We start from the raw sequence: 288358 nt of genomic DNA, 5'->3' as shown, positions 1-288358 counted from the left end.
TTGCTCACTCAAAAGACAGCCAGTGAGTCGGGCGAGCTTAAGCTGTTGAGCACCGACTTGGTCTTTCCATCCCAAGCGACGATCCAGGGTAACCCCCAGGTACGTCGTGGTCTCAACTTGTTCCAGGTTGACTCCACTCATGCTTACAGTGCTTCGGACAGAATGGTTCCTGGTAAGGACCATAAACTTGGTTTTACCCACATTTACCTTAAGGTCATTGATGACACAGAACTACTCAAAGCGGTCCAACGCCCGCTGAAGACCGCTACGTGTTTTTGAGAGGAGTAGGGTGTCATCGGCAAAAATGAGCATTGGGAACCTTGTCCCTGCCAGCAAAGGGGCGTCGGTGGGAGTGTCTGTGAAGAATTTGACTACTTGATCGATGAATAATAGGAAGAGTGTTGGCGCTAGGACACACCCCTGACGGACACCTCGGGTCACGGGAAAGGGTTCCGTCACTTGTCCCTGGCCTCCCCACCTCACCCTTGCATAGTTGTCCTCATGCATTTTAACTATTAGGTCAAGTAGTTCCATTGGTAAACCTAAATCCCTCAAGACACACCACAGTTTGTCCCTCGGCACTAGATCGAAAGCGGACGTCAGATCGATAAACGCTGCAAAGATGGTACCACCGCCGAGCAGAACCACCTTCCAGTAGATCAGACAGAATCTGAACACCTGGTCGATGGTGCTCGTACCCGATCTGAAGCCCGCTTGCATGGGAGATAGTATGTCCTCTAGTTCGACCCAACCTTGGACCCTGCCCAGAACCATGCGTGCAACGATTTTTTGGAGGGAATCGATAAGGCTAATCGGGCAATTATTGCCCGGATTAGACCTATCGCCTTTTTTGTGGATTGGGAGTATCTCCGCCTCCTTCCACGACTTGGGGATTCTAGCTCCTTTGGCTATTGCGTTAGCGACCTTTGTTATATAGGGCACCCAAAGGGCGGGGTTAGCTTTGAACAGGTCAGCAGGGATAAAGTCCATCCCTGGTGCTTTCCCCCGCTGGGTTAAGCCGAGTGCTAGTTCTACCTCGGTTTGAGCGAAATTAAGTTTCTCCCCGCAGATGGGTAACAAGAACGCCTCACCCAGTATACATGGGGGATTGGTGTTCTCAACACTGAATTGTGCCGAATAGTGAGTCACCCAAGTTTCGGGAGGCACATGGTTTGTAAGAGTACGTGAGTCTGGGTCCTTCCCCCACTTTACTAGGTTCAAAATTTAGTCGGGTTATTCGATTTGGAGGCATCCAAAAGGTCGGACCAATACATATCCTCCCACTCCCGTTTGGCTCCCCACTGAATTTTCTTATATTGCATCCTAGCTGCCTTAACAGCGCACATGTTCCGGGATTTAAATGCTTTAATAATGTGGCTGTGGGCCTCCCTGCACTTTTTATTGTACCATTTCTGACGGGGGACATTTAATTTAGTAGTTCCCTTCGGACATGGAAGAGAAAGGAGGATCTTTAGTTGGTCAAAACAACGCTCATGAAGGTCAATAATACTGTTTGTATTTTCAGAGCTACCCCCCAGCAAATCATAAGGCAAAATTTCATTAAACATGTTAGAAACTACAGTCTCAACGTTCTCCTGTAGAGTCTCATCTCCCGCGAACCTGGACCATTTTAACCTTTTTCGGTTATTAGTCAAAAGCACAGCCCCTGTCCGGGAGATATCTGATTCCTTCAAACGCTTCATACCCGGTGGCCTTAATTTGAGTGTCAGGGGATTGTGATCGCTTTCTGGGCGGGGTACCACTTCCATGTCCACCAGCAGAGGCCAATATTCCAACTTTAACAAAAGATAGTCTATCCGACTTTTCCTTAGTCCATTGTCAAAGGTATAATTGGCACCTAGATCTGATCTTGTGCGACCATTAATGGCCCGTAGACCCCGGGTTAGACATAGGGCCATCCAGTTCACAGCTGCCTCAGTCGAATTAACAGAATTATTAATCATCAAATCAGGAATGTTCCAAGCTGCATCCTCTGCGGACCCCCAACTGTCCCCTGCATCATAAAGCGGCTCAAAAGTGCAATTTAAATCTCCTGCTAGGAGGATAACATTTTCACTGCCCAGACCAGCAAGGTAATGGTCCAATACATCCAGCATAGCGGGGCAGCGGCCGCCAGGTAATCCGCGTGCATATATATTAAAAACAACCAGGTCCCGATGGCCATCCTTACTCAATTTAATTGCCAGAAGGTCTGGGTTCTCTACAGGTATCTCGGTTGGGTGGTATCCCAGTGACTGCTTCACCCAGATCAACAGACCCCCTGAAGCTCGCCCTTTACCACCTCTAATAGCTGGTTTGAAAAAGTTTACATAACCTAACCTATAGATTGGATCTGGTGCCCAAGTTTCCTGTAGTAGGATAACATCAAATTTATCAACAAACTCCAACCAGTCTTCAGAGGAAATTCGACCCTTGGCCCCAGCAACATTCCAAGACACTATGTTAAGTATTTCAGAAGAGGAGGCTGCGGGGGGGATCCTTGATACTGACGCTACCGGAGTCGCCAGTTCACCCCCAATCCCCAGCCTTCTCTCTTTGCTGGCAAAGTTGTCCAAAGATTCCCCCACCAACATAACCTCTATTGGATCTTCAACAACCAATACAGCGTCTTCTTCGGTTACTAGTGCCCCCAGACCTGCCTCTGCATTATTTGCAAGAGATGGAACCTCCCGACTTGGGAACGCTGCTACATACCCACAATTCTTAACAGACTTGATCTTCCTAGTCGGTATATGATGTCAATCTATGGCCTCAAGATCGGAAAGGGGTCCAAAATGATTAAAAAGAAGTGGAAAATGCTGGGGGTGTGGTGTCATTACTGTAGGATGCCTCCTGACTGGCGGTCTCCTGTGAGTGGGGCCTAATGGAATAAAACTCTGTCTTTGGGGGTAGAAATACGCTAGCCCCAAGATTTGTACGTCCCCCTGTCTAGCAAACCTTGCTTCCCTTCGAATAGTATCCACCACCCAAGGGTCCTTAAACGATATTAATATACAGTCACCCTCCAAGTCTTTGGTGCCATATCCCACCCAATCAACTCTCCTTACAAAGAGTATTTCAGTGGGCGATGATGGTGGCAGGGGACGGTTTTTATTCAACCAAAAAATCACCTTATTGCGTAGATCCCCATTTGACTCCTTGCAACCAGCTTTTAATGGGGCAACACCTGTTAATACTATTGTGTATTGGGTTGCCTCCGGGGGTAGGTCTGCACGTGGGATAGTATACCTAATATGTTTCCCCCCAGTTGGGGTTTTGGTACTTCGGTGATTAGATATTTGCCCTGATGGTGGCTGTCGGGGGGTACTGGGGTTTTTAGTTTTGCCCGTTCAATCGACCGGGCTGCTTGGGATCTATCAGAGTTAGGTTTGTCAGCGGCCTTCTTCTTAGAGGCCTGTGACACAATGCCCACAGCTACCGTACTAAGAGTATTTCCAGACCCACCCCCCCTATCGATTTATTGTTAACTACCCCTGTTTGTACTGAATTAGTGGCTTTACTAGTGGGAACATTGTTAGTACATTTTGTCTTAATTGCTGGCTGTGTATGGACGCCTCCCAGTGGACTAGGAGTAGGTAACTTTTGTAGCAAGCCCAAATTTGTGCTCACTACTGACTCCAGGGCGTCTATTTTGGAGGTCATCAGCCTTGTACGCTCCAAAACAGGAAGTAGGAGGGTTTTAATCATAGCCTCCATTTTTACCAATAAGACTTCATCACTATTAAAGCACATTGGGCAGGGATTAGAGGATCCCAGGGGAATAAGGGAAGGGCAAAACCCGTTAGGGGGTACAAGAGGTATTTGAGAATCTGAGGGATGCTCGAGGACGGGAGCATCATTACCATTACTGGCCCAACACACGGCGGGAACGAATTAGCCAGATGAGAAGAGAAAGAGGATGCCCTTCAAGAACGCCCAATACGGTGTATGAGGACTAACAAAAATAAAAAAAGGACAAGCAAAGGATCCAGTCCAGATGGCCGTCCGAAAAGGAGACAGGGTGGAAACAAAAAAGCCTCAGTTTCAATCAGAGACCAGCGATTTACATAAATGATGACGCCAGCCAATGAAAATGAGGGGCAGGGCTTCAAGTCCCCTTCTGAAATCTCCTCTCACAATATGTCTCGCAGAGCGAGCAGCGCATGCGCGCTGCAACGCTAGGCAAAACCTAAACATGTCAGTGCAGGAAATATAGTTTGTCAGTAGAGAGGGCCCATCATTGCCCATACATCTATCTAAATATAGATAAGAACAAAGCAAATGAGAAACATTGTGTGAGACACAGCCCAATTAAGACCACCACATTATCAGATGTGCACTAACAAACAAATTTCAAACTAATTTCTAACAACAGAATACAGAATGGAGTGTCACGGAGTGCTTAACTCATGGCTGAGCAGCAACAAAAAAGGTTTTTACTTCCTTGTGCATGCTACACATAGACTTTGTTTACCACTAATTGCTGGGGTCCCTTCCCCATAACATGTAATTTGTAACCCAGGGTTTGCTGGGATTGGTAGTTTTTTGTGATTCATGGCAGATGTAATAAAAGTAGGAAGTTGAGAAAGCATAATATTCGCCTCCATGTCTTTAATGGGATCACAACTTTCCTTCACTATTCTAGCTAGGAAAATGTGCATCTAGGCATCAGCCCTCATTTTCTGGGGACAGTGACTGATTTTTCCTTAGACTTTACCAAGAGTGACAGGGAAAAAGGCAGAAAAGGGAGAGGAAAGTGCAATTTTTAAATCCGGATAGAGGGAAAAAGCACAAATATCTAAGAAAAAAAACATAGAAAGAAAAAAGCATTAGCAAAGTAAATTATGGTCTCACATCAAAAGAAAGTAGGGAGTCAGAAGCAAAATTAATGGTTTCGCTCGGCTTCCAATACTTAACAGCCATTATTGCTGGAGAGAGAACTCCTATGATTTAACACATCTGATCCCTCTTTTAAATCTAAATGGTCGGAGAGGATATCATATTGGTTTTTAAAAGAACCTTTACCCACAAGTGTGTGTTTCACCAATATTTGTGCGTTTTTTGAGGTTCATGCCTCAGCACTAAGGCAGTGTGTGCTTGCCCTTTACCCACCATATCTGGGATTTGAAAGACACAGACCTTGTACGGGGCCTGAGGAAGGCTCCAAAACTTTATTTTGCTGAAACCTTAGGCACAGTGGATTCCCCAGTCACTCTATGGGAAGCCTACAAAATCATCCTTAGAGACAAGGCACAAAAGCTGGTGGCCCAGTGTAAGAGGTGTAGTGCCCAGAAAGTGGAAGCCTTGGTTCAAGAGATTAAAGATAGAGAAGTCCTCTATTTAACCACTGGTAGATACCTGCGATGCTTAGACATGCAAAGGGAGGAGTAAACGAATTTTACCAGCCAGGCTGCCAAAAATCAGTACATCACACAACAACCAAGGCTGTATGAGATTGTGGACAAGCCTATTGGCCGGGCTGAGTAGGAGAGAGGTGGGAGAAATCCAGCAGGAGGGCGGCAAGGCGATCAGAACTGACTGTGGAATAGTGCAAAAATGTGCACGGTGTTACCAACCAATATATTGTTCATGGCAGACTACAACCTCGCTAGCAATGGCAGATTTCCTTGTGGAGATGCGCCTTTCAGTCCTAGCTAAAGAAGATAGGAGGGCCTTGGAAGAGAAGTTTTCCCTTATGGAGTTCTCTGAGGCCCTCACTGACATATCAAAAGGGAAAGCACCAGAGCCTAATGGTTTCCTACTTGATTTGTATAAGCGGCCATCCTAGATTATTGGTCCACATCTACTCAATATGCTCAAAGGGCACCACAGTGAAACGGCCCTTCCTGCAGACCTCTGCCATGCAACCATAGTGGTGTTCCTAAAACCAGGCGAGCCTAGGAACATCTGCAGCTCCTTTAGACCCATAAAACTCCTTAAAGTGGAGGCGAAGCTCTTAGCCAAAATGCTGGCTAATCGCTTTGTGTGGGTAATTGCTAAATTAGCATACACAGAACAACCTGGGTTTATTACTTGAAGAGCAACCCAACAGAATATGCGGGGATTGCATAACTGACTGGATTTGGTGAGCCACACACAGGAACCGTTGGCTATCCTGTCCCTAGATGTGGAGAAAGAATTCAATTAAATTGACTGGGCATACATCCCTTGAATGGTTCTTGCATTTGCGTTTGATCCCCAATTTTTCAGATCGGTGGCATTGCTTTACGAGGCACCAACTACAGAAGTTAAAGTTAATGAAGTGACATCCATTGTATTTCCCCTCGGATGTGGTACTAGGTGGGGGTACCTCCCATGACCCCTCCTTTTTGCCCTCTGCATAGAACCCCTAGCGTTTTGGGTGCGGATTAGGGTGGATATAACAGGACTTCCTGAGGTGATGGGACAATGGGAAAAAAATGTCACTCTATGCAGATGACATCCTCTTATACCTATCAGACCCAGAGATGGCCATTCCTGCAGCTCTGTCAGTGATCTGGGCCTTTGAGAAATGTTCAGAATATAAGACCTGGAGAAATAGACAAGATACACCATCGGTCCAGGGGGAAATTTAAGTGACTCCTCATGTGGTCTCCAGGTTGAAAGTGATGGATTTCGATAGTTAGGGATTGAAATAACTGTAGACAATGTGCAGTTCCTGGAAAGGAGTCTTGATACGCTCATATGAGAATATCAGGCCAACACACAAACATGGTACAAACAAAGAGCTGCCACAGTCCCTGATGGGGAGGGTGGCATTTTTTAAAATGATAACACTTCCCAAGCTGCTCTACGTTCTACAAAATCCCTCAGCCATACTTTGACAGAATAGATAGAATTACACACATTCTCCTATAGGACCGAGGTACACCCCAGACAGCTCTCCGGTCCTTACACTGATCAGTCTATAATAGTGGTTTCACGTTACTGGATACCAGGGCATACTGGTAGAAAGCAAAGATACAGTACATTAACGAATATACAGAACATTTACGAATGGGGATTCACCTCGAGACTTGATTCTGCTTCCAGACTAGAATGGGGGGTGCTGGAAGAGGATACTTGTATACCTTATAGTAAATAGAGCAGATGGCACGTGCTGTACCCTACCCAGGCAACACTAGATGTATGGAATGCGGCGGTCAGGCACCTGGGCTGGCAGGGTAAGGTAACCCAAAAACACAGCTGTGGAAAGGGCATTTGTGAACAGAGGTAGGGAAGCTAACCGGATTTTACAAATGGTATACAATAAGCATTTGCACAATAGGAGTAATTTTGGATACGGGTGGTCTTAAATTCTTCGAGACCCTGCAGCAAGAGAATGATTTTAATCCCATACAGAAATACTAGTTCCTCCAGTTATATTATGCTTTGTGAGCAAACAAATTAGACTGGAATCAGTTCCAGATTATAGCCTGATGGAGAATAGGATCCTTGGAGGAGAAATTACTATTCAGCTGGTCTCCCAAACATATCACACCATCATCAACAATGAGCCTGGCACGCTTAGGAAACTTAGGACGACCTAGGAGAGAGATGTAGACCTTATGAAAAATGTGGGCTGGGAGGCGGCTTTTATGCACCCTAAGGAAATAGCCATTGAGTCCAAAGTGAGTTTAAATCAGCTACAAATCCTACACAGTATCTACTATAATAGAAGTCGATTGTGCAAAGTGGGCAGGGCTCCTCGTCCACAATGCTTGTACTGTAGGGTGTTATTATCGAAGGGGTGACCCAATTGAAGTCAAAGGACCTGGGTATCAAGTGTTACAGACAAAAATGGTCCTGGACGTTGATTCAAAATATAGATCATTTGTTTGAAATGGAAAAAATCGATTATTTTTACTTTTATTCCTCATGCGATTGAATCCTGCAATGGAAAATTTTAATAATAGCAGAGAAAACAATAGCCCAAAAACATTTGTTGATCCAACAGACCACACATGAACCGAAGGGGTGTCTCAAAAAAGGAGAGAGACTCTGTTATTTAATAATCATTTAGAAAAGAAACATCATGGTACTTCAAAGTACAAATTATACTTCTGAGACAAGGGGTTACTATCAAGTAACGTGCAAAGGATAGAGTGAAAGTAAGTGCTGTTGTGAGGCGACCAGGACGGTCTGAGAAAGTGAATGTAGGAACACAGTAAGGTCTTTAGCTTTAGTAGAACTAAGGTCTGAAGAATCCTTAGCGAAAATAATGAGCCTGCCCTTAGTATACCATTCGCAAAAAATGTTATTCTTTCTTGCTATGCCACGGTGGAAGAGTCATCCGTGATCTCGTTTATGAGAATGGGAGAGTAGTCATACAGGGCGGCTGTCCCAAATCTGCCCCCACCACGGCTGCAGATAGACACAGGGCTGTCAAGAGGAGGTCTATGTGGGCGTATGTCTGGTGAGTTGCAGAATAAAAGGTATTTGCCTTATCCGTGGAATGCGTAATACACCACACATCCTCAAGCCCCAGATCCCCCACTGAATTCCCGCTTCAGTAAAGGCTCTTGTTTGACCAGTCCGTTGGGCCAATATATCCATGAGGGAATCTGGTCCTAAGTTAAAATCCCTGCCTATCAGGATGTCAGTATCAGGATATGTCAGTACTTGTCTCATAGCATCTAATACGAATCGCTCCTGGTGATCATTAGGATCAAATAGTGTGACTATCAAAATTGTGTATGTTTGTAGAGCAAGGAGGAGGGCAAGCATACAGACAGTGATCTCAGCATGTGTCTGTAGGACCCGGCGTGGGAAATGAGTGGCCAAGAAGACCACCACCCCAGCTCATTTCTGAGTTCCTGAAGAGAAGAACAGACGATCAAACCAGCGGGATCACAGGTGGTGCCGGTCGATCTAAAAGAGATAGATCTCCTGGAGGAGACATACATCAAATTTGGCTTCTTTAAACATGGGTAGAAGTGACAGCCTCTTCACCAAGGAATTAAGGCCTAGGAGATTAAGGCTAAGAATTTTTATCATGGTATGGGGTGATCCTGTCAGGATACATATACGCCTTGTGAGCCATTGTTTCAAAACGAACAGAGTACACTCTCGACTTGGCTTGATAGCCAGTCTTTTTATACCAACGGATGTGGCCTCACTGTTCAATCTTTCAGAAATTCATTTGTGGACAGTGAGTTTTTCCTAGACCAACGGATGTGGTCCCACCTTTTAATCTTTTAAGAATACATTTGTGGTTACCAGTGTGCCCCACGCCTTCCAATTTGGCAATCTGTCAGTTATACAAGGGAGTTCTTTTCAGCATTTGAATAAATATCGTCCTGATGATGGTCTTATTGACGACTGCAGCCAAGACCGAAATGTCGACACCTCATCATCTCCTTTAATGTTGTTTTTGACACCAACTTACAACCACTTTCTATTGATTAATTTGGGTTGTTTGCTTCATTCACGAGGAGTTGATGCTTTTAGTTATGAACTATAGAGAAAACATTGTCCATCTTTGTTCATGACTTTTTGCTTTAATTGATTTGTTTGTATCTATCTCCCCAAAACTTCTTTGTAGTAAAAACCTTGTTTGAAATATAATTCCTTTGCTCTGTTTTCCTTTACCCTTCCAGTTATTTATTTACAATTGTGCAATAAGATTGTTATCCTGTGGATAGTACTGAGTGTGTTACTCTGGTACAACTCACTAAGCAAACTAAAGAATTTTGAAATAAGTCCCTTGTAGCATCCTTTGACTTTAATAGCCTGTGATTACAGGCAGATCTCGAACAGCCGACATGGTAAGCTCCTTATGTTTATAGGAGTGAAGGCATGCAAGAATGTCTTGAGGTAGGCCTGGGGTCTTTGCCAGCCTTCCCGTCCAATGTGTGCGCTCCAGAAGAATGTCTTTGTCTCCCAGCTCTGGAGCTACTTGCTTGAAGAGCCGCGTCACATAATACTCTAGTTTCCAAGTCTGCTTGGAATGGTGCCCCCCTTATGGGGATACTGGAATGGCAGGACCTATTTTCAAGATCCCCAAGTTGGTAGCAGAGGTCTTCATTTCTGTCCTTCAATTCCCATTTGTGTTCTTGGAGTTCCTCATCCCGCTGATCACCAGACTGTTCCAAGGTGTCAACCCGTTGTCCCATCTCTCCCAAGTTCTCAGGGCCCGATGAGTTGCTCCAAGAATGTGCGGGTCACTGGTTCCTCAGGTGGTAGAGTATACGCGTTGGGGGCTATGTCCAGTGAGGAGGGAGCAGTGGTGTGACTGGACAATGGTCTATTTTCCTTGCAGGTGGTTTATTCAGAAGGTCTTTGATGGTGGAGTCTTTCTTCAAGCATTTGTTAGCGATCATGCAGGGCGGGGGCACACCACATAGGCCGTAAGTGAAGATGGGGTTTTGCCTAGGCCGTTAATGCCAGGAAACCCAGACGTGTGGTTAGAGCACTGAGTCCAAGGGGTCTACAGGGAGGGGTTTAAGTGCAATTGTGTGGGAGCTGTTCTGCACCAGCCACCGGTCTTGAAATACAATAATCAATCAATCAGGGATTTTGCTACTCACCCATGAAGGTCTCAAAGTGCCGATGCGGGGGTAGGGGGTAGGCGGTGCTACATAAGAGAATTCCCAGTATCTACTTCTCAGTGAACACCACAAGTCACACACTACAGATCATGAGCTCATTGCTGGTGGAGGAGTATTCATTGCCATGCAGGACACTAGCGTGGCAAAATATGCGCTGCAGCAGCAGGGCCTACAAGCTCAGTCCACTATGCCGGGGCCCAAGCAGCTCAGGAGCTTGATCGCAGTGTCTCTTACACCCCGCCACCCCCAATCTGGTCACCATTAGATGGGGGAAAAGCCTCCTGCTGCAGGTCTGCATTGCTTCAGCATTCGCACGGGGGGTGTTGCAGTCGGCAAGTCCAACTAAGTAAAGGCCATATCCCTGTGATGGGCAAACTGCAAATCGCTTATAACTGCGCTCACCTGGATGGAGTGAGCTTGCTCTCTCACCAGTCCCCCGATGTCGGTTCTGTATCGCACCAGCTGGCCTCTGCGGTGCTTCCTTGTGCAGGCGGGATCAACTGACTGCCGGGACCACTCTAGAGGTGTTCATGCCGTGGCCGCCATCTTACAGTTCCAACGAGCTGGTTCGCAGTTTTACCTCCTCCAGCCCTCCAAAGTTCTACTGCGATGTTGGTGCCAGATAACAGTGGTGTAAGTGCTCACCACTGCATCCGAGGCACATCCACTCCATTTCAGCTCCTGCATGTATTACTCTTTTAAGGCCACGTGCAGCGGAGCTCCACTGAAAAGCTGTCTCTGGGACACCTGTCCTACATCTCGGGATGCCACTAGTTCAAGTCTCTTGAAATACCCTTTGCGGACCCACGTAACTGGTCAGTGAAGTTTGAGCATGTTCCCATAGATCTCGCCATTGGCTGAGGGGTTTTTAATGTAGAGGACGCAGTATCGCTGGCCTTGCCTTGTCTTCTTCATTCCTTTACTATTTCAAGCAACTTATTTATGATTTTCGGATGTTTTCTCTATCTGCAAGTTTATTTATCCATGTATATGGTCATGTTAGAGATAATCGTTTGCATTTTCCTTGTTCTCCCGAAAGTTGAGGCCTTGACCCCATCGGCAGATACAAACGCTGATGCCACAATGAAGATTACCCATCTCGTTTCATGAAAGATTTCACTGGATATCTATCATAGAGGAAAGTTTATCCCCCAGCATCTCAACTTTAGCGTCAGTTAATAATATACAAGATAGGTATATCTTGTCCTACCGTTTACAGTTTTCCAATAGATTTTAATCAATATATGGTTGGTAATGCGCTAATTTAGCATTTTATTCTGTAGATTTTGTCCAATCGTTTGCCGTCATCTTCCATGATCATATATTTACAAACACAATATATTCTGGTTTCCCATCTTAGTGATGAGGTACAGTTCATTATTATCACTTTTTCTTCCCTCCCTTAAAGCCACATGTTACATTCTACCGTTGGCTAGGCTGACCAATTGTAGCCTCATACATCTTGTATTCTTTCAACATGTTGCTCTTCCTGGAATTTTCGGATGTTATCCAGTGAATTTCCTAGAAGCGCATTTACTTAGACCTAGTTGGTAAGGTCCAGGTGAGCAACCTAATTTCTGGTCCAATCTATTTCATATCCCTATTCCGATGTTACTCAGGGTTCAGTCTGGGGACTTTTTTGATCATTTTCTATTATTATTCATTTCTTTATATCTTTCTTTGGTCTTCTAACCTGAGCACTACTATTTACTTTTGGGCACACATTTGCATGCAAGACTTGCCTTCACTGTTGGTGTTAGAGGCACATTAGGTAAAAAACTGTGATTTGGAGATACTGTAGTCAACGTACCTCTTACTTATTAGGCATTCATTTTCAATGTGTTTTTCCTGATGGCGCCATGCTCCCCGAAACGTGTGTCGATAATTTGAAGAACCGACTTGCATCATTTTTATCAATTATTATTTTGTCCTTCTTTCTCATTAATTCTATTGTTACTTGTGATTTATCTGTAAATCTTTGGATGTTTCATAATTTTTTGTGGTTATTTAGATCCTTCAGTGTTAAATAATATCAAGGCACTTATTGCCGCACCAATTTTGTTGTATATTAATTTTCAAATATATTATTCTGTTATTGTTTTCCTATGTTCTGCCATTCCATGCATGTCTATTGTGTATTGATATTGTATCTCATGAATTTTTGTATTTCGTAGTCATTTTAACTAGAGTTTTGTACTAATGAAATTGACTGTTCATATATCAATAGTGATACATTGAGTATTAGGGTTATTAGTGTAGAATGATGGTCTTATATCTCTTATGACCAACTATTTGCCTAGGGATGCTTCATATGAGCTGTTATGCCGCAGCCATTTTGGCCACACCACTGGTCTGCCACTTTAGAGCAATTTCCTCTATGCCTTCATCAGAAAGCCTTGAAGTGAGGCTGAAATGGCTGATTGTGGCAAAAGTTACTGAAATATCTAATAGTGTGAATGTTGTCAAGAACTGACACTGTAACTAACTCAATGTGTCTCCCTGCCAAGTAACCAACTTAAAGGGAATATAAAATTCAAAACTTTTTTTCTAGTAGCCTTCTCTCCTAAGGCAGTAGTGAAATCAGATAGATGTATTAATTTCTGAGGGATTTCAGGAAGGTGTTTTCTAAAGAGGTTTTCCAATAGCATTGGTCCACAGTTTAGGAGAATCACTGCACAATGTGGTCTGTTACAGATAGAGACAAAACATAAGTTCATTTGATAGTAAGGGTTCCTGGGCATGAATCAAATTTCTGGACAGAGTGCCAGGACCCTAAAGGACGGCTTTTGAAAAATAGTTTCAAGAAGAAGTGAGGTAATTGGAATTTTTATGGTCAATTGTGTCCCCTAACGTAGACCCCAACGGCTCCATGTACACACTTCAAGCACATGTAATTTCCCTCCACAACCGAATTTGATGACGCAAATACATTTGCGTCCAACGTTAACATGTCCTCTATCAGATCCACCATGAATGGATCGATAATTCTGTTCCTAAGTATGCCGTGCCACCGTCTTTATATGGTGCACTTTTCACGTTTTCTCCTGGCTCTGCCGAGCTAGGCCCTGATTTCTGTCTTCAAGCCACTTCTGCCTCTGAAAGCTGCAGCATGGAGACGCATCCCTGACCTCTACCTTACTTCCTGCCACCCGAGCGGTGCCCGGCTCGGCCTGGTCTGTCTGCCAAAAAACAGTATTTTGCCTTCAAGTTATCAGTGTAGCCAGCTCAGCTCCTCGAAAACACATTCCTGTCTAGTGATTTAGGTAAACATATCCCCGGCTGCAGAGCAAAGAGCAAGTCTCCCTGTCTCCGTGCAAGTAATTTACAGTTCCCGTTACCATGGTATGCCCATGGCTCCCGCACGTAGACACACAGACACCTATGCACGCATTCAACATTCAGTATAGAGTAGCCTCTGCCCAAGAGACCTTTTCCTCTAGATTAAACATCCTCCAAATACTAGATATCAGATATGTTTAGGGACAGGTCGATCTGACATGCCAGACTACTGTCTCTTCTACTAGTGTTAAAAGTCAGACTTTTAGCTTCCTCCCGTTGCACGTCAATCACACGTCATATTAGCTGCGCGCGCATCCAGGCCATAGGTTTCAGCTGACTCTGCAAGAATTCTCCAAGCATCCACCCACTTATGACACTTTTCTGTGACGTTTCTAGTTCACGTCTCTGTGTACACCCATATTCACGCCTTTTTGCTACGCACATGTGTTCTTATCATATACATTTCACTTGTCACGCCTACTGTATTCAATACTATTGTGTCATTTTACTATATATGTCATGTACTGTGAATAAATCGTTGACATCTTTTCCTGCCATCATTGCATACCCGAACCCTTGTATTGATGGACAAGATCTCCATTGACTCGAGTCATTTAGTCATTCTTTATGATTAAAGCCCTTAAGACTCAGACACCCCGGACTCTGCCTCTCATTTTGATTGAGCTATTTTTCTGTAAATTATATGGCAAAAAGAGTATACGGTAAATTATTTACCACATAATTTGGCGCCCGAATAGAGACCCCTCCCCCACCCCACGCGCCGGCGATGCGTCGCAGGTTCTGCCCCCGACTACAGCCGTGACGGACCCCATGCGCATCTGCAGGATTTCCTGTATCTCCCTCAGGCCTACGGAGGTGACGGAGACTGCGGCCGACATCCAGACGAGGCGGTGAGGAGTGCGGAGGATCCCGACCAGAGCCCAGCCGAGAGAGCAGTGTCCGAGGTATCGAGAGGCCCACCAGTAGTGTCGAGGCGCATGCGTAGTGCGCAGCAACGGCAGTGACGTCATAGCGGTCCAGTCCAGTCGAGTTTCCGAGGCCTTCTGTTCTGTGCTTTCCGGTGAGTACCGTTGCTGGGGACGCATCAAGACGGGTGCATTAATTTGTGTCCGGTCAAGACGGGTTTGGGTACGCAGACCCGGTCTGCACTGTTTTAGCAGTGTATCTGTACTGTTTAGCAGTGCATCTAGTATCAAGATATCTAGTTATTTTATTCATTTAGTAGTGTTTCAATGTGTTTTGATGTCGTGGTATGAGTGATTGTTCGCATTTTTTCTTTATTGTGTTTATTGTGTATAGTGTCTAGATTGAGGTAGCGATGCCTTTATTCTCTAAACTGAGACAGATAGGAACTAGGAAAGGGATACTTGAGGAAGCTGTTCCCATCCCACCCAGGGACACTCCCGGATATTTTATGTACCACAAGCACGGCTTAGACGCCATATTATTTCTCGACTTGTGGGTGGAATACACTAAAGACTTAGCGGAGAATCAGAGATGGCCCGTTACAGGGACATGGGATGCCGAGTGCATCATGAGAGTAGAAGAAGCGTTGTGGAAAAAGAAAGCCAGACAGTCACAGAAAGATGCCATTGAATTATGGCGTAAAGAATCACATAGACGGACAGAGAAAGCACTCAGTAAGGCAGAGAAAAGTAGAGAGGATTCTGACAAAGCCAAAGAAAAAGAACTACTAGAAGAAGGAGAACGAGTTAGAATGGAACAACACGACAGACAGAGTAATGCTATTTTGACAGGACTGTATCCAGTCCTGGCCGAGGGCCTGCCCAAGGCGACCCCGGAAACACCGAAAAATCTGCCCCCTCCATTGGTTCCGACTAAATTACGTCACAAGACCGCAGCAGATATTTTTCTTTCATCCTATTTAGACGATGTAGCTCCTGCATATACTAATGTACCTGTCCATGTACCACCTATTGACAATAACCTACCCCATGATCATCTGCCCCCGGGTCCGCAACAGCAGACCCCTCCTGCACCACTTCCTGCACCCGTACCCGTTGTTCCCCCTGGTATTCAACAATTACATCCACATAATCCTTTTGGGACTGGCACGGTCCAGGTTCCAACTACGTTACAGCAGACACCGACCCTACCGCCAGGTTATGCCCAAGCCTCCGCCTCAGGAGGTGCTACAGGAGGTTATCGCACCCCGCCCCAGTTACATCGAGTGACATTGAGAGAATTCGCAATGTCGCGGACACCTAAAGGTGCCCCAGCCGAAAAGCTCAGAGAACAGCTTACAGATTGCAGATATGACACAGTGCCTGGTAAAGAAGGACCCATGTTGTTGGCATCCATACGTTTAAGATGTGTTACAGATTATTTGCAATTGCTACCAGAAATGCCAGGTCATCTAGACAATTTGTATCATTTTATTAGAACAGGAGAAAGACCAGAGTGTGTTGGTGAAGCCATGTCGCGTCAGAAAGTTGAGAACAAAGGTTTAATTATGCGATTTTTGGTTAATTGTTTGATAAGGGAACAAGATCAGATAGGCTTCCCGCAAGACGAGATGGCTAGATTGATCAGATGGAGCCAGCATATTTCGGAGGGTAAACATGATAGAGAGAACTGTGTACATGCTATGGTTAGAAAGATCCGTAAAGAAATAATAGCAATACATGCCCGTCTAGAATCTGAAAGACATTCTGGGTCAGAAGAAAAGGACTCCTCAGAGGAGAAAGAACCAGAGGATTCAGCAGAAACATCCCAACAGTCACATAGAGACATGGTGGCATATGTAGGTAGAGAGAAACTCCCTAGGTCGTATCCTCTTGATAGGCCCTTCGACAGACCCATTCGGTTAGAAAACAAGAAACGTTACCTTTGTCCGATACCAGAGCGATGTACCCTTGAACATGTATTCCAAATTACTGATAAAGTACTGACAGAAAGAGTAGGTTATCACGAACTTAATACTCTACGTGATCAGGAACTAGCCCGGTCCGCAGTACAGTGGGCCGGAGATGACAGTATATATAAAGACGATTCAGTAGTGCAAACATTTTTAAGTCTTACTCCAGAAGAACAGCGACTAGCTGGTATATACATGACCCAACACCTCATTATACAGTATGAAAATCAAGCATCTGATCCAGGTCCGTTATATAGTTTATTGCAGGACTTACTCCTGAGAAGATGGAGAGGTCTAGGTACCGATCTAATTGAAACGATTTTAGAACAACGTCACAAATATAGAACTTTCTTGACTCCACATCTTGTTTCCGTTCCACCCCCAGTTAGGCAACCATATCACTTTGACAAACAGAATCCTTTACGAGAAGTACATCCAGTCAGGAATGCTGATGATACCCTTACACGTGTGTATGTATACACGCCTATAACTAAAATGGAATTATTAGAAATGAAGAAAATAGTGCCTAGTCACGATAAAGACCCTGCAGGTTTCCACCGTGAAATAAAAGACATGTTACTAATGGGAGACTATACTTATCCTGACATTATGAAAATATTGAAAGTACTATTGCCTGCCGGCATTTACGAGAAACTTAAAGAAAAAGAATGGGAGGTGGGAGACAAAAAGATAGATTGGGCTGCATTAGAAGCTGAAGAAACGACTCGAACCCCAGGTGTAGGACTTGGGGATAAAACTAAAGCATTACCAGGATTGTTAGTACAGGTTTTGCCAAGATTGTTAGCAACTAAAACAAGCATTAGAAATGCAATAGGTCTCGCATTAGAAAAGTTGGAGCTATTGGTCTTGTAAATGACAAATATTTTATTTATTTGTTGGTTTTTAAAATAGCTAAATTGATAGCTTTGTCATTTACAACGCCAATAGTTATAACTTTCGCGAATGTGACACCTATAGCATTTGGAATGCAACATGTTTTGTATTTACGTGACATAGATGGCAGCTCTGGTCGTTAGGCCACATCTCTAGAGAGCAGGAGAGTGCAGCAGGGGAGAGAAGCACAGCAATGCAATAGGTTTCGCATTAGGAAAGTTTGAGCTATTGGTATTGTAAAGGACACATTTTTCATTTATGTGCTTGTTTTGAAAATTGCGAAATTAATAGCTTTGTTATTTACAATACCAATAGTTTTATCTTTCGCAAATGTGACACCTATTGCAACACAATATGTGTTGTAGCACTGAGTGGTGTGAGGGTGAGTGGGTGTGTGAGGGTGTGAGGGTGAGTGAGGGTGAGGGTGTGTGACGGTGAGGGTGAGTGAGGGTGTTTGAGGGTGTGTGAGGGTGAGTGAGGGTGTGTGAGGTGGTGAGGGTGAGTGTTAGGGGGTGTGAGGGTGAGGGTGAGAGGGTGACTGAGTGTGTGTGAGGGTGAGGGGATGAGGGTAAGGGTGTGTGAGGGAGAGGGGGTGATGGTGAGCGGTGCGAGGGTGAGGGTGGGTGAGGGTGGGTGAGGGGGTGTGAGGCTGAGTGAGGGTGAGAGGGTTGTGAGGGGGTGTGAGGGTGAGTGAGGGTGTGTGAGGATGAGGGGGTGAGGATGAGTGAGGGTGTGTGAGTGTGGGTGAGGGTGTGTGGGATTGAGGAGGTGTGAGGGTGAGGAGGTGTGAGGGTGATGGGGTGAGGGTGTGAGAGGGTGTGAGGGTGAGTGAGGGTGAGATGGTCTGAGGGTGAGACGGTGTGAGGGTGAGGGAGTGTGTGAGGGTGAGGGGCTGTAGAAGCAAACATGCAATAATCAACTATGGCTAGAAAGATATACATAAGTTGGTTTGACACAAGGTAACAAATTTGTTTAAATGTAGCTCATGTTCCATCTTCAGGAGGGTATACTGATGGGGATTTTCTCTCTCTCCCTTTTGGTAAACATATATAGTGCCCTCTAGCACTTTATGATACTAGAATATTGTGCCCCCTTTTTGACTTGCAACTGATTTTTATTTATATAGTGTGAGAGTACCTCTAAAAGTTAAGTCTCCTGTGATCATACCGTGGAATGGTCATTAGCATATTGTGTTTAGCTGTAAGAGGCAAGGGTTAGGTACAGACAAACACTCAGGATGGCTCCCCGAACCCATGGGTCCCTTACCTGCTCTGGACACGGCGCTTTGGGTGACTGCTCTGATCATCAATGGCAGTTGCTACAGATAACAGCTCCGTCCAAGCCTTCTGCTTCTGCTTTCGGGTGACTGCTGTGCCCTTTGATGGCGAGGGCAGAGGAGAGCAGCTCCGCCCGAGCCTCCCACTTCTATTGCTGCTTTCAGGTCCAAAGCATCTTCACCGAAAGGAGCCCATTAACAGCTTGCAGAAGCTATGGGCTATGCTGGGACCCTGATATATATCGCGCTGTAGCACCGGGCCTCGCACACTTCTAACCTAAAACAGCTGTACAATGAGAAGTGCATCTTAAACTTGAAGGCTATAATACAAGTGACAGCTGAGCCAGACAAGTGAACAAAGGCTAGTGTTACCAAAAATCTACTACAAATCCCAGCGTCCTCTGCTCTGCGGGTCAAGGTGTCTTCACCCAGAAGGCTCGCAGCCGAACCCACCCCTGCTAAGCAGTCATTGGTTGAAGCATACTGCATTCGCCGCTCATCTAGCCCGCGCGTCAATCAAATCAACTCGCTCCACCATCAATAAACAGCGGCCATTAGAGTTAGGTTGACATGGCAAAAAAAAAAGGGGGGATAGGGTGGTGGCTAACAGCCTGGCTGCGCAGTTTAAGCGGGCCAAGCTATAAGACGCTAGCACCAGCGATCTGTAGAGGACGGGACAAAAGTGAAATGTTAAACGCTCGAACATCTAGGTACAAATAGTACCCTAAGTCTCAGCGTAAAGCGTGCCATTAGACTTTTCACAATATGATCATGTACACTTAAAATCTAGAAGAAGATTCCTGCAGGACTAATCTCAGCAAAGAAAGAAAAATCGGAGGAACGGCTCCATCATAACAACATACGATAACACTTCCATGGAGATACCTTGCTGCCGCCCCGTTTACCCGCGTGACACGGGGTTCTCGCGAGGACGCCTGGTGTTTTTTTTTTTATTCCTACGTAATGTGCCGTGCTGCTTATGGCGGCGCTGGTGATAGTGCTGTAAGCTGTTGGGGTGAGTAAGACTCGTAATTACAGTTTTCGGGGTTCTTTTAATTTTAAAATCGTTGCGAAACGTCTCCGAAACTCACCTCAGGGAGATGGCGGGTTCAAAGGCTTGTAGTAGGAGGAATGTGAGTCTTTGTAAATAATTTAGGCACAGGAAGAGAGAGGGGTAGAACTATTGAGCAAAAGAACAAGACGGACGGAGGAGAGGGGAGGGGGGAGGAGTAATGCGACACGGCGGGAAGGGGAGGGGGCGGAGCGGGTACGGCGCTGGTGATAGTGCTGTAAGCTGTTGGGGTGAGTAAGACTCGTAATTACAGTTTTCGGGGTTCTTTTAATTTTAAAATCGTTGCGAAACGTCTCCGAAACTCACCTCAGGGAGATGGCGGGTTCAAAGGCTTGTAGTAGGAGGAATGTGAGTCTTTGTAAATAATTTAGGCACAGGAAGAGAGAGGGGTAGAACTATTGAGCAAAAGAACAAGACGGACGGAGGAGAGGGGAGGGGGGAGGAGTAATGCGACACGGCGGGAAGGGGAGGGGGCGGAGCGGGTACGGCGCTGGTGATAGTGCTGTAAGCTGTTGGGGTGAGTAAGACTCGTAATTACAGTTTTCGGGGTTCTTTTAATTTTAAAATCGTTGCGAAACATCTCCAAAACTCACCTCAGGGAGATGGCGGGTTCAAAGGCTTGTAGTAGGAGGAATGTGAGTCTTTGTAAATAATTTAGGCACAGGAAGAGAGAGGGGTAGAACTATTGAGCAAAAGAACAAGACGGACGGAGGGGGGAGGAGAAATGCGACACGGCGGGAAGGGGAGGGGGCGGAGCGGGTAAACAAAGACGGACGTGCACGCGCTTTTAAGCTCAATGCGCATGCGCATTGAGCTTAAAAGTCACGGGCACTGCAAGGAATCGCCACGATTCCTTGCAGTGTGGATAAAGAGTGGATAAGCCCCCATAGTCTCGCTTGCTCGATGCGCATGCGCATCGACAGGCGAGACCTAAGGAGGACTGGGATGCAATCTCAGCCTGCAAACAGAAACCCGATGAAGACACTAGTGATTTTTATTCCCGATTTGAGAAATGTTTTATTATTAACAGTGGCCTGAAAACAAGTAGCGAGTCATACCCACACCTTTTTGTATCCAAACTAGTCGAGAATTCACTGCCACAGGTTAAGAACTGTGTACTGAAAGTCGAAAGCACATGGCAAGCTAATACGTCTTCCCAAATGTTGCAAATGTTACAGTATCACCAGAACAGAATTAGAGAAGAACATGATCACGAACAGAGACGCATGAAAGACACGAAAATGAAAGTACTAGTTGCCCAGTCAGTTCCAGCCGACGGTCATAAAAGGGGTACGACACAATCCAATAATTCAAATTCAGCAGCTCCTGTTAAAGGGATATGCAACTATTGTAAACAGCCAGGTCACTATGTAAACGATTGTGCAGTTTTGAAACACAACATATCTACAGGTAAAACTAAAGAGAGACCACGTCCTCCTAGACAGGACCAGGTCCAACAACACGTTCCACAGAATGTCCAGCCTATGCAGGTTCCACAACAGAACGTAGCAGTACCGCAGCCACAGCCCATTGCCGCAACACAACATGTCACACAGCAGATGTGCCAGTATGCACAGTCTGACTACCCCGATTATCAGCAATACACATGAAACAGCCTAGAGAGGGAGGTTGGCTTGCCCCTTATCGAGGTTCCTGTAGACCAAGAAGGCCCTTATGTACACAGTCAGGTATTAGGGAAGGACAGAAAATTTTTAATTGACACAGGGGCAAGCAGAACAACAATCAGTCACGACGAGGTTCCAGGGGCACCCCTCTCAGGCTCACAGAATGTTTCCCTTGGATTTTCAGGAAAGCCTATAGTCAATGAAGTATCAAAACCTGTTCCCCTAGCAGTTGGTCCATTATCTCGCACTACGGATTTACTGCTCACGAAATCATGCCCAGAAAACTTGCTTGGTATAAAGACCCTGAAGGCTCTAGGAGCTGTAATTTGTTGTTCTCCGGAAGGAGTAAGGTTGTTCCTTCGTGATTTTAAAGGCCATTATGTATTGAGAGATTTTGACCCCAGGTTACAGAATGTTCCTGCACATTTATGGGCACAAGGCCCCACTGATGTAGGTTGTATGCACATTACTCCATATTGTGTCACACTCAAGCCAGGAGTAGTACTACCACGTATCCGACAATACAAGTTACCACCAGATGCTGTAGTGGCTTTACTGAAAATCATTGACGAGCTCATTGCACAAGGAGTGGTTGTAGAAACCGACTCCAATGTTTGTAATTCCCCTATCATTCCAATTCTTAAACGTACTGATCCAAATGCACCTCCAGTTTATCGATTAGTTATCGATTTACGAGAATTGAATAAATGCATTGTGCCACAGTATCCCGTGGTCCCAGACATTTCATCCCTATTGACAGCTATTGATTCCGAAGCGACGTTCTTTACTGTAATTGACCTCAAGAACGCCTTCTTTAGTGTTCCCATTGACCCGGAAAGCCAATATCTTTTCGGATTCTGTTTAAATGGCCGAAGCTTCAAATTTGCACGCGCACCTCAAGGATTCACAGAAAGCCCCAGCATCTACAGCCAAGCATTGAAAAGACAACTTGACAGTATTCATATGCCTGTTAACACTGCCCTACTCCAATACGTCGATGATCTATTGATCACCGCCCGTAGTGAGCCAGAATGTGAACAAGCATCACTGACAGTTTTACATTTCTTGGCGGACAAGGGACACAAGGTGTCTCCTTCGAAGCTACAATTCTGTGCTCAGCAAGTGGTGTACCTTGGGCACTTGCTGACCAAGTGGGGTAGGCAGCTGACACCTGAACGAATTCAGTTAATTGCACGTCTTCCGCAACCCAAGACACAGAAAGAAGTACGAGCCTTTATTGGACTCACTTCTTATTGTAGACAATGGATTCCACAATATGCATTTCTAGCTAAACCACTCATACAGTTGACAACACAGGAGGCAGCGTCTTCGACTGTCCTCCCTTGGACTCAGGAACATACACAAGCTTTTGACGAATTAAAGAAAGCCTTATGTCAAGCACCAGTTTTAGCAACACCTTGTTACACCAAACCTTTTACACTTTTTGTTACAGAACGCGATGGCACAGCGTTGTCGGTTCTCACTCAATTACAAGCAGACAAACACAGACCGTGTGCTTATTTTTCGAGCACATTGGATCCAGTAGCCCAGGCCTTGCCTGCGTGCTTAAAGTCAGTTGCAGCTACAGCTCTAGCAATCAGACAAAGCGACTCCATTGTATTAGGACATCAATTGACAGTACAAGTTCCACATTCTGTAGAGGTTCTTTTAAACAGAACACAGACTCAACACTTGACTATAGCACGACTGACAGGTTATGAATTGACGTTATTCCAGCCACACATAGAAATCAGACGTTGTAATACACTGAATCCTGCTACACTTTTACCATCAAGCACGACAGATCCTACTCCACATGACTGCGTAGAAGTAGTTGACACAGTTACGAAACCCAGACAAGACTTGACAGATGTCGCGTTACCAGATCCAGACCTGACACTTTATGTGGATGGTTCATGTTTAAGAACAAGTACAGGAGAGTTAGTGGCTGCGTATGCAGTGACCACTGAAACTGAAGTCATAGAAACACATCGCATTGACACCCTGTCGGCCCAAGCAGCAGAGCTTATCGCTCTGACCCAAGCCTGTATACGAGCAAAGAACCAAAAAGTAAATATATACACAGATTCACGTTATGCATTCGGAGTTGTTCACGACTTCGGTGTACTTTGGCAAGAAAGAGGTTTTTTGACCTCTCACGGAGCCAAGATTCAACATGGTCCCCTCATTCAAGCCCTATTAGAAGCAATACATCTTCCTACAGCTATAGCTATCATGAAGTGCTAGGCACATACAAAAGTCACAGACAAAATTTCTCAGGGCAACGATTTTGCAGATCGAATAGCGAAACATACAGCACTGACTCAAACTCAAACGACTGACATTACCAAGACAGACGTGACTTCACAGACACATTGTATGACAGTCAGGGACCCCACACAAGATGTCATCGACATACAGACACATGCCACTCCAGATGAAATAAAGAAATGGGCTGAACAAGGAGGGGTCCAGACAGACCAGGGATGGATGACGAGGGGAAAGACTACATGGTTCCTCCCCGACTCTATGGTTCAAGTTATCATTAACACAGCACATAGTCCAGCACATTTAGGAGAAAAAGCCATGTTAGACAGTGTACAGAATCTTTGGTTCAACAAGCATTTACGAGCAGCAGCGAAACAGAAAGTGCGTACCTGCATGATCTGTTGTCAGTTCAATCCAGGAAAAGGGATTCCCGTAGAGCAAGGTGGATTCCATCCTCCCGACTATCCTTTTGAAGTCCTCCAGATGGATTATATTCAGATGGACAGATGCCGAGGATTTAAGTATGTCCTCGTAGTTGTCTGTGCCCTATCCCGATGGACAGAAGCATATCCCGTCCCAGATTACACTGCCCCGACCACTGCCAAGCAGTTGGTTCGTGAATTTTTCCCTCGATACGGTTTGCCCCGTGTCGTGTATTCAGATAACGGTCAGCCATTCTCATCTGAACTTATGAAGCAGGTCTCTCTTCTATTGGGATACCAGTGGAAGTTTCACTGTGTCCGGCATCCTGAGGCAGCAGGTCTCGTGGAGCGGCACAATCAGACTCTGAAAACTCGCCTTGCAAAAGTGTGTAAAGAGAAGGGAGTAGATTGGATAGTAGCATTGCCAGTTGCACTCTTTTATATGAGAATGGTAGCTCACTCTAGGACAGGGCTATCTCCGTATGAGGTGGTCTTCGGTAGACCTCCTAATATGTGGGGGACGCCTCTGCCGCGAAAGATTACAGATGTTGACAGTACTATGCTGACAGATTACCTTGCTTCCTTGATGTCTGCACTACAATCATGTCGTTCACAGGTCGCGGCAGCCTTCCCGGACAACACCGAGGTGAAGCCACACAAGATCGTCCCTGGGGACCTCGTTTACATCCGCAACTTTGATCGGAAGAGTCCGTTGGAGCCCCGCTGGAAGGAGCCGAAACTTGTTCTGCTGACTACAAGGACTGCCGTTAAAGTGGAGGGCCGTAAGGGCTGGCTCCACTCAAGTCACGTGAAAAGACATTATGGACTTTCGCCAAACTCTGAATCCCAGGACTCCCACGTCCCAGTGACTGATACCAAACTTCCCTTTCGAGAGAGAACTCCCCAAGAGGAGTACAGGCTAAAGTTGAGGTCTAGTAAGTCAGACAGTTTAATTGTTTAAGTCCCCCCCTGGGTGAAGCGGTTAGGCAGTTCTGACAATGTACAAGTTAGACCCAAATAGAGAGAGAGATAGTCAGGAGACCAAGAAACGAAAATATTGTAAAAGTCTCCGGAGCAGATGCGTCTGCACATTACTAATTATGTTTTTTCTGAGTCTTACGATTATTGCTATAAGTTGGATGCTTTATATGTATTTTCCTCTTGCACATTTCTTTTCTAATAACACTGCAGAGCACATGTTTAGTGCTCTACCCCCACACGAATTGTCTTATAGACTTGCGCTGCGCAACAATACATTCATTCGTATGTTACACCATTCTCACCAGATCAACAATGCTACTAACTGTTGGATATGTGGCCGACTCCCTCCCTACCAGAACTACAAGGGAGCTCTGCCTCTCTTTCCTTACCCGTTTACACATAATGGTTCCTGTGGTGCCTGGTTTAGTTTAATATCTTCCGTAGACACTGACTCGAAGGTTTCCCAAGGCAATTGGATATGGGGAAATCTGAACACAGTCATGAACAAAGCATGTTTCCCGAACGAAGAAGGTTTTCCACAAATGACAGGGACAGATCTAGAAAACGAAGTATATGGATTAGGCAATTTTACACTTAACCTCATGATTCTAAATGTTCAGTCAGAAACCAGTCCAGACTTGCCATCCATATCAGTTTTACCAGCGAAAGGTGTATTATGTGTCAGAAAGAATGGTTCAGTACATCTAGGTCACAGTGACTGTACTACTGTGGTCGAATTCAGTGATCAAGGCAAGTCTACATTCAAAGCTTCCCGACATTCCTATTTCATTTGTGGTCAGACTGCTTATGTCCGTTTACCCCCAGACTGGGATGGTACCTGTTTCATTGCATACTTATTGCCACCTGTATTTCTAGCCCCATCTGACTATCACAGGAATTCCCGCCTTAATATCGTTAGACACAAAAGAGACCTCCCCATAGTTGATCAGACTGAAACTGCATGGGAACAATATACAGATTTTAATAAAGGATTCTTTCCCTATCTAGGTACTGTCTCTAATAGTAAACTGATACGCAAATTAACCAGAATATTAGAAGCAGTAGTGAATGAGACTACTTCAGCTTTGGGCAACTTAACAGAGGAGCAGTCTGCTATGAGACTTGTTGTTCTTCAGAACCGCCTTGTCCTTGACGTCATCCTGGCCGATAGGGGCGGGGCTTGTAGAGTCATCGGATCCAGTTGCTGCGTATTTATTCCAAATAATGCGCCATCAGTCTATAAAGCCATCACCCGACTTCATGAAATTGCCCATCTAATACACCAGAATCCAGGCTCCTGGACTTGGTCCGGTTGGCTCTGGAGTGTAGTAACAGCCTGGGGATGGAAGCTACTGTCATTCCTAGGAATCATATTGGCCATAGTATTCAGTTGTTGTCTATGTCTGCAATGTGGGCCAGCGATTTGCGGCTTGTGCGCCACAGCTTGTGTTCCCCCTTCAAGTGCACGTTCCCATTCCAGAAAAAAAGAAAGAAGAGCAAATGATGTTATACGAACAGATTGATGGTCTCATGAACATCGACATATCATGAAGGGTCCGTAGGGGACAAGGAGGGAATGAGGTAATTGGAATTTTTATGGTCAATTGTGTCCCCTAACGTAGACCCCAACGGCTCCATGTACACACTTCAAGCACATGTAATTTCCCTCCACAACCGAATTTGATGACGCAAATACATTTGCGTCCAACGTTAACATGTCCTCTATCAGATCCACCATGAATGGATCGATAATTCTGTTCCTAAGTATGCCGTGCCACCGTCTTTATATGGTGCACTTTTCACGTTTTCTCCTGGCTCTGCCGAGCTAGGCCCTGATTTCTGTCTTCAAGCCACTTCTGCCTCTGAAAGCTGCAGCATGGAGACGCATCCCTGACCTCTACCTTACTTCCTGCCACCCGAGCGGTGCCCGGCTCGGCCTGGTCTGTCTGCCAAAAAACAGTATTTTGCCTTCAAGTTATCAGCGTAGCCAGCTCAGCTCCTCGAAAACACATTCCTGACTAGTGATTTAGGTAAACATATCCCCGGCTGCAGAGCAAAGAGCAAGTCTCCCTGTCTCCGTGCAAGTAATTTACAGTTCCCGTTACCATGGTAGGCCCATGGCTCCCGCACGTAGACACACAGACACCTATGCACGCACTCAACATTCAGTATAGAGTAGCCTCTGCCCAAGAGACCTTTTCCTCTAGATTAAACATCCTCCAAATACTAGATATCAGATATGTTTAGGGACAGGTCGATCTGACATGCCAGACTACTGTCTCTTCTACTAGTGTTAAAAGTCAGACTTTTAGCTTCCTCCCGTTGCACGTCAATCACACGTCATATTAGCTGCGCGCGCATCCAGGCCATAGGTTTCAGCTGACTCTGCAAGAATTCTCCAAGCATCCACCCACTTATGACACTTTTCTGTGACGTTTCTAGTTCACGTCTCTGTGTACACCCATATTCACGCCTTTTTGCTACGCACATGTGTTCTTATCATATACATTTCACTTGTCACGCCTACTGTATTCAATACTATTGTGTCATTTTACTATATATGTCATGTACTGTGAATAAATCGTTGACATCTTTTCCTGCCATCATTGCATACCCAAACCCTTGTATTGATGGACAAGATCTCCATTGACTCGAGTCATTTAGTCATTCTTTATGATTAAAGCCCTTAAGACTCAGACACCCCGGACTCTGCCTCTCATTTTGATTGAGCTATTTTTCTGTAAATTATATGGCAAAAAGAGTATACGGTAAATTATTTACCACAGAAGGTCCTTAGAGATTGGAGACAACTGATGAAAAATGTCTATAGGAGTTACAGTAAAAATGTCAGTGTCAGAGAAAATGGGTCTCAGGATCATTTCCATTGGGAAGTCAGAACTTATTTTTTGAAGTTTCTATTTTAAGAAGTTTGATCAATCCTTTCTCGCTTATTTGATAGTTGGGATGATATATGTGGTTAGTGGCACCTAGGGTAAGCGCCAACTCTCTGAGCACTACCTCAGTGAAACAAACGTGTTTCTTTGTCAAATGCTTCAACTACGGCAATGCTGCTGACTTTTGTCTGACGTTATAAAGATCGTGGAGGATTCCCCTGATGAAGGACCATGTGTCCGAAATGCATTGGGATATGATGTCATAACGTATACACTGAATTGGATTTACATATGAAATGAAACTCCATGGATTTTGATGAGAGATTCATGTGAATAAAACATGAAGAAAATTATCACAATGCTGGTTTAACTTATTGCGACATTTGAAGCATTTGAAAAAGAAACACGTTTGTTTCACTGAGGTAGTGCTCAGAGAGTTGGCGCTTACCCTAGGTGCCACTAACCACATGTTTGATTTCCACACCTTTCTCGTCAGGGGGTGATATCTTTGAAGCACACCACAACCTACTCAACTTACTCACACAGAGGAGTGCGTGACCCACACCTGAACATAGTTGGGATGATGACAATCTGAATGACTAAAGGGGATATGAATGTAATCAAATATTCTGAACAGCTGGTTTACCAAATTGGGAGCTTTGACTATTCGACCAGCAAATACAATTTTTTTCAGTCCTTGTCAAATCCTTATAAAACTTGATACAAATTGATTTTCTAGGATGTTGAGAATAGCGTTTCCTTTCAAGCTACCATATCACAAGTTTGAGATTTGTCAGCTAGGGGAACATGCTTATTATGTTTACTTATTTCTTTTTTCCTTCTCTTCTGAAGAAGGATGTCTTGAACAAATACCATAAGTAGCAAGTCATTGAAGTTCTCTGGAAGACTATCAGTGTAAAGAGTTAGCTCTTATAGAGAATTAGAAACTAGCAAAGTCATGGATTTAGGCAGGCGCTGTTTGCAGCTTCTTGCATTAAAGTGACTTTGGGGCATTTGATTTAGTAACAGTAGGAAAAGATATAGAGAAAGAATTCACAAAGGTATCCACCCATACCTTCAGGATAGGTTTGTCAACCACAACCCTTTTGCAAAACAAAAAGATGAGGTCGAATAGATACCCGGCGATGTGAGTGTACTCAGAGGAGCCCCCTCGCTCTACTGTGAAAATGGACACAGACATTGTTGCAGGATCTGTAGATTAACAAATAACTGCTTTTCAAAATGATGTTGCCTTAATATCAGTTAATTGATCGTTATAAGCATGGCCTGACTGTCCGATTCATGAAGTTGTCAATTTTTCGCTCCCATTTTTACCTCCATGTTTATCTCACATCAATGGTTTTGTGGGTATATTTTCCCACAAACACGTTAAACCAAGGAAACCAATTTTATACTCAAAACAGATGTGCAAATGTTTCCCTGGCTACTGTACTTAGGGAATATGTTTTCAGCTGAAACCTGACGTGAATTAACATTTTCACATGCATTTACCATATCAACATTGATATTCGCAGCAATTGGATATGCAAATGTTTTACATTATGACTTTACTGAAACTGAATTGATTATTTATTTATTTATTTATTTATACCACTTCTAAAGCGCACTGTTACCGGGCGGTGTCCTGGTGCTGAAATAATATGATTTCTCCCATGAGATGGTCATTGATTTTAAAGGTCAAAAAGCCAAGTCTTAATGTTTTTCCTGAACGTCATCAGGTTAGTACTTTGTTTTAAGACCAGGGGCAATTTATTCCAGATGGAAGTGGCTCCGGATATAAAATTGCGTCCTCCCCATCGTGCTTTCCTGATCCGATGAGTCTTGACTAATACTTTGTTTGCTGATCTCAGCTGTCTACCTGGTGTATACAGTTGGAAATGTTGTTGCAGAAAGGATGGACCAATTCCATTCACTGCTTGGAACACCATACACAATGCTTTAAACATTATGCGTTTGCGTATCGGGAGCCAGTGCAATTTCCTCAATTCCTGTGAGACCGAGGCAAACTTAGGCAGGTCAGTGATTAGTCGAACAGCTGCATTTTGAAACATTTGCAGTTTGTTAAGAATCCCTTGCTGGGCTTGCAAAAAAAGACTGTTGCAGTAATCAAGGTGGGACAGCACAAGTGCTGTCACCACAGTTTTCCTGCTACCGTCTGATAAAAAAGGGACAATTTTCCTGATGGTTTTAATAATCCAATAGATGGAAGATGTTAAGGCATTGACTTGTGGCTTGAAGGATAGTTGACTGTCAATAAGAACACCTAAGTTCTTTACTTTCATTGCCGGAATGGGTGGGTCTCCCATGTCATGGGGCCACCATTTGGGGCTCCAGAAACTTACATCGGCGCCGAAAAGCAACACCTCAGTTTTTGAGGAATTCAGCTTAAGGCAATTGCCAGCCATCCATGAGCTCACTGGTGTCATACAGTCTTGAAACCTTGCCGCTATTCCTTCTTCTTTTCCCGGGAGCAGAGATACCACAATTTGTGTATCATGTGCGTAAGGTGTTAATTCGAAACCAAATGACCGAATCACCGGGGCAAGGGAGGAGACGTAAATATTGAATAATGTGGGGCTTAGGGAGGAGCCCTGAGGGACCCCCCTGGGAGTTTGAAAGGTCTAGATTCAAATTCTCCCAAGGCCACCACCTGTACCCTGTCAGCTAGGAAGGATTTCAGCATCCTCAAGGCTGTTCCTTGGATTCCGCAGCCTTCTAAACGGTCCACCAATATACTATGGTGGACCGTGTCGAGTACCAGAGCTGCACGTCCCCCTGCATCCATCACCCTCCTAATCTCTTCTGTAGACTTGATAAGGGCAGTCTCGGTGCTGTGGCCTTCCCTAAACCCATGTTGGGCTATGTCCAGGCATTGAGAGGACCTGAGAAAGTCACATAGCTGTGCATTCATGACTTTCTCAATGAGTTTGGCCGGTAGTGGTAGCCTGGCTATAGGCCGATAACTATTAGGGTCTGAGGTGTCGAGAGTTGGTTTTTTAAGCAGAGGAGCAATTGACACTCGTTTCCAGCATGTTGGGTATTCTCCGAGGTCAAACATCCCATTAAATAGCTCCGTCAGAACGCATGAAATGGGAGTGGCTACCAAATGTGCCACAGAGGCTGGGCAGGGATCTTGAGGCGAGCCTGATTTAGTTGCCAGAAGCAGCTTTTTTATCTCTTCCGTGTTCACCGGACAGAACTCAGAGAGTTTCGCCGCGTGTAGATTCATCAGAGTGGTCTTCTGAGTTCCTTCGAGGAGAGATGACTCCACTTGATGTTCTAACTCTGAGAAAATCAGTTCCACTTTATTTAAGAAGAATTTAGCGAGAGTCTCGCAAAGTTCAAAACTTGGGGGGATGATAACTGATTTAGGGGTAACCAGACTGGCAACTGTATCAAAGAGTTCTCTAGTTGAGTTTTTGGCTCCCTCGATGCGGGCAGCAAAGTACATACTTTTGGCCTTCTTAACCATGTCTTTATATACTTTTTGGCTGTCTTTAAGTGTGATTTTGTTTGCCTGTAGATAATCTGCACGCCATACGCGCTCAGGTTTTTTACATATCACCTTATAGTCTCGTAACTCCTGGGTATACCAAGGAGCAGATGGTACTGTGCGAGTAGGGTGACAAAGTTTGGGCTGCGCTAAAGTCGTACATGCTTTATCTATCCAGTCTGTGTACTTTTCGGCAGCTTCATTTACATCTGTCGGTAGTGTGAATATAGAAGATGTGAGCTGATCTTCCAGTGCCCTTCCATCCAGTTCCTTCCAGGGTCTATACAGCTTGGCTGGTTTCCTATCTTGTCTAAACCCAACCCGCTGGGGTATATGAATATCAAAAAGCACCACTGAATGATCTGACCAGACCATAGGTTCTACTTGGCTAAAGAGTAAATCTGGATTGTTTGTAAAAATACCATCAAGAGTGTGGCCCATTGTGTGTGTGGCTCCTCTAGTGACCTGAATCAGTCCAGCCGCCTGCATTACATAGACCAGAGCTATCGTGTCAGGGTCTGAATCAACTTCTAAATGGAAATTAAAATCGCCTAAAACGGTGAAGGACTTGGTACAGAGGGCTTCTTCCAAAAGAGTACCCACCGTGTCGAGGAAATGAGACCTAGATCCGGGTGGTCTATATATAAGGCAACCCTGAAAGGTGTGGTGATTTGATATGGTGAGCTTAAATCCCAATGCCTCATGGGTCAGTGAGGACGCCGCCTCCGATTAGAAGGGTTGTGAGGCATGGGCAAATTGGGCAATTGCCTGGGGACCCCACCTTCCAAGGGGCTCATGTGAAGGTTCAATCTCTTTCTATCATATCACTTTCTATTTCTATATCTCAAACTCTCTCCTTCTCTCTGACTACCTCTAGCTCTGACTTTGTTTTAATTAACAGAGTAATCTTACGATTATTGGGATTCCAGGATGCCATATTTAAACTGTACTTGTGTGACCCCTGTTATGAAAGTTTGTTTGGGATCATGGTGGCTTGAATTAGATCCAAACAGGGGGCCCTAAATCTGTCTTGGCCAGAGCTCCAAACATTCTTAATATGATACTGGAACTGATGCGTTGGAGCTTTTACTTGCATAATGAATGTTTTTTTGGAAGCATCATTTTGCGATTTGTTTTAAGAGCATATAATTTTCAAAAACCTGTACTTATGCGCGGTACCTGCCTCTTCTTTCTGCCTTGCCTAGTGCCTCTTGTCTGGTCCTTGTGGATTCACATCCTGATGCAAAACTCCCACGCTCTGCAGCTCCACCTGCACTTTATGCTTTTCACCTTCTCTGAGCCTCTGCCTTTTCTACATCCCAAAAAGACTTTAGGTTATGTTTTTTTCTTGGTGATGGAGGAGCGGGCTGCATGACAGGTGAAAAGTCACATTCTGATACTGTGGTGCTGAATAACAAGCTCCTTGAGTCGTCGGTACATCACTTTTTGTGATGCACCGAGGGCGTATTTAGCTGCCCCATATTTGTGTGGCTTTTCTTGTCCTTGTAAATACGGCCCCTTTTCATGCAGCACTTTGCATGAAAGGGGCGTGCCATGGGTGTTGCTGTGGGTGTTCCCATATAACACCCATTGCTTTTGTTGCATTCCCAGATTTACAACCTTTTGTAAACCCGGGAATGTGTCAGAATGCTACGCCTCCCCAGGGGAGGCACACGGAGGTGCAATGAGGAGAACTGTTTTGATTCTGCAGCACACAAAGAAAGAGAAAATCACCTCTTGTGATTGTTTTTGTGCAGGAAGATGTCCCTTCTGCACAAAAACAATCTCCCCTGAAATGCAGACACCCTTGCACCACGTGCAAGGGTGCTTGCATAAGCGCATGGCAGCCAATTGTGTGCCAGCGCAGGTGAGAGCGCAGGGATGCGACATATTATTGTAAATATGTTGCATCCCTGTGCTTTGAAAGTGACTCAGTGCAGTGCAGCCAAATGGCTGGCTGTGCCGCGCTGAGTCACGTTCTTGTGGATAAGGCCCTGTATTTTTCTGTCTACTTGGGACTCTGGGCTGCACTATTACCTTTCAGCAAAATATTAGAAGAAGCATGCAGGACATACTGCCCCCACTGCTTCCAAATTCTGGTACTGTAAGCTTGAGAATGGGGGGGTGTCTTAGGGTTGTCACAGAATTGTTCCTATTGCTTTTGTCCTCTCTGTTGTTGGTGCTATGAATTTAGAGGTAGGTGTTGCGGACAGCTGGGAACCTTAGGCTGGCCCCAAATATTCCTTCATATTTTTGCAATTTCTGGTGTAGGTTCTACAAGTCTAAGGCGAAGATGGAAGACTGGGGAAGGTAAGACTAGCCCCAGATTTGTTTGACAATTTGTTGTCTTGTTGCTTTTTGTCATGTGGAAGCAAACAAGGGACGGGCCCATGGGAAGGACCCAAGCTGCGGGCATGAAAAGCCCCAGGCATGTGTGTCTGCTTGGTCAGTCAGACTAACAATGCTATTCTATATGTTTGTACAGGTTGAGCTTTGCATCCATTTTGTCTACAATGCTAATATTCGTGTTTGTGCTGGGCCATACATCTTTTATGTCAGCAACAAAAGGGCAAACCCTGATTTAACATGTAACCCCTTTTCCCTGCCCACCCACGGGTGGTGATGTCTAATGACAGAGATTGGTGCCAACCTGCAAATGGGGGGAGACATATATTACCCAAATTCAGTAGTTGGATTATGCACGGGCAAAAGGAATTGTCCCTGGAAGGCCCCAAACTTTAAAGATTAACCACACACAGGACATTTTCTATTGCTTCCATCTGGAGTTTGTGCCACAGAAATCATTGTTATCAAGCCCAAGCATACTGTGTCATACTCACTAGTAGGTGAATTCATAGAAATACAAAAATACAAAAAGATAGAAAGCATATTGGAGGAAATAAAGTCATGGAAAACCATATTTAAGGAAAGTTATTTATAACTAAACATTGAAAATTAGTGGACACATTTTAATGGAAATGCATTCAATTCGAAAATGTAAAGATGCATTTAAATGAAAATACAGTTTAAACGAAACTACGGTGCAGTTAGTATTTAGTGTCATTAGAGTTTTATTGAATTTTAAAAAATGAGGCAACAGTTGTAAAAGGATGTATGACGTTACAACGCATGCTTTTACCACGCATGCCGTTACACCACAGTTTTTACAACGCATGCCATTACAACGCATAGCGCTTTGAGGTGCTGGATAGTGAATAGTTTAATTTACTATTCCAACTCCAGTCCCCGTGGACACTAGGGAAGGTGTTGGATAGTAAATTAAATCTATTCCCTATCCTAGAGCGCCCGCCAGCGCAATGCGTTTTAATGGTTTGCGTTGTAATGGTTGCGTCGTAATGGTAGTGCGTTGTAAAAGTTTCGTTGTAAAGGCTGTTTACCGTTGTAAAATGTTTACTTTTAAATAATGGCAGTAGAAATAGAGGTCCAGAACGATTTATTGTATAACCAGCACAAAGTGTAAAGTTCACATGCAGTGCCTGTAATTTTAGAAGACAGCGCAGGCACATCTGCAACAGTTTGCCTTTTGATATTGAGTACATTTCCAGAAAACTCTCTCTTTGTAACTTTTCTCCTCTGCTGCAGATGTACCCTCCTGTAGTTAACAAATGTCTATCACGCTGAGAGTTAGTATATATTACTTTTTTAACCTTATTTTCAGAGTTATTGGTACTGGAATAGAACACAAGATTTAGAGGATCTATTCCAGGGGTCTCCAGCCTTTTCTGTAATATGAGCTACTTATAATTAATGGAAATCTTCCCAAGGTACCAATATTAGTGATGTAATAGTGTCCACCCCATCCAAGATTATTAGCAGTGATCACATCAGTGCATGAGGCAGGGTTTCCAGCACTCATGTAAAACATTCTTTGACAATTTGAAATGACTGTACATGGGTAATAAACAAAGGCCTTATATGCAATCCCCTTGGCACTAAGGTAATAATATGAGTAATAAAACTCCCCAACTTAATAATAGCATTAAGAGCATGTGGAGAACGCAACTATTTTTCACCAAACATCAGCTTATGAGTTCTGAAAATAGACACATTTTCATCTTGAGTACACGCTTTTAAATTTTACTATAAATATATTAATTCAACCAAGCTACAGCTTCTATATTAGTAGGCTGGGCTGCACACAGGAGAGCTTCTCATAGGTAGCTCACGAGCTACTCGTTGGAGACACCTGGTCTATTCTGTTTAATGCAAGGAAAAGGAAAGCTACATTTAGAGCAGATTTGTGTCAGCAAATGGTTAACTTTACCTTTGGTGTGAATGAAGGAGCTAACAGAAGTCTTGTGGTGCTGCTCCATCTGCTGCTTTCCAGAAAGAATGACAGTAGCTCTGACTGAACAGCTGCTTCACTTGAACATTTAAAAAATAGTTAGGAATAGGCTAAAAATAGCCTTTTTCAAGAAAAAAAGACATTCCTCCAAAAAGTTCCTATAAAACAAACCAATGTTAAAACCATAAATAGATTTTAAAAAAGTTTATATTAAATTGTAATGATTGCAATGTAGTTTGAGGAAAACGTTTTCCATTATTTACATACAATGATTCATGCTCAGGTCTTCATTAGTGCAACTGTTCCTTGGTGCCGCGGGTCCCACAAGGGTCACCTTGCTGGCTACAGCAGAGGAAACTGGCCAAAATAAATGGCATAAACAACACTGCAACTGTCTAGAAGGGAGGCAACACAAACAGTCACTCTATGGTCACTCTATGGATTGCATTCTCTTTCTCACATACTTTTGTGGGGCCAGAAGACCTCCCTCATTCCTAATCTTAGGTACTGGATCACCAAGATGCAAATCAGTAACCAAGTTAGGGGGCCTCTTTTCACCTTATCTTAGAGGTTCAAGGACAGTAGACAGGGAAACATCTGCCAGCCAATGCGATGGAATAACCCTGTTATTTCATGTCTCGGCACACTGATTAGAAGTGCAAGCTCCAATTCCCTCATGCAATGACGTCTGTGCCTGGAAGCATGCTATGTGCGGAGGACAACCTTCCCGGCTAATGATTTGGAGTCCAAAACTGACCTTTTCATTCAAGGCTGGTAGCTCTAGTGGTGACCTGGTATTCGTCAATCACTCTATGGGGGCTCAGTTTTCTCCATCATACCACCTCTTCCAGTGACAGTCATCGGAGCAGGGAAAGATCGGAGACAAGGTATCGCTACAGAATTAGCCTTCCAGTAGTTGAGAACCAGCCTAATGCTGACCTACCAAGCCCCTGAGATCTAAACGTTCCTGTCTAATGTGTCTCATAATAGATTGTGCAAGGCTGGGTTCCTCATTCTGCACCGCTCCGTTCCCTTCCCCACACCCGGGGCAGCTTGGCCATCACTGCCCATAGCTGAGGAATATACATCCATCAACCCCCAAAGTACCTTTCTCGCGTGTAACCCTCTGGCTCCCCCAACTGACTCATTTCACTCAAAGATTCTCACCTGCTGCAAAGGCAGCTCACACAGGTGATGAGCAGCAGCGGCTCCCGCTAGGGTGACCAACTGGCATGCGTGCAAATTCAGGACAGTGAGTCTAAAAATTCAGGACAAAGGGTCAAAATTCACAACAAAAATTCAGGACAGAAGGTCAGAATTTAGGACAAAAATTTGGGACAAAATGTACATTTTACCGACACATCAGAGGAGGTCGCGCAATATTACATAAGTAAACAGACAACCAACACAAGTACATATCAAAATACGTTTATATTAGATTGAGAGAACCTTGCACTGCATCTGTTGTGTGCCGGAGTGAAACTTAAATACCTGCGTTTGCATATTGGATGCACCTGGGTAACATTAGCCAAAATGAAACCAACACCCTCCAGAGCTTGGCCCCAGGTGAGGTGACAGGAGCCCATAAACAAAAACAGTTTACCTTGCCCTGGGCTAACGTCATTAGGAGCGTGGTGGTGGTCCAGGGGGGGGGGGCCTTGGGGCAGGGGGGGGTTCTTACCTGAAAAAAGTTTGCAAAAAGAATGGGCAAATGGTGCCTTTCTAAGATTATTTGAGAAAGCAAGAAGGTTAATAAAGCAATTGTGAAAGTGTAGGTATTACACCAATAAGGAGATTTGACGTAGGGAACCGCTTATTTAGTATAACCACAAGGCCAGGTAACAACCTACTGTGACTGCTGAAATTCTAACAGTAGCTAGTATCCATAAGGAACCCCACGATACTCTAACGGTAGAGCAAGCAACTGCCTCAAAGTTTATGACAACTCAAACTGAGGTATCAACCAACCAAAAAGTGCTATCCACAACAGCCAGAGTCTTAAGGGATAGAAATAGTTTATGGGATGAGGTAAAAATCGGATATAACGTCTTTGCGCAGACTGAAAAATCATCAACTACAATACCGATTGTGGACCCAGTTTCGACATCTTCCATCAGCGTTCAACCCATTATATCAATCGGACACTCTACAAATGTTACAGTGCCTAGCTTGAGCCCATAAGGATACATTCCCAAGGAAGTAGACCACGTCAAAACAAGTTCCAGTTCCAGTTATACGAACACTACGGTGCCTAGCTTCATCCCACAAGAAATCATTTCCAAGGTTCTAGACCACGTCAAAACAAGTTCCATCTTAGAAAACTTTAAGACTGAAGTAAAAATTGATTCGATCAACACCTCAGTCTAAACATGATCCCGAATCCATATCTAGAGGCAGACACAACGTCCTAAACAGGGGAAATGCTCTAAGACTGTTGGCAACTATTCCAAATCTAAGCAATATTACAACTAAAGACCTGGCCTCAATACAATTTTAGTACTGAGATGCAGTACCTGGGGGAGAAGTAATTAAGGCCACGTTGTCTTCAAGCAAGATTTCAAAAATAATCCTTGCAGAAGGTCCAGCACTCAAACAAATGGGGAATAAAGGTCATCCCCGGACAAACTATAGGATACCCACTGCCCTTGCTACCACAAGGACAAAAAGGGTTAACAGATACGCAGAAGGAAGAAACCATCTAAGTACTAAAAGGAGCAAAGGGCTCCAAAGACACAGTGTGTTTTTCAAATAAATTCCATGGAGTCTTCGAGCAGGCTGTTCGGGAAAAGCCACAAGAAGGCATTAGAGATATAGTTAGGACAGTAATACTCCAATTTCACCATGACAAAATCCAGCTCGAATGAACCAAAAAAGTCTCAACACCAGACCGCTGCGTATGTGCTCCTGAAACATAAATGGCCTAAACTCCAAATTAGTTGCATACTTATCTAGCGTCCTTCGATATCATTTTCCTCCAGGAAACGTTGTTATTGAAACCTGTCTTTACACAAGGATACATAGGCTTCTTCACACCAGCTATAAAACATGCAAACATGGGCATCCCTCAGGTGGGCTGGCTACATTTATCACGATAGCTAGTGGAGTCTCAGGAACAACTCTAGATATGAAGGCCACAGGAATGAATGCAACCACATGTACTATAAACATCAAAGATGTTGCAAAAGAAGTTTTTTTGATCAATCCTTACATTCACCCTAGAAACAAACTTAACGGTAGTAAAACGCTAGTGCACGAACCAACAAGATTGTTGGAGATGGAGAGTACGACACACTTTATAATATCTGGGGATTTTAATCTATACTTAATGGGCTCTTCGGCGAGTGATCTATTAATCTCCCAATCTGCACTTTGGGAACTACCGGACCAGGGCAGCAACACACTAGAGAAATGGACGAAAACTGCTAGCCAATTTCTTGATGATCTTGAACATCTATCTCTGAGGGCCCTAAATGGTAGGTTTCAAATAGATAACCAGCCTAATGCTACATTTCATTCTAATAATACTAGTTTGTGTTTGGACTATACATTTGTCTCCCTGACTATATTTCAACACATTGCCCATTCCAAATTAAGGATAGATCCGGCAGTGACCATCTCCCACAAGATGTTAAATTTTCCCCATATATTACCCGTTCAATTCATATAAGGGAGATAACAGACAACACTTATCTAGTAAATTGTAGACGTATTAAGAGCACCACAGCCCAATTAAACAAAACTGTAATGGATATGCTCCAGGAAATCTCAGCCAAGGAAAGTACAGCAGTCAACACGTGGAAAAGACTCACTGGTATACCTTATGAAAAGATTTCTAAACCAATAAAATCCAAAGATGACAACAAAATATATAAAGAAGCCTCCACTGCAAAACCTGATATCAGATTTTGTGAATACAAATCTCAAATTAACAAAGGACTTAGGATGCTAAGGAGAAAGCAGGTAGACTTACAGCCTTTGCAGCACTGACGTCAAACAAAAACTAATCAATAAGCTGAAATGAAGAATCTAAAGAGATAAAGACAACGATCTATGGGCCAAATTACACTCTGATATAAAATGTAAAAACTGCGCTAGATTTTGTAACACAGTGATCCAACTCCTCAACCCAGGTAATAGAGGAGTAAATTCACATATCACAGAGGCTTTGTGGGTCCACTACTTAACAACCTACTTTAATGAATATTCACAGACGAATCTTCAGGAAATTCCATCAAACAGGCGGTATAAGGGCTTTATGGAGTCAAATACAGAAACTATCAAAAAACAGATAATGAAAGGACAGAAACTTGCGTACCGCCTGCGGTCTTCAAATATAAGCCAGACTTCTGGGCTGAAACTCTGGCATCAGTATTCACTGAAGTAAGGAGCAGGCAAATTATTCCTGTCCTGGAAGGGGTCAATCATATTGCCCATATTTAAAGGTGGGAGCAGATCCCTCCCGGCAAACTATCGGCTTATAACATTAATGGATGTTGATGCCAAATACTTCGCCGGAACTGTCCTGGAAAAGATGACATCATGGTTTTCAAATATTAACATAATTTCATACAACCAAATCGGGCTCATAAAATCCACCGGCACGATCACAAACATCTTGGCAATTTCTTTACTTATGAACGCCTCCCGCACATCCAAATCTCCATTATACTTCTGCTATATTGATTTTAAAATCAGCCTTCAACTGTGTAGATCGAGGGAAATTGTGGAGAAAGTTAGCGCGTTGGGGTATATCACAGAATCTCTTACACATGTTGATAATGCTACATAGTGCCACATGGGTCCAAATCAAAATAGGAGCAGGCACACATCTTTCTTGGAAAATTCAAACTACTCAAGGTCTAAAACAAGGCTGTGTCCTGGCACCAACCTTATGTAACTTTTTTTTGGCAGACCTGACGGAAAAGTTACAATCATGTAACCCTCATGCCCCGAAAATAGGGGCTAAACCAATATCATGCTTCTTATATGCCTATGACGTAGCATAAGTGAGCCGCACTCAGGTGGGGATCCAACGACTCCTCGACACAATGACGACCTATTCGCAAACCAACTGCCTGCAGATCAATTACGGCAAAACGAAAACCATGTGTTACAACATCAAGAAAAAACAAACACAGACTTGGTTCATAGGTAAAGAGCAGTTGAAAAATGCAGTTGAATACAAACACCTCGGAGTAATTATTGATAATAAAGGGAATTTTCTTGCGCAGAAGGAGGCAATAAAAGGAAAGGCTTGGTTTTAGCTGCAGCTTTTAAAAACTTGAAGAAAAAGGTAGCAGGGCCAGTTTTGACTCCACTACTAGAAGTTGTAAGAGCAAAACTCCTTCCAACAATCTCATATGGAAGAGAGGCTTTAAGAGGGCAGGATACAATCACACTGGATAATGCCAACTCCCAAGCCTATAGAATTATGGGCCATATGTAGGTGGCCCAAATACCGGTCGGTAACAGTGAAAATTGGTAAATTTCACCGTTACCGACTGGTATATAGGCATGCGCGATGTAGGGAAGGAATTGGTAAATACCGATTCCTTATTACCAATTTCTAATTTACCGAATCGGATTTACCGAACACCCAAATACCGAATCGGTAAATAAGAAATAGTCAAAATGAGAAAAAAGATGTAGGAAAATTCTGTAATACCGAATTTCCTAAAATTCGGTATTTAGGAGTCGGTAATTAACACTGACGGAAATCAGGTGGTAATCAGGTGCAGTGTATATAAGCAGTCCCAAAATGCAACAGTGTGATCACTTCTATGTAATTGCAAGGCGGCTACAGGCAGCAGGAGTGAGGATCTGGAGACGGGAGGAGTGCGTTTACAAGCAGCGCATCACACTCTTCCAACTGACTGAGGCTGAGATCCATGAAAGGTACAGGCTACACCCCCACACCATCCTGGACCTGATAAGGGATCTGCATCCACTCCTGGAGCATCCAACACCAAGGGCGCACGCCATACCACCACATGTGCAGGTGCTCTGTAGCCTACACCTACTTGCATCTGGCAGTTGCCAGGGGGTGATAGCTGTGGTAGGTGGGGTGTCACAGAGATGCCTGTCCCGTTTCTTCAAGAAGTTCCTGGATGCCATGATGCAGAGAATGCATCAATACATAAGCTTCCCAAACACACAGGCGGAACTGCTGAAAACCAAGACAAACTTTTACCAAATAGCACAGTTCCTGCATGTCATAGGGTGCATTGATGGGACACACATTCCAATCTTCCCACCTGCAGCCAGTGAGTAGATCTACAGAAACCGAAGATCCTCCCACTCCATAAATGTGCAGGTAATCTGCGATGCAGCCAACATAATCACCGACATTGTGGCCAAATTTCCAGGGAGCACCCACGACTCATACATTTTCCTGAACAGGGGGATCTACACACGCCTGGTTGTGGGAGAATTTAGAGAAGGATACCTGCTAGGTAAATCACTGTGACACATCCTGATGGATACTGCAGATGAATGAGTTGGTGTTTGTAATTAATGGCACTCTCTTTCTCACCTAGGTGATAGCGCTTATGCTGTGCGGTCATTCATCCTCACTCCTTACCTAAACCCATCATCCCCAAGTGAGAGATGATACAATGTGGCACACAAATCAACACGCAACGTTGTGGAGCGCACGCTTGGCTATTGAAAAGCAGGTTCTGCTGGATCCACAAAAGTGGAGGCTCACGTCAGTACACACCCATCATCTGCTGCAAAATCATCGCAACTTGTGCTATGCTGCACAACCTTGCCATTAAGAAAGGTACAGAAGTTAAATTAACGGACTCTGAGGACGATGATGATGAATTTGCAGAGCCAGAGCCCAATGCAGCAGGAGTGGCACCAGCACCAGATGGGAGACAAAGACGGGCAGAGATCACACGCAACTATTTTTAAGTGAGTAAGGAGACACAGCCAGTTGTTGCATTTGAATGACGTAGTTTAATATTTTGGCACTACGCCACTACACAAAGTGCTCAACTTGCCAGTCCTATTTGTAACCACCCTACGAGGATGTCATGGGTTAAGTCACCCAGTTAAGTACACAAAGTGTGGCTTGCATTAACGCCTGCGGCCACGCACAACACTGCTGGATTCCCTTAGCGGACTGTCTTCACTGGCAATCGATCCAGTGCCAGCCCCATGACGTCTGCTGCTCCTCCTGGTCTCAGATGCAGGGGGAGTTATGCTGCTGCGATTGGTCATCTCCTCACTGTCCCCCACATCACCTGCACCAGTATTGGCAGCCTGAGTAGTTAGGAGCACTTCAAGTGCAGTTGTGACTTTGACAAGCCCCCTAGAAACATCACGGCTGCAGTGTGCCATCCCTTCCTGTATGGCCACGGAGCGCCTGCAGAGCAGAGAAGCAGCAGTAGAGAGGCCGTTCACCGCCTTTGTATGGTTCTCCATCTTCTGCCTCTCCCTGCGCCCTGCCATCCTGTACTCATCAAGTTTGCTGCACAGCAGCATCACTGACTGGGACATGTCCCTCATGCCCTCAGCCATCTCCTTCATGCCTTCACCCAGCGTGGAGGTCATAGAGCTGATGCCCTTCTCAATGTTCGGCATGTTTGCATTCAGGTGTCCCATTTGCCGCTGTACAGATTGTATTGCCTTCCCTTGCAGGCGCTAAACCTTTACCATGTTTTCCTCCAGCCCTGCATACACACCATGCTCCTCACCCTGCACAGGTGGACTGGTTTCCCTAGCCCCGTGGCGTCTGGCACCTGTGTGTGTTCTCTCTGTGGTTGACCCCGATCCTGCATTACTGCCATCCACTGGCACAGTCGGGATTTCTCCACCCCTGGTGTCTTTCAAGGACAACTCCATCTCTTGGAGTCTGGCAACTTCATGCCTCCTGGGTCTTGTTACTGCCGGTGGTGACACTGCTGGTGATGCTGGCAGTGGTGGTGATGTTGGCAGTGGTGGTGATGCTGACAGTGGTGGTGATGCTGACAGTGGTGGTGATGCTGGCAGTGGTGGTGATGCCGGTAGTGGTGGTGTGGTATGCCCTGCACTTGCACTGTCCTTCTCCGATCTCTCCTTCCGGGGTGCCCTTTCTGCCTTGTCTTGTGCAGACCTGCACGATGTCTCACCTGTGGACACAAATTGTACATTAGCTCACTAGTCTGGCAGCACTGCGTAGCAATAATAAATTTTCATTTCTGGCACACTATCTTTCTGTCCTCTGCTTGCTTATCACTGATGTGTGTCACATGCCTAGGTGTTCAGTGGGATGACTGTCATGATACGTGTTACCCTGACTACATCTCCCATAATGCATTGCTGGTGTTTAGTAAAACCTGTACTGGAGTGGGATTCACACAGCCTCATTGGGGAATGGGGATAGGGAGTGGGGGGGCGCAGATTGGTGTGCATGCTTCTTACCTTGTTTGTTGGCAGCTCTGGCTGAGCTGTCTGCATCCCCGATCCCGCAGACGCTGTCAGGCTCTATGGTGGACTCCACCAGCTGTTCAAGTGCAGTAAGTGCAGGCGCCCTGTTTCTTCCTCTTCCTGTCTGGCTGGCTTGTTTTTCCCTCTCAGCCATCTTCTTTTTTGTGAAGCTCCTGACATCATACCACCTTTTTTTTAGTACTTCAATTTCCCGGGCGGTCCCTCCAATTGCATTCACTTGTGCCTGTATTCCCAGACAGATTTTCCTTTTCTCTGATTCTGGCACTTGCAAGGACTGTTTCCCAAACAGCTTTGTGTGTTGTTTGACCACCTCCTCAATAAGGACATGAAGCTGCCTTTCGCTGAATTTTAACTTTCTCTTCCTTTCAGCACCTTCTTTTTCTGTCTCCTTGTTAGCCATTGTGCAGGTTTTTCAGGAAAAGTTCTCCCAGTTGCTCCTGTGTTCCCCTCTGCACTCCTAGCCTCTCCAGAAGGTTCTGATTCAGTGCACCTGCATGGGTGCGGCCACTTCCTGGTTGGGAGGTGAGGTGGATGCACAGGATTGGCTGATTCCTCAATTGCTGGTGATTTGAATTACCGATTCGGAATTTACCGATTCGGTAACACAGATTCGGTAATACCGATTGGTATTAAGGAATCGGTAATGGGGGCCTTATTTACAAGGCAGCGTTAAGCCATGTTAAGTGGCTTAAACGCTGCCTTGTAAATAAGGCGAAGTTAGTATCGCACACACAACGTCACTAAAAGTGTCATTCTGGTGGCGATAGAGGCTTGTAAATTTGCACCAAGGCTGCTGCCACTTCTGTTGAGCACTGGTGGCAAAAGTGCTGAGAGTAGGGGTGCTGCAGTTCAGAGTGTGAGTGAACAATAAAGACGCCTTCAAATGTTGTTTTTATTTTCGCCACATTTGCTGTGCATTCAAAGGTTGAGGTCAAAAATCAGGCTCTGTCTTCTGATAAACTGCTGTGTATTCTTTTAAAATGCAGATTGATGCTTACTTTGTTTCTTGACTGGTACAGCAAGTGTGAAAGGAAAGGCTATGGAATGTCAGATTATCCGCTTCGCTGTGGCCAGAATTCCCCCGCGGTGCTGAAGAATTCTACGCGTGCGTAGTTCGGGCGGCCCCCGGCCAACCTCCGCACACGCCCACCGTGATGTCAGATGGGGTTGTCCAATTCACGGAAGCGGTTATTTTCAAACATATAGCAAGATTGAAATACCTGTAAATAAACTTTCAAAATATTTTCAAAATATACGAGTAGTTAAAAAATGCACAGATGAACCAAATTGTTTGTAATTCTGAAGTGAAACAAATGTCTTAGAAGGATCAAAACAAATCAAGACACATTACTTCTTAATGATGTGGAATGCTTGCAGAAACCCGATTTCCAAACATTATCGATTGTGCACAATTACATTTTACCAGTAAACCACATGTCAATTTTGTGGCCATTTCAATGGAAGATGTGCTACCACACCAGTGCTCTAAATGTGCCACTGGCTACATACCACACCCTTACCACTCTCCTTCTGGATGGGTGTGGCTCATTTGCTACACATGTTCTTTGTGAAAATCTTGGATGATTTTTCACAATCCCTATGACTTCAGTGATGTAAGCCTGATGGTAGCACACCCATTCCGGAAATTGTTCCAGCGCCACTGATTGTTCACCACTTATCAGTATAAACATATATACTGCAGAGGTATCATTACTAGTCGCCCAAACCAAAGGCACTGGAGTTTAACCCATTGAACGTGGTACAGATAAGACTGCCGGAGAACACAGTAGCATAGCCTTGTCTGCGCTGCCATGTTTAAAAATGCATTGTTTTTTACTTTATCTCTCGCCATTGAAAGCGAGCTTTCAATTGATTTTTAAGTGTTCGGTACGTCAATACAGAAACAGGGCCTAGAATGCTCTTGCCTTTCTAATCATACCTGCGCAGGAACATGAGTCTGTCCTTGGTACCTTCTAAACAGCCGTGCAGTTATCTGCATTTGTGTTTGCCTTCTTTTGAGCTGTAAAGTTGCAGGCAGCTAAATAGGAAAGTAGAGTCTGCTGCAGGTTCTTTTTTTGCACCTGATCTCATAGGTGTTGGCCGCAGTGCACGCAAGGGTCTGTACATGCGCAATTAGGTACACTGGATCGGCACTGACCAGCGCGTTTCTCTGTCCCTGGTCTTCTGTCGGTGTGATGGTGGGTCCAGCGTGGAGTTCACTGGCTGGTCAGCGCAGGCATTGCGTTCCTTTTGGACCAGAAAGAGGCTTCTGATTTAAAATCAGCTTTCCGGCTCCATCTACATTGGATCCTACAAGCGTCGGTGATGTTTTCCATAAATTTGGTAGAATAAGGCAGTCTTTGAACAGGTCAAAGGCCAATTTCTGTCTTGATGGCGCACTACCGAAGTGTTCCCTAAGGGCCAGGGCCATTTTGACAAGGGTAGAACGGGGGAATGGACAACTTTACTGGCTTTCCCAAAACTTATCCCAGATATCCCTTGACACTGACAAAATTTAGAGATTTAGGTTAGATGTGTATTGATTAAGAAGACAGTTCAAAAATAATTTGTAAATTGTCTTAACAATATTGGTAATAACAGAAATGTTTTAGCAGCATATTTACCTAGTATTTAATTCCCTGGCCAATCAAAATACCAACGAGCTCTCTCTCACACACGCACACACAGTATGAATGTCACGAGTGTGGTGATTGTGTCTACACATACGCGCGTGCATAGATGTAAACTCACACGCACAGATAGCATCCTCATACATGCATTATTACTATGAGCGGCACAACTCTTTCTCCATAGACTAAAAACATAATACTGCACATCAGTCAGTACGTTTCACAGTAAACGATATAACATATATGACGTGAATCTGACAGTCTTCTAAATTGCTGTTCCAAACATTATCACATACAACACAAAGGCGCTTGTTCATGATGTGCGCAGGTGAGTCACGTACGGCCAGGAAATCAACATCTGCCTCCCTCAGAGAAAGCAGCTGCGTCGTGCCTTTAAAACTGAACAACTGCACAGCTCAGTGCACTGCCCACAAGCGAATGTGCAGACGTTCTGCACTTGTGCAAATAGAGTTTACGCCTTTGCCTGAAATGTTATACACTTGGATTGGTCCTTCTGTGCACCAGTGTTCTGCAGTGAAAGAAACATCAAAATGTATAGTTATGAACAAAACCACGTCAAGGGGTGTTTACCTCTAATGGGCACAGGGAACCAAGGTACTGATTGTGTGTAGGTTAAAGCATGTGCGTCCTAGTGCCTAAGAATGCGGCGAGATTCTAAAGAAGCAACGACATGCGAGGAAGGTGGCTCAGGAAGGCTGGTGAAAGCAACTATTTGTAAACTACAAATCCCATGAGAAAATGCATTGAAACTACACGTGCACGTCATGTTACAGCTCAGGACTGAAGCTGAAGAGGCAATACTATGCGGAGTCCATAGAGATGCACAAAGGGGCTACACTGAGAAGACGCATTAGATAAGGACTGGGGTCATAATGGACTTGAGGCAGACATCTTTTGGGGAGCAAGATCGGTAAATAGCATAACCGCGCCAAAATACTATGAATATGGTCAGCTGAGTAGCTAGTGTACATTGTGTCTATCAAAAGAGAAATAGTACGTTGTCCCTCTGTAATATGTGTTAGGCTGGTTAAGAGCAAACAAAAACTAACGAGAAATCAAAAACAAACGAGAAAACATTCTCAACTAAAGTGCCCTACGGTGTTAATAAAACCAAACAAAAGTGCCCATCTGCTATCTTATCTCCTGTTCATAAACTGGCAGCATTGTCTGTTAATGTGAAATAGTAACGCTGCACATTGCCGGTCTCCCTTTATATATGCTTTGATCATGATTGTTCTTAATTAGTTCCACCAGAACCAGTGGTCGAAGTGGGCCGATCGGAAGGACACGGCGTGCCCTTACTTCTTTTATTAAAAAGATTCTGTTCCCCTACTTTTTCTTTTCAAAACTGTGTCCCAAGACGGCAGAAATAACAAAGGCATTCAGAAAAAGTTCTGCTTGCTTTCATGAACATTCAGGACGGGCAGAGAAGGAAAAGGACTCTGTCTCTTCCTTACTGCCCAGAGCAGACACAGACAATGTCCTCTTCTTTTTTGTGCTGACAGCTGCCCTCACCCCCTCTCTCTTCCTATCATTCCCTCTCTTCCTGTCTTGCTCCTCACTTACTGAAAAACGTGACTTGAAGAAACGGTTCACAACCTCTCTTTCCTTCTTTCATTTAGTTGCTTCCCTGTGAAATTGATCCAAAAAGAGACAAGCGTGCGCGCCTCATGCTGGCAGCAGTTGGAGGGAAGAGAGGAGGGGGCCTGTGCCTGTTTCCCTTGTGGGAGCAAGCAGGAACCATATGGTTTCAAGGCTCTCTCCCGCAAGGCAATTGCCAAACGTGCACAAGTTGCCATTGAAAGCAATGCAACAAGTGCACTTTTTTGAGGCCAAAACAGAATTGATCACTAAAAGTCTCCATGCAGAGCATGCGCGCTACGTAGGCGAGACCCAAAAAGGGTGACAGAAATGGCCCTGTGTGTTACAGACCTATATAATTGATCGATGCAACAGTAAAGGTACTGGGTAGGGTCCTACTCGAACAACTAGAAGAGTGGGCAACCAAAAAATGGGTTTTGTCGAATACACAATATGGTTTTAGAAGGGGCCTGGGTATGACTGAACAATGCCTCAATTTGTCCCTAATTGTCAATAAGCACGTGAAGTCCATGAAGAGTTCTATGCACCTGGCCTTCATGGACTTATCTAGTGCTTTTAATACTCTCAATCAGAACAAATTGTGGGCCATGATGGAAGATATGGGTGTCGAAAATCATTAGTAACCCTTCTCCGTACGCTTCATACAAATACTTTGGTTATTGTAAGGTATGGCAGTACGGGTTAAAAACAATTGTAATCACTTCTATGGACGAGGTTCGCCAAGGTTGCATTTTAGCACCGTTTTTTTCTCGTATTTATACAAATGGGCTAGAGGCCTTTTTTATTAAAAAGGGGGCTTAATTTCCCCAGAATTGTAAATAACTTTGTACCTCTGCTCTCAGATGCAGGTGACACAGTGTTATTGGCAAGAGTCTGCAGAAATCCCTAGACCCTTTTAAAAAATGTATGACCTACCTTAATTTAAAAATTAACTTTAATAAATCATATGTCATGGTATTTGGCCCAAGCACCATAAAAACGAAAACCTTTGTTTTTCAGGGAAAGGTAATAGAGAAAGTTAGTAATTTTTCGTACTTGAATTTTTTATTTCATTCCCAGATGCAGTGGCATCCTCTTTTGACCGTTAGAGCGCAACAGACAAGTAGGGCTGTGGATGCGCTTTTTCGGTTTGGTTGTAAGTTGGGGCAAAAACCAGTGAAAGAATTATTAACTCTCTACCGAGTTAAATGCCTTCCTATAGCCATATATGGGGCAGGGGTATGGGGGTATAATAGATGCTAACAGCTCCAACTAGCAGAGAATAATTTTATCAAAAGATCATTGATGGTACCAAAAAGCACCTCCACATCAAGTTCCTTGAGTTAGGTCAAGGGTACTCTTTGAATACCCCCCAAAGAATTCCCCAAATGGCAAGGACATTATTAAACAGGCGTTCCTTATTAGGGGCACCATGAGTAATTGTCACCATTGAGGTCATTCAGGAGTTTTTCACCCGGGTTCGGCCTCCCCACAATTTTACTTGAGCTTTTCTAGAAATACCCAGATAGATTTTATCTTAAAGGTGCAAAAGAAAATCCTCAGCACACGAAAGTCATGTCACAATGATTATCACAGTGCAGAATCTGAGCACAAATTTTAATACATTAAAGTAATTCTTATTCTTTTCCTTTATTCCTTAGATCTTCAAACAGCCAACACGTGCTTCGTCGATCGGTCTTCTTTATGTATATCCTTATATTGTGGTGATAATTCCAACCCACAAAGGGGTTGCTGTTTCTAGAGACGCCCACTATAGTCGAGCATGTACGTGTTCCGTGTCTTGTACTCGGATCAACAGGAGGAGCGAAGCCCCCAGACCGGTCATCAAGCATCACGAATCTGAGACTGTGTGATACACTTGGACCTTTTGGATACATGCACGACTATAGTGGACGTCGCTAGAAAGAGATACCCCTTTGTATTATTTTGCACACTTTATAAGTCAGTGAGAAGCCTATTTTTGCTTCCATTACTGAGAAAAATCTGTCCATGTTCGTATAGAGATGGTTTCAATTATTTGCACTCACTGACTTCGATTGATATCTGTATTGCGGTAGCAAATTTTGTTAGGGGTTCTACTGCGATCAGAAAACGATACGAGTAAAAGTTACATGAGATTGACAGGGAATGATATTGCTATTCATGCTGTCTTTTATAAAGGAGGAAATACGTTGTTTTTCAATTTTTCTTGTCGAAGTTTTATGAATTGTAAAAATGTTCACACTGTGAACTTTTATGGTTCTTTGAACCGTAAGAAAGTTATTTTTGGCTGACTGACTGACTAGTTTAAGACAAAATCCGCTTGCCTGCTTGCTTTATTACGTGAACAGCAGAAATCGCAGATCCGTTTCCTTATGTTTTTTAAAAGCTGTACCAAGACCATGTTGTGATTTCGAAATCCTATACTACAAAAGTAACATGACCACAGGTGGGCATGGAGCTCAGACTACTGTTGTGGTGTGTTAAATCAATAGGAGCCGAGTGGCTCCCTTCCACCTGGAAATCCCGTCGTCCCGAATACATTAGCGAAAATAAGAATGTTTAATTCTTAGTAGGTTGTGCGAAGTCAGAATCTGACTAAAGCCTTCACTAAGAAAGACTAAGGGTTATTTTCCGCCCCTACTAACTTAAGCAATAGACCAAATTATGGGGCAAGTAATGGGTTCATCAGACTTCTGGGATGTATTTGGATGCATTGATATGAAAGCTGGGGGGTGGCGTAACGGCGATCTGCCCATTTTGGAACATGGGGACCAGTTTCGAGTCTCAGCGTCTGCTCAGCCTCATGTGATTTGGGCAAATCACGTAATCTCCCCGTGGCGAAAATACAAACAATTAATGTCCTTGTGTAATGAAACTAACTGATGCTCATATATAGCGATTCAACAGATATTAATATGTATTCTCTAATATATCATTTTACCACTAGGTGGCAGTGTAGCATAAAGTATATTGGTCCCGGTTCACCACAGCCAGGACACTATTAGACTTGGGAGAAACAAGTTTAAAGAAACAACAGGCCTTTTCTATTTATGCACCCATGATGTGGAATAACATCCGTTTCCATCAGAACTGCGCCAACCCTGCTCCAACTCTGGTGAAGTAGTGTGGCTCACTGGTTAGAGGCGGCAGACCCGAGAGCAGAGGACGGCCCGGGACCAGGGTTCGATTCCCGGCCGGCAGGTTTCTGGACCAGGGTCAGCGGACTCGATAATTCTCTCGCCTCGGTGCCCACTCTGATCAGCGATCACACTCGGCAACTCTGGGCATTAGCTTGCCTCATCTTCACTAACGGCCCCACCAGACCGCCGGGGATGCCTGGTCTCACCCTGGAGATACCCATTAAGGGACCATCTCTCAGGGAAGCCAGGAAGGGTTTCGCAGCGGTCGAAGCGCCTTGGGACCCTACGGGTGCGCTATATAAATGCCTATACATTTACTTACATTTACTCTCCAATTCAGCAATTAAAACAAGCATTAGAAATGCAATAGGTCTCGCAGCATTAGAGTTAGTGCTTTTAGAATTGTTAATGGGTTTTTTTGTAAATCTTTAGCATGAGGTTGAGGGTGAGTGAGTGAGGGTGAGTGAGGGTGAGGGTGAGTGAGGGTGAGTGAGGGTGAGTGAGGGTGGGTGAGTGTGAGTGTGAGTGAGGGTGAGTGGGGGTGAGTGTGAGTGTGGGTGAGTGTGGGTGAGGGATTGAGGGTGAGGGGTTGAGGGTGAGTGAGGGTGAGGGGTTGAGGGTGAATGAGGGTGAGGGAGGGTGAGGGGTTGAGGGTGAGGGAGGTTGAGGGGTTGAGGGTGAGTGGGGGTGAGTGAGGGTGAGGGGTTGAAGGTGAGTGAGGGTGAAGGTGAGTGAGGGTGAGTGTGGGTGAGTGTGGGTGAGTGTGGGTGAGTGTGGGTGAGGGTGAGTGAGGGTGAGTGAGGGTGAGGGATTGAGGGTGAGGGGTTGAGGGTGAGGGGTTGAGGGTGGGTGAGGGGTTGAGGGTGAGTGAGGGTGAGGGTGAGTGAGGGTGAGGGGTTGAGGGTGAGGGGTTGAGGGTGAGTGGGGGTTGAGGGTGAGTGAGGGTGAGGGGTTGAGGGCGAGACCTAAAAAAGGTAGTTAAGGTGATGGAAGTTATAGGTCATGATACACATTCCTGGAAGTCTACAGGCAAAGGGGGATCTCAGAATTTTAACACACCCACGTCTCGGGTGGTTACGCTGAAACAAAAAGATGCTGTGCAGTGATGGATCTAATCTAAGAACCTGACAGGTACCGGTGGGAAGCACCAGAGGGTATTTGGCATGCAGTCAATCAGTCTGAAAGATAGTGTCTTACTTCTTAATCCAAGTTGGCAAGACATTTTGCACACAACGGACACTGGGTGGCTCAAGTATCTGGCAGGTAAAGCAAGTTGCGGTGTCCTTAACCTAGCAGAAAAAAAAACAGGCTGGGGCATCCAAATGCCCTACGAAAAAGACATTGTAATACTTTTCGTAGCAGGCAGTGCAGTCTGGGGGTGCACAAAACTGTTAAGTGTTGGAGATTTCCTGGATGCTGCAGGGAGTGTAGAGTAATGAGGTTCCTGGAAGGAAATATTCTGCAGCAGGGGAGTTCCCTGGAACTGTCAGACACTGCAGGTTGGGAAGGTCCTATGGATCTGCGAAGTAATACTGTCTGCACCTGCTGGTCCCTCTTACCTGCGCAAGACCGGGTCTTCCATATTTTGAGCAGAAGGATGATAATAGCCGCCAGGTGAGACAGATCTCCAGTAAGTCTGAAGACGTTCATGCTGAGGGGGTTGCTGCGACCGGGGCCCTGATGAAATAACGCTGACTGGCTGCACACCTGGCAATGAAAGGCCCGGTTCCGTACTGCAGCTGGGGTAGGTCTGAAAATGGCGAGCGACGTGGCCCGGGGACGTGGCCAAACATAGGAAGGTGGAGAGAGGACTCTTGGAGCGCACCGCCCCCTCGGGACGCACAGCAGCATAGCGGACATCTTGAAATGGATCACATTGGCAAAAACAGTGTCCCAATGAGGTTTCAAGAGTGACTAAATCACCGCATATAACATGTAAACTATGAGGTATTTATGATTAACGTTTGCTGGAGTCAATTTGTTTCAGTATCACCTGACAAGGAATTAACATATGAATATAATTGTATTACTTATCAATGTCAAGAAGCAATACTGTTAGAAAACGGCAATTATTTAAGGAACGAGTAAGTATTAAGAGCGTGTTTTGTTATTGTTTAATTATTGATTCTTTGTGTATGTTTTATTTAAATTACCACTTATTTAGACCCTACTTCTGTTTTGTAATGGCCACTTTATTACGCAGACATGTTGTCTGGTTGCCTAGGCAATTACTAAGCGTGCTTTCCTTTCGTTGGGAGTTACAGGAGCGGCCATCTTTCACTGTCAAGGATTTTCACAAAAAATATATTGTTTAAAAATATCCCATTTGAAACTTAGCCTTATTTTGATTGTTTGCCAAACACCACATTTAATTAATAGATTCCAATAGCGGTCTCACAATTAAATTACTATTGTATCCCTTATACTCATCTTGTAATCATCTCGTTAGTATTTTCAATGTTAGCAATCATTATTAGCTTCGATAAATCGGAATTCCTAATAATTTTGGTAAGAACTGATTGAGGTCACGCCAGCAAAAGTCTTTCGCGAGACTTGTCATTCGAGCTCCCTCGACGTCAATCAGAGGTCTCCGAAATTCAGACGTGCAGCAAGTCTAGTGGAAAAGGAACGTAGCCAATGAACGCAGCAAATGGAGTCAGCCGTACAAATCAAATGCAGAGTAGCATGAGGGCGTTACAGTGAAATTAACATTTTGGGGGTATAATCATTACTAAACTCATTTTGTTTAAAAAAAAAAAAAAAAAAAACTTCCTCACCTCTATATTTCAGTCATGGCAAAATTATGAATACAGAAGGAGGAGGGGGGAGGAGAGTAGGGGAGGCACGGCCTAGCGGCAGGCAGGCAGGGGAGGAGAGGAGGAGGGGGGAGGAGAGTAGGGGAGGCACGGCCTAGCGGCCGTGCAATCAAGTAGTGAGGGGGTGGAGCTGGGGGAGGCTGTGAGAGAGAGTAGGCAAGGCAGGCGGCTGGGGGCATGTGCACGCGCATTTAAGCTCAATGCGCATGCGCATTGAGCTTAAATTTCTCGTGCACTGCAAGGAATCGCCACGATTCCTTGCAGTGTAGATAAAGAGCGGATAAGTCCCAATACTCTCGCCTTGCTCGATGCGCATGCGCATCGACAGGCGAGACCTAAAAAACCTCTACACTACTATCCAGTAAGTGTCCATAAAGCAGTTTCCTCTCAAAATTGCTAACTGTATCCTTGACAGACAGGCCAACGTAGAAATGTATTTTCTCATGTGTGGAGTGGGTGGAGCTTAAAGGGGCAGTGACTGGTGGTGGAGGAGGGGCTTTGAGCCTTTCACCCCCCATGTCAACCATGGAGGGGGTCGGGCCAAGGTGAGTGGTGTTGTCCATCCCCAATCTCTCCAAAAAACAAATTGCGAATATCTGAGACTGCCACCTTGAGGTTGGTAAAAGGGTTGCTGAAATCGGTGACACAGAACCTCCACTCTCTGTGCTGGAAGCCCGCTCTCTGCAGGGGTTCCAGTTTACTGTGTGCCCATCCCTGATTTTGGTTCCTCAATGAGTGACCGGGTGGAGGGAAATGACATTGTGTTGTGTGACTACGGCGCCCAGTGAGTTGGCTGTTCTGGCTTACTTTTCACCCTTTACAGTGCATTACTGCCATTAGCCAAGTTTAAGCTATGCAGATACCGCCTACATGCATACATGCATGCAGGGGTGATCAACCTACGGCCAGGATCAGTAGATTCATGCCAGATTTTTAGGGTTATGCACTTGAGGTACATTTAAATACAATGATCATTTTCTTTGCCTTTGAAAGTAATCTGACCTCCTGGACCCATATTGGATGCCGCCGCTTTAGAGGGTGTAGGAAAGTGCCCTCTTTAACTCCCTAACTTTTCGCCAGATACCTGATGCCAGGTATCCTGCTAAGCAGGCGCCAGCACCTCTGTTCTTTCCTAAAACTGTACCTTTGTACCCACAATTGACTCTCCTTTGGGCCACCTGTAAGTCACTTGTAAACAGTACCCCTGGTACCAAGGGCCTGGTGACCAGAGAGGGCCTCTGACAGCTACAGCATGTTTTTTGCCACCCCAGAGGCCCCTCACCTTAACCCCCCCCCCCCCCACCCTGCCAATGCAGACTGGGTGTTTTGGTGCAGACCAAATGAAAGAATCGACATGACACACATTTTTTAGTACATGGGCTGGGAGTTTGTCAACACGAGCTCCACAGCTCCGTGATGGTTTTACTGAAGTCTGGGAAGTTTTATATCAAACTTCTCAGCACATTAAACCCACACTGATGCCTTTGTTGGATATAATTAAAAATGCCCGCAGAGGGCATCTTAGAGCTGCTCCCTGAAAAATACCAACTCTGGTGTAGTTGCTGACTGTCTCCCAGCCATCTACCACCACCAGATACGTTTCTTGCCCACTCTGTAGACAGCCCTTCGCTCACTGCATCCGCGAACAAAGCACATCCGGGGCAGAGGTGTCATGCCTCCTCCCCCAGTATGGGAAGGGTCCTCTAAGAGGGAGCTTCAAAGGCCTGCCCCGTCAGGAAAACCAAGCCAGGGAGATAAGTGTGCCCATCTTTGCCAAACCCACTCCTCAGGTGGGGGAGGCAAGGTGAAGCACACATCTCAGTCCCTGGGTTCTTTTAGATGGGGGGACCTTTCTAATCAGGAAGAGGCTTATGTCCCCCTCGCACTGGAGGGTGGCACACTAGGGGGTGTAGACACCCCAGGGAAGGAATCCATTGGTCCCGACCTGCACACCCCTGTAACTCTCCTAAATCTAGTGTTCATGGGCCCCGCTGAAACTTGCCTCTTCAGATTCAACGTGACAAGCAGGGCTGGAGTCGGGGTACCACGCGGGTGGATGGCGTCCCCCCACTTATTTCACCGGGGGGACACTGTCCCCCCTGCTAAACAGCTGGATTCACTGTTTGGTCTCTCTGGGACGAGATCGGATCTCTCCGATCTCGTCCCAGAAAGGACGCAGCGGTAAGGCGGGCACATTCCACGAACACTTTGTGGACAATCGAGGGGGCGGTGAGATCTGCGGACGGTGGACGCTAGAAGCCGCCGGCTGAGCAACAGATACAGGACTGGAGAAGTTAGAAGAAAAGAGAGAAGCGGAGTGGGGAGGTGGGGGTGGAGAAATATGGGGGGGACTAGGGTTAGGGGAGCCAGAAACAGAAAATGGGGGAATGGCAGAGTCCCGTTCTCTTCTGTGGGAGGAAGATGCGAAGGTGTTCTGGGGAAGGGGCGGAGGGCTTTTAAGTTAGGGATGTGACATCCCCCACTCCCTATGTTCATGCGATCACTGGCCCAGCATGGCTGCGCTCATTGGCGGGAAGTGGGGCGGTGTGGGGAGGGGGTGGTTCTATCAGCTTTGGAAATACACGGGGAGGCAATGAGCCCAATTCTGCATGCCACCTTTTGTGACGTCACTTCCGGTCATGACATCACTTCCGGTAACAGCATCCCCCCACTTCTTTTTTTTAGGACTTGTGCCCTGGTGACAAGAAGAAGAACAACAGAAGAGCCATGCTGCAGAAGTGGAGGTCATAGACAACTGCTTTGGCCCCAGCCCCATTGGCCTCTTGTCTGCTCTGAAACCCTGCCAGTTGAACCTAGTGTGTTCTACAGACAGCAGCCTTCAAGAACCCCGGAAACCTGCCCAGCCTTCCTAAGGAACGCCTGTCTCCTGTGGACACCAGATTTGCCCAACACCTAACCCAGGACTCCCGATCCAGTCGTTGGTTCCCTTCATCCAGTCTTCTGGCTGCAGCCTGCAGTCCTTTTCCGTGACCGTTTTCCATGGAAAGCATTGGGCTTGATTCTTGATTCTGGAAATAAAATAACAAAATAACTTTTGATACAAACAATTGGTCTGGATTCAATCTTTGAGTGTGTGGCATCATTTCTTGCCTGAATGTGTACAACAAATGCTTAACACTACCCTCTGACAAGCCTGACACACTACCACAAAAGATAGCAAGGTATTATCTACTCCAGCCACTGCAATATTCTGGGTATCCACTGGACTCTGTGCATACTTTACCTCACTTTGGTACGGTATATACAGAGCCAGCTTCCTGCAGAGCGGCCTCGGGATAGCAAAATGTCCTTGCAGAAGGCAGCTGTACGTCCAGCGCCATACCATGAAATCTTGATTGCTAAGTGCCTAGATCCCAGAGGCACTATATGGCCCTCAGGTGGAAAGGACTATTTAGTTGTTTATTTACACATTACACATATTAACATAGTGCGGGATTAGCGGCCACGTGGGCAGCAGAGAGCTTCGAATGCAACCACAGGAAGAAAATCAAACTACAGTAACCACGAACCGGGAGCACTGAACTTCCGTCTTCGTGCGTCATTTGAAAAGATGCTTTAAGGCCTTTGCCGGAGGCTATCCATACAGTACCGCGAATAATGTATTTATGCAGAAATGAATAACGTTGAGCATATTCAACACTACACTACATTTCGCTCATATAGTTCACGCACGAGCACAGATGCATCATACACGTACACACACGCCCTCGAATGAATTAAAGATAACCAGCAGTGTGGAAAGTCTGCCTGTTCAGATAAGCGCTGCATGGAAAGTATCCGACGCTTGGCGCTCCACCCAGCTGGGCTTTTTCCCGCCCAACTCGAAACACGTTTGGAAACTGGCAGACACAAGTAAGACAATTTGAAAAAGTTTATCTTGTTCAGTGTTATTGTGTGTGGGGTGACGCGAGGACCAACTTGTGTTTTCGGATTGGAGGAGATAACGGGACGTAACTAGGAGAGGCCTCAGTTGGAAGAAGCAGCAGCTTGTGAGAGGGTTTTAGTTCCCCTGAAACCAGAGACAGAAGAAGAGCGCGCGAGCAGCCCAGAACATGGGGCAAGGTGAGCAGAGCCATCGTTCATACATAGACCTGGCAAGAGGGGGTGGTGCCAGAGGAACCCCCAGAGGAAGCTGGAGGGCGAGGTGGCATCAGGGACTCTTCACTTGGCAGCTGATGGTACTCCGCAGTCATATGTAACAATGGGCTTTTCAGAACGAAGTTTGGTGCACGTGGTATCCCGGTTGAACAACCCCGTCATGTTTTTACGTCCCTGGAAACATTTGGGTTGATTTATAATGTATTCCTTCCAAGAGCAAAGGTTATTGAAATGTACCAGCCAACCCAGGTGCGTCATAACGTGTCACAAGACTCCTGTCTCTCTTGGGCGGCGGGAAGTTTTACTCTCCTACGACTTAACACTCATGGCGGCCTTTCCATGAACGTGTGTTGTGTGGGAGTGTGGGCCTTTTACCAAAGATTGTACCCAGGATTCTATTCGTGGCGACAAATATTTATTATTCAAGCTTGGAATCTGTTGGTAAACCTTCACTCATTTTAAGTGCTCGGCCAATCACATGATGCTGGTTTTCGCAGGCGTCTGCTGCCTGCACCTGCCTATGTTTGCCAATTCTCTCCTTGCAGTTGCTTGAAGTTGCCGAAGGGCCATGGGATTTAAGGTTGTGGTGCCCTAGGCAAGTTTCCACCTTTGAAGCCCCTCTGAATCGTTACTAGAAAACGGGTGCCCCTCCTAACCAATTACTCTGATTGAACCTCAAATAATATACACAATACAGAAACAAGTGTACATTAAACAAATACACACTATGATATATATTTGTTAATTCACAAACAATGATTATGCAAATATTTAAATTGTAACATGAAGGACGGAGCTTTTCAAAATTTAGTTTTATTTCTGACAGACAAAATGATATCTAGACTCTAAATCATCATGTTTTTGATAGAAGTTTATGTTCGCTTTTTGTCAGTGCATACCAGCGTTGATTTAATTAAGGCCTCTAATTGTCCATACTAGATTCCGTTTGCGGTACTTGTGCTGCTCCCAGCGATCAAGATAAAAATACAAACTTAATTTCACTTTTCAATTTCAAATTCCTAGACATTTTAAAACTTTAAGTTCTCTGCTGTGGCTTCTTATGTTTGTGTACTCATGGTGAAACCAGCCCTGGGTTGCTTGTGTTCCGGTTCAGTGAGGACCTGGTCTTGCAGGAGGAACAGGGCCAAGACTGATTTGCATATGGCGGGGTCTAAGCTGAGGTGGCACTGTGGGCAAAAGAACGATGGGTTGGGATGCAACCTCAAATGATTGCCAGTGGTTAGACAAACTGCAAGCATTTCTCCCATCACCTTTTGTGTGTTTTATGTAAGTTGCAAATCTGCTAATATTATTTAATGTTCAAAAGAGTTGTGAAGCTCTTGAGTAGTATTGAGAAAAACCTGGGTCCACGGGACACAGCTTAAAATCACTGATTTAGACCCATCCTGCAATATAACCAAACTCATTACACAGGCTCAGCGATTACTATGTATGAGAAGTGTGGCTCAGGGGTTAGAGGCGGCAGACCCAGAAGCTGATATCGGCCCTGGACCAGGGTTCAATTCCCCGCCTCGGCAGGTCTTGGGCTCAAAAATTCCACGGACTCAATAATTCTCGCTCCGGTGCCTTCTCGACTCACGGGTTCACACTCTGGGCAATAGCTTGCTTAATCTTCACAACGGCCCCTCGCGCCGGGATGCCTGGCTTTCACCTTGTGGATACCCTGCTGGGGTTATCTCACAGGGGAATACCAGGACGGGTTCCCTAAGCAAGCGCCGGGAAACCCACTGCGGGTAGCTGTACGCTATATAAGCTCAAATACATTTACATTTAAGAAGTTCCAGTGCCCAGAGTTTTTCTCAGACGGCCGCAACCAATGCTGATGTATGCCGGTATTGTCGAATATCAAGGCTGCGTAGTGTGGACTCCCTCTCATGCCTTATTCTTCCACCATCATGCACAACCTGCCTATGTTTGTCTCTGTAGCAGGTTCTTTTCCAGTCCTGCTCTCTCTCTTCACATTGTTTTTCAGTCTTTCTCTTCCTCTTCCCTTCCGCCATTTGTGTTTGTCTCTCTATTGCTCTAGATCAAAGTCTGATGAAGAAAACTAAGTGCAAGTCCTAAAAAGGCAGGGCCGGTGTGCCCACCAACAACCACTGGCTCAAATAAGGCACTGGACAGGCTTTACCATAAATGTATTAGACACAGCCCTGTTGAGGAACACATCACCTCTAACCATAAGGTCATAACTCTGACCACCCCTCCTTGGCAGCCATCTCTCTGATACCTCCATAATTGCACCCAAAGTATAAGAGACTCCACGATCATAGTGAAATGCAAATACATCAACGCCCGTCTATTTTGATATCATTCCCTTTGATTTTAGTCATGCGCCAGATCTTTCACAGTAAAGGTAATTTAGAGTTTGATAGAACAAGAAAACCACTGTACATTGGCAGCTCTTTCACCCGCCAAACTTGCTGTTCCTCATCCCTCGTTTAGATGTGGAGAAACCTCTGACTGACCAATGAGGAAGGAATAGCAGTCAATCAAAGGCAACAGCCAGTCCTGTGCAGTGCCGCCACCTTAGATGCATCACGAGGTCCATAAGTTTAGGTTCTTTATTCGGGTACACAAAGTATCCAAAAAAGCACAGACATATACAATAAAAACAAATAAATACAAATAATATGCAATATATAAAACCAATCTTTAGATAAGAATCTTTGTCTTCAACACAATTACAACTCTTAGCAGCATAAACAATTAATCCAGATTAATTGGTATTCATAGAGCTACAGGTTCGCACTGCCATACTCTATAAGTGCCTACGTGAACAGTTACCTCTTCATCAGAAAGTTGATATAACATATTAAAAGCTACCTTGAAATCATTAATATTACATCTCCTTATAAGGGGAAGTAAGACCTGCTTAGTGTACATTGAATAAAAGCCACAAAAAATAGGAAATGTAGTGTGGTTTGCCTAGATCTCCCATCACAGGGGCAAGGTGATGGATCAAGATTTCTTTGAACACCCAGAAGGAAGCCCAGTAGGTATTTGATATTTCCAGCACTATATCAGGACAATAAACCGCACCCCCAGCAACCCGTTTGTCACCTTAAGGGTGGTTGAGGGGAAGAAGGCAGAGGCAGGTCGTGCCAGCTGCATGGCCTCCTGGATGCACAATGTTCTCAACCACAGTCGTTAACAACAAAAACAGCAGATGACCAGCAAATGTAAGATCTTAGAAGCCCTGCTTCCTGTTAAATTCACGTCACCCCATTCCAGCCTATCACATGGGCTACTGAAGGCAGAGGTATGATGAGGATGCTGAGAGGGATTCCTCTGGATGAGTGCTGCACTGCATAACACAAGCCTCCATCTACCAGGAGCAAAATAGATGGCTACCTACAAAATTGGTGCCTTTGATGGCCTGCTTTGTCGCAATGTGACGTGGTCAAGCGGTGCACACTCCATCTGTGGTTAGGAGAAGTAGCATGTTATAATAATAATAATAATAATAATACATCGATTTATAAATCGCCGGGTTCAACAGCTGATGTGTCCCCGCGCTAGGAGCTACTACGTAAAAAAGGCTGAAAGGACCCAAAACTTCTTAAAAAAGAGAGGGACCCTTTGGAACCCAAAGGACTAGGATTCAAGCAGAAACTAAACAAGCATTTGCAATGCAATAGGTCTCGTATTAGTAAAGTTTGAGCTATTGGTATTGTAAATGACACATTTTTTATTTATGTTTTGTTTTTGAAAATAGCGAAATTAATCGCTTTGTCATTTACAATGCCACTAGTTATAACTTTCGCAAATGTGACACCTATGCATTTGTAATGCAATATATGTGTTGTATTTACGTGACTTACATGTATTGATATTACAAATAACAATGGCTTTTAATGTTTTTAAATAATTAATACTTAAATAGAAGTTATTGTAATTTAAGAATGGCAATAGCTTAAACTTTTGTAAATAACTTCTGTGAAGATTATTTTCAGTGTATTTTATTGTGACGAAAATCCAAGAACAGAAGTGAAATATTAACATCTTTTTGTTACATTTGTAAACAAGCACAGTGCTGTTGTGGTGCTGAGTGATGATGTGGTTGGGCTGAGTGATGTGGTGGTGTCCCAGAGTGATGTGGTGGTGTCCCCGAGTGATGTGGTGGTGTCCCAGAGTGATGTGGTGGTGTCCCAGAGTGATGTGGTGGTGTCCCAGAGTGATGTGGTGGTGTCCCAGAGTGATGCGGTGGTGTCCCAGAGTGATGCGGTGGTGTCCCAGAGTGATACAGTGGTGTCCCAGAGTGATGCGGTGATGTCCCCGAGTGATGCGGTGATGTCCCCGAGTGATGCGGTGGTGTCCCCGAGTGATGCGGTGGTGTCCCCAAGTGATGCGGTGGTGTCCCCGAGTGAAGTGGTGCAGCAGTGTGAGGCTTGCACTAGTGTGTGGCGTGCAGTAGCGAGAGAGAGGTAGCGAGAGAGAGGTAGCGAGAGAGAGGTAGCGAGAGAGAGAGGTAGCGACAGAGAGCGGTAGCGAGAGAGAGCGGTAGAGAGAGAGCAGTAGAGAAAGGGGTAGAGAGAGAGGTAGAGAAAGGGGTAGCGAGAGAGAGGGGTAGAGAGAGAGGTAGAGAGAGAGGTAGAGAGGTAGAGAGAGAGGTAGAGAGAGAGAGGTAGAGAGAGAGAGGTAGAGAGAGCTAGAGAGGTAGAGAGAGAGAAGTAGAGAGAGCGAGGTAGAGAGAGAGAGGTAGAAAGAGTGAGGTAGAGAGAGTGAGAGGTAGAGAGAGTGAGAGGTAGAGAGAGAGAGGTAGAGAGAGAGGTAGAGAGAGAGGTAGAGAGTGGTAGGGAGAGAGAGGGAGGTAGAGAGAGAGAGAGGTAGAGAGAGAGAGAGAGAGAGAGAGAGAGAGAGAGAGAGAGAGAGAGAGAGAGAGAGAGGTAGAGAGATAGTGAGAGAGGTAGAGAGAGAGAGAGAGAGGGGTAGAGAGAGATAGGTAGAGAGCTAGAGGTAGAGAGGTAGAGAGAGAGAGAGGTAGAGAGAGCGGTAGAGAGAGCGGTAGAGAGAGAGCGGTAGTGAGAGAGCGGTAGAGAAAGGGGTAGCGAGGGAGAGGTAGCGAGGTAGAGAGAGAGGTAGCGAGGTAGAGAGAGAGGTAGAGAGAGAGGGGTAGAGAGAGAGGTTTAGAGAGAGAGGTAGAGAGAGAGGTAGAGAGAGAGGTAGAGAGAGAGCTAGAGAGAGCTAGAGAGAGAGGTAGAGAGAGAGAGAGTTAGAGAGAGAGGTAGAGAGAGAGAGCTAGAGAGAGAGAGGTAGAGAGAGAGAGAGAGTTAGAGAGAGAGAGTTAAAGAGAGAGAGGTAGAGAGAGAGTTACAGAGAGAAAGAGAGAGAGGTAGAGAGAGAGAGATGGGTTGAAATGCAGATGTTCACCCTGGTAGAAGTTATAAATCTTTGCAGTGTTTTGGGCATTTTTTTAAAGTGATTTGTTTTACATTATTGTGAACACATTCATGCCAGCCGCCCTGACGACTTTGCCACAAGTGCACAAAGAGTCGATGTGGGTAAGACAATGAATGCCAGCTCAGCTTTTCACGTCTTTCAAATGACAACAAACTGAGCACGGGTGAATTTTGACAAAGCAAATCAAGTTACTTACTGGTTAGCACTGAGAAAAAGCACACTGCAGCATTTGGTGCTATCTTAAAAGCAAGTTATAAAACAAAGACGCGAACACAGTGTGAGGGTGAGGGGGCAAGATTACAAACGCCACGGGAGAGGGGAGCAATTGGAGTGCGGCGGAAGCATCAAAGGGCTGGGAATGCGTGGGGTGAAGGGGCGCAACACGGTGACATGGAGCAAGCTGGCGCTGTGCGCGTTCAAGCTTGCAGCCAGGGAAAACATGGGTCGCAATTTGAAAAGCCCCTGTACGAATTGTCGAGCAAGCTCGACCTAACAAAATAGAAATAAAGTTTGCCGCCTACGTATTTCTTTTTCTATGTATTTACTATTGTAGCTTTTGTGGCACGCTGTGCTTTAGCTGAATATGTGTAAAGTAAAGGGATGCATGCCGTGATTTTATAAAAGTATATCAACAGAAAACAAGGCACCTTCCGCCCGCTTTTGTTTTACTATTTATTGACTTTTGAAGCAATGACGGCCTGCCGCATTTTGGCTTTAGATGTTGAAAGCTAAAGGCGGTGAGACGCCATTGCCACAAATGTCACTAAATAGAAAATAAAAGCTGTGCTTCTGCAATATATATTTTTGTAGCAATCGCAGCAGATAATAGGCAGCATTGATGCGTCATGTTAAAAATTCATTTTGTGCTTCAGTCACATCAGGTTTCTTGCCTAAAACGGATTTGCTGAACGTTGTTGTCATGCAAGCTCCCAAGTTAAAGATGGGAAAGTAGAACTTATTTGGGTATGCCAAGGTGAGTGTTAGGAAATCTCAGGCACACATGCTCCCCAGCTTTACTGACCAAGCTACACCCGTTTGGATGTGAAGGCGGCAGTAGGGTTCTGAAGTTGAAGAAATGAAAGGGAGGAGGGGAGCCTGAGATTTGGAGCAGGGTCAACTTTGAATGGAGGATTGTCTGGATGTAGAAGGTGTAAGCCTGAAGCCATGGGAGCTGGTTGAGTTCAGGACACGAAAACACCTCTATGTGAAGCTCCTGCTCTGTGAAACAAGTTCTGCAGGACGTAGGCAGATGTAGGGAGGGGGTGGGCAGGCTGATTAGGCGGCCGTGAATAAGTGACGACGGGGAGAGAGGAACAGATGGCTGTGAAGGGAGAAAGGCTGCTGGCAGGGGGAAGGCTCATGCATGAGAGCAGGTCACGTGATTGGGATTCACGTGAACTGTTGAAAATCCTCCTCATAAAAAGTCAGCTTTGTGGATGGACGGCATTAGGTCTCTCTTCGAGACCTAAAAAGGAACGTCCTCTGATATTCCTTTTTGAGTTTCTGAAAGGACCCAAGAACAGGGAAATACGAACATAAGACCTCAGAGCTGGAAGAGCCAAGTTTTCAATCTTTTTCGGAAAATGTTCTCTGATGGCTCTGCTCGGAGAAAGCGGGGTAATGCATTCCAGTTTTTGGCTGCTAAATAACCAAATGAACGTGCAGCATGTTCCTCAACTCTCTGACTCACATGCAGTCAGTAATTCTCCCTTCCAAAACAAGTTGATGTTGACTCTTGCTTTCTTTATCTCCAAGCCTTCCAGATAGTAAAATGCGACCTCAACACAAGAAAAAATAACGCGGAGCACAGGACCTGCGAGATCAGCACGAGGACGCTCATCGTGAGGAGAGGACAGCGCTTCACCATCACACTGCACTTCCGGAAAAAGTTGAAGAAGTACACGAAGAACCTGAAAAAGCTCTCTCTGGTCGTGCAGACAGGTAATATATACTATAAGCTCGACACACTGACAAGCCGTTGCGTTTACGGACTTAGTGCGTCACAAAGAAGCACCACCCTAGCCTCAAACATGGATGTCAGTTCACCAAAATGGCTGGGGTAGCGGAAGTGCAACCTTGCACCCTTTGACCCTGATGACATCACAGGGTTGCCCCATCCTTATCACCTCGATAGCCTTCTATTGACTGTTGAGGGGCTTGGTGTTCCAATCACAGAAAGTGAACCGAGCTCTCAGAGGCAGGAGCTTTTTGATAAATAGTGCATCGGCAAGGGAGCTTATGTGTTTGAGGGGCCCAGTGCACACCAATTATGACATTTGTTTTGTACTACAGAAACATTTGGTGGAAGGAAGCCATTTTCCTGGTTTGCAACAGGACACACAGCACCCTTCTAAGACTCTATTGAGGGCCATGTTTACTTCCTCTTTTTTTTTGTCTTTTTATGCAGATTTTTAATTAGCGCAAACTCGACATGAAGGTATTAGAACGCTTTGCATGAGCACCAGTTACATTACACAAGGACACATCTTTTTTTTTTCTTTTAGGCATGGGAGATTAAGTGATCTTTCCGTTATCACAGGATGTTGAGCCGATGGAGAGACTCCAACTTGGTTCCCCAGTTCCAAAGTTGGCAGCTCTGGCTGTAGTGCCACATCCTCTCTTTTGAACTATGGCTGTTCAATCCTTGCCTATCACGTTTTTTGGAATAGAAAGAATCAAAACCAAGGAACACTACTCCTGTGTCTTATTAGATACAATCCTGTTGCCTAAATTTATGTTGTGCACCTGTGCGTTTATGTATACTTTTCAAGTTCTTTTGTGAACTAGGATTGTGATGGTGGGTGCCAATCAGTGTGCACACAAATCCCTCTACCAACATTAAAGGGAATGTTATAATGAGGAGTCATTGAGGTTAGGTGATGCAATTAGGAAGGCTCCACTATCTTTCTTGTTCTAAGCTATTTCACTAGTATTATTTCACTATAGTTGCCCTAGTGCTGTAGCCCCTAAGTTAGCTGTAGAAGGGTAGTGACTGGGTATGGTTTTAGAACACCATGTTACCCCAAGATGTCAGAAAAATGGGTGGGGACCTGCAACTGGGAGTGGTTTACTCACATTCCTTTACTGCCTTTATGACCCCCGAAGCCCAGGGTAGCAAGCGCAGTGCCACGGACACGAGTGGGTGAGCCAGGCATAGTAGCTTCTACCAACCCCTGGCTTCCTTTGTGCCTGTGGCTGCCCAGACAGATGCGTTTAACCCGCCCCTGTTGTTTCCTTCAAATCAAGGACTAAAATCTGCTGGTTTCCAGGGGACAGAATATGAATTTGCAATCACGAGCCTTGGAGACAAAAAATCCTGGAGTGCAGCTGTAGAGTTCCGGGACATGCAGTCCTGGACGCTCTCCGTCACCACGCCAGCCAGTGCCCTCATTGGACGCTACACCCTCCTGCTGAAGGTGAACACTGCCCTCCACTCATCCCTTCACAAGCTGGGAGAGTTCATCCTCCTGTTTAATCCCTGGTGCCCAGGTACTTTGTGTTGATGTCTGTAGTGTTCTATATTTCTTTATGTATGTGTGTATGTATGTATTTATTTATATCTGAATGATTGAAAGGTCAAAACTCAGTGTAATATTTCTTCCCAATGAGCAATTAATCAGTTATAAACAGGGCTCCTGCTTTTATGGTATTTATTTTCTCACATTCACGTCTGTATTTATCCATATTTTTTTTGTTGCCATTTTATCTTTATGTATCCATACTTAATTTATGTTTTGCATATAAATGAAGTTGTAAAACTATACATTTCCATATTTATTTAACTGATAGAAGTGCACTCATACTTTGATGTCTGTCTTGTTTTAGATATTTAAACTACTAATTATTACATTACAATACATCCACTGTTAAATATTATCATTATACCACAAATGTATATTGGCATATGCAGTTATTTAAAGAAATTTCTTCCTGATTTCTAATTTCCCATGCTGTCCATCTGCTCAGCTGTTGGGCCATAATGAATGAATGACAGCACGGAGAGTCACTTAAAAGAAGCACAGTTTTCTATGTTTTCCACTTTTAAAAATAGATGCCGACAGAAAACACATTGTTTTCTGTCGGTATTTACCTGTAAAAAGCCGTAAAAACAGAAAACAGGGAGCCTTAGTTATAAAGAACAAGGAATGTCAGGAGTGGAGGTATTTCTCAAGCAGATGTAATTTCAGAAAACCCTTAAATGGGTGAAATGCATTAAACATTCTTACCGAGAAGGGGGAAGAGCTCCATAGCTTAGGCACATGGCACAAAGGAGGCACTGCTGTGGCTGGTTGTCCACGGCCCTTCACTTTTTCATGTCCTGGGTTGCCTCTGTGATGTATTAATATATCACCAAAGCAGACTTTATCTGCTGTTGTGTTATAAAATATTGACAATGAGACAGGTAACAGCAGTCACCATTAGGTGTAGATCCATGCTGGAGCTTCCTATAAATGTTTCCCTGACAATGTTTCCCACTAGTAGCATTTGATTTACAGGGCCTGGCACATTCAGTGCACTTTACTATGGATTGACCAGTAAATCAAATATGCCAATCATGGAAACACCAACCCCTTTGCAACAATTTACAACAGGAGCACTTGCACTTTAACACTGATCAGCAATGAGAAAGTGCGTAGAGACACTAAACCAGAAAAAAATGATTCAGAACCGGGAGGTCGGAAAGCAAAAAGACAGGGGAAACATGCCAAAAGATGCCAGGTCTAACAGCCCTAATGCTGGTAAATCAAAGAAAGCCCCATGTGAAGATAGAGACCAAGGCTCCACAAAAGATTCTGACAGTCTGGTGCCTTTGGATGAGAGCTAACCATGTTCCTTCAGATGGGAGGAGGTTGCATGAGCTATGCCAATGCCCTTAGTGCCACTACATATCTAGTACCTACTGTTTCTTCCTAGTGGAGGTGTGTAGAGAATGAGACATGAGTAGCCAGTCGGTTCTGCTTCAGCAACCACAGATACAGTTCTAGATTAAGCGTCCTATGTGGGGAAGTGAGTGATGCCAAGAGCTTTGAGGACCACTTTTAGGGTTTCCACCTTTTGTGAAAGCCAGACCCCAAAAAATGCTTTCGCCAAAATCGAATACCATATATGGTAAAATGGAGTAAACAGATGTTTCCTGTCCAATAATCATAATAAGCAAGTATTTCCATACCATGATAAGCCACCATACCCTAACAGTTATACCATCAACCTTCACATTGTGTTGTGAATTTCCGTATTATGTAGTTGGGGATTTTGCACCAGTCCCCAGTGAATGTCCTTAATGTCCCAGACTACTAATCTATGGGTATTTTTGTGGTCCCTGTCAGAGGATGATGTGTTCCTGAATAACGAGGCACAGCGGCAGGAGTACATCTTGAATGAAGATGGTATTATTTACCGGGGCACTGAAAGCAACATCCAGTCCCATCCTTGGAACTTTGGGCAGGTGAGATTCCAGCTTGTCCATTTCAGAAATTCACTTCTGCCCCCCTAGAGATGCCTGAAAAAGTGGGCTCAGACACTGTAAAATGTTACAGTAGCACTAGAGTGAATACTTATATATTTAATGATGTTTTTTGCCTACAGGCTATGAATAATTAATAAAAAATAATCAATGCTCATAAATGGGTGTCAATTAATGAGTTATTGAAATGATATGTTGAGTTTGGCTTTTGTATAACACACATTCTGCCTTTGATACTGCCTCATAGCATTCTCAAAAGCCGCAAACCCTCCAGATTGATAAGGATGGTTCCAATGGAATCTGATTCATCGTGTTAAGACATGTTATAGGCATGATGTTACGTGCTAATTCTTGATTAGGTCGCAACGTCACACTCACCTTAAGGACGTGATTTTGGAGTGCAAAGGCTTACATAAGAGGGCTTTACATTTGCCTACGAGCCATCTTGGCTTCTGCTCATTTGATTTTAGTGTTTGTAGGGGCCACCCAAGTGCAATTTACAATGCTCACAATTCTTCATGTACAAAGCCATTTTCAGGTTGCAAAACATCCAGGGGGTGCTTGAGAGATTCCCCTCCTGTGCTGCATTCTCTGAATTCCCATTGTTCACGACGAGCTCAGCTCGTCATGAGCACAGCTCAACCGTGCCTCATGACGAGCTGAGCTCGTCATGAGCAGCGAAGGGGTTAAAAGTGATTCACCGAAGGCGCAAGGGGCTTGTAAATAAGCCCCCCAGTTGGCAAAATCATAGGATTCTTGACAGCAAAATAGCATTTTGCTATGTAGTAAGTCTATTTTGCAATTTAGAAAATCCACACATAATAGCCTTTTCAAATCCCTTAAGGGGTTTTGCTACTCGTTCCAATTCACTATTGAGAGTAGGCATGAAAGAGGTATCTAGTTCTAATTCTGAACTGTAATGAGATGCATCAATTGTGGTCGCAAATCAGTGAAAAGCTACCACTATCTGTAAGGAGGTGGCAAATCATTCACAAAAGAAGGCAGTCCCCAATACATAGGTTCTGCTTGGGGAATTGTGACAGGTAGACTTGGGAATGAATATATGATGATACAACGATTTCCGTTGCAACGCATGCCTTTACCACGCATGCGTTACAACGGAATTCGTTTAGCACGCATAAACCTTTCACCGACTATTTGCGTGGTGACGTCATACGTCGTTAAAAAAAACGGCATTTTTTTTACCGATTTCTCTTAATCGACTCTGATGCCGACGTGACTTATGGTGAGTTGTTTTATTTGGGGGGGAGACCCCCCCAAGCCCCCTCTTTTTTTTTTTTACTTTTACCACATATGCCTTTACTACAAACATCGTAGTAAAGGCATGCGTGGTAAAGGCATTAGTTGTAACCACGCATGCGTTGTACTGCATGCGTGGTTAAAGATTTCGTGGAAACGGCTTCGTTGTAAAAGCCGTTTCCCCTTGGGAATACATTGGGTGGAGCATGTAGTGGTGCCATGGACCCCTGCCAGGTACCCCGAGACCACCCACAGTGATTCCCCAAAAATCTGATCTAGAGGGAGACCTTCCCCTCTCAAAATCAAACACCACCACTAGATAGAGTATCAGGTATATGGTTTGACTCCACATGGTGCTCACACGTTTTTTATACAATGCTCTCCAAATTGGAAATACGAGTGGGCACAACCCTTCCATTTTCAATAGTACATCTGGCCCGTAGAGAGCTGTTCTGTTCCTAGGAATGTTGGGCCACATGTATCAAACAATTTTGCATTCGCTAACGAATCAGTAATTTCGGCCGCTTGCGAAGGCAAAATAGCCTTTCAAGATGTATGAAAGGCTTTGTAGTAGCAATGTTAAGTACAATTTTTTGCAATTACCTAAAATTGCGAATGAAAATAGGGAATCACAATTTGCGATTCTGCAAGCACATTTTCAAGCATTTTCTAAACACAAACTGTGCATTAAAGAAATGCCCTTACTTGGAGTCGATGGTAACGATGTGCAATTTTTTTTAAATGCACAAAAATGCATTTTTCTAAGTGACACGTAGCGCACACAGCCCCTAGGGCATGTGTGCGCTTTGCAGGTGCACATTTCGTTTTTGGGGGTGGGGGGTGCTTCAGGGGGCCTTAGGCCCCCGGGCACCCTTGGTTTTGCATTACCTAATCTGCAATTACCAATTAGGTCATTGCAAATTAGCTAATGCAAAAGGATTCACACCCGAATGGAGTAGTATTACCTAATAGTGATTACCTAATTATGATTGCAAATCTTTATGAATCGCTATTTTCCTACATACCATTTTGCATTCTTTAAATAGCGATTACCTAAAATTTCCTATTTAAGGAATGCAACATGGTTTTCTGATACATGTGGCCTGTTATTTGTAATTGTAGTCTTTGTAGGTTAAGCAATTGACAATATTCAATTGTTGATTGATATCCATAAATCTTTTGCTAGTCTATGCTAAAACCGATGAGTCACTTGATGATTCTACAGTAAACTTCTTTCTCTAGCATTCTGTTCATAGTACTAAGAAAATTTACAGCAGTCAATAAGTGGGGCTCGGTGGAGGAGGACAGAATTAAGGGGGAGGAGGTGCAGGGGACACGAAAAAGACACATTTCCATGGAATGAGCCACACTCTTACATCAGTTTCACCAATACAGGGATAGCACGCACCTGTATGGCCCCTTCTCGCCGCGGGCAACAGTTACTCCTAACCGCACCAAGAGTCATGACAAGACGATATCCCCTTAAAGCGGAACGCTAAGACTGCGCACAATACTCTGGTTGAATCGCATTCCAAATGACTTACACGCTCCTGGCGGAGTTCCTGACCCCCCTCTGTTTATGAAATCATATAGCGAAATACATCTCTTCGTTCCTAAAGGATACAGCAGACAATCTGAATCGCCCAACCGAACCCCCCAAGTTCTAAGCCCTGGTTAGGCACAAGCACCCGAAGGTTCTTGCCGTTTTAACAAGTCGCCTTTATAGTCATCGACACACCATCACTCAAATGTATTAAGGCACCCCACGACCCCACAAGAAATGTATGGTTCAATGTATTTCCCATCCTTCTAACCTGTAACTTCAAGTTTCTTACCTGAACCAGTAAATCGCAACGTTTGATTCTAATGTCTTGAGTAACTACCACACTTGTATGCCTACTTATATGTGACATAACAACATGGCAATAAAATGGTTTAATAAAAAAAAATAAGAAGATTTACAGTAGTAGCCAACAAGAGTTTCAGTCAAGGCGTTTAGCATCAGGGCCTTTCTCAAGAATCTATTCAAAAGAGTATGACTATGCACATAGCACATTATTTTAGCGCGCAATATTGTAGATCACTGCAAGCCTTGAGATGTCTAAGGTGGGCAAAATTAAGAAAATCTTTGCTCTAACAAACAGTGAACCTATTTCTTTGTATTGCTATGTCCTGTAGAATTTAGACATTAGCTTTAACATTCAGAGCCATAGAGCATGATTATATGCCACAATATAATTTTGGGGAATATTGGTTGGAATTTGAAGTACCAGTGGTTAATGTGCAGTACATTAATTTGGGTTTTTAGTCATCTTGCAGTTTGCAAAAAAATACGTGGCGAAACAAAAAATGAAAGTGGCAATTGCTGCTTTTCGGTTGCGGGTGGGTGAGGGAGTTATAGCAAAAGTTGTAGAAAATGGCATGTGCCTGTTAGCAGACTATGAAAATGTCCAAACTAGCTTTCTAAAGTTTGGGTTGAAATTAGGGCCTCTCCACATTGTGGTACGGTGTAGGTTGGTCATCTCGTGGTCTTTAATAATCCAGCATACAAGGACTGGCATCTGGCCTCCTTTTTTTGTCCTCATCGCAGCGGCATGTATCTATTAGAGAAGACTGAAGAGTGCACATTGATAAGCACTCCTCACACAACACCCTCAGTTGATGCTTACCAAGCAGGCAGAAGTATTTGCATGCCTGAATCCATAAGTGGCCCAGAAAAAGATTATCCTGGCATTGCTTGACAGCTTGTCTATCTCGCCCCATAACGCAGCATACTATGGGTTGGTTTGATTCTGCATGGGTCTGTGTATCTGCCTGTGTTGGGTGTGATTGGAGGTGGTAGAGGCCAGTAGCCCTACTGTTCTCAACACTCAAGCCCATGATAGCATAACTGAGTTAATACCCTCAGAACAGGGCAATAATACTTACATAGCTGCAACAATTGACACAGATGACTTACTTTAATATGGAGTTGACAGTCCAGACTAGATAGAGAGGCACCAAAGCTGGCCTCTATTCATCAACACCTGGATGACAGGGGGAGAGAGTGATGCTAGTAAAAGGAAGGGGGGGCTGCATTTTTTATCAATTCTCGCCTAGGGCGCCAAAACACCTAGAAACGGCCCTGATTGTAGACATCAAAGAGGGACTACTGGATATAGTTTAGTATTTAACAGTTGTTGCCTTGTTTGTGTGGTTCAAGGGATCAAAGACAAAGGAAATAAAGAGGAACGTAAATGGAACCTGGCATTGTTTTTAATGTTCTGAATATTCAGATACCTGCATTAATTTGGCTAATCCTCATCCTAGTGCTGCTCTACAGCACAAAAAGCTATCAGATGGGTGTCTTGTGGGACTTCTGTTCTCTACACATAACCTAGAGTATAATTACCTTTGCGTTTTTGATTGAAAAGGGATACATTGTGTAATTAGTGTATTTTTTGCAATTGTTATACATATTATGGATTCAAAAATTAAGTGATGCCGCAAAACCCTCAACTTTTGCCCATTATTTTCACCTATTTTCATGTGTTGACTTTTTGTGCAGCTCCCGCCCTGCAACACCCCCTTTGCATATATTCATCAAGAGGTTCATACAATGCAATTTAATTCTGCATTCATGCAGAATTCGAGTGTAAAAACATTTGCACACATGTTGATTTATGTTATGTTATAACTTGTATCACACAAGAATTGCGTATTTTTCCTCGAAATCAAAAATATTGTTTCAATAATGTCTCAAGGCATGTGCTCTTGTTCCAGTGCGACGAGGAGGTCTTGAACATCTGCCTTCAGTTGTTGGACATAACCTTTCCGGGCTTGGATACCGATCAGAGGGACTTTGTAAAGCGGGCCAGCCCTGTCCATGTCAGCCGCAATATCTGTGCCATGGTACGTAAAAGTTCAGTATATCGGGTAGGTCCACAAGCGGCAACAACAAATGCATCCTTGGGTAGAAGCTGCACATATTTATTTAGAAATACAAATTCTTCTCTTTATGCAAGTCATACATTCTTGCATTTCAAAATAAAACCTTTAAGAAGTTCAGAATGTACGCAATAGTGGTCTTTCTCATAACACTACACAATGCTGCACCATGAATGGCCTCTCGCAGACCCTTGTTCTGTTTTAATGTTTTGTGAAAGATAGCAGTCTGTTCAACAACCTTCTACCTTACCTTGGCTACACCCAATCCATCTTGAACAAAAACTACTGGGTTTGGGCTCCCAACAGCACAGCTTGCCACAAGCTAATAATGAACAACAGAAAATGCACGTGCTGCCTATCAATTGTGTGCCTTCGTTTTGCTAAACATCACAAATGAAACAAATGTTTATTTTGACCAAAAAAGTGTCATTTATTTATTTTATTTTGATTAGACTCATTTAGTCATTTTTACTTCAAAAAGAAAATTTTTAACCAAGTTCATTTTTTAAGACCTTATGTACAACATGGACAACAATTAGCATATATTCAAATGTATATTTTTACAAACAAGAAAAAATTTGAAAAAGTTAAAAAAAAACAGATCACACACTTTCAGTCATACAACTTTCACACCACACTATATACACATTATATACAGACACATCTACAAGAAACAATGTGAATTATTTCTATAATGTAATCGATTAGATTACAATGAAGCCCAAGACCATTTGTGTTTTTAAGAACCGTTTGATGATTTTCACAATTTTAGATAATCTTTTTTGGGGCTTGTAAAGTCTTAAAAACACAAATGGTACCCACGCACTAGGTACTATGGGTACTACCTACTAGGGACTTACAGGGGTGCCAGAATGTGTGCCACTTGTGTAACAATGAGTCCATTTTACCTTGTTTTTAGGGAAAGAGCACTGGCACTGGGGCCTGGTTAGCAGGGACCTCGTGAACATCAGTCGAAAAACATGAGTACCAGTGACAAAAAGTGGGGGTGACCATGACAAAAGAGGTATTTTCCTACCCGCTGAATTATGATTGGTTCCTGTCAGCTCGTTAACAAAAATAATAATCATTTGAGTTATTCTCCTCTTTAGACTTGTATAAACAAGAGAAATTAGTTAATTTACCCGAGACCACACCACATCAAAGTCTGGAAGCAAGGTATACTTCAGCCAGAAGGCAACTTGAATGTCAATTCACAGCTTTTAGTCCTGTCTACCTACTTTCACGTGTGAAACCCCTGCCTACACAATGTCAGCATTTATTTTAACATAGATTTAAGGAAGATGCAGAATTATTCTGTCCTCACATTTAAAAACCTTAACGCAAGCCTTATAGGATGTGTCCAGAAATCAAATGCATCGAAAATTCTTTGCAATGCAGTGAGTATTAAACAACACCTATTTCAAACACCATTTCCATTCACGAAAGATAGCATTTCACACCTCGTCTATTGGCTTGTTGTCTATCTGGTGTTACAAATATATTTTCATCAGTAGGATTCCATCAGTCCACGTCTGTTATTTACATAAGAAAAAGCAGTGGGTGTAAATCTACCTTGTCGAGGTAAGTCGTTGTGGATGTACCTTAAGAATTCACGGCATTGGCAACTCTTATTCATACCAAAACGTTCTTTCTTCTTCCTACAACCAGACACACCCACTTCCTCCACACACATATTTATGTATATATTTAGCAGCACACATTTGGTCACATATTACTTTTGAGGGGTTCTCTTGACTTAACCCCTCCCATGCTGGTGACGAACCCCAGCCGTCACGCCCTGTGGTGGGCGTGTGCTGATGACGGCTGGGGTTCGTCACGGCCCCGCCCTGTTCTTTTGTTTACCACACAGAGGTAAAATCGCGGCCGCAGCGAAGGGGTTAAAAACCACGGAGCTGAAGGATGTTTGTAAATGTCAACAAAACCTCAAGATGGCAATACAGGACCATATTAAACAGGTAACCCTTAATTAAATAAATGCCACAGACAGTGCAGCTCCACGTCTCTAAGCTGCAAAAGGTAGGTAGAGAAGTGCATGAAGTATGCAATCATCTCTGACATAAAACGGAATAATGGAGCACGCGAGGGGTGAAAAATGATATGTGGTGACTGACAGGACTGGGTGGAGGTACATTAGTAGAGCTAGCAATTGCCACAACACTTAGAAAGTAACACAGATAACGAGGAGTAAGTGTACTGGCAGAGCTGAGAGCAGGTGATGCACAATCTTCGGATGTACTTCCTGACTGTGGGGAGCTTGGAACAAAATGATACAACCCACTGGCTACAAAGCAGTAGCAATGGCAGAGGCCCAGTGAGATACTTCATAAAGCTGTTTGTGTGTTTTCATTTTTCAGTTGAACTGCAATGACGACAAAGGTATCCTGGTTGGGAATTGGAGTGGCGAGTACGATGACGGAACACCTCCAGAAAGATGGAAGGGCAGTCTTCCCATCTTGCGCCAGTGGCTCGCCATGCACTTCCAGCCCGTGCGCTATGGGCAGTGCTGGGTCTTTGCAGCCGTCATGAGCTCAGGTATTCTCAAAGCTTGTATCCATGATTTAGAAGGCTTGGTTATGTATTCATTTTGTTTTTTTCTATAACACTGACATTATTCAAGCGTGTGTTAAAGCGCCGTATTTAAAAGAGATTGCAAGAAAAAACAAATTTTTGCAGATTTCGCCCTACTTTTTGCCCCCATTTGGACTACTAGATGCTGTTTTTTGACTCTGTCAGTGCTCTAAAGCCTGCTAATCAGTCTCCAGTGCCAGTGCTCACTCCCTAAAATTGGTATGTGTGAATTGGCGCTCCCAATTGTCAGACTTTACCCCCTTATACGTCCCTAGTATATGGTACCAGGAGTTCCCAGGCCATAGTTGGTAAAGGTGTCCCCAGGGCTGCAGCAGGGTTTTGTGCCACCCTGGTGACATAAGCAAACTACTAAAGCAGGGCTGCCATTGCAGACAGAAGGAGTAGTGCAAACTGCTGAAAGGCAACTGTGCCCTCACTATGTGTGGTACAGTCAAATGCACTGCTTCCAGTATATGTCAGTCACCCCTAGAGAAGGCCTCCTGTGCCCAGCAGTATATTAAGTTGAGTGTAGACATGTAAGTCTAAGCTTATATGTCTCTATAGTGTCTTTACGATTAAAGTACACTATATGTCATAGGCGGTCCGTAGGATAACATGGGACTTGCACCTGGGCAGGCGCGGGTTGTGAGCTCCATTATGGTACCACCTAAATATATCACGTTTGGTGTCAAACAACGTGCCTTCTCTCCCCCAACCCGAATCTGGTGTCCAGGACGGCTGGCATGCTGACCAGCCTGCGCTTTCCCGCTCCTGCCGCAGCCAAGGTAGGATTCTGACCTCCTGTGAGGCAGTGTGATCACTCTCAGGAGTCGGCAACAAAGGCTGGGCAGGAAAGAGGTCGCACATCCCTCCTCCCCAGCAAGATAGGGAATGGACACCTTAGAGCTGTGAACTTCAGAGGCTGCACCGCCTCTATTATGCAGCTTATTTATTTATTTATTTTATATCACTTATGAAGCGCACTGTTACCTTGCAGACATCCGGGCGCTGACATTCAGATGTGCACATTTTATGGATATGTCCCGGGAGCTGAAAGCATCTGGGCTGTCCACCTGAGGAGGACACAGCCCTCCCTTTGCCCTGGGCATGCTTGGTTGGCAAGGTAGGAAATGAGATATTCAGGAGGTGTAAACCTCCAGGAAAGCTGACCCCACCTATAGGGTGGGCAGGCTTATCTGTACACCAAAGGTTGACTTCTGACATATTTATAAGGGCAGGAATAGTGGGTTCTGGGTATAAAAGGTGACCATCACCACCAGATATGGTCACCTCAGGAACGGAGTAGCGCAGGGACAATTTGCCCCATTGGCTAATAGCTCCTACACCCCTAACTACCCAACCTAGGATTTAAGGGACCCCCCTGACACCAGAACTTCAGATCTGAAAAACTTACTTCAAGGAAGGACTAATAAGAGACTTGTGTTGCCGACAGCAGGACTTTGCCCACTGCACCAAAGCAAAAGAGGGATACTGTGTCCCTGAGGCAACAGACTTGGAACCGAATGAACGGCCTCCGTCCTTGTCTAAAACTCAGCACTCTCTGGCAGTGGGACCCCTGTAGAAGCTAGAAAAACCTACAGTCTAACTTGGGCTAGTGGGACTAGTCCCATGCAAACAGCAGGTAAAAACAATCTCCAGATCCTAAGAATCGCAGCCATCGAGCCCTCTGTGGGATCGCCCAAACCCAGATGATCCAGTACATTGTGAGAGTTGTAGTCTTGCCTGCCTCGAAGTTTCAGGCCACTGTGTCACTCCCCCAGGCCCAGTGATTTTCCAGAAATCTTTCACTGTGCTTCGCGCTACCTAGGATTGTTGGTCACCAGCCCGGTAACCCGCCCCTTACTCAATGCTGCATTAAGAGGGCATTCCACAACACCTGCGACTGATGTCAGAAATGACACCCTCTTGTGATTTTGCATTTTCTTTTCAGCAGCACCGTCCCAGTGGTAAAAGAAACTTTACTGCTGGTCCAGTTAAGCACCAAGGACAGCCAAGACATCTCTGCACCTGGACTCAATGGGCTAGATAATATTGAACTGACTGCTGGGGCCTGGTCCTGGAACCCCCACCATCTTTACCCTGCAAGGGTACATGGCAACTCGACTCCTAAGTGACCAATTGTCACAAGTATTTTTTGCCATTGACCGCAATATTACAATCTCACTGTATTTTACTGCTTGATTTTATATTGCTTTTAAAATACATACCTTCAGTTATATCTATGCTATTTTCTTTATTTTGATGTCTAAATTAGGATAGAAATACACTCTATCTTTATAAACTGGTGTTGGATTTCTATTGAGTCGTGTTGATTACGTATGAACCAATAGGGTACTGTAAAATGCTTAACACATGTTCATCTGACAAAGCCTGACTGGTCTTTGCCACACTTCCAGGACTGAGCTAAGGATTTTTTTGTGTGAATCCAAGCACCATCTTTGGGGTATTATAAAAATATTACATGGTAAGTCTTTCCAGCCACACCACATAATATTCCACTTTCCTACAGAGATGGAGAGTAATCTTGCGTTGCACAGGTTACACAATGTTCATATAACTTATTTACATCACCTAAGTTGTCAAAGGAGTAAAACCTGGAATCTAACTGGATATGCAGAGCACCAGGATCTCTCTGTGATGATACATGGGTGAATTGGTCTTAACAGCATCAGGCACATGCCTGGTTAGCCAACTACCACCAAGCCTCCAGGGTTGCTCTCCTTCTAAATTAGGACTCTCTTGCTGCAAGTGCAAGTGATCAGTGCCCTGCCCTTTTGCCTCACCAAGCTCTGAGCTTCCTCGGCAAAGAAACCAGTCTTTTTAAAGCGTGAGATGTAAAAACACCCCTTGTAATGTGCATTGCGATGACTGCGTCACAACTACTCGCTGAAGTAGGAGAAAGTACCTAATTTAGATGAAACCAATATCGCAAAACCTGCCAAAGAACTGTAGATTTAGGGCCATATGTAGGAACACATTTTTCAATAGACACAGAATGGGTAAATCCCTTTGATACATCTGGACCTTACTGTCCCCTCCTCCGGTGGTATATTCCCACGATTTAACTCTTCCACCACGCCCAATATGGGGATAACTCATTCAAAAATGGTGACGAATCAGCCGCCCGGTCCACGTGTAGGAGAGTTACCTCAGCGAAAGACTGGCTTGCAAAGGATGACTGGCCTTCACTTACAGGAAAGTGTAGTGTGTTTAGCCTAGGGGGAATCCTCCCCCACCAGCTTGTTTGGGGATTAGATATTTCAGCACTGCATATGTGCCCCCACTGAGTGTGCATTTCTAGTGCCCACATTTGTTGGCGGAAGTTACTGCAGTACTGTAGGCATGACAGAAATTGGAATTCATGGATCTGCGTTAGAGTTTCTCAAAGTGGCACCTCCCATGGTGGACACTGGAGCAGAAACCTCTCCTGCCTTGGCAGTAAACACTAAATCTAAAGGATATATTGGCAAAGGTGGAAAATGTGACCCAATGGAGGAATAAAAATCTGCAGCCCAAGCTCAAAATAAGGCGCTAATAGTAATTTTATTCTGCAACACAATGAGGGCACAGTGGAGAGGAATATGGCATGAGTTGAACTAAGACAGACCCACCACCAGCCCAGACAGCCGGTGGCATCACAGTCAGCTTTTGCACCCATCATACTCCGACCCCACTGGCTCGGATCTACTCCCCCAGCTCATCTCAGTTGGTACCCGAGTAATATTTACGTCTGTCACCCAATCCCCCGTGTTTCCTGGGTTCACGCCCCCAGAGAACTTTGATGGAAAGAAGAGTCATCCACACCCACAGCTTGTTAGCTTGGAATAAGGAGTGAGGAAAGAATCAGTCCAAGAAAAAGGGGTGAGTGAGTGAATAAGCGAGTTACCTACAAACAGGAAAAGTGAGGTAATAAATATGTACAAGTGAGTACATGATGACTGCATGAATATGTACATGTAGATAGATGAGGACTACATAAATACATAATTTCTAATTAGATAATGACTAGATAATTACATATTCTGAACACATAATTGTAAATTAATCAAATGAATTACATAATAATTAAAAAATGCATATTTAAGGAGTGTTTCAATGAGCGAGTTAGAGAAGATTAAAATGAAGGAGGGGAAAATTAGCGAGGGAATGACATTAAAATAACAATAAAACAAATAATGATGTACTAGAGTATGTAATATGGGTCTGATAGCATCACTGATATGTTAGAAATGTGTGGCGAGGTCATGGATTCAACCCAGATCTGTGACAGGGGGTGAGTGTCTGAAAAGTTTCAGTGGTTCGTCCATCTTCTCCTTGTGTTTACAGTGAGGTCATGGGGTGGACAGGAACTAATGCATTTGGCCAGGAATTGTCCAGAAATTGTAGCTTTACTGGTGGATGTGGGGGCATTTTAGCTAAGGAAGTTGACACTGAGGGGCATATTATCAAGGTGGTTTATCTCCGCTTTTTTGGCTTTTAAAGCCAAGAAAGCGGAGATAAAATGATCTCCCTATTACCTAGCTGTCGCTAACACCAGTTAGCGACAGCTAGTAGGAGATAGCGACCATCTTGGGCCCCGCTTTGCATGTCAGTGATATTTATCACTAATGACATGCAAAGTGGGCGTGCCAAGATGTTAGCGACTGGAAACAGTCGCTAACATCGCTATCTCCTATTACCAACTTTTGGAGATATTCGCGCTAAGCGTGAATATCTCCAAAAACTAACACCTGACCCTGAGCAGTTCTTAGCCATGTTATCCAATGGTAGGTGGATAATATGGCTAAGAGCATTAGCTCGGTAATGCATGAATATCGCTGACTTTTCAGCGATATTCATGCATTTCGGCTGATTTTTATCGCTTAGGTGATAAACCTTGATAATAGCAAGGTTCCTAAGTGATACAAATCGCTGCAGCTCGGCGATAAAAATATCGCCGCTAAACCAACATAGCGATAATTATCGCTAGTTGTTGGTAATATGCCCCTAAATCCTTTGATGGTTCTCCTTGGGATCTGGTAAACTGTTAGTGGGTTTAGGATTTATGACTGGCAAAAGAGATATTGTGGCAAAATTACACCTGCCTCTCCAGAATCAAATAGAGTAGCCTTCAGCCAGCGTAAAATGAACTATTTGCTGAATAATAAAAGGTCTTTATGGCACTATGGACAACCAAAGAAATTCCTCAAAATCTTGTGTCATTTGCAAAAACATTTGCACTTGTAGGGATGAAATATTGGAAGAAAGGGTGGAGCAAAACAAAATAACAGATGTAGTGTGAGGGTGAGCCAAGATTAACAATTTTACAAGCCCGAATTTAACAAAACTGCATTGGCTTCTGATGAGGCTCAATATCATACCAAAGCTCTGTGCATAACTCATAAGTAATTGCCAATTGACGCACCAGCGTCTATCAAAGACACAATGTTATTTTCTAGAAGAACTCTCTCCTCCTCATCACTAAAAATATAGTTTATTTCCAGATTCAGTAAGATTATAATTCGTAGACACAGCTTCTCGGCATGTGCTACAAAACTATGGAATTCTCCTCCTGATATTATATGCATTGGAAAAATCCTCATCTCGGTTCAGATGTCACTAGAAAACTTGTGTTTTTTAAAACCCTGCCAGAGGGGAAAGTTCACCCCTTTAATTTTAGCGCCCTAACCACATGCACCCCTTCCCCCCCCTCCCCCCGAAATCATTCTAGCTGGTCACAAGTCTGCTCTTCAGTGCCCCTGCCATGTGGCATCACGATGACACTGTGCGGGCATTTCTTCTACAATGCCTGTGGCTGTGTGCTGTCATCTGCTCACCCTGGGTCCCTGCCGTTAGGTATCCCAAGGACACTGTGTGAGTGGCTCTTCTGCTTATGGTACTTTCCCCTTTGGATCTTTTTCTGGGTTTCTTCTGCCATGCTGCCGATGGTTCAACGATCGGAAGCAGCTCCCCCCTTTGCTGCCTCCCTACACCCACTCAAGAAAATCCCAGTTGCTCCTGAACTCCCACTGTGTTGAGTATGAACATGTCCATGCCTACCCCGTTAGGTGCATCCCATCATCCAAGTGGTAGCCCGGGGTCCTCAGGTTAATCAGCCCATGCCTTACGAAACCCCAGCTGTAGGCCCTGCATATTTTTGCCATGGTGATGTTCAGTTTTCGTCTGGACTTTTCAACTGCACCCTGGTTTATGGCTCCCCTCCATGCCCTGGGCGGATTAACTTGGCTACTGAGGCTAAGTCCGTGATCATTTTTTCCAGTAGCCCTCTCCTCCCAATGGCTGCTCGGTCGTTACCCCCCAAGTGAACCATTACTGCGTCTGGCTCATTGCCCTCCCGCAGCGCCCTTTGCACCACGGGCAGCAGCTGGTCCCATTTCATCCCTGATTGTCCTAGCCACGTCACTTCCGTGTTACGGAGCCAGATTCCTCTGAATTCTTGCTGTGCCACCGCCTACTGTTGTGCCCTGGCTATGTACGAGTGGCACATGATCCATACTTTCTTGCGACCTTCTGATGGACTTAGATGGAGGGGGGTTAAAACCAAAACTCCGTACACCGTGGGGCATATGTATCTTTTAAAGGTGTTCGATGCCCATCACCCCATCATCTTGATTTGTTCAGAGTCAAAGCCCAGGTCTGCCGCCGTTGTTGAAGCCCTTATTCGGAAGGAGTGTGACCCCAATTCCCTGGTGTAAAACCAACCTTCTCCTGGGACCTCCGCATAACCGATATAAACTGAAACCAGCTGAGGCAAGCCCTGGTCCCAATGTGACAATAGCGGCCCCTGCTCGGCCCACCTTGTCGCACGTGTTCCTGGATGAGTCCTACTGGGCAGCAGGCCTTGTTCTTGATACACTCAATCCTGGTGTATTTCCCTTTGCCTTTTTCACATGAAGTAGGAGGCGCACTCAAAAGGATCAAGGAGGCAATCTTATTATTCCAAAAGTTCTCTTCTTTATTTCGGTAATTATACCAGATAAAACAGCTGTTTTATCTGGTATAATTACCGAAATATAGAAGAGAACTTTTGGAATAATAAGATTGCCTCATTGATCCTTTTGAGTGCGCCTCCTACTTTTTGTGAAAATATCTACTGTTCGGACTTGTGCCTTAGGAAAACAGGCACTGGGAGTGTGCAGCACCACAATTATAATTTGATAAACACTATTGTTTTGATTGTGATTAACCTTGGTCAGGTTGTCCTGTTCTTTATTCTTATATTTCCCTTTGCCTGCCTGCTCTGTTTTTGATCGGTGCTAGTTGATTACCATGTGTCCCACCCACATGTGGAGGTCAGTCCTGTGTATGAATGCCGTCCCAGGGACCCTTTCGTTGGGGCGATTAACTCGCTGATCCTGTATGCCCCGAAGAAAGCCAATGTGAATGCTGCCCTGAATAACTTCTTTACAACAAGGGGTGGTGAGGGACAGAGTCTCTGAATTAAGCAGAAAGCTCTCACCCAGTCAAGAGATCAGGGCTAGATCCAACACCGTTTCTTAGCTCACTGCACCATCCCAGTTTCAGAACCTGGCTGTATGCAAATTAGTCTGTTCCTGTCCCAGTGCATGATGGGAACAGGGCAAACCAAACTACAAAAGCCAATTCTTACACTGGGAAGGAAACAAGCTCCCGGGGACCGGTTTCTGGCATTACAGCCGTCTTCGGCCCGGTTTGCTTGAATCCTGATGGTGCAATGAGCAAGGGTCTCACATCTGAGAATACCCTTCCACGCTTAGGGTGGACAAAAATATTTACAACAAGGGGTGGTGAGGGACAGAGTCTCTGAATTAAGCAGAAAGCTCTCACCCAGTCAAGAGATCAGGGCTAGATCCAACACCGTTTTTTAGCTCACTGCACCATCCCAGTTTCAGAACCTGGCTGTATGCAAATTAGTCTGTTCCTGTCCCAGTGCATGATGGGAACAGGGCAAACCAAACTACAAAAGCCAATTCTTACACTGGGAAGGAAACAAGCTCCCGGGGACCGGTTTCTGGCATTACAGCCGTCTTCGGCCCGGTTTGCTTGAATCCTGATGGTGCAATGAGCAAGGGTCTCACATCTGAGAATACCCTTCCACGCTTAGGGTGGACAAAAATATTTACAACAAGGGGTGGTGAGGGACAGAGTCTCTGAATTAAGCAGAAAGCTCTCACCCAGTCAAGAGATCAGGGCTAGATCCAACACCGTTTTTTAGCTCACTGCACCATCCCAGTTTCAGAACCTGGCTGTATGCAAATTAGTCTGTTCCTGTCCCAGTGCATGATGGGAACAGGGCAAACCAAACTACAAAAGCCAATTCTTACACTGGGAAGGAAACAAGCTCCCGGGGACCGGTTTCTGGCATTACAGCCGTCTTCGGCCCGGTTTGCTTGAATCCTGATGGTGCAATGAGCAAGGGTCTCACATCTGAGAATACCCTTCCACGCTTAGGGTGGACAAAAATATTTACAACAAGGGGTGGTGAGGGACAGAGTCTCTGAATTAAGCAGAAAGCTCTCACCCAGTCAAGAGGTCAGGGCTAGATCCAACACCGTTTTTTAGCTCACTGCACCATCCCAGTTTCAGAACCTGGCTGTATGCAAATTAGTCTGTTCCTGTCCCAGTGCATGATGGGAACAGGGCAAACCAAACTACAAAAGCCAATTCTTACACTGGGAAGGAAACAAGCTCCCGGGGACCGGTTTCTGGCATTACAGCCGTCTTCGGCCCGGTTTGCTTGAATCCTGATGGTGCAATGAGCAAGGGTCTCACATCTCACTGCTCCATCAGGATTCAAGCAAGCCGGGCCGAAGACGGCTGAAATGCCAGAAACCGGTCCCCGGTAGCTTGTCTCCTTTCTGGTGAAGAATTGGCTTGGTAGTTTAGTCTGCCCTGTTCCCATGATGCACTGGGCCAGGGACAGACTGATTTGCATATAGCCAGGTTCTGAGCTGGGGTGGGGCAGTGAGATAAATAACGGTGATGGATCAAGCCCTGATCTTTGGACTGGGTAAGAGTGGTCTGCTTAATTCAGACACTCTGTTCATAACCACCCCCTTTTCTGAATCGTTTTTGGCCACTATAGGTGTGGCAGGGTATACTCAGACATGAGTCCCTTTCTCACTGCTCCATCAGGATTCAAGCAAGCCGGGCCGAAGACGGCTGAAATGCCAGAAACCGGTCCCCTGTAGCTTGTCTCCTTTCTGGTGAAGAATTGGCTTGGTAGTTTAGTCTGCCCTGTTCCCATGATGCACTGGGCCAGGGACAGACTGATTTGCATATAGCCAGGTTCTGAGCTGGGGTGGGGCAGTGAGATAAATAACGGTGATGGATCAAGCCCTGATCTTTGGACTGGGTAAGAGTGGTCTGCTTAATTCAGACACTCTGTTCATCACCACCCCCTTTTCTGAATCGTTTTTGGCCACTATAGGTGTGGCAGGGTATACTCAGACATGAGTCCCTTTCTCACTGCTCCATCAGGATTCAAGCAAGCCGGGCCGAAGACGGCTGAAATGCCAGAAACCGGTCCCCGGTAGCTTGTCTCCTTTCTGGTGAAGAATTGGCTTGGTAGTTTAGTCTGCCCTGTTCCCATGATGCACTGGGCCAGGGACAGACTGATTTGCATATAGCCAGGTTCTGAGCTGGGGTGGGGCAGTGAGATAAATAACAGTGATGGATCAAGCCCTGATCTTTGGACTGGGTAAGAGTGGTCTGCTTAATTCAGACACTCTGTTCATCACCACCCCCTTTTCTGAATCGTTTTTGGCCACTATAGGTGTGGCAGGGTATACTCAGACATGAGTCCCTTTCTCACTGCTCCATCAGGATTCAAGCAAGCCGGGCCGAAGACAGCTGAAATGCCAGAAACCGGTCCCCGGTAGCTTGTCTCCTTTCTGGTGAAGAATTGGCTTGGTAGTTTAGTCTGCCCTGTTCCCATGATGCACTGGGCCAGGGACAGACTGATTTGCATATAGCCAGGTTCTGAGCTGGGGTGGGGCAGTGAGATAAATAACGGTGATGGATCAAGCCCTGATCTTTGGACTGGGTAAGAGTGGTCTGCTTAATTCAGACACTCTGTTCATCACCACCCCCTTTTCTGAATCGCCCTGAATAACTTCAGCTCATGCTCCCCAGTGCATATTTCTGCTAATGCACCGATTGCCTTCTTTAGGACTGTAAAATCAATGGGCTTCCTCCTCTCCCTAGTCCTGGGCTGTAATCTCTCCCAGCCTTTCATAGCCATTCTGCAGAAAAATGCCCCGTAGGGTCCACCCCCGTCGCCAGTTTGGAGTAATAGGTGACCGCGCTCAGGTGTGCTTGAACCCATGATCTGGGTTTCCCACTCTGGAATACCCAGTCTATGAATGTTGTTACCGCTTCCGGATTAACTGCCAGCACCCCACAGAGCCTGTAATGTCAATGATGGTCGCCCAGCACTTACGATATTGTTTCACCATCTTGGGGGCCAGTGCTTGGTCCAATAATGTCTTTATCCCATAGCTCTTCTGGCATTGGAGTAATTGCTTGATCGCGTTCGGTGTCAGCTCCCTGAACCTGCCCCACTGAAAACGAGAAATCAAGCCAGCTATTGAGTTGTCCAGACCCGCAATGTGTCTTGCCCTAATGGCTATGTTCGCAGTCAGTTGGCAACCAACTAACTTCCACAGTAGTTTGACCACCGCTGGGCACTTAATGTTCCTAAATTGATTGCCTGTACCACCGCATGGTTGTCTGACCGTAGGGTGATCTGCCTATTGGTAAAAGCCGCCACGATGGGGGAAGAGTTCTAACAATGTGTTGTTGCCTGCGAGTCCGCTCTGGCTCCAGCTGTCTGCCCATTTAGCCGATACCCATACTGTCCCCAGGATGGCCCCAAAGCCCACACCCAGGGTTCCTGCCACATAAGTGTACCGTTGAAACTGGCCAAGAAAGTGTCTCACTGCCCCAAGTCTTCCTTCACCACCTGTGTAAGACACACCCTGTGGTCTTTTTGTGACATACCCCTAGTCAGCCAGGTGTCTGGCGAATGGGTGCCCGGCGGGGATTACTCTGGTGGCGAAATTTCGTTTACCCAGTAGCGGTTGTATGTGCCTAGTATCGCTTTTTTCTGCTGCTGTAGCTGCTGTATGATCTGTAACTTGCTTCTTTCTTCTGCCCCTCCAAGCAGTATTCTCATTTTTTTATTCAGCCTACTTTGTGCCACCGATATTGTAGAAATGTTTGTTATATATTTTGATTCAATATGAGGTCCACAACTTTTTTTTTTTTTTTTACAGTTTTTGGGGGTTTTAGTTAATTATGACTAAAATATGAATCATTTTTTGTAGGTGTTTTCTATTTATTGACTAAAATATAAGTAGATATTTTTGATTTTTTGGTTTCTCAAAAATAAGTTTCTATTTTGTTTTTCCATTATTTAATGTACTGCCAGCTGGGTGGCTGATTTTATGCTCATGTTTTATTTCGCACTATTGTATCAGAAGTGTCCAATTAATTAATCTAAATGTTTTCCATATCTGATTGCCTTAACAGTGTTGCGATGTCTCGGTATTCCGACCAGAGTGGTCACAAACTTCAACTCGGCAAACGACGCAGAGGGGAACTTAGTGGTGAACGAATACTATGATGAACACGGGGCAAAAATCAATAAAGGCAGGAATAACAGTATATGGTGAGGAAAGCATTGGCTACATGAAAAGATAAGCAATAATAATAAATAATTCGAGATTTATAACGTGAAACTTATCACCCCCAAGGGTATCCAGGTGCTTGCGGCCGTCAGGGAGATTAAGTGAGCTATTGCCCAGGTACATGATGCCGTGCTGCACCCAGCACCGGAGTTAGTCGCTCTGGCTGCTGCGCCACACCTCTCCCATTAAATGACGAAGGGGGAAAATCAGTGAAGGGATGACGTATTAAAATAACAATAAAACCATTCAATCATCTGAGGTGTTGAGTCCAATGGACAAGCGGCCATTGAAGAAACTATTGCCCAGCTGTAATTGAGTATCACTCATTTAAGAGAGACTATCGACTCAATCAATCAGTCAACTTTATTCGGCTGGCAAACCAGCCATAAAAGCACAATTCATAAAACATACATTAAAAGTACAATTTTGTTAATAAGAGCATCTAAAAACACATACAAAATAAATAATAAAAAAAGATAAAATGTACAATTGTAGAGAACAGAAGAACTGTCCTCGACATATACAGGGCACACCCGCAATTCTAACATTCTGTATGTGCATAGAGATTATGGACTCTGTACATGTTGTAAGAACATAGACAGGTGTAAGTCATTGTAGAAAGAATTATTATTCTCCAGAGTGCCAGTATGTAAAAGTTGTTACTGGTAGATTTGCAAACAGGCTCATATGTAAGGACACCCGATCCATATTTTCGCAGAGGCCTCCAAGGCAGGTCAATATTTCCTGTTTCGCCACATCTTATCAGATTCCTGATTGCCTACCTTGCAGCAACTGCAGTGCTGATTTCCCAGCCTTTGTGTATCTATGCTCCCTTGCAGTCTTAGTTTCCTTCTCTAGATCAACGTGTTTTACCTGCCTCTCTTGGAGGTGATTTAATTGTCTATAGTGGCCTCAAGAGGTGTCAATCACAAGGCAGCCTCTATGGAAGAACCATGGGCCTGGCCACAGTAAATACACAAAGTTGGATTGCTCATTGTTTGATGGCCAAACAATTCCTTACCTCAAAGACTAAGATTGTTGGGTGTTTAAGTGTACAAGATTACACAGTTTGAAGTTCAATTAGAAAGTACGTTTTGCTTTTTTCCCTTTCATCTATAACTGTCAGTGCCTTCCACAGGGATTTTCATATCTGGAATGAGTGCTGGATGATGCGAAAAGACCTCCCCGTGGGATATGATGGGTGGCAGGCTCTGGATGCCACACCACAGGAAAGAAATGGAGGTAATAGCTCTTAAATAGCTCAGCATTAAGGGCATTTAAGTAGGAGAGGGAAAAAAACTGGAATTCCAAAGCATTTTGGCTACTAGGAATGTGCACTTTCAACTGTTGTTTAGGTTTGGCTAAAAAGCACAGCAGTCTGCTGGATCTCTGGTTACTAATATGCAGAGAGCGGGTTTTGGCTTCTTCCACTCACAGAAGTATTTCTCTTTGAATGCATGCTACTGCTGTTTTGTTTGGATGTATGACGTTACAACGCATACTTTTACCACTCATGCCTTTACAACGCGGTTTTTACATCGCAAACCTTTACAACGCATAGCGCTTTGGGGTGCTGGATAGTGACAAGTTTAATTTACTATTCCAACTCCAGTCCCCGTGGACACTAGGGAAGGTGTTGGATAGTAAATTAAACTTATTCCCTATCCTAGAGCGCCCCCCGGCGCAATGCGTTGTAATGGTTTGCGTTGTAATGGTTGCGTTGTAATGGTAGTGCGTTAAAAAAGTTTCGTTGTAAAGGTTGTTCATCGTTTTGTTTATTATTGTGCCTCAAATGAAACGCTTGCATTACAGTGCAATGCACGAGGAACTATTTTATTTCTGAAAAGTACACTCAAAGAATTTTCAATTATACATGACTTTTTCACACAGATCAATCCTTTTTTATTTATTTTGTCTACTACTGCCATAGTCTAATTATTTTGTAGTGTTTTGAACATGAATAACCAAAGTCAATCAATCTGGCTTTAATAAGCTACTGCAGGCAGACAAAGGTATTCACAGAATTGCACAGACTATTTTCTGTGGTTCAACTGTGTAACCAGCTGCAAGGCATCTCATGCTAGTGGTATAAAAACCTGGGAAAGGACATTGAAGGCTAAGAAAGAGACTGGCAGCACAGTTTGGCAAAAGAATATTTAATATTAGGCTGCAAAAATATCGACCATCAAAATAGCAACACAGTAAGTAATTAGGAAATGTATGTACACTATACCTATCTTCACATACATATGCCTTGACATATATATCGTCAAGTTACATAAATATGGAGTTAAGAACAGCACATTTGTACCTACCAACATATACTTACCTCCACAATATTTTGGTCATCGATATTTCGGCTATGATATTTTTTTGTTGCAACTATATTTTTATTTGAAAGTCTGTGCATGGCTGTATTTAAACGTGCTAACACATTAAAGTCCGACCTGAGGCTTCGGCAATACTTTTTTTTGTCAAAACATTCTTTATTGAATTTTCCAGTACACTCAGCAGTACAATACCATACATCCAAATTCCTATATTCCATAGAATACATTCTATAGAAAAGATCAGTTGCTTCTTACTTAGGAGTTGGTTCTTACAGGAGGCACAAATAAGCAATAGTACTGCTGATTAACACCATTATGGACTTACATTGCCCTCCAAACCCACAAACCCCAAACAAAGGTACACAGTGAATAATGTATTAATTCTTTGAGAGCAGGAGTGGTGGAACTGATCACTGGAGAGTACAGATAAACCCGGGGGGACTACCTCCTACCCCCAGGTCAGCCGCTGGTGCCATTTCCAAAATTGGAAGAGATGGAGTGCATGCTTTCTTATTGGACAGGCACACAGCGGAGACCTCTTGAGAGATACTCCAACAGGGCGCCAATGCTTTTTAAAAAAAACTTAACTAAACTTTACAAAAAGTCTTATGGCCTGATTCTGAGACGGGTTGGAAAGCTTCCCGACCGAATCGGTTTGGAAATGGTTACCAACCAGTCGGATCGGGAGAGTCCGACCGACGGAGTACGATGCATCCGGATGCTTCCAGATACGATTTGGTTGGACTCCCATTGACTTCAATGGGAGCATATGTTCCTAACCGCATCACAATTGGGCCCTGGGTCGGGAAGACACTTTCCCGATCCGATTTGGAAGGAGAAAATGCCATTAGGAGGCCTTCCTAACTACATCAGAATCAGGCCATTTGAATGAAATCCTGCATCTGTAAAATGTTTCAATACCAATACGGTTTCATAGTCAAGTGAAATGAGTTGTTCTTTCTCATTAGGACAAGTGCCTTCAAATCAAATATTATAAAAAGAAGTCGAACAGGGCTGTTCATTTCTCAGATTTTGTTGCATCTTTTCTATTTTTGTCTGTGTTGCGCTGCATTGTAAACCCACTGGCTGTTATTCGATTAAATAATCCTTGATCTCTTTGTGGTCTCTCGGTTTGGAATATGCACTGGATTTACTAGCCCTTCCTACTATGGTGGTCTCTCACTGTATAGTGTATGTTGGATGTAATAGCCCTTGCACTCTTTGTGGTCTCACACTGTATAGTGTGTATTGGACTTAACAACTCTTACTCACTTTGTGGTCTTTCGCTTTGTATTGGATTACATTGTCGTTCCTCTCTTTGTGGTCTCTCACCATGTGGTGTGTACTGGATTTAATGGTCCTTCTCTTTGTCGTCTCGTATTGTGTAGTGTGTATTGGATTTCTAGCCCCTACTCATGTGGTCTCTCACAGTGTATTGTATTTAATTCCCTCCACTCACTTTGTTGTCTCCAACTGTGTAGAAGACCTTGCAGCTTCATAATTCAGTTTAACCATTAATGCCCAACTGCAGGGTTCCATAACTCCTATCCTGATACCACAAAGATTTATAGTCATTGGAGATGTGCATGTGGTAAGGATTTCTCACATTTCACTTCAGTGCAACTTTTCATAAGTATTATGCTCTGTTTGGAGCTCAGAGGATTGAAACAGCGTCAGGATGAGCAGATGACCATTCATAAACCACAACACTTGAATAGCTGTTCTAACAACGGTCAGTGTTGCTAGAGCAACATCATCTTGCTCAATGTGTAGCCATCAACCACAACAAAGCAAAGACTTGCGTTCAAATATTTGTGTTCTAGGCTCAAACTAGCATCAATGTCCATGTGGTGTGTACATTGGTTTAAACATCCTTTCTTGCCTTTCTATGCCTCATTGTCAAGGAAAGTTCTGCTGTGGTCCTGCTCCAGTACTAGCTATCAAGGAGGGTGATGTGGACCTGATCTACGATTCTGCTCTCTTCTTTGCTGCGGTGAATGCAGACTGTTCCGTCTGGCTGTATCATGGTGACGGGCATTTGGAAAAAGTCTCCTGCAACACTAAATATGTTGGCAACAACATCAGTACCAAGGGCGTTGGCAGTGAGAGATGTGAGGACATCACCCACTCATACAAATATCCAGAAGGTACGCAAGATTTAAACAACAATGATTCTTTGTGTTCTTTTAGGTAATACATCTGTGTATAGTTTCAGTATGCTGAACCAAGGACACTGCAAAGTACTTCACTATTGTACAAATACATTAGGGCGACTTATTGTTATTATGCAGGAGGGTGTCACTTGGGTAGACTTTTTACCACAGTGTAACACTGGGATGTACTACCTCTAGCAAGATGCCTTTAATGGAAGTTGTGTGGTGGGTACGTTTTCAAATACTATGTGGTGGAGATTAGTTTGGACTAAGAGCACTGATAATGTGTTTTGGGTTGAGGAAGGTAGTACTGATATTAATATCACTATGTTTGGGCTTGAATATCCAGTTTACGATTCGCAAAGGATCAACTAGTGCATATAATTAGTATAAAATGTAATTGTCTGTCTTCCGAGATATGAGTCCATGTTTTCTGTTGAAGAATCGCATTGTGCAAACATGTGTCCAGTGTTAAGCATGAATGTGGTGATTGGCCTGTCACAATGGGCCGTATTGCATACGTGATTGACTGGAATGTTGGGAGAGACTGAGTGTTTGGTTTAACATTTTTGGAGAAGCATTTAAAGCCCTAAGTGACTTATCCGTTTTTCATTCCATGACTCTAGTAAGGCATAGAGAAATTTTGGTGAACATTGTGCTTAGCAAATATCATAACACTATTCAGAAAAGGTAGGAGTACCATGAAGTCTCAACAAAGTTTCACCTTCTCATATAGAAACTGACAAAAAAAGATGGATTAATAAAGCAAGACGGATTACGTTTTGGTCATAAATTAATACATTAACATGGTGTTAACTCATAAGCAAATAAAAACTATTTCTCCATTAACACCTTCCGAGCGTCGAACGTTCAGCGCCCAGTGCTGAACGTTCGGATAACGAATGCTGGCCCGTCGGCCAACGGTCGTGCGCAGCACTGGGGAGGTAGTGCTTGTGACGACCGTTGGCCAACGGCAGCACTTAAAGGGTTAAGTAAGCATTAAGAAAAATATAAGTAGTCCTACAACCCTGTATTCTGGTGGTCCTATTCACAAAGGTACATTTATACATGTACATTTACTCACATGTAAATCTACTCATTCACCTAGGTTTAAACTCACATTTTCCAAGTGCAGATTCACACCTAAGGGCAGATTTACATGTCTTCACAGCTTAAGTTCAGGAAATGAGGGCTTTTAAGACTGCATTTATAAGTGTAAAGTTACTGCTAGTAACTTTCCCCACATAGTTGGAGATCACCGCCACCCTAGTTGAGATCTTCCTATGGGAAAGTATAGGTACACTCAAAGTTCATCATACTTTAAAACAAATAAGAAGCATACTTCAAAGAAAATATAAAGTAACCTAATTTAGTTATTATTTACATAGAACTTATAAAATAAACTTATAAAATTAAATGTGTATTAATTATTATAAATATATTGAGTGTATTAATAATACTTCTTAAAGAATAAATACAATTCTGCCACAATAATATTTTTATTTAATATGTATTACATTTTGGTAAAAGTTGTGTTGAAATAATTTAAACTATTTTTACGTTTAAGAAGTTTAATACTTTTATTTTATTATTACATTTTAAAATATAAAATTATTTAATAATTTAATGGATTGACATTATTTCCTGTGGTGTTTGTTTTAGGTCTCTGCCTCCCTTACTTTCTATCAGTGTGTGGTAGCATCTGTGAGTGGTCATGTGTGGTGTTCAGCCTACTCCAAGGCTGGGCTGGAGTGCATTTACTACTGGTTTTTAGGTCTCGTCTAGCGACACTGGGCATGCGCTGCTTGGTTGCGAGGTCTATTGTCGATTTTCTTGCAAAGGGGGACAGGAGATGTGCAAGCGTACGGAGGACAGGAGATGTGCACGCATACAGGTGTTTCAGCACAACGCGCGCATGCGCTTTTTCACTTTCCCTCCCTCCCCCATCAGTTCCAGAGCGTCCTTTCACTTTCCCTCCCAACCCCTGTCGGCTCCAGAGCGGCCACTCACCTAAGGGGAAACGACCAGTGTTTGCATAGCGCTTAAAACGGTTTCTAGGCACTTCCGCTGCTGAGAGGTAAGGGAACTAGAAAGCTGCATGAACTCATTAGCCCAGAATCACACAGTTAGTTGCTCAAGTGGAGAAGCTGGGATTAGAACTCATATTGCCCGGCCCTACATCATACACCCCCTTTCCTTAAACCTGCCTCTGTTTACTCCAAACTGTTTCTTATTTATCCTGCAAGACGTCTGCCCCACCCTCGCTTCTGTGGCCTCTCCCCAGCCCTCTCCTTCCATATTGCCCCAAGGTACCACAGATATAGCCAGACTTTTCACGTAAACTTCTCTGTAATGAAAACTTGCCAACTTATGACTAATAAACAGACCTGCCACCTGGGTCTGTACAGCCATTGTGTGTCTGTGTGTCATGTATATGGTATGCAATGCTGCTTCCGCAAAAGCCTTTTGTGATTTGACCCCTACTGGCCCATGGTCAAGAGCCTCCACCCTCCCTTTAGACTGCAGCTTCATACTGCACGGCAGGGACACAGCACTGGAGGTACGTTGCACGCCGGTAACACATTCCAGGTTGCCAGTGCACCGACAGTGGTCGTTGATGACACACGCTCGGTGGCATTGCACGGGGGCATACTGCATGGCTGTTACACTGCACAGGTGTGACACAGTGCTCCTGCCCCGCCTCACACTCAGTGCGGACCATTTCCTGGCACTGTACAGTGTTGACACTACACACCAATTACTCTGTACAGTGGTGAGAGCATATTTGAAGAAATTGCACGGGGGTTCTGCACGAGGACAACACTGCACTGGGGTGATGCAGCGTGGATGATAGACTGCACAGGTGTGACAGACCCTGGTGGTACACTGCACGGAGTTGACAGCACAGGGGCATCTCTGCACAGCACTGACAGACGACGGGTGACATTGCGCGGGGTGACACTGCACAAGTGTGACACTGTGCACTGTCCTGCCCCCACCCTCCATCTAATCCGCTGCCTGACACTGCACGGTACTGCCACTGCGGGGATGAGACTGCACACTGGTTACTTATACTGTCATAATCCTTTAATGACATGCAGTATTGGGGTTTTGACACTTTTTCCATTTTTTATTATCACTATTTTTGTTTTTAGAAGTTTGACCTCTAGGTGATGTCCTTGAACACTACGTTGTGTATGTGTTTGAAAATACAGGTCTAAAGTTGTATTTAAACCCAACTTGAGTGTCATAGTGATTTGGGCCTGGCACAAGCGTGCAAAAGGTAATATAGCTCAGTGTTTTGAACATCTCCTTCAGAGGTCTGTAGAACCCACAGTGAATGGTTTTAATTCCAGCAGGGCCGACAAAGCTGTTCTACCTTCGGAGGAAGGTAAAATGAACATTACTAAGAGGAGTAATAGGAAATGGGTATTGTAGGTGTTAGAGGTGCTTCAGTTTGTTGCGTGTCATATATATATATGTAATCTATTTTCACTTGACAACAACTGAAATATGTGTATAGTATATCAGAACACATCATGTGCTGACATCCATATGCACAAAAGATCCTACATCACACCACAATGGCTGCACAGACCAGACCCGACCAAGCAGGAGCACTGCCCTAGATGCCGGTCAACTCCTGGGACTTACATTCACTTTTTTATATTTTTATTCTTTTAATTAGGTATACTGAGGCATAGCAAAACATCACATAGATAGGTCATCATTGTCTTTTTATACATTCATAACCGTGTATTGATCTCTGATTTCCCCGTGGGCTTTACACTGCCATACTCTTGTTCGGATGATAGTCCCATCGTCCATTGAGATCATACATGGTCTATTCTCAATTTCTTACAACTTTTTGTTCTTTACCATGAGATTACAGCCCTTGGTACTGCACCAGGACTTATATTCACATGTGGTGGGCATGCCCAAATGCGCGGGTGAGGAGAGGGGGGGGGGCTTTTTCTGGAGTAATGTGGCTCAGGTGCTGGGGACCCTGACCAAACTACCACTATCGCCCACCATGCAGCTGAGCCTTTTGGGTTTGATGACCTGATCCAAACGCACTAAATATGGAGAGAATGTAATAGAACTAGGTTTAGCCATAACAAAGAAATGTATTGCACTGAGGTGGATGACTAACAGATCACCTACTAAGAAACAACGGTTCTGGAAACCAGCTGGATGGGTGCGGGTGGAGTATGGGCGGAGGCACAGACTGGTATACAACGAGATTGATCGGGGTGGGGGTGGGGGCAGAATGGAGTGGGATAGGTTGGAGGTCCGCTTACAGTAAGAAATACAGGAACCTGTTGTGGAGAATAGAAGGGACTCTGGAGATGATTGGCTAGTGAACATGACGGAAAGCTTCAGGGTAGGTGCACTGCATGCAGTCTTAATTATTCTGTTTAATTATTACGTACTGGCTCTCAGCAACTTAGTTTACAAAGTGATGTCCCTCTTTGTGGATCTATGGGGGGGGGAGTGGGGGATGTTACTATTTTTATGTTAATATTTGATCGCAAAATCAATATAAGGAATATGAGAAAAAAAGGAATGCACAGGGTCTTGCTATTTACTGGTAGACATGCCGACACTGTCTGTTTCTGGAGCACAGTATTGTTTTCTGTGTCCTCACCTTGACGCCCAGCTTTGGAGCCTCCCTTAAATGTTGTGCCCACTTATGATGTGCACATCTGTAGTTGTATCCACTTACAAAGTGCACAGCTTTTTTCAATCTTGCATTTAGTGGCATTTGGTAGCAAGATACAAATGTTACAGCAGTTCCACAAATGAGAAATAATAATAGACGGAGTGAACACAACAATGCAAAAGACTGAAGAAAGTCAGGGCCGGTAAGGAAAGGAGAAAATAGGTAGGCGATCAGGATCATGACAGCATGAGGCACAAGCATTTGCAATGCAATAGGTCTTGCATTTGCAAGAGTTAGGGCTTTGGCCTTGCAAATGACAATGCCTTTTATTTATGTGTTTTGAAAACCTGCAAGCGGACCGTAAACACACACTTATAGTCATTGCTTACAAGAAGCAAGGCTGGCAGTAACTGTCCTCTTTTATTGCCGTCCTTGCTTCTTGTAAACTAGGACTATAAGTATAAAGTCTGTGTTTATGGTCCGCTTGCAGGTTTTCAAAACACATAAATTAAAGGCAGTGTTGTTTACAATGCCAACAGCCAACAGCTCAAACTCTCTCTAACGCGAGACATATTGCATTGCAAATGCTTGTTCATCCTTACGGCTGTAGTAACTTTATAAGTGTTATTGTTGATAGTAATGGGCTTACAGCTAGATTCATCACTGTCCCGTTTTGCGAGTCCTTAATAGCGATTATTAAGGAATCGCTATTAAGGACTTGCAAAACGGGATTCATGTAGGAATCGCTAAATAAATTGCGGCCCATAGGCCGATAGGAATGAATGGGGAGTTATTCCTTATTTGCAATTAGCAATTTGATAATCGCAAAAAAGAATGCGATTTCAAGGGTGCCAGGGGTGTCCAAAGGACACCCTGTAGCACCCCTGAAATGTAAATTTAGACTTATGTTGCGCACACACATGTCCAAAGGACATGTGTGTGTTTAACATACAACTGAGAAAAAATGCACAAAGTGCATTTTTCTCAGTTTTCGCTATTTACCACGAAGTCAGACTTCGCGGTAAATAGCGGCAAAAAATAGCGAAATCGCAATTTTTTAATGGTTCATGAATAGCATTTAAGGAATCTCAAATTGAGATAGATCTGCCTGAGGGAGGAAAAGTTTGAGTTTCCTTAACCCTTTCGATGCTCATGACGAGCTCAGCTCGTCATGAGGCACAGTTGAGCTGTGCTTATGACGAGCTGAGCTTGTCATGAAGTTATAGTATTCAAGCAATTTCAGCACAGGAGGGGAAAAGTCACAGCAGCCAAGGTGTTAATATACTCATCTTGTGATTAGCTCCCTTGGTGGCAATAGAGATGTGCGACTGCATATTCAAATGTTTGTCGATGGAGATTCCTAGGGATTTTGCTGAGTCCATGATGAGGGGGCCACAGTCAAAGGAGGTTAGGTGTTTTAACCAGAGGTCTAGCTTTGGAGTGTGGCTTGGTGGCGAGATGAGAATGAATTCAGTTTTTTTTTGTATTCAACATCAGGTGGTTGTTAGTGAGCCAACTTTGCGTGTTCAGTAGAGTAGTGTTGAGGGCAATGAGGTCCTCTGCTGAGATGATTTTCAGATACAACTGGGTGTCATCTGCATACAGGTGATATAGAATGTTCGCTGATTTTAGTGCGTTCGCCAAAGGCTCCATTAGGAGGTTGAAAAGAATGGGTGAAAGGGCAGATCCCTGAGGCACACCAAGTGTGACCATGGAGGGTTGCGAGAGTGAATTCTTCATCTTGATTCTTTGAGATCTGTTATTCAGGAAGGAGGAGAACCATTGCAACACTGTGCCCGAGAGGCCCATCCTACTTTCCAATAGGGACAGAAGGTTGTCATGCTTGACCGTATCGAAGGCGGAGGAAAGATCAAGAAGTATCAATGGGCATGATTAATTGCGGTATATCATCCATAATGTGTGCGAGTGCAGATTCTGTGCTGTGTCCTTGGTGGAAGCCCGATTGATGACTGTCTAAGAGGTTGTAGTTTTCAATGTGGTTGCATAATTGAATTTGTACACATTTCTCCAATAGTTTCGCCAAAGTGGGGATATTGGTTAAAGGACGGTTGTTGTTAAGATCAGATGGAGAGGGGTCAACTTTCTTTACTATAGGTGAGGCCTGTCCTTTTTTAAGACAGTCTGGAATGACTCCTTGACTCAGGGAGGCGTTTACAATTTTAGCCCAAATTGTAGGATAGATGTTTTTACAATTTTGAACAAGGCAGGAGCCATGGTGTCCGAGAAATTATTGGAGGGGTTGATTGCTTGAAGAGTGTTGTCGATAATTTGTTAAGAGATTGGCGAGAAGGCGTGCAGAGAGGCATTGTTTTTTGTGACTCCACTTGGATTATTAAAATGTACTTCGAATAGAGTGCCCAATTTAGGATCTTGGACCATAGATTGCGGGAGGGCCATCTTTGATTGGATGTCTAGCTTGATGGTCCTTGTCTTTTCGTGGAAGAAATTGGCAAGCACGTCACAGGTCGGTGTGGCCAGGTCATTTAATTCCCTAGAGTTAGTTGCATTGCATGATTGTTGCTTGACGATTTCAAAGAGTTTTTTGGTCCGGTTGATAGCTTGGTTCAGCTGAGTTCTGAAAAAGTCTGCCTTTGCCGTAAGAATCTTCCTATTGTAAGAATTCCTTAACCTTCTAAGGTGCTCAAGGTTATCAGTGTTAGGAGCCGATTTCCATAGACGTTCTGCAGCTCTTAGATGTCTACGCTCCAAGTTCAGGCCATCATTGAACCAAGGCTTGGAAATCTTAGAGGAGACATTTTTTTCCTGGAGGGGAGCTGTAGAGTCCAGGATTTCGAGTAACGTGTCATTGTAGAAGGTTGTAAGGTCATCTACATCAGATATGTTCGTCATGAGTGTCAGAGCGGAGTTGCAATGGTTTACCAAGGAGACAGGTTGATATTTTGTAAATTCCGTTTCCATTGCCTTGATTTTGAGGGTTGGCCCCTTTTATGAGTAGCTTCGATATTAATGGAGAAGAGGATGCAGTAATGATCAGACCAATCACATGGGGTGATGGATTTTCTAGTAGGATGATGTTTGATTTTGCAATGATGAGGTCCAATGTCTCTCCCTTGTTATGCGTTGGGCTGTCACAGATTTGAGATAGCTCCTGTTCTGACAGAAACTCTTTAAGACAGTCTACAATATGATCATTTGCAATGTTCCAATGGAGATTGAAGTCACCCAAGAAAATATGAGGAACTAGAGAGTTGGTATTGGATGCCATAATCTCCATAATCTCGTCTGTACAAGTCAAGTTATCACCTGGGGGTGGTAGAATATGTGTAACTTGCTGGCGATGTGCTTAGCATCTGAGATATTAATGCATAGATAATCACAGGAGGATGGGGTCCGCTTGCTTGACTGATATTGAGTACGATAAATGCAGGTTACCCCTCCCCCTAGTTTTCCAATTCTATCAAGTCGGATTAGGTCATGGGAAGGAGGAACCAGTAAGTCAAGAATGGGCGAGGAGGAGCTTTTTAGCCAAAATCGAGGGGTTTAAGGTAATCTGTTCTAAGTTGATATTTGTGAGATTATCTCTATTTACAGATCTGTTATTGAGTGTCGGTTCTCTGAGGGGTTTGATTACAATGGTTTGAATAGTTTCACAATAGGACTTACTATTGTCAGAATCCCGGGCATAGGATGTAAGGAGGTCATCTATGTCGCTGTCTGATAGTTCATCGCTTGACCTCCTAGGCCACGAGGCGGAGGGTAAACTACCCAGATTAGTGTTTATAGGGAGTGTGATTTTGGAAATGCATCTACTAGATTGGACGTTGATTTGGTTGTACTGACAAGTGTTGTCGGTGTGAATATTCATGGGGATGCAGTTTCTCGTTTGGAGAAGGATTTGATTCACGGTGTCGTTGATGGCTCTGTGTAAGATAAGAAGATCTTTCGTGATAATAGAAAGGTTATGCATTTCATCCTTAAGATGGGATAGGCTAGTAGCTAACTCATTGATTTGATTGATCAAGACAGAGTTGGGAAAGTAGGTAGTAGGTGTGGGCGTATGATCAGTTAAGGAGGGCGATCTGCCCGTAGGGTCATTATGCATGGTCTCCAATAGCTCGGGGATATCTACAATAGATATGTGTGAGTGATCCATTATGGAGGGAGATCCACCAGTATGTTCTGTAAGCAAGATCACGTTCTCCTTTTGCTTGGGGATAACTTCCATAGGGGGCAATACGGGAGGAGGCTGAACTGGGAGGATTAATGTGGGATCTACATCCATTGGAGGAGTGGTATAGAGGCTAGCCAACCGGATGGAGGGCGATCCACCAGTCTATTCTATATGCAAGCTCACATTCTCCATTTGCTTGGGGATAACTTCAATAGGGGTCAATGCGTGAGGTTGACCCGGGAAGTTTAATGTGGGATCCATGTCCATGGGTGGAGTGGTAGAGAGGCTAAGCAACCTCCTGTGATCTTCCTTGTGAAGTTGGGGAAAGGTCACGGAGTTCTGTGATTGGATAGGAGGGATGAGTTTAGCAGGTGTAAGTGTTCCCTCAGATACCGAAGAGGATAGTGGGTGAGGGGGGTCTAAACGATCCTCTTTGTGTGAAGGAGGGGAGAGGAGGGCAGTGTTGGTGGCATGAATGTCTTCATATAGTAAATGCTGGGTGTCCGTGTGCTTTACCAGTGGCGTCCGCTGAGGAGACAGGAACGATAGAACTATAAATTTGCATCTGTATTATATATATGTATCCAACACACCTACTAACGAAACGCATTGGGTTTTGTTGATGTCGGTATGAATAAACACTTTCCTACTTTCCAATATTGGTGAGTGCACTCTGTCTTGTCTGGATATTGATGAGTTGTTTGGTATTTTTTATGTTCCATACTTACTGTAACTCAAAGTGCAGCTAATAATGAATGAGCACTGATTAGAGTTAGTGTTTAAATTTGTTTACCTTTCCTGGTAAAAGTGTCGCGAAAACAGGCCATGGTGAGGGTGAGTGAATTTAGTTAAACTCTACATAATTATGAATTGAACTTTGCAAATTTCACCAAAAGGAAAATGTTACTTACCCTGTAAGCATCTGTTTGTAGCATGTAGTACTGTACATTCTAGTTGAAATGGATAAGAAAAATAATGTCAGAATGAGCCACATAATTTGCATTTTGTACAGCATAACTTAGAGGACATGTCACATAAGAAGTAGTTTCTTACCTGTAACTCGAAGTTCTGTAGTGGGGGTATCTCTGTTAGAGTCATAATCATGTGAATAGTCCAACCCATGTGCGTGGACCCCGGAGCAATCAAAATAGTCTCTTAAGTTGTCCTCTTCTGCAACCCTGCATAGACACGTAAGAGAAAATCAAAGACAAATAATGCAGCCTGAAATTAACACGGCTACACTGGCCAGTACTTCATCCTGAAGTGAAAAAGGATAGCCAGAAAATATTAAAATTTAAACATTTTGGTATGTTTCACACATAGAGAAACTCCCCTACACAAAAATCCTTTGTCATGATAGAGAGGAAGGGTTGGACAGACAAGCCCCATAGGCTACCATATGTGTCTGTAAATGGATACTGTGCCTTTAAGGAACCCTCCAGAGACCCTCGGTATTCCATGATGCACAGCCAAAGACTAGTTACTTTCAGTTCTTTTTGAAGGTGTATAAAGCCAGGCCTGTAGCATTCAGGATATTATTGTTTCATCCACCGGGGAGGAGGGCGGGTTGCTTATGACTAACAGAGATACCCCACTACAGAACTGGAGTTACAGGTAAGAAACTACTCCTTCTGTAGTAGGGTATCTCTGTGTATAGTCATAATCATGTGACTAGAATAGCAAGCCCATCCCAACAAGGCAAGCCCATCCCAACAAACCAAACCCAGCTGTGGAAGAAACAGACAGAACCACTACTGTACAAATAAATTTGTCAGCGAAGCCTGCCCAACCTGAGAATCTGCTCTGGCATCAGAGTCCAGGCAGTAGTGTTTAGCAAAGGTATCGACCGACTTCCAAGTGGCAGCCCTACAGATGTCTGCAATGGGAACAGCCTTGCAGCAGGCTTGCCTCTGGTTGAGTGAGCCTTAGGCTTACCCCCTAGTGTCTTATTAGCTTTCTGGTAACACAGTTGAATACAGGACACAATCCACCTAGAAATGGACTGTTTAGAGGTAGCAAGCCCCGTCCTGACTGATCCATAATTAACAAATAATTGATCCAATCTACAAATATCCTTAGTTTTATCTAAGTAAAATTTCAACACCCTTCTCACATCAAGAGAATGAAGGGACCTCACCGCCGGAGAGGAAGTATGCTGGAAAAACGTGGGCAAAGTGATCCTTTGCTTCACATGGAAATCTGACACCACCTTAGGCAGGAACTTTGGGTTTTCATGACCACCTTAGATGCATGAAACACAGTATAGGGCTCTTGGCAACAGAGAGCCTGGATCTCACTAGCCCTGCGAGCAGATGTTATGGCTACAAGGATAGCTGCCTTCCAGGATAGATGCTGGAGAGAAGCCTTATGAATAGGTTCAAAAGGCTCCTTCATTAGTCTAAACAGCACAACATTCAGCTCCCATGGAGGGGGAAGTACACCTGATGGGAGGAAACACCTTCTTCAAACCTTCCAGAAAAATTTTGATGACTGGGATTTGGAAAAAGAAAGTTTGTGAAGGGCATTTCCTATACACAGTTAAAGCTGCTAAGTGAACCTTAATGGAATGAAATTTAAGGCCAGATTGAGCCAAATGCAATAACTACTGGAGAATGACATCCTCCTTGCAGGATGTAGGGTCTGCATCTTTAGAATGAAAAGAAATGCAAAATCTCTTCCATGTGTATGCGTAGGAAGTCCATTCAGTTCTGAGGAAGATTTAAATGTCTGTACTGCACTAGCTCAAGAGCCATTCTGCCAAACTCAGTGATAAGAGGTTAGGGTGCACCATCTGCCCTCCAAACTTCGTGAGAAGGTCTGGCCGACATGGAAGCCGAAGATGCGGCAGGAGAGATCGGTGTAGGAGGTCGGTGAACCGCCGAGGCCATTCCGGAGCAATGAGGATCATTCTGGCCCAGGACTGGGACAGCTTGATCAACACTGTCGGGATCAGGGGAATGGGTGGAATAGCGTAGAGAAAGCTGTTCGACCAGTTGATCCACAGTGCATTCCCCAGCGTCCCTGGTTGGTAAAACCTGGAGGCGAAGTCTCTGCATTTGCTGTTTTCTGCTGTGGCAAACAGATCGAAGTCTGGAGTGCCCCATCTTTTGAAGATGTCTCTTAACACCTCATTGTTTAAGACCCATTTGTGATTTTCTTGAACAAGCCTGCTGAGCGCGTCTGCCTGAGCATTCTGCACACCTGGCAGATGGGTCGCCATTATCATCAGTCCCCTGGCCACAGCCAGTTCCAGATCGCTTGTACTTCCTGGGACAGTGTGCGCCATCTCGAGCCCCCCTTGCTTGTTGAGGTAATACATTGTTGTCCGTCTGTACAAGCAGGGAACTGGTCCAAAAGGACAGCTGGAAGGCTTTCACCGCTAGATGAACCGCTCTGAGTTCCAGAAAATTCATGTGATACGTGGACTACGTCTGGGACCACGTGCCTTGTATCTGGAGATGGTCCGAATGTGCTCCCCAGCCGTGGAGAGACGCATCCGTCACAATGGTCTGTGTCAGTATCTCCTTGTGGAACGGAATCCCTTTGAGAAGATTGTAAGGTGAACACCACCACTTCAGGGACTGGGCAGCGTGTTGCGACAGTTGGATCATGTCCTCCCAGCTCCCTCGTTTCTGGTCCCACTGATCCTCCAGACATTCCTGCAGCAGTCTCATATGGAGGCGTGCATGTGGAATTAGAAAGATACACAAGGCCATCGACCCCAGGAGAGAGGACAACGTCCTCACCATTGCCGAGGGAACGGACATCAGAGCCTGAGCCTTCCGAAGGATCGATAAGCGTTGCTCCCAAGAAGAACGTTACGTTAAAAATATTTGTACCGCGCACGTTCACCAACGGTTTCATGGCGCTCGTGACAAAAAAAAACGGTGACCAGGGAGGAGGAGTTACTCAAATGCTGACTGGAATAACAGAGTTTTTAACAGTCTGCGAAAGCAGTCGTAGCTGGGGCAGAGACGAAGTGCAGTTGGAAGGGAATTCCAAGTGGAGGGAGCCAAGACAGAGAAACTCAGCCCTCCATGCTTTTTCCGTCTGCATTTAGGAACCACAAGATAATTAAGAGATGTTGAGCGGAGATCTCTGTGGGGAACGTAACGTGTCAGGCAAGATGAGATAAAGGCGGGGACGGAATCAGAAAGGGCTTTGAAGATGGTACATCCAAGCTTGAAGGTGCAGCGTTTGGAGACAGGGAGCCAGTGAAGGTTGCGCAGAAGGGGGGTAACGTGCTGATGTTTCGGCTGGTGGAAGATAAGACAGGCAGCCTGATTCTGCACCAGTTGCAGCCGGTGGAGGTGGAAAGCTGGAATCCCCACATAAAGAATGTTAGCATAGTCGAGCCTGGAGGTGATAAGAGCGAGGATGACTAGAATCAAGGCCTCTCTGGTGAGGAACCTACTGATTTTGCGAATCCACCTTAGATGGAAAAAACAGGATGAGGTGACTGAGTTGATTTGTGGTCTCATAGAGAGGCCTTCAGAGATGATCACCCCCAGACTCTTCACAGTGCTCACAGGAGTGGGTGCCGTCCCTAGGGATGAAGGCCAAAAGGTGGAATTCCACGGATTAGAGGAGCCCCCCACTAGTACGAGCTCTGTTTTTGTGGGGTTCAGTTTCAATTGGCTGTGAAACATCCACTCTGCAATGGCCAGCATGGTGGACTGGAAATTAAGATAGGAGGAAGGAAGAGAATCAATAGGAAAGATTAACTGAAGATCGTCCGCATAGTTGACAATTGTGACCGGGGTATTGCGGAGGGAGGCTAAGAGGGGTTGTAGATACAAATTAAATAATAAGGGTGATAGCGCAGAGCCCTGAGGGACCCCGCAAGTTAAAGATGAGTAGGGTGCAGAGAAAGTGGACAGATGGACTGCCTGAGATCGGTGGTCGAGGAAGGATCTTAGCCAATCGAGGGCCACCCCCTGGATGCCAGCATTGTTGACACGGTCGATCAAGATAGTATGATCGACCGTGTCGAATGCTGCCGACAGGTCCAAAAGGACAAGGGCCTGTGAGATGTTTTTGTCAGCACCTTTCCTGAGGGCATCCATGACGGCTACTATGACCGCCTTGGTGGAATGGAGGGGTCTAAAGCCAGCTTGGTGGGCATCCAGGAAGGAGGATTTCTCGATAAAGGAGCTCAGGCAGCGGGTGACATATGTCTCCAGGATTTTTCCCAGGTAGGGGAGGAGGGAAATCTGTCTGTAATTGCTTAAGATTGTGGGATCGGCGTTAGTTTTTTTTAAATTGGGTAGGACGGCTGCCTGTTTGAAGGAGTGAGGGACTTCCCCAGTAGCTAAAGAGTTGTTGAGCAAGGCTAGTGGGGGGCCAGGACAGGCCAGGAAGGCCTCCCTCAAGATCTGAGGGGGGCAGCAGTCATTAGGGGAACCTGAACTGACTTTATGGAGCAATGAAGAAAATTCTTTTAGTGAAATTGGCAGAAACTCTGTCAGACGATTAGTGTTCATGGGGGGGAGAGGTGAGGGTAGAGGGGATGAGGGGGAAGGGATATTATTTTTAATGGTTGTGATTTTGTCAATGAAGTAAGAGTTGAGGGAATCACACAAGGATTGGGTAGGTTGGGGTTGAGGAGTGACCCTGTCAGGCAGGGAAAGCTCGTTGACAATGGAAAAGATATCTTTAGCTTTGTTGTTGGAGTCCATTATCTTTTGGGAAAAGTAGGCGGTTTTAGCTGCCAGGATCGATTTTTTGTAGGATTTTAAGGAGTCTACATAAACGAGTCTGAGCTGGGGATCGTAATTGCGCCTCCAGCGGCGCTCTGCCTGTCGGAGAGCAAGTTCATCCGCTTTACGTTGGTCAGAGAACCACCGCCGAGCGTCATGAGGGCGCTTGGCTTTAATGGTTTTAAAAGGGGCAACTTTGTCGCAGGCAAGAAGTAGCCATTCTTCGAGGTGAGCAGCCTGGTCAGCCACCGAGATCGAGGGTATGGGAGCGGTGGAGGCCAATAAGGCGTGAAAATCGGTCAGATTTACTTTTTTCCAGTTACGAGCAGAAAGATTCTTGACAGGGGGGGGGGGGGGCAAGATGTATGAAGATAAAGGAAAAAGGATATGGAACAATGGTCGGACCAAGAACAGGGAAGTACGGAGGGAGGGGAGATATCGAGATTAGACGTCCAGACTTGGTCGAGAATATGGCCCTTGTGGTGAGTGGGAGTATTAATGTGCTGGTGAAAATTCATACTGGCTAAAAGGTCTGTAAACTCTGTAGAGGATTGGCTTTCGCGGGCATCAGATGGCCAGTAGTTGAAATCACCAATGATCATGATGTTAGCATGATTAATCGCGAGTTGAGAGATGAAATCACCAAATAGTTGAGTGTATCGATGAAGGCTTCCAGGTACTGCAGACACTGAACATGTGTCAGGACAGACTTCAACATGTTGATGTGGAGACCCAACTGGTTCAACAGAACGGCCGTCCTGTTGAAATGTAGCTGCGCTTCATGGAACGTGGATGCTTTGATCAGCCAGTCGTCTAAGTATGGATAGACAAACACCTTGTTCTTCCTCAGGTGCGCTGCAAGCACCGCCATGCACTTTGACAAAGTCCTGGACGCAGACTTCAGTCCGAACTGAAGTATTGTATACTGGTAATGATATGTGCCGACAAGGAACAGCAGGAATTTCCAATGTTTCCTTGCAATGGGTACATGGAATTACGCATCTTGCAGATCTATGGCGTAGAGCCAGTCCCCTTGATGCAACTGAGGATAAATCTGTGGCAGGGACAGCATGCAGAACTTTTGTCTGCGAATCCATTTGTTTGCTTGCCGCAAATCCAGAATGGCCCGAACTCGTTTTTGTCCTTTTTGCGCACAAGAAAGAACTTGGAGTATAGACCTTTTCCCCTTTGAGAAGGATGAACCGGCTCTATCGCCTTTTTTCTTAACTGGATATCAGCCTCCACTTGGAGTTCGCGCAACAGGTATTGTGAACGAACTGGTGGAATAGCTGGAGGAGAGCTGACGAAACGTAGACTGTATCCATTGCAAACAATATTCAGCACCCACTTGTCCAGAGTTATTTTTCTCCACTCTGCCAGGTAGTTTAGAATGCTTCCCCCCAGAGTAGGTAACAGAAGAGGGGGAAATAATCCCTCAGGGCTTAGACCCTGCCAGGTCCTTGTTCCCTGATGTGGACTGTTGGTTCCCTCTGTCCCTTTGACGCCTCTGAAAAGGCTGCCGCTGAACCTGCTGTTGCTGCTGCTGTCCAGCCTGACGACCCTGCCCGCGTTGTAACCGCTGGGAAGCATAGCGTCATTGGTTGGGACAGAAAGTCTTACGCTCTTCTTTAGGCTTCTCCAAGTCAACAGTCTTGAGTGTCTCAACCTCTGCCTTCATGCGAGCCACTTCCTCGTCCGCATGGGCACCAAAGAGAGTAGAACCCGAAAAGGGCTGGTTAGCAATCCATTGCTGAGCCTCCGGTTTCAGGGAGGTAAGTCGCAACCATGAGTGGCGCCGCAGAGTCACACAATGACAATATCCATGGGCTCCTTGATATGCGTCACCATAAGATTATGGTGTCATCCCTGTGTCGTGGGCACATCTTGGGTCCTTGTAACAACAAGACTCCAATAAATGTTATTGATAGTTTAGTTTCATTTCCACAAAATAATCCAATATTCCAATCGATATTTCAATCCTTTTCAATTTCTCATGATAAAAATATTTCCAACTTGCTCCAATACATTTCGTGCGGAATGCCCTTCATCTGGGAGCTCTACAAACATAAAGACATAGCGCTAAGAATGTGTTTTGTCGGTGTTATAGGAGTCAAAATATTAGATGTGACTAAAGTCAATGGGTACGTAACAGGCGGGAGGGTGTGCTCGATTTAACTGCCGGTCGAAGTGTGGCTGTGTTTTGGTTAATAAGGACAAGAATGTGATTAGAGAAACATGAGGGAGACCGTGGTCAGTGTTGGGCATTTAAAAGCGTAAACCAGAAGTTACTTCAAAGGACGATGGTTACCGATGCTTGTTAACTCGAGTCGAGTGCAATATACATGCAAATACGGTGACAGGTCTTTGGTAATGTGGTGGACTAGTGTGCTTACATTTAAATGAGCTTGCATACTGGTTTGTTAACTCGGGTGGAGTGAATTTCCCATGCAATCACGGTGACGGGTCTATAGTAGCGTGGTGGACTAGTGCGTTTTACCTCCAAAGTGCTTTTATTTACCTGTATATTGCACTCGACTCGAGTTAACAAGCATTGGTAACCATTGTCCTTTGAATTAACTTCTGGTTTACACTTTTAAATGCCCAACACTGACCACGGTCTCCCTCACGTTTCTCTAATCACATTCTTGTCCTTATTAACCAAAACACAGCCACACTTCGACCGGCAGTTAAATCGAGCACACCCTCCACTCACACCCTCCCGCCTGTTACGTACCCATTGACTTTAGTCACGTCTAATATTTTGACTCCTATAACACCGACAAAACACATTCTTAGCACTATGTCTTTGTTTGTAGAGCTCCCAGATGAAGGGCATTCTGCCCGAAATGCATTGGAGCAAGTTGGAAATATTTTTATCATGAGAAATTGAAAAGGATTAAAATATTGATTAGAATATTGGATTATTTTGTGGAAATAAAACTACAAACTATCAATAACATTTAATGGAGTCTTATTGTTACAAGGACCCAAGGTGTGCCCACGACACAGGGATGACACCATAATCTTATGGTGACACATATCAAGGATCTGATCTAGAGACGTGCCAGGACGGACACGTCACCTGGTGGAGCACCCGACCATTTTCATTAACTTTACTTATTAACTTCCGCTAAAGAAAAGCTTTAAACTTTAAGCTGTGCGCCATCCATCCGTTTTGTTTGGTAATATCCATGGGCTGCCAGGAGAGAGGTGTCCGCAGCCGCACTGATGATCAGATTTGAAACCATCAGACCCTCATTGAGAACCTCCTGAAAATCTTTTTCGCTTGTCCCTAGGGATGAGTTCAACAGGCTGTTGGAGAGACTCCCACAAGGAGCGGTCATATCGGCCCAAGAGAGCAGTCAAGCTTGCTGCCTTCATTGAAGTGGTTGCAGTTCTGCAGACTTTCCTCCCTGCAGAATCAAGTCTGCGGCTTTCTTTGTCCGGTGGAACAGTGGACAATGGGGCCGTAGAGTGCTGCTTCTTTGCCGCCACCGCTATGACTGAATCCGGAGGCGGATCCGCCCGAAAGAATGCCGGGTCAGAGTCCTGGGGCCTGGACTTCTTTTGAAGTCTTGATGGATCCGACTTCACTGAGACCGGCGTCAGGAACAGTTCCATAGCTGGTTCCTCCAAACCAGGCACTAAATGAAGCAGAGGACGTGAGAGTAGCTTCCATTGTAGCGTTTCAAGGATCACAGACGTGGAAGGGGCAGGAACAGACAGTGCGATACCCAGTTTTGCCGCTCCCCTTAAGAGCACCTCTTGAAACCTGGCAATGTCATCGACAGGTGACACCCTCGTAGGCCATGAATCTGACAAGGTCGGCGAATATCTTCCACCACTAGAGGACTCAGTGTCCCTAGTGTATCTGGAACGTGACCTCTTGTGGCCGTGACGATGGCGAGATCTGGTAGATGATCTGTGCCGGCTGCGAGAGCAATGCCTCGGTTGGGAACGAGATCTCGGCCTTCTGGGCACTGTCGGGACCACCGGCACAGGTGGCTGAGGTGGAGGAGGCGGTGGTGGTGGAGGTGGAGGAAGAGGAGGGGGTGGCGGAAGAGGAGGTGTTGGCGTCCTAGGCCGTGGAGGCGACAGACAAGGAGCCACAGGCTGGGCTGGTCCTGGAGTACTCCAAGTCCGAGGTATGAATCACTCTCCTCCCTGTGCGGGCAGGCCTCGAAGAGGAAGCTCCGGAGGCAGTGTCCCTTGACAGCGAACGCCGGTGCCGCCGTGACCAGGAACTGTCAGATGTGGAGATGCTGACCACAGAGAGTGGCAAGCTTCTCGAGGACGAGCTCCGACAGCGCCTCGACGTCGACTTCCTTCTCGACATCTACTACCTTCTAGACGTCGACTTCCCTTTCAACGTCGACTTTCTCCTTGACGGCGGCGATCTCCTCGTTGAGGGCAACTTGCGCGTCGACAGCGAGCGACGGTGTCACCTCGACGGCGTGCGCCGATGCCTTCAGGACTCAGATCGATGACGATGATGTGTCGACGTCGTCTGTGATGTCCTCGACCTCGAAGTCCTTTCCCTCGATGTTGATCTTCGACGTCGTTTAGACCCAGAGCCCTGTGTCAACGGGGAGCATATCGTCGTCATATCTGGTTTCGATGTCGTAGCCATCGACGTCGACCGGGACCGGCGCTGTTTCTGAGCCTTCTTCTGACTGGGGAGCCCCCCAGAGGCTGACGCATGGGTTGTGGAAGAGGAAAGGCTCTCTCTATGCCCAGAGGTCCCACCTGTATCCTGTTGTCTTATCTGCTCCAGGTCTTGAAGACGGATCTTCTCCCTGTCACACAGGGTCTTCCTGGAGAATGACTTGTAGATGACACAGGAGTCAGGAACATGAGATGAGTATGCAAACCCTTTGAGAGTCCAACTTGGCCTTCTTCCTGCCACATTCAGGGCACTTGTCAAATAAATATGGCATTTTGACAATAAAGAAGTGGCTTAACTGCCCAAAAAAGGCAGCAAAGGGAAGGTAAAGGTCCCAGACGTCGAATGAAACTCTTAAACTATCAAAAAAGCTCAAATATTTGAAGGAATACCAATAAAGGCAGAGCTCAATGGTCCAGGGTCCTGCTAGCAGGAGCTGGAAAAAAAGAACTGAAAGTCACTAACCTTTGGCTGTGCATCATGAGATACAGAGGGTCTCTGGAGGGTTCCTTAAAGGCACGGTATCCATTTACAGACACATAATGGTAGCTTATTGGGCTTGTCTTTCCAACCCTTCCTCTCTATCATGACAAAGGATTTTATGAAGTGGAGTTTCTCTATGTGTGAAACTTACCAAAATGTTTACATTTTAATATTTTCTGGCAATCCTTTTTCACTTCAGGATGAAGTACTGGCCAGTGTAGCCTTGATAACTTCCGCCTGCATTATTTGTCTTTGATTTTCTCTTAAGTGTCTATGCAGGACTGCAGAAGAGGACAACTTAAGAGACTATTTCGACTATTCACACGATTATGACTATACACAGAGATCCCCTACTACAGAACTTGGTTCTCCATGCTGCAAAATCCTTATAGCCCTGGAAATGTTAAAGCTCTCCAGAATGGTTTGGGGGCTGTCATTATGATGAAAGAATCTGCATTTCACAAATAACTGTAAAATACTTTCCATATTTCTCGATTCCCTGAGATGATCAAGTTAATTGCCTTCAGTAATGCTCTTTCTGGTGGAAGCGCAATCTAATTGCACATTACTCACCTTTTGAATATCCCCAGGAGCCAGAAGGAATCTGGCCAACTTCAACAGTAGGGCTCCTGCTCACCGGCATATGGCATTGCGAAGTTCTCCATCGGCTCCATACCCCCACAGTGTGACAGAGTGGATCTGTACACAAGTGCCACGTCTGTGTGCTGATGTCAGTTCCTCTCTTTCTGTGACTTTCAACATGCATCCAGAGTTCCGCTCCCAACGTTTGCCAATCTGCAATGATTTTCAAAACGTTTAGTGTGCTACTCAAGGGTGGCTGACGGAAGCACTACTGTTGAACTTGGCCCCGGGGGAATCATCAAAAGGTGAGGAATCTGTGGTTAGAGATACCCAACAGAAATAGCACCAACACATTTTATAATATATCATGATCCACAGATGTAGACTGCCAATAATTTCCAGTGCTGTCCGTTTTACTAGGGAGATGCAATGCTTTCTAATGCAGGATGATGTAGTACCTTTTTCTTTGGTCTGAACCATGCCAACCATGGAGGAGGTTCTGATCCTCTACAAATGTATGATTTTATTGGGTTATCTTTCAAAAATGTTACTTGGGTATAAAAGCTTTCAAGAAAGCAAGTAGCTGGCTTACACCATGCTCTCTGCATTATATTTTCATAGGAGCATGATTTCAAGTTTAAGGGCACTGGGTCTACAGCCTTGAGAAATTAATTCACGTTCACACATGTACTTCAGGAGATTTGCTCTGTTAACAACTGCAGAACGCCAGTCGATCGACACTGTGCTGAGTGGCCACAAAAGTCAGGTTTTCAAGAGATTTTGGAATAGTCCTGGGAAAGTCATCAGATAACTGTGAGCTTTCTTTTTTAGTTGATTTGGTTTCACGTCCATATAGTTTAGTAGTAAGCCCTTTCCCCTAATACTTACCTTTGTGATATGCCCTTTGTAGTATTATTAGCTGTTGCTTATCTACATACATGAAAAATATAATTTTAGCATCTTTGAGAGCTAGAAGTTGTAGAATTTGTTGGTAGCATTTCTTTTCTTTTTAAAAGTAAAGAGTCATGTTGAGGTGAAGGCCCTCACGGGAATTCCAGGTAAAATGCATCATATGATCTACCTTGGACAATGCTGCAGGTTTTCTGAAAATCAATCCACGCTACTTTTTAATCCATCGGAAAGGTATGGGGTCAGCCTGGGCCTTTACTTGGAGGCACTATGTCACGTCTCAAAGTTGAAGGGTTTGATCTGGCAATAGATTACACAAGTAGGTTTAATACTTTGATTTAATGTGTAAGATGAGGACTAGCACAGAGCTAGGAACGAGGATGCAATCTTTTACTTATTGATTTTGCACAGAGCATCCTAGATGTATTAGATCTACCGCTGCTCTTTTCGAATCACTGCCGGCCTGTAAGCTGATATTTGTTTTACAGTTGTGAGCCAGATAAAATACCGAATCATCCTGCATTCATGACTTGACAGGTTTTACACCACAATTGTGAGTGAACTGGTTTATTTTCCTAAACGAAATATTTATAATTTATACATAAGGCTAAAAAGATAAGACATCGTTTGCCAAAATAAGCACATTTTCTACACATTTCGTGGGTACGCTGTGGTGAGGACTGAATAGGTTAATAGCCAACATGACCACTTCAACATTTGTGATAACATTAACCGATTGAGCATTACTTCCTTATCAGTTATTCCACTACGAAATGTCATAGCCACATTGCAAGAGCTGGCCAGACCGCTCTTCTTTTTAATTAATTTTAAAGTTGAAATAGATCACGATCTTCATCATTTTACAGGTTCCCTCAAGGAAAGCGAAGTCTTCCAAAAAGCACTGGAAAAACACAAGGCATACCGCACATCCCCAGAAGACAGAAGGTCTCGCGGAACATTGCACGCCATGCTAGAGGAGCCTTCTAGACTTCTGGTCACCATCCAGTCCAAAAGTTCAATAATATTCGGAGAAGACATTAAAGTCTCTGTCATAGTATCCAACAGGAACCCTGTGGGGATGACGCTGCAGCTAGCCATGGGCGCCCAATCCTTTCACTATAACGGTGTTGCAAATAAGCAGTTCTGGAAAGAAGAGCTACACTCTTCTCTAATGGCTAACGAGGGTAAGTATTATCAACATCTCTACTTGTCAACGTTAACTGTACTCACCCAGGTGGAGAGAGACAAATCCATTTGTATATTATCCGAGTGATCTTTGCAGCTCTTCCTCTCTTAAGTGCCAACAACCCTCATCCTTTAATTGAGGACCGAAACTATGAGGCTCAACTTTACAAACTTCAGCTCAATTATTATCTAGAAAACCGGCTACTCTTCTGAGGTCAAAGGTATCACAGATCCATCTATATTCGGCTTGTGCGCACACGGTTTGCAATGTGGCATTGATAAGACCCTACCAGAAACAGGGTCACATCACTAAAGATATGACCATTCTCTTTGTTACCACTACTTCTCTTTGGCCATGGCTCAAGCGACTCGCTGCCGTGGGACGTCTTTTTCGGTTTTGGTCTCATAGTTGTTGGTCTAGGTGTCATGTCAATTTCGTGGAACCCTGAAAACCCTTCTTTTTTGTTGCAGTCCCCTTTTTTGGTTCTTTTTAAAGTCATTAAAAGTCCTAGTACCAAAATGCCATTTGTTATGGTTAAGCACCATAAATGACCCACTGACTCACAGGCAGCTTGCATATTGCACTGACAATACATTTTGCATTCTGTAACTATTGCAAATCAATTACAGTCCTGTAAGTTCACCTAACCTGCCTAGATATGGCAAAGCAAAAGGGCAAGTCATATCAATTGTATTCCTGTTGCCCACTTTCCATTTTAATTGGAACAGCTGTTAATGACTGTCAAGTATTTATGTCAAATCACACCAGTACTCGACTCTTTCACAAAACTGCTCCCAAGCATGCATGTGCTGCACAAACAAAGTCACAAAGTTGCAATCAGATGAAGCCATTGGCTCCTTGATAGAAATGTGTTTTTCTTCTTAGAGAAAACCATCACTGCAAGAATAGCGTACTCACAGTATGAAAAGGTCCTGCTGGAGACCAACCTGCTCAGAATCACTGCGGTGGCGAAGAACGCAGACGCCAGCAGTACTTTCTTCGCACAGCAAGATGTAACAATTTCCAAACCCAGTATTACTATGGAGGTAAGCACAGTTTAAACTATGATTTTTCTTTTTGCTCTAAGACTAACCCTCGGGTCTCATGGAATATGGAGGCAGACCATGTGCTTTGTAAGCGCACAGTGTAATGTGTAATGAAAGGTCCTGTGCGGTAATGTGTGCAGTCAAAGTCATGTGCGATGAACACAAGATCAGCACACACTTGAATGTCTTTATGAATGTTATTAACTAATCATCAAGCACCAAATGATGGTAAATTAACAATTTAGAAATCAGGCAACTTAAGCAATAAAGCGTGACTGTTTAGGGTATGTTAGAGTGTGTGGTGGAGGACTCGGTCCTCAGACAGAAACTGAAGAGCATCTTTGAGTAATATAGTTCACCCTTATGTCTGCAGATGCCAGAAAAAGCTCAAAAGTATGATCTTGTCACTGCAAGAATCACCTTCACCAACCCTCTGCCGGAGTCCTTGGACGACTGCGTGCTCACAGTACAAGGGAGAGGTCTGGTTTCAAATGGGAGGACATACAGGTAACAGACTGCGCAGTGATATCAAAAAAGCTGCTCAAATTAGGGGATATCAGCTGAAAAAGTACACCGAATGTGATGGTATACAAAGAAAAATCAGACATTCAAAAGGGGTGGAGAGGTTGACAGTAGGGGACATCAACCAGGCACCAATGAGAAAGGTAGGGAAGTAGTATTTTCGCAGGTGAATTGGAAAGGAGAAAAAGGGGAAAGAATTCAGAGGTCTGACGGTCTCTTCCCATTACAGATTACCGGTGTGTCCTCAGATAGGAGCAAGGTCACATTTGGCCAATATATAGAATTGCTGTGTCTTATTTTCAGTGTATTACTCTATTTTTTAAAGATTGTTATATGGCTATTTGAGGTGTTTACATGATCATGATGCAAAGAATACTGAGCGAAGAAATAGCCACAATTCCATAAATATACAATCAATGAACTCTTAGCTTGATATTCGAATGAAAGATATATTTATACTTTATACTAGGAAGGGAAATTGTAGACACATTTAAATAGAATTATCATGCCAACTCAGATATCCTCAAATGTGTGCAAGGCCTCAAAACATTTTGATTTTTTTTTTTCTGAGCCATGTATTTTTTCAGCCATGTTCCAAGTAGTACTTTGACCCTCTGTAGAACAATGACCACATATGTAGCGATTAATATTGCTAAAACCCACCATCTGCATGCCCCTTTGGGTGAAATTCACAGATGCAGAGAGCAACCTAATAAAATCAAGATTGAATTTCACTCACTGAGTTTATAATTGGAATGCACTAACTGTGTGCAGTGTGTAAAAAAACTGTTTCCTGGGCATTAAACCCCATTTTGCCCAGGTCTGCTGTATTAATGACATCCATTTCACAGTAAGGTTACAAACTGAAGGTATGCTTTCTTCATGACTCATCAGGCTTCCTTCCTCTTTCAGTAGAGAAGCTGGTCTCGTCTCTCTATGTAATTCCTTCCCTTTAGGCTTCCATCACATGCAGTGTCCTTCAAGACTGTGAACTTTGTGACCAATCACCAACTCTTTACCTCACTGCTTGTCATTCTTCGTTTGTATAATAGATCTGTTCTTCCTAACTTATGAAAGCCTTCCTTCTAGCCTCACTAGTCCTTGTCCATTACCTACAACAAGGTCCACCACCAGTTAGCGTTTTCCTCAACAGAGACGCACCTTATATTCCATCATGGTCCTCACATAAACCTTTGTGTCTGCTCCTCACAGGAATTTCATACACTTTCTTCACGGTGCCTATCACTGGAGCTTGTCTTTCTTTTCTACTTCCATTTGCCATTGCACTCTTCCTTTCTTTTCTTAGCTTCACTGGCGTCCCACTCAACCCCTCCTCCGCAACCCTGGATCCACTGGAACCTTTATCGTTATTCCTCAAATATGAACTAAACAGCTCCCAATACTTGTGTGCATTGGAGCCCCTCGTGACCTTGAATGACTTCTTCCATTCCACCTCACTGGCCGTGCACTTCTTACATGTTTCTCCATCCTGCTTTTCATAGGAGCGTAACTTTTAATTCACGGTCTGTAAGGGTCTACACACAGGGTACATCCTCGCCTCTCCTTCTTTAGTCTTGCCTTCTCATTTGCACCTCGAGTCTTCTGCTTTCTGTCTTGATTGGAACCATCCTTTGTTCTCACTGCCCTCATTTTGAACCTCTCCACCTCCCTCTATACCTCTGCCCACTTACATCTGCTCTACGTCTATAAACGTAGCTTTGGTTTGCTCCATCTTCTAATTATCAAAGGAATTTACATTTAATAGTGGGACAACTCTGTCACCTCGATTCTCAACCAGAAATCCTAAACCTTTACTAATCAAGAAGGTGACAAAATATGAGCTGGTTATACTGGTTGGGTTTTAATTGGACATAGAGCTGGTCTACATTCCGTTTTTCTTTTGATCTTCAAAGTAATGTTACTTACTTTTTACACCTGAAAAAACACATTCTTTTCTCTATAACTCATGTGTTTGAACATTTGAGCTTTAAAGCACAAGCAGCGAGCTACAATCAATTGCCTGTTATCAAAAAACAAACAAGGGCTTACTTAGACCAGAAGTGTAGGGCAATGGCCCACTGCAGCAGCACCAGTGCCACATGCCAATTTGTTTTTAGTTTAGATTCATTTTATGTATATTTATCCCATGTGGATATCCTGAGCATGTGACATGGATCTGGCCCTTATGCACCAAATGTAGACAACCCTGGCAAATGTACATTTATAGGAGTTCCATGTTTTATAAGTTCGGCGTTCCAAGGTCATAATTAATAACCTTCTTTCCCAACTGGATTTCAGGTTCCGCACCCTTGAGCCTGGAGGGAGCCTGACCCAGCTTGTGCACTTCACGCCCACACAGACAGGGCTCCGTAGGCTGAACGTGGACCTTGACTGCAGCAAATTTCAAGATATTCAAGGCTTCAAGAGCATGGAGGTCCTAACGAAGGTGACAACTTGAGTAGAAGTGGTACCAAGAAAACGGGCACTCCAAGTAGTGAGAACAAGTTATACCAAGCTGAACATACAAAGGCTAGATTTTCTTCGTTTTAAAAAAATTAAAATTGAGACGTATTGTTGAGACAAACACAAATAAAGTCAGTCTTTATACAAAATAAAATACTTTATTTGCATAATGGAAGTTGATTCAACTGGGAGCACAATGGAAGTGGATTTAACTGGGAACATGATAAGAAAGAAATGTATAAGTAGTATGTGGTCTAGGGAACTTTGAGGGAGAAAAAATACCAGATATGAGAATGCAGCAGAAGAGAAAGGTAAGGCGAATTAAAGGGGCCAGGAGATGGAACAGTGAATCAGAACACTGCAAAACTGCTGTTCATTTAATACATGTCTGTCTGTATTGTAGAACATTTTAACCTCCACCACAAGGGAGAGGTTTATATGGCAGGAAATTCATCACCAGTGACTCATTCTGGTTTTCTTCAAGAGTGTACAGGTTCTGCCTCAGAAAATACCCACTTTGTACTCCAGTCTGGCAGTTTGGAGGCTCCTTAACTTTTCCAACAGAGCAAAAGATCCAAATCAGAGTTGTGGCCATGGTGATCTTATCGTTATATTCTCTTTGCCGCAACCAATAGAGGTGGTAGTACAAGAGGTGCAGCGGGAGGAGATGGTAGAATCCAAGAGAACAGCTTGGACTTGCATTCTCCAGAGAAAAAGGTCAGGCAAAAGCAGACAAAATTTAAGCTAATGAAGCACATAGGTAGTAAATGCATCAGAGGACATTTGCATACACATCCTCTTGCCCTACTCCAGACTTCGCCCTCCTCCTGAGTGTCTGCAGAAAGTAACTATTCGTAGTCCAAGTCCAAAGATGCCTTTGACATCTATTATGGGATTGCTAAAGGGCATGTTGGGTCAAATCCTTTATTTTGTTCATGTTATGATCCACGGCGCCATCAAGGAACTTGACCCACCCTGCCTCTGACTGAGGACAAAAGTGACTTGACCTACAAACAAAAAAGAAATTAAGCACAGCAGAAATTAAACAGTAATAAATTCATGTACACGCTGTTGGCATAGTTTTGTAAGTAATATGAAGTTGTGATCCACTCAAAGTGTGGGAAATGCTCCATTTTTATGGGACAAAGGAAATATGAGCAAGAATGAATATCGTTTTAACTCAATACATTCCTTACCCACTATTATGGTGAAATAATTAGAAAAAGGTTTTCCACTTAACATTCAGTATTCATGTGAGGCAAGAATAAAACAGCCGTGAAAAAAAAAGAAAGTTGCTTAAAAAAGCATAAAACATGTTTGTCATTCTGCTTATATTTCTGCACAAATTTGTCAAGGGTCAGCAGGGTAGGAAGACCTCGACTTTTAACTTTTTTTTTTAAAAGCTTCTCTAACTTCCCAAAATTAATAAAGGAACAAGAAGAAAAAAAAGAAGAGCACTGCATAATCTTCTAAAACAAGTACCTTTGACAGTAGATTTTATTCCATGGAGCAGCTACTTTTAGCTGGAAACTGTGATTGCATCAGAAGGCGCACAAAGCCAACTTCACAATCTTTACAGTTCTTACCAGGTTTGTCAGACGTATGAGTACCAGGCCAAAAATAAAGAAGTGGGGCCTGTATGTGTTTTCATTCGGCGGGTCTTGGGCTCAATTTCCTCGGACCTGATAATTCTCGCCTCTGTGCCTATTCTAATCATGGGTCCCACTCTGCAACTCTGGGCAACAGCTTGCTTAATCTCCACAACGGCCCCAACAGCGCGGGGATGCCTGGCTTCACCTTGGGGGTGCCCAGGAGTGGGCATTCACAGGGAAAACTTTCTGGGAAAAATGGGGCCCCTGCCTAATCGGATAAACCCTAGCAAGGTAAAGTATTTTTTGGAAAAAAGAGCGTGCACACCGGGTTATGTGTACTAATAATTCATGAGTAACTTAGACAAGTATATTATAATAAATCATTCTCCACCCATGGAATTCTGATCAAGATTATTTATTTTTTGTATATATTTGATATTTTAGTCTCTGTTGTTTTGTTTCTTTTTTATCCTTTTTTTCTTTTTTTTCCTTATATATACTCTTACTTATTTTGTTACAAAAACCATTTTTTACATACAAAACATTAGAATGGTTTCACATTAAAACTGTTTTTTTTAAAACAACATCATCACTATTTGAGACTTCATATAAATGCAGAATTAATTCCTTCAACGCGTTTCGGCCAGTTGCCTTCCTCAGGAAATCTGCCTTGTTCTCTGTTATAACCGTAGCTTTTTTGTTGGAGCGTCGTGGCTTCTAATAGATTTATTTCTACACTGGTACCCGTTTTTTCAGGGGACCAGTTCTTTGTTTCTTGAATGATGGTTATCTTTAACAGTGCTTAGCTGTCTGTCCGTCTTGATCCCCAGATGGCAAGACTGATACTTTTATATCAAAGCCACTGCAAATGATATAAATGTTATTACCTGCAGATTGTAGATTTGCTCCTCTACGCTTGCCGGTTGCCCAAGTTGTTTAAATTTTGATAGTCTGTACTCTAGATAGCCGTGGTTTGTGACCTGATGCAGATCTTCAGAGTCTTTTACTCTTACTATTATTGTCGACTCCTAGGTTTGACTTCTTACTGACCCCTTGCTTTTCCTTCTTTACGTTTAGCCATACATCTGATGTGTTTTCTGTTGAGCCCTTCGATATGCCTCTGGTTCGGGTCTTACTGCCACTCCAGGGAAAAGCCAGGAAGGGTTCGACAGCGGTGTGAATACAGCGCCAGGACGCCCGGTAGCTGGGGCAGCAGTGCGCTTTACAAGTACAAATTCATTTCATTCAGAAAAATATTTGGGGAAGTTAGTAAGACATTTCAAGTACAATAGAGCCATACAACTGAGACAAATGGATCGAATATTGAGTGCCACTAAGCTATTGAAGTGGATGAGAGGCATAGTTACTTGTGACAGTATGCAACAAAGGTTACAGTATAACCAGATGCGATGCACACATTTATCACCCAGTCAGAACTGATGACAGCATTACTACAAGCTTCCCTGCCTGGTATTCTCATGTCAAAGTCAGATAAAAAAATTGGGAAAATAGAAAAATCTTCTTTATTTTCATGTACCATATAAACTGAAGTAATTTAGAGCGGTCTAAATTATCTCTAAATATTTATTAATGCAAACAGATACAATCGCCATGCTAAAAACAATACTGAGGAATTTCAATGAATAAATATTTAACTAGCGGTCTCTGGCTACCAGGTTCAAAACTAAAAAAATTGCTAGTGCTCTTTTACCTGAAAAAATTGTTAAACTTAGTCACACCCAAATCTCTTTTACAAAATGAGTAGCAGTGTTGCAATCTTCCCTCATACAGAAAAACATGTACACATTACAATTTCCCCTACATGGAAATGGGCCATGTTAGAACCGGCTGTCTCTAGTTGGCAGAGGTATGCACTTCTGACAAATAGGGACTGCAAATGCTACTTACCAGTATGCATCTGTTCTTGGCATGTAGGGCTGCTGACATTCATATCTGTGCATAGATCGCCACCTAGTGTTGGGTCCGGATGATTGCACATTGTTGTCCTGGAAGAGTCTTCGAAGTATCACGAGATAGGTGGCTCCTCCCCTGGACTACAGTGCGCATGGGCATCGCCTCCATCCCCAGATTGTTTTTAGCCATTGGCAGAGATGGAGTGAAGAATGTGAGTGATGACCATGCTATGAGCATATGTATATAAATATGAATGAATACTGCAGCTGCTACAGGCGCCGGGGAGGAGGGTGGGCGATATGAATGTCAGCAGCCCTACATGCCAAGAACAGATGCATACTGGTAAGTAGCATTTGCTGTTCGAGGCATGTGGGCTGCTGAATTCATATCTGTGCATAGAATACATAGCAGTCCCTCCATTAGCGGCGGCCGCCCGTGCCAGCTGCAGCAGTCTGAAAAAGTGTTTTCAGAACAGCCTGACCAACAGCTGCCTGCTGTTTGGAATGCACGTCTACACAGTAGTGTTTAGTGAAAGTATGTGTGGTAGACCATGTGGCTGCTCTACAGATATCTTCTAAAGGAATGTTACCTAGGAAAGCCATAGAGGCCCCCAACTTCCTGGTGGAATGGGCCCTCGGTGGGATAGTGAGAGTGCGCTTAGCTTTAGCGTAACAGATCTGAATGCACTTTACTATCCATCTAGCGATCCCCGCTTTGGAGATAGCGTTTCCCTTGTGGTGTGTGGCAAAAGCAACAAAAAGCTGCTTGGTTTTGCGAAAATCTTTTGTCCATTCTACATAGTACATCAAGGCCCTCTTAACATCAAGGGTGTGGAGCATGCGCTCCGCCAGCGTCTCTGGGTTTTGGAAAAACACCGGCAATTCAATTGTCTGGTTAATGTGGAATTGTGATACAACTTTGGGTAGGAATTTAGGGTTAGTGCGGAGCACCACCCTGTTAGCATGTACCTGGAAGAAAGGTTCTTGGATGGTGAGCGCCTGCAGCTCGCTAACCCTCCGTAGCGATGTAATTGCTACTAAGAACGCAACCTTCCAAGTCAGAAACTGAAGCTCACAAGAGTGCAGTTGCTCAAAGGGAGGACCCATCAGCCTTGTAAGAACCACATTGAGGTTCCATTCTGGAGCTGGTGGGGTCCTTGGTGGAATGACCCTTTTGAGTCCTTCCAGAAAAGCCTTGATAGCAGGGACCTTAAAGAGTGACAGGTGTTGCCTATTCTGGAGGTATGCTGCCATAGCAGACAGGTGAATGCGGATGGAAGAGTACGCTAGATTGCACCGATACAGGTGGAAAAGGTAACAAATGATGTTTTGAATGGAAGCATCTAGCGGGTCAATATTGTGGTTAGCACAGTAGATGACAAACCTCTTCCATTTAGCCGCATAACAAGCTCTAGTAGTGGGCTTCCTTGCCTCCCGAATGATGTCCATGCAATCGGGAGGAAGATTGAGGTAGCCAAACTCTAGGACTTCAGGAGCCAGATCGCCAGGTTGAGCTGTTGCGGATCTGGGTGCTGAATGTCGCCATGGCTCTGCGTCAGAAGGCTGGGAGTGAGATGAAGCCTTTGATGCGGCACCACGGACAGTTCTAGAAACGTGGTGTACCATGGTTGGCGAGCCCACGTCGGAGCAACCAGGATGAGAGTCATCGAGTGCTGCCTGAGCTTGCGTGCCACCAGCGGTATCAGAGGTGCTGGGGGAAAGCGTACGCAAATCTGCCTGACCAGTTCATCCACATCGCATTGCCCTGTGATTGCGGGTGTGGGAACCTGGCGGCGAAGCTTTGGCATTTTGCGTTCTCCTTTGTGGCGAACAGGTCTATCTCTGGAAGACCCCACCTTTGGAAGTACTGTTGGAGTACTGACGGATGTATCTCCCACTCGTGCATTTGATGGCTGTGCCTGCTGAGCAGATCCGCCATTTGATTGTCCTTGCCCGGGAGATGCTCTGCCATGAGGAAGATGTTCCTCTGAATGGCCCACTTCCACATGCTCTGAGCCAGATGAGACAGCTGTGGAGAGTGTGTGCCTCCCTGCTTCTGAATGTAGTACATGGCTGTCATGTTGTCCGTCCGGATCAACACGACCTTGTTGCACAGATGTACTTTGAACGCCTTTAAGGCCATGAAGATCGCCATCAGTTCCAACACATTGATGTGCATCTTCCTTTGCTGTAGTGTCCAGAGTCCCTGCACCGTGTACTGGAGTACATGCGCTCCCCATCCCTGGAGAGAGGCGTCCGTCGTCAGGATAATCTGTGGCACAGGCTCTTGGAATGGTCGGCCCTTGCAAAGGTTGTGTGGGTTCCACCAATGCAGAGAGTTGTATGCCCGACCGCTCACCAACACTAGGTCTGTCAGTTGCCCATGAGCCTGAGTCCACTGACGTGCAAGGCACTCCTGAAGCGGACGCATATGTAGTCTCGCGTGCGGGACAATGGAGATGCAGGAGGCCATCATGCCTATCAACTGCATGAACACCTTCGCTGGAAGCGAGTGTTGAGGTCTGAACCGCTGGATCAGCGCCTGGATACTGGCGATTCTCACTGAATTTGGCTGCGCAGTGGCCGCCAGAGTGTTTATTGTCGCGCCCAGATACTGTCGCACGTGGGCGGGCTGGAGATGGGACTTTGGATAGTTCAGAGAGAATCCCAGATCGTGCAGGAGATGAATGGTGCGTGACACATGGTCGACGCACTGTCGTTCCGTCCTTGCCTGAATGAGCCAGTCGTCCAGGTAGGGAAAGACGTGGACGTTCTGGCGACGGAGATGAGCCGCCACAGTCGCTAGGCACTTTGTAAATACCCTTGGTGCCGTGGTGACCCCGAACGGCAGAACCCTGAACTGGTAATGCTGGTCCAAAATCGTGAATCTGAGATACTTCCTGTGGGAAGGATGCAGGGGGATATGAAAATAGGCATCTTTCAGATCCAGCGTGGCCAGGAAGTCCCCCTGCTGAAGCAGGGGAAGCACCTGTTGCAGCGTGAGCATATGGAAGTGCTCCGAGAGGATGTACCAGTTTAGGGGCCTGAGGTCCAGGATTGGCCTGAGGGATCCGTCCTTTTTGGGAATCAGAAAATACAGGGAGTAAACCCCTGTTCCCCGCTCTTGCAATGGAACGAGCTCTATCGCCCCTTTTTGCAGCATGACTTGAACTTCTTGCTGCAACAAGGTCAAGTGCTCGCCTGACATAGGACGGCTCCTTGGGGGTATGTCCGGTGGAATGGAAGTAAGCTCTAGACAGTACCCGTACTGGATAAGAGACCTCACCCAACTGTCCGTGGTGATGGACTTCCACGCCGGCAGGAACTGCTGGAGTCTCCCCCCGACCGGTGTTGTATGGTCGGGGGGCAGTGACAAGACGTCACTGTTTGTTGGTGGTGGTGGTGGACCTGGAGCTATTGTTTCCACGTCCCCTGCCCTTGACGTTATTGCCTCTGTAACCACCTCTACCCTTGTTGTACGAGGTTTGGGTGTTACTCTTGTAATATTGTGTGGATTGGGATGCCTGTCCCCTTGAGGTGCCTCTGGAAGTTGAGCGGCGAAAGGAACCACTCCGAAACTGCTGACTTTGTAAAGCCCCCATAGACTTGGCAGTTTCCGTATCTTTTTTCATTTTCTCCAGGGTGGCATCCACCTCAGGGCCAAACAGGTGGTCAGGATTCACTGTTTGATTCAGTATTGTAGTTTGGATGTCGGGTTTGAACCCTGAAATTCGAAGCCAGGCATGGCGTCTAAGCAACACACTGGTATTGATAGCCCTGGAGGCTGTCTCTGCCACATCCAGTGCACATTTGATGGATGCATTCGTAATGAGTTTTCCTTCCTGAATCAGCATCTCTCCTGCTTCCTTGTATTGGTCAGGCAAGTGTTGCAGTATGGCCTCTAAGGTGTCGTAATGGGCCCTATCATAACGTGCAAGGAGTGCTTGTGTGTTAGATATTCTCCAGATATTAGCTGCCTGTGCCGCAATCCGTTTGCCTGAGGCCTCAAAGATCTTGGACTCTTTGTCTGGGGGAGGAGCGTCACCAGTAGTTTGAGAGTTCGCCCTCTTCCGAGCGTTTGAAACAACCAAGGAGTCCAATGGCAAGTGTCCCTTGATATATGTAGGATCCGTGGGCGCTGCCTTATATTTCCTGTCGATGCGAGGGTTGACCACACGCGCTCGTGTGGGCTCCTTGAAGACCTCCGTTGCGTGTTTAAGCACCCCTTTAAGCATTGGCAGCGTCTTGACTGACTTTTCGGCTACCGAGAAAGTGTCAAACAAGAAGTCCACATCCACGGGGTCCGAGTGCAGCTCGACGTCGTGGTTAGCCGCAGCTCTCTCGATCAGAGCGTTAAAGGCCGCTGAGTCCTCAGTCGGGGACGTCTTTGCCGCAAAAAGTTGCGCGTCCTGGCCAGACTGCGGGTCCTCTGGGTCGCCTCCGGCTGACCAAGGTTCGTGCTCCTCCTCCGGATCCGAGTACGCCGGATAGTTGTACTTGGCGTCTTCCCCGTCCGCATCGCCTGCGGCGGAATGCGTTGGCGAGTGTCCTAGGGCTTGTGGGGACACAGGTTCCACCAGCGCCGAAGAGTTCGCAGAGTCCCTTTTGTGTTTGAGAGGGATCTTAAAATGTTCCAACGCCGGCTCCGTCGTGATCTTCCTCTTGAGGAGAGACAGTTTCCCGGTGTTGGCGTCGATGATTACCTCACGACGTTCCTCTTCAGCAAGCGGTTGGAGCCGAAGCTTCGACACCACCAAGGCAGCTTTCGGTGCCAATACCTCCTTCGAGGGTCCGCCCTGTTTCGGCGCGAAGGCCTTCGGCGCCGACTTGGGAGGAAAGGTGAAACGGATAGGCGTTTGCTCCTTCGCAGGCTTAGGCGTGAGCTTCGGCGCCACAGTGCCCGAAGGGGGGACAACACTGTCCGTTCGTATCCGCTGCAGGGATTCCGCCACCTTCTTCGTCAAGGCCTGAGAGGGCTTGACCGGCTCGAGCGACTTCTCAGCATCGAGAGCCTGATCACCCGCAGGCACCTTCTTCGGGGCCGACGCCCCATGTCCATGTGCGTCGTCGCCCTGACGCTTTTTCGGAGCCGTCTTCGGGTCCACAACCCCTTTCGGAGCCGACGCAGCCGCGTCGGACGATTTCGCCTTCGGCACCGACCCCGAGGGCTTCGGGTCGGCCATCTTGGCGTGGCTCTTCGAGTCGGCCATTTTGGTTTTCTTTGAAGTTGACGCCTCCAGAACCTTCTTCACCAGCGCAACTTTCACTTTCGGTTTCGCATCCGAGGGTGCGTGACCAGTTGGCTTCACTTTCGTTTTCTTCAACGTAAGTGGCGTCTCATAAATGTCCGTGACCGGGCCCGGAGGCGGGGACGTAGGACTCATAATTAGATCTTGGGTAAGGCCCGAAGGCGATCCCTCGACCTGGGCCGTATGAAGGGGAATAACCCCTGAGTCTGGGTGGGGATGCTCCTCCTCCGAGCTATCCCCCATAGTGGCAAAAGCCTCATCGTCGTCCCCTACCTCGTCGGTGACTTCGTCAAAGTTCTCCTCACCCGCGTCGTAGGTCTCCCCCTCAGACGCGGGACTAGAGCCCGAACCTTGGCCGTCGTCTTCTCCCTCGACAGATTCCTGGAATATGTCGTCTGGTGGGGGAGCCGCAGTCGATAACTTAGCCTGGAGCCTATGGGCCCGACGAATCTTCAAAGTTTTCTTGCACCGGAATTTCGAACACGCCATGCAGCTGTCTTCGTGGTGATCCGGTGACAAGCATGTATTGCACACAGGGTGCACGTCGAGGTGTGAATATTTAGAGTTACACACCGGGCACTTCTTAAACGGAGTCCGCTCCATAGCAAAAGTGTAGGCCCGTCCGCGCCGAAAGCACGTGGAAGGGCAGCAAGAGATCGGAGCTGAGAGTCAGAAAAGAAACTCGTACGCAACTATACCGACGCCCAGCCTGGAGACCTTTTGGTCTCGATTAGAAGTTGAACAACTATCGGTTCCGACAGAGGGAACCGAAACACATCCGAACCCAATGGCGGAAAAAAACAATCTGGGGATGGAGGCGATGCCCATGCGCACTGTAGTCCAGGGGAGGAGCCACCTATCTCGTGATACTTCGAAGACTCTTCCAGGACAACAATGTGCAATCATCCGGACCCAACACTAGGTGGCGATCTATGCACAGATATGAATTCAGCAGCCCACATGCCTCGAACACACCTTTTCTAGTCAGGGTAAGGGGATCACACCCTTTGATAACCCCTGCTCACCCCCTTGGTAGCTTGGCAGAGCAGACAGGCTTATCTCAGAGGCTGTGTGTTAAGCATTTATGACCACATACAGTAATAAAGTGAATACACTACAAATGGACACGACACAGTAGTATTATAAAAATAAGGGTTTTTATATAAGGCTTAGCACAAGACCGAATAACGACAAAAATATACCACAATCTTAATAAATACTCTTGGAAGGAAAAATAATAGTTCAAGTGTAGTTTCTTCTTAGCACAAAGTCTTTAGTATCAAAAGCAACTCCTCTTCTTTAAAACACAGTTCTTGGCAACAATGTAACCCACACGGGAGTCACACGACGTCGAGGCAAAGTTAATCCAAAGGGTTCGGCGTCGACCGCGAGGAGCGCTATGTTGAGCCCGGAGTCGCACAGACCCCCACAACACAGTACCTTGGAAAAGCGAAGCACACGATGATCAGCGGCGTCGAGATGTCCGGCGTCGCGTCTTCGGCGTCGATCCGGCCTCGGAGTCTGGCCGACCTGCAGCGGCGTCGACAGATGTCAGGCAGGAGCAGCGCTCACGAGGCGAAGCAGGATACGGCCTTTTCGTCGATGTCGATGATGATGATGATGTTGCAAGAGTGAGCAGCGCTCACGGCGTCGAGAGGGCACGAAGTCGATGCGATCAGCAGCGGTGCAGACACGAGGTCACTTGGAGCTGGAGCCGAACTCACTACTCACTGGCGTTGCTGCTGGCGTCGATCGGGCCCGGCGGCCGGCGTCGAGGAAGCGGGACACTGGCTCCGTTACTCACGATGTCGAGCTGGATTCGGCGACGTCCGGCGGCGTCGAGATTGCTGGTTTCTTTCAGAGGTGCTGGATTCTCAAGTTCCAGCAACAAGCACTTTTAGCAGATGAAGTCCTTTAGCCCTGTGACTTCAACAGGAGGCTGGCACTCTTCCAGCCCTTGGAGATTTTCTTTAGCAAAGCTTGAGAGTACACACTCAGTTCCTCTCTCCTGGTTCCTTGGCAAAAATAAAGAAGCAACTGCAGGATTCCCCCAACAACAGCACACTGGCAGAAGGGGTAGGCAAGTCCTTGGATCAGCAGGCTTCTTGTCCTTGGTTCAGGTTTCTAAATTCTTGGTTCAGGGGTCCTTCTCTTATACCCCTTTTTGGCTTTGATCCCTTTGTCCATGCAGGGGAATTTCCCCACATCCTGGGTCTGTTGTGGGTGTAGCCAGGCAGAGGCATCTGGCCTATTCACTGAGCAGGCCTGGGTCCTCAGACGCCCAGCAGGAGGTGGAGCCAGCATTGTCACTGGCAGGAGCAGAGCTATCAGCCTCCTGGTAGGAGGTGGGGCCAGGATCGTCCATGGCAGACACAGAGCCATCAGTCGCCTGGCAGGAGGTGGAGCCAGCATTGTATCAGGCAGGGCAGGCTATCAGGAACTACTCTCCCCCTACTCTCAATGCAAATGTTCCACTCATCCCACACTGACTCACTCAGACCTCTGGAGCCACCTAGCTCCTGTCACAGACACACCAAACCAGCAGAAACCAGAAATAGTTAGACAAGAAAATAGCCACTTTCTAAAAGTGCTATTTTCAAACCCAGAGTCCAAAAACCATCCACACAAACGGATGCGTTATTAAACCACGAGTTCAGGGATACCAAACTCGACATTGCACCATGCTCCCCGAGCCAGCTAGGATTATAGCATTAATAATCCTGGCAGCCCATTCTAACTAATGGAGAGCAGGTTACCTCGCAATAGTGAAAAACGAATATGGCTGTAATTCACTATTAGGACATGCCAACTTGGTCAGGCTTGTCCTACCTTATGCTTACAATGCACCCTGCCCTCAGGCCTACCATAGTGGTGACTAACATGAAGTTAAGGGAAGGTTTGGGGACTGGCAAGTAGGTGTACTTGCGCAGTCAGCGTGACAGTACCAGACTGCACGTAGGTCTAGCAATGGCAGACCTTCAGACATAATTTTACTAGGCCGCTCTTGTGGGTGGCACAACATGTGCTGCAAGCCCACGAGCAGCATTTGTATTTACAAGCCCTGGCACTCCTGGTGCACTAGACTGGGGACTGACAGTAAACCAAATAACCACTGACCAGCGACCCCACTCCAGGGCTGGTGAATCAAATCAAGAATCTAGTGGAGGAAGCTTTGGCTGAGGGTTGGGTAACCAACCTAGAAGCACAGTTCTTACAGGCCAAAAATCCCACGATGCCGTACTTCTATACCCTGCCCAAAGTACACAAACCGCAAAGACCTCCACCTGGCAGACCGATCATTTCAGGGCAGGGGTCCTTACTAGAGCCTTTATCAGCATTTGCGGATCATTTCCTTAAACCTCTAGTGCACACCATGCCCACATATCTTAAGGACACCACTGATGTCCTGAGGGTAATCCCCGACATTGATTTTTGCCAAGAGACAGACTATCTTGTCTCGCTGGATATTGAGTCGCTATACACCTCTATCCCCCAGGATGCTACTCTAGACACCATCCGGACCATCCTGGAGGAATCACAGCTTGACTCCATCACTCCTGTACCCTTCATCATGGCTCTTGCTACTATAGCAATGAAGGAAAACTTTTTCATGTATGAAGACCAAATATATCATCAAATCTCAGGCACCAGCATGGGAAGTATTTTTGCCCCGTCCCTGGCGAACCTGTATGTTCACAAGTTTGAACAAACCACTGTACTACATGGGAGCAACCCACATTTCGCGTCTATTATCTGGTGGAAGAGATACATAGACGATGTCTTGGTAGTGTGGAGAGGGTCTAAGGAATCTATATTACAATTCCATGAATGGCTTAACAATCAAAATGACTACCTCCGGTTTACTATTGAAATAAGCAAAGAACGGGTAGCTTTTCTGGATCTCTCTATCTACTGTACAGCGAACGGCCTACAGAGTGAACTCTACCGCAAACCAATGGCACGGAATTCACTACTACTATATGAGAGTCAGCAACCCAAGTCCCTAAGGGACAATCTCCCATTTGGCCAGTTCCTACGAGTTCGGAGGAACTGCTCCACTGCAGAAAGCTTTGTACGACATGCAGTCGAACTGTCTAAACAACTTCAGTCAAGACATTACCCCAAAAGACTGGTGAACCGCTCATGCAAAAGAGCAGCTAATAACCATCGGGCTGCTCTACTTGAACCTAAACCTGCAAAACCACCGACTGAACGACTCACTCTTGTGAGCACATACAACACCAAGTCTAATAAGGTTCAGAAAGTCATCAAGAAACATTGGCGCATTTTAAACAGCGGGAAAGACAAACTCGAATTCCCACTGTTCGCGTTCAAACGCTCAAAAAACTTGAGGGATCGTCTGGTACACACCCGTCCCAAAACCACTGCTAAGAGAGAAGTGGGCACCCTCTGGGACCTGCCGCCTGTTACAGGTCACCACCCCTGTGGCAACTGCTCTGTTTGCCCACTCACCTCTAAGATCACGAGTGTGGACATCGGGACAGATCGACCTTGGGAGCTGAGATAATTTTCAAATTGCAACAGCAACAACCTGATTTATCTCCTCACCTGCATCTGTAACGAACGATATGTTGGCATGACCACCCGAAAGGTTAGAGTGAGAATGCAGGAACACAAAAGCACTTTCCGTTGCAAAAAGGACATATCTAAACTTACCAAACACTTCACTGAGCACAATCATAGTGAAAATGATTTCAAATGGCATGTTCTCGAAAAACCACACATCCCTGCCCATGTAAGCGATGTGTCTAACTTCCTGTTTCGCAAAGAGCAAAGATGGGTGTACAAATTGGGTACTGATCAACACGGACTGAATGACGACATCCCCTGGTTCAGTCTTTCATAAACTCCTCATCAGGCAATCTTGACCAGCCATTGTATAATTACGGGGTCCTTTCGTATATCATTAGAACTACCCGTGTGTTGAGTATGACGTCATCGAGTAGTTCGAGCCTCAGTATGAGGTTACGTCATTGTATCTCTTGCTGATTGGTTGGGAACTTCTTTCCTAACCATTCAAGTAAGAATGACGTACACTGTTCTGTGCCTCCCCCTGACTCAGTCACAGCTCGAGACAACGACGGACAGGTAAGACGATAGCTCCGCTAGCACTCCTGGCGGGCCACGTCTGACACAGATCTGAATAACATCTATAACCTTGTCAACGCAACATTTCTCGAGTCCTTTTGACTCACGGCGGGTGGGTGCTACGAGGTGTACTGATACGGGAGCGCTTCTTGGTGTATGACAGTATACTCTACGTTCAGAACATGTTTGACTTCATGTAGTGTGCACGAGAGTAGATCTATCCCTGATCCCTCCGTAATCATAATCATGAGGTCGGTTTCTGTTCCCGTAGAGCGGGGTCTCACATATCCTGAGCCAGGTCCAGGAAGAGGTGAGGTCCACTCCCCGGAAGCACTGGGTGAGTATCGTAGAATGACACAGTTCTTGTCTTCTTGCACTGTTATCTTCAGACCAGAGTTGCTGGAATTGTTTCACTTGTATGTTTGTCCCCCGACTACAGTAACCAAGTACCTGCTTCCGAAGAGGAGTACGCACAGAAGAAGGAACACTATATCCTTTTCTGGCTCTTTTCACTTGTGTGTTTTTTGTATAATTTTTCACACTCATTTATACACTTATACAGGCAGTAGCATAACTCAGAACAGAGACCCTGAAGAAAGCCTGAGGTAACTCCCTCTGAGGCTGAAACATGTTGGTCTCCTCGCAGATATTTGTTATCAATGCGATAATTTTGCCAGTCTGTTCTTGTTTTTAATCAGGAAGGGGCCAACGCCTATTAAAAGTTTTTCTGTTGGTTCCCTATCCTATTTTAAATCACCACTTTCTTTTTGCACTGCACTTTTTCCCACTGAATCAACAGCATTTGTGATACCTGTGTGATTGTGGTCGCTACCCCGAACCATCCGAGAGGGTATGCATGTGATCTCAATGGTCAGGAGACACAATACCCGCCAGGGATTACCAAATGATAATATTGATCTTGTAAGACTTTGATGGGAATCCAAAACAACTGGGGTGACTCACGGTTACAGGTGTTTCATTTATTGGCGATTTGGTCTACTACTCTTAGTATTCCTATAGTACTAATTAGACATAGGTTTTACATTAGCAAACACTCTTCTGGTTTAGCTTCTAGACCCCTAAGTTTTTCGTGTATAAGTAAACCAAATAAGCCAAACATGGAATTCAATCAATACAGCAATTTTACATAGGGAGCACTTGAACTGTGGCACTGATCAGCAGTGGCACAGTGCCCAAAGCAGTATACCAGCAAAAACGTTGTAAACAGAGGAGGCAAACAGAAAAAAATGGAGGAGAGACTCAAGCCAGTGATGTCAGGTCTAACAGGCCACTTACCCTTGGGGTCACCACACCCCCTATATGACCATTTCCTATGGGACGTGGGCATAACCTTGTCCCAGAGTGCCTAATTCTACCATTACTTGCATGGCGGAGTTTTCCTAAAGGGGGCACATCAGGCAGCTCATCTTCGTGGATTTACTGGTAGTACACCACGCTTTCCTGCATATTTAATTTCCCACCTGTCCTGGTGCCAGATAAGCCCAGGGGGTTGGCATTTCCCAATCTGGGGAAGCCGTGGCCACATATCAAAGTCGGCAGCCTCCGGCCTTGATATGGTGATTACTTAGCCATCCTGCTTGGAAGAGGTGGCAACACCGTCGCCAGAGTAGGCACTTTTCTGGCCTCAGAGATTGTAGGTTCTCATATGCAGTGGGCCATAAACCTGTCTGTGTTGGCAAGCTGGCCGACACTGGTCAGCCAGCACACTAGAGCAGTGTTTCCCAAACTGTGGTCCGCGGACCCCCAGGGGTCCCTGGCACATTCCCAGGGGGTCCGCAGGCAGCAGTTTTAAAAGCACTGCAAAGTATCTTGTTTAATTAGCTGTTTTCAAAGAACAATAAAAGTGTCAAGATAACAACAGTGATTAATGTCCCTGCTGGAGAGACAAGAGAGTTTTGTTCAGTGGCAGCTTTTACTGAACTAATGTAGCACAGAGGGTTAATATGCCTACTGCAAAGAACTTGTATCATGCATTTTCAAAAGCATTATTTTATATGGAAACTGTCATCAAACAGCTGCTTGCAAACTGCAAGTACAAGTTAGTGACTTATGTTTTTTCTCAGTCTTTCATTATCCTGATGCTTCTAAAAAGGTTTATTTGGGTTGAAATACATTGTTATTGTTAAAGCTAATGCTAACCACTGTGTTATGTTCTGAATCCTGACTTTGTGCTTCTCCAGACCAGCACTCTTTAAAAATGCCTACCAGTATGAATTACATGTGAATTCTACACCTTGTAGTCCCCTTTGCCTTATGTAAAATTTTCTATACACTGATTGACACATATGATTCACTGTCTCTATATGTGTGTGATGTAAAGTGCTCTGACATCCTACAATGGTATGAGAGATGCTATAAAAAATGAAATACATATGACAGAAGGGGTATGGAGCGATGAGAGGCACTGTTGGAGGGTGATAGGGGGGGAATCATTGAAGAGCCCCCAGAAAGATTGTCGCATTCTTGTGCATAGTTAGGTCTTCATTTACTATTCTTTAAAAGCTAATACAATTCAATATATAATGATAAATGTGTTGTAGAATGCACCATTAGTTCCTAAAGTTCTTAAGGGGAGAGCCTCACAAAGCCCCCTTTGTATGGGTCAGGCTCAATCACTGCACTTGGTGTGCACCGTATGGGCACTGGTTTGAAATAATTTGCCAAGGCTGCTTTGGGTTTCCAGTCTGGCCCGGGCAGGAGCAGGAGCCTTGTACTGCGAAATAAAGCCAACCATTGAAAAGTCACGGAGATGCAGCACCAACCTTCCCATTAACTTTTTTTGTTTTCTTGCAAATTCTTTTAATATAAAATACAACAGAAGTGGCGGATAGTGTCACTAGCCTCCTTGGCTTAACAGCACACTTCACCACTTCAGAAACGCAGGGCTGCACCATATTTACAAGAATATGGTGCAGCCCTGCGTTTCCCCAGCGCTGGCGCTACACTTAACAGGGGAAGATTGTTTATGTACAGGGAGGTCCCCCTTCCTGCACATAAACAATCTTGAAATGTAATTTTGTCACTTCTATGTGTGCTGCTTAATGCAGCACACATGGAAGTTACAAAATTTCATTTTTTTAAAGGTTGTTGATGTGCAGGAAGGGTCACCTTCCTGAACATAAACAATCCAAGGTGTTTTGCAAAAACAAAGAGAAATGAAGCATTTTACCTTGTTTCGCCAAGTTCAGACCAGGTTTTCCCTGGTCTTAATTTTGGCGCTGCTTCCCATTTATGCTGCTCTTGTAAATAGGGGGCAGTGTCAAAATCAATGGGTGTTGCAGGGAAAATGCCCATCGCAACACCCACTGCCCACCCTTTTCACGCTAAGCATTGGGTGAAAGGGGGTCTTATTTACAAGGCACCATGAAGCCACTTTAAGTGGCTTAACATTGCCTTGTAAATAAGGCAAAGCCCCTATCGCCACGGGAACATCTCAAAGTGATGTTCCCATGGTGATAGGGGCTTGTAAATATGCCCCTAAATCATTAGTAATTCGAGTATTTGTTTTGTGTGCACACATGTGTTAATTTTTTCTGAATTACCTTTAATGTTTGAAATTTCAATCCCACAAATTGCTTGGGGGTCCCCGGCTTCCAGTGGTGGCTTTATGGGGGTCCTCAGGAGTCAATAGTTTGGGAACCACTGCACTAGAGGATAGCAGGTTTTCAGGGGCACATCTAAGGTGCCCTCGGGGTGCATGTATCAATAAATCCACCACTGGAATCCGTGTTTTTTTTTTTTTAATACAAGGTGTTTCATACCAAACACCATAACTTTCAGTGAAGCCTTCATGTCGCTGGGAAACTCGTTTTTACCAGTATCCAGCACATGTATATAAAATGGTTTACTTGTTCACTTGTGATATCTAAGAATTGAAAGGTACCAGGCAAAAAGTGGGGTGGACCATGTAAAGAAGGGGAACTTTCCTCAACAATATCCCCCCTCGAACGAAAGATAAGTAGACTAACCTTTCCCAAGACAGTCTTCATCATCTAAGTGGAAATACCTGGAAAGGCCATCTGCATTGGTACGGTCAGTACCAGGTCGGTGCTCCAATGTAAGGAGATGGACCACCTCAACAGTTTGGAGTTTTTACTTTTCATTTGCATCAACCATTTGAGAGGGCTGTGGTCAGTTTGAACAAGGTAGTGAGAACCATGCTCAGTTTGAACAAGGTAGTGAGAACCAAACAAGTATGGTCTCAACTTCTTCAGGGACCAAACCACAGCAGTGGCCTCTCAATGGCTCTCCAACCCTGGTCCCTGTGAGTAACCTCGTGCTAATGAAAGCAACAGGCTGGTATAGGCCATCCTTACTGGTCTTGGGTAGGACCGCTCCTATCCCATGTTCAGAGGCATCTGTCTGCACTATGAACTGCTTAGTGTAAGAGGTTGGCCTGGCATATGATGTCCACTATTCTAGTGGGCACCTTGCACCAGTCCAAACGACCCTTATTGATGGTAGGTTTAGAAAACCTTTATAGAAAGCTCTCCTAGTGGTAGCTGTGGAGAGCATCTTTCAGGCTAAGTCTTGAAGGAATGTAAAGCAGCTCGTTTTACCAATCTATAATCTCTTGAATGACCAAATTAAAGTACACCACACAAGGTATATCTATCTATACTACTATAATAAAGGAAGAACTTTGAGGCTTTGAGGCGGGTAAACTCGGAAACCACAGTGCCAATCCACACACCCGATACACTGTTGTAATCGTCAGGGTGTGCAGATGGTTATAGGCTATATAAATGTAATAAAAAAAACGTTATTTAAAAAATGTACATTAAAAAAAAAGTAGTCGCTCCGAAGTAGCGCCGGCCGCGACATGCGTGCTCACGTCAGGAGCGCGGGGAGGAGCGGCGTCCAGGAGCGCGACGAGGAGTGGCGGACATGGCGCAGGGGAGGAGCGGTGACGTCAGGAGCAGCGGACAGGCCAGAGGAGCGGTGACCAGCGGCGGTGAGATGACGAGCAGGTGGACAGGCAGGAGGAGAGGTGACCAGCGGCGGTGCAGAGCGAGGAGAGGTAAACTGAGGAGCGTGGGGGAGGAGCGGCGGCTGAGGAAAGGGGGCCCACGGACAATGTCGGGGCAGGCGGGGGTCGGGGCAGGCGGGGGACGGGCCGGGCGGGGGCCCATGCTTCTGGACAATGTTGGTGCGGGCGGGGGTCGGGGAAGCCTGATTGCTCCCGGACAAGGTCGGGACGGGCTGCTAGTACTAATATAATAAAGAGAGAGCCCAAACCTTTGAGGTAGGTAATCTCAGGAACCACAGCACCAATCACAACACCCAATACAGCGTTGGAAAGGGCAGTTGCAGCAGAAGGACATAGGCTATGCACACGCCCACCATATACATTTAAAAGGTAAAAGAACCGTGCCAGCAAAGTAGTCCCTTGTGGGCGTGTCTGCGTTGTGCTGTGGGCGTGTGCTCGGGGGCGTGACAAACGCTGGGGGCGTGTGGTACGTTCCGCCCTTCATGCCATGTCTCATATCGTGTGCTGTGGGTTTGTGCTGGGGGCGTGGGCGTGTGCAGGGCGCGGGATTATGGAAACAAAAGCGAGCGTTGTGCCCAATATTTCATTGTTTTTTCTTCCCTGGTTCTGTACATTCCAGCTCCGGGTGTCCACCCTGCTCCCTTTACATACCCCTGCACCCCATAATCATAACCCACCCTTACTCCTTAAAATACCCCAACACCCTTAAACACTGACCCATCTTAACCCTATAAATATACCCTGTACCCCAAAACCCAAACCTATCCCTAAACCCTAAAAATACCCCTGTACCCCAAAACCCAAACCTACCCCTGAACCCTATAAATATTCCTGTACCTCAAAACCCAAAGCTACCACTGAACCCTAAAAATACCCCTGTACCCCACAACCCAAACCTAGCCCGGAACCCTTAAAATACCCCTGTACCCCAAAACCCAAATCTACCCCTAAACCCCCAAAAAAACCTGTACCCCCAAACCTAGCACTGAACCATAAAAATAACCCTGTACCCCATAACCCAAACCTACCCTGAACCCTAAACTACCCATGTACCCCCAAACCTAACCCTGAACCATACAAATAACCCTGTACCCCAAAACCCAAACTTACCCCTGAACCCTAAAATACCCATGTACCCCAAAACCCAAACCTACCCCTGAACCCTAAAATACCCATGTACCCCAAAACCCAAACCTAGCCCTGCACCCTAAAAAAACCTGTACCCCAAAACCCAAACCTAGCCCTGCACCCTAAAAAAACCTGTACCCCAAAACCCAAACCTAGCCCTGAACCCTTAAATACCCCTGTACCCCAAAACCCAAACCTACCCCTGAACCCTAATAATACCCCTATACCCCAAAACCCAAACCTAGCCCTGAACCCTAAAAGTACCCCAAAACCCATATCTATCCCTAAACCCTAAAACTACCCCTGTACCCCATAACCCAAACCTATATCTGAACCCTTAAAATACCCAAACACCCTAAAACATATACCTCAGTACCCAAAAACATATACCCCTATGCCCATACTTACCTTATCCAAACATTAAAAAAAACACACTTTTACCATTCATGCATTTACAACGAATTTCGTTGTAAATGTATGCGTGGTAAAAGCATATAAAATGTAATGACATGCGTTATAAAGGCATTGCGGAGTCATGGTACTTTCGTAATGAAAGTATGCGGAGTGATGTTATGCGGAAAGAAAGTTGCAGAATAATGGGCGTTTACCCTTCCCCGGTAAGTACATTGGTGGCTTGGTGGCACGGCGGCCCACATCTCCAGCAACATACTCATATTTTTTCACCACCAATTTGAAAAATGCACAGGTCTCTCTCATTGATGGCCAGCACCGACATACACTTTTAGACACACCTCCCGCCACAAGTTCTAGAATTGCGAACTTTAGAGCTGGGGTGCTACGTTCGAATCTCGGCATCAGCTCAACATCCTGTGATTCCAGGCAAATCGCTTTGCCTACCACAAATGAATGTGTTCTTCTGTAATGTAAATTGTGTTCATGCCATATTGTCGAGTTCGCGCTATATAATATTGCAAGGAAAAATAAAGTAGGGAAACACACTACTCTTAAGTGCATCAGCAGTGCACTATGAATCGGAGCGTTTCACAGGCCTGTCACAGATAAGAAATGCTATCAAAACGAAATCCTACAAAACAATATACTACTGGCCGGCAGCAAATCATACCCGGACAACGTTGGGACGGGCTGCTAGTATCAAATATATATGTATTTATTCTAAACACAACCCCCCTAGTCTCTTAATGAGGCTAGAAGCAAAAGTACAATACAAGTACTTTGAATAGCACACAGTAAATAGCACAGTATACGCAATGTCCTAGGGGCCTCACAAACCATATAATAAAATAGTGGTATAAGAACCACATGAGAGATAGAAGTTAGACCTAGGACCTGTAGAACCGCTGGGGCAACCAGGAACTACCCATGGTAGGGAAGCAGGAGGCCCACGGGGGACGCGTGCAGTGTCTAAACATAGTAGCATGTTTCCTATTGACTTCTCTGGAGGAAATACAAATTAAGTTTTTTAAGATTAAGGACACTTCAGTACGAACTACGATGGAACCCTTTTAGACTTAGACACTTCGAGAGTAAAGACCCACGGGAGCACCGGAGTACTCGTGTTACCTCATCCACGGAAGCCGGTGGATAGGTGTCTTTTGTTGTTGGGTTTCGTCGTCGATTCCAATGGAGAGCTGCGAAGAAGTCCTGTAGGCAACCAGAGGAAAAGTGTCCGGGTAGATCCAAGGGTGGATCGGAGACCTGAAGAACCTGAAAGCAGAGGGGACTGAGTCTGGGCCACTAGCCAGTGACCAGGATGGCGACAGGAAGATACCAGCCAATGTCGGGTGTTTTCAGGTGAAGTAGGTGAAGCTTGACTCTTCAGCCACGAGGACCAGGAGGCGTCGACGACGACCAGGAGCTGGATTCAAGCTGTCCCACGAAGGATGTCAAGTGCTGCAGCGTCAGAATCCGGATTGGACCCAACAGGCCTTGGCAACAGCAACCCACGCAAGATGACAAGATTGGCTTTGGTGCAGACCAGCAAGGTCTGAGGGACTCCCCCTTTGGAGGGGAGTTAGAGCACGTTTGGAGCAACCAGGAAACCTTAAGAAACAAAGGATTGTCCTTTGTGGGGCCCCACTAGCCAACGGACTAGGGATCGTGAAGGAGCCTCGAGCTGCGGTGAAGAAAGGGGACTCACGGGTCACTCGTGGAGTGCTGGCCTTTCAGCTTCGGTGCAAAAGGTGCTCGGGGTAGGGGCTTCAAGTACACCAATGCACAACTTCAGGAAGTAGGTGCAGGTGCAAAATTGCAGAATGTCCAGGATTTCCGGTCCCACGTCTCTCGTGTCTCGTGTCGGCTGCGGGTCGGGTCTCAGCTTTGCTGGGATCTCGTGTCAGCCTCAGAGATGTCTGGAAGTCCGTGCCCTGTGTCGCAGATTCTTCGGGATCCAGCGGGAGCCTCGAAAATGCAAACCGGCAAGATGGTCTTAGGTGCCTGTTTGAGCAGTGGGGTCTCTCCTTGACCCCAAGGGAGATTTCTTCCGTCTTCCAGTCGATATGGAATGTCGAAGGTCCAAGAGACATGATGCAGAGTTTCGTCCAGGGTAATCTAAAGTCCTAGGGACTGGGTTCCTAATCTTATACTAAGTTTTTGGGTTGGACTAACTCTAGGGTCCCACTTATGGGAGGACCTGGGGAGGGGGTGGTTACACCCCTTCCCCTTTGTCCAGTTTCGCGCCAGAGCTGGGGCCGAGTGCCCCAGCAACCCGTTTGAACTGGGAAATACATGGAGCATCACTGAATGCAATTAACCCTGCCCCAATACACTAAACCTGTCTGGGGAGGTGCTGGCACCTCCCTGGACAGGAAACCTATTGTCCAGGCCTCCCCTGCCGGAGTTTCGTACAGCAGCAGGGGGGTCAGACTCGTGTCTGTGGCAGCAGTATCCATTTTGTGATGCTGAGGCTCTGTTTAACCTTTACCGGGTATACCAGTGTGTACATGTCTTCTCCGTCTAGAAGGGTGGAAAGCTACCCCCACCACCAGAACTGGTGTGGGGGGGGGGGTAATATTCCAAAGTGTTTGACACCAAACACGACATGTTTTGATAAAGCCAAACCAAAGTTACTATTAACTGCGAGGATTATAATGCACTTAAGAGTATATGGTATGGCTAAATCATAGAACAGCTATAAGGAAGGATTTTCGAAAGCTGCAGAGGGGCTCAGCTCATTCTAGGGCACCCTCTCACACAAAACCAAGCACTCTGCCTTCAGGATTGTCAAGGCCTGCCATAGGAGTGAGGTATAGGTTAATATGTGCCTACATGTATAGGTAGATAAAGGTATACTATATCTAAGTAAGGTGTGCTTACAGTTTCAGTTTATAAACTTTATTTCGATTAAAAAAATAATCACAAAAGTTATCACAGTCCACAGATAAAAACCGGGTTAACCGTTACAAACTCATGGATTAACAGACTTGGTTGAACGGGGGTATAACGCTATCAGATTAAAATAATAAATAATACAGTAAAATCTAAATCTAAAAACCTCCATGATACGGCCAGTACTTTACATCATGATTTGACCAACTCCTATTTCATTTCATTAAAACGATATTCCAATTTCATTAACAGTTCATCAAGAAGAAGATATGAGTCAACATACAATATTAAAAGTAATAGAACAAACATGTACAGGGAATACAATTACCTAAACCTTCCCCCTGACCACCGAGTCACCCACACCTGGCCCAGGAACTTGGCCGTAGCTATCATAATTGGGCTCTCAAGTGCACTTTTCAGTATTCTATACACTTCCCTACAGTCTCTAATTCCCAAAGCTAGACAGATTGGTTTCAGCCAGCGTCGCCTCGGTGCACTATACGACGGGCACGCGAAGAGAATGTGGGGTATTGATTCAACCTTGTTTGGACAATATGGGCACCTGCTGGTTAGTTCCTCAGGATTTGGCCTCCACCTTGAAATAAAGGCCTTAGTTGGTAAGAAGCCTACTCTAAACTGATGAAACAATTTCCTATCACGCGGAGAAGTGATTATGTCCCAATAAAGTTCAAAATTGGGCTCTTGCTTATTCTCAAGAAAAGTGCTGGCCAAAGTCAAATCAGTAGAGGCTGAAAACTGTCTAAGGTTTACCATATGCCAGTAAGCTGCCTTTAATTCCGCTTTACTCGGAAAGGAACTTACAGAAGGCAAGGTCCACAAATGACTCCACCCCAGTTCACAAAAAATGTTCCTTACACAGTTGAACCATGGAAGTTTTTTGTTGACATCTAGCTTCCTAACTTCATCCAGAGCCAATGCATTATTGACCAGCTCTGGTGTTACCCAAAGTCTCCTCCAGTATTTTGCAAGCCTGTATAACGCAACACCTTTGATGGAGCAGCACCCCAGATCCAAGTATAAGGGAACCAAGGGGGTAGATTGCAGTAGCCCAACCACAGATCTTAAAAATTTGTTTTGGCTCATCGCTAGGGGTTCAAGGTTCCCATAACCCCACAGCTCAACACCATACAATATGGATGCACTAATTTTTGGTTTGTAGATCTGTAATACAGGAGCTACGGGCTTAGTGTATGAGCACTTTTGTTCCTTGAGTAAAACCCCGGTTAGTTGGGCATGCCTCACAGTTAAACTATCTATTTGCGGTTTCCAGCTACGTTTTTTATCGATTGTAACCTCCAAGTAGGAAAAAATCTCTGCTTGTTCTAAGATACCCTCCTGCATTCTGACCAATGGATTTGCCACTGTTCTGTAGGACCATGAACTTGGTTTTGTCTACATTGACAGCCAGGTCGTGGTCCACACAGAACGCCTTGAATCTTAAACGGGCTCGTTGAAGTCCCTGCCTAGTTTTTGATACAATCAGGGTGTCATCTGCGAACATCAGGAGGGGTATCCGTTTTCCTTCTAAACATGGGGCATCGGTGGGATAGTTATCAAAATAATCTAGAACTCCATTTATTTAAATAGAGAATAAGGGGGTGCTAGTACGCAACCCTGCCTAACTCCCTTCTCCACCGGAAACGTAGCTATGGTATTACCTGCCCTATCCCATCTTACTTGGGCATAATTGTCCGTATGTAGTTTGATTAAAAAGGCCAATATTTCCATGGGCATGCCCAGTTTAGAAAGTGTTGCCCATAGCTTTGGACGGGGAACTAGGTCAAAAGCGGATCTGAGGTTGACAAAGGCAGCATATAAAGAGCCTTTACCCAAAGTGACGGTTCGCCAATATACAAGAACAAACCTTAGAACCTGGTCCACAGTGCTGATACCCTGCCGAAACCTGGCTTGTAAATCAGACAGAATATGAAAGGACTCCAACCAGGCCTGCATTCTTCCTAAAATTACCCTGGCCACTACCTTCTGAATACAATCGATCAGGCTTATAGGCCTGTAGTTTCGTGGTTTGGAACGGTCCCCCTTCTTAAAAATGGGAAGGATGACCGCGCCAGCCCAGGTTTTCGGGATTTCAGCACCTCTATCGATGGCATTCATTAGGGTTTGTATATACATAGCCCAGGAGTCCAGGTCCTGGAGAAACAAGTCAGCAGGGATACAGTCAGGTCCCGGAGCCCTACCCTTAGGGACCTGATTGAGTGCAAGTTCCACCTCCCTCTTGGTAATACAGAGGGCGGGTGGGAAAGATGGCATTACAAAGATAACCTGGGGATTCAAGTCCCCTGCAAACTGGCCACTGTAATGTTGGACCCACTGATCCGGTGTCACATTATTAGTAGGCACCCTGGACACGTTACCACTCCCCCACTTGACCAGATGCCAGAATTCGGACATGTCTCTCCCGGAATAGGCTCTAAGCAGATCTGCCCAATGGGCTTCGTCCCAGTCTCTTTTGGCCTGATTTTGGGCAGCCTTGTATTCCTTCCTTTTTTCATTTATGGCAACCCTATCTTGGCTCCTGATAGCCCCTGCCAAGGATCTATAAGCCGAACTGCAGAGTGAATTATACCAGACCGCTACCTTATGGGCGGGTGGTATGCGTTCTTTCTTATTTACAGTTGTAAAAGACCTCTAATTTGATTAAAAAGGATCTCATGAGTGTGGTCAACTCTTATCTGCGTCCACCACATCTGTCTGTAGTACCATTAAGGTATTTGCTACTAAATTACTCAGTTGGCAAGGCTTCCTGATTTTGCACTACCTTTGCCCAATTGAGGCGTCTCATATCATTGGACAAGTAACCTTGGACAAAATCCACATGGGGGCACAACCCATCTACAGGCTTAAACCCTGGAAGCCCTAAGCTAATTCAAAGTGGGTTATGGTCGCTTTCGGGTCGGACTTCTACCAACATATCTAACAGGTGGGACCAGAACTCCTTATTTAAGATAAAATAGTCAATTCGACTTGAACGGAGCCCACTATTGTAGGTTGACGACCCACGTCAATCTGATACCGTGCGACCATTTGCTGCCCTCAGCCCGTGTTCCAAACAGAGTACTTTCAGTTGGAGTGCTGCACTGGTCTACTTTTTTATAGGCTGCAATTCCAACAGCGAAATTAGCCACTGCTCATCTTCCTCATTACTAAAATTCATGTCCTCACAATCAAGCGGTTCGTAAGTACAGTTAAAATCTCCGGCTATAACTACGTTTGTGAGATGTCTGTATTTTAATAAAAAGCCATCTAGATTGGCAACTGTATCTGAGGCCTTCCCAACTGGAAGACCCCTACAGTAAATATTAATAATCAGGATTTCCATGGAGTTACCCAGTCTTAATTTAACAATGAGGATGTCCTGTGAATCTATGGCTATTTCCTCTATCCTGATAATCTGTGTTTGTCTAACCCACAATGTCAAGCCCCCCATCGGCCTGCCCCGTGCACCCTGAACTGCTGGTTTAGATATGTTAATGTATCCCTCACAAAAGAACCCATCCACTGCCCATGTCTCTTGAAAACATATTATATCATAATTCTCAATGAAAGCGGACCAATCAGTAGATACAACTTTACAAGCTAGTCCCGCAATATTCCATGAGATAAACTTTATTTCAGAACTGGGTACAGTAGATACTCGATTAACACTTGGGGTTCCTAGGGCTGGGTGCAACATGCTAGGTGCTGGGACCTTATCCTTAGTGTTTGGCATATGTAATTTGCCCATGATCCGTACCCCACCCACCTCCCGGGGAGGTAAGGGGGTGCCAAAGTTTACCACCACGCAGTCTCCATTGCTAGCTTTCGTGGATTTGCCAATCCAAGGGACTCTGCGTGCCATTTTGAAACCCCTAAAAAGATGAACCCCCAACCCAGTTTTGGCATTTATGTGGTGAAGGGCCTTGTTCCTAAGCGAGACCCAATTCTCTACATACCCAGGTTCTAGGGGGGTACATTTGTGAGTATAATGGTATAAGGTGTAGCCTCCGGGGGCAGATTTAGACTATCTGTCCGGGTAGGCTCAGACCCCATACCCTGCACCAACCTCACACAAGGAACCCCTGTTCGATCTAAACTAGCCTGAGCTATGGCTGGTACATTACTAGATCTCAGAGGTATCAATCAATCAATAAATCAGGGATTTGTAAAGCGCTCTACTTACCTGCTAGGGTCTCAAGGCGCTGGGGGAGGGGGGTGGGGGGGGGGGGGAGGAGCTGCAGTTAGTGGGCGAAGAGCCAGGTCTTGAGCAGTCTTCTGAAGGCCGAGAGGTCTGCGGTCTGTTGTAGGAAGAGAGAGAGGGAGTTCCATGTCTTGGCGGCGCGGTGGGAGAAGGATCTGTCCCCGGAGGTGGTTCTGTGGATGCGCGGGATGGCGGCCAGGGACAAATCGGCGGAGCGGAGTTTCCTGTTGGGTGTGTAGAAGGAGAGTCTGTCGTTGAGGTAGGCTGGGCCAGAGTTGTGGAGTGCCTTGTGTGCGTGGATCATGAGTTTGAATGTGGTTCTTTTGTCGACGGGGAGCCTGTGCAGGTCTCTCAGGTGGGGGTGATGTGGTCTCGGCATGGGACGTCTAGAATCAGGCATGCGGAGGCGTTCTGGATTCTTTGGAGTCTGTTGATGAGTTTGGACGGGGCTCCGGCGTAGAGGGCTTTTCCATAGTCGAGTCGGCTGCTGACTAGGGCATGGGTGAAGGTTTTCCGTGTGTCCGTCGGGATCCACCTGTAGATCTTGCGGAGCATGCGAAGGGTGTGGAAGCAGGAGGAGGAGACTGCGTTGACTTGGTGGGACATGCTGAGCTTGGAATAGAGGATGACCCCTAGGTTGCGTACGTGGTTTGTAGGTGCCGGGGGGGGTTCCCAGTGATGTTGGCCACCAGGAGTCGTCCCATGCGGAGGGGTTGGTCCCAAGGATGAGGATCTCAGTCTTGTCCGCGTTCAGTTTCAGCCTGCTTGCCTCCATCCAATCGGCGGCAGCTTTAATACCCTGGTACAAGTTGGATTTGGCGATGAGGGGGTCCTTGGTGAGGGAGAAGATCAGCTGGGTGTCGTCGGCGTAGGAGAGTATGTTGAGGTTGTGTAGTCTGGCGATGTGGGCGAGGGGAGCCATGTAGACGTGAACAGCGTCGGGCTGAGTGAGGATCCCTGCGGGACGCCGCAGATGGTTTTGGTGGTTACGGAATGGAACGGGGGGAGGCGGACTCTCTGGGTTCTGTCAGTGAGGAAGGAGGTGGTCCAGTCCAGGGCCCTGTCTCGGATCCCTGCGTCGTAGAGGCGTGTGCGTAGTGTGTGGTGACAGACGGTGTCAAAGGCGGCGGAGAGGTCCAGGAGGATGAGGGCTGCTGTCTCGCCGTTGTCGAGTAGGATTCGGATGTCATCTGTGGCGGCGATCAGGGCGGACTCGGTGCTGTGGTTGCTGCGGAAGCCTGACTGGGAGGGGTCCAGGATGCTGTTGTCTTCTAGGTAGCGGGTGAGCTGGGTGTTGACGACCTTTTCGATGACTTTCGCTGGGAATGGAAGTCGGGAGATTGGCCGGAAGTTCTTAAGGTCGCTTGGGTCCGCCTTGGGTTTCTTTAGTAGGGCGTTGATCTCAGCGTGTTTCCAGCTCTCGGGGAAGGTGGCGGTTCTGAAGGAGAGGTTGATGATGTTGTGTAGGTGGGGTGCGATGAGGCGGTCAGCTTTGTTGGTGATGTGGTGAGGTAGGGTGTCGGACGGGGAGCCTGAGTGGACGGTGTTCATGGTCTTGATTATGTCTTCGGTGCTCACGTTGGTCCATGTGGTCAAAGGGTCGTGGTTCGGGGTGTTCGACGCGGCGAGGTCCGTGGGGTGCCGTCAGGGGTTGAAGCTTTTGTGGAGGTCGGTGATCTTGCGGTGGAAGAAGGCGGCGAGGGTGTCGCACAGGGCTTGCGACGGTGGGATGTCGTTGGTGCAGGAGCTGGGTTTGGAGAGTTCTTTCACGATGTTGAAGAGCTCTTTGCTGTTGTGGGCGTTGTTGTCGAGTGGACACTCTCCTGTGCGGTTGCTCCCCTCGCCCTCTGCCCCCGCCAGACGCTGCATTCACAATTGGCTGTATTTGCTCCTGACTGCCTGCCTGCTGGTTAAGCGCACTCAGCGCTCGGTATCGTTTTTAAGTTTATTTATTTATTTAATTATTTGTATCTCATTATTGTTCTCGCCGCTTGGTGCATTACATTGTTCTCCTGCTGCGCACTAGCGATATCTAGTCAGGAGAGAGACGTTTGCGTGGAGTGCATTTTAAAGTGCTTTACAAACGTGTTGCCCACTCCGGCTCTGACCCAGTTTCGATTCAGGGTCCGGGCTCCATTGTAGCTCCGTTTACCCTCGGCAGCCCGTGGCTCCTCCCAGATCCCGCCTCCCAGCTGCACCTCCCACGCTCCGCCCCCTCCACTCTCCATTTATGGCCAATGCCCCCACGCGCAGCGTCCACGCGCTTTGGCCGCGCCGAAGGTGCGCCAAAGGTAAGCCCTTCTACGCCCGTCCGCGCCTGGACCGCGCCCAGCGCCAGAGCCCCTGGTCCCCGTAATGTCCACCCCTCCCGCATTACTTACGATGCCACCACCCTCCTAGCCCTTAACCCCGGCCGTTCCCCCAACTGCGTCCAAGCCGCTCCTGGACACACCCATGGACCCTTCTCCTGCTACTCCTGCAAGTTCGACGGCACCAAGAACAACTCCTCATCTACGAACACACAACAGATATCCGACCCCAACCACTTACAATGCATCCTGATCAACACCCGCTCGGTCCACAGGCACGCCATTGACCTCTGGAATCTACTAGACACCATCTCTCCGGACGTCGCCTTCCTAACAGAAACATGGATGAACGCCACATCAGCCCCAGACATCACCATTGCCATCCCGGAAGGCTATAAGATCATCCGCAAGGACCGTACCGGCCACACAGGAGGAGGCATCGCTATCGTCCATAAGAAATCCATCCGCATCTCAACCAGCTCAGACATCAATCTCGCCAACACTGAACACCTTCACTTCCAGATCCACATCGACCCCAAGACCACACTCAGAGGCACCCTCCTTTACAGGCCACCAGGACCCCGCGCACAATTTAGTGAAGACATCACAGACTTCATCACTCCACACGCGCTCCCCTCCGAGGATTACATCCTTCTGGGAGACCTCAACTTTCACCTTGAAAAGAACAACGACCGCAACACCACCACCCTTTTGGACAACCTCGCCAACCTCGGACTTAAACAACTTGTCACTACCCCCACCCACATCGCAGGTCACACACTCGACCCTATCTTCACCTCCAGCAAACATGTCTCCTTCAGCCACTCCACAGCTCTCCTTTGGACTGACCACAGCTGCGTTCACTTTACCTACAACAAGCCCACATCCAACAACCACCCCCAACCCACTCTGCAAAGAAACTGGAACAAAATCACCATCGACCAGATCTCCTCATTGCTTCTTCTAAACCCCCCAGACCACTCTTCAAACCCCGACCAAGCAGCCACCAACCTCACCCAATGGTTATCCAACAGCGCCGACATCCTAGCACCACTGAAAAAACGACAAATCAAACTAGGCAGCAAGAAGGCCTCCTGGTTCAACGATGATCTTAAGAAATCCAAGAAACTCTGTCGCTCCCTTGAGAAGGCCTGGAAAAAAGACCCAACCACCAGCACCAAGGACGCCTTCAAAAACGCCACCCGCATACACCACCGACTGATCCGGAATGCCAAGAAAGCCGCCTTCAAGGACCGACTAGATAACAACGCCCACAACAGCAAGGAATTATTCAACATCGTCAAGGAATTCACCAACCCCTCAGCCAACTCCAACGACATCACCCCCTCTCAAGCCCTCTGCGACTCCCTAGCCTCATTCTTCCACAACAAAATTGCTGACATCCACAACAGCTTCGACAACCGACCCGAAGACCAACCCACCCAACCCCCTGCAGGACCCCCACCCCCCCTGAACATCCTCAATGACTGGAAGCCAATCTCCACTGAGGACACCATCCGTCTGATGAACTCCATCCACTCAGGATCCCCCACAGACACATGCCCTCACCACATCTTTAACAAAGCAGACTCCATTATAGCACCGCACCTCCGAGACGTCATCAACTGCTCCCTCAACTCTGCAACCTTCCCGGAAAGCTGGAAACATGCCGAAATCAGCGCCCTCCTGAAGAAACCCACAGCTGACCCCACCGAACTCAAAAACTACCGCCCTATCTCACTCCTTCCATTCCCGGCCAAAGTCATCGAGAAAGCGGTCAACAACCAGCTCGCTGCATTCCTCGAAACCAACAAATCCCTCGACTCCTCACAGTCCGGCTTCCGAGCCAAGCACAGCACTGAAACCGCCCTCATCGCAGCAACAGACGACATTCGAACTCTACTGGACAATGGAGACACAGTCGCCTTCATCCTCCTCGACCTCTCCGCAGCCTTCGACACGGTCTGTCATAGCACCCTTTTACAACGCCTCAGAAACGTCGGAATCCAAGGAAAAGCACTGGAATGGATCACCTCGTTCCTCACCAGAAGAACCCAGAGAGTCCGCCTTCCACCATTCAAGTCAGAGGCCACTGAAGTCATCTGCGGCGTACCACAAGGATCTTCACTCAGCCCCACCCTCTTCAACGTATACATGAGCCCCCTCGCGGCCATCGCACGCCAACATAACCTCAACATCATCTCCTACGCTGATGACACTCAACTGATCCTCTCACTCACCAAAGACCCTAACACCGCCAAAACCAACCTGCATGAAGGAATGAAAGAAGTAGCCGAATGGATGAAGCACAGCCGTCTGAAACTGAACTCAGACAAAACAGAAGTCCTCATCCTAGGCACCTCCCCCTCCGCCTGGGATGACTCTTGGTGGCCAGAGGCCCTTGGAAAAGCACCCATCCCGACGGACCACGCACGGAACCTGGGCGTCATCCTGGATTCCTCACTCTCGATGAACAGACAAGTCAACGCCGTCTCTTCATCTTGCTTCAACATTCTTCGCATGCTCAAAAAAACATTTCGTTGGATCCCCACCGAAACTAGAAAAACAGTCACCCACGCTCTGGTCACGAGCCGTCTGGACTACGGAAACACCCTCTACGCCGGTACCACCGCAAAACACCAGAAAAAACTCCAACGCATACAGAACGCTTCAGCCAGGCTAATACTAGACATCCCGCGTAAAGATCACATCTCTGGACACCTGAAAAACCTCCACTGGCTCCCCGTCAATAAAAGGATCACTTTCCGGCTCCTAACCCACGCACACAAAGCGCTCTACGAAATCGGACCCGAATGCCTCAACACAAGACTGTCCTTCTACACCCCCTTCCGCCAGCTACGATCCGCCAACCAAGCCCTTGCCACTGTACCTCGCATCAACAAAACCACCATGGGAGGTAGATCCTTCTCCTACCTGGCAGCTAAAACCTGGAACTCACTTCCCACTCACCTTCGCCTTACTCAGAACCACCTAGCATTCAGAAAGCAACTTAAAACGTGGATATTTGACAAGTAATTCCCCACCCTTCTCCAAGCGCCTTGAGACCCTTTGGGTATGTAGCTCGCTATATAAATTTATTGACTTGACTTGACTTGACTTGAATGTGGCTCTTTTGGTGGTCCTGATGAGGTGGTGATGGTTGCGGATGGTGTCTTTGTGTGCTGCGCGGTTGGTGGACGTTCTCTCACTGAGCCAGGTGTTTGAGTTTTCGGCTGGTGCGTTTGGATGCCAGGAGGTCCGGGGTGAACCAGCTGGCTCTCTGGCTGGTGTCTCTGTCAGTGGATTGTCTCAGTGGTGCTACGCAGTCTTCCATCCAGAGTCTGATGGTGCGGGCTCCTTCATCGGGGTCGGTGGGGCAGCTCGGTGGGTTGCGCGCGAGGTGTGTTTCTAGTAGTTCTTTGGTGACTTTGCCCCAGCGTCGGTGGGGGATCTGTGGGGTGCGGTGGTGGGTGATGGGTTTCTAGAAGGTGAAGTGGACGCAGTGGTGGTCGGTCCATGTGAGCTCGGAAGCGAAACTGAAGGCAACGTGGGGGCTGGAGGAGAAGATGGCATCGCGCGTGTGGCCGGCGATGTGGGTCGGGTGGTGACGATCTGTTTCATTACAAGGGTGGCGAGGTTGTCGATCAGGGTGGAGGAGTTGCGGTCGTTGTTGCTCTCCAGATGGTAGTTCAGGTCACCGAGCAGGATGTAGTTGGTGGAGGTCAGTGAATGAGAGCTGATGAAGTCGCCAATGGAGTTGCAGAATTGGGGAAGTGGGCCGGGTAGACTGTAGACGAGGGTGCCTCCGAGGGTGGTCTTGGGGTCCGTGTGGTTCTTGAAGTGCATGTGTTCGGCGGTGGTGAGGGTGTTGTTGGTGTTAGTGGAGACCTTGAAGGTGTTCTAGTGGATGATAGCGATTCCTCCTCCGACTCCGTTGGTGCAATCTCTGCGGAAGATTTTGTATCCGTCGGGGATGGCCACTGCGATGTCTGGGGCGGAGGCTTCATTCATCCAGGTCTCGGTCAGGAAGGCGACGTCAGGTGATGTGGTGGTGAGTAGGCCCCAGAGCTCGACGGCGTGCTTGCGTGCGAAGCGGGTGTTGAGCAGGATGCATCGCAGTCGGTTGGGTTCCGTTGTAGTGGGTGCCTCGGCGTCGTTGGTGCAGGTGAAGTTGCAGTTCCGGCAGGTGAATGGGCCGTGGGTGCGCTTGGGGGTGGCGTTGTAGCAGTTGGTGGTCTGTCCGTGGTTGAGAGGGATGAGGGTGTTGGCGTCGTAGTGGAGTCGGGCTTTGTCGATGGCGTGGAGGCCAGGGGTTCTGGCGTTGGGCGCGGTCCGGGCGCAGACGGGCTTGTCTTAGGCGCGCCAGCGGCGAGGCCGCCATATGAGGGGGAGGTGGGGTCAGCTGGGAGGCGGGAAGACTATACAGCGAATGGGCAGGGGGGGCGGGCCGCAGGGAGGGCAGCAGCAGAAAAATCGGTGGGCAGAACTAAGGGAGGAACTCATGCACACAGATTACAGAACGGAAGCGGGCGGGGGCCCAGGCATACAGGGAACAGAAGGCTGAATGGGTGGGGGCACAGGCACACAGGGTACAGAAGGCAATGGAAGGGGCACAGGCACACGGTAGCAGGAAGCGGCAGGGACGGAGATCGAGTGCGAGGCACCAGGAAGGGGAGGAGGCAGCAGAGGAGCACAAGGCTGGCACTAGCGTTTCTGGCACTGCAGCTGAGGGGGAGCAATCTACCAGAGGTCAAGGGTCGCTCCCCCTCCGCTGGTAGAGCATCAAAGGAACTTGAGACAGCCACACAGGTCTCAGAGGGGGGAGGGTGAGTCTGGATAGGGGCAGGCACGACCTTACCGTTAGATACAGCTGCATCACTATACGTACCATTAGCTAGACTATGTGCTGGCTGAGTTAATTGGTGCTCGATGTTAATCAGTCTTTGAGGAATGGCTTCAAGTTGCAAGGCTAAGGGTTCAAATACCACCAGTAATTTGGCCTCAAATCTTGCAATAAGCCTATCCTCCGCATCACTAGACAGCTGGTTAAGACTAACCTGCGGACAACTTGTTACAATGTTGGGAGTCTTTGCGATGCTGCCCTCAATAGAGCCCCCTTTCTTACCCCGTGTAGCCCCTCTGGTTTTAGCCACTTTGCTTGCCTGATGTACGGTGAGTGGAATGCCCCCTTCCTTTCTTTTCTTAGTGGAAACAGTGGGCTCGACCCCTCCCTTGCATGACTGTAGGTGGCGCTGCTGGCGAGTAAGTACTTTCGCAGGTGACTTAATAGAGTCTAGTGCAGGGGTCTCCAAACCGGTCCTGGAGGGCCGGATCCATTCCAGATTTTTGGGATATCCCCATTGAGATACATGTAGTAATTTTTAAAATCTGGCATGGATCCGGCCCTCCAGGACCGGTTTGGAGACCCCTGGTCTAGTGGGTCTATAACTGGGGGGGGAAGAAGCCAGAACAGGTGTCACAGAGGAGCCAGAAACAGGTTGTGACAACAGGTCAGCGGAATTTGACAGAGTAGATTGGGAGCAGGATGCAGGGTCTCCCATAGAGACTCTACGGGGCTCAAGGGACAGCCTCTTCTGGGTGAGCTCGATCTCATGCAATAAAACAGATTCCGCTCTAACCAAAAAAGCATCTAGTGTGCCGACTACCCCGGGCCCCCCAAACCCCTTAAAGTTTGTCTTGCTCATTTTAAGCTGTCGATCACAAGACTCCACCAATGGGATAAGGGTCAAAAATTCAGAAATACACAACTTGGAATGGAATGGAATGGAATTAGATTTATAGAGCGCATGGCTGCCCTTGAGCGTCCCAGCGCTAAACAATTAATAACAGAGCGAAATGAGGAAGAAAAGTTTAGGGAGCTTTGGGGAAAAGGAAGGTTTTAAGTGACTTTCTGAACTTAAGGTATGAAGGTTCCTTCCGTAGGTCCCTGGGCAGGGCATTCCACTTTTTTGCTGCATTCAGCGAGAAGCGACGACCTCCCGTGCGGGCCATCCTTACTCTAGGAGTAACGGCCAGGTTTTCTTCATCGGATCGGAGGGCACGAGTGGCTTTGTAAGGACGGATCAATCCCCTGAGGGCTGGGGGGCCGTTACCTTGGAGGGATTTAAATGCAATACAAAGTGATTTGAAGGAAATTCGCTCCTGGATTGGAAGCCAATGCAAGGCTCTAAGCAGGGGCTTGGCTGAAACCCATCTCGGGACTCCCATAAGGAGCCTGGCTGCGGCATTCTGGACCCGCTGTAAGATGTTAATCGTGGCCAGGGGTGCCGCCAGGAGGAGGGCATTGCCATAATCCAGTCTGGCCAGGATTAGGCCCTGAATCAGAAGTTTTCTTGATTCGAAGGGGAGCAGGGGAGGACCTTCCTTACGGCCCGCAATGATCCAAAGCATCCTCCAGCCACCTTCTGCGCATGGGTCATAAAGGTGAGTTGGGGTTCAAACCAGACCCCAAGACTCTTGACTTTCTCCTTTGGGGGTGGTGGGTCCCCCATACAGGGAGGCCAATGGTCGGAGGACAGAGATGGAAGTGGGTGACCCATGACCATGATCTCGGTCTTCGCTCCATTGAGTCTAAGTTTGGAGCCAGTCATCCAGGAGAAGATAGCTGACAAACAACCTGACAAATCAGATGGGTGTCCCCTTTGTTGTGACAGCGAGACGATGAGTTGCGTATCGTCCGCATAGCTAACAGATTTGATCCCGAAGGGGGCTACTGCCTCCTCTAACGGGGCCATATAGACATTGAACAGTGTGGGGCTCAGGGAGGAGCCCTGCGGCACCCCACACTGCAAGGGGACAGGTTTGGACATTGAGCCATTCTCCCAAATCCTGAACGATCTTTTATCAAGGAAGGGCTCGAGCCATCTAAGAGCCGACCCTGTAATGCCAACTTTGGCAAGACGCTGAACCAAGGTTGGGTGGTCGACGGTATCAAATGCAGCGCTTAGATCCAGGAGGATCAAGGCTGCAGATCCCCCTGAATCTAAGATGCATCTTGCTTCTTCAGTAGCCACCAGAAGGGCAGTGTCTGTACTCTGACCCGGGCGAAAACCAGTTTGGGAATCGCTCAGAAGACCATTCTTTTCCAAATAGTCTGAGAGCTGCCTATTCACCAACTTCTCAGCCACTTTACCCATTCCTGGAAGCAAGGAAATTGGGCGGTAATTGGCCAAGTCCAAGGGATCTAATCCAGGTTTCTTAAGAAGTGTTTTAATTTTAGCTTGTTTCCAGCTAGGGGGGACAATGCCTGTGGCGAATGAGGAGTTTAGGAGCTCTGTGGCCTTAGGTGAGATCGTCCCCACAATTTGTTTGAGGATGTGCATAGGGGCTGGGTCAGAAGGAGAGCCACTTTTTATAATTGTTAACGTGTTACTGAAGTCATCCCTGGTGATAGTACTGAAGGCCTCGAGCTGAGGACTGGGAGAAACGGGGGTAGAGGCCTCTCTCGAGAGTAGGGTAGGCATTTGGGGCAGGCTATCTAGGATTTTTTGAATTTTGCTGTCGAAAAACTCCGCTAACTGGTCGCATCTTAGTTCGGGGTCCCTGTGTATGGTTATAGGGGCAGGGATTTTGAGCAATTGATTAACAATTTTAAAAGTTTCCCTAGAGGAGTTAGCTGATGTTTCAATTTTCTCCTTAAAGAATTCTACTTTAGATTTCTGCCGTGCAGCTTTGTAGAGTCTAAGAGCGGCCTGGTAGGAGGTCTTAGTAAGAGTTGACCAATATTTCCTCCACTTCCTTTCTAATTTCTTACAGGATTTTCTAAGGTCTCTCAGTTCAGTTGTAAACCAGGGGGATCTAAAGGTACTGCTCTTTTTAGTTTTTAATTTAAGAGGAAAGACCGTGTCCAGGGAGCTAGTGAGCCAGTTAGTAAAGTTTTCATCCGCCAGGAGTGGATCAGGTTCTGTGTCCGGAGTCGATTGTTCAAGGGCCCGAGTGAGATCTCCCACCGATAACCTTGGCCAGTCTCTCTGAAGTATACGAGGGCACGTGGGCCGATCTGTTTCAGGGTGGATTTCCCAAGAGAAAGGGACCAAAAAATGGTCAAGAGAAACGGAGTTAAACAGTCAACGTCACTAACCGAGTCCCTCTGGAGTCCAGAATGGGCAATAAAAAGGGGGTGGCCCAGCCCTATCTCCTTCGAGCTACGACGGGCGCGGACGGGTCCGCCCTTGGCCCGCGTGCGTCCCGCGCTGCGGGAGGCGCCCTAATTTATGAGCCTCCGGGGGCTGGTGAATGACGAGGCGAAGGAGCGCCAAGTAGGGATGCAGGGAAAGTGGGTCTGGTACTGCTCGTAGTGTGACCAGTCGAGCGCACCCCCAACAGGCGCCGCCGCTGCTCAGAGATAGTCCGGTGAGTCAGGTGAGCGTGCCCCCAGTGAACCTGCAACTCGGGTGGGTCCGACATGGCCGCCCTCCAACCAGTCCCGCGCTGCGGGAGGCGCCCTGCCAATCTATGCGCCTCCGGGCGCCGGTGAACGACGCGGCGAAGGAGCGCCGCGTAGGGATGCCGGGAAAGCGGGTCTGGTACTGCTCGTAGTGTGACCAGTCGAGGGCACCCCCAACAGGCGCTGCTGCCGCTCAGAGAGAGTCCGGTGAGTCAGGTGAGCGTGCCCCCAGTGAACCTGCAACTCGGGTGGGTCCGGCTTGGCCGTCCTCCAACTAGTTCCGAGCCGCGGGAGGCGCCCCGCCAATCCATGCGCCTCAGGGCGCCGGCGAATGACGCGGCGAAGGAGTGCCGCGCAGGGACGCCGGGAAAGCGGGCACGGCACCGCTTGCAGCGCGACCAGTCGAGCGCACCCCCAACAGGCGCCGCCGCCGCTCAGAGATTGTCCGGTGAGTCAGGTGAGCGTGCCCCCAGTGAAACAGCAACTCGGGTGGGTCCGGCTTGGTTGTCCTCCAACTAGTCCTAGCTTACACCACCTTACCCAGGCTGCAAGTGCAGACCCGTGGTGCCATTTTGGAAGGCTTTCCGGGGGCGGCATAATACATGCTTCAGTTCCTGGTACGCCACTGGGGTACCTATGCCTTGGTACCTAAGGTACCATATCCTAGGGGCTCACAAGGTAACTCAGTAACCAATCTGGTATGTACCTAAAGTACATGGTATCAATTTAGAGAGAGAACAGCTAGGTTGTGGTCCTTAGTAGCAGGGCCATAGCCAGATTAAAGTCGAAAAACCAGTGAAACACAGCAAAAAGTGGGGCTAACGATAGGAAGCAGACCCTACTCTCCTACACTTAGAATAATCTGGAGCTTTCAGAATGGGTGCTGAGTACATTGCTTCCTTCAGAGTGTCGAAAGCTGTTGGAAAGCTCACTCTCTACTTTACCTTCTTTGGAATTTTCTTGGAAGTCAATTCTGTGAGGGGCCCTAAGGCAGAGTGCACTATACTACATGTGTGGACAGATATGCTCTTTTGATGGCTAAGTTGATTCTTAGATATTACAAGCGTACAGGGAAGCCATTTTGAGTACATGTACTGGACACTGGTATTGACAAGGTCCCCAGCTAGATGATAGCTTCACTGAAACTAGGGAAGCTTGGTATCAAACATCTTGTATTAATAAACCAACACTGATTCCAGTGATAGATTTAGTAATACACCCACCCAGAGGGCACCTCATAGGTGCCCCCTGAAAACCTACCGACTACTAGTGTGCTGGCTGACTGGTGTAGACCAGCCTGCCACCACAGACTGGTTTCTGAACCCCTGCAGGTAAGAGCTCACAATCTGAGGGCAGAATCAATGCCTGCTCTGGCCGGAGGTGGGGTCACCTCCACCAATCAGAATGGCCAAGTTATCAGCTTATCAAGGGAGGAGGCTTCTAAGCTCTCTGCCGCCTTTGATATGCACCCAAAGGCTTCCATAGACAGGGGAAATGCCACCCCCTGCCCGGGCCTATTTGGCACAAGGACAGCGGAAATATTAGCTGGTCAGGAATTGTGTCCTCCTCTCAGGCTAGTTCCACCTTTAGGGTTGGCTACCGGATGGGGACATGACTTTTAAAATTCCACTATCTTAGTTTTAGTGGAATTAGATTCTCTGGGTCAGGGTTATGACCACTTCCCACAGGAAGAGGCCATATAGAGGCTGTAGATACCCTAAAGGTAAATCACCCATTGGCTACTACTTTTCACTCCCCTGCCCTTAAATTGAGATTTTTGGTGGCACCCCGACACCTGGAACTCAGATTTGACGGATCGAGAAGACAACAAAGAAGAGCCGTGAGAAAAACGAGAACGGAAGACTGCTGTGGACTTTGGATGCCAAACCCTGCCTGCCTGCACCAGATTCGACAATCATGGCTAGTGACTTGTCTTGCAGCGGACCAAGAAACCTGGGAGACTGCAAGCCCTTCGCAAATTGCCAGGAATCTCCCTTGGAGTAGAGGTGCTACTCCCCTGCAGTCCACAGGCACCAAAAAAACAAAGTCTGGCTTATCAAGTTGCTGCTCCCCAGCCAGTCCGACATAGCAGCTGCCCAGGAAGGAGATCCTGTGCTACTGATGGTCAGCTCTGTCCCCTCACCAAGTGAGAGGACACCAAGACCAGCCGGAGAAGCACTGGGCCAATACACGGCACACCGGATCCCTTGCACCAAACAAAGCCAGTGAGAGCCCAATCCAGACTGCCACCACACTAAAAGGGCTTTGTATCGCTTTGTTCGCCCTAAGTTGGCAGGGTATGCTCAGACGTGAGTCCCTTGCTCACTTTGCCACTGGATTTAAGATAGCCTGGCTGATGAGGCTTATGAACCCGAAACCGGTCCCAGGATGCTTGTTTTTGGTCCAGGGAAGACATGGCTTGGCAGTTCGGGCTGGACTTCTCCGATGAGGCACAGGGTCAGATTGATGTGCATATGGCCATGTCTGAACTGGGGTGGCGGAGTGAGCTAAAGATTGGTGATGGATTAAACCCAGATCAGTTGACTGGGGGCGAGTGTTTGATTTGCTCAAACGCTCCGTCCATCATCCCCTTTTGTATCGCCTTGTTCGCCCTAAGTTGGCAGGGTATGCTCAGACGTGAGTCCCTTGCTCACTTTGCCACTGGATTCAAGATAGCCTAGCTGATGAGGGTTATGAACCTGAAAACGGTCCCTGGATGCTTGTTTCCGGTCCAGGGAAGACATGGCTTGGCAATTCAGGCTGGACTGTTCCCATGAGGCACTGGGTGAGACTGATTTGCGTATGGCCATATCTGAACTGGGGTGGCGGAGTGAGCTAAAGAATGGTGATGGATTAAACCCAGATCAGTTGACTGGGGGTGAGTGTTTGATTTGCTCAAACACACCGTCCATCATCCCATTTGTAACACACTAAAAGGAGCAGCTGTCGAGGGGCGTCAACACTGCAGAGACCCACTTCCAGAGTGGCCTTGCTGTACTGATTGTGCCCCTCAATCGGTGTAGGTAAGTGTCCCTTTTTGATATGTTCACCGCCACTTTTTGCTTGGTAGATGATGCGATTCCGACTGAAAGTGCACTGGATTCCTGCTAACCAGGTCAACAGCTCTTTCCCAAAACTGTACAATAGTATATCCAATTGGCAAAACCTTTAGCACTCTCTGCAAGTCCCTAGTAAATGGTACACTGATTCCAGTGTTGGATATATCAATACATGCACCCAGAGGGCACCTTAGAGGTGCCCCCTAAAAAAATACCAGCCTCTGGTGTGGCTCCTGACTGCTCTCTGCAAGCCTGCCACGCAAGATGCTGTTCTAACCTCCTAGGGTGAGTTCCTTGTGCTCTCAGGAGGCGCAAAACAAAAGCCTGTCCGGGAAGAGGGTGTCAGACCCTCTCCCACAGATTGATCTGCTGATTAGCCTACCTAGGCCAGGAAGCTTCAAAGAGCTGCTGCCTTTGAAATGGGAATCTGGCTCCCCCACAAGAGAGGAAACAAACCCCCTCTGTCCAGAACTCCCTTGGCACCTGGACAGACGGGATAATTAGCTAGCGACCCACCAGGCTAGCACCACCCATTAGATGAGCTAAACTGAGGTGGATATGATTCTTCCAAAGTAGCCATCTTTGTGATGGCATACTTAGGCATTCTGGAACAGGGCTATGCTCAATTACTACAGGAAGTGGTCATATAGGGAGCATAGTGACCCGGAAGGACAGTAGCCCATTGGCTACTACCCTAAAAATCCCTAAATTGAGTATTTAGGGGAGCCACTGCCACCAGAAGAGCAGATTCTAATGACCTAAAAAGAGAGAGGAAGCTGAAGAGCTGGAAAAGCAGAGAGGAGAGAAGAAGCAGCTGACCTGGTATCAGCCCCGCCGGAGAGTCTGCACCCCTCATTGAAAACTGCACTAAGTTGACTTTTCTTGCAGCAGCCGATTCCTGTACTTGGGAGGAATGTCTGCCTTCGATAAAGAACCAAGACCTCCTGTGGAACAGCAGACCTGTTCCCTGCATCTTGCAGCAACTCCAAAAGAAGGTACACAGAGGCCTCCAGACCGCCAAACCAGACACCTGAAGCCACCACTGCACCCGTCATTCCAAGCCAGTGGTCTAAAGGTGTTAACAAGATCCCCCAGCCCTCTTGAGTCCGAGTCCATCATGGTTTCACCCGCATGGACCTTCCCTCATCACTTAAATCCTCTGCACGCAGGTTACCAGGACTGCTCCGGTAAAGAAAAACAGACACCTAAGGACACCTCTGCAACTGCCGCCCCTGGGCTGTGTAGAAGAGGACCAAAGGTGCCCCCCACCCCATCCCAGAGCATCATGAGGCCTGAGCCCCCCTGTTGGTTCAGCCCTACTAGTTTCCTACCCAGAGTCTGCAGACTCTTTTTGCAGAAACCGATCTACATGGAACAACACTGGGCATCTGATACTGTTTTGCACCCTGCAACCAGCCGCCCTCATGCCGCTGGTGGTGTACTGTTGATGATGCCTTGGACCTTGCCCACCACTCACCTTAACTCCCGGAGATTGATCCCATAAGTCACTGTACTATACCTATTTGCAGAATCTGTTCTTCTTTCTATAGCACAATGTCCACCTTTTGAACATATAAACATAATTGCTATGTTCATAAATTGGTGTGGACCTTTTTGAGTCGTGCGTCTTATTTATTGACTATTGTGTGTATTTGTAGCGGTCTTGCACTCCTATGTGTTAAACCTAAGGCTGCTTGACCACACTACACCCCAACAGAGAACTTTGGGATCGAAAGCAAGCCAATGCCCACTTATAAGGGAAACCCTGGACTCTTTACATGGTGTATCAGATTATTGATACATCACACAAATAGCCAGCTTCCTACAATAACATTTTAACTGCACCCTCACTATTAGGGGACATTAATATACCACAATCCTTGTCCCAATTAGATGACCGGGATTCAGTGACCACTCTCACAAGGAACCAGATCAAAAAAGTCTTATATGGAGCAATTTTCACAGAATACTTACAGGCAAAAGCGGCAACATGAGGTCTTATTTTTGACAACAAACACAGGATTTTCATGGACGTCCTGATCTTTCAAAAAGAATGGCTAAATATAGCATGGAAGGGCAGAAGAGACTGGCTGGCACTGATAATAAACACAGCAAAACTTCTATCGGACACAATGCTTTTAAAACTCCAGACCAGCAAAAACAACTTGAAAACTCTTGAGCACATCACAGTCTACAAAAATGGTTAGATGAGATTAATGAAGATACGACCCAGAAAATGGTATTCCTTAACCAATCAAAGATGACAAAACTATAGAAGGATGTACCCATATGCTACTGTTGAATATTATACCAAAAGAGAGAATCAGATGGAGTCTAAGAATGAATGAGGAGGAGACCAACACCACAAAATTGGACATTTAGTTCAAATGAACATAGTAGTAGCAGTGACAATAGTGAGAGAGGGGCTATCAACATACTCTCAAACTACAAATCCCCAACCCACATTCCCATTTGGTTTTTGTCCAAACCCCTATCACTTTACCCTAAGGTACTGTTCCCAATCCAAAAGACGATCTTTTATTAGGCAGGGTCAGTGGACGTGGATGAGGGGTGGGGGGATTTAGGGTGAGACAAAAACTAAAAGACAACAACCCCACGGACCAATGATTAGACCAACACCAAATGGTGATCAGGAGCGGGACGCAGAACAGTAAACCAGGCACGTGCAATACCTCAATCTAGTGGTTAACTACAGCAACCATCAACTTAGTACCATGGACATGTAAGTCTTAGAAAAGGGACCAGGCTTTGGCCCAAGACTCAATATGTTAGATGTGAATTGGCCCTACCATTAGGCCTTAAAATCAGACTTGGGGCATTTGTTAAGGAGAACCTTTCTACGGAATCAGGACTGGTGAACACAGCACTAAGAACAAAACCATTTTTTCAATTAACTGCACATGCGGTACCAAATGAGGTGACCGGTTTTGAGTAAGCAGACATTACAGTCCTTCAAAAGCAACGGAAAATCAACATCTGAAGGCACAAACACCACAAGAAGCATTCTTCTCAGTCTCCTGCAACATGCTACTAGGTACAAGGATGGTGCATTAAGTGTCTTTGTTTGTCATGTTGGGTATTCAAGACAAGGATTAGCTTTCGTACAGGAGAAGGATAAGTTCATAGGTTTCGATGCGGATAACTGGAAACCATGGATCAGTTATTACTCGGGCCTGTGCAAATTTTTAAGTAGGATGCCAATTTGTTCTGTTCAGCCTAAGGAATACATTAGCTGATTAATGGGTTTCCCCAATGGTTGCAAGTACATGTACCAGTCCTGGGTTTACTACTGCTTCTACGCTACTGTCTAGGGACAAAGCACTGCCATGAGCTGTGGACCCGGACATTTCCAGACATGCCTAAATACACACACAATGGTTAAAGCTCACTTAAGAGACCTCATTTGTAAATGACTATTGTCTCCACACCTTGTCGCTAATGAATGGAGATTTATTATTTGATATATTACCTACTGGCGGTCGCCAGTAGGTATATATAGTTAGGATTTTTTCTCTATGGGATTTTTGAAAATTCTATGTCTAATAACTTTGGCGTTTGTGGACGGAATCGGCTGAAAAAAGGGGGGTCCCAAAACGCGTTTTTCCCATGTTAATTTCCATAGGGCCTTTGGCCTCACTTTTAGCTCGAACGGCTGAATGGATTTGCACGAAACTTGGCAAAATTGTAGGGACTGTTAGCCCGATGTGCCTTTGCTAGGTCTTAATATATGTGCTCCAGTGGATTTTGAGAAATTAACGTTCAAAACAAGATATATATCTGTAACAGCGCTCCGGGCTGCGCTCCGGTCCGCTTACTTTTCGCGAAACGGAACTTTGCGATGCGAAGCTGATTGGCTCCCCGGTGTCTGTCAACATTCTAAACAGTCCGGAGCGGCCGCCATCTTATCTCTCGGTAAGATCGAGAGAGAAGAAGAGGTGAAAAACGAAGGGGGAATTTAATGAAAGGGGGCAAGGTATACCCCTCTTGACCCCCTAGGAATGTTGTTGGGGTTATTAAAGGGTCCCGTAGGGAAAATAAAAAAAAATTATTTTTCACGGTAGAAGCACTTCCTGGGCCGCGAACTGGGCCGCAAACTGGTAGCGAAACGGGAATTCGCCATTTTGTGCTTCGTTTTAATTAAATTACTAGGTATAAGGGGGTGCGGGAGACGTATCCTAATCCCTTATGTTTTCTGAGGGTGGCTGAGGAGGCTCATATATGTTGATACATGTCTTCCAGCGGCTGTGCGTGAGCTTTTTTTTTTTTTTTGCTGCGTGACGTCTGTTAACGTTCGATTTGATGGAAATCAGGAAGTGTTGACCGCCAATTTGTCAGTGCGATAAAATATTTTGTTATAAATGAATCCTTATTGATAAACATGGTCTGCGCCATCTTGCCTTTTTTCCAATGCCACAATTTTGTTGTGCACGGCAGCCATTTTAGATGCCAGGCCGGTCCCAGGCTATCACCTAGCCCTGCGGATGTAGTTTATGGCCCCAGCTGTAGAGAATCCAGACATGCCAACCCTCCCGATTCAGGCGTGAGACTACTGATTTCAGTGCTAGTCTCCCGCCTCCCGATTTCTGCAAGCAAAAACCCGGGGGCATATTACCAACAACTAGCGATAATTTTTGTCTCTAACTTGTTTAGAGACAAAAATTATCGCCGCACATCGGCGATTTTTATCGCAGATAAACCTTGCTATTAGCAAGGTTTATCGCAAATGCGATAAAAAACGGCCGCAATGCATGAATATCGCTGAAAAGTCAGCGATATTCATGCATTATCGAGCAAATGCTCTAAGCCATGTTATCCACCTCCCATAGGATAACATGGCTAAGAACTGCTCAGGGCAGGCGTTAGCTTTTGGAGATATTCGCGCTTAGCGCGAATATCTCCAAAAGTTGGTAATAGGAGATAGCGATGTTAGGGACTGTTTCCAGTCGCTAACATCTTGGCACGCCCACTTTGCATGTCATTAGTGATAAATATCACTGACATGCAAAGCGGGGCCCAAGATGGTCGCTATCTCCTTTTAGCTGTCACTAACTGGTGTTAGCGACAGCTTGGTAATAGGGAGATAATTTTATCTCCGCTTTCTTGGCTTTTAAAGCCAAAAAAGCGGAGATAAACCCCCTTGATAATATGCCCCACGATTCCTCGGGGGTTTCAGCTGACAAGGCTTGGTATTGTGTTACGTGGTAATTCTTCCAGGAAACGTCAGAGGGTCGATGCAGGGGTTCTAGAAGGGGTGATAAACCATTTAAGCCTCATGAACAAGCGCATGGTCTTTTAAAGATCTGTGAAGTACTCGGGGCGGCGGTGTGTGTGTGTCCTCTTTCAGGAGCGGGCGGGGGGGGGGGGGCACTGCCAGCAACTTGCCAGGCCAGGCAGTGTTCAACACTTGCATCACCCTTTCTCTGCCTGCTATTGCGCTCCATGCTTCGGAAAGGTAAGAAAAAGAACGTGCATTTGAGTTTGAAATGTCCGATCCTGTAGCAGTACACTTGCAAAGCCCACACATGACAATAACCCGATTCAAGGCCCCATTCACCCGATTTTAAAAAAATATATAGCACTCCAACAAAGTAGGATTATAAAACTTTATTAACTTTTAAATATAACGAACGGAACAAAAACTGTAAAAACATTTAAACATTTTTGACAAAAAAAAGCAACAATTGTCAGAAGCTGTCTTTTGTGCGAATAGTCCCAAGGCAGCACAACGTGCTGAGTTCTGGACGGCACCCAGGTGATGTCACCTGGGTGCCGCACTGGTTTTTGGGATCCTACAATGCAGCTCAGAAAAACAGCGTGGGGCGTCCCGGGTGGTGCGGGGGGAGGCCTCGTCAGTAGCGGTCTGTTGTGCGAATAGTCCCAAGGCAGCAGAACGCGCTGAGATGTGGATGGCACCCAGGTGATGTCCAGTAAACTGCCGCACTGGTTTTGGTATCCTACAATGCTGCTCCGAAAATTGGCGTGGGGCGGCCCGGGGGGGGCGTGGGGGAGGCGGCATGAACGGGCCTCCCCAGGTGGCGGCCATCCAGCTGAGTTGCGCCCGCTCTTGCGGCTACAGCGTCTCGCTCACCATGTAGTTGAGTTGCTCCCACTCTTGCAGTGCAGCGATAGGCGGCTGCCACAGGACTCTTAAAATGGCGGACGGCTCTTCGGTTTTGGGCCTGGTCCACTAAAATGGCCCTGGGACACCTTGGAACTCGGACGCTTGCCTGCTAGGGCTTGGGCTCCATTCTCGAAAGCGTCCCCTCAGCCGTGAAGATTCTACAAAAGTCTTGGGGGCCCTCGACTCCTGCAGGCTTCCGGTGGGGAGCGGCTGCCATGATTGCTCGCGGAATGACCACGACGGAGCCACGAGATGGTGGTGCTCTCATGCTGACGCCAGCTTCAGTCTGAATCATCCAGAAACAAGGTGGGGCTTTCATCGTTTGGGAAAAAAAAAAATTCTAAACCAATGAAAAGTGTTATTTTTAGGTCATATGACCAAGCCTTCTATCTTTAGGAAACCAAAAGTAAAATGAACCAATGAAAAGTTTTATAAACAAGTCACATGACCTGTTATGCGGCATAGGGCTACAAAAAGCGTAGAAAATCCGTTGGCACGTGAGGCGGCGTCAGTAGCGGACCGATGTGCGAATAGGCCGAAGGCAGCACAACGCGCCGAGATCCGGATGGCACCGAGTTAGTGTCCAGAAAGTTGCTGCACTTGTGTGGCTATCCTACAATGCTGCGCCGAAAGTCGGCGTGGGGCGCCCCATTGGCCTGTGAGGTCGCGTCAGTCAGTGGGGGCTGTGCGTCTCCCCCAAGATGGAGGCTCCTCGGCTGCAGTGGGGCGCCCCTTATCTTTTCACTCGCCGTCCAACTGAGTTGCGTCCGCACTTGCGGCTACAGTAGGCCGAAGGCAGCACAACGCGCCGAGATCCGGATGGCACAGAGGTGGTGTCCAGCAAATTGCCGCACTGGTGTGGCCATCCTACAATGCTGCGCCGAAAGACGGCGTGTCCAGCTGAGTTTCTCCCGCTCTTGCGGTACAGTGACTCGAACGCGCCGAGATCCGGATGGCACCGAGGTGGTGTCCAGCAAGTTGCCGCACTGGTGTGGCCATCCTACAATGCTGCGCCGAAAGTCGGCGTGGGGTGCCCCGTTGGCTTATGAGATGATGTCAGTAGTGGACCGATGTGTGAATAGGTCGGAACCAGCACAAGGCGCCAAGATCCGAATGGCAAGTCCTGGATGTTGAGTGCCATAGTTTAGAGTTCTGAGCAGTGCTTGTAAGATTGTCTGAAGCTTATTTGCACCTGCTGCAGCTTCACTATTGCCCTGGTGTGGCCAAAGGTCGCACATGGCATAGGCGGCCGGCTCCCGAGGTCCGGCGGAACTTTTTTCCTTTTCCTTTTTGCTTCTTGTCCCACAATCCGTTTCATCTGAAGACACGACCAGGTCCCTGAATGTGTGCAGGGGGACGTTATTGATTGAATCAAAATGGCGGCTTGACACAAAGCTGACTCAAGCGTTGCTGTTGATGCTATACAGACAAAAATTGGTTTTCAGTTTGTACATTCTTCAGGATTTTTTTTCCCATCCAAGGCTGATTGAGAGTTTGTAGAAAAATGGCTTCAGATTTTCCACATACTACTCTTCAACATTCTTCCTAAATGTAACAAGGTGAGACTCACTAGGAGAACGGCTGTTTATCTTTCCTTTCAAAATGCTGCCAACAATATTTTCTGAATGGAAGACACCATCTTGTAGCATAAAGGGCCGAAAGGGGTTCTGGTCTGGCCGATGGTTGGTGGAGACATTTTGACTATATCTTGGACCTGCCCGGCCTCGCCCAAAATGGCGCCGGTATAAATGGGACTCGTAACTCCTTGTTGTGTACTGGTTGAACAACCTTGATATCACGAGATATGAATGCAGTTTTGATGCTCATGGCGGGCGGGGACGAGAATTGATTGAATATTTCGACATCCCTATTGATATTAAGTTCTGATGTGTTATTGATTACTGTACTATTGAAAGTTCGAATTAACGTCACCCATGGTACTTGCACGCAAATGTATATCTAGATAACTTTTTTGTAAGTGGCCCTGTCGTATTTTAATTACAAAATGTACGTCCACCGATTCCGCAACTGTTAGACACCTTAGTTCTTGCAACCTAATGGCTCGCTCGTTACGTTCCTCTATAATGTAAATGTCTCCTCATCATATACGATTTCAGTTTGCTCCGTGGCCGGCCCACGTGGTTATAGGCCCGTATTTGTATACTGACATTTTCACAATAAAGGTTTTTAAAACAAAACATGGTAGTAGTATTTACATTGGTAAAGTTTTTACTTTTAGTAGTTTTCGAATCAGTAAAAGGCAAGTGAAATAAAGCAGTCCAATTACATGACGGATAAAAGGTATAATATGTAGGAATGCAGTAAAGATAAATGGTCAAGGGCAGTTGTGTTTTCCACTCCTGCAACATAAAGTGATCGATAAGAATCTGATAATCAGGCGTATCGGCGACTAAGACAGCAGGCCGAGTCTCAACGGCTCCGTCATGGAACGAAGAAACGCCCTTTTTCTCGAAAAAGGAATATATTTTACTTGCAGGACAGTTGTAAATTTTCCGGGAAAGTACATTAGCCTGGAATATTATAACATATATGTTTTTTAAAAAAAGTTCGAAATCAATAAAAAGCGTATTTTTTAGGTCATATGACCAAGCTTTTCATTATTAAAATAACAAAAGTAAAATGAACCAATAAAAAGTTTTATTAACAAGTCACATGACCTGTTATGCTTACGTTACGCGCTGCGCGCCGCGCCCCGGATCACTTCCGGGTGCGCTAACGCGGCGTGTCATATAACGCATTACGCGACAATGTAGGTCAAGAATATAGTCAAAATGTCTCCACCAACCAGCGTTCGGAACACAACCTCTTTCAGCAGTCCAAAAAGTTCTGTAAAATGACAACAGAGGGGACAGGCAACAAGAACCATCAGTCAAAGAGGGGAGGGCAAGTTCTTCTCTACCGGGTCATGTTGGGGCGCTACCGGAACTGATCGAATTGGTAGTCTACAGTGTTTCTGGATGTTTCAGACTAAAGCTGGCGTCAGCATGAGAGCACTACCATCTCGTAGGTCCGTCGTGGCCATTCCACGAGTAAACATGGCAGCCGCTCCCCACCAGAAGCCTGCGGGAGTCGGGGGCCCCCCAAGACTTTTGTAGAATCTTCACGGCTGAGGGGACGCTTTCGAGAATGGGACCCAAGCCCTATCAGGGAAGCGTCCGAGTTCCAAGGTGTCCCAGGGCCATTTTAGTGGACCACACCCAAATCTGAAGAGCCGGCCGCCATTTTAAGAGTCCTGTGGCAGTCGCTTATCGTTGCATCGCAAGAGCGGGAGCAACTCAACTACATGGTGAGCGAGACGCTGTAGTCGCAAGAGCGGGCGGTAAACAGCTGAATGGCGGAAGAGGCACAGTGTAGCAAAAGCGGCCGGAATGGCAACTAAAACGGTAAAGGGGCGCCCCACTACAGCGTGTCTCCAGGTCAAACGGATTGTGGGACAAGGTCCAGAATAGAAGAGTCATCAAAAGGCAAAAAGTTCCGCCGGACCCCGGGAGCCAGCCGCCTATGTCGGGGGCGATCTCAGGCTAAACCGGTGCTATAAGACTTGGGGAGGGGGTCGGAGCCAAGCGTCTTCTCCGAGTCCGTGCCATCACACCGCCCCTCGGGGGCCTCCGTCAAGCGGTTTAGGGAGGTACCATATCACATTGTTTTCAAATGCAGTCAGGTCCACAAACGACACTCACTTACTTTGAGAATAGTGAAGCTGCAGTAGGTGGAAATAAGCTTCAGACAGTGTTACAAGCGCTGCTCAGAACTCTGAACTATGGCACCCAACATCCAGAACTTATGCCATTTGAGAATGGCAGTGACATTGAAGCAACTCAGGGACCAAAACCATTAACGTACTTTCACGTATGAAAATCTTACTTGGGGAGGGGGCAGGAGCGAAGCGCCCCCTCCCAGTCCGCGCCACCACACCGTATGTTGAAAATCTGAAGCCATCGTTCTACAAACTCAACCAACCTTGGATGGAAAAATCTAGAAAAATGTACAAACTGAAAACCAGTTTTGGTCTGCATAGCATCAGTAGCAACGCTTGCTATCAGAGTGCATGAGTTTCATGCTCGATCGATTAAGCTAGCCGGATCGGGCAATAAAAAGTATAAAATAGTTATGTAAATAGTTATTTAATAAAATGTTTTACCCTGTTTCTTTGCTGGTGTGTTGTATATATTTTTAATATTTGCATAGGGTTTGTCGTTATTTTGGGCGGGGTGGGTGACGGAGCCGAACTGTCTTGCAGCCCTCATGGTGTGGAGCTCAGTTCATCTCACTATTTTCGTATTTCTCATGAAGGGTTGTTCCTAATATTTCTATTTTAGCGAGGTCAAAAAGAGATCCAATTAGTGGCCTACTGATTTTGCTCGATTAATTTTATTTTTTTACACGATTTTTCACTATCTGCAAAGACTAAACAGAGTATTGCGACTTTGTGCTTGTTTGTAAATAGAGAATGAACCAAAGAGAATCAATTGTAAAACAGTAAATGCTTGGATAACAATCAATCAAATGGAGAGACAAGCAGGCATGACGGATTACAACAGGGGTAAAGGCCTGCGTTAACTACTCTTCACTATCTGCAAAGAGAGAGTACTACTAAGAGAAAAGAGGGGAGGGGGGCAGCGTTCAAAGCACATCAGCGTGCATAAACACGAAAAAGTTTTTACCTATCACGTACTTGACATTTTACAGCTTTTGATATTTGCTATTAAAAAACCAATGAAATTCACTGAAGAAACCATAGGTTATAGGCCATATATAGTTAGGAATTTGCATTTACAAAACCTTGAAAATTCACTGAAAAAACCATTGGTTATAGACCATATATAGTTAGGGATTAGCCTTTTCAAAACCTTATTTTACTCACACAAAACCATTGAAATTTCATATATAGTTAGTTCCACTAACTATATATCGCGCACCCGCAATCCACTGCTGATGATGTCACATATTACATCATTCATGACATGGTTAGTGACATCACTGATGACATCACTGATGACATCTCAAATGACATCACTGATGACATCTCAAATGACATCACTGATGACATCTCAAATGACATCACTGATGACATCACTGATAACATCTCATTTGACATGACTGATCACATCACTGATGATATCATTCATGTGATAATACCATGAACCTCTTCAGACTCCAATATAACCTTAGATACAATCAGTGTAAACAGACAGTCACAGACTGTCACTCATCCATGGAGTTACTCACACACCTAGTCAGTTATGCAAAAAATCAATCACACCTCCATTTTCTCAACTATACAGTTATACACACCTTACTTATTCAAACATATACTAACACATATTTACTTTACTCTCTTATACAATCCCTGATACATGTTCACAATGATCCATACAGCCACTCACACATTCACTGGCTCTTACGCACAGTTATTTATATATGTCAACTCTCACATGTACTGTGTTTTACATATGTACTTACTTTGACATGTAGCACTGAGATATCCATTCACTCACTAATACACTCATGCACAGTCAACCGCCCATACAGCTGTTTCCACATGCACTTTTGAACCCATACATATAGTGAATCAACTACTCACACATCTATGTACAGAGTCACACACCTCCCAGCCACCCATACACACACACTCAGTTTCCCATACAAATACTTGGACAACCAATGAATAACCCATACAGTTACTCATATAGCTACTGATCAACATATGCAGCAGTTTGTAGAACAACAGATATAATGATGCACAAATTAAAACAGTTTAGTCACTAACCCATGCACTCAGTGAGACACATTTAATCACTCACTCATACAGTCAGTCATGCACCTACTAAATCCTTCATCCAGACACTTATACATCCACTCATTCTTCAATATGTAAGACATATTTTAACTTTACAGAAACATACAGTCACTGGATGTTGTCATCAGTGATGTCATCAGTGATGTCATTTGAGATGTCATCAGTGATGTCATCAGTGATGTCACTAACCATGTCATGAATGATGTAATATGTGACATCATCAGCAGTGGATTGCGGGTGCGCGATATATAGTTAGTGGAACTAACTATATATGAAATTTCAATGGTTTTGTGTGAGTAAAATAAGGTTTTGAAAAGGCTAATCCCTAACTATATATGGTCTATAACCAATGGTTTTTTCAGTGAATATATATATACATACATACATACATACATACACACACACACACACGTCATTTGTATAAGGTTTGACTGGTTGTTGAACAGCACCCACTCTTCTGGGTAATGTTAGAGTTCTGCTGCTCCCCAGGTAGGCTTGCAGTCTACAAATATACTACTAATACATGCTTGCATCCTTGCCACTTTTTGTGCACCGTAAGACATGGCTGTATTATACCCGCTGGGACATTATCTTTTGGCGTTGTATCATTAATATTCGTTCACATGATGACTTAAAAAAATAAACAAAACATTTGCCCATTATTATTTATATGCTATACACTGCATGCAATCTGAATGTCAGTCCTTATGACAAGATTCCATTTAGTCATCAGCCTAAACTAATTCTAACCCACATGCCAACACTAATATCAACTCTACTTCACCCTAACCCTGACTTTTTCACCTTCACTTTAAACCTAACTTTCATCCTCACTTTAACTAGAATACTAAACAAACCTGCCTAGTCTTTATCGGCTAGATGTCCATTATGACTGCTAACTGCTTTGAATACCATTAGGTCAGAAGTACATTTAGTTCAAACCAAACAATTCAAATGTATCGCAGATTGCTAGCGAAGCCTATTTTCTACCGATGGTAAAAGCTTCATCTGCTTTAAATACAGTTTTAAAGAGGGACTTCATTACAAAGAACACCAACTGCTGCACATTGTGTAGAGGATGCCGCTACAAGACTGAGATTCCTGTACTTTCAACATTGTGCAGGGACAGACTCCAATTCAGGAACTAAAACCGCTTCCTCCACACTCCACTGACGAGAAGAGCATAGCAACATCTTTGCCATTTATGAATATTTCGTTATTCAAAAAAAAATACATTCAAAATGTGCTTAGCAGCGTTTAGGTGCTGTAGAAGAAACATCTGCAGCATGGTACTCACTTTGTGATTTCCAAGAATTTCTTTAACACGGACGCTACTTTGGCAGCCTAAAAACAAAGAAACGAATGTCAATGTTCGGATGGAGTTTGAATCAATACGTTTGAGGCATTCAGTAAAATGTAGGGGAGGGTACTCGGAGGCTCTTCACAAAATTATTGGATTTGCACCAAGACTGCAAAAATATTGCAGTGAGTTCTGTAGAGGTTCACTAAAAAGAATATTTCTGGGGATGTGTCAATAGAGGGGGTTGGAAGGTAGGTTGAGTGTTGGAAGGTAGGGCATGGATGTGTCGCTGTTGACAGATTTATAAACAATAGTGCTGATGGCTAACAGAAAAGAAAAAAAGGATACAGAATGCAAAACGGACTTCAAAAGCTCAGAATGGCAACACCATTGCCAAAAGTACCAATTCATTTGAAAGAGGGTAGGTGATCCTGCTTATGTAATGGCTAATGTATTATGCTTCTGTCTTGTAAATCTCCCTTCTCAGTGATGTAACAGAGTTCTAAGCCAACCTAGTATACGCAAGACTGGGCTAGGACAAGAAAAAAGTCGCTTAGGGTTGAGTCTGAAATATTAAGTATGTTATTAGCAGAGTGTGCTTAAAACCTAATCATATCACATGATCCATAACTGTAAACATATAGACTGTTCCGGACAGTAAAATGAGTGAGAAACACTAGGGGGGGAATAGATGGTGGAGGCATGTTGAAGGACAGGAAAGTCCTGTAAACTAGGATTACAAGGTGACTAACTTCTTGTGGACAGGTATGATTACATTGCAGGAAGCTTTTCAAAATGTCAGAATTCCTCAAGTTAAGTTTGTGGAAGGTCAGCTGTAGAGACAAAGTTCAAAGGCGGAGAAAGAAAAAAAAGTTAATGTGTACTGTATAGAAAACAAGCACTGGCGTTGCCAATAGGTCTCGCAGTAGGAAAGTTGGAGCTATTGGTTTTGTATATGACAAAGCCCTTTATGTTTTTAAAATGAAAACAAAAATAAAAGGCATTGTTATTTGCAATTGTAATAGCTCCAACTTTCCTACTGCGAGACCTATTGGCAACGCCAGTGCTTGTTTTTTTTTTTACTTGTTAGATATTTTGTTTATCAGAGCTATGTGAGCATTTTTAGCACTGTACATAAAGGGGCAATGGCCCAGAGGGCTGAAAAAACAAAAAAATGATGGGTGGAATGCATGATTTAATCTCAGGCACAGGTACTCTGGGATGTATCCTAGCCCATCTTGTTCACTAATACACCTCAGGCAGCAGGCTCCAGCTATACACGAACCAACCGTGGTCCTTTTACAATAGGAACAGCCCAGCCTGAGCGGCCAGCCCAGGTAGACTTGAACAGCAACACAAGCAACCCACGACCAGTATCGGCTGAGATTTTTCTAAGTGCGACTCCATCACTTGTTGTTTGATGCAGTGGTACTAAAATGACCTTTATACTAATCAAATGACGACTGACCCCTTGGGAAATTAGAATATTAGACAAGAGGCGAAGCTGCAAATGTCCTGATTTGCCTATAAATCAATCTCGGCTTCCTAGAGTGAAGAGCTCCTGTCAGCAGCAGCTTCGCGCAGCCTCGCACGTCACTGCGTGAGAGGCTCCTGGAAGCCTCCACGTTGCCGTGGAAGCAAAGGCTTTCTACAATTATAGAACTGGAGTGTGTGGGCAGAGGAAACCACTGCAGGATGTGACTGAGCTGCGAAAGGAACACATTTGTGGCCAACAAGTGCTCTAAAGGAATGAAGTAGACGAGTGATTAGGAAAGGGCCATACAGCAGGAGTGTTTCCCAAAGATAATAGGAAAGACTTTTTGTTGTGTGAACAATTAGGGCATGCTAGATTACATGCAGTTGTGCAGTAAACCCTAACGGTTAGTATGGCCAATGGTTCGGATGACTTCTAGATCGCAGTGGCTGGCACTGACTTTTTGCCTAATAATTTGCTCAGGGTTGATACACAACCTTTACTGGTATCAGTATTTTAAAACCCTTTATGGCCTATTTGCTTTACCAATGTTTTTTTACCAATTCAAATGCCGAGGAAAAAAAAAGGCACGACGAGGCGATCGCTGCTGGCACTCAAGTCATTTCCCATACATAGGACATGTAGAGATGCTCGGGCGGGGGGAGCCAAGTAGGAGCGGGCTGGGGTGCTGCGTGGGGCAAGCGACGGGGATCGGGCGAGAGGCGAGGGAGCAGGAATGGTGCGGGGAAAGCAAAGGATTTGTTTGGGAGGACGGATGTGGAAACAACATAGAGCGCACAGATGGAGGAAGGGGCTGTTCACGGAGGTAACTGCACCACTGAGAGATGGAAAACATTCATTCTCATGGGGTTTAGTTGTGTACTATATTTGAGCGTTGGCAGAATGCGAGTGAGCCACTCAGAAGGATGGTAAAGAGGCTGTGCTCCAGGATAGGGACAAACACCGAGCGAGCAAGGCAACCCCTTGAATAAGAAGCAAGCAAATGAGCGTGACACTGACGCCAAACGAGGGATAGAAATGGGGGAGCTCTACACCCACTGTGAGTTTTTGGTACACCGCCTCCTTTGCTTTACTTTCAAAAATTGCCCCGATTCGGTCAACATGAAGAAACTTTGGCACAGTCTGCCTGTGTCTCTCGCCATCCTTTCTGCGCCAACGGGAAATTCCACTTCAACAGTTAAAAATAGCGCGGGATCATGTTGCAGTGTAGAAGGGCCTGGAGACTGGCTTGTTTAAATAAGAAAAATGATTGAAAAACATTCAACACCAACAATGAGCTCTATGGGGCCGGATGGGGACGGGAGAGCCTGGTGGGGGGACGGGAATGCGAGGGAGGAGAAGTGTGGCAGGCGGAATGCCTGTGTGCGAAAGCGCGATGCGCTTGGAGAGAGGCCGGATGGGGGCGGGAGAAACTGAAAGTACGAGTAGGAGGGAGGGAGGGAGGCTGATGCGCGTGCTTGTTTGGTCACGTGATTCACGTGAACTTAAAGAAAACCGCAGCAAAAAGCCCTTGGTTTGACGAGGATTTTGAGGACATGAATTCTCGCTCCGCTCAATGCGCTTGCGCGCATTGATAGGTCGCGAGACCTAAAGAGCAGAGTGGGTAAGCAGTGTCTCCCCAATGGTTGTAGAATATGATTAACCAATATTGGGGTATACAAATAAGTTCATATCAAATAGCTTGTGAATAAGATTTGGTTAAAGAACTTGTGTAGGAAAGTGCCCCTTTTTGACATGGTCACCCTAACCTTTAGCCTGGTAACTAGTGTGATTTCGACTGGACGTGTACTGGGTTCCTGCTAACCAGTTCCTGAGTGCTAGAGCTTTTGTAAATGGTTCCCCCAATTGGCAAAACCTTTAGCACCCTTTGTAAGTCCCTAGTAAATGGTACCCCTGGTACCTAGGGTCTCAGGTACTAAAGAGGGTCCCTAAGAGCAGCAGCACGAATTGTGTCACCCTAAGGGACCCCTCACCAAGTACATACAAGGCTGCCATTGCAGGCTGTGTGTCTTCGTGCAGACAAAGGTGAAAACACATGTCACACATCCCTGTGCGCCCATGTCCCCTACCACTGCATGCCATATTTGTAAGTAACCCCTACAGCAGGCCTGACAGCCCTAAGGCAGCTGCTGAATATTATGAGTGAGGGCATACCCGCATGAGCAGATATGCCCCCTGTGCTGGTCAGTTCTGTTACTGCCAGTAAATCTGACCAGGAAAGCCATTTTAAATCACGCGCTGGACACTGGTGAAAAAGAGTTCCCCAGCCACATGATGGCTTCACTGAAGATGGGCATGTTTGGTATCAAACATCTTGTACTGGTGAACCCACGCTGATTCAAGTGTTCTATTTATCAATACATACACCCAGAAGGCACCTTAGAGGTGCCCCTTGAAAACATACCAGCCTCTGGTGTGGCTGCTAACTGGACTCAGCCAGCCTGCCGCCCGAGATGCTGTTCTGACCTCCTAGGATGAGGCCCTTGTGCTGTACGAGGCCCAGAACAAAAGCCTGTCCAGGAAAAGGGTGTCATACCCCCTCCCACAGGATGACCGACTGATTAGCTAGGCTGGCAAGCCTCCAAGAGCCTCAGCCTTTGAAATGCAAATCTGGCTTCCCTCAGAAAATAGGAAGCCAAAACCCTCTGTCCAGAGCCCCCTTAGCACCTGGCCAGGTTGGAAAATTAGCTAGTCAGGTAGGTGTGCCACCACCAGGCTAGTACTACCCCTAAGGTGAACTAAACTGAGCTGGACACCATTTTTCAGAAGTAGCCATCTTTGCAATAGAGTACTTAGGAATTCTAGGACAGGATATGCCCACTTCCCACAGGAAGTGGTCATGTACAGGGTGTAATGAGCCCATGGGTCAGTAGACCATTGGCTACTACCCTACACTCCCTGAATGCCCCTAAATTTAGCATTTAGGGGAGCCCCTGGCACCAGAAAAGCAGATCCTAACGCCCTAAGAAGAGAAAGGACACCGAAAAGCAGCAAAAGCAAAGAGGAGAGAACAGGCAGCTGACCTGGTACCAGACCAGCCAGCCTCTCTGCATCACTCATCGAAAACTGCCACAAAGTCGACTCGTCCTGCAGCTGTGGACTCCAGAAACGTTGGAGGACTGCCTGCCTTCGATAAAGACCCAAGAGCTCTGTGGGACAGCAGAACTGATCCCTGCATCTTTCAGCAGCTCCAAAAAGGTGCACCCTGCTCCCAGCAGCCTTCCTGCCGCTGGTGGTGTACTGTTGCTGCTACCTTGGACCTTGCCCACTACTCACCATAACTCCTGCAGATTGGTCCTGTAAAGCGCTCTATTATACCCGTTTGTAAAACTTGTTCTTCCTTTCCACAACTTAAAAATTGCACTGAGTACACTTTCTGAACTGAAAAGAATTCCTAGTCAGAAATGTACTTACTGAACGATTTTCTTCTGATGCCCGAACATATATAAAGATAGTTGCTAATTTTAGAAATGAGTGTGGATCTCCTTCTTGACTCATGTATCTCATTTATTGACTATTTCAGCAAAAATGCTTCCAATTGTGGCTTCCTTGACATTTTTTTTTACTGATTTTTCGCCAAAACCACAACCAAACTCACAGAGTGAGGGTTTGGTTCTGAAAGGCAAAAAAATGGTCCAGATATGCAGCGAATTCTTTTCCCTCAGGACCAGTATTGATTTTTCTAGCCCTGGTAATGAAAATATGAATTGACTGAACGGCCCCACATATGATGGACCTCCTGAGGTATGAAAAGTGATGGCCCAGTTACAGAAGAGCCCCACGAGACCCCAACAGTGTTCAAACAGCAGTTCCCCACCTCCACTAATAAGGAGGAACTGTGAGCTTGTTCAGGTGGGAGCTTCCCCTCCACCAATTTGAGCCAGAGATCCCACTTTACCGAACCCTACCATAGGCCCTAAATTTCTATCAGTGCAGCATATGGTGGATTCTGACGAGCAGCTGCCTCCACACTCTGCACTATGGGAAGTAAAATGCTGAACTTAACAGATAAGCAGTTTTCAGAGTTCAGATAAAGCATATCTAGAGAGATCACCTTCTCCCCTAGTAAGTCGAGCCCCACTTCCTTGCCAGCTGCTCACCAGAGGCTGTAAAGTCTACATTTCAAAGGGCAATGCAACACCAAAACTGAACTTGGGAGACATCCATTAGGATGAATATATGAAGGTTAACAGACTGGGTGCAAAGCCGTTTCAGCTATCTTTTAGTATTCACAGAGACAGCCTGGAGGAGAGCAGGGCCGAGATACAGCACAGTGCTATACCCAAGTTAATTGTTTATTTGCCAAGAGGAAATTGGCATCTGTATTTCACGGATGCTAAATCTGGGCTGAAGAACAAAGTACACCGACAAGACAGTGGTTATGCAGCTTTAGAAATGCATTGGGCTATTCTTGGTGCCCAATATCCTTTTGAGAAAGGAAGGCCATGCAGGAGTTGGTGTTGTTATATGTTCTTTGATAACCTGAAGCCCAAAGGCAAGAGGGAAAACTTTGTCTAGGTAATCGAGAACCCCCAGTCATAAATTGCTTTCAGAATAATCTGTAGCCAAAAGAAACAAGTTGTGGCACTGAATGAAGTGAGAAGACCTGGACATGGTTACACTACAAAACAAGTCACCCCTTGGGAAGGAAATGAGTGCACACATATTCCATAGTCTCTGTGATGCATCTGTGATGAGGCGCACTGGATTCAAAGTTAGAAAAGATTAACCCAGCCCGAAAGTAGGCCAGATGAGAGCTAGTGATTTGACCTGTATGGTAACAATCTGACAGAGGCCAAGTTAAAATAATTCTAAGCTGCTGACCTTGACAACAAGCCCAGTATTGGACCCAACCTCAGCTTGCTGAGTCCAAAAAGAATCAATGACTTAGCTTAAGGTCTTGAATCAGCTGCAGTGAGGGAAAAAGGGGAAGAAGAGGACAACAGAGGGAGAGGGTGTGTTGTTGGGTGTATGTGTATGTTTTGCTTTTGCAAGCATTTGTAACGTGGTGAAGTACTTTCCTTTCAGTGATTGGTTCTTTCAAGTAATGTTTATTGAAGAACAAGTACTTACATTCAGACGCACAGGTAGATGGTTCATGGGAGGGTACATGCTCAGGGCCAGCTCATCAACGCTTAAGACAAGGGGAGAAGGATAGCAAACAAAAGTAAAATGCAGAAAAACAACTCATTACCAAGCAGTGAAAATGAGCAAGTGGAAGAGTAATTGTGAATCAACTCCTCAGTGGAGGCAATTTGCCAAAGACACTAACAAATGACAAATTAGATGTGCATCATTCTATGTACGCAAATCTTAACTAAGCTGTGGCATCCCAATTCCTTATCAAAGCAATGAAGACCAGTTTGCCCCACATGGAAAGTAGGCAGATGAACAATGGATCTCAATGACCAACCTCTCCCATCTCAAGTGAAGATGCAAAAGTCATACCCTCTTTCTAGAAAGGTATCTGCCCGGTAACATCCACCTGCAATCAATCAGTCAGGCACCTAGCATATACTACACATTAACTCTCGCTCTATCAAGGCAGAGACTGCAAAACTAACACCCCATCTTAAGCACAGTCCTACACCAACAGAAACCCGAAATATTTACCTGGGGCTTATCTCATTTGCAATGTCTGCAAGGTCGTCCAACTGAGCCACGTGTTCTTGGGTGTCGGCCTTCCCGTGCGCCTTGAGTGCTGTAATCGCTTTCTTTAGACATGCTTTAGAGGCCTTCATCAGTCCTATACAGGGCGCATGGATTTGTCGATCTGCCTCAGACCAGTAAGTGTCTCGATTGCCCCGAGCTCCCAACTCTTCATCTTCTAAAATATCCGCAAAGGGATCTGTATCATCGTCCAGAGCCTAAAGAGAAAAGTGAAGTCAAAGTAAAGGACAGACTGATAAGAAGGAAGCAGAGATGCTCTATTCGGGTGTGTCTGAGGATGAAGAGACAGAATGTAGGCAGGCCTGGTGACAAAAGGCCAAAACAGCTATAGAGGAAATAAGGAATTACAAAAAAGGTATGCGATGGAAAAAAAGGAAGCAAACTGTAAATCTATCAAACATGTACACCCATAAAACAGGCAGAAACACAATAAAAGAAACTTTAGATCATTAAAATGTCAGAAGAGGTTTTAAAAAAAACAGACGACGGTTGGTGGGGTTGACTATGGGCATGAACCATGGAAAGAAAAAATGTCTCCTTACTTGGGTGCTGAAAGAGAAAAACAGAGGTGTATTACCTGGGGCAAAGCTCTGTCTCTAGCCCCAGAGGTCCAAAGAAGCCATCAAGAAAATGAAATGCGGATTCACCTGTTCCATCTCTTCTAGAGCATCCTTCACAATCCCAAGATACGAAGTGAGTACTGCCAGCACAGCGGCTTGATTATCTAGAGAAAGAGAGACAGATGTGGAACGGAGCGTGCCAAAATAACGTGTGTTAATACCAGTATAACTGAACTTCGTCCCGCAACCCTCCTAGGAGTTCATTAGAGGCACAGTCCATACATACACAATTCTGGCTGGCATTTATAGTCTAGAACCATTAGTTGATTCAATGCTTGATTTTCGAGAACCTAAACATTCCAGATTGCAGTATATCACATGGCTTGCATCTGTCAGGTGTATGTTTGAAGATATAATCCAGCACTACATTACCTGTTCAAGGTACTTCTAAAACAGGAATGTTTGCATATAATATAAGCAGTCACATAGAATTCGGCCTTGATCATACCTCTAGGTAGATTGATCACCAACTCACACGCCTCCCACACTCCACCAGTAGACATCAACTGCTCCCGAGAAATACTGAAAGGAAGTTTAAAAAAAAAAAAAAAAAAACACTACAGTTAGCCTGTGGATGCCTACCTGCATGAGGTATAAGGATGGCAGAACTTATAATTTCAATGTTAAGTCATAGTGGAAATGTACTAGCACTGCTGGCTCTCGCTGCCTTCTGGGAGCCAGTCTGCGACATGGTGGGTAGTTACTGACATAAACTACCCTTGTATTTTCAAGTCCAAAGTTTGGATTTATTCAAACACGTAAAGACAGATAAAATGGACAATAGATTTGCCGATTTGGTGTGGGTGCTGGCTAAGAAGCCAATACACATGGATTGGAGGTCATCGCAAGCCTCACACCTCGATGCCTGAACCATAGAGCTGCTTAAATGGGCAGGGGTGGGCACTCTCCATGTTCTGCAGAGTAGGAGCAGTGGGGCTGTGGGCATAGATCTGTTGAATACCATGGTGTAACCCTAGAAGTCAAAAGAAAACACCCATCCCCCGTAGACATCTCTGAGCACGCAGACTGTTATTTGTGCTGGAGTCTTTACTGTTAACCTTTCTATATGTTGAGATAGTTGTCTCTCTGGCTAAAAGAAGCTCGCCCCCTAGAGTTGTTGGTGGAGATCATGACAGGCATTACCGTCCTACAAAGTATGTATTCTTAAGGTCTGCTCTTCACTTAATCATATCTTTATTGTTGCTGCCTGGTCCAACCACCAAGGGAAAAAGCGCTTCTTTTTTCTTTCCTTTTCATGTACGCTTGTGTTAATAAAGTATGTTAACCATCTATAAACATGCTTATCATTAATGTTAGCATTGCTCCATTTCAAACTGGTTGTCTGTTTACAATGTATAACCACAATATACGGACATTAATATGTAGGTTGGTAGTTAAGCTATACAAGTGCATTAAAAAATTAAACTGTTTTTAAAAAAAGCCCTCGAGGAATAACCTAAGGGAGACAAGAAAAGCTCCCATAAGTGGAACACTAAAATCCATCATATTCATGTGAACACACGCCAAAATAAAGGAGTGAAGATACTGCCAATGAACTAGAATATGTTTCCACAGGATTACGTGTGTGTATTCACACAAGAGCAACATCAGTGTAGTGTAACAAGGAGAAGATCTATGGCTGCCAACACACTTTAAGACAGTTTAGGTAAAAAATATGCATCATCACTTAAGTTTAATATTGGCTACAAAGAACATATAAATCACAACAAGAATGCTCAATTCTACTAAGAAAAATAATTTTTTCTTGCCTAAAAGGTAAATGATTACTAACAAATGTTCAAACGTGGGAAGTATAATACTCTCACTTCAAATTTCATAAAGAGCTCTTTTCTCATTTGTAAAACAGCAGCTTGCAAGGCTTGGATCCAAATTTCAATAAGGAATAGTTGACAGTGTCCCTAACAGATATTACCACACAGAACAGAATTATGTCTGTTCAGTCAAGCCGGTTACGTAAATATTAAACTAAAAATCCAAGCTTCAGAAGAACAAGTTACTTACCTTCGGTAACGATATATCTGTAAGAAACATTAGTTAGTGTTAGATTCCTTACCTTAGAATATCCCCAGGCGTCAGTCTGGATCCGGAAACTTTTGCATAGCAGTACCCCTGCGCGTCGGTAGGCGTCGTCTGCAGGCGTCCCCTGCGGCTCCGCGTCCGTCGTCGGCGTCGTGCGCCGTGATGACGTCGCTGGAGTACATAGACGCCGCCTCCGCGCGCTGACGTCAGTTCTTTGCACACAGCTTTTCCGCGCCAGGAGACGCAGAGCCATGAGTGAACCAACACTGGTGCCATGTACAAACTAGGGCCCTGAAAGGGATGACCTTAACCCTAGGTATCAGTTCGCAGAACGGGGAGGATGGGTGGGTTCGGTAAGGAATCTAACACTAACTAATGTTTCTTACAGATATATCGTTACCGAAGGTAAGTAACTTGTTCATCTGAAAGAAACACGTTAGTGTTAGATTCCTTACCTTAGAATACATACCCCAGCAATACCAACCCCGGCGGTGGGTCTGCGAACCAATACAAAACTACACCAGAAAGTCCTGGAGGACAGAACGGCCAAAGAAGCCATCCCTCCGGACTTGACTGTCCAGGCAGTAGTGCCTCGCAAAGGTGTGCAGCGAGGCCCACGTAGCCGCCTGGCAAATGTCCTGCAAGGGGACTCCCCGGCCCAGGGCAGTAGTAGCCGCCGTGGCCCGAGTGGAATGGGCCCTCAGCCCAACAGGAGGCTCCTTCCGAGCCAAAGAGTAGCACGCTTTGATGCAGAGGACGACCCATCGAGAGATGGTTCGTTTACAAACCGCCCGTCCCTTCTTCGCACCCACGTAGCCAACAAACAGTTGGTCATCCACCCGGAACTGGCGTGTGCGATCCATGTAAAATGAAAGCGCACGTTTTGGGTCCAGACGATGGAGCCGCTCTTCATCCTTTGAAGGATGCGGAGGCGGGAAGAAGGAAGGGAGGGTGATGGACTGCCCGATGTGAAAGGCCGAAACAACCTTGGGCAGGAAAGAAGGTCTAGTCCTCAGAACCACCTTGTCAGGATGAATGGACAGGAAAGGAGGTTGGACAGAAAGAGCCTGGAGCTCACTCACCCTCCTGGCAGAGGTGATGGCAACCAGGAAAGCCGTCTTTAAAGTCAGGAGACGGAGAGGGCAAGAATGAAGGGGCTCAAAGGGAGCACACATCAGGAAAGTTAGAACCAGGTTCAAATCCCACTGAGGCATCACAAACGGAACAGGTGGAAACATGTGAGTGATGCCTTTCAAGAATCGAGTTACAATCGGGGATTTGAACAAAGAAGGCTGATCAGGAAGCCTCAAAAAGGCTGAAAGGGCAGAAAGGTAGCCCTTGATAGTGCCCAGAGCAGAGCCCTGCTGGGCAAGAGAAAGAAGAAACAGAAGAACCTCCGAAAGAGGGGCAGAAAGAGGATCCACAGCCTTTGCTGTGCACCATGCCACAAATCTGTTCCACCGACAGGCGTATACAGACTTAGTGGAGGGACGCCTGGCTGCCAGAATAACATCACAGACTTCAGGAGGCAAGTCAAATGGCCTCAACTGCCGCCGCTCAATCTCCAAGCATGGAGGTGGAGACTGGACAGGTTCGGGTGGAGGACCGTCCCCTGCTGCTGCGACAGAAGGTCCTCCTGAAGGGGCAGGCGGATCGGGGGACCGACTGACATGCTGAGTAGCTCGGGATACCAGTACCTTCGAGCCCAGTCCGGAGCCACAAGGATAACTTGGGCCCGGTCGCGCCTGATCTTCTTCAGCACTCTGGGCAGAAGTGGTATAGGCGGAAAGGCGTATAACAGACCGCAACTCCACTCGCGCCGAAAGGCGTCGCCGTGCGAGTGCCGTCTTGGAAACTCCAACGCGCAGAACTGATGACATTGCGCGTTCTCTCCTGTGGCGAATAGATCTAACCAAGGCTCTCCCCATTGCAGAAAGATGCCTTGCGCCACGTCCGAGTTCAGACGCCATTCGTGATCCATCGAGCACCGACGGCTGAGTTCGTCCGCCCTGGCGTTCAGAGAACCTGCCAGGTGTTGAACCGTCAGAGTCACGCCCTGACGTTCCAGCCATTGCCAGAGGTGCAGAGCCTCCTGGCAAAGGGTCCACGACCCCACTCCGCCCTGTTTGTTGCAGTACCACACGGCGGTGGTGTTGTCGGTGAACACCTGCACTACACTCCCGTTGACAAAGGGGAGGAATGCCTTCAGTGCCAGACGAATCGCCCGCAGCTCCAACAGATTGATATGGAGCCGGGACTCCGCCGGAGACCAGATGCCTCTGATCTCTGCCTCTCCCAAGTGGCCACCCCAGCCCTGGAGGGACGCGTCCGTCACGACAACGTGCTCCGGTTGGGGAAGGGAGAGGGACTTGCCCCTGACCCAATCGCGGTCCGTAAGCCACCACTGCAGTTGTCTCGCAGTGCCCTCCGAGATCAAGACGTGGTCGGACAAGTTGCCCTGATGCTGGGCCCACTGAAACTTCAGGTCCCACTGCAGAGCCCGCATCCGCCACCTGGCGTGATGCACCAGAAGGATGCAGGAAGCCATCAGTCCCAGCAGCCGCAGCGTCAACCTGACCGAGACTCGGGATAGCGGCTGAAAGATGGGAATCAAAGCCTGAATATCCCGAACCCGCCGTTCCGGAGGATAAACCCGAAACTGCGCCGAGTCCAGAACCGCTCCGATGAAAAGGAGCCTTTGAGAGGGACACAGGTGTGATTTCGGCACGTTGATGGAGAACCCCAGGTCGTGCAAGAGGTCTGCCGTCATCTGAAGGTGGGGGACGACTGTCTGGGGCGAGCCCGCCTTCAACAACCAGTCGTCTAGGTAGGGGAAGACTGAAACCCCTAACCTGCGCAGATGGGCTGCGACCACCGCCATCACCTTTGTGAACACCCGTGGGGCGCTGGTAAGGCCGAAGGGGAGCACGATAAACTGAAAGTGCTCCTGGCCTACCGTGAACCGCAGGTAACGCCGGTGGGCCGGCAGGACGGGGATGTGAAAATAGGCGTCCTGCAAGTCCAACGCTACCATCCAGTCTTGCGGGTCTAGAGCAGCCAAGACCTGAGCTAACGTCAACATCTTGAACTTCTCCTTCCGGAGGAAGCCGTTGACGTTCCTTAGATCCAAGATAGGACGTAGGCCCCCCTTGTCCTTCTTGGGCACCAGAAAGTAGTGGGAATAACAACCACGCCCTACTTCTGGCCCAGGAACGCGCTCGATGGCCCCCTTGGCCAAGAGGGCCATAACTTCCTCCTGCAGAAGTGTCAAGTGGTCCCCCGACACACGGTGGTTCTGCGGTGGCATGGCTGGAGGAGAGGTCTCGAAGGGGAGGGAGTAGCCCCTTCGGACAATTTGCAGCACCCACCTGTCCGAAGTGATCGTGCGCCAGTGAGCGTGGTGATGGCGAACCCTGCCACCCACTGGCGTCACATGGGGCCGAAAGCACGGACTAGGAGGATTTTGGGGTAGATGCTGCGGGGGAAGGTGTGGTCTGACCCCGCCGTTGTCCCCGACCGCCACCACGGCGGTTTCCACGGCCGCCACCGCGTTGGAAGGATTGTTGCGGCGCGTGGCTGGCAGCACGTGTGGGGGCGCCCCTTCCTTGGCCACGAAAGGGACGAAACGAACCCGGTTGCTGACGCTGGGTCGAGAGACCCAAGGACTTGGCCGTGACCCTGGAGTCCTTGAAGCGTTCCAGCGCGTGGTCCGCTTTGTCACCGAACAGGTGACAGCCATCAAACGGCATGTCCATCAGGGTATTTTGGACATCAGCCGAAAAATTGGCGGATCTCAGCCAGGCGTGACGACGAATCGCCACCGTCGTAGACATAGCTCTGCCCAGCGAGTCGGTCGTATCAAGACCACACCGAATTGAATATTTCGCTGCATCTCGGCCCTCAGCCACAGCCTGACCGAGCTTTGCCCGCACCTCCATGGGGCATTCCGGCAGCAGCTCCGCGACCGTATCCCACACAGAGTGGGTGTAGCGGCCCAAGAGGCAGGCGGTGTTGCAAGACCGCAGGCCCAAACTAATGGACGAGAAGACCTTTTTGCCAAACTGGTCATACCTCTTGGATTCCCGGTCGGGCGGGGCCGACGGGAATGCGGACTGGGAGGTCGAGGCCTGGATCACCAGACTCTCAGGAGTGGGGTGGGTAGACAGGTACTTGGGGTCGTCCGGACAAGGACGGTGGCGCCTGGCCACGTTCCGATCAACAGGCGCACCTGAAGCGGGCCTGGACCACGTGCCCAACAGAACGTCAGACAAGGCTTCATTAAACGGCAGCAGAGGCTCCAATGGGCATGACTGCGGTTTGAAGACCTCGGTGAGGATGTTAGGCCTCACGGCCGCGACGGGGAGCTCAAGGTTTAAGGCCTTGGCAGCCCTCATCAGCACCACAGAATAGGCAGCTCCCTCCACCGATGCCACGGTTGGGGGAGAGATCAAACCAGGGTTAGGGGAGTCGTCCAAACCACTGGCATCCCCCAAGTCACCTGTCCAGTCCGGGTCATACTGGCACTCGCGAGCCAGAGGGTCCTCGGACCCCTCCCAACCTTCACCGTACTCCTCATCCTCTCCGTACTCGGAGTCAATGATGAAGACCGGCTCCTCGGGGATCATGGGCCCCATCGGCGCCGGGACCGGCGTCGATCGACGCCCGTCCGGCGCCGCGTCCGGCGTCGGAGAAGGTAAGGGGACGGCGCCGCCCGGAGCCGGCGTCGGAACCCCACCGCCGGCCGGAACCGGCAGCGGAGAACCGGCGCCGCGCGGGGGCGGCGTCGGGGGTAACCCCGAGGGCAACGGCGCCGGGGAGGCCGGAAGACCAGCCGGCGCCGATCCCGAAGGCCCCTGCGGCGCCGGGGTCGGAGCCGTCGGCGGCGCCGGGGCCGGAGCACCCGACGGCGCCGAGGCAGGGACACCCGAACCGCCAGGGCCCTCAGACGGTAGCACTGGGCCCGCAGGCACCGTAGGCCCCGTCGGAGAAGCGAGCGCCCTCATGGCCATGAGGAACGCCTCGATCTCCTCAGGCGTCGCACCATGCCCAGGGACCGGAGGGTATGAGGCAGGCCGCGCCGGCGACTCTCGCGGAGCCGCGGGGATGGGGTCACCCGAGCCCCCGGCCGCATCGCGCGAGCGTCGGGGGGAGTCGGGGGTACGATGACGACGCCCCGACTTCTTGTGCTTCTTACCTGACGAGGATGACGAGTGGCGTCGACTTCCGGAGCGCCCGGCGCGGCTCCGCGACCGCTCCCTCGAACGCTCTCTCGACCTCCGGCCGGACCGGGTCCGCTCCCGGTCCCGACGTGGGGCCGACACCCGGAGCTCCAGCAGCTTGCGGGACCGCTCCCGCCTAGCCTTGTTGGTAAGGGCCCGGCAGTCGACGCAGGAGTCCACGTCGTGGTCAGGGCCCAGACACCGGAGGCAGAGGCGGTGATGGTCTGTGACCGACATCGTGCGCTCACAGCCATCGCAATTCTTAAATCCTGGCATCCTATCAGGCACAATAGTAGAAAAGACAATCGAAAAAACTTGGTCAAAGACCGGAGTACTGCTCTTCAGATCTGCGTCCACTGGCGCGGAAAAAAGAAGAACTGACGTCAGCGCGCGGAGGCGGCGTCTATGTACTCCAGCGACGTCATCACGGCGCACGACGCCGACGACGGACGCGGAGCCGCAGGGGACGCCTGCAGACGACGCCTACCGACGCGCAGGGGTACTGCTACGCAAAAGTTTCCGGATCCAGACTGACGCCTGGGGATATTCTAAGGTAAGGAATCTAACACTAACGTGTTTCTTTCAGATTTCTGCAGTTAACTGCATACTAAAATGTACTACAGGCACCTTAGGGCTTTAAGGTGTGCTTCAATCATGAGGAAAGGAACATTATGGCAACATAAGGGCGGTCAAACGTATATCCTCTTTACGTTTGTTCAAATAGGCTTTTCATTATTATAAATGACTGTGTGTTTAGATGTTTCCTGTTGGGAAAAACCAAAAGATGCAAAGGGAGAAAAGAGATGAATTATAGATGTCTGTTTGATGACTATGAGACTCCGAACATTGTTGAAAGTTGAATCCTTACTGAGCTGTACTTCAAACCTGAACTAGACAGCCATCTTGAGTAGGGCATAATGTAAAGGGGCAAGATTGCAGTGGATGCACTCCTACTGAGAGCACCTGATTCAATCTCATCTATTTAGCTTTAAATGCTTTTGTAGTGGAAGACACCCTAGGCATGGACAGCATCTGTCTGCGTTTTTATGGGGATGTCAGTTGTGTACCTACTAACTGTTCAGGAATAGGGTCATCCCACTCACATCAAGCAGGATGTGACAGTTAAGCAGGACCTGAAACTTTAATGTAAAAAGGATCTTCCTAGAATTACATATTCTGTCAGGTTCAAATCGGTCATATCTGTCCATTCAAGTTAGCCTAATGTTTGCTCCTGGGAGCAAGTTCACACCTCATTCATTCTAATTACTTGCAGGACAAATTGGGAGAGTCAAGTGCAGATTTAGCATCTAGAGACTTAAGGCAGGGCAAAAGTAACTTTTAGAAAGTTACTTTCCTGTAATATGTAGAGAAAAATCTGACTTCCCTATTGAATTGGATTTTTAGTAACTATTAAAAAACAGTTTGTTAATAATTTTTCTAGCTATTTCCATTACAGAATTAGCATTTAATATGCCATCCATGAGCTCTCCTGTGTAACTGTCAACGCTGACACAGTGAAATAGCTTTATGGGGCTGGGCAATGTAAGGACATCTTAAACATTAAAAGTTTACATGTCCTACATTTACCTACCATGCACCCTGCTTTATGGACCATAAGGCCTTCTTTGGGGTGACGTATAAATATTTAAATTAAGGTTGGGCCTGTCAAAAGGGGTCATTTTGGCAGGTCCAATGTTTGCTACAGTCTACTTGTGACATTTAACATATAAGCCCTAGGTACACTTTGGTACTATACACTAGGAAACTATAGGTATGTTAACTATGCCAATCAGGTGGATACCAATTTCATCATGTAGCAGGGGTAAAGAACAGAGTTCTAAAGCCAGAAAAATAGAGTTCCGCAGAGCCATAACCAAATCTGAGGAAACCCCGCAGAGAGGGCACATTTTCAACACCTATCAATCAAATACTAGCTATGAAACACATTCCATCTTCTAGAACCATTCAGTACCCCTGGAGAAGAGGTTACACCATCATTCCCAAGGTGGGCAAGCCACCAGAGAGATGTGAATCATACAGACCCATATCTCTGTTTAATATAGCGTTCAAAGTATTTGATGAGATCCCTGCTACCTATCTGCTGATGGTGACTGAGGTTTTAGTACACAAGGATCAATGTGGCTTTATGCAATGTAGATCAAGTATATACAGCAAATAAACATTGCGCTCATATTGGCAGGGAAACACAGGGTGCCACTGATAAACCTGCTGATCGATTTTGAGAAAGCCTTTGATAGGATTGACTGGAATTAGTTCATTGCTTTGCTGGACTGTCTACAACTGGGAGACAGAATGGTCTGCTATATACAGAGCCACAGTCACAGCTTTGGTGAAAGGGTTCTCTTGTCGCCACTACTATTTGCTACTGATGATAGGTCACTGGTTGCATTGATCAGATCAGACCCTACAATAGATGACTGACTGGTCTCCAAAAGGAACAGAATGTTTTGTTCTATATGGACAGGGGCTTCCTATAAAAATCCTGAGAGCTCTTTTTGGGCGTTTTGTGGTCGAGCAGCCTCAGGCCTATCAAGGAGGAGTGTTATTGTAGCGTATACACAGTCAAATTATGCACACATTGAATTTGGAGATCCACACCAACTTAGAATAATAGCACAGCTTTTTATATATTTTTAAACATCAAGAACTTAGTTATTGGTTAAGTACTTTTTAAAATAGTTGTTTTCAAGAAAGCAGGTAAATACACTTGTACTGTCTCTAATGCAGTAATTATTTCCTATGGGGAAAAAAACACACACTGCATATGGATACTTAACAGCGAATTACAGGACCAATCTTCTGGAGTTAAAGTAAGTCTGGGGCAAGGTCCAAGGCAGCATCAACAGGTCTCCTCAGTAGCTCTGGGGCCACTGGGTGCAGAGGTGATTTACGGCTTTGGGTGCATCAATGGTTTCAATGGGAAAAAGAGGCTGCAAGCTGGGACTTGGGGAAAAGTCTGGTTGAACCTACAGGGGAACTCGGTCTTTGAGATACTTGGCCACATAGGGACACAGTTGGTCCACTTCTCCTCCAGCTGTAGGGCTTGGGTGCAGTGGTGTCTTTAGGAGTAAGGTCAGTGTTTCAGGAGACGCTCACAATTGAGGGGGCATTCACAAAGAGGCTACAGGAGGCGATTGAAAGTTCAGTCTGGGCAAACCCATGGTGGGGTTTGACTCTGGAGGGCCTCTGGACTCGTTGGCACTGTTGGCCCACTTCGACTCTAGCTGGGAGGGCCAAGGGAGCAGTGGCGCTTTCCGGTGTCAGATTTTCATGTTTCGGAGTCCTCAAGGTTTTTCTTCGGTGCCTGCAGGGAAGTAGCTCCACTACTTCATGGGAGATGCTAGTTGATACTTAAAGTGCTGGCAGTCTTCCCAGGCTTATGAAGGGGGAGCAGCTGGACGAGTCGTCTTTGGTGCAATTGTTAGGCAGGCCCGCAGGGTTTTCGCCAAGTCAGTTGCGCTACTCAGTTCTTGCTCTTAGCTGTTCTGTGTCCTCCTTCTTCCCAGGTTGTCAAAATCTGCTTTCCTGGTTTCACAGGCTCTCCTAAATACTAGATTAAGGGGTGTTAAGGAGAGTAAAGGGTGGTAGTCAACAGGCTACTTACCTTTGGGGTCACTACACACCCAATATGACCACTTGCTGGGGGAAGTGGGCATAACCCTGTTCTAGAGTTCCTAATTATCCAATCACCAAGATGGTGGAATGTTCCTAAAGGGGGCACATCAGGCAGCTCATCTTGGGGGAGTGACTGGCTTGGTAGTGCACCACGTGTCCCTTCATATCGAATTTCCGACCTATCCTAGTGTCAAATGAGCCCAGGGCAGGTAGACATGGTTTCTGCCCTCAGAGAGCATAGGCTCTCACCTGCAGGGCATCAGAAACCTGTTGGTGGTGGCAGGCTGGTCTAAGACACTCAATTGATAGACGGAATGCAGAGCTAATCAAACATTCACGCCATTCAACAGATCTGGGTTAAATCCATTGTTCTTTTGCTCATCTTGCCACTCCAGTTTAGACCCAGTCATATGCAAAGCAGTCTGGACCATGTTCCTCCATGGGAACAGTCCAGCCCGAACTGCCAAGCAAGGTCCTTCCTGGACTAGAAACAAGCATCCTGGGACCGGTTGCGGGGTATTACCCCTAATCAGCCAGGCTAGCTGGAACCTCATCTGGGCACCAGTCAGCCAGCAGGCTAGAGGCTGATAGGTTTTCAGGGGGCATCTCTATGGTGCCCTCTGGGTGCATGTATTAACACATCCATCACTGAAATCAATCTGGATTTATTAATACAAAGTGTTTGATACCAAACACCATAGATTTCACTTAAGCCATCATTTAGCTGGGGAACTTGTTTTTACCATGGTCAAGCACATGCACTTAAGATGACTTCTCTGTCACTTGTGATATCTAATAATGGACTCAGAAATCACAGGGGCATTTCTGCTCATGCAGATATGTCCACACATGTAGTATAGGGCACCCTGCCTTAGGGCTGCAAGGCCTGCTGTAGGGGGGTCTTACCTATACTGCATGCAGTGTCAGCAGGCATGGCACACAGGGATACGTGCCATGTTAGGTTTTCACTTCTCTCTGTACCAAGACAGGCACCCTGCAATGGCGGTTTGCATGTTGGTGCACAGGGGCCTTTAGGGTGGCACAATACATGCTGCAGCACTGGGGGGACTGTCTTTAGCCTCCTTGCCCTAGGTACCAGGGGTACCACTTACTAGGGACTTAGTGGAAGCTAAAGGTATTGCCAAATGGGAGAACAACGGTACAGTTTAGGGAAAGAGACCTGGCACTGGGGACCTAGATAACAGGAACCTAGTGCATTTATGTCAAAATTGCATCCAATACCAGGCAAAAAGTGGAGGGCGCCATGTCAAAAAGGGGCACTTTCATACACTCACAAAATGGTCCTAAAAAAATACCTAGAAGGCTTTCAAACATGACCTCATTGATCTTTTCCTTCATGTGGAAGAACAGGGTACTCGGAGTAAGTATTGCTAAAAGTTGAAAATCTGATTGGAGCACATCCTTGGTATTGCAGTCTTCCTTGCTTAATACCGTGCAGTGCATTGGATAGTGGTAATGAGTGGATCTACAACCCCAGATATGACCAGGCTTTTTAAATGGTGAGAAGATGGGTACTGGGACAACTGACCCTCTACACTTTCTGTAAGTGGGGGGGCATGCCATTGTGGGCACAGCCGTTAATTACAAAAAGTGAATCAGCCTACGGCATTATAGGTATGGGCTGGCAGATGAGAATGATACTTCAAACCTCATTATGTGTCGGAGCGATCATGCCCCAGTAGTGGCTTTAGAGGTATTTTCAGGGTAGGATATGCTAAGGGTTTCAACACAGAGTAAAAAGATCTCTTGAAGACTTGTTAAAACATTCAAACTATTCAAGAAATGCCTGGGCTAATCAAATCCCAATTTGTTTAGATTTCTACAGTTCAGACATTGACTGTCTGTGTACTGGACTGAAGGACAACCCAGAATTCATCCCACTGGACAAGAAAGATTTTCCGACCAGAAGATCTTGCAGACATAAAAAATGCTAGTAATACACATGCCAAATATGTTGCAGATTTTAGGTTAAGCTGGGAGGCAGATCTAGGCCCTACTCATGATATGGATTTGCAAGAAGCTTTAATGTCCTCAAGAGGAATAGCTGTATCAGCACACCATAGCCTTATTCAATTTAAAAACATACATTGTTCTATTACAGAGAGAAACTGGGACGGATGGGAAGGAAGTTGTCACCTACCATTCGGACATGCCGAACAGAGACAGGAGACTTTCCGCACTCAGTATGGGGATGCCAGACATCGCAGGGATTATGGGATGATAACTCAGCTTAAAATTGTGTTGTGGTAGGAAGTTGGCTCTTTATATAGTGGACCAACAAAACGAGGTACACTGTATAAAGAATTAAGGCAAACCACAATTGGTTTACAGAGGCAAAAATGATAACCCAGATGCTCTCTTTTGTGGTGGTGTTGTCAAGCACTCAGGCATATCAGATGGTAGTGCTAAGCATTTGTTATACTACATGTTTAAATATTGTTATAAGTGAGACACACAAGAACAAAATACGAGATTTAGAAAAATATGTTGTATTCCCACATACATTTTTATACCAAAAATGCACCTTTATGCACAATGTTTTCCTATGGGGGAAAAGGAATACATAAGCATACAGGCTATTTACAAACAGTTTCCGGGGGTATCCTCGGGACTTCGGGTCATAGGGGCCAAGGTTCAAATACTACCAGAAGTTGCTGGTTACATGTGAGGAGGCATCCTGGTGCAGAGGTGATTGTCAGTTTGGTAACTGTGCACGCTATGCGAGGCAGAAAAACGAGGCCACCTAGAAACAGGCTGCCGAAGGGGACTTGGGGACAAGTTCGGGAGCTCCAAACGGGGACCTCGGGTCACAAGCGCCCCACGGACAAGAGAGACCAGCTCGTTCGTCAGTACCCGTGCCAGAGCGCTCGGGGGCAGAGTGGAAAGGCCAGGTGGGTTCCATGCATCCTGGAGCCTTGCAGTCATCAGTCTCGCTGGTTGAGGTTGCAAAAATCAGGACTGCTGGGCCACTCTGCAAATGGTTCTCTGTGGTGCTTACGTCCCTCGACGGCTGCTCAGTTTTGGTGATGATGAGGAGTCCAGATTGGACCCTCATGAGCTGTGCTTGTTGCAACGGTTAGGGTACCCTGGATATTGGTCCTGTGCAGCTCCAATTTGTCCTGGGGTCCTCTCCCTTGCTGAAGGAACAGATCTGACCATCAGGAGCACAGGGTCCTCCTCCTGGGCGGAGGCTGCGTCAGGTTGGCAGAGGAACGGCAACTTGGTAGACCTGACCAGACATTTCGGTACCTGCGGACCGGTAGGGAGTAGCTACTCTACTCCAAGGGAGAAGAGCACTAAGGCTTCCCCAGACAGGGGGAAATGCCGCCCCCTGTCCCGGGCCCATTTGGCACCAGGACAGGCAGGAAAATTAGCAAGTCAGGAGGTGTCTTCCCCTTCGCGGGCTAGTATCACTCATAAGGTGGGCTACCTAATTAGGTGGAAGAAAAAGTTAACTGTAACAAAGAAGGAATATAAAAATAATGTTGTATATTTATGTAAATAGAAGTATAGTTTTTTTTCTCTGTCTTGCAGCAATGAAATGTAAATAGGTTTATACACATGAAGGAATAATTTGTACTTGTATGGACTACGGATGCAACAATTTTCTCCTGTTTTTATATACTCTTTAGCCATAAGTGGTCTCTCCAACTTGTTCCTATCTATTAACACAAATGATGACAATGTTGAAAATGCAGGATGTGTCATGTATATATCTCTATTTTGCACTCTCTATTTTTATTATATATATTTATATAAAAAAAGTTGAAAAAAAGTATATGAAGAAAAGAAAGAATTAGATTAGCCGGTGCTATTGATCGAAAATGAAACTGCATTAAGTCGCTACTATGATAAAAGTAATTTTCTGTTCTCTTTATTTTTATTGAAAGAAGAAAAACAAGAGGAATTATTACACATACCAGGTGTCATACAGTAAAATAAATTGCAACGATGAGTGGGCGAATAAGCAAATGTAGTAAAATCAGTATGCAGGAGAGTAGGACGTCAACATGAACAGGTACATAAAAAGGGGAGTAACAATACGATCAACAACCCATTAAGCTGACGCCAGCAAATTTCGTCCAACTCACGATTCAGGATCATTAAAAACCGAAACAGACACCCAGATTAAGTGCAAGAGATCGATTCAGGATGAGCAACCCACATCTTGTAAAAAGGGAGAAGAAGAAAAGAAAAAAAAAAAAAGGGGGGGCCATAGAACTAAACAAGGCAAAATAAAAAACCCTCTCCCGTTCCCCCCACCCTGCCCCCCTGCAATGGCTACGGCCTAACCCCACTAGCAGCGTGCCTGTCGCCCCACAACTAAATCCTAAAAGAAGGTAAAGAATGGAGAAGGAGATATCATACATGCTCCCGGCCCCCCTACCTCACCGCCAGAAGCAACCACCCCGTTTTATGGTCAAGACATTGTAAAGCAACAATTACAATACAACCGGAAGAGTTTGTAAAAGCCACCCGACTCCCGCATCATTGTAGGCTACAAGTCCCGTATTGAATACAGCAGTGTTATCAAACCTGTACGATCAGACTCAACCCTGGCCACTCCGATTTTTCGTGCGAGCTCTCTCCGCTCGAACCGCCATCCCAACAGGAGAACCAAAACGTACAAGAAAGTCAGAGTCAGTGCGGTGCGATCGGATCCAACGTGTTAGTGCTTGAAGTCCACAAATCAAAAGGAGATACTTGTCCACCAACAGTGAGGCACTAGAACGTGATTGAGTCAACTGGGAGAAAAAGAATGATGTATCAATCCGATAGTCACTGATAAAGTTATCCAGGAGTATAAAATCGGTTGTGTCCATCTTGGGCGGTAGCGGTATTGAGTATGCAAAGTTATTGATAGTTCCAGGCTCGCTAGCTGTTGTTCGGGAGCCGACCGAAAACACCAGATCAGGTTTCCACTCGGGGTCTTTTATCACTGGCATGCCCTGAATCGCGGGTGACACAGTGGGTTCCGAAGCTATTAAAGAGTCGTGGTCCGGTCTCAGAAACATACCCTCGGCCGTTACGTCCATTTTGTGGATGATGGCGGCGACCTGCAAGTGAAGCGCCCCAATGGCGGCCATTACGGTCTGCAACGATGGCGTAAATTCCACCCGCTCCATATCTTCTCGCGTAGCGATAGATCAGACCTCTGGCCCCTGGAGGTCGACTACTTCAGGGTAACAGATACAAGCAGGTCTGACATTAACGGAGGGCACCCGTCCTTATCGCGGTCTAGACACCGTCGCCGCAGTCGAGGATCCAAGCCCGTCGACCCCGGGAGGTCAGCAGGGTCTTCGGGCAACGGACTCCCACACACAGCACCCGGTGCGTCTCACCGCTGTATCCTTAAAATCCACCTGGCCACCGTACCACCATCCAAACCGGTCAGGATATTCTCCACTTCGGGAGACCGGTCGCCACTCAAATCCCGCGGCCGATGTTGTTCAACTCTGAGCCGGGTGGGTTAGAAATCGAGGCCCCGGCTTCCACGCTGGGTTAGGCCGAGAATGAAAACACAGCGTAGCTCCGTCATTCGAGGAGATGGAAATCTCGGGATTACACCTTTATGCTCTGCAACACTTCAGCCACACGGGAGTCTGGTATGATTTCAGGATCAACATCAGGATTCATGAGCTACTGGCGGCGGTCAGCGGAGCCGGGAGCTTACGCGTCCATCTTGGTTGCGAGCGTAGCTCCTCCCAATCTTCTGTTCTCTCTTTGTTAGTGATGCTAAAGGACGGTGTCCTGATGAAGGCAGCAGTGCCGGAACGCGCGTAGTCTCTATTCTGCCCCTAGCCATCATCAGATAGATCCGCTGTCTAAATTCTGATTGATAAATATGACTTATAGATGTAAATAATATGTCAAAATGTATCAGATATCTTGAAATATGTGTAAATCCCTATATCTAAAAAATAATAATGAATTTAAAAACTATCAAAAGAACAGAATAAAAAGGAAATGTTTTCTAAAATATTGTTTTGTGGACTTACCATTCTTGCACTCTGTTTAGTGGTTTAATGTATGTTTGCTATTGTTCACTTTCCTAAAACTGGGCTACCTGAAGTGGACAAGACTTTTAAAATTCCACCATCTTAGTTTTGGAAGAATTTGACTTTCTGGGTCAGGGTTATGCCCACTTCCCACAGGAAGTGTTCATTTAGAGGGTATAGACACCCTAAAGTTAAGTAGCCCATTGGCTACTACCTGTCACTCCCTGTAACACTCCTAAATGGAGTATTTAGGTGGCACACCGGACACCAGGAACTCAGATTTAACTGATCAAGTAGAGAAGGTCCCCGAGAGCAGCAAGAAACAGCAAGAACTGAAGACTGCTGTGGACTTTTGGGCCAAACCATGCCTGCCACACTAAGTCTCAACAATCAAGACCCAGCGACTCATCCTGCAACTGAACTCCTGCCAAGAACCCTGATGGGCTGCCAGTACTTCGTAAATTGCCAGCAATTTCCCTTGGAGTAGAGGAGCTACTCCCCTGCAGCTAGCAGGCACTGAAACGCAAAGTCCAGTCCAAATGCTTAGCACCAGGGACAGAGGACCATCACCCCAATGCCTGCAGAGGCAAATGAAAAATAAAATATAGGCATGGGCTCGAAGCTCCCAATGGAGCGCAAAACCAGTGAGTTGTGACCAATCCCTACGCTGTGCATCGGGATTGGCTGCAGGGGAAGCTGGGAGCTTCATCCTGTGCGAAGAGGAAAATGCCAGGGAGCAGCACAGCGAGCAGATGACTGGCAGGGAATTTTTTTAATTAATATTATTTTTTTAGCCCCTCACCCTCCCGCCCCACCACATTTATTTTACATCAGCAGCTACAGCTTAGCACTACTCTCTGATAAACCTACCTGCTTGACGACACTACCACAAAAGAGAGCATTTGGGATATCATTTGTGCCTCTGTAATCCAATCAGTGTTCGTCTGGACTCTTTACACAGTGTACCTCTTTTTGGTCCACTATATTAAGATCTAGCCTCCTACAGCATAGCACACAGGAGGTGTGCCATGTTATGTCTTCACTTTTCTCTGCACCCAGGCATGCAGCTTGCAATGGTAGTTTGCATGTAGGTGCTGATGGGTCCCTTAAGATGGTACAATGCATACTGCAGCCCTTAGGGATTCTCTTTAGAGCCCTTGGTACCAGCGGTACCATTTAAAATGGACTCATAAGGGGTGCCAAAATGTATTGCCAATCGGGAAAACAATTATACAGTTTTAGAAAAAGAGCTGGCACTGGGGCCCTGGATAGCAAGAACCCAGTGCACCTCTGTCAAAATTACATCAAATACCAGGCAGAAGGTGAGGGTGACCATGTCAGAAAGGGGCACTTTCCTACAGTTTGTCACTTTGTGTTGCCTTGCTAAATATCCTAGATTATTTAGATGTTAATAAGTTCATGAAACATTTTTTGGGCCTGGGTTTGTTGACACAGTGAGTAAAACAGTGCATGCAAAATAACATTTATAGTTTACAGCAAAAATCCTCCATGGTGGGGAGGGGAGCTGGCCCTTATGGTAAGTTAGAGCAAATGAGCTATGGGAACATCTTCAAAATATCAGTAAAGACAAACTTCAGACTCCCGAATCTAAGTAATAGTTTTGTGTTAGAAATTGAATGCTTGAAAGAAAAGCAGGAGGTAAGTGAGGCAAGTGGCCTTTAAACTAACATGGGGTTTGAGCAGTAACTCTGTAGCAAATAATTCAGAATGTAAAGTTTATGCCTTCAGAGAAAGCTTTAGGTATTGACTGTAGTGCTTTATGGACTTAGGAGTTCAACAAACCTAACTCAGTTAATTGCCCCATGAATGAGAAGCTACGTAAACTCTTTAGGATTTCAGTTGTCTATCATGTGATACAGGTGTATACCTGTGGCTAAAACTGATGCTTCATGCAGCCACAATTAGCCCTGGGAAGATAGCACTTTATGACTGCAGAGTGGTGAAAGGTATTTATTTGCATCTAAACATCAATAATTTTGTGCAGTATAAATATTGGACTGAGGTACTTGAAAATGTCAAATGGATGGGTGTGTTAAATGAAGCACAGGGGTCACACATAAGCATTCAGTTGCACACAAGCATGAAAAGTCTACGCGATAGCCTCACCTCTCTAATGGCGTTTTGAGGATCACTTCTGTCAGCTGGATGGTTCCATCCACCACTTCTGCTGTGGCATCTCGCACAGTCTTGCGCAGAGTCATACCTTAACATCCAAAGAAACAATGATCGTCTCACAACAGAGTCGAGAAAAACGTAATTATTGTCAATATTTCACTTCATCATGGGATTCTCCTGGAGCTTGAAGTGAATCCTCAGCCTTAACCATCTAATTCTTTGCTCAATACTTTTTGATTGGGTGGGTGTAAGTGATGATAGTGGCATGTTATGTTACCATCATTGGTATAGTGTCCGGGCACCCTTTAGGGTCTTGGATTCTCACACACCAACGTCAAGGCGGTCTGGTCTCTTTGTGAAGACCCATCTGCCCAGTATATAGTTCATTTGTGGCTTTGATTCGTTAACAGCATAAAAAATATGTGACAGATACCAGCAACTAAATATAGAGTGTTGAGAGTATGAATGCCAGGGTCATAGCATCACTGGGGGTGTTTGTGGTGCTATATCTTCCCATTTTCTGATACATAGTTGGGTACCAGTGCTTTCAATCAGGTATGGTGGGGTGTCTGTTGGATTTCACCAGGAATTTGTGCATACACACAAGCAGAAATGCACACACTCTCTCTCCCTCTCTGTTCTGAAAGTTCTCAAAAACTAGTTATTTCACCAAATATTTTGTTTTCTCTCACTCAATACTCCGACCAATCCCTATTCCTCGCCTTTCCACTCTCCTGTAGGCTCCTCTCACTCACCCTGCTTGCTCTATAATGTATTTTAACATTATATGCCAGCTTGATTGTTGACAAATCTGAAGCTCATCCCTCTCAACCCACCCCCCAATTTTACTGACTAAACTATGTCTCTGATGGATGTGTCTGCCTTAGGATTTTGTCATTAGTTGTGTTCCACTGGTATGTGCATTTGTCCACTTTTTAGCTATTCAACCGACAGTTCTCTGATCTGGTGAAAATAAAATGCGAGGAATAAGGAAAGAAATGATGTGTGAGGAGGGTCCATGAGCGACATGTACTACTTTTTGTAGAGGGGAGGAGGCGCACAGAGAGGCCAGTAAGTTAATAGTTATATTGTTTAGAATCGAAGTGTGAACATTGCCTCAGCGCTCGGGATATTTGGGAGGTTTGCAAATGTTTGTGATTTGGGCCTAGTTGCCATTGGTGTAACAGAATTGAAGGACTAATATCTAACTCAGAGTTTGAAGAAAAATCTTAAGGGTTTTGGCTGCTGACACAGTGGTGGTGGTGTTGTAGTGCCAAGGTGAAAAGAAATAGGCTTGGGTTGGGAGTAAGTAGCAGAAGAGTCAGGAAGCAAATGACTAACAGGGAGGGAATTTGATTCTTTTTCTTTTAGATCAGTTCAGCAAGACAGAATAGGGTGCCACCAAAAGTGAGATTGCTCAGAGCACAGACCGAAGGTGGGGAACAAGACGCTGATTTAGGTGTAATCTACACAGAGATGAGAGAGAAGAAAGGAGTAAGCCCATGGCATCTTGGGAGGAGGGGGGGGCACACAGCACTTGGTAGGGATCTTGGTAAGGCTAGAAGGACAAAGAAAGGGAACCCAATGGAATTAGTTCAAAAAGGTAACACTAGGTTAAATAACAGTGTTCAGTGATTGACAGTGTTGAATGGTGCTGATAGGGTGAGAAAAATAACCGGAGAAGAGAGGTGACTGAGGCAAAGAATTTAAACATGTAAAGGTGTTAGGTTTTAAAAACCTGGGAGTCCAATTTAAAGGTATGAAGAACATTGTGTGTGATGACACTGCTCAATGACACAAAATGATAGCACTAGTTTACTAAGAAGCGCTGGTGAAGAGCACCTTCTCATGCTGCGGTTCTAGAACTTTTCACCACAGAAAAGCCACAGACGCATGCATCCTGCTGGTGACAAGCATAGTAGGTCTGCCACGTAGTTACAAGTTTTCCCCCCTCTTTAATTTTGCATACACTTGTTTGTTTATATTTGGTCTGCCCTTCCCCAGATCTTTACTCTATTTTCTGTGAAAGGACAAATTCATAGAGTGCACGGCCAACAAGGAAAGCGGTTATTGACTATGGGGACTGCCTCAAGGTTTGTTAGAGAGTTTTTGTTGTAATGTGGGGGTCCCACCATTGACGCTCTGTGCATTTTTACCTACTGAGGTGGGGAGCACAACAGGGGCCCTTCTTCAGTGCTTTTGTGGGTTTAATTTCCATGCACCATATCATTTTCCACAACTGGGCTTTGAGTCTTTTTCCCCTCTCCGTGCCTCTGCATCTCTTTCCCCACATGCTCCTGCCATACTGCATGTTCTTAGGGTAAGGTGAAAAAGTGGTCAGTGGTGTTACATCAGTGTCTGCATCCCACCATCCACAGGACAGACTCAATGAGGAGCGAGTGATACTAAGGGCAGAGATGAGATATTTACTCATGTGCTGGTGTGAAGCCCATCCTGTCCTTCGATGCGAGCTACTCACTACTAAGGTTAAAAACAACACATTAGGAGTAGCAGTGGCTGCCTTAAGGGGCTAAATACATTACTGAACAAGCAACTGTGCCATTAGCCCATATTTGAATAGAGAAGCGTTGTTGAAAAAAAAGAACTCATACCTCCAGTGGGAAGCAACACATCGAAATCACAATTTTGTTTTGTAATTGGCAGACAAACTCTGATTCAAATATGAAGAAGACAGCACTCTCCCCTCATATTCAACAAGTACATGAGCCAAAACAAGGGCAACGTTTCCTATGTGACCATGATACTCAGCTTGAGATTTTAATACAAAGAGGTCTATAAAGAAGTGCGGTGCGGGAAAAATGCACTGACAATGCAGACAAAGATGAAGTAGAATTAATGTTATCTAAACAGGTTGTCGAGGTCTGCAACAATGTGTTCTGAACTACAACGCCCAAGAGATTAAATTAAACAACTAGCAACTCTCACTTTTCAGGGACTTGCTATTTTACTGGCACTGATAACCATTCAGTATTTACTCCGTCCCATTGACAACCCAAGGTGGACCTCCAAGACTGACTGTTACACCACTTTTTAGGTCGAGCGTCAGCGAAAGACCTATTGTTTTCACTTTCCTGGGAATCTGGGACAGCGTTCGGCCACGCGCCTCTGCTGTCTCAGATTCGTCCTCGAGGGCGCGCACGGCGCCGTGCACATCCCCTGCCTCCGATTCCCAGCCTCTCTCAATCACACACACAGCCACACTCATGCATGCGCGCGCACACACACACACATACATACACTCACGCAGGCACAATGCATCGGGACACACAGACACACATATACACACGCACAGCTAACAGACACACAGCCACACATAAACATACACACGCACAGCTACACACGCGCACACACACAGTTACACCTGCATACACACAGCCACACACATACGAGCGCCCATGCACGCATGCACATACATACAGAGACACACCCCCGCACACATACACACACGAGTGCACTGAGGTCCCCCCCAGCCCTTTTGAACTTACCGGGCTAATCTCGGGGGACTCCATTCTCAGCACGCAGCAGGGGCAGGCACCGGGCATGTGCCTCGTGCCCCCTCCACAGAGTTCACGCTGTGGCTCTTGCCAGCTCCTTTCTCTGGGCTCCCACTTGGTCAAGGGAGCCCCGCAACACTTGCGCAACCTCCTGCTGGCGGCCCCGGGGCTCTCCACCGCTCACAGGAGCCCCGGGCCGCAAGACGGATTTACTCCTCCTGCCTCCTCTTCCGGTCCGAACGCGGCCCCGCCCCCGTCACAGGCGACCTTGCCTGACTTCCGGTGCGGCCGCGGCGGGATTCCGGGGGCATTTTCTGCCACACAAACCATGCCAGAAATCGCATTTGTGCTTAGTGTTGAGATGTAGCTATTGGCGACCTGGCAGCGGAGAACAAAACAACTGAAATCTAGTTCACTCTCTAGCTGTACTTTATTGTTTCGTTTCCCCCTTAATGTTTGATATTCAAATTAAACTTCAACGGTATCAATGAGCAAAGTTGACAAGTACCTTGTTTATTGATGGAGCCTAATTTCACTCATTTATTTTTATGTTTACAATTGAGAATGGAAACTGAAAGTGCTCGCAGAGAGCTCCGACGAGCAGCCGTAGGACACCGCAGTTTAGGACACTCACGTGGCTATTCTGTATAAAGTAACCACGGTGCCTGTGAAGGGTGAGCCTGTGGTAGCGCTTAAAAGGCACCGGTGCTTCCGAGCCTCCAGGCCGCTGTGAGTGTGCACGGCACGCCCTCCTCTGGGGACTACTCCCGCCCCCAGGTTTCTGTACTTGGTTTTTGTGTTCATTTCATTTTGACGCGCTACGTGCCACAGGTGCTGTTTCAGAAGAGCCTAAACAGCCCCCGGATAGTTTTGCATCGTCATCTGCGGGCGGAGGCAGAGCCATGTGGTGGTTCCAGCATGGCCTGTGCTTCTGGCCCTGGGCATTGGTGGTCTGGTCCTCGCGTCCTTTATCTTCTCCTTCATCACCGCCGTCCTCCTCCACCACCACGTTGACCCCCTGGTCCCCTACATCAGGTAGGTGAACGCCGCGAGCGCAACCAGTGTACCGCATCCTATGGCTTCGTCTCTGCCTGATGTAATGCAAATGTAGGTAGTGCCTATCATGAGCTTGCCTTTTCGAAGCGCTGTAATAACAGGTGATATTAACACACTCAGTGATACGTATGGACACCACTGAAGATTTGCGCCAACTAAGATTAGAGAATGTTACTGCGTGACAGATCTTAGTGGTAGGTTTTTAAATCTTTGCCTTTTCACGTCAGATGTGTTTTTATGTGTAGAATTAATCAAATAATGCGTTTGCGAATCCCTCCTTTACAAAATGACCAAAGACTGCTCCTGAAGAACTTTTTGCATCCATACATGTCCAGCTTATTTTGTTGAGAGCCCGGATGTCACTGAAGATAAGGGGTGTCATGTCCATGTTGTAAAAAATAACTTATTTGGCTGCAGTGCTTACATTGTAATAACAATATAAGTGCGGAGTCCCAAATTATTTCTTTATCAATCTTCACCTTCCACCACTAACGCTGCCCCTTCCGCTACTGGCACTGCCCACTCCCTGCAGAGTCTTAAAGCTGGATTGCCACGATCACCGCCTATTTTCAGCTGAGGTTTGGGGGATTCTCCCATGATTAAAAAATAAATAAAACCGGCACACTGTCTCATCCAATAAACACATCTGTATGACATTTACAACCCCCATGGCCAAATTTCGTGACCCCATGGACACAAGACATCAGCTTTCTCTGGGTGTCCATTTCACCACATTGATAATGTTTTTACACTCCAACCCCCGCTTGGGACTGGCTGCTTATTGCAAGCAGCACAACCACGATGTGATTTACGAAGTGGCTGGAACCCTGATATTGGGAGACACAAAGAAAGAAAAAAATGAAGGGCATGGATTCTTTATGTTGAAAGCAACTAGTGCATCTCCTATAGAAATAATCATGAAATCTGCAAATCACAGGTTTTCATTTGGCCGGAGATAACCCAACCCTCCGTCCTTCTGAGGTTGATAACTTAGCTTCCATTAAAAAGGGTACTATCAACAGCTACTGGCCAGTAATTAGAATCATAAAAAAATGCTTGATTAAAAGCAGTGTAAAACAAGGTACTATCATTGTCATCCGAGTATGATGGCACAAACAACTGACTTGGAGAGTTTAGGTAGAAGGTGCATAAAGAGGAGACGGTGTGAAAACTTCCCCTGTGGACCGAAAACTCGGCAGCTAGCTGTTCCTTCCGGCCTGCATACACAGAACAGAATCAGACACCTCTTGCTCGGGGCTCCCACAAGCATTAGACTTTCTACACTTTGAAACTCTTGCAAAATCCCAGGATGCCTGGACACCCTTAAAGTTAATCTTGTTCTTTTTGTTTTCTTTTAAGAGAGCATGAGAAAGTAGGACACAACTGTTGTGCTTATTTATATATTTAACGTGCCCTGCATTGCTTAGAGTATATACAACAGAAGAGCTTAAACGGACACACAACGGAGTTTAATTAAGATAGGGAGGCCATAATTTTACCAAGCTCTGTTGCGCCATGCAGACCACCATACCATGAATCAGAGGCATAACGCAGACCCCTGCTGCCACAAGTTGCCTTCTCTCCCCTTCTTACAGCAGCATGCACCACACAACCCAGTGTTTCCCCATATTGCCAAACTGGTGCCTCTAACCCCCACCCCCCATGTGCAAATCACTCTTGCCCTTCAACTGTGGCTGTCGCGCTCAAGAGTGCCCGGCACCGCAACTCTAGCTATCTATCGCCCTCACTCTATCTATCTATCGCCCTCACTATCTGTATATCGCCCTCACTATCTGTATATCGCCCTCACTCACTCTGTCTATCGCCCTCACTCACTCTGTCTATCGCCCTCACTCTGTCTATCGCCCTCACTCTGTCTATCGCCCTCACTCTGTCTATCGCCCTCACTCTGTCTATCGCCCTCACTCTGTCTATCGCCCTCACTCTGTCTATCGCCCTCACTCTGTCTATCGCCCTCACTCTGTCTATCGCCCTCACTCTATCTGTCTATCGCCCTCACTCTATCTGTCTATCGCCCTCACTCTGTCTATCGCCCTCACTCTGTCTATCGCCCTCACTCTGTCTATCGCCCTCACTCTGTCTATCGCCCTCACTCTGTCTATCGCCCTCACTCTGTCTATCGCCCTCACTCTGTCTATCGCCCTCACTCTGTCTATCGCATCACCACAGCATCAGGAACGCCACAGCATCACTGAACGCCACAGCATCACTCGTCGCCACCACAACATCAATCTGTGCAACCATTCAACAAGTGGGTCAAATATGTTCTCTCCATGGTTCAAGCTTTATTACAAATGTCACAAAAATATGTCAATACTTCACTTCTGTTCTTGTCGTCACAATAAAATACACTAAACATAATCTTTACAAAAGTTATTTACAAAACTTTAAGCTATTGCCATTATAAATTACAATAACTTTTATTTAAGTATTAATTATTTTAAAAAAATAAAAGCCATTGTTATTTGTAATATCAATACATCGAATTCACGTAAATACAACACATATTGCAGTACAAATGCTATAGGTGTCACATTTGCGAAAGTTAAAACTATTGGCATTTTAAATGACAAAGCTATTAATTTCGCTGGTTTCAAAACCAACGCCATAAATAAAACATTTGACGTTTACAATAACAATAGCTCAAACTTTCCTAATGCGAGACCTATTGCATTGTAAATGCTTGTTCATACAGGGTAATGTGGAAGGACATCTCACCTTGACTCTTTGGAAGTCGATAAAATGTAGTGACAGCTGCAAGGACTGCATTCTGAAGACCATCACTCAATTTCTGACATTCCTGGAAGAAACACAGTATTAACCATCCTTTTAAAGAGGAATGGGGGGGGGGGGGGGGGGGGGGAATAAAGTGACTTTTGTTCTTTTTAGTCTGAACAAATGAAGTTACAAAAGCATACGTGGTTTGGCCTAAGCATTTCAAGAAAAAGACAAGGGTTATAGACACCAAATTTTGCTGCCCATGTTATTCTTAACAATGTTTCTCTCTACACGGACTACGCAACTTATTTAAGATATTATTTTGAAGTATGGCCTAGCCACAATATCACTCGCATAACAGAAAACACAACACACAACAGTATTCTTGCAATAACCACAACTGCAATACATGTTCGCTTTGAAAAAGGCAATTATTGCTAGCTCGTCTTGCTCAGTGGTGAAAGCAAAGAATGGATGTGACAAAGAAGGCAACAGCCTGACGAATTCAGAGAGCTTTAAAAACAGCAGTCTCTCACCAGCATCAAGATCCTCTACTGTTTTGTTTCCCACCAAGAATGCATTAAACGCTCTTTTTCGGGACCGCATGAGAGTTTTAAAAAAATCTTTTTTATTTTTTTAATTCAAAATTAACATGAGAGATAGTCAGAAACAGATACTAACAAGATAAGAAAACTGCAAGAGTTCAAGATGTCGATTATGGCTGTGGGACTTAGCCCCTTTTGCAGGGTCATCCCAGAACGTTTTGCCTTCCTCTGGTATTTTTCTTACCTGTTGGTGGTGGTTTTAGGACTCTGGTAACATTATCACTGCTGTTCAGTGCTAAAGTGCATGTGCGCTCTATGGTAAATTTGGTAAGATTTTCTACACCTGTTAGGCATATTTAATTTACCAGTCAGTCCCTTGTACAGTGGTATCTCACATACTCAGGGCCAGTAAATGAAATGATACTGGTAGGCTTGCAACGCTGCTTGCGCCACCCACCAAAGTAGCCTTTCAAACCTGTCTCAGACCTCTGTATGTATGTATGTATGTGTGTGTTCTTGTAAAGCGCACTGCTGCCTTGAGGCGTCGTGGCGCTGTAGACCTCTGCCACTGCAGAGCCTGCGGGCAGTTTACTGCCGCTGTGATGTGGCACAAAGTGGTTGCCACATCTGTGACTCCCCTTTTACTACATATCAGTCACCCCTACGGTTGGCCTATGGGCAGGGTGAGGTGTAGGTAAAAGGTAGGGCATGTGCCTTAACTGTGCCTTAACTGTGTGGCATGTTCTGGTAGTGACAAATAGCCTATTTGGTTTCTCATTGATGTGAGGCTGCCCTCTCATAGGAATGCATTGGGGATTCGCCTATATGTGCTTTAGTGGTAATTCCTGACATGAGAGGGGTAGCGTGATCAAGTTTGGTATGTTTGGAATAGTGGTGATAAATGCTGCGTATTGGTGTGCACGGATTTATTATCAGTATTTTAGAAATGTCACTTTTAGAAGTAGGCATTTCTGTTTGCTATGTGTCATTGTGCCTGCCAGCCTGTCTGGCCTTGAAGTGACAGGGGCTGGGGAGGTGCAGTGGTCCCAGAGAGTCCGGGTGAGTCAGTGCTAGCCTGAATAGGCCTGATCTGCATTTGGAGTGGTGAGTGGAGTACCACCTGAAAGTAAATAGGGCTGTGCCCGCCTTCCACAATGATGGCTCCCCCCCGTGGTGTGTCTAGTGTGTCACTGCTGTACGAGTGCCTTGCACAAACGCTTTACACATTGCCTCTGGGATAAGCCGGACTGCTCTGCCAAGCTAACAAGGGGGCGAGCATGGGTTATCTTCAGTGTGTAACTCCCTTGTCCTGACTAGAGTGGTGGTTTCTGTCTGGCTTAGGTGCATGCCCTAGCCAACCAGAAATCCTATTTCTAGCAATGCCAATCACTGTGAATAGACTTTACAGCACAGCATCGCTGACTGGCTCCCTATTGAGAACCCACCTCGGCAGATGGCAAAGGAGAGCTGGAGAAAGCCAGGCTCAGTTTTGTAGCTTCATGGGATGTTGCCTTGAATGTCTGACCTGGAAACACACAAAAAAGAAAAAAGTGGACTATGGTTATGCAACTTTGAAACAATACATGAAGAAGAGCGGAAAGACTACATTAGGGGCAAAATGTAGTGAAGGGATAAGCGTGGCTAAATACAGGAAAGGTCTTGCTACAAATTAAGATGTATGGCAGATCACATTAGAGTACAGTATTTGGGTCAACACAATCAGCTTCCAGGGTACATTCTTCCATACCCAGATGGTGTGCATATGCCATAAAAGGGCATGATAAGGAGTACAGACTTAGAGAGCTACCTATACAAGAGAGGCCACTGAGAAATAGCCATCTCTACAGGTATTTAAATGGAGTAGGGTGTGTAAAAAAAGTCCACACATGTTTCTCACTGTTTAATTAGCTGAGATTTGCATAATGGATCAACCAGTGCACTTTAATAGCACAATTAAAACATAAAATCCAGGTGGAATTGGTCAAGGGGAGACACAATGGAGAAACTAATTAAACAAAACAAAAAAACTATTATCCGTGGCTGCGGTTTTTTCTTGCTTTTGTCAGTTTGAGCAATCTGCATGACATAATTAACCTCAGATTTATCACTGCCAGGGATTTTCATCGTTTTATACCTTACATTTCTGATTCGTATTTGGATGTGCAGGCGATATAGGGATTCCTCCTAACTTTTATGCAGTAATCTGTATAAATAAGGACCAAAGAATCCTTCTCCTGGACATTTATTTCAGTACAACTTGTAAACAGAAGTTGCCTAGCAAGTGAACTTCTCCTCATCCCAGCGCATGGCAAGGTTTAGATGACCAGAGAAGTGTGGGCATAGGAGTGATAGGATTCCCTCCCTTCCCCCAAAGTTATAAACTGCCCCTTAAACTGACATGAATGTAACTTTGAAGTTTAACTACATGTTTTTATACATCGAAGCCCAGAAAAGGGTAAAGGTATCTTTATTTATTTATTTATTTATTTTATATTCTTATAAAGCGCCAGACTAGACTCCCGAAGGGGTATCTCTGCGCTATTGCTGTGCCACGAGATTGTGCAGGTTACGAGAGCATGATAGTTAAGGAGTGCCGAAACTGAAGGTAATTTATTTATCGGGATATAGGTAAGTCTTTAAATTCTTCCGGAAACACAGATGACTGGAGATTGATCTGAGTTCTGGGGGCAAAGAATTCCAGAGTATTGGGCCGGCATAAGCTAATGCACGGCCACCTTGTCTGTTTTTTTTTATTCTTGGTGTCTGTAAGAGCTGCTGATGAGTAGAGCGCAAAGAACGCCCCGGGATGTAGGGCTGAAAGATCTTTGTCATGTACTTCGGGCCCTCTCCTATCCTGCTCTTATGGATTGTGCATAGAGTCTTAAATTGGACTCGCTTCCTCACTGGAAGCCAGTGGAGTCTCTTCAGCAGGGGGTTTGAAGGAGTCCTAGCTGGAACATTCAGGACAATCCTTGCTGCTGTGTTTTGGATTACTTGCAATTTACTGAGCTGCTCCTCGTTTGCTCCGAGGAGCAGCCCATTGCAGTAATCCACCCTGCTGATAACCAGAGCCTGCACGAGCGTTTTTCTATGATGGTCTGGTATATAGGGGAAGACTCGTCTCAGCATCCCGATAGCCCGGAAACAGGTACCAGCCACCTGATTGACATGTCCCTTGAAGGTAAGTTGCTGGTCAAAAAGTACTCCCAGGTTCCTGACGGAACTCTTGGGGGTGGGGACAGGGCCAAGCTCCGCGGGCCACCAGTCAGATGACCAATATGTCGCTGCTTGCCCGAAACACATTACCTCCGTTTTCCCCACGTTGCACTGCAGACAGTTAGTTGACATCCAGTCTGCAATGGCTCTCATACCATCTGCCATCTTCACTCTGAACAGCTTAGATGTAAGTTAGCCTGCTAATGGGAGAAGTCACAATTCCTTCGTATGGAAAGCAAACTAACACTGATGGTTTATAGTGCACGTATGAATGTTAGGACTCGGTGTGAGACATAGGAAGGAACAAAGAACACAGCAAATAGTGGGAACCCTTCATATCAGAACATTGTTGGCCTAACAGCTAAGGTGGTCGATCTCGAATCTGGGGAACTGGGTTCGAGTCACGGGAATAACACTGAACATCCCGCGATTCTGGGCAAATCACTTCATCTCACCATACCTAACAAAAATGGCTGTGTCCTTATGTAACACAACTGGTGCTAAGTAATGCACTCTGATACCCGATACCTTCGAGTCAAGTTTGCGCTATATAAAACTTCGTAAAATTTAAAAATATAAAAAAATAATTTAAAAAACCGCTACCAAGTAATCTGGAATCCCCCAAAAAAGTTTAGCAAAATAGCCTTGCTGGTCATAAGGAGTTTGGTTACCAAAAGAGGGGTTGAATTTTGTTTGTTTCCATTTTAGGTACAGCCTGCAGAAAGAAAGAAAATAGTTTATTTCGGCTGTTTAAGCTTCTCATATGTAATAGCAGCCGGTCATGTGTATGACCATCATCATCCAGGGGGTTCACTGGGTTGGGCTAGTAAACAGCATCTCATTTTTTGGGTTCTCTCCTGCCGAGTATGCAGCTGCCTCCGCACAAAATGTCTGTAAGGTTTAGATATCTCTCTTTTCAACGTCTGACTCTGTAACTCTGTGCTTTTTTTTCTCATCTTCACCTCAGATTCAATTAGAACACAAATCTGTAACAATATCTCACAAAATATTTTCTTAAATTTCAATGGAGAGAAACCATCTGTCACTGACATAGGTCAGGATGGCTGAAAACCAAACAGCACTGTTGTATCAAGCTAATCTCCCTGAATGTCATTAAGGTGAGTAATGGCAGCTGTAGGTAGGCCTTTTAAGACTCTATGACTTTATACAAAGGAAATCTGAAAAGGAAGCCAAACACCTCCACAACATCCCCCCCAGCCCCTTCCCTCCCCCGTCCAGAGCCCCTTGGCACCTGGACAGGCATGAAAATTAGCTAGTTAAGTAGATGTGGCAACTCTAGGCTAGTACCACCCCTGAGTTGGGCTACTGTAAGGTGGACACAATTTTTCAGAAGTAGCTATATTTGTGATGACATACTTTAGAATTCAGGGACATGGTTAGGCCCACTTGCCACAGTACGCGTTCATTTAGGTGCGTAGTGACACCAAGTGTCTCTAGTGCATTGGCTACTACCCTAACTTCAGTATTTAGGCGAGTCCCTATCCCTTGAGAGGAAGATCCCGATGACCTAAGAAGAGAGAGGACATCCAAGAGCCGCAAAAGTAGAGGAGAGCAAAGCAGCAGCTGACGTGGTACCAACCCTGCAGGCCTGTCTGCATCCCACGTCGATAATGGCGCCAAAGTCGCCTTGTCCTGCAGCTGTTACTCCAGAAACTTGGGTGGACTGACTGCCTTCGAAAAAGTCTCAAGACCTCCCACTAACAGCAGACGTGTTCTCAAAAATCTCCAAGAGAAAAGACTCAGAGGCCTCTGGAACTGCAAAAACCCAACACCAGAAGCCACCACTGCACATGTCGCTTCCGGCCCAGAGCTCAAGTCCATTGTGGTTTCATGCCTCCAGGACTGCCCGACATTGCCTGCAGCCTCTTCATGCAGGCCCCCTCAATGCGAATGCTCAGGTATGGAAAAACCAGACGCCCAATGACACCCCTGCAACCGTCGTCTGTGGGCCTAGGAGAAGTGAACCAAAGGTGCCCCCCAACCCCCCCAGCCAAATCCCAAATATCGCCTGGCCCCACTTGCTGAATCAGCCCAACTGGCTTCCTAGTCAGGCCTGCAGCCTCCTAACAGTGACCGATCCCCATTTCAACGCATTGAGCTCCTGGCGCTGTACTGCACCCGGCTGCTCTAGTGCAGCAGGTGGTGTACTGTTGGTACTACTTTGGACCTGGTCCACTACTCACCTTAACTCCTGGAGATTGGTCCTGTAAATCGATGTAATATACCCCTTTGCAGAACTTTTTCTTCCTACCACTGGATAACATTGCAGAACCCAGAAAGTGCACTGTGTCCACTTTTTAAAGTGCAAATAATGTATATTTAAAAAACGTACTTACCTGAACGATTTCCCTCTGATGCCAACTCATATATAAAAAGGTACTTGGTATTTTTAGGTCTTGCGCCCAGTGTTGCAGTGCGCAGCAAGACTTCATGTAGGGGCTTTTGAAATCTGCCCTCACTTTCACACACTAGTGCGTGTGCTTTTTCTTTTGTCCTACAATATTGGCCTTTGCGTGCGTCTTTTTAACAAAGACAGTACGCAATTGGCCAAAGTTGGGCGCATTACTCCGCCCATGGCCTATTGGTGGCGGTTACCCGCCCAGCCGCCATGTGGTTTCACAATTATCGTGCCCAGACACGGGCACGATAATTGAAACCAAATGGCTCGCTGTGGTGCGTGCGCACCACTCGCAGGCTTGTCTTCTTTGTCTCTTCTTTATAGACCATGCATGTGTGTCTTCATCCATTTACGGTGCTTGTTTGCCCCTAGGAAACGCCGCGGGCGAACCCTGAAACAAAGGAAAGGACCTCAACGAAAGCATTGACACTGCTACAGCAAAGTTTTGTGAGCAAAAATGTTGGGACATGACGGTAGATAATTCTTATTCTCAAACGTGCCTGCACTGCATAAAAGATTAACGTCATCATCCATTAGCTTGAAGTCACCTTCTCCATAGAGCTGCAGTGCTTGCAATTCTCACAGAAGCTGGTTAATCCATAGGCCAGACGGCTGTGTGCTTACACCTCATTGTATATTGTTCGCATGAGGACCCTCAGAACGCTATGTACCTCTCTTGGGAAGCACAATCATCGTTAAGGCTGGAGCATAAGGCTAGAGCTTCCGATTTTGGCACTGGGGAACCAGGCCTGAGTCCCAGCGTCGCCTCAACAGCCTGTAATTTTGCGCAAATATTGTTTAATGTGACTGGCGCTCATGTAAAGTGCTCCAATGCTCACTGGTCGAGTTCGCTCTATATAAAACTGTCAGCAACTGCAAACATGACCGTTTTATAGATTTCAGCACCAGGTGCTTCTCTTATTCACAGCGACATTCAAAGCAACCTTTATATACACAAAATAGATTGCCAGGCTTTCGGAAAAAAAGAAGCATATATTATTCTTTTTGATTAGGTCAGTTATGTCCTTCTTGCAATGCTTTTGTAGTACCCACATTGGTCGCTCGGAAGTACTAACAAGCATTGGAAATGCAATAGGTCTCGCATTAGAAAAGTTGGAGCTATTGGTTTTGTAAATGACAATTTTTTTAATGTGTTGGTCTTGAAAATAGCCAAATTAATAACTTTGTCATTTACAATGCCAATACTTTAAACTTTTTCAAATGTGACACCTATAGCATTTGTAATGCAACATGTTTTGTATGTACGTGACTTAGATGTATTCATCTAATAAAAGCACTAGTCTGTTCAAATTCAGCTACGTACTTGCTATAACGAGTAAAAGAATGAGTGTTGCACCGTATACCATGCTGTGGTTCAAACACATGGGCTGGGTGCAGGGATCGGCCGCACACTTCCGTTTCCATTCGTCTTGAGAACGTGATGCTTGCATGCAGTTTCAGCGCCCACGTTTTAACTCTAGCAGCATTAGCGTGCTAGTGATTGCACCCAAACAAAACACCTCCAATCCCGTAACTTGTAAGGTACAAAAATAATGTTATTAAAACAAACTGAAAAACGATTGTTAGTTGCCGTTTAGTTAAGAATATCCCACATCCGTGTGTCTGTATCTCGCGTGAGGTGCGCCGAACCTCACGCATCTCGCGTGAGGTGCGCCGATTCTCACGCATCTCGCGTGAGGTGCGCCGATTCTCACGCATCTCGCGTGAGGTGCGCCGATTCTCACGCATCTCGCGTGAGGTGCGCCGATTCTCACGCATCTCGCGTGAGTTGCGCCGATTCTCACGCATCTCGCGTGAGGTGCGCCGATTCTCACGCATGTCGCGCTTGGGCATGCTGTGGTCGGAGGCGGGAGGGGTCTGCAGGCACTGCAGATGGCGCTGGGGCAGGCTGTTGTGGGAGGCGGGAGGCGCCTGTAGGCATTGCCGATGGCGCTGGGGCAGGCTGGGGTGGGAGGCGGGAGGGTAATGCAGACACTGCCAATGGCGCTGGGGCAGGCTGTGGTGGGAGGCAGGAGGGGTATGCAGGCACTGCCGATGGCGCTGGGGCAGGCTGAGGCGGGAGGCGTCTGTAGGCATTGCCGATGGCGCTGGGGCAGGCTGTGGTGGGAGACGGGAGGGGTATGCAGGCACTGCCAATGGCGCTGGAGCAGGCTGTGGTGGGAGGCGGGAGGGGTATGCAGGCACTGCCGATGGCGCTGGGGATAGGCTGTGGTGGGAGGCGGGAGGGGTATGCAGGCACCGCCGAATGCGCTGGGGCAGGCTGTGGCGGGAGGGGTATGCAGGCACTGCCGATGGCGCTGGGGCAGGCTGTGGTGGGAGGCGGGAGGGGTATGCAGGCACTGCCGATGGCGCTGGGACAGGCTGTGGTGGGAGACGGGAGGGGTATGCAGGCACTGCCGATGGCGCTGGGGCAGGCTGTGGTGGGAGACGGGAGGGGTATGCAGGCACTGCCGATGGCGCTGGGGCAGGCTGTGGTGGGAGGCGGGAGGGGTATGCAGGCACTGCCGATGGCGCTGGGGCAGGCTGTGGTGGGAGACGGGAGGGGTATGCTGGCACTGCCGATGGCGCTGGGGCAGGCTGTGATGGTAGACAGGAGGGGTATGCAGGCACTGCCGATGGCGCTGGGGCAGGCTGTGGTGGGAGGCGGGAGGGGTCTGTAGGCATTGCCGATAGCGCTTGGGCTGGCTGTGGTGGGAGGCAGCTGCAGGCACCGCCGATCTTCTGTAAATATGCCAAAATAGTTTCTTACAGATGAAAATATACAGTCAGTGGCGAACAAGGAGCTAACAGAACACGCATTGGCGGCCGTGAAACGAAAATCGTCCGCGAAATAATAATTAAAAAAATACGGGGAAAAAACGCAAGTGTGACGCAAAATCGGCCGTGAAATGAAAGAAAAACAAGTCGGATGGGGTGGGGGGCGGGGGAAAAGGAGAGTGAGCAGCCTTTGATGAGCGAGTGGGGGAGGAGAAAAGAGAGTCACGGCCTAGCGGCCGTGAAAGTGAAAGCTCTTGGCATTGCTGTGGGGAGGTGGGGGGGGGGGGGGGGGGGGGGAGGGGGGAGAAATGCGACACGGCCGAAAAACCTTTGATAAAATCAGGGGGCGGTGAAGCTGCTGGCAGCAGATGGCTGGCTTTCATGTGCACGCGCATTTTATGTCAATGCACTTGCGCGTTGAGCTTGCTTATCACGGGCACTGCATGGAATCGCCTGATGGATAAGCTCTGGATAAGCCCCTATATTCTCGCAAGCGCATTGACAGGCGAGACCTAAAAAAAGGCATTTGCAATGCAGTAGTTCTCGCATTACTGAAAGTTTAAGCTATTGGCATTGCATTATTATTAGCAACGCCAATAGCTCAAACTTTCAGAAATGCGAGACCTATTGCATTGCAAATGCTGGTCATAGATTGGTGTGGATCTCCTTCTGGAGTCGTGTTGTCATTTATTAATCATTTTGTGAATTTTTCAAATGTCTTGCACTCCTCTGTGTGCCTAAGGCTGCTCAACCACACTAACCCCCCTAATAGAGCACATTGGGATTGCATAGCAAGCCCATGTCCACTTATAAGGGAACCCCTGGAATCTTTACACTGTATATCAGATTTTTGATACACCACATACAGAGCCAGCTTCCTACAGAAACCAAAACCACCTCTGAGGATTTCAGTAAGCAGATGTAGTAGCTGTGGTCTGCCAAAGATAGGGGAGCGCTAATTAGCTTGTGAAGAAAGATTAAAAACCAGTGTCAATGAAGAAAGGAGGGAGCCTGAAGGGGAAAGTTTCATGAGGAGAGATGTAGGATGCTGATCCAAAACAAAAGAATAACTGCAAAGGCCATCCAATACAGTGATTCCACTTGGGGGACATGAAGAGTCAGGTGACTACTGGGAGAAAGAGAGGGCCTATCACTGCAGCTATCACTTCGTAAGCCCAATGTGGCCCAAGTCGAAGGATAGGAGAGGACACCAGGAACTCCAGAGAAACATGATCAGTGGTTGGAGAACATAGACAACAAAGCTGTGGAAAGACCCAATACTATTGTCCTGAACCAGAATTGTCAAGAACCAGAATGCCATGCGGCGCTCACGCCCAAGTGGGCGGGACTCTGATCAATTAAAGTTAGTATTTAACAAGAGCTGCCGTTACTTCCCCCATGGCCTGCCTTTGAAGAAGGGATGAACTGTATCCACAAACGCGTCAGGCGAAAGGCTAAAGAAACCGTGCTTCCACTGTGCGCCGATTTGCGCTGCTGTCTGCTGAAATAATCGAGATGAAAACGTGAACGTCGAGTGTGCGCTTCATTGTATGAGCAACGCATTTGTTATATATTTATATATCATTTTGACGGTGTCATCCTGGGTCCCATTCTACCTAATAAACCGGCTATCACCTTTAGGAGAGCTCCATCCATGAAGGATGCTCTAGACCATGCCCATCCAGAATTGACACCTAAGCGTACCTGGTTAGCAAAAACCGGCTTTTTCAAATGCACATCTTGTCGTGCATGCACTTTTGCAGTTAATGGGACCCATTACAAGTCAGCATTTAATGATAAATCCATCCCAATTTCTGAATATCTGACTTGTAGGAGTGACTATGTCATCTACCAACTCAAGTGTACTTGCAATCTTTCTTACATTGGCAGCACTAAGCTACCGGCCAATCAACGTATTTTACAACATGCACGGGCAATTATAAATTCAGACAGTAACTACCTGGTGGCTCGCCACTTTAAGGCTGTGCATAACAACATATTGAAAGATTTGCAATACACGCTTCTAGGGTCTGTCTCAAACTCCGGAAGGGGAGGAGACAGGGAGAAACTCCTAAGACAAAAGGAGACTTATTTCATCCTTTTATTAGATTCTAATGCACCTAATGGCCTAAATGCCACTGATGAACTACATCATTTTTTGTAACATTAATCTGAATTTACATCTTTCAGTTTTTGAATAGGTTACTCATAGCAAATAAGTAACTCATGAGTAGAAAAGTTATTAATTTAACTGTTGTCTATTATGAACATTGATGATTTTCTATTACTGTGCTTCAGCTTCAACCGTTAAATATAATTCATTGTTTTGATTTTTGAGTTTTTTCACTCAAATTACTAAGAGCACGTTTTTTCATTCGGTTGACAATCTGTGAATCATGTTTGATATTGTTTGCAATATATTACTCTGAGGTAGACACAACTTTATCACAACTGGGTTGAAATTTTTATCATCTGTTTGTTGGTAATTCCTGAATGAATTTAAACATTTGTGTAAAAATGATTTCTTTTGATCACATTGAATTGATCTCTTGGGTGGAATTTCAATATATTAATTCTTACCATTGCATTTCAACCGGTTGTTTAGATACTCATGCACTATGCATGAATTTGTCGAGTTGTCTTTTTGTGTCCCTTATTTTGTGGGGTTTGATTTAATTTTGGCCCATACAAAGTGAATAACCGATCAACATCTATGAACTTAAGCATTATGCTTTAATTGGTTGGGTTTTATCAAATGCTTACAATATCTATATATACAAGTGTTATTTGAAACATGTAATTTATATTATGCCAATCGATGTCATTATGCACTTTATCTTATTTTTTATGGGTGATTGAGCTTGCTTTACACTATTTATTGTTTCATTTGCTGTGGGCGCGTCATGTGACCAAGCTCCTTTGTAGGAGCGAAACGCGTCAGGGAAGAGCATCAGCTCTACACTTTTTTGTTTAATAAATATTCCACTTTGTAAAGGCGGTGTGATGGCGTCTTAGCTTTTTGCTAATTGACTTGAAAGAGAAGAGGTCCGCGCCTGCTGTATTGCCGCTTCGCAAGCCGTCAGGAGTGTTTTTGAGATATATATATACACACATACACACATACATATACTTTACAAATATATGTAATTGTCAAATTTCACCATTGAAATCAAAATAAGATACACTTAGCAGTTATATGTCATTGTCGGACTTTCCCATTCGCAGAAAAGTCAAACAGTCTCAGGCCCTTGACTACGCCTCGTGACCCAGTCCCTCAGTCATTCAATTACACCAGACAACTTTACACGCTGCCCCTGTTGGCGCCCCATTGACTAAACAGTCGGAACCACTTAACACGTAAAGAAACGGTTACTTATTTCCGTCCATCCGGATTTGACCTCCAGGCACCCAAAGGCACCTGCACGAGTACAGGATTGTGATCCCCCGTAGACAATAGGTTGTGACCCAAGAAGTTGTCGCGCATCCAAGTCTGGAGAAATGTTTCGCCTCAGGCGGAGGTGTGAACTGCAGTAGCCCCCGAGAGTCAACTGTAGGTGCCTGCAAGGCACACAAAACCACTTGGGCTTTGTCACAATGTTCTCCACAACAAAGTACCTTGATGTGTGGATCCAGGGGGAAGAAGCGAATGACCTCGGACAATGGCTGCGATGTCAGTCACTGTTGTGCCGATCTGGAAGTCGCAGACAGTCTCGGCTCCCGGCTCAGATTCCCCCAACACCCCTGAAACACCACATGCTCTGGAGCACAAGCTAGCACAGGTCCCCCAGACTCTGCCAGCTTACCCCGCACTCCTCACGTCTTATCACCTCAAGTGGCTACTGATCTTTACAAACACACTCTTCTGCACAGCTTGATGATGGTGTATGTCAGGACGGTCCTTGTCCCAACCAACAATCACTTCCACTCGTTTCCGCCGCACCCAGTAGCGCCCTTACGGTCTTGTGGAAACAGTGAGATCCTGTGTGTCCTGGGATCTCATGAACATGAGGTCTGCTAACTGGCCCTTGGAGAGTACTTAGGGACCCACGCCACAACAGTTGTCGCTAAGATGCAGGCCAGCAACGTCCAAGCAATATCCACCAAAAGATATTCCCCTTCCTGGAGCACGACCAGCCCAGGCCACCACAAGTCTGGGGATAATCCAGTTGCAGTCCCTTGTGCCTAAAGAATCCCTTGTGTCGATGTACCAGTGTCAAACCAACATATTTCTAGTGAAGTATGGTTCCAAATCCAAAAGCGTCTCTAACTGCTGAGGCCAGAGCCCCAGTAGTTATAACCCACGATGGCCTTTGAAGATGGAATCCGTTCAAGAGGCCACCTTTGAAATAAACAGGCCCTCTCTAAATTCCGTCCTGTCTGCCATCCTAATCCTGTCCCTCGGAATGCAGGTGCCAATTCCACCCCCACATAACCACACTAGAAAGGCAGGTCAGAGGTCCAGACTTTCCCTTGAGCCCATAGGTAATGGCCTTTAATCAGGAATGCACAGATGTAGCTATCCCTCTAGCACCCAGATGTGAATTGAGAGACAGGCACACAGAGCCATGAGCATCGAAATCCCAACTTTCCCAAAAGTGACATTTCCACGCAAGTTATGTCAGATCCACTTGCACTACTAGAAAGGATTCACCATTAAGAACTAATCGATATCAAACACGATACTGCTACTACTCTGCCTGTAGGAAATGCTGCTTAATAGCCTTTCTGTACATTCCCACATGCTAATCCAATGTGAGAAGAAGTCCTGTCGTACCTGGTGCCATTCACAAGCTTTGCATATATCACTCACACGCACTACACCCTTCCCAACAACGCACCCTGTACCCAGGGAAAACTCAGATACAGCAAGAGACATGCAGAACCCTGGCACGCAGCTTTTTAAATGCCAACCCAAGAAACAGTAACCTGTGCACGCAGGCCCCACCAGGGCAAACCAGTGGTACAATCGACCAGCTACCTCAGTGGACACACAACCAGTACTGCAGGCCCACGGAGGAGCATTCAAGATACTTACCCTGGGTATACGTCTTACCCCTTGACAAGAGACTTACAGCTAACTTGACTCAGCCAATCGTGTATATGACGAGCACAGTGCTTGGACACTGAATGGTAGTCTTAAGCGTGCTCAAAGTCGTAAGGCTAGCATCCAGATCAGTGGACAAATGGGAAGGAGAAAAGCAAAAAGTCAAGGGAAAGCCTCCTAGAAAGGTCCATTTCCAACAGTTGCCAACTGAATACTGGTGCAGGTGACACACTACTGTAATATCTTTACATTCTCCAATATCTAGTGACCTTGCCATCCTCCAGGGGTATGAAGTGCAATGTGCTTTGTTTCTTTGCATATATCATGTGGAAGTAGGGTGTGCATCTAACACACACATGTTCAAACATTGCTACCCCATCCCCTCCCTTTAGTATAAATGGTGTCTACAAAGGACACATTGAATAAGCTGCCACAGGGATGCGTTCCTAAAAGGATCACTTTATCCTCCTGCTGATATGACAATATGGCTGTTTTTGGTTACCTTGGCCCCCCTCCAAAATGGTAGCCGACAAGTGAACTGGGTGTAAATCTACACCCATTTCCCGGTAAAACAAGCTGCCATTGACTCTACCTAAATCCTGCCAGTCTCATTTCTAATGGTTTACTGACCATCATCTAGCAACCATTACCCAAATAACTGAATAACATATCCACTACTCAAATAACTTCATATTTTACTATACTAATTTTCAACACTAATCCTTTATGAGTTCCAGAGTGGTGTGCTACTCGCCAGAAAAGCGCTTCAACGCCCATCAGGGGTAACAAGTGCTATATGAAGGCAAACCTTTCTTCCCCTTTATCCCTCCGCTATCCCTCTCACTCCAAATAATTTGACTAAATATCCAACACTGAAATTACTTTATATTTCACCATACTAATTCACCACTAATCCTTTATGGGTTTCCTGAATAGCGTGCGTCAACAAGCGATATATAAATACAAACCTTTTTCCTCCTCTATCCTTCTGCTATCATTCCAAATCCAAATAACGGACTAACCTATCCACCACTTAAAATGTACTTGCATGTTTCACTATACTAATTCAACACTAATCCTCTATGGGTCCCGGAGTAGGGTGCTACTCGCCGAAAAAGTGCTATAACGCCTCGTCAGGGGTGGTAAGCGCTATATAAATGCAATTACAATACAATACAATACAATACAATTACTTTGACCAGTTGTAACCAGCTCTTCCTCTGCCCACAAGCCCAAAGCCTGGGAAGGAAATGGAAATGTATTAGAAAAATCCTGACTGGGGAGTGTTTGGATTTCAAACTGACCTTGCCCGACAAAGGATTCCAGTATTTGCTCCTGAGTAGTCCAAATTCCGGTCACCTTCAACCAGCATCAAGTGAGTCATCTCTGCTTTGTGGAGACTCTTAGTAGTAGACAAGTCATGGATTGGATCTTGCTGGTAGATGATTTCTGCCCCATCTACATCCATGGGTGAGTAACATTGCTACTGAATCCCAGCTTGTAAGAAGAGGAGCCTGACTGCTACTTAACCAGAAAGAGACGCGCTCCTGACCAAGAAGTGAAAAAGGAAGGTCCAGCCTATGTGGAGGATTGTCGAGGATATAAGTTGCCCAGAAGCCATAAGGGTATTGCCTTCCATGTGGCGAGTCTGCATAAACGCTAATCTGCCTGGTACTCCAAGGGAGCGTTGGATTGCTAAAATCCAGCAGCACAGGAGCAAAAGGGTTTTTCCTCACATCCCAGGTCTACAGCAGTGTCCCATTGGCTGTAGTAAGTCAACCTGAATCCAGAATAACAAGAATTGTTTTCTAAGCCATTTGTGCAATATCCATTTAAGGTCAAGGTTGGCCACTGACCATAAATCCCTGTTGGTACTGGTTGAGTCTATGTATACATTGTTTGCACCCATCTAATGGGGCAAAACACTCAATCCTTGCATCTTCCTGGGGACTTTACTCTTGGTATCTATTTCAACTAGCATCCATTCCAGATGCAACATCAGACCTGATGTGACCCTAACTGGTCTCCCCTTCCAGTGATTGCGCCCAGCGCACCACCAGTAGACACATTAGATTTGACAGTCTATTTGGTGAACTTGACTTTGGCACCCCATATTATTTGCTGTCTTTTGTGGGATTGCTGTTTCAGTTTGAATGGCAGGTTTTAGGGTGTACGTGTTTTAGTATGTTTGGTGGGGAACATTGGCACGCGGGCTTAAATCAAACCGGGTATCCCACTTTGAATATAGGGACAGGACGAAATCAGGGCAAAGATCAGACATCTGAAAAGCAACTTGAAGTCTTGTTTCTTTATTTCTGGTGCTCTTTATTTTTGCTCCATTGACTGCCTGAAAGCAATCAAATGTTACTTAACAAAAGGACTTCCGAAGCCCGCCAAGAACATCAAAGGTTTCCCTCCATTTTAAAAAAAGTGGCAATATGGCTACTTGCTATTAAAATCAAGTGCCTATCATTTTATAACAAGCTCCGGAAGGTGCTTTCCATTCTAAATTTTAACTGCCCTACTTTGGCTAACTGTAAATAAGGACATAATCGTTCCAGATCTAATAGATCTCACTGGGCATTTCGTTTATTGTGTGAGGTTTAATGTGTCATGCATTATCCATGTTACAATGTTACTGCCACCTAAGAGAGTAAGCCATGTTGACTTACATTTGGTATGAATGGGGAATCAGGTGCCTATGGGGAATACATTGCATCTGGAGTTTAATGATAATTGAGACACTGGTACACCATTAGTAACCAGCAGCACCCATAAAATACTGATACAGCCCAGTTGCATACAGTGACCCCAGGATCCAAAGCAGGAGCGGAGAGAGATAGAAAGTAGACAGGGAAAGCAAAAGAGGGGGAAGACAGGGTTGAGGAGCGGCAAGACCTAGAATGAAAGGTGCAGAGGCAGGGGGTGCAGGAACAGAACGGAGAGGTAGAGAGATAGAAAGGGAGCCACAGAGAATGTGCATTATGGTAGTTGAAAGGCAGGTGCCTGAATCCAGGAAGCAAACAAGAAGCTGTTCAACTTCATAGTTATGTTATTCAGTTTTTCAATAACCCTAACTGGACCATTGCCTGGGTGATTGGTGATTAATAACAAAGTTAGTTAATAGGATAGCAAGATTCCCTAGAGTGTCTCCCCTAAGGAGCACTGAAAGAGATTCCTTTGCATTTGGTTGTCAAGTTGGAGACAGCTCTGAGTCGCAAGACAAATAATCACATCAGCGCTGCACCCGACAGTGCGACTGGAACAGTATTTTTATTATTTAAACCACATCTGTTCCAAATTCGGCAGAGGAGCACTTCTGCATATTATCCTGGAACAATGTGCCTTTGACTGAGATGCAGCCAAGCAGACTCTATCCTGCAAAGAACGGTAGCCCTGCTCTCCACCAGATCAGCTTCCTGATACATCATACACAGTTATTGGGGGGGTGGGGGTGGAGGGAGGGGGAGTTTGGGTTGTGGGAAGGGATCTGGCAGTGGGTACTCCCACTATGCTCTCGATAGTGTACGTAGTTTTAGGTAAGAGTAAAAGTACAAATATAATCAATTACACTGTAACATTATAATGTTTGAACTGTTTATAATTTCCACCATTCTTGTAATGCTGGTTACAATGCTTTGTTTCATCCAACTAATAATTGCAGCTCATGCCTTTTACACAAGAATATAATTGTTTCAATAAGTGTTTGAAAAGCCAATTTGTATGATTCATGCGTTTCCCTTGGGCATGCCGGAGTAACAACGAAAGGGTAGATCTGTTTCCCCAATTTCCTTGGTGAATTAAAGTGGTCATGTTCTGAGGTTCCAGATACCATATGGTACCCTGGAAGGTTAGGAGCACTTATGTCGCACAGTGAGCGAGCTAGGAATTAGGCCAACATACTCAAATGATATATGTGGAGTTAGTCCACCACATTCCGACGGTTATGTTGTTCAGACGAACAGTCCTACTTTATTCATAGGAATCGTATGACACCAGTTCTCTAGATAAGGAATTAATGCAGTTCACCTGCCACAGGCATTTCTTAAATAGTTGGGTTCTGTGGTGTTAGGGTTACGGCAGCAAATGAATGATACAACAGGCTTATATTTGGCATTTTTCTGCTTCTAACATGTAATTACACAGTTTGAATTTTTGACAAAGCTTAGTAAGATGTTTGTTTTCTAAACAAAGATTTATTGATTTTAAAAAGCAGCACTTTAAAATGTATAATATGTAGCATGCACATACATCATATGATGTTTAAACATTCACTGTCAGGAACACCAAAAGTAAATAATTGTGAATTATAAACTAAGTCACCATTGTAAGTCGAAATGTTTATATATCAACAAAAGGTCCGGTGATCAATGACTTGCTGTGTGTCAGGTAAGACATATTAGGCACAGAAAAGCAAACAAATAAAAAGTATATGAACAACTATCTAACCTAATCTCCCCACACCTGCAGCATATCTCCCTCCCATGATAGGAAAAGGAGTCGGGTGATAGCGGCAAAAGGAGTTATGTCAAAGGAAGCACATCATGGCAGGAACAGAGACCAACGAGGAGCCCTCGTAATAAGTCAGCTGAGCCTCAAGTACAAGGCCAAGTAACATGTTTAGTTCTGGAGGGAATTACTGATCTACTGTAAACTAATTTCTTTGAACCTCTGAACTGCTCCAGGTCAAACTAAATCTTCAAAAATTAATTAATACAAGACACACTTGAACTTGTATATACTATTTAGCCACCTGAGGTTGTGCATTTTACTTATTGTTAAAACAGTGCACCAGGTTGTGGTATCAAAGTATTGATTAGATGCCTATTAGATAAATAATAGGCATTATAAATAACTATTCAGTTAGTAAATGTTATCTTTTTCTCTAAAGAACAATGCCTAAGCAGCTATCTCGGAAGTATACCATATTTGTTCCTTAATTAATGGTTGTAATGGTGCGATTTAAGGAGTTTCAGTATCCTGGTCAGCTAAATGTAACTCTAGCAAAGTTCCATGTACATTTTTTAAAACATAACAATTTAACGTCATGTACCCATCTTCCTTGTACACATCCTTATCATTCTGCCACTTCCACCTTAAAGAGGGAGCAATTCTTACCCAACAAATCCCAGAAGTGCTTCTGATCAAATTCATCACGGCTCTCCCTAGATTCTCCTTCTGTAGGAAAAGAGCAAATGTTAACTATGACTTGGACATCACATACAAAACTATAAATAATAACATGCCAGACTGAGGGGTGGGGGGGGGGGGGCAGCAGGAAAGAGGCAGGGCCCTTGGAGGACATCGATTGGGAGGTAGTACTGATGCACCCCAGAGAGATAGCTATCAAGGCAAGGTTACACATTGTACAATATAAGGAGCTACACAGACTTTACTATGATAAAGACAAACTACACAAAATGGGATGGTCAGAGACACCATACTGTCCCATCTGAAAAACTGTCAAAGGTGATTTTTTTCCACACAATATGGGCATGTCCCGAGATACAGGCATATTGGGAGACCGTAATCAAGACACTAGGGACAATACTGGGAACGACACTGCTGGTCAACCCTAGATTCGTCATATTGAGAATCCCAAGTAAGGTAGACATTTTGAGGGCCCAACTAATCTTCGCCTCCCTAGGACTGTTGGGGCCAAGAGAGATGTGGCCAGGCGGTGGGAAGTGACAGAGAATCTCACAGTCCAGGAATGGACAAGAGGGATGGACCTTTATATGGCCGCGAAGCACACCACATACCTAAGTAGGGGGATGCCCAAGAAAATTCTGCAAAATTATGGGGTCCATGGAGAACACATTTTGGGCCTGACCTATGGGATGACACACAACAATCCATGTTGCAAGCAGCACTTGGGGCTTCTACGGTTAGTAACTAAGAACGGCCCGAGTACAGAGTGTGCCCAGTCATTCTTTACTCTGGGGCCCAAAGGGGAGAGTAGTTTTTACAAAAGAGCAAAGGTACTAAAATAAAATACCATAAAGTAATGGGAAAGGTAGGACTTCTGTAGAAGAATGCAGGGTGTTAATGCAACCAATGATTGTAATACTGTTAGATGAATGTATTAAGTATCTGACAATAAAAAAAAAAAGATTTCTAAAAATAAAGAAAACAATGACTCAGACATTTCTAATATAAATATTTCACAGCTCTGAAATTAAATGCAGTTCAGGAAAAGAGGAAGATGACTAAGTGAAATTAGTATGATCAGGTTCAGAATATGCTGTCAGTCAAGGTTTTGAGGTGAGGAGGCGAGGTAATAGGCTATGTGAACGGGGCAACTGTTTCTTTGGGATTCAGTATATGGAGTACACTAAATCTACTGAAGAAGGAGTCATTTAATGATAATCTTTGCGTGACATACGGTCCCAAACGTGACTCTTTCAGAGGCGCAGCAGATAGACGTTAACCAACATCTCTTCTAGGCGGAACGGGTGACAGCTGTCTAAAGTTTCAGATGGTGTGGGAAGCAAAAAGATTGCGTTATGAGTGGGGCTACAGTGTATACGTATAAGGTGGGTAAACATTTTGCAAGCATAGACTGAATAGTGTTTAACGAACAGTCCCTAAAGCACAACTTTCCCTTGCTTCAAGACATCCCTTGCTACCCAAATCCTTTTAGAGTATCAAACAAGGTTTGATAGGTATATTCTGGTCCTCTGGGCTTCCAAGATGCACTTCTTCCTCGCTTCTGCTATCCACTTCAGGAAACATCGTTCATAGGGATGGTAGATCTGACCTGTCCGTAGCCACTTTGCCTGTTGTACGCAGTTCCTCTTTAGGTCTCGACTACAGCATTGCTTTAGCAATGCTTGTTTTGGCGAGATTATAGTAAGGCTTTCAAAAGTCTACCCAAACTGCAGATCGGGTAAAGTTCACGTGAGCCAGACGCGTGCACATCGCCAGCCACATCGCACACCATTTGTCTGAGCCTCGGCATCAGACTTCAGAGGAAGCCGCTCCCCAGCCCCCCCGCCACGCAATGCCGCTCCCCCGCTCCGCCACGCAATGCCGAGAGCTTGTTTTGCTGAGCAGAGCTGTCTCACTAAAGTCTCTTTCCACTTCCATTCTTGATCAGTTGCTGATAAGACGCATATACGAGGGGATGCACGGACGCAAATACAACATCTTACTGGAGCTGCTGTGGTGTCAATACTCATAAGTGTATAAACGTCCACATCATCACACGGGACACGTATATTTCACTTTTTTTTCAGTCGATGCTGGCTAGTTTTCAATTCCTTTCCAGGCCCCTTATAGAATCCTGAGGTTAGTGCAACAATACTAATGATACACCTCTATAGTTACTCCTGGTCCAGTGAGGAAGGAATGGGTTCTGCCAATGAATCCATGTAAACAGAGGTCCTCGACCCTTCAGAAATACTCCCTCAGCAAGCTACAATGTGCAGCCTGGCTCTTGAGTGGCTATGTCTTCAGCGTTTAGTTGTTTGACGGTATGGCTGGCAGTACCTCAACAGTTATGGTGCCAATTGAATGGAAGGCTTAAATCAACACTGACCCTCCACTTAATGTTACCACAATAACAGGTGCATTTATTTCCAGAACTATGAGGGGCTCAGTCTCCAATTTCTCCAAGGTGGGTTTAAGACATGTAAACTTGTTTATAGCAGAATCAGCTACGAATGGGAAGATCAGAAACTTCAGCCCCTTGCTGCTTATGTTTCTCACCCGGTCTAGAGAATTGCCACAATGACACACAGTATTCTCTTCTCTATAACAGGCTTCATGTACTTTCTTAAACCCAAGGCGCTCTTTTGAGCTGTTCATGCCTTTTGGCCAGCAGCTCCTTCTGGACTCCGGATTATTCCTGGGCTTCCGAGTCTTCGTTCATGCTGTGGCGCATGGACCACGTACTGCTTCCTTTAGCCAGTGTCCTTCTACTGGCCGCAGGCACTCTTTTTTAGATCTAAGACTACCATACAGCAAAGCTGTCTGGTTTGCTAAAGACAAGTTGGGAATATTCAGAGAGCTGATCTGGGAATGCATTCCACTTACTGATTACTATTGGCTTTGGTTTTTAACTCACATGTGCTTGCTTTCTATTTGCTGGCTTTATTTGTTTTAAGCTGTCAACCATGTATTCATTCTTCCCATGGAGTATATATAGCCTGATAACTATCACTCCTTGCTTTAGGATGTCCAGTATGGCTTTGTTCCTCATTTGGAGCAAGCATAGCCTTTTTAGGTTTCGCCCTGGCCGTAGCACCTGCGAAGCAGGTGCTCCGCAGAGGGCAAAATCTTATGATCTCCAGTATGGGGCTTCGTCCGGCCTCTGTCTTCCATTGGCTAGCTCCATAAATGGAGGCTAGCCATTGGAAGAGATTGGCTGTCAATCACGCTTTCCCCGTGAAAACGCGATTCGGGGGCGTTTCTCTGTCTTTTTTTAAGTCCCGCCCCTTTTGTTGTCATGTCTTTCTGGGCTCCGCCCCACTCCCACATCTTGTTCCCTGCCGTGTCTTTTTCCCGCCATGAAGATCACCGCCGCCAGCCTGGGGATCCTGTGAGGCGCAGCGTCATTACGTAAGGTATTATCGTATGGAAGGTAAGAGCAGAGAGTGAAAGGGGCAGGGCAGTGGGTGCGGAATGGGAGTGGCTGTGGGAGGGAATCGCACAGCAAATGAAAGCATCACTTCCTCCCGGTATCTTAAATCCCTCCTCTCCAAGCTCCATGGCCGCCGCGTGACACGGGCTTGCAAGAGCTGCAGCAGCAGGAGAGAAAGAACCCAAAGGAAAGGGAGGGGAAACCAAAAAGCAAAATACAGTATACAATTATATGCAGCGCGAGCGGGCTTATTGACGTGAATGCCTCGCGCCCGGGGTGACTGCTCTTGGGAGGGCGGGAATGGCTGGTGAGGGTGCTGCTAGCTATGCTTTCTCCACGTTCCTTGAAGTAAGCCGCCCGAGGGAGGCAGTGCACACTTCATGGGTGAGAATTGTAATATACCTCGCGTGCAACATCTAACTGGCTCCAGAATGCTCTCTCCCCTGACCTTCGGTGTACCGTGAAGGGCCGGCGCGAACTGGACCTCCAAGTTCCCCTCTAGTCACGCTCCCGCAATTGCTTGTTTTTAAAGGCAGGCAGGCCGCACCAGCAACCCTAGGCGAGAGGCTTCCGCCCCTGGGGAACTCCACCCGTTGTACTTAATGCACACTGCTCATTTCTAGTTCTGTCTTTCATTAAACTGACCGAGTTAAATGCGTCCATTATCTTTCCTTTTTTTTTTTTCTTCAGAACAGTGCTATTGTAATGTGTTTGCAACTAGATTGCATCTAATGAAATCTACTTCAGGGCGATTTGTGACCAAAATCAGCATCGGGTAGGTGGTTCTCAAGCCGGTGTTCTGTGCGTGAACTTGGCAGCCATGCCTTGAAGGGGTGGTAAGGGTCTGCGGCTCGTGAGAGGGCGGGATTTTATCCTCTGTGAGGGGGTGGGAGGGGTCCCCGCTAACCCCCCTCCAAGTTGCTTTGATTGGAGCCTGCTGCACTGGGGGTGGGGGAGGGTACTCACAAGAAAAAAAAGCAGGAGGAGAGAACTTAGACTTACAAGGGCCGAACAGGGAAATCCACATAAGCGGCACCAGTGAACCCAGAGCAGCGCCAGGGGAGGACCTATCACAGGAGGGAGACTAGAGACCTCGCGCACGCACAGGAGTGAGGAGGGAGATCACAGACCGGCGCGAGGACACACGGGAGAACTAGAGGGGACGCAAGGGAGAGGTAAGGCGGCGCAGGGCACCACGAGGTACACAGGGGAGAGGGGCACCGGGATGGAGTAACTAATTGCATCGGGGAGGCTAACGTGGGAGCTCACAGGACCAGCAGGGGCACAACTCGAGATCCGAGGGCAAGAGAGTTCACAGGAGCAGCGAGGGAACCCCACAGGAGCAGCACAGGAGAATTCACTGGACCAGCATAAGGAAAGATCCAGAAGCAGCCGTGGGAAGCTCAGGGGAACTGCTTTGGGGAACTCACATGAGCGCAGGGGAACTCACGGGGACATCACATGGAAACTCACACGTTCATCCTAGGATAATTCACAGGACAGGCATGGCGGCACGTATAGGACCAGCAAGGGGGGATGAAAGGAGCAGCATAGAGGAGTGCACAGGAGGAACTTCAGAGCACTCACGGCAGTAGAGAAACTCATAGGAACACTGGAGGGAATCGTAGTAGCAGCAGGGGAACACACCAAAGGAGCACAGGGGAACTCACAGACTAGGGAAACTCACAGCAACAATGAAGAATTCGTAGGAGCAGCAGAGGGAACCCCATAGGGGGACTCACAGAAGCAGCATAGGGAAACTCACAGGAACACTGGAGGGAATTGTAGGAGCAACAGAGGGAACCCCACGGGAGCACAGGGGAACTCACAGACAGACTAGAGAAGGTCACAGGAACCCCGGAGAATTGTAGGAAAGCAGAGGGAACTTCACAGGACCGCAGCGAGACTCACAGAAACAGCACGGGGAATCTCACAGGAACACTGGAGGGAATCATATGATTGAGCTGCCGAGGGAATCACATAGGAGCGGAGGGGAACTCACAGAAGCAGCCCTGCATCCACGGGGGTGCATCCTTCTTTTACCGCTCTACACTTCCGGTCACCTCTCGTGTTTTTCATCCCTTCTTCTTCCATTTGTGTCACTGCGTGCTTTCTCCTTCTGTGTCCCATTTGTGTCTTGCCCTCTACATTGCTCTGGTTGTTTGTGCTCAGCACGGCTGTCCAGGGCACCCCCTGCATGCGCTCAGTACCACCGCCCGTGTGTATTCCGTTGCACCGCTCAGGGCCCCGTGTGTACTTGGTAGCACTGCCCCGTGTGCCGTGTGTGCTCAGTCAGTGGCGTAACGATAGCCCCCGCAGCTCCCGTGGTGCGGAGGGGGCAGGCTCCAGGGGGGGGGGGGCCCTCTGGCACTGAGAACTGTGCACGGGCGGCATGCTTGAATGGGTCTGGAGCGTGGGGGCCCCCCTCCATGTAACTTTCGGAGGGGGGGGGTCAAGTTTCGTTACGCCACTGTGCTCTGCAGCACTGCTTATTTATGCGTGTTCAGCACGACAGCCCTGGCTGTGCTTTCTCAGCAGCACTGCCCATACCCTCTTTAGACTCCACAGCAGTGCTCCGTGCCGTGTTTGTTCTCAGTAGCATTGCCCCATACCCTGTGCACGACAGCCCTGGCTGTGCTTTCTCAGCAGCACTGCCCGTACCCTCTTTAGACTCCGCAGCAGTGCTATGTGCCGTGTTTGTTCTCAGCAGCATTGCCCCATACCCTGTGGGTTCTCAGCAGCACTGCTCCCTTCCCTGTGAGTTCTCAGCAGCACTGCTCCATGCCATGTGCGTTCTCAGCAGCACTGCTCCATATCTTGTGGGACCTCAGCAGCGCTGTCACATGTGTGCCCATCAGCACTATCCTGTACCTCTTTTGCGCTCAGTGGCATCGCTTCGCGGACAGTGCGGGTATAACAGTGACCCTGCAGACAGAGGCTCCAGGTTCAAGTGCCACCTGACCACATGGCCCAGTCTCAATCCGTGTACACAGACCACCAGGATCGGACTGGCCCGATTGGCTGGTCTGACAGATCAGTATAAGGGCTGTTTGTTTTTTTTTAAGTTTGTAGGCCTATTTATGGTGTGATGGGTACGTTTTTAGCGATGATCCCCTGCTATTACAATAGTATTAGAACAGAGCCACCCAATAATCCCACCGGGACTGGGTAATGTAAATCATATAAGCTAAATGTCCAAGTAGGAATCATTCATAGCACAAATTTTGCATTCAACAGTGTCATAACAATGATCACTAAATTCACTAAATTAACGAAGGTAACCAAAGGGTTTCAGCAACAGCAAACAATAAATAGTATCAAAAATATATTTTTATTTTTTGCTTTTCAATTATCAACTTTTTTGTTTTACAGTTTTTCACGAATCAGAAAGTCCGGCAACATTAAACCACCAAAACCATATCTCACAAATCATATGGTGAATTATACAGTATGGTTGTATAAAAGATGTTAGACGCCTAACACCTTTTATACAACCATACTGTATAATTCACTTGAAATTACAATTTGTGAATTAGGCTGCATATATAATAATGTGCATGTGGTCCTTTAGTGTGTCCACAGTATGTGGTAAAGGTGTTTATATGCCACCATATGATTTGTGAGATATGGTTTTGGTGGTTTAATGTTGCCGGACTTTCTGATTCGTGAAAAACTGTAAAACAAAAAAGTTGATAATTGAAAAGCAAAAAATAAAAATATATTTTTGATACTATTTATTGTTTGCTGTTGCTGAAACCCTTCGGTTAACCTTCGTTAATTTAGTGATCATTGTTATGACACTGTTGAATGCAAAATTTGTGCTATGAATGACCCCTGCTATTACAACACACATTGGCCGCAGACAACACAGATGAATGCATGGAGCCTCCCATACTTTTTTAAAGAACAGCCCAACGTTGCTTTCCTTCAATTTGTGATTTTGTGTACACACTTCTTATATTCTTTCCATGAGACAGTTGAAAGCATTTAAAGTGATTTTCAGTCCGTAGAATAGACTGCACTTTTTTTGTAATGTTCAGGTTAGCACTGTTGTGGTTCTGCTACAGTAGTTTGTAAAAAGAGGTTGTACATTTTGTATATTGCCTATTCCTTCTGCATTTTCATTTGTTATACTTTTTAGGCTTCGCCTGGCGTGTGTGTGTGGGGGGGCTCTGGGTGTGTGTGGGGGGGGGGCTCTGGGTGTGTGTGGGGGGGGGAGGGGCTCTGGGGGTGTGTGGGGGGGCTCTGGGTGGGTGTGTGGGGGGGCTCTGGGTGGGTGATGTGTGGCTCTGGGTGGGTGGGGGTCTGGGTGGGTGTGTGTGGCTCTGGGTCTGTGTGTGTGTGTGGGGCTCTGGGTGTGTGTGTGGGGGGGTGTGGGTGTGTGTGTGGGGCTCTGTGTGTGTGTGTGGGGCTCTGGGTGTGTGTGTGTGGGGCTCTGGGTGTGTGTGTGTGGGGCTCTGGGTGTGTGTGTGTGTGGGGCTCTGGGTGTGTGTGTGTGTGGGGCTCTGGGTGTGTGTGTGTGTGTGGGGCTCTGGGTGTGTGTGGGGCTCTGGGTGTGTGTGGGGCTCTGGGTGTGTGTGGGGCTCTGTGTGTGTGTGGGGCTCTGTGTGTGGGGCTCTGGGTGTGTGTGGGGGGCTCTGGGTGTGTGTGGGGGGCTCTGGGTGTGTGTGGGGGGCTCTGGGTGTGTGTGTGTGTGGGGGGCTCTGGGTGTGTGTGTGGGGGGCTCTGGGTGTGTGTGTGTGGGGGGCTCTGGGTGTGTGTGTGTGGGGGGCTCTGGGTGTGTGTGTGTGGGGGGCTCTGGGTGTGTGTGTGTGTGGGGCTCTGGGTGTGTGTGTGTGTGGGGCTCTGGGTGTGTGTGTGTGTGTGGGGCTCTGTGTGTGTGTGTGTGTGGGGCTCTGGGTGTGTGTGTGTGTGGGGCTCTGGGTGTGTGTGTGGGGCTCTGGGTGTGTGTGTGGGGCTCTGGGTGTGTGTGTGGGGCTCTGGGTGTGTGTGTGTGTGTGGGGCTCTGGGTGTGTGTGTGTGTGGGGCTCTGGGTGTGTGTGTGTGTGGGGCTCTGGGTGTGGGTGTGTGGGGCTGTGGGTGTGTGGGGCTCTGGGGTGTGTGTGGGGGGCTCTGGGGTGTGTGTGGGGGGCTCGGGGGGTGTGTGTGGGGGGCTCTGGGGGTGTGTGTGGGGGGCTCTGGGTGTGGTAGTAATTGCTGTCTGCTGAGCTCGTCCGTAGGGTACAATAGGTCTCACATTGCGAGAGATGAAGCTAATGGCAATGTAAATGACAAAACCAACACATAAATACAAATTTTGTCATTTACAATGCCAATAGCTCAAACTTTTCCAAAGGCGAAACCATTGCATTGTAAATGCTTGTTACTGTATGCTTTCAAGAGTGAAAGCTTTCTGTAAACAGGCCTTTACATTTTGTTCTTATCTTGTCACATTTGCAGTGTATTCAAATACAGAGGTCAGATGTCAGCATCTGTCTTCCAAGGGAGAGTGGTGTTTAATTTTCTTTCTCTGACTTCAAAGTGAGAGGCTTTATATGATCATCTGGGGGTGTGAAAGGGGGTGGGTTTTTCCCTTTAATTCTGTGTACAGTTTTTTTGTCTTTTTCATTTGCTCAACCGGCCTTTGTTGCAGCTTCTAGGTTTTGCTAGCGCGTGAGAACTTTGAGTATTGTACGTTCCACAAATGGATTTTACTTAATTAATAAAGGCTTTTTTAAGCACACAAGACAATTTAAATGTCTGTAAACTATGCAAATACTTCAGAATAAATCAGAATTACGAAAGCAGAAACAAAGCAAATGTTTTTGTAATTCTAAAGTGTGCTGGAGAGATATCTGACTACAATCAAAACAAATCAATTTACTAGGCGATGCCATTTAGACACATTATTGTTTGTGCGCAGTATAATTCTATCAGTAAAACTGTATCTGTGCAAATGTAATGGCTAACAATTGAAAAAGTGTTGCCTGTAATGACAGTGCACTACCACACCAAGCATACTCCACTCCACTATAAGACACTCCACTCTACATCAAACTATGACACTGCACTCCACTCTATGCCACTTCATGGCACTACGCCGCTCTACTCCACTTTACGCTACATTTTTCTCCACTCTACGCCTCTGCATTCGAACTTTACATCACTTTAAGACACTTTAGCCCACTCTTCGCCCCTTCATCGAACATTACTCTATTCCACTCAACTCTACTCCACTTCACCACGCTCTATACTCCTCTGCTCTATGATGCTATATTCCACTCAATGCCTCTCCACTCTACAATACCCCACAGCACTACACCCCTACAAGCCACTGTACTACACGCAACTCCAATCTACGCCACTCCACCCCCGGCACTCCACAAAGGCATCGTCAACCTCCTGCCTTGGCAGCTACAGCAGGCTTAGTGGGTTTGATGGGCCTCTTCTATCTGCAACTCGGCAGACAAAGTTTCAAAATTAACATGAAAGGGTGGATGAATGTGTGAAAGGGTGGGTGAATGGAAGGATAGATGATGGGTGAAAGGGTAAATGGATGGAGTGAAAGGCGGCGTTGATGGACAGATTGATAGGGTGGATGGATGAGTGAAAGGGAGAAAGGAAGGTATGACGGATGAGTGAAAGGGAGAAAAGAAGGTATGACGGATGAGTGAACGGATCGATGATGAGAGGATGGCTGGATTTGCTATTCTCCTGGTTTTTTTCTGGCTGAGCGGTTGAATCACCTCAAAATGTAATGACTATGACGAGAACGAGTTGGACTAAGAGTAATATATGGTCCTCAGGAAGCATGTAATACATTTAAAGAAGTAGTACTTGGATGAAACTAAAGAACATTTAAACCAGTTTCCTAGTTCACTTCAAGAAACTCCAACTTCCGCAATCCATGATAAAGATTGACTTTGATATCAAAACATTCAGAACACTAAAGAAACCGAAGGGAAACTATTGCACTTTATAAATCTACACTGTAAGCAAGTCAGTTTCCAATGTTGTGCAGCCCAGCTCTCTGTTGCCTGTTTTCTTACTCTTTCTCTCTCCTTTCTTTTTCCTCTTTCTCTGTCTCTACATTTTCCGATCTTTGCTAAATAGGCCACGCTGTATGCAACATGCTGTTAAAGTTGGACACGTGACATGTGCTGGTCGTCAGAGTTGGCCAACAAGTAAGGCTTGTGGTGTGTGCTCACTTACCACGCAACTTTTCCAGTATGCTACGCAGGGTTTCCGCCTGGCCCCGCAGCACAGACAGGGCGCTCGTGGTGGTCCAAACCGCTGCCTCCATTACTGTAGGAACGACTTCCCACAGCGTGGAACCATATGTACTGCCTCGCGCAAAACCCGGACTCTTCAACAAGGGACTCCCGATCAGACTGAACACGCGACCGACGCAACGGAACGTTATGTCAGGAGACTTTTGTTTACCACGGACCCTGATTCGCCAGACTCACTTTCTTGCCCAAACCGGAAGTGAAGACAGGGCGGCCTCATATAGTACGAGTCCCAAAGACAGGACTTGACTCGGTGAAAGATGGGTCCTTCGTGCAAAGGTGTATTCTGCTGGAAAAATATGACTAGAGTTATTAGATAGTCACACATAACATTAGATTGCATGGTGGCTAAGTTACTGTCCGCTCAATTCAGATCTAAGCTGAGATGCAGGAGATGCGTTCTAAAGTAATTGACAAGAGTGGGTAGAAGAATATTCGCCTGACTCCAAAATGGCCGCGCTGTGGACAATTGCGATTGGTTAACGTGAGAAGTTCGTCCTCAGTCTTGGGGGGCACTGGAATTATGTGGTGCGGAGGACCAAATTATGCGACAGGCTTAGCTAAATTATATAGGAACAAAAGGCAAGTGAGTGCAGTTTTATTTTTATTTATTTAATGTAGTTTATGTAGCGTGAACTTTACCCAAAGGCGTCGGAGCGCTTTACAAAAGAACTAGGTAAGTTACATAAGGAACACATGATACACTAAGCACGTTAACAAGTTACATGTATACAGTAACAAAGGTACATAAGAAAGACTGAGCATGCTAACAAGTTACATATATGCAGTTCCAAATCTAGCTATTTGCATATTTATAATGTAAAAAATAAAAAGTGTCAGTAAGCAGGAGTAACATACATAATTTACAAACTTGACCTAATGTGAGTGCTAGATGACCGAAAGGGTCAAGAAATGGGTTGAATTATTCCAGGAAGTGCCTTTGGAGGAGGAGAGTTTTAAGATCAGTTTTGAAGGTCCGGAAAGAGGTGGTGGTTCGGAGGGATGGAGGAAGTGAGTTCCAGTTTCTGGTTGCATTACCAGAGAAGGATTGAGCCATAAATCTTTCCATTTTGAAGATAGGAGGTTTGAGCATAAAGTGATCCGCATTAGGTGACGGTCTAGAACCTCCAGAGATTTTGAGTTTATTAGCCAGCTAGCGTGGGGTGGATGTGTTCAAGAGTTTGTGGGTGATTCAGGCAATCTTGTAAATTGACCTTGCTTCGATAGGAAGCCAGTGAAGAGACAACAGTAAGGGTGTGATGTGATAATTTCTTTTAGCCCCATATACGAAGCGAGCTGCTGAGTGGAGGATAGATGTTAGAGGGGAAAGGTGGGATTTGGGGAGGCCAGCAAGGAAGGTGCAGTAGTCCAATATGTAAAGTCCCAAAGATTGGACCAAAGTTTTTAGGTCTTGTTCAGGAAAGAAGCGCCAAAGCCCCCAGCGAAGGCACAATTGTTAGCGAGCATGCTTGGTGATTTCTTTGATATTGGACTGTAAATTTAGCCTTTTATCTAGGATGACACCTAGAGATATGGCACTGTCAACAATGATAGGTTTGTTCCTGAGAAAGTTCAGATTGTTCATCCAAGCTTGGATAGAGGAGGAGATAGTGAGTTTGAGAGGAGAAGGAATTCTGTTTTGGAAGGATTCAAAATTAGTTGATGAGTTGACAGCCAGTGGTGGATGGAGTTGAGAGTGGTGTTGAGGATCGAAATGTCATGAGTGGAAGATAACTTCAGGTAGATTTGGGTATCAACCACATATAGGTGATAATGGATTCCAGATTTTTTTAGGAGATTACCCAGTGGTTCAATTTAAAGGTTGAACAGTGTGGGTGCGAGGATCGAGCCTCGAGGGACGTCTTAGCCAACATTTTTGTTTGTAGCTCAAATGGATCAAAAGTTACTAAAAATGCACAAACACATTTTGCTGCATACTGGAAGGCTTAAGTTTAAGTTTAAAATATTTATCAAGCGCAACGTACACCTGGGCGGTTTCTTGGCGCTAAAGTAGCAGGCAGCCAGCCAAACAAGGCTTTAACATCACAATTCAGTAATAAGTAATAAGCAGCAGGAAGGAGACCAGCTGATCTTTGTAAAAAAGATCAGCTGGGCTCCTTCCTGCTGCTTATTACTGAATTGTGATGTTAAAGTTGTACTAATGAGGTCAATCCTTTCCCCAGGAAGTGTTAATCTGTAGAAAAATGCAAAAATATTGAAGTAATATGATCACAAAATGTGGTGCATTATGCCACATAATTTGCCTATGCTGGCATATGATTTTGTCCTGTCCTGCTGCATAATTCCAGTTCCCTTACTATGAGTTTTGAAATTTACAGTATTTCTTTTAAAGCAATTTGCAAACATTGAGGGCAAAATGGGTTTGTTTATCCAGTCTGCTAATGAGAGCAAAACTATTTTAAACTTTTTACGTTATTCTCAAAAAAGCTATATTGCTATTTTTAGGCAACTGTGGTAGCATGTACTTTAGAAAAGCCATAAATAATGAGTGCTAGCTAGAGGGCGCACTGCGGAATGGCCGCACTGTCGTGAGGCTCCCGCTGCCCGGAGCTATTATCCGTCTAGGTATCCTGATTACCATCGCTGCGCCCTGAACTGACCCCACGGTTCGGTTGGGATCTCGACTGTCCACCCACGGTCCAACTCCTGAGCCATTCGAAGGTTGCTGGCCGAAGTTACGAGGGTCCCAAGTTTCTCCGACACGCGCTCTGGAAGTCTGATGCCCTCTTGCCCGGCGTCACTGTTCATGCCAGTCCGGGGCTCTGCACGTGGGGTGTAGGCCTAGCTCCGCCCTTCTCCGCCAGGCCCGATCGCTGGTCGGGCGAGACGCTTGGCTCTTCCTTGTTGTCGGACTTATCTCTCGGCTCACCCATCTGCCTGTCCAGATACCATCGCCCACGGAGGCGCAACGGATTTTCTACTTGGATTCTGAGGGTTTGCCCTCTTGGGCTGGGAACGAAGACGGCCATTGCTCGTCGTTGGGAGTGGCGGGGCGTGCTGGCCTGCTCGTGCCCCCACGATTCGAGCTGCTTTCTGCTTGGCCGGGTCCCTTGTCCGACCTGTATCCTGACTCCCATTTGCCTCGTTCCCCTACTGTGCCACCGTTATGGGGAAGCCGGACACTAAACAGTCCAAATTGTCCTTTGACTCTGGAGGGGCCAGGCGTGGGGCGCGTTTGCTCCAGGAAGCTGGGCCTTCGCGGTCCCCCCCCCCGAATGTCGCTGAGAGTGTCCCGCACCCACCTCCACCGGACTTCGCCCAAATGATGCAGGAGATGAGGCAGGGGTTCGCCACTATAGTGGACAAAGTGGACAAGATATCGTCGCGCATGGATGCGGTCGTTCAGAAATTGGACGTGCATGAGGAGCGCTTGACGGCGGCAGAACAGCGCATTTCGGACCACGATGACACGGCGGCCACCCATACCACCCAACTGGCGAGAATGGACAATATCTTGCGTGTTATTGCCGCCAAGAACGAAGAGTTGGAAGCGAGGAGTAGGCGCAACAACGTGCGCATTGTAGGTGTACCGGAGTCCACGAATGTGGGCAAAATAGAGACTTATGTGGAGAGGCTACTGGTGGGCGCCATTGGGACGGAAGTTTTCTCGTCCCAGTTCATCGTCGAGAGAGCGCATCGGACATTGGGACCTCGTCCGGCCTCTGGGGCTGCACCGCGTCCCATCATTGCGCGCCTCTTGAATTATCGTGATCGAGACGCTGCTCTTCAGGCTGCCCGCACTAACAGGGCTCTCTCCTTCGAAGGGGTGTCTTTCACCATGTACCCCGACTTCACACCGATGGTGCAGGACCAACGTCGGAAGTTCTTGGGGGTGAAAAGGAAGCTTCGGGACCTTCAAGTGGACTACGCCTTGCTTTACCCAGCTAAACTTAGAGTGACGCATCAGGCTAAACAACACTTTTTCACCAACCCACAGCATGCTGAGGATTTTGCGAAGCGCCTCCAGCGCGAACGCGCTGCTGCGGATCGTGGTGACGATCGAGATCCGGAGGGTGAACATTCGGCGGCTGAGGAGGAGGTCGCCTGATTCTGGTGACTTTGGACTTTGTCTATTTTCTTCCCGGTTTTTGGAGTAATGTGGACGTGTATCTTTTGCATTGAGACCTGCTGGCCTCCTTCTCAGTATTTGCGGCCTAGCTATTGTCCGTTTTTGATTTTTTTTTGCTGATGCGTGGGTCGTGTCTGTATTGTGATGAGTGAGTGCGTTTTGCTGTTTTTGTGGGGTTGGGGTGGCACCGCAGGATGGTGTTATGGGATGTCGCGCTCTGGGCACCCACCCCCCCGCGCTGCGCCTGGGGCCGCCTGATACTCGTTGGCGCGGGCACTGGCGTGGCGTGAGGGAGTGGCGTCGTGCACCTCTGGAAGGTTCCCCGGAGGGTGTGCCCCATGTTTACCTTTTGTTTGGATTCTAGTCCTATGTTGGTTGACTGGATGTGTGTTGAGGGATGGGGGGGGGGTGTACGTGGCCTGATAGTTGGGGTGGTGTCAGGTGGGTGGATGGGGGGGGGGTGAAGCTGTCCATGTCTGTTTGCCTGGGACTTCTGGTTCGCTTTGATAGCTGCTGCTGTTGTTTGAGTGCACGGAAGTGTCGTGGCGCCCGCTGTCCAGGCTGTTCCACCTTCCTATCTTGCGGAACTGGTTCTGGGATCCGTGCTCCCGTCCATTTTGGGCCCGTGTGCGACGGCCGCCATTTTAGGCTGCCACGTGCCGGGGCGCACTCTGCGAGCGTAGCACGTGTGCGAGTTGTGGGCCGTGTGGGATGGCTTGGCGGCGCGTGGCGCGTCGTCTGTCCTGAGTGCTTGCTGCATGGATGGGTCGGTTGGGGGGGAGTTGTTGTGTTTTTGTTTGGTTGTTTCGGAGATGACTGGGAAATGGGTGGAGTGTATGTGGGGGTCTGTCCGTGCCCTGGGGCGTGGACCTATCGTTGGCTGTTGCTGGTAGTTGGATGCCCTGTATTTGGTTATAGGGTCCCGTGGGGCCCTTACACTATGTGATGTCGACTGCTGTTGTAGATCAGATCTCGATTTTGTCCTGGAATGTACGGGGCCTTAATGATGCCAGGAAGTGTCGCAGTGTGATCCAGTATTTGGACAGGCATGCTATTCATGTTGCTTTTCTCCAGGAGACGCATCTGCACCCCGCTCCCTCCCCCACTTTCGGCGGAAGGTGGGCTGCGGCCAGGGGGTTTGCTTCATATTCTTCTTATGCCCGTGGGGTTGTCATCCTTGTTAAAAGGTCGCTTGCATTTCAGGAACTTGGATCTATGGGGGACCCTGAGGGGCGCTATGTGCTGCTGTGGGGACGGCTTGGGCAGAACACTATACTGTTTGTTAATTGCTATGCTCCCAATGTTGATACGCCTATCTTTTTTGTCACTCTGTGGGGGCATGTCCTAGCAGTGGATGCTACTCACATTGTGTGGGGGGGTGATTTTAATTTTGCATTTCAGGCCCAGTTGGACAGATCGGAGGGTAGCCCTCAGTACAATGTACAGGCTAGGGATGTGCTGCGGGGGATAGTGGAGGAGGCTGGGATGGTTGACAGCTGGAGGTACACCCACCCTGCCACTAAGGAGGGCACTCATTACACCACACATGCTCGCTCGTGGGCAAGACTGGACTATGTATTTCTCTCTAGAGGGTTGATGGCTGGCCTAAGGGGGGCTACACATTTGGCTCGGACGTATTCAGATCACTGTCCGGTGAAGGTTGATTTGTCCGTCCCCGGGTTACACAGGCCGCGCCCGCCTTGGCGCTTGTTTCCGACTGCTTTGCTTGACCCGGTGTTCAAGGAGGAACTCGGTGCGGAGGTGGAGGCGTTCTTCCCTAGAAACAAGGGCTCTGTGGAAAGCATTGAGGTCATTTGGGAGGCGTTCAAGGTCACGATCCGGGGTGTCACTATTTCTAAAAGTTGTGGAGTACTCCGTCTGATTGTTCGGACCCTCGAGAGATTGGAGGCTGATCTGCGAGACTTGGAGCGCAGGATGCAGGTGAATTCGGACCCCGCTCTTTTGGCACAGTTCCGCACTAAGCTCTCCGAGTACGAGGAGGAGGCTGCTCGAGAGGCTAAGCATAGGGGGAAATACTGGACGTCGAGGCGTTACTGCGAGGGGGAGCGACCCGGTAAGGTCCTCGCTGCCCTTACTAGACATCCTAGGCATGGGTCGGACGTGTTGGAATTGGTGTCTCCGGATGGCACTCGCTGTCGAGACACTTCGGAGATTCAGCGCACTTTTATTGACCACTATGCACACCTTTACACGACACAGCAGACGGGTGAGACTCGATACGGTGGCTTCCTCGATGAGTTGGCGCTTTGCTGGCTATCGGATGGTCATCGGGAGTTCTTAGGCAGGCCCCTAGAGGAGGAGGAGGTCAGGAATGCCATTATGTCTCTTTCTAATGGGAAGGCCGCCGGGTTGGATGGCCTTCCTGCTGAATTTTATAAGTGTTATGTTGACATCATGGCCCCTGTGCTCCGTGAGGTGTTTGAGGAGTCTCTGGAGGAGGGACGCCTACCGGGCTCCATGCGGGAGGTCGCCATCACGTCGCTGCTCAAGCCGGGTAAGGATCCACTGGATGTGGGCTCCTACAGGCCCCTCTCATTACTCAACTGCGATGTTAAAATTCTCGCGAAGGTCTTGGCGGTGAGATTAGCCGAACTCATGCCCGTTATCGTGTTGCCGGATCAGTCGGGATTTGTGCCCGGCCGCGCTACCTCTCACAATCTTCGCACTTTGTTTTCGCTTGTGTCGACCATTGACCCCACTGTCCCGGTTGCCGCTATCTTTCTTGATGCCACTAAGGCGTTTGACTCTGTCGAGTGGGGCTACCTTATTGATGTTCTTTGTCGGATGGGTTTCCCCAGGATTTTCATCTCTTGGGTTAAGCTTTTATATACTGATCCGATGGCGAGGGTAGTAGTGAATGGGGTGCTGTCCCCCTCGTTCCCTCTCACGAGAGGGACCCGACAGGGTTGCCCCCTCTCACCCCTCTTGTTTGCTATCGCCATCGAGCCGCTAGCCTGTAGGATACGTCAGTTTCATCAGCAGAGTGCCTTTAATTGTCTTCAGCGGCAGGTCGGCATTTCTTTATACGCCGATGATGTCACACTCTATGTCAAGGACCCTGAGAACAACCTTAATTCGCTCCTGCGGGAGCTGGTCGCTTTTGGAGGTGTCTCCGGGGTTCATATCAACTGGCGGAAATCTCAATTTTTCCCCCTCACAGCTGCGGTGGCCAGGTTTCCCCTTGACTACCCTCTGGAATGGTGTGACTCGGAATTGCGATATCTCGGTATTGTCATATCCTTGGACAGGGGAGACGCGGTTCGGCTCAACTATGGTGTGGCCATTACTAAACTGGCGGATGATGTCACCAGGTGGATGTCTTTGCCTCTCTCCATGGCCGGTAGGGCATCTCTTATCAAGATGGTAGTTCTGCCCCGCTTTCTTTATCTCTTTCAAAACCTCCCATATCATCCTGGTGCTTATTTCTTTCGTAGACTTCGTTCCGAGCTTCTGCGGTTGTTCTGGGGGGGCAAGCAGCCACGGGTGGCCTGGGCTACCCTTACGTTGCCTTATGCTGATGGCGGTTTCGACGTCCCTGACTTTGAACTTTATTATCTCAGCGCTCAGGCGCATTATGCCTATCACTGGATGCGCCCCACGCCGTTCATGCCCCAGATTGCTGCTGAGCATTGGGTCGCCCACCCGCTCCCACTGGAGGGGATGGTTTTGGGCAAGGTGTCAGATGTGGAAACGCCCCTCACGACGGTGACGTGCACGGTGGATGCTTGGAAGCGGATGGCTCATTTGCTAGGTGTTTCCTTTCTCTACTCGCCGGCCTTGCCTCTGTCTTATCATCCGGACCTGTCGCTGTTGTTGGAAACGGGGTTTCAGCGAATGTGCAAGCGGCTAGGTATCCTCACGTGGGGCGACTTGTTTCATGACGGTGCCTTCCGTACGCAGGCTCATTTCTTCGGTTCGGCTGCCTGCTCCCCTCTAGACCTGTTTTACTTTGTCCGCCTGCGGCAGGGCATGCGTGCTCTGCTACCGGACTACCCTTCGGAGCCTGGGGTTACCCTCCCCCTCCACGTGCTGCTGGTTTCAGATGGGCGACACCTGGTGTCGAAGTTATATGGGGCTATTCGCCGACAGCGATCGGTCCCGGCCAATCGGGTGCGCGAGCAGTGGGTTGCCGAATTGGGTGCTCCTATTACAGACGAGCAGTGGAAATATTGTTGCGGGCTCACGGCTAATGTCTCTTCTAGTTGTCGCCTTTAAAATTATCCATTACAAATTTGTACAGAGGTACTACTATACCCCGGCGAGGAAACTGCGGTTTCATTTGGCGGAGGATGACAGGTGTGCTAGGTGCCGGGCGGAAGGCGCTGACTTTTTGCATTTGGCTTGGAGCTGTGCGGGGGTTTTGGAATATTGGACTCAGGTTCATGAAGCCCTGCAGGTTATGGCGGAGGACGGGGTGGTGTTTGACCCCTTAGTGATGTTGCTTGGCTTCTCTAAGGATGTACCTGCCTCCCACCGTAGGTTTGTTGACGTGGCCCTGTTGCTGGCTAAGCGTAGGGTTGCTTGTTGCTGGGGTCGTGGTAGGGTGCCGCGCTTTCAAGACTGGGTGACTGACCTCATTTACTGTCAGGATCAGTATAATATCTATTCTGACTTGATGCCTGTTCGATGCAGACCAAAGGACTTTTGGAGTCCGCTCCAGGTGTACCTCCTGACCAGGGCTGCGCGGGACTCTGATTCTGAACCTGAGGACCGTGAGGGGATAGGTTGATGACAACGTGATGGGCTGGGATTTTACACGTCACCTGCTGTTCTTCCGATATCGGGGGGGGGGGGCTGACTGTCTCCTTTACCTGCGAGCTATTGGGGGGTGGGAGTCTCCCTTCGGACTGGCATTTTATCGGGAATCCAGATTGTATCCCTATGCGGCACCCTTATTCCCTGTGTTCCTCATACTTGTGTCCCCTCTGGCTCACGTGTTCTCCGCTAATGTACTGTATTCATATCGCATTGTCTTATTGGCTCGCCTGCCCATGCTGGTTCATTGTCTTTTAATGTCTATTGCACATTTCGTTGTTGCTCCTTGTATTGACCGATGCCCTGCCCTGTACTTCCTCGTGTATCCTTGTTTATTTTTTGTATGCTTTCTAGGCACTGACGTACCACTGTAATGGCCGAATGTGATTGTATGTTTTGTATGTGCACTTCCCTTGTACCTGCTTGTCTCCAAATAAAGGTTTTAAAAAAAAAAAAAAAAAAAAAAAAAATAATGAGTGCTTGTTAGGACGGGAATGCCCAGTGCATTTTATATGGGTGTTAGAAGTGGGGGTCTCTAGTTGGCAGAGATTTGCACCTTTGTCCAAGTAGGGACCCTTCTTCCTAGTCAGGGCAATGGGGATAGAATTCTAAAATAACCCCTGCTCACTTCTTTGGTAGCTTGGTACGAGCAGACAGGCTTATCTCAGAGGCAGTCTGTGAAGCATTTGTGCCCACATACAGTAATACAGCGAAATCACAACAGTTGGACACCCCACCAGTTTAGAAAAATAAGTAATATTTATCTAAACCAAACTAAACTACAACAACAAAAATCCACAATACAGTAATCAAAATATGACTTTTAAAAGGTAGAAACAGTTCTATCCTTAGCAAACTATAGATGCAACACTTTCAACACAAAGTACCTTGCATGCGTCAAAATCATAAACGAAAACAGCTGCAGGGGAGGTGATGCGTTGGTTCCTTACTGCTATGCTGGGGAGGTGATGTGTTGATTCCTTATTAAAGGGGAGGTGATGCGTCAGTTTCTTACTGCGTGGGGAGGAGATGCATCGGTTTCTTATTGCGGCCCCAGTGTTGATGTAGATTTGGCACCACGGTGCGATGTGTGAGGATTGGGGAGCATCGGTTCTCGATGCGGCGGCAACGGCAATGTGTTGGTTTCTTCACCCGCGGTCCCACGTTGCTGGTTCTTGCAGCCACACGTCGGAATCGGTGCAGTGATCTCGGACCCTGTAGATCGGTGCTCTCGATGCAGCGTGCAGCACTTTCTCCAGCGCGAGCAGGCGATGCGTCATTTTCTTCAGCGGCATGATGATGATGCGTGGAAATTCTTTATGCACAGCGGCAGTGCATCGGAAACAGGTGTGGATGAGTCACTCTCCAGCTCCCAATAGCAAGAACAACCCCCAGAGGCCTAGAACAGCAGCAGGCACCTCTTGGTAGGTCAGAACTCACAGCAAGGAAGATCAGGGGAGCTGGGGGTGAAGTCTTTGTGTTCCTGAGACTTCAAAACAGCAGGCAAGCTCTACTTCAAGACCTAGGAGATCTTCCTCAAGCAGGGGAAACAGCACACAGCAAAGTCCTTGTCCTTTCCTTGGCAGAAACAGCCACTGCAGGCCAACCTCAGATAGCCTACAGCAACGGGGCTGTACTTCTCCTTCAGTTTCTCCAGCTCTTCTCCTTGGCAAAGGTTCCATTTGAATTCCAGAAGTAATCTAAAGTTCGGGGCCCCAATATTTATACAGCAATTCTCTATCCAAGCCTTAGTATTAATCAGGCTAGATTATGGCAACGCTCTTTTGACAGATGTTAGTAAGAGTCTAGTTGCCAAACTCCAGGTTGTTCAAAACACTGCAGCCAGGCTTGTTCTCAATTGCCCACCCAACGCTCCTTCTGACCCTTTGCTGAAGGAATTACACTGGCTGCCAGTGAAGAAACACTCCTGTTTTAAGATCTGCTGCCTTACATATAATGCCCTAAAAGAGAAAGGCCTATTTTATTTGCAAAAATAATTAAAACCATACACACCCAGACGTAACCTAAGATCTGGCGATAAAGCCCTACTGTGCATCCCTCGCATCTGCCTGACCCGCAGCGGGGAAAGGCCTTTTCTTAACTTGCTCCCATTAACTGGAATATGCTTCTGCTCTACGTTCGGGCCTGGGAAAATTAAGGCAAATTCAGAAAGCTACTTGAAGCCCATCTTTTCTGAACCCTTTCCCCTCTGCTCTGTACTTGTTTCCACGACAGCGCCGAGATGCCCCCGGGTGATTTGTGTGCTATATCAAATATCTATAACATAACATTTGTTCTCTGGTGGCTTCGAAGCCCTGTGCTCAGTTAAAACCAGCATTGGCATAGCCAATAGGTCTCGCCTTTGGAACCTTATAAGTGTTTAGTTATCCAGCACAATATCCTTGGTGCAACAACATCAAGTGTTGCATGGCTAAACACTTATAAGGTCCCAAATGCGAGACCTATTGGCTATGCCAATGCTTGGTTTGTTTACTTATAGTTTCATCAGTGTTTAAAATCCTATTAACTTTAAGAGTCAGCAGAAATTGCACATTTACTGCATAGACTATCTGGATCTCGTGTATTAACAGGGAAAATACACTTCTTACTAGTAGCTAAAGGGCTCTTTGAGACGGGTGATATGCAGCAGCACTTGGCTGGCAGCGGACCGGCTCACTCTCTACAGCCACAGAATTTGAGGAAGGGTGATGCCTTCAAAGGCAAAGCAAGCCAGTACCGACCACTTGTTAAGCAGTGAAAATTTGCTTGTGAAAGTCGGCTGGGGACATGTGTGAACTCATGTATCTAAATCCTCCATTCTTGCAAAACAATTTATCACGCTACCATGCTGCACCAGTATTTAGAAACAAACAAGTGTAGGTGAAGCCAATAGGTCATTTCTTTGGGCCTATTTCTTTTCTCAGGCTGCGCAGAATCGGCAAAAGGCAAAATGATTCCTGCACATGCTCTACAACAGTGCCAAAAACAAGAAGTAAATAAGAAAGACACAACGTTGTGCCATTTTGCCGCATCATTCAGTGATTCATGCACATGCATATTGAATGACATGTTGGTCATTTTTTGGGATGCTCTTTAAGTAAGTATATAAAAAAAAAAGTTGCACAAAAGTGCATTTATTAATTTAAGAGGAGAGTTATTTGGCCCTCCAGAAGTAAAACTAAAAAAAATATATATATATACTAGCAGCCCGTCCCGACGTTGTCCGAGTATGAATTGCTGCCGGCCAGTAGTATATTGTTTTGTAGGATTTCGTTTTGATAGCATTTCTTATATGTGACAGGCCTGTGAAACGCTCCGATTCACAGTGCACTGCTGATGCACTTAAGAGTGCGCGTTCAGTAGTGTGTGAACTCGAGTTTCCCTACTTTATTTTTCCTTGCAATATTATATAGCACGAACTCGACAACATGGCATGAGCACAATTTACATTACAGAAGAACACATTCATTTGTGGTAGGCACAGGGAGACAAAGCGATTTGCCTGGAATCACAGGATGTTGAGCTAATGCCGAGATTCGAATGTAGCTCCCCAGCTCTAAAGTTCGCAATTCTAGAGCTTGTGGCGGGAGGTGTGTCTAAAAGTGTATGTCGGTGCTGGCCATCAATGAGAGAGACCTGTGCATTTTTCAAATCGGTTGTGAAAAAATATGAGTATGTTGCTGGAGATGTGGGCCGCCGTGCCACCAATGTACTTACCGGGGGAGGGTAAACACCCATTATTCAGCATACCATCACTTCGCATACTTTCATTACAAAAGTACCATGACTCTGCAATGCCATTATAACGCATGGCATTGCATTTTATATGCTTTTACCACGCATACATTTACAACCAAATTCGTTGTAAATGCATGAATGGTAAAAGCATGTTTTTAAAAAAAGTTTGGATAAGGTAAGTATGGGTATAGGGGTATATGTTTTGGGGTACTGAGTAACCCTGGGCTACACGAAGTGCGTAGGTGGGCGTAGTTTCTCGCCCACTTTGCCTAGCTTCGTGTAGCCCCACTACGCATACTATGCCCAGGGTTATGTACATTCCAGCTCCGGGTGTCCACCCTGCTCCCTTTAAATACCCCTGCACACCATAATCATAACCCACCCTTACTCCTTAAAATACCCCAACACCCTTAAACCCTAACCCATCTTAACCCTATAAATATACCCTGTACCCCAAAACCCAAACCTATCCCGAAACCCTAAAAATACCCCTGTACCTCAAAACCCAAACCTAGCCCTGAACCCTATAAATACCCCTGTATCTCAAAACCCAAACCTACACCTGAGCCCTAAAAATACCCCTGTACCCCAAAGCCCAAACCTAGCCCTGAACCCTATAAATATACCCTGTACCCCAAAACCCAAACCTATCCCTAAACCCTAAAAATACCCCTGTACCTCAAAACCCAAACCTAGCCCTGAACCCTATAAATACCCCTGTACCTCAAAACCCAAACCTACACCTGAGCCCTAAAAATACCCCTGTACCCCAAAGCCCAAACCTAGCCCTGAACCCTAAAAATACCCCTGTACCCCAAAACCCAAACCTACCCCTGAACCCTAAAATACCTCTGTACCACAAAACCCAAACCTAGCCCTGAACCCTTAAAATACCCCTATACCCCAAAACCCAAACCTAGCTCTGAACCCTAAAAATACCCATGTACCACAAAACCCATACCTAGCCTGAACCATAAAAATAACCATGTACCCCAAAACCCAAACCTACCCCTGAACCCTGAAATACCCCTGTACCCCAAAACCCAAACCTAGCCCTGAACCCTAAAAATACCCCTGTACCCCAAAACCCAAACCTAGCCCTGAACCCTTAAAATACCCATGTACCCCAAAACCCAAACCTACCCCTGAACCCTAAAAATACCCCTATACCCCAAAACCCAAACCTAGCTCTGAACCCTAAAACTACCCCTGTACCCGATAACCCAAAACTATATCTGAACCCTTAAAATACCCAAACACCCCAAAACATATACCTCAGTACCCCAAAACATATACCCCTATACCCATACTTACCTTATCCAAACATTTTTAAAAAACAGGCTTTTACCATTCATGCATTTACAACGAATTTCGTTGAAAATGTATGCGTGGTAAAAGCATATAAAATGTAATGCCATGCGTTATAATGGCATTGCGGAGTCCTGGTACTTTCGTAATGAAAGTATGCGAAGTGATGTTATGCGGAATAATGGGTGTTTAACCTCCCCAGGTAAGTACATTGGTGGTGGTGGCACGGCGGCCCACATCTTTAGAGCTGGGGAGCTACGTTCGAATCTCGGCATCAGCTCAACATCCTGTTATTCCAGGCAAATCGCGTTGTCTCCCCGTGCCTACCACAAATGAATGTGTTCTTCTGTAATGTAAATTGTGTTCATGCCATGTTGTCGAGTTCGCTCTATATAATATTGCAAGGAAAAATAAAGTAGGGAAACTCGAGTTCACACACTACTGAACGACCACTCTTAAGTGCATCAGCAGTGCACTGTGAATTGGAGCATTTCACAGGCCTGTCACATATAAGAAATGCTATCAAAACGAAATCCTACAAAGCAATATACTACTGGCCGGCAGCAATTCATACCCAGACAACGTCGGGATGGGCTGCTAATTCCACTATAAAACTAGGACTACAAGTTCCAAAACCCAGGTAAAAAACCTGGTCTGGGGCAGCTCATCATGTATGGACCTGGGAAACCTGACAGCTATGCTCCTACCACCAAATTCAAGGTCATCACAGTCACTGAGTTTAAGAATTATTCAGGTAGGTGAGTTAAGTCTAGGTGAGCTTGCAGTTGGCTCTCCAGAAATCTAAGGCTGAAGAAGAAGAGAGAGAGAGGATAGCCTTAGACTTGGAAAACCTCAAGATGGTAGCAGAGACAACTGCATCTGGGAAGGGAAATTCCATCCCAGCTCTACTGGAGTACCTACGAGGGTTCCAAAATAACTGGTGCAGATGTTTGTGGAAGGACAGGACATTTTGGAATGGTTTGTGAGTTTTGAGATTGATCTTGTACAGCACAGGCCTAAACTTATGTGCCCAAGGCAGCCACTTTAATGGGTCGTTTTCCCATGGAAGGAACTACAGTCAGTGAGAGACCAACTGATCAAATGAACTTTGAGTGACTGAAGGAAGCTCTGATCAGACGGGTTGGGCTGAAGCTTGATCAGTAATTTCAGAGGTTCAAGGGAAGCAAGAAAGGGGATTTTGTTTGAAACATAGTTTCATAGTGTATTGTGTGGCTTCAATGAGTGGGCAAGAGAGAGGGAGGCCAAGGAGTTTTATGTCGTTAACCAGTTGATGGTAACAGAGCAACTACAGGAGGAGTGCTGGAGCCCATTTAGACAATACTTACCAGACTTGACAGAGAAGAATCCAGAGAAACCTTCAGTGTTAGCAGACAAGTGGTTTGGGTAACAAGGATCCCAAAGGGGTGCACAAGAATGGCTCTAAGCCAAAGGGGTAAAATAACTTTTCAAAGACTGGCTCTAAACCAGAGGGAAATTTGCAAGGGTTCGAGGGAGGAAACACGAGTAGAAAGGCATTGGCTTTGCAAGTCAGGACCGCGAAAAGAAGGGAGAACAGCAAGGTTCTTCCTAGCCCAGTGTGATTACTTATTATAGATGTAACAAAGAGGGGGCATTACAAAAAGACTGACATGAGAAATACCCTGAACCAACTGTACTCATAAATGTGAGTATATTGACTGTTGGTGAAGGGACCAAAGTGTGAATTTGTTGCACCCAAACTGGTATCAATGTACATTGGGGAAAAGTACCCAGATGCACTTTAGCATTTAAATTCAAATACTGTGGGGCTCATGCTCAAAGCTAGCGTTACTGGGAGGAAGGTTCCTGACACAGGGATATAGAACTATGGTTGAGAGGAAGTATCTCCCACCCAGAGAAACTTGCCCTGGGGGCAATGGCACATGCTTGGTAGCCAGTGAGGATGGCATAGAGTACCAGATTGCCACGGGTTGAGGTGCAGACCAATCATTATTACTATTATTGAAGCTTGTGGAGCACGCAGCTACCTCCGACGGAAGTGTCCCGGCACTAGCAGCGTGTCCCACCTGTGGGGAATGAGCCGGACTAGACAGTGAGCTCTAGGGCAGGCCGAACATCCATGTTTTTAAAGCTTTCCTGAATATGGTTCCCAAATTAATCTTCCTCAGGTGGTCAGGCATAGAATTCCATAGTGTGGCGGTTTTCACCGAGAAAGCACAGCCACCAATACTGGCCTTTGCAAAGCGAGGGATCACCAGTAAATTCTGGTCATTAGATCTAAGTACTCTGGCCTGGCTGTATTTCTGAGGTCTCCGCTTTAGGTTTTGGGGGCCAGTATCCCGGACTGTTCTGTACGCCAAGGTCAGTGCCTTAAACTCTATTCTTCTTTTTACTGAAGCCAGTGTAAGCTGCGCAAGTGGGGAGTAATATGATGTCGCAGTGGCACATTCCTAATTAGCCTAGCTGCCGCGTTTTGAATAGTCTGTAATCTTCTGAGCAAATACTCAGGAAGACGAAGGTAGAGGCTATTAGTATAGTCTAGTTGAGAGGTGACTAAGCATTCACTACTGACTTCCTGCAGTCCATAGGGATGGAATGAAGAAATCTTCGCAGATCCTTCAGTTTCCAGAAACACAGTGAGGAAACATGAGCAAGTTGTGCCTTGCCAGTCAGTTGAGAGTCAAACTTAAACCCTAAGTTCCTGGCAGAGGCAACTGGCATCGGAGGCGGATTGAGCGCAGCCGGCCACCAAAGTGCCGACCTAGGGGGAGTGGATTGAATAAAAAACAAAACCTCAGTTTTGTCAGTGTTTAATTTTAAGCAGCTATCCGTCATTCACAATGAGATATTTAGGAGACACTGCCTGAAATTGGCGAATGCTGTCTCCTGTTCTCTAAATGAGAACACCAGTTGTGTATCGTCAGCATACGAGACAACTTTCACCCCACATTGCTCAACAATTGCTGCAAGGGGAGTCACATAGACATTAAAAAGCATAGGGCTCAGTGCCGAGCCCTGAGGGACACCACACATAAGGGGGCTGGAACTGGAGACATGGGGGTGGAGAAACACTTGTTGAGAGTGACCCTCAAGAAATGAGCAGAACCATGCTAGTATTGTTCCCGTCACTCCTAATTGCTTGAGTCTGTGTAGGAGAATCCAATGTGACACCGTATCAAAGCAGAGCTGTCTCCGTGCTGTAACCCGACCTAAATCCAGACTGGGAGTCGTGCAGATGGTTATTCGACTCCAAGAAGTCAGAAAGTTGCCGCTGTACTTCTTTTTCCAGAATTTTTGCCGGGACCAATGGCAAGTCGGCCATGGTTCATGGGACACACAAAGCGAAACAGCTTTTGGAGTCTGTGTCACTACTGAGGTAGCAGAGATTGTTAATTGTTGTAAGATCTCCCCAGTGGAGTACAAGTACAAGTTGAGTGCCCTATGCTCGTGAGACTTTGGAATGAAGCCCAGGAACAGGTCAGCAAGGGAATGATGGCAAGTGCTATGTTGGCTGGGAGGATGGACTGATTTATGATGAGCCAGTGAATCTTGATCTAGAAGCTAGCAAGAAACTTGTGGTTCTCCTAGTGCGCAAGAATTTCCTATGGTCATTGGCCCAACTCAACATGACACTTAGGCATCAGAAAGGCAGAGGATAGGTTAGAGTCTTTATTCTACCCCATGGATATCCAGAAACAGGGAGTTGGCAAGTAGGAAAGGTCCTACAGAACTTCTGAGTGGCAAGTCAGGAGGTTAAACTAAAGTTCAGTAAGGGCCGCGTCAGTTGTGAGTGTCTTAGCTTCTTCAGCATCAGGCAACAAGTACGCTTTGATTGTGGTGAACCAGGTATCCAGATGCATTATCTCTGATGAGGACACCTGCACAACTGGTTGGGAGGGCACTGATAGGCATCTGTTCTGGGTTGCATTTCCTAAGAGAGTAATTTCCCACCGGGCAACAAAGTTTATCTCAAACATAATGTGGGAGTAAGCTGATGTGACCTATCACTTCTCCACAGCCTGCCTGCCACCCACAAACCAATGGGTTTGTGGAAAGATTTAAAAAGACCTTAACAGTATGTTGGGAACTCTTAGAGAACTTCAGGCGTAAGTGGGATCTTCTCCTGCCATGTCTCTTTTTCACCTACAGAGAAATTCCACAAAAGTGGAAAAGGTTCCGTCCCTTCAAACTTTGGTTTGGCTCACACTGTGGGCCCACTCACCTTAGAGAAAGGTGGGAAGGAACTTCTAAATCACTTTAAAAGGATGAAGTGGACTATGTGATTGGCCTTAGCAAGCTGATGGTGCAACAATATGAGCAAGGCAAAGACAAACCTTCAGGCAAACTAAGAGCTGATGAAGGAATGGTATGACCAGAAGGTAGTGCTAACTGGGTACCAGGAGGGTAAAGAGGTGTTGGTGCAGTATACATTTATTTTTGCCATTAGCTGCGCCCTCAGGGCAATACTTTCATCTATTCAAAATTACTACACTTAATCCATTCCAAAAATACTTGGACTTGGGGGAATCCATAACTTTCCGCAAATATTCTAGGAATTGGCTGACTTAGAATAATAATTTTGAAATTTCAGTGCCCCCACATCCACTGCTGCCCTGAGAGCACAGTTTAGGGCAACAAACACAAACGAGCTGTTGGTGCTTGAGTTCATTTGGCCAAGGGCTTTGGAGGACAGCTGGGGTTGGTTATACAAGATGGTGCAGATGATTTTAGAGGTGAACTACTTGGGAGGATAAAGGTGCCACCAGGGAGCCCCAGAGGGTTTCCATCTGAACTGGTTTAAGCCTGTGGAAGAAGAGGGATATCAAGGCTAGGAGATTTCTTTGTGGCCCCCCATGTATGATATTGCGGTCTTCAGTATTTCATGGGAGGGCCACCTGAAACACTTAGAAAAGGTGCTAGTCAGGATGCAGGGATTAGAAAGTGACCGCCAAGGAAACCAAGTACCAGGTGTGCCAATCCTCTATACTCTACTTTGAGGTCCAGGAAGATCTGCCTGTTGGATGTCACATCTTTGTTGTAATGACAGGCTACAACCACAAAAACCCAAATGAAGGATATTCTAGGACTCACCGGCTCTTTTCGAAGTTTGTGGCTAACAGTGGGTTCATAGTTGTACCATGACAGCCATGATATCCTGGAAACAGCCCAAAAAGGTGATATGGACTGAGGAGTGTCAGAAAACATTTGAGGACCTGACGAGAGCCCTATTCAATGCACTGGTACTAAAGGCACCGGTTTACTCTTAGTCCTTTGTTGTTCAGGCTCATTGCTCAGGTAAAGAAGTTGGAGCACTGTTAACTCAACTTGTTGATGGGGCTAGAGAGTATCCATTGGCATTTATCAATAACATTCTACTCTCTAGAGATTAGAACTGAGCTGCAGAAAGAATGCTTTGCCATAGTGAGGACTTTGAGATGGTTTTTAACTTACCTCTTTGTTACCAAGTTTGTGGTTCAGACAGATCCCAAACCACCCACGAAGTGAATGGCAATGAAGGGTGAGAATCCCAATTTACTGAGATGGCCAATCTCATTACAAGGCTTGGATTTTACATTGGAGCACAAAGCCGGAATGAATCATTGCAATGCAGATTGACTTTCCCACTTGTTTTGCTGTTCCAACGACCTGACTTCTCCAACAGTAGAGTAAAACTCTAGGTAGTCATATCTGAGAGGCTTGTCCTTTGGGATACAAAAATCCCTGGCATTATATATCGAATGTTTTCCTGACTTGAGTGCCCATATGCATGTATATCTGGTATCCTGGATTTCATTTTGGCCCTGGCATTATGCTGTTTTAAGTATGAGTGCAGAGGCCTACGCCTCTCTAACTATGAGACCCTAAATCTTTCCTATGAACTGAAAGGGTGCACAAAGTATGCTCTCATGGTGGGCAGTGGACTACAGCCCCTGTGTTGGATATGGCCCAAAGTGGTTGATGCAACATACCGTGTTCTTAGAGGAAATCAATAGTTTGGCCAAATATGTTCTCTTTGTCAGTGGGGGTAGAGGTCTACAGAGTGACCTTCATAAAGGTCAGGGTGACCTTTTGTCACGGGGTGAAGACCTGCCCCGTAACGGACTCTCGCTCTCGCTTGCAGGACTGGTCGGGCCCTTTAAGGACGGCCTGGACTTTCCTGACTGGAACTCCGCCCCTGTGACGACAGGCTCCACAAGCCTATCAGGAGCGCGCACTGGAAGGCAAAAGGTGGACCCGGAAGACGCGGAGCTGTGGACGGCGCGGCGCGAGTTGCAGGAGGAGAAACCGAGTCATAGTGAAGCTGACCACCTCGGAGGACCGGAAGGAGAGGACACCGGATAAGGGAGACCCACCATTGGTACAAAGACCCACGAAGAGACTGAAGTCGAGGACGCCGCTGGTGGAGGGAACGTTCCGGAGACATCACCCCAGGAGGAGCCAGGAGGCCAACGTCCCCACGCTTCGCCCAGCCACGCGCAGGAAGACGCGTGGCTCCCACAGGTACAAGAACGCTTGCGTGCCTTGCTCACTTTTAACCGGGCAGGGACGGGGTAACAAAGGGAGGAGGGAGGGAAGGGACCGGGCACTTGTCTTTTGAGCACAAACACCCTGCACGGTTTGGGTAGAGCTCTCCAGTACCAGGTGAAGGTCGCTTATCTCCTCACGAGTGTTACCCTCACGCCCCTTTCCCATTTCATTTTGTAGCATTGAGCTGTGCCCTAACAGCTGCATTTCTTTTCCTTTCATGTTGGGTTCGAGCGATACTGGCAGAAGAGGAGGAATACCCCGCCTATAACGCAAGCCTACCCCTATCAAGAGGATCTCAGCCCTGTGGACCCGGATTGTGCACAGGCTGCCTGTTGACTCTGTAAAACCCTTAATAAACCTAAGAAACTACACTTCAGTGTTGGCTCCTTCCCTCCTTGTTAACCCCGAAGGTGACAACTTTATAAAGGGCATACCCACTATGTGAGTATGCCCTTCACCTGGCATTGGCATCCTATGTTTGCCAAGGGCATGCACATGTGTTGTTTGTGTAACACATGCATGATGATAAGTTGTGCGGAGGACTGAACCTGAGTAATGGATGCCAATGGAATACATTTTGAATACCATACAATACCCTGTGGTCATCTGATCTTTCATTAAAGTGATTTCACATAGAGGAAAGACATATAACAGCAAAGAAAGGAGGTCAGCAACAAACAATGAACTAAAATAAAACTGACAAGATAACAAAAAACAAGTCACACTTTCATCTGCACGCAAACCAAACAAAAATCACTTTACTGCATAATATAGAAATCCCTCCAAAACCCAAGTCTAAGTATGGGACTTACCCAAAAACATGTACTTCTCTAGCCGCTTCCCATTATTCTGCAATTCACAAATGGTAATTCTGGAATTCTGAGAAAACAGAGCAGGTTCTATCACTCCTGCACAATTAACATTGGTATGTATAAAACAATATATATATATGTATGCGCGAAGAGGCAAAAGCCTGGGGCCCACAGCAGTTGGGAATAATTGGAAGTAGTAGTCCGCAGCAGACCGCCATGTCCTAACTACAACCTCCTTCAATGGTTATCAAAGCGAAGCATTGAGAACTGGAGGGGAGTTGTTTAACTTGGTACCAAAATAAAACAATGCCTGCAATTTACAGGTCTTGCAGGACATTGCAAATTATGTGAAATTTCAGCTGCAGCACACACAAGAGTTACCATGTGGATGGGTCAATATTCAGGATCTTCGACATCATTTTCCAGTAATATCTGTTGCATATGTCAAAAGGGAAAATATTACAAACAAAATGCAGATGATAGGGGATGTGCTTGCTGCAGACTCGAGCGTATCACAAGGCCAGTTCTTGCTGCATTCAGCGGTGGTCCTCACGTTACAGATGTCATGGGCCAGTATAGTACAGGAACCGCCCACACATTTAGCCGTGCAATACCTACATGAATTAGGGACAGGCTACCACCTTGTCAACTGGTTCGCAGAGTCGCTGTGATTACACCGCGACTCAGCGCCGCAGTTGAGTTTCCTGAGAGCTCATTGGAATGCAGATCCCAGCACCGAGCATAAATGGATGGCCGTTCTTGAAGGTACCACCCGTATCCTCCGTAACGCAAGATTCCAGCTCATCCAGTATTACATAGTGCACAAGGCCTACCTGACACCAGCCAAAATAAATATTTCAATTGTGCTGACACCAGCTGCCCATGATGCAGGGAAGTGGGGTGTGATCTGCTTCACATGCTCTAGTCCTGCTCAATGACACAACCATAATGGAGAGTAGTCACCACTACCTTAACGAAATGCACAGAACGTACACTAAACTGGTCATGTGAGGTATGCATTCTGGGATGATATCGTAGATCTGGCAAACACAAGGTGACATCCCGATACATAGACCTGATACTCTTAGTGGCCAAACGTCTGATCACACAGGGTTGGAAATCACCTGAGCCTCCTGCGGAGAGGGCCTGGTTCCAATTGCTACTCTGCTGGGCGCAGACGGAGAGTATAGCGCTGCGTCATGAAGATGCGATAGGAATTTGTAAGCAGCTGCTTGCGACAAACTGGGATGTGATCCTGGTGAATTTCTGCACAATCTGGCGGAGTCCGACTGAGGAGCCCAATAATACATCTGGGTGAAAAGTGAGCCAGACCGTAGCAGAATACCTGAACCACAAAGGTCAGACTAGTGCCTCCATCAGCAACACGCTTAGGGCAGCGAGTGTAATGTTACCCACTGACAACTATCCAAACAGTACAGCAAACAGCAGGCACTGGTTGTGGAGTGGGTACCTGGAAGGTAGCACACAATTAGATCGATAAACAATCAAGCGCAGCGTGTAGACTAACAAATAGACCCCATAGTAAGGGCGGTATATGATGTGCATTGTGTCACTTTGTTCTAATGATAGAACTTCGTGCATTGGAGACAATGTGTTATTTAATCTGTTATATCAATGTTATGTTGCAAAAAACCTTGTTTTATATTCACTGGGTCAGCGAAGCCATTATAACAGTGTTAAGTAAGATTCTTGATGTTTAATTTGGGCATGCTTCACTACAAACCTGACTCCGGTGGAATTATTGAATCAAAATGGAAATGTGATATAACTGTGTTACCTCAGGTGAATTGCAATAATAAACAAGCATTGGCATAGCCAATAGGCCTCACCTTTGGGACCTTATAAGTGTTTAGCAATGCAACAGTTGATGTTGTTGCACCAAGGATATTGTGCTGCATAACTAAATACTTATAAGGTCCCAAAAGCGAGACCTATTGGCTATGCCAATGGTTGTTTGGAAGGCCACACTGAGCAGCTGTAATTGGTGGCCCAATGTGGAATAAACAAGTCCCAGATCTTTTGGGGGGCAGCCCTGTCTTTTGTGCTAACAACATGCCCATCACTGTAGTGAACTGAAACCTTCTCAAATACCTCCTGTTTGCCTGTATAAACAATGCTTTCAGTAGGATGAAAAAAACAGGGGTTGGGGAGTCTCTAAAAAGGGTGTGGCATGTGTAGTTAAGGCTGTGTGTTAAACGTGTAAACTTAAAATCTGTGCTGCTCACAGTGTGCCGCGGACTAGTATGATGCTGCTTCTCTGTGCATTATTATTGATTCCAGATACATCACACAACTGACATACACCTGAAAACGTAGACGTTGGAGCACTATCCAACAGTAATGTAGATAAAGTGTACACTTCTTCTCATGAATAAAACAGTCCAAAAGTATGTTCGTCTTCTTCCAGATTTGGATTCATTCAGGCTTTCAATTCTCAATAAATGTATGTAGCCGGCATCACTACACGTCTCCAATACCCTGGAAATGTCACTCAACAAACAGCTGACACGTGTTTCCTCAGGAGGTACAGACTTTTTCAAGGCTGTGATAAGTAAAAAATGCATACTATCAATAAATCCATCTGGAACATACTAAGTCAGTGTACGTACAAAGAAGTGACCAGCGGACAGTACAACTTAAATTCAACCCGCGAAATAGGAGGAAAAACACCAAATATTGTGTAACCCTAAAGTGCAAAAGAAAGAAAAAAAGTGCATGATTTACTCCCTTAATCAAAGCCAAGTGTTAAAAGATAAAGCTCAACACCACTCCTGTGTAAAGCATGCTCATCATTAAATATGCCACAGCTGTTCCGCCAGCTTGCACTGCTCCTGTGGGAGCGGGTTCATCTTCTCTTCTGCTTATGGTGCTAAGCTTCTCAACCAGTCCACCTGAAAGTGGGAAGGCCGGGGTGTCCGCACGTGAGTTGTCTCCTTTTGGTAGGTCTGGTCCTGCTCGCCAAGTTTCACCATGTAGTTAACACAGGATCTTCAGTATATAAGGGCTTCTTGCTGACTGCTATCCCCATCTACAGCGATCTTTATCAGTGTGTGCCGTGTAAAGGTTAAGGTGGAGAGAGTAATTGGGTTAAAGACAGAGGACAGGTATTGAACATTAAACCATGTGACCCCCCATCCCCATCCTCCGCCAGTGAAGAGCCCGTATTTTAGCCTCAAACTGTGTGAGGCTAAAGAGAAGTAAAGCGGGAGACCACTTTCTAGGTCCTGGTTATGTACTATGTCCCAACTTCCTTGAACTCCGTCTTCCAGAATGCGCCGTCTCCCGCCTTTTCCTTCACTTCCCATACTGCGCATGCGCGCTGTGATGTGATCTGTGAATTACGGGTCACAATCATTCCTCGTGCCCCCTGGCTCCTGCCTCTTTCCCTTTCTCTCCGAATCTTCAGAGTGTCCCAAGCCCCTCTTTACTCCCACCACCTTGGTCACTTCTCGTCTTCCATCCCCCCAGGTTTGACGACTACCAACGCAATTCTAGACAGGCCCACTTGTTTTCCATTCTTCAGGACTGTCATTTCTTAAAGGCTCAGCCAGCCAACAATACACACTGGGCCAGGATCCCGAGGTTCTGTGACCTCCAGAGATTCCTGCAAAAACCTATTGGCTCCCAGTTTGTTTCAGCACCTCTTGCCTATTCAAGATCTCTAGTGATTGAAACTCAATTAGATGTTTAGTGTGACGCTGTGCTGGAAAATACCCCTCCACACTACTCCGCGCTGGAGGGAGGCGGGGATCGGGCCTGGAGGGGGCGCTAGAGAGCAGAGTAGGTAAGTTTATCCCCATCTCCTCATTGCTAATGGGAAACACTCACTTATGTGGTAAAAGGAAGAAGAAAAACAACAAGCACAATCGCGTGCGCCTCGCGCGGTGGGAAGGGAGAGAGGAGGGTGCCTGCGCGATTCCCTTGCGGGAGCGAGCAGCAAGGCAAGATAATTCCTAACATATGGCGCCGCTGCTCACTCCTGCAAGGAAATCGCCAAACGTGCCCGCGTTGCCATTCAAAGCAATGCAACGCATGCACGTTTTTGCCGGCAAAGCTGTACGATAGCTAAAGGTCTCCATCCTATGCAGCGCATGTGCGCTGCATAGGCGAGACTTAAAAATCAATAAACAAATTTAAACAAACAAAAAATGTAGATGATAGGCGACACATTATATTTATATATGATATACAGGCAGGTGGTAGATAAAAAGTGAAAGTAATTATGAAGAATGCTGGAAGATAAGCAAACAACATCAGTACGCATCCTCTCAACCCTGCCTGGCATATTTGACATATCATAACTGAGACCAGGATATCACAGAATCAGGTCACACTGTGACAATCCACCTCACCAGACAATGATTTCTGAAACCTGCATTCCTGTAGCTGGAGGGTAAAAACCCACTAACTGAAGTGAGGAATTCACTTTATTTTGTTAGCAAACAACTTCTGGTTTGTCTTGAGCCCAGCAACTTGTGGGTGGTAAGGGTGAGAGCTGGGACTACAGATTCTGTTGTGAAAGGTGAAGAAGTTTCTAAGTGAGGCCTGCCCATTTGTTTGTCCTTAATCACTCCTTCAGTTGGGCTAATGATGGCCAGCGGCAGAAAACTCACACCCCTTTGTGCCTCTGCTTTGGGTGGTCGGGGTTATAGCTAGCCCCATAGCAACCCGCTGTGTGAAGTAACACTTCACCCTAAAGGTTGTGTCTGGAGAGCAAAGCAAACAAAAGGAGATGATGGACGGAGTGCTGAAACATCTCAGACACTCACCTCCAGTCATCTGGGTTGAATCCATCATTGTCTTTAACTCACTTCGCCACCCCAGTTCAGACCTAGCCATATGCAAATCAGTCTTGAACCTGTTCGTCATGGGAACACTCCAGTCCGTACTGCCAAGTCATGTCTTCCCTGGACCGGAAACGAGCATCCTGGGACCGGTTTCGGGGTAACACCCCTCATCAGCCAGGCTGGCTTGAATCCAGTGGCAAAGTGAGCAAGGGGCCACGTCTCAGCATACCCTGCCATCTTAGGGCGTACAAAGCAAACACAAGGAGATGATGGACGGAGAGCTAAAACTCTTCAGACAATCACCCCCAGTCACTATTAGATCTGGGTTGAAACCATCATCGTTCTTTAGCTCACTTCACCACACCAGTTCAGACCCAGCCAAATGCAAATCAGTTTTGACCTTGTTCCTCATGGGAACAGTCCAGCCCGAACTGCCAAGTCAGATCTTACCTGGATGGGAACAAGCATCCTGGAAGCCGATATGCATACGGCTAGGTCCAAAGTGGGGTGGCATAGAGAAATTAACCCAATATACAATTTCCCATACCCAATATACAATTTATCATAGTTGCCATAATGGTAACTGCTCCCAAAGGGACTCTTAGGTTAGCTGTAGTTGTATTAAGCCACATGCTGATTATTTTCACACTTCCATAAAATTTCCAAAGATATCAGATTGGTGGAGTGGAACCAATATCAGATCTAATGTGATTCTCCATTCTCTGTCTAGAGGATACACTTCCAGAGAGGGGCTAAAAAGAATGGCAGTCAGTAGACAAACCAAAGCAAATGCGGCTTCAGAGATTTCCTGAAGTGGCAAAAAGATTATGTAAAAAAATTGGAAATCCACCAAAGTCCTGCAAATTGATACACATTCGCTAATCAGTATGACAAAATTCACACAAATGTAGGAAAGGAATATGTCACATACTCCAAGCATTTGACCACCTGCCCTTGGGCTTGGATGTGTGCAACTTTTTTCTCTTTGAAGAAGTCTTTTGAGCCACGAGGTATAGAGACTCCTTCTATGACTGGTAATGCGCATGGGCATCAGCTCCATTGTTAATTATTTTCCGCACGGCGGGCGATGATGAAGATGGAGCATGAAAAAAGAAAAGTTGGATGACCATTCAAAAGGAAGAAAGGGAAATGAACTTCTGAAACACCAAGCGACTTTCGGGGAGGAGGGTGAGCACATGTGAATCTACAGCACCACATGCTACTAACAGATGCTTACAGGGCATGGCATGGGCAGCTCTGGATAAACATACTCTGCATAAACTGTAAAGCAGTACTCCCCTAAGCAGTTGTTAGCCGGAGGATATTGCAATGGACTAAAAAAAGAGTTTGTAGAACAAGTTGGCCAACCTTTGATTATTGGCAGGCTGAGATGTCTACACGGTAGTATTTGGTGAACCCGTGTGCAGTGAACCATGTAGCTGCCTTACATATGCCAGCTATGGGAATATATTTTCAAGGAAAGCCATTCAGGCCCTCTTCTTGTGAGAAAAATGGGTGGTTTGGGCGGGGCAGGCAGCAGCCTTTTAACCTTGGCGTAGCAAGTTTGGATACACTTGACAAGCCATCTGGCTATGCTTCCTTTGGACAGGATGTGTCCTTTATGTGGTTTGGTTAACACCTTGGGTGCTAGGCATTTTCCCCCTCCTGTGCTGATATTTCAGGATCCCCATTGTTTGTGACAAGGTCAACTCGTCATAAACACAGGGCAGGTAAAGCCCATGACGAGTTGACCTTGTCATTAGCATGGAAGGGGTTAAAGCACATAAAAAACCAAGGGAGCGACCCCACTTGCCAAGAGACAGGGTACCACAAGTAAAGAAACAACGAGATTCTCTTGGAACTGCTAAAGATGCTCTGTTCGTTAAATAGAATCAGCTAAATATATTTCATGCATTCAAACTTCCACACTGCTCAAATGGAGCACACCAGGTATAAACCCAAAAATCAAAAATGTTTGAATAAATATGTCCTTTTTTCATACTGAGTAAAAATCCTTATCCTTGTGTGTATTACAATTGGTTTTTGGGTTCATACCTGGTGTGCTTCATTTGACATTAGACAACATTTATTTTGAATTCGATACTAATGGGGAATTGCCTTCTAAGACCAACAATTTATTATCAGATTCTACTCCTTTTTCTGAAACATTAGACAAAATGATAGACCCTATGTGGTACTTGATAGTTGGTTACCCCTTAATTTTGTGTCCTTGAGTCACACTCTATCCAGTATCAAATCCGGTTCTCCTAAGGATCCCCTTCCAATTTCTGTTCTTAAAAAATTAGATCTTCCAGTTCTTAAACTTATCATGGAACTTCTTAATGCTTCTCTTCTCGAAGCAGTAGTACCAGCTGCATGGAAACATGCTATGATCATTCCTCTGCTTAAGAAAGAAAATGCTGATCCGGAAGTTCTCTCTAACTTCCATCCGATCTCGTTGCTCCCGTCCTTTTCCAAAATCTTGGAAAAATATATCAACCGCCAACTAACTCACTTTGTGGACTCCCAAAACATCTTACATCTGTCCCAATCTGGTTTCAGAACGGGCTTTTCCACCAAATCCACGCTTTTGGGAGTCACCGAAACCATCAGTCAACGGGTAGATATGGGAGCCACAGTGGCACTCATATTACTTGGTTTGAGTGCCGCCTTTGACACCGTGTCCCACGTGACCCTCCTTCAATTATTACATTCGAAGGGTATCACGGGTCTCGCACTGAAATGGTTGACAAGCTTTCTATCAAGCCGAACGTTTCAGGTTTCTCCTCAACAGCCAATTCTAAATCCCACGTTTCCCCTCATGGAGTTCCACAAGGCTCTATTCTTAGCCCCCTGCCTTTCAACATTTATGTCATTCCTCTGACGACTTTAGCAGAAGAAGCTAGACTAACCATATACTCATACGCTGACGATACTCAGCTCATCTTTTCCCTATCAGCTAGAGAAACCAATAAGTTATCTTCTCTTCAAACAGGCTTACAAAACATAGCCGGATGGATGCACACCAACAAGCTGAAGCTTAATGGAGGTAAAACAGAACTCCTAATTCTAGGTGGTAACAAAGCTCTCTGGGGCCCACAACATTGGCCTATGCAAATGGGTGCTCTCCCCCAACCCTCTCAGGGTGTTTGCAACCTTGGCATTATTATAGATGATCAACTATCTATGCAACAGCAAGCGGTCACGGTTGCCTCAACTTGCTTTTTAATTCTGAAATGGCTCACAAAAATTATTTGGATGCTGCCACCATCAACGCAGAAAACTGTGGTTCAGGCTCTAATAGTGTCCAGATTGGATTATGGCAATGTTTTTTATTTAGGTTGTAACAAGGATGTGATTCGGAGGCTGTAAGTGGTTTAAAACTTGGCGGCCAGACTTCTTTGTCAGTTACTGCAAATGGCCTCTGTCACAGGGACTCTTAGGGATCTTCATTGGCTCAAGATAGAAAACCAGTCCAAATTCAAAGTCCTCTGCTATATGCACAGAATCAATGCTGGAATAGCACCTCATTACCTTAGTTCACCAGTATATTCCCACTCGCCTTCTTAGATCATCCAATCAGGCCACGTTTACTGTCCCTAGGATTAAACTCACATGTATGGGCAGCCGGTCCATTGCCTATCTGGCTCCGTCTTTATGGAATTCTCTTCAACTCTCACTTTGTCATGAACACAATTATGTTAAATTCCGCAAAGGCCTCAAAACGTAGCTATTCAACCTCTGAAGCCTGACCTTTCGCTCTTTTTTCCCAGCTTGGGTACGAAGGTGCAGGGAAACCTCCGGGTAGCCGTTGCGCCATATATATTTAATTTGATGATAATAATAATGGATTATGTTACTTACCCATTAAGCATCTGTTGAGGCATGTAGAGCTGTAGATTCACATGCTTTGTATACTCCTTCCATCTAGTGTTGGGTCAGGATGTTTGCAAGTTGTTTTTGTTTAGAGAAGTCTTTCCAGTCACAAGGTAAGGTGACTTCGCCTTTCGGTTATTGTGCGCATGGGCATCAACTCCATTGTTAGATTGTTTTCCGGCAAGAGGGTGAGAATGGAGTGAATGAGTGTAGTATAGCGATGTCCATGCATATGTAATTTAAATAATGAGAACTGCAACAACTCTAGGTGCCCGGAGAAGTGGGAGGGCGCATGTATATCTACAGCTCTACATGCCAAGAACAAATTCTTACTGGGTAAGTAACATAATTTGTTCAAGGTATGTGTGCTGTAGATACACATGCTTTGCATAGACTATATAGCAGTATTGCCTCAAAGCAGTGGCTAACCAGTAGATGTTGCAGTTGTCTGAAAAGTGTATTTAGACCTGCTTGCCCTTCATTGTTTGTTGGCATGCTAACACTTCCACACAAAAGTGTTTGGTAAATGTGTGTGGAGTAGACCATGTTGCTGCCTTACAGATGTCAGCTATAGGAATGTTACCTAAAAAAAGGCCATAGAGTGGGGCTGCCCAGACCGGGGGGGGGGGGGGGGGGATATCCTCGTCTGTGTGCATGACTTTCAGCTGAAGGAACGTATCCTGCGTAAAGCTAGAACCATCTCCTCTCTGCAGTTTAGAGATCACCGTCCGCAGCTTTACCAGGACCTGGCTGCGTCGACACTTCGGAAACGGAGGGAGTTCCGTCCTGTGACCGCCTTCCTACGGGAGAACAACATCTCCTACTCCTGGGGACATCCCTTCTGGATCATCTTCCGTTGGCAGAATCGACTGGCTCAGATTAACTCCTTGCAGGTGGCGAAAGATCTTTTGGGTTTGGAGGATGTGGCACCCTCTCAGGAGACTCGCACCTCGCCGTCCAGGAGGCGGCGTCGCTCTTCTTCCTGGCACAGAGTAGGTCCCTCCCCGGATCAGAGGCAGCCGGATCGTACGGCTAGTGTGCAAGAAAGGGGGGCTGCAGTGGCCTCGGTGGCCTCCGCCACAATGGCTGATTCTCAAACGAGCTCTGGAGCGGCATGACCCCTTTATCGCTGAATGGCGTCGGAGGGGCTCTGGCCCTGAGGTCTCGGGGGTTCCATTGTACTCTTGGAGGAGACACCCCGGACCGTGGCCCTGGGGGTCACTGGATTGGTTCCCCTTCCCCGATGCCAGTCCGGAGGGGGCCTTTTGGACCATGGTCTGCTGTAACTGATGACTGTACAGTTCAGGTTCAGTGCCTTGAGTTGTTTGCTGTTGTTTCTCTCTGTGTGGGGGGGAGCGGGGGGGGATTCGGGGAGCGGGGAGTTTCGGGGATCGGGGATGCAGGGGGACCGTTGGGGTTGGGGGGTGGGGGGAGTGTGGTGGCGACAAAAGACGATGAGTGTGGGGTGTTGTTGGTGCTAGTGGTGTTCTCCATTGCATTTACTATCCTGTGCTGGATTGGGGATTATACACTTTCTGCTGTCTACGTGGGGGAGTACTGTTCGGACCGCTGGGGAGAGGTTTGTGCGGTTCCTTGTGGACGAAGGGTGTCTGGGACGTTGCGCTTGGTATCGCGGTTCGATTGTCCTAAGTATGCTGAGTTCAACGTGCCTTCTTGTCTGAAGGGTGGTGGGAGATCTGGTGACTTGGAGTGGCTGGCTGAAGGGGGTGGCCTAGAGACTGGAGAGGGGTGTTGGGAGATGGGTCTGATCCAGGGAGGTATAGGCTGGTGGTTGGCGGAGTCCGGGTGCTGGGCTCTGAGTGTCTTAAATAAACGTACTGAGCGGAGTCTCCTGCCGTCCTTATGCCTGTTAGTATAGGTACCTGGAATGTGAAGGGTCTCAATTCCCCACAGAAACGCCAGAAACTCTGGAAGTATTTAACTGATCACCACCTAGATGTAGTTGCTCTTCAGGAGACCCATTTGGCCAGGAAGGATGAACTGCGACTCCGGCATAGACAATTTCCCCTTATCTACAGGGCATCGGCTTCCACTAAGCATAGAGGGGTGGCCCTCCTGTTCTGGGCCTCTCTCCACTTTCAACCGATGGGGGTGAGTGGTGATAGGGAGGGACGCTGGCTCATGGTGAAGGGATCGCTTTATGGCCGCCAGTGTACGTTTGTGGTGGTTTATGCTCCGAATGCTGGCCAGAATGGGTTTTTGCAATGCTTGATGGATAAAATGGGGGATTTTGTGGAAGGGCATTTGATACTGTTGGGGGACTTCAACATGGTGTGGGACAGGGATTTGGATAGCTCGGGGGCGCGCAGGGCAGACACTGGGGTCTTCTCGGGGGCGACGCAGCGACAACTGGGCGAACTGGGATTAGTGGACAGCTGGCGCTTTGTACATCCTCAGACCAGGGACTACACGTTCTTTTCTCATGTCCACCGCTCGTATTCTCGTATAGATCACATCTTTGTTAACCAGGCCCTCAGGGGGGATGTTCGACTGGCTAGCATTTTTCCGCTCTCAGTGTCTGATCATAGCTTAGTGGTACTTGGGTTACACTGGTCGGTAGGGGGGGGCGGCTGGCGGAAGTGGTACTTCCCAGCGGCATTGATACGGGATGAAGTGTCTTGTACCGCGCTTCGAAGGGCTATAGGAGATTTTTTCGCTCTTAACCCACCTTCTGATACGTCGGTGTATACCACGTGGGATGCTTGCAAGGCCTCTATACGGGGTACATGCCTCGCCCTCAATGCGAATCTTAACAAGCTTAGACGGACTGAGAGGGAGGCTCTGGAGGCGGAGCTCGCTGCGCTGGAGCAGGCGCACAAGTCGAACCCGTCTAGGGTGACCCTTCGTCCTCTCACGGCGGTACGAGGGAAATTGAGAGCCCACTACAATAACCAGGCTGAATTTACCCTCCTGCGTCTCCGGCGCGTCTCCTACTTCCAGGGGAATAAGGTGGGACGTCATCTGGCCCGGCAACTTCGTGATAAGCGCGAGAGGGATTACATTGGGGGTATACGGGACCGTGCAGGTGCTATCCGACATAGGGATGTGGACAAGGTGGCCCTTTTTGGCCGCTTCTACGCGGATCTCTATTCAAGTGACGCCCTGGATCCGGAGGCCCAATCTGCGTTTCTGAGTGGTCTTCCTATTCCGCAGGTTTCCAAGGAATGGAACAACGACTTGCTGTCTTCCCCCATTTCTCGGGAGGAGGTACTGGACGCTATTAAGGCTCTGAAACTCCACAAGGCCCCGGGCCCAGACGGCTACACGGCCTTGTTCTACAAGACGTTCGCACCAGACATCTGCGATTTCTTGGTTTCCCTCTTTAACACGATGGCATCTGAGGGGAGGACCTCGGACACTATGGCTGAGGCACTGATTACCATCCTCCCCAAGCCGGGGAAAGATCCCTCCAACTGCGCTTCTTACCGCCCGATAGCGCTCCTTAATCTGGACGCTAAATTATACTTGCTAGCAGGATACAGGACCTGATGCCAGCTCTAATCCACCCGGACCAATCCGGGTTTATCAAAGGTCGACAGACCCATGACAATTTGAGGCGCGTCATCCATCTGATTGAGAAGGCTGAGCGATTCCGCATACCGGCGGTGCTAGTGGGACTCGACGCGGAAAAAGCCTTTGATCGCGTTGATTGGGGCTTTTTACATCGCACGCTGGAGGCATTCGGATTTTCGCCCCAATTCATCAGAATGCTGGAGGCCAATTACAACAATCCTACCTCCCGGGTGTTGGTTAATGGCCATAGGTCCGGGAGTTTTCGTCATTTCCGCGGCACGCGTCAGGGCTGCCCGCTCTCGCCGCTTCTCTTCGCGCTTAGCATAGAGCCGCTGGCCTTAGCGATTCGGAAAAACGAGCGGATTTTGGGCCTTCCCTTTACGGGTGAACAACACAAGATTTCGCTTTTTGCGGACGACGTGTTGCTCTCTGTCCGAGACCCGGCATTATCGTTGCCCCATGTTCACACGGTGCTTTCGGACTTTGAAGCGGTGGCGGGGTTCAGAGTTAATTTTGGTAAATCATACATTCTGAACCTGACTCTCCCGCCTGAGGAGGTCCACCGGACTCGATCGCTTACTCCACTCTCGTGGGCGGCCTCCTCCCTGATATACTTGGGGGTAAGGTTGACCTCTACCGTAGGCGCGCTGTTTCAGGCCAACTTTCCTCCGATGTTGGCAGTGATACGTTCGGAGCTGGAGAGATGGAAACCGAAATTTACCTCATGGTTGGGTAGGATTCATGCACTAAAAATGGTCCTCCTACCTAAACACCTGTATCTCTTCCAGGCTCTGCCCATTCCAATAGGGGTGGATTATTTCCGCCGACTCAAGACCCTGATGCTGAAATTTGTCTGGCAAGGAGGTCGGGCGCGGCTTTCCTATGCGGTTCTTCGACGTCCACGGGTGGAGGGAGGGATGGGATTTCCGGACATGCATTTGTATTATAAGGCTGCTCAATTAAGAGTGCTGGTGGAATGGTCCCAACAGCTTTCGGAGAAGCATTGGCTACATATGGATCGAAGTGTGGCAGGACGATCCATCTGGGACCTGGCCTGGAAGCCAAAGGCGGACAGACCCAGAAACGCATATATTAGCACCCCCACCAGCACGGTGTTGAAAGTCTGGGACACGGTCTGTGGCGACGACCGGTGGACCACGTTCCCGTCCCCATTTACTCCGATCCACTTCAACCCGGCCTTTCCTCCAGCAGTGACGGATGGACCCTTCCGGGTGTGGAGAGAGGGTGGTTGTCGGTCCCTCACTCATCTATTTCACGGCACGACGCCTCTTACATTCCACAATTGTATGCGGGACTATGGTGTCCTACCTACTGAGAGTTTTCGTCATCTTCAACTCCTCCACTGGGCGACGTCACCTGGGGTGATGGATGCTGCTACGAGACCATTGACGAAGTTTGAAACCTTTATCCTCCGCACGTCCACCATGAAGGGGACGATCTCCTTTCTTTACGGGATGCTACTTGACACCGCGGTGTCCCCCCGACCTCGGTATATGGACCACTGGGAGACTGTATTAGGGAGGGACATCTCTGACACTGAGTGGAGGAGCCTTTGGAGAGATGTGGCGGCGCATAACCATTCCAAAGATCTTAGGGAGGCTCACATGAAGCTTATATTCGATTGGTATTTATATCCGTCTAAATTACATCGGATATTTCCAGCGTCATCCGATAGGTGTTGGCAGGGCTGCGGGGAGTTAGGAGACTTTCGCCACATCTGGTGGGATTGTCCCACCATCCGGCCGTTCTGGTCTGAGATCCTCTCACACATCAAGGATGTTGTGGGTTACCCCGTCCCAGATTCAATGGACTTTGTCCTGCTGGGGGTTAGAGACCCGCAGCTTAAGTATCAAACGAGAGCTGATAAACGCATTCTATGGCTGTGCCTGGGGGCGGCCAAACTGACTTTGGCGGCCGCCTGGAAAAGTCTGACAGCTCCGGCCATTTCTTTATGGCATGCACGGCTGTGGCGTCTCCCGAGTATGGAGAGACTTTCGGATATCTTTCTGGGGAAATTTAAAAACTTCATGTTCGTCTGGGGTCCTCTGGTTAGGTTTTTGTCCCAAGGGTTGCCTTCAGCGGTTTGCCCCTCAGCGCTTCGTGCACTACACCTCTTCCAACTTTAGATAGCTGTCTGTATAGTGATGTTTTGAATGATTGATGGTCGCCACCACTAGGGTTGGGGCGGGGGGGTGGGGAGGTGGGGGGTGGATGGGATGTTGAGTTGGGTTTGTTGATTTCCTTTGGTTGCGACACGACTTGCATTTAACGACGAATGGCGCGACCTTTCTTTGGTCTGTGATTATGATTGGGACACCCTTTCCTTCTGAGGACATTGGACTAGCTACTGAGACGTGGGTGCAATTCACATTCGATGGAGATTGGCGCACAGTGACTTTTGCATTGTTTTAGCTGCCGCTAGTGGCCGTCCTTTTTGCTGCATTTTGATCTTTTTCCTTACAGTAATGTTCTCCAGCACCTCCTGTGTGGGGTTCCATGGCGGGATGTCGCCTGTTCTCTTATTTTATTCTCTCTCTTTTCTAGTCCTTCCTTTCTTCTACTTCAAACCTTGCAAAATAAAAATTTTATTTAAAAAAAAAGGCCATAGATGCCCCTATTTTGCTAGTGGAATGCGCTCTAGGGGGTATAGATAAGAGTTCTTTTAGCTTTTGCAAAGCGAGTTTGAATGCATTTAACAATCCATCTTGAAATGCCAGAAATAAAGATAGGATTGCCTTTGTGAGGTGGAACACATGCAACAAACAGTTGCTTTGTTTTATAAAAATCCAATGTCCTTTCAATATAATACAATAACACTCTTTTGACATCAAGTGTGTGAAGAGCTCGTTCTGCTACAGACTCAGGTTGAGGGAAGAACACAGGTAACTCAACTGATTGGTTAAGATAAAAAGCAGAAACTACTTTAGGGAAGAATTTTGGGTTGCTGCGAAGAACTACCCAATCTTTATGAAGCTGAAAGAATGGTTCTTCTATGGTTAATGCCTGTAGCTCACCAACTCTCCTTAATGACGAGATTGCAATAAGGAAAGCAACATTCCATGAAAGGAACTGGAAAGGACAATTGTGTAATGGTTCGAAGGGTGGACCCATAAGTCTTGTAAGTACAATGTTAAGATTCCACACTGGTGCTGGAGGGATTCTTTAAGCCCTCCATAAAGGCTTCAATGACAGGAACTTTGAACAAAGATAAATGTTTGTTTTGTTAATACGCAGCTACTGCTGCAAGGTGCAATCAAATAGATGTGTAAGCTTGTCAGATTGCTGTAGGTGTAAAATGTAACGGATAATGTTTTGAACAGAAGCATCTATAGGAATCATTTTATTGTTGTTACAATAGACAAAAATGGTTTCAACTTTGCTGCATAATAAACTCTGGTAGTAGGTTTTCTTGCTTCTTTCAGAATAGTCCTGCAGTCTGGTGGCAAATTTAAATATCCAAACTCTAGGACTTCAGGAGCCAAATCACTAAGTTGAGCTCCTTGGGATTTGGATGCTTGATTTCTCCATGGTCCTGAGTGAAAAGACTGGAGGTGAGATGTAGTTTTTGATGTGGACCTACTGATAGCGCTAACAGGGTGGGGTACCATAGTTGACGGGCTCATGTGGGAGCTACCAAAATCAGTGTGAGTGATATTTGCCTGAGTTTGTGAATGAGAAACTGATTGAGTGGGAGAGGCAGAATAGCCTAGACAAATATCCCTGACCAATTCATCCATAGGGCATTGCCTTTGGAGAGAGGGTGTGGGAACCTAGAGGTGAAGTTTGGGCATTGTGCGTTGTCTACTGTGGCAAACAGATCTATTTGTGGGTATCCCCATTGTTGAAAGTATGAAAGGAGAGCTTGAGGATGAAGTTCCTACTCATGTATTTGCTGCCTCCTTCTGCTGCAGAGGTCTGTCATTTGACTCCTGGAAGGTGTTCTGCCAGAAGATGAATCCTGTGATGGATTGCCCAGTTCCAAATGCTCTGAGAGGGCGTGACAGTTTGAGCGTGTGTGTCCCCCTGTTTTTGTACATAGTACATTGCTGTCATGTTGTCCGTGCAGACTAGGACAACTGTGTCTTTTAGATGAGACTGAAAAGCTGTAAGCACTAGAAATACTGCTAGAAGCTCTAAATTGTTGATGTGGAGAAGTATGTGCTTGTCCTAAAGCCCTGGATTGAGTAAAGTATGTGTTTAAGCTTTTAAAGGGCGCAGCTACCCCCAACAGAGGTGTCCCGGCGCTAGCGGAGACAGAGGAAGGTGAGGGCCGGTTAGAGTTGTTGAGCCGCTGAAGAGCCAGGTCTTCAAGGTCTTCCGGAAGATAGATTCCTATTTGGCTTTTCTGATGTGTTCAGGCATGGAGTTCCACAAGGTCGCGGTTTTGACGGAGAAGGACCGTCCTCCTATTCTGGACTTTGAAAAACGGGAGGTAACAAGCCGCTCAAGATGGTTTGATCTTAGGGTACTTGACTGATGGTATTTGCGGACTCTCTTCTTTAGATATTGAGGGCCAATATCGTTGAGTGCCCTGTAGGCCAGAGTCAGAGCCTTGAATTCAGTTCTCCTTCTGACGGGCAGTCAGTGGAGGCTGCGCAGATGAGGGGAAATGTGGTGCCTCAGCGGGACGTTTCTAAGCCAGGCAGCCGCATTCTGCACAGTTTGCAATTTCCTGAACAGGTATGCTGGTAGAGCCAAATACAGACCGTTTGTGAAGTCAAGCTGCGAAGTGATCAACGCATGGACTATTGTTTTCCTGCAGTCCATAGGTAGGAAGTGCAGGAATCTCCATAGGGCCTTCATCTTCCAAAAGCAAGACGAGGAAACATGGCCTTGCTGTGCCTTGCAGGAAAAGGTGGAATCCAGTTTGAAGCCCAGATTCCTTGCAGACGAGACTGGGAGGGGAGTGGGGTTGAGCTCTGCGGGCCACCAGAGGTTGGGTAATGGGGGAGGGCTGATTGAAGAACAGTACCTCTGTTTTATCCGCTTTCAACTTTAGGCAATTAGCTGTTATCCATGCCGAAATGTCCACAAGCCACTGCCTAAAGTTTAAAAATGCGGCCTCAGAGCGATCTTGGAAAGAAAATACGAGCTGCGTGTCATCAGCATATGAGATAACATCGACACCGTGTTGCTTTACCAGAGGAGCGAGTGGGGCAAGGTAGACATTAAAAAGGGTTGGGCTGAGGGCCGAACCCTGTGGTACTCCACAAATCAAAGGGCGAGAATTGGAAGTGTAAGGATGCAACCGAATTCTCTGGGAGCAGCCTTCTAGAAAGGAGCTGAACCAAGCTAAGGTGGTCCCTATCACTCCCAACACTCTAAGCCAGTCTAAGAGGATCTTATGACACACTGTGGCGAATGCCGCCGACAGGTCCAATAGCACCAGCATTGCATAGTTCCCCTTATCCATTGTCTCCCGGACAGTTTCTTCTACTTCGAGTAGTGCTGTCTCAGTGCTGTATCCCGCTCTGAATCCAGACTGAGAGTCATGGAGTCGTTTATTGGATTCAAGAAACTTGGATAATTGTTTCTGCACTTCTTTTTCAAGAATCTTAGCTGGTGCTAGCAGAAGGGAGATAGGTCTAAACAAATTTAGTATTGCAGGATCTGCATTCTCCTTTTTGAGGATAGGTTGAACAACAGCGATTTTCCAGCTAGATGGACAGATACTAGTTTCCAAAGAGGTGTTCTAGAGCTGGTTTAGAGCAGGGTTGAGCAGTGGTGCTAAAATTTTGAAAAACCTGGCCGGGCATGGGTCATGTGGAGACCCGGATTTAGTTTTTTCCAACTGCTTAAGGGACATATCAGGGTCTGACCATGTTTTTGTCGGGGAGGGGAGAGACAGTGGTGTGCTTGATGATTCCATCTCAGGAAATGTGGCGTAAATGTCTTGGATCTTCTCCTGGAAGAAGACTGAGAGATCTTCACAGAGTGTGGCAGAGGGGACTATATTGCTTTTCATTGTCTCTGGTTTAAGAAACCCTTGAATAATTTAAAAAACTTCCCTAATGGAGTTGTCAGCTGCTTTAATTTGATTGGTAATGTGGTCCCTAATAGTATTGCGTTTTCATTTGTGAAAATTGTTTTATTGCCTTTCTGTATCTAGTTTTTGCCTCAGGGTGGTAGGTTTGGCGCCAGACCCGCTCAAGTTTCTTGCAGCAGCTTTTCTCTGATCGGAGTTCTGGCGTAAACCAAGGAGCAGAGGGTTTATTCCTGGTCTATTTCATTATTTCCATGGGAGCTATTTTGTCTAGGGCCGAAGTGACCCAGTGGTTGAAGGTTTCGACATCGCTGTTCGGGTCTCCGGTAGGTAACAGAGGGGGGTTTGTTAATACCGGGCCTAGTGCTTCGGGGGTAACTTTCCTCCAATTTCTTCAAATTTTGTGTTCGGGTTTCCTAATGTTGTGGTTTATGGAGATGGTTAGATAGAAATGAATAAGACTGTGGTTTGACCATATAAGGGGAATTGGATCCTCAGTTGTTAGGGTGGGGATATTAGTAAAAATTAGATCCAGAATGTGGCCAGTCACGTGTGTTGGCTTGTGAACCAGTTGTTTAAGGTTCGATCCTGTCAATGTCTCCGCTAGTTGGGTGGCCATGGGACATAGATCATTGTCCATGTGGACGTTGAAGTCAGCCAAGACTACGAAGTTGGTATATTTTAGTGAGGGATCAGCGATCCGGTCGCAAATTTCCCATAACTCAGCAGGCTTAGATGGTGGTGGCCTGTAGATCAGCATTCCCACAATGTTAAGAGTAGGGGAGATTGTGATGTTAAAAGAACAATGCTTCCATCAGGTCAGTGTGTTCGACCCTTTTGTGTGATATCTCCCAATCATTTCTTACAATCACCGCAAGTCCACCCCCCACTCTATTACCCTCCCGATTTTCCAAAACAATTTTTTAGCCTTTAGGGATAGCCATTGTAAGGGGGTTAGAGCTCTCTCTCAGCCAAGTTTACGTTAGGAAAATGAGATCCTAAGTTTTTGATTCTAGCAGTAGCCAAATGTTATCTGCGCGCTTAGGAAGAGAACTACAGTTGATTAGACAGGTTTTGATTTTGAATGTTGACCTATTACTGGAGGCCCATAACTCTGCCTCTTCGAAGGGTTTACACTGTCTCCCCAAGACATCTTTATTTTTTTTTATTAATGTGTTGATTGGCATTTCAAAAAACAAAAAAACATCAGATCAAGGCATCAGCATGGACATACATAGGGGAGAATAAAAGGCAGATAATCATAAATGACACATATCTATTAGTACATTGAAAGACTAGACCCCAACAGTGCAAATGTATTGTACCAAATTAGGTAGTCTTGAGGGCAGTGTCCCCCTCAGGTATCCTCTGCTCCCCAGTCGGCTGAGTAGCCCTTACTAGAACTCACCCCACTGTATCACCGTCTGATAAGCAGGTATGTCGGTCGAAGGGCCAAAGGCATATAGTAGGGCATTAAATGTGATCTGCAGGACAATCCTCCCCCGTCGCTGTGGCAGCAACCGCCCATCTGGCGTCCCGTTTGATGGCCCCCACGTTCCAGGAAAAGGGACCAAAAGTTCTTAGGTCTGTTGCGCGGAGGGAGAAATTCGCTATATAATTCTGTTTGAGTGCTACAATAGAGCATTTCTTTAGTCCACTGTGTCAGTGTAGGCGTTGGGCCTCGCAGCCAGCAGAGGGCAACACATCGTCTGGCAAGGAGAAAGGCCTACCAGTCATCTAAGGTCCTTGGGGAGTGGCTTGGAATAACCTAAGATAGCTAGGAGTGGGTCTGGAGTCAATATCAGGTCGGTGATGCGGTTAACCTCTGCATATACCCCTACCCCAGGAGATCGCAATCCCCGGGCAGGACCATGCCACATGGAGAAAGTCTGCGACCATCGCCCCACATCTGTTACATTGTGGGCTCTCTCGAAGACCGTATCTATGTAGTTGTTCAGGCGTATAGTACACCCTATTCAGGAATTTGAAATGGATTCATCTGTGGCGCCCATTGAGTGATATTCGTTTAGTGCTCGAGCAGCAGAACAGCCACTTATCGTCCGTCATTTCCACCCCTAGGTCTCTCTGCCACTCCATTTGCGGTTTAGGGTATTCTTTATCCCTTTCTGAAAGGGCTATGCGGTACAGTCTGGAAACCATTTTAGCGGGCAACTTAGCTTTAATACTGGTAGTTAATGCCGTGACCTCCGGGGGTTCCGCCATATCCTCCCCCAATAGATCTTTGAGTGCATTTCGCACCCTATGAAACTGAAAATGCAGCATCAACGAGTACGACTCTCCCTCCTCTACCACATCTCCCCAGGTGCTTGCAGTGCCATTAGCGAAGAGGTCCCCCATATTGTGTATTTTCAGCGTTCTCAGTGCCGCTATTACCCCTTTGTCGTTGCATGAGGCGAGCCATTAGCACCAATCATGAGGAGCTAACGGGGCAAACAGCAAGTTACAGGCTTGGGCTTCCAGCATATGATGCCACGCATGCGTAACTGACTGTAACAAATCTAATATGCCAGTACGCCGAACTCGGAGCGAAAACAGCAGCGCTGGTAAGGGTGTAGGGTTGGCGACAATGGTTTCTATTCGAATGTGTGGGACCTCTGCAGGCCCGTGTATCCAATGGTATGCATGAGAACTTTGTGCCGCTCTATAATAAAGTTCCAAGTCAGGGGCGCCCAGACCTCCCATCGTGTACGGTTGAGTGAGTATTTTCCAGGCCACCCGTGGCTGCTTGCCCGCCCATGCAGGGCAAATCATCAGCGAGTGCAGTTGTAGGATAAAAGTTTTTGACAAAACCATGGGGATATTAATGAATAGGAAGAGAAGACGTGGCAATACAATAATTTTCATGAGGGACACCGTCCCCATCAGCGACAGAGGCAGGCTAATCCATCTCTCAATGTTATCCTCCACTTTGGAGATGGCAACCCCATAGTTTTCCCTCAGTACCACCTCAGAATCCGTATGAAATCGAACTCTAAGGTAGCAAACCGTGTCTGTGGTCCATAGCAGTGGGTATTCCGGGTCCACTCGCACTGTGGCAGGCGTGAGAGGGAACATAGTGGACTTATGCCAGTTGACGTTAATAACGGAGAGGGAGCCAGACAGCACCATCTTACGCAAGACAGGGGAGAGATTGACTTCAGGCTCCCGAACATATAGAAGGGTATCATCCGCATATGTTAGGCGGTAGTTCGGAAACCGTATACCCCTCTGCCCGTGATATTCATGCAGTGCACAAGCTAGTGGCTCGGCCGTCAGAGCATAAAGTAAAGGAGATAGGGGGCAACCCTGTCGAGTGCCCCTGCAAATGTGTATAGGCTTAGTAACCTAAGAACCAATCCTGATTTGGGCCGTTGGGGCAGAATACAACGTCGCCAAGAGTTGGAGGAAGACCGCCCCTACTCCCATTCGACCAAGAACCTGCATTATGAAAGGCCATTCGAACAAGTCGAAAGCCTTTTCCATGTCGAGAAAGACTGCCACTGCAGGAACCCCCGGGTGTGTGTGCTGCATGGCCGCAAACACCGTCCAAAGGTTATAGGTCAGATTGTGACTGGGTACAAAGCCTGCCTGTTCCGGAGCAACCATCGTAGTGACCAAAGGGCTGATATGGTTTGCCAGTAACTTAGCGAAGATCTTTGCATCGACATTCATGAGCGACAAAGACCTGTATGAAGCACAATCTTCCGGCGGCTCCCCAGGTTTGAGTATAGCAACCAGTATCGCCTCACGCATAGTCGGTGGCATCACCCCAGAGGTGCAAATATCCTCAAATAACGTAAGTAGCTGCAGGATCAATAGATCTGAGAATGCCTTGTAAAAGGCTACTGTAAGGCCATCACTACCCAGCGCGCTCCCAGCTTTCATCCCGACAGAGCCCAAACTATCTCCTCGCGTTCTATCGGACACATTTAGAATTCCCGGTGCAAGTTAGATAACCACGGCAATTCAATGTGTGTTAGGTAATCCAGGATACGCTCCTCCGGAGCAGGCCCTCGAGAGGCATACAAGGCCGCATAGTATTCACGGAACCTTTCTGCCACTTGTGTCTCAGTAAGTGGCAGGTCCGTTGGGAGTGTCCTCATATCCGGAATCGGCAGTTCTATCTCTGCGTTATTTAACAGTCTGTGCCAATACCATTCCCTGGCGTTCCCCCTCACCGTAAATTCTAGCGGTGGCATACTTCCCAAGATGCTTTATTTCCACATCAGCTTCCTCGTGATATTCACGTAGCGTCTGCGCTAACTCCCAATTTAGCGCTTCACTCAGGTCGGTAATGTGCAGCGCCTCCAACCTTTTCAGCTTTTTCTCTAGTATCTCTAGTCGGTTCCGAATCGATCTCTATACCCCCGCATGTTTAGAGATAGTGACCCCTCCAATATATGCTTGAAGGGCTCCCAAACAGTCTGGAACGAATCAACCAACCCCACATTAGTCTTGAAAAAAGTCTCAATAGACGTGGCCAAGTCTTTTCTAAATACACTGTCAAGCAGTGACTAGGGTGGGAAATGCCACATAAACGGGGGAATACACTTCTTGGGCGAGGCAATAGTCAGTAGAAGTGGCGAGTGATCCGAATAAGTACGAGGCAATATTGTGCAAGCTCAGACATGTTGGATTAGGGGTTTGGAGGCCAGCCAGAAGTCAATTCGCATGTGAATATTATGTGATGCGGAGTAGTGTGTGTAACCGCCCTGGTGTGGGTTCCTGTGTCTCCATACGTTGCAGAGATAAAACATCAACGTCTCTAGTACCCTGGCAGAGGCTGAGGGGCGTCTGTCTGGGCTGTCCGATCTGTCTTTATCAGGGTATCGAACCAGATTGAAGTCTCCTCCCCAGAGAACGTAACCCTGCGTGTGTAAGTGAGCTTTCGACGTCAGGCTGGTGTAAAAACCTGGGTTATCATAGTTGGGCCATATATATTTATTATAAAGATCTCCAGCCCTTTCCCGCAGCATTTGGAAATAGCAAAGCGTCCCTCCCTATCTGTCTCTAGGGGTGTCCATGTTATCGAAGCCTTCAGATTCACCCATGTCAGTACCCCCCTAGTGTGTGAGGTAAATCCTGCCGCGTGAACATTGCCCAGGAGGCCTTTAGTGCACAGGACTGAGTAGTCCGGTTGGAGATGAGTCTCCTGAAGGAGTGCAATGTCAACACTGTGTCTAGTAAGGTAGTGCAGAACTTTCCGGACTTTGCGGTGATCGTTAAGACCACGTACATTCCAAGTCAATAGGACTAGTGTGTCTAGGGGTCCTTCAGGTGGGACCACCGAAGGGTCAGTAGCAGGGGACTGAGTCATGATGGGATGTCAAGAATATGTTTATCTGTGCCATGCCTTGCGTAGGAGTGTCATATAGCCAACAGCAACTCAAAAAACAACATTAAACCTCCCCTTCAAATGTTTCCCTCCTGCTCGCATCATAGGAACAGGGAGTCCCCTCTGGCTGCGTGTCTCTATCCCCTGTTGGCCCCGGATTGTGTCCCTAGGTTGGCTTTCCCGCCCTCTCACCTCCCCCGCTCGTTGCGCCTGCTACCTGTCGTGTTTGACGACACCCACAACTGACACGGTACCACGCACGCCCGCCCCCGACTGTTCCATCTGAACCGTACACACACCGTATTGACCTCACCCAGTCTTTAGCCCCTACAATCCCAGGTTGTTATTCATAGTTTCTTGTTCCGAACAAAAGATTTGAATATATACTGCATTGCTGACACGCTTGATTTTGCTTTGAACCACAGATATGACATTGCAGATGTCCCAACCTAACCATTCCACTTGTGAGAGGCGAGGAAACAATCGGTTTATTCTGTGAACTGTTGTTGTTGATTTATGATTTTTCCTTCATTCATTACACAACCATAGCTAATGGCCGTGTCACACTGTTCACACTATTTTGCTTTATTGTCACGTCTCTTAAATATATTCATTAATGTGTCTGTACAACTGATACGACATGTAACGTTTATACTGTGCCGTGACTCTGTTATTTACTCATATATGTGTACATGCCAAAATAAAAGAAAATGCAATAAAAGATATTTTTTTAAAAAATCATAGGAACAGGGAGCGTAAGTCCGTCAAAGGACCAGAGTCTCGGCGATCCAGTGCATAGATACAGCATTTGAAACCACTAAAAAAGCATAAATTTGTAATACAAACCCCCCCCAGTGCCCTCCCACGCCTGCCCAACCCCAACTTGGCTGCGATATTCATCCCTCCCACCCAGTGACCACGCCCTACATCCCTCAGCAACAATAAACATTCCACATGTGGTATTCACGCTGGGGTGGATGTAGCTCGCTAAAAATAAAAATGCTTTCGTGATCCATAACGAACGTCCCCCCTGCTTCACTAGGGCCGGGTAGTGTGAGCCGCACAGTAGTGCAGGAATATTCTTCGATCTGTGCCCACATCGCAACCCACCAGTAGGGCATCTTATTATGTCCACCCCCCGCCCGCCTACCACAATCCCTCAACTCCAAGGCACAAATGGTAACAACCCGAAGCCCCCCCCCCCCCCCCCCCTGCAGAGGACACACAGCAAAGCATTAATGAAGCAAATGTACCAGGTGTATGCTCCACGCCACTCTCTTCCAATCCCCCTCCCCGACCACTCATCCGCCAAGTGGATCCATACACGTCAAGGTATCCAAAGGGGAAGGGCCCCGCTGGGACAGTAGTGACCCTCTCGGTAACAAGTGCCAGCAACATTCCTCCTAACCACTCAGCATACACAGGAAATACTCAGCCGTAAGTGTCTGTATCTCGTGGTCAGTCCTGTTCATCTAGTGCTCCTCCAGCCGCCTCATCCAGGAGTGCCCTCTCAGGAGAGGGCCGCCGCTCCTTCCCCCATTCCTTAAGGGCTTTCTGTAAAGCTTTAGGGTCAGTGAAAATCAAGGATCACCCCTGCCGATTAACCCGCAGCTTCACAGGGTACAGCATCGCTTAGTCAGCTCAAATTTCTCGGATTTGCCTTTTCATTGGTACAAACTGTCATCTGGTGTTAGTGAAGCCTTTACCTGCAGAAGTCCAAAGTGTGGATTGAGCCTGTCTGTCTCCTAGGAGATTCTGAACAGGAGAAGCAGCTGCCCAGCCCCCACCCCCGGCCAGCAGACCATTGGCTATTCAGCTACCAGGCAAGTCTGAGCCCTCCTCTCACACCTGCCCAGGCCCCTTAAGGCCTTGCTGGGTGCACCCCAAATCATTCTCCTCCATCTTGTGAATTGCAGCCTACCTGTGCCCCAGAATGCAGTGAGCAGAGTCCAGGAAGTGGTAAGGAGACCGACTAGTGCTGTCTCTTCCCAAAACAAAAGTTTTTTAAAAAACGATTTTCCCTTTCTGTGATTACTGTCTTTGCATGTGGTTGTTACAGTTTAAAATTGCAGTTTTGAGCTGCCTGTGATTGCTTATGTTATCACTTGTTTTGTGTTTTAAACTTGTGGTTTTCCCTGCCCATGATTGCTTGCGTTTAACATGTGGAATTGTGGGATTTGCAGTCCAACCTCTGTAGTTTGTACCTCTCATTCCTTGGTGACCAATCTGTTTTCCCTCCAAATTTCTCCTTTGCTCTGTGCTAAGACCTGTGTGTTAAAACAGTGCACCCCCAGCCACCATTTTTGTGTTCACAAACCCTATTTCTCATGCCTCTATCAGTATATTTAATCTAAATATACTTACTTCCTTCATGTATCTAAATACTTTCAATGTACTTATGGATCTATATATTTATCACTTTCTTCTAATTTAGCATTTCCAATGCACTAGCCTATTTCTCAGCCTATACTTCGCTCAATATATCTTCTAGCCCAACCTTCTGACTCATCTCAAACTTCTTTCTACTACTCCTTACAATGCACCACCCTATCTCTCATCCTATACATCTATCAATATATCCTCTACATCCACTCTCTCATTTATCCCAAACCCCATACCACTACTATGATTGCCAAAATAACCCTTCTAGACTCTCTCCTGCTCTACCCCTCCTTGCATCATCTGACACCCTTTTACTACCCCGATCCCCTAAAACAAACCTTTCTAAACTCTCCCCTCCAAAACTCCTTTTTACTCATCCAAAAGCCTCTTCCTACTGCTAAGACCTAAAAAAAAAAAACTTCACTCTTTTATCCCTTCACTATCCTTTTCAATCAAAATTAACAGACGAACATGTTCACTTCTCAAATTCCATATTCAACTATGCTAATATATTGCCAAAATAACTGAATAACATATCTACTACTCAAATGACTTCATATTTATACTACACTAATTTTCAATATTAATCCTTTATGGGTTCCGGAGTGGCGTGCTACTCGCCAGAAAAGCGCTTTAACACCCATCAGGGGTAACAAGTGCTATATGAATGCAAATCTTTCTTCCCCTTTTTTCCCTCCACTATCCTTCTCACTCCAAGTAACATACTAATATCCACCACTGATATTACCTCATATTTCACCATATTAATTCACCACTAATCCTTTATAGGCTTCCTGAATGCATCAACAAGTGATAAATAAATACAAACCTTGTCCTCCTCTATCCTTCTGCCATCATTCCAAATCCAAATAAATGACTAACCTATCCACCACTTAAAAAGTACTTGCATGTTTCACTATACTAATTCAACACTAATCCTCTATGGGTCCCGGAGTAGCGTGCTACCCGCCAAAAAAGCACTTTGACGCCTCGTCAGGGGTAGTAAGCGCTATATATATGCAATTATAATACAATACAATATTGAGGCGCTTGACGTGTTTATCCAGCCTCTCGGCCATGCGGTCCATTCGGTAAGTGAGCGCATCCATCTTGGTTCCCAAGAAGGCAATCCCACCCTGTAGGTTTTTCTCCATGGCTATCAGCAGACCACAAATGTCTTGCTGTTGGTCCCCTCCGGACAGATCCTGGTCACCAACCCCCTCCTCCGAGGCCGTCTCGCTGGTCTTAGACCTCTTTGGTTCAAACGATAATTTCGTTTGAGTTCTGTCTACCTGCCCCATTGCGGTTCTACGGGTTGTCCCTCTCCCAGGAGGAGTCCGTCCAGACCGCGAAACGTCAGCGTGGGCAGCCATCTTAATGCGAGGTCACGGAGCCCAGGGTAGAGAGAATCGAGAGGTAGTGTCTGCCAGAGTAGCACTGAACCCCCACCGCAGGGCACCTTCCTCACCACAAACCACTATCTCCGGTACCCAGAAAAGACCTCCCAACACAACACCTCAAGTCCTGGAGGGGGCCACCGGCTTCGGGCACAGCTGTGGCCTCGTTCCGTGCTCTGGAATCGCGTTGCGGGCCACACACCCAAATTACCGTGTATGTCATCTGCCTACTCACTCCCCTCTCCACAAGCTCTCCAAGGTGCAGTCAATCTAAATAAGGGGAGAGAGGGGCACGTGTCTCCAGCACCCCCCAGTTGATCAGGGTCAAAATTCAGCAGGCATACTCGTCGGGCGGTGTTGACCCAGGTCCTCAAAATGGTGGCCGATCTCCACTAGAACCTCCTAAAGGCCCCAGATTCCGCTGCAGTCCCATAGTCCGTGGATACCAAGGACCCACCGAATAGTAAACTCTCCCCCAGGGCCAGCACACCCCGCTGCAGGTCGTCACAGCCACTCAGTGCTTCCAAGATTACTGCCGGCCGATCCTGGGAGATGAGCAGTATCGCCTTGCACAGGCCAAACAAAGACCAGCCCACCAAAGGGGCGCATTTATGGTAGGATCGTATTTAGGTGCTTATATCATCGCCGGGGAGCCGCTACCACCGCTGCCGGCCCGGCGCCCTCCAGGCAGTCCTCCCAATGCGCTATTAGGCCCCCCCAGGCCTCACCTCAGGGGTACGCTGCACTGCTCCTCTCGGCGGGGAAAAGTCCTCCCACCACCGACACTCTCCATCCCCCCTCCTACCTCCGCCGCACCAGGCCGGGTGGGACACTCAGAAGTCTCCGGCGCGGGGGGATACCAGGCCACTCCGCTCACCCCCGTGTTCGCGCCCAACTCCGGCGTCTAGCCGCGCCATATTCCAGTGGCCGTGGCAGAGTCAGGGGGCTCTCCAAGTCAGGGCCGGCCTCTCGTCCCCGGCGCCCGCAGTCGTCGCGGCCCGAGCACTGCTCCTCTCAGCGGGGTATGATCCTCCCGCCGCCGATGCTCTCCACCCCCCCGCCTACCTCTGCCGCACCAGGCCAGGTGGGACACTCGGCAGTCTCTGACGCGGGGGGGACCAGGCCACTCCGCTCACTCCCGTGTTAGCGCCCAACTCCGGCGTCTAGCGGCGCCGTATTCCAGCAACCAGGGCAAAGTCAAGGGGCTCTCCAAGCTGGGGCAGGCCTTTCATCACCGCCGGCCCCAGCGCCCGCAGTTGTTGCGGCCCGGGCAGCGAGCAGGCAAGAAGCCATCCCACGG

The 288358-nt window shown here is 46.5% G+C and overlaps 2 protein-coding genes across 2 annotated transcripts; one reads left to right on the top strand and one right to left on the bottom strand.

The window, feature by feature from the left end:
- Positions 1-58529: 58529 nt before the first annotated feature.
- On the top strand, positions 58530-120078 carry LOC147706164 (protein 4.2-like). The gene is made up of 13 exons (XM_086932594.1): positions 58530-58666; positions 65879-66064; positions 67370-67612; positions 69451-69569; positions 74610-74738; positions 77150-77327; positions 88896-89034; positions 90192-90295; positions 93288-93530; positions 115555-115872; positions 116760-116920; positions 117294-117427; positions 119741-120078. Exons 1-13 carry the CDS (start codon positions 58657-58659, stop codon positions 119898-119900), a joined length of 2124 nt encoding a protein of 707 aa, XP_086788720.1. The 5' UTR covers positions 58530-58656; the 3' UTR covers positions 119901-120078.
- On the bottom strand, positions 120044-238660 carry CCNDBP1 (cyclin D1 binding protein 1). The gene is made up of 11 exons (XM_086932595.1): positions 238394-238660; positions 227737-227796; positions 210607-210686; positions 208617-208698; positions 201298-201394; positions 182704-182777; positions 182283-182359; positions 181579-181832; positions 181039-181099; positions 174468-174514; positions 120044-120912 (listed from the first exon to the last, which is right to left on the bottom strand). The coding sequence occupies exons 1-11, from the start codon at positions 238482-238484 to the stop codon at positions 120804-120806; spliced, it is 1032 nt and encodes a 343-aa protein (XP_086788721.1). The 5' UTR covers positions 238485-238660; the 3' UTR covers positions 120044-120803.
- Between the last annotated feature and the right edge of the window lie 49698 nt (positions 238661-288358).

The sequence above is a fragment of the Lissotriton vulgaris genome, chromosome 7 (genome assembly GCF_964263255.1).
Source record: "Lissotriton vulgaris chromosome 7, aLisVul1.2, whole genome shotgun sequence".
NCBI lineage: Eukaryota > Metazoa > Chordata > Amphibia > Caudata > Salamandridae > Lissotriton > Lissotriton vulgaris.
This window is presented reverse-complemented; position numbering and strand designations above follow the sequence as displayed.

What these genes read in the sequence shown, in the direction of transcription:
- LOC147706164 (XM_086932594.1), top strand. An exon ending in GTTTAATCCCTGGTGCCCAG is followed by an intron (nt 67,613 to 69,450) that starts GTACTTTGTGTT and finishes GGTCCCTGTCAG; the next exon opens with AGGATGATGTGTTCCTGAAT. An exon ending in TGCAGCCGTCATGAGCTCAG is followed by an intron (nt 77,328 to 88,895) that starts GTATTCTCAAAG and finishes TTGCCTTAACAG; the next exon opens with TGTTGCGATGTCTCGGTATT.
- CCNDBP1 (XM_086932595.1), bottom strand. Translation starts at nt 238,484, where the DNA reads ATGGAGGCAGCGGTTTGGACCACCACGAGCGCCCTGTCTGTGCTGCGG. An exon ending in CATACTGGAAAAGTTGCGTG is followed by an intron (nt 227,797 to 238,393) that starts GTAAGTGAGCAC and finishes CTTTTCCTACAG; the next exon opens with AAGGAGAATCTAGGGAGAGC. An exon ending in CTCAAAACGCCATTAGAGAG is followed by an intron (nt 182,778 to 201,297) that starts GTGAGGCTATCG and finishes ACTTCCTTTCAG; the next exon opens with TATTTCTCGGGAGCAGTTGA.